The sequence below is a fragment of the Heteronotia binoei genome, unplaced genomic scaffold (genome assembly GCF_032191835.1).
Source record: "Heteronotia binoei isolate CCM8104 ecotype False Entrance Well unplaced genomic scaffold, APGP_CSIRO_Hbin_v1 ptg000728l, whole genome shotgun sequence".
NCBI lineage: Eukaryota > Metazoa > Chordata > Lepidosauria > Squamata > Gekkonidae > Heteronotia > Heteronotia binoei.
The window spans coordinates 4,426-292,783 of NW_026800078.1; positions in this window are offsets into that span (position 1 = coordinate 4,426).

The window sequence follows — 288,358 nt, forward strand, 5'->3', positions numbered from 1 at the left end:
AGCCAGCCAGCCAGCCACCAGGGGCTTAGCCACACCCCCAGCATCCCTCATTAATCCCTGGAGAAGCCCATGCCACCCTTTCTCCACTTCTTATGCAATTTTTGGACAGTGGGTGACTTGCTGGTAGTACTTGTGGTGACTTGCTGGTAGAAAGAAGTACAGTATTTTTTGCACCATAAGACTCACTTTCCCCCCAAAAAAAAGTGGAGGGAAAAGTGTGTGCGTCTTAAGGAGTGAATACTGCAAAAAATTCACACAAATGCCTCTAAATTCACACAAACGGCTCTAAAAACTAGGTGCGTCTTATGCTCAGGTGCGTCTCACAATACAAGAACTCATGGGCATTCAATGAAATTGCTGAGCAGACAGGTTAAAACGGATAAAAGGAAGTACTTCTTCACCCAAAGGGTGATTAACATGTGGAATTCACTGCCACAGGAGGTGGTGGCGGCCACAAGTATAGCCACCTTCAAGAGGGGTTTAGATAAAAATATGGAACACAGGTCCATCAGTGGCTATTAGCCACAGTGTGTGTGTATATATAAATTTTTTTGCCACTGTGTGACACAGAGTGTTGGACTGGATGGGCCGTTGGCCTGATCCAACATGGCTTCTCTTATGTTCTTATGCTGGCCTTTTGACTGGGGGGGGGGGCAGGAGAGCCCCAGGCGAGCAAGACCTCGCTCACCCAGGGCTCTCCTTTCTTGCATCAGGTGGCTTTTGGCTGGGGGGGGGATATGCTAATGAGTTATGCTAATGAACTCCACTACCTATTTTTCTACAAAACAACCCCTGCTCCTACTACCAAAATACTCATCACCTTCCAGATCAATTCCCTGTGCCATCAATGTGTGGGGTTCAGCCTTCACAGGAAGCTGTTCTTTGTGGCAATCTACGGTGAAATCCCCTTCCACAGTTCTTCCTAGGGTTGCCCGGTTCTCCTGGCCAATGGCAAGGGATTGGGTGTGTGTGTGTAGAGTTGCCACATTCAGGTTGGGAAACTCCTGGAGATTTGGGGCTGGAGCCTGGGGAGGACAGGGACCTCAGCGGGGTACAAGGCCACAGAGTTCACCCTCCAAAGCAGCCATTTTCTCCCGGGGACCTGATCTCTGTAGTCTGGAGAGGAGCTGCAATTCCAGGTGATCACCAGGTCCCTCCTGGAGGTTGGCATCCATGGTTCTTCCTAAAGGCACTTGTCTTTGAATTGAATTTTACTGAGCTGCCATTCATTAAAATCTACTGTGATGTGAATTGGATTGAGTAGTTTACTTTTTTTACCTGAGCTTGTCCATGTGTGTTTGTGGTAAGAATAACCCTCAGCCAAGGGGGCTTTTCGAAAGTTAGTTCTCTCCCCCCCACACACCTTTAAATGCAGACAAATGGGGTGTGTGTGTGTGTGGATGTTAGTAAAATTGACTGCGGGCTAGTAACTTCTGCCCCCCCCTTTAAAAAAAATCCCATATGCAGCGCTTTTTTTAAAGCAGGAGCTCCTTTGCATATTAGGCTACACCCCCCCCCCCATGTAGCCAATCCTCCAAGAGCTTACAGGGCTCTTAGTACAAGGCCTACTGTAAGCTCCAGGAGGCTTGGCTACATCAGGGGGTGTATCCTAATATGCAAATGAGTTTCTGCTACCAAACAAGTCCTGCCCATATGTGAATAGCCATTTTTTTTTCCCTTTGGAGTTTCGAAATGAGCAAAACCTTCAGTCTGACTTTTAAAAGTCCCCCCCCCCTAGGGTTGCCAATCCCCAGGTGGGGGCAGGGGATCCCCCGGTTTGGAGACCCTCCCCCCACTTCAGGGTCGTCAGAAAGCAGGGGGAGGGGAGGGAAATGTCTGCTGGGAAATCTGTTATTCCCTATGGAGATTTATTCCCATAGAAAATCATAGATAATTGATCCATGGGTATCTGGGGCTCTGGGGAGGGGCTATTTTTTGGGGTAGAGGCACCAAATTTTCTGTATAGCATCTAGTGCCTCTCCCCAAAATACCCCCCAAGTTTCAAAATGATTGGACCAGGGGGTCCAATTCTATGAGCCCCAAAAGAAGGTGCCCCTATCCTTCATGATTTCCTATGGAAGGAAGGCATTGAAAAGGTGTGCCGTCCCTTTAAATGTGATGGCCAGCACTCCCTTTGGAGTTCAATGATGCTTGTCACAGCCTTGATCTTGGCTCCACCCCTAATGTCTCCTGGCTCCACCCCCAAAGTCTCCTGGCTCCACCCCCAAAGTCCCCAGCTATTTCTTGAACTTGACTTGGCAACCCTAGATAGTGCCCAGTGGGCTGGCACGGTGAAGGGGCCCCTGGCAGCCAGGACGAAGTGAGGTTCCCTGGCCAGCTCAGAACCGAGCCATCCCTGCAGTGCCATTCTCACCCTGCCCGTTTTCCGCAATGTACTCCTTGTTGCCTTCTGTTCCCACTGCTCTGGCATTCCAAATAGCTTTGGAGGCTGACCGCCGGCAAGATAATTTCAAAAAGCAGGGTGAAAAATGAGCAGAGCGTCACCGGCACCATCACCAATGCGGCTGAGCCATCCTTCCCCACCCCACCCCCAGGAGGAAAGACTGCCGGAGGGGGTGTTCGCACTCCCCTCTGGTGACCCCCTTCCAGTCTGCCTGTCCTTTTCCAGACTGCCTTGAAGTCCCCCTCCGCAGCTGTTCAGAATACGTTTCATTGCATGGACATGTCTGAGTGGAACCTTAACGTTGGCGAGTGTGTGTGTGTGTTTGTGGTGAGGAGTGAATCAAAACCGGATTACCGGTTCAGTTCCTGGGATCAGGAAGGAAGCAGTTTGTAATCTTCAGTGGTATGTTAATGCTGCAGCACAACACACACTTATGTGCCCTTGGAATTCAGTCTGGGGACAATAATGATTTATTAGAAATAAAACCATGTCTACAGCACTTTACAGAGTGACATTAAAAAGAAGCCAGTTTGGTGTAGTGGTTAAGTGCGCGGACTCTCATCTGGGAGAACCGGGCTTGATTCCCCACTCCTCCACTTGCAGCTGCTGGAATGGCCTGGGGTCAGCCATAGCCCTGGCAGAGGTTGTCCTTGAAAGGGCAGCTGCTGTGAGAGCCCTCTCCAGCCCCGCCCACCTCACAGGGTGTCTGTTGTGGGGGAGGAAGGTAAAGGAGATTGTGAGCCGCTCTGAGACTCTCTGGAGTGGAGGGCGGGATATAAATCCAGTATCTTCATCTACCTCACAGGGTGTCTGTTGTGGGGGAGGAAGGTAAAGGAGATTGTGAGCCGCTCCGAGACTCTTCAGAGCGGAGGGCGGGATATAAATCCAATATCTTCATCTAAAAGAAGAATAAGATATTGGATTTATATCCTGCCCTCCACTCCGAAGAGTCTCAGAGCGGCTCACAATCTCCTTTCCCTTCCTCCCCCACAACAGACACCCTGTGAGGTGAGTGGGACTGAGAGGGCTCTCATAGCAGCTGCCCTTTCAAGGACAACCTCTGCCAGAGCTCTGGCTGACCCAAGGCCATGCCAGCAGGTGCAAGTGGAGGAGTGGGGAATCAAACCCGGTTCTCCCAGATAAGAGTCCTCACACTTAACCACTACACCAAACTGGCTCTCCAGGGTGTCTGTTGTGGGGGAGGAAGAGAAAGGAGATTGTGAGCCGCTCTGAGACTCTTCGGAGTGGAGGGCAGGATATAAATCCAATATCTTCATCTACCTCACAGGGCGTCTGTTGTGGGGGAGGAAGGTAAAGAAGATTGTGAGCCGCTCTGAGACTCTTCGGAGTGGAGGGCGGGATATAAATCCAATATCTTCATCTACCTCACAGGGTGTCTGTTGTGGGGGAGGAAGGGAAAGGAGATTGTGAGCCGCTCTGAGACTCTTCGGAGTGCAGGGCGGGATATAAATCCAATATCTTCATCTACCTCACAGGGCGTCTGTTGTGGGGGAGGAAGGTAAAGGAGATTGTGAGCCGCTCTGAGACTCTTCGGAGTGGAGGGCGGGATATAAATCCAATATCTTCATCTACCTCACAGGGTGTCTGTTGTGGGGGGGGAGGGAAAGGAGCTTGTGAGCCGCTCTGAGACTCTTTGGAGTGGAGGGCGGGATATAAATCCAATATCTTCATCTACCTCACAGGGTGTGTGTTGTGGGGGAGGAAGGGAAAGGAGATTGTGAGCCGCTCTGAGACTCTTTGGAGTGGAGGGCGGGATATAAATTCAATATCTTCATCTACCTCACTGGGTGTCTGTTGTGGGAGAGGAAGGTAAAGGAGATTGTGAGCCGCTCTGAGACTCTTCGGAGTGGAGGGCAGGATTTAAATCAAATATCTTCATCTACCTCACAGGGTGTCTGTTGTGGGGGAGGAAAGGAAAGGAGATTGTGAGCCGCTCTGAGACTCTTCGGAGTGGACGGCGGGATATAAATCCAATATCTTCATCTACCTCACAGGGTGTCTGTTGTGGGGGGGGGGGAAAGGAGCTTGTGAGCCGCTCTGAGACTCTTTGGAGTGGAGGGCGGGATATAAATCCAATATCTTCATCTACCTCACAGGGTGTGTGTTGTGGGGGAGGAAGGGAAAGGAGATTGTGAGCCGCTCTGAGACTCTTCGGAATGGAGGGCGGGATATAAATCCAATAGCTTCTTCTTCTTCATCTTCTTCCTTCCAAGTTTCAACCCTGCTTAGCTTCCAAATTACGGCAGCCCCAGCAAGGGGCTTTCAAGGCAAGCAAAACCTCCTCCTCCTCCTCCAGGGTATTTGATATAAGTTTGGCTCCGTGGTGGCTTTTCAGCTAACAAAACTGCTAAGCCACTGGAGTGATCAGCGCTGCTCATTTTTCGCAGGAGGCCAGCCCTGGGCAACCTCTCCCTGGAGGCACAATGAAGGGAGAATTAGATTTCTGAAGCATGAAGATCCTGTAGAGAAGAATCAGATGGATGGGCCACAGAGCCGGCTGACAAACAGCTGCGCTCCTTGGGGGATTTGGAGCAAAGAGAAGCACAGCTCTTGAAGCACAAGGGTCTGTTTTAAATGCATAGATGATAACATAGCCAACAGGTGAGGATTTTACTAGATCAACAGGAAGCGAAGGCAGCATGGGCTAGCCCAATCTCACCAGATCTTGAATGCTAAGCCAAGTCAGTATTTGGATGAGAGACCACCAAGGAAGACTCTGCAGAGGAAGGCAATGGCAAACTACCTCTGCTTCTCACTTGCCTTGAAAGCCTCTTGCTGGGATTACCGTAAATCTTGGACGGGAGACCACCAAGGAAGACTCTGCAGAGGAAGGCAACGGCCAACCACCTCCGCTTCTTACATGCCTTGAAAGCCCCTTGGTGAGGTCACCATAGGTCAACGGCAAATATGGTGTAGTGGTTAAGTGCGTGGACTCTTATCTAGGGTTCGATTCCCCACTCCTCCGCATGCAGCTGCTGGAGTGACCTTGGGTCAGTCATAATCTAGAAGCTGTTCTGGAAAGAGCAATTCCTATCAGAGCTCTCAACCCCTCCTACCTCACAGGGGTGTTGTGGGGAAGGAAAAGGAGATTGTAAGCTGCTCTGAGACTCCTTTGGGTAGTGAAGGGTGGGGTATACATCCAGTCTCCTCCTCTTCAGTCAGGTAGCAGGAAACATGAAAAGCCAGAAATGCCAACTTTTTGCAGGCTAACACTAGGTTTGACCTGCCTAGTGTTAGAGTGGGACAGAGCCTGCTTAGAGGCGGAGTGCATTTGAGGCCCTGTTATACATGTGAGGCCCAAGAGGTTCCTCAGAGGGAAGCCCAAAACTGGCCAGGAGATTGCCAGGCTGCACCTGGAGGTTGGCAACAGTAACCCCATCCCAGTCTGCCACAAGGACAAAGCAGAAAAAGAGGCCTGCCAAGCAAAGATCTCCGCTGAACGAAGCCCTGTAACCAGCACTCCTCAGCTGCAGCAAAGGTTGAGTCCAGTGGCACCTTTAAGACCAGCCAAGTTAATTCTGTATTTTGTGCATGCACGCGGAAGCTTATACCCAGGATTAAACTTTGCTGGTTTTAAAAACTGGAGAGCCAGTTTGGTGTAGTGGTTAAGTGCGCGGGCTCTTATCTGGGAGAACCGGGTTTGATTCCCCACTCCTCCACTTGCAGCTGCTGGAATGGCCTTGGGTCAGCCATAGCTATCGCAGGAGTTGTCCTTGAAAGGGCAGCTGCTGGAGAGCTCTCTCAGCCCCACCCACCTCGCAGGGTGTCTGTTGTGGGGGGAGAAGATATAGGAGATTGTAAGCCGATCTGAGTCTCTGATTCAGGGAGAAGGGCGGGGTATAAATCTGCCCCTACCACGCAGGGTGTCTGTTGTGGGGGAAGAAGATATAGGAGATTGTGAGCCGCTCTGAGTCTCTGATTCAGGGAGAAGGGCGGGGTATAAATCTGCCCCTATCACACAGGGTGTCTGTTGTGGAGGGAGAAGATATAGGAGATTGTAAGCCGCTCTGAGTCTCTGATTCAGGGAGAAGGATGGGGTATAAATCTGCCCCCACCACACAGGGTGTCTGTTGTGAGGGGAGAAGATATAGGAGATTTTGAGCCGCTCTGAGTCTCTGATTCAGAGAGAAGGGCGGGGTATAAATCTGCAGTCGTCTTCTTCTTCTTCTTAAAGGTGCCTCGCTGGACTCCAACTTTGTTCTCCTGCTTCAGACCAACAAAGCCACTCACCTGGATCTATTCTCAGCTGCAGGTGTGTGTGTGTGGGGGGAGGAGAGCCAGAAAGAGAGAATTCCTTCCCAGGTCTGTGTCAGCCCCGCCTACCACCAAGTCATGCCTTTGGAGGGCTCCTCATTGTCAAAAAAGAACTCTGCCAGCAGGCGTTGTGCCATCTGTGCTCACAGAGTGACATGAAAAAAACCCAAAAACGGGTCTTGACCCTTAGAGGTTACAGCCGACATTCTGCCAACAGCAGAAGTGTGTGTGTGTGTCTGTGTGGAGCTGAGGCCCAAGGAACAAGAGCTGTATCCACATGCAGAGCACGGCAGCTTCTGTCTTGACCTGGCCTCAGTTTGGGCAGGAGCTCACAGGAGCGGAGTTCCAGAACCTCTAAATTTTATTCTGCTCTTTCTTTCTTAACCCCCCCCCCAGTAGTTGCTTCTGGGCTCCATTGTTCAAATCCCCTGTGAGAATTTTGCTGAACAATTAAGGTTTGGCAAACTTTCTAATATTTCCCCCACAAAAGAATAGGGAAAAGAAGCAAAACATATAAAGCAGACAGTCGGAAATCTTCATCATGCCACTGTGGCCACAGAGGAAAAAGTAATTTAAAATGTATGATGGGATTAGGGTTGCCAATCCCCAGGTGGGGGCAGGGGATCCCCCGGTTAGGAGACCCTCCGCCCGCTTCAGGGTCGTCAGAAAGCGGGGGAGGGGAGGGAAATGTCTGCTGGGAACTCTATTATTCCCTATGGAGATTTATTCCCATAGAAAATCATGGAGAATTGATCCGTGGATATCTGGGGCTCTGGGGGGGGTAGTTTTTTTGGGTAGAGGCACCAAATTTTCAATATAGCATCTAGTGCCTTTCCAAAAATACCCCCCAAGTTTCAAAATGATTGGACCAGGGAGTCCAATTCTATGAGCCCCAAAAGAAGGTGCCCCTATCCTTCATTATTTCCTATGGAAGGAATGCATTGAAAAGGTGTGCCGTCCCTTTCAATGTGATGGCCAGAACTCCCTTTGGAGTTCAATGATGCTTGTCACAGCCTTGATCTTGGCTCCACTCCTAATGTCTCCTGGCTCCACCCCCAAAGTCCCCAGATATTTCTTGAATTGGACTTGGCAACCCTAGATGGGAGCAGGGTTCCCTCTAAGCGGAGTTACTGTGAGCCAGCTTGCAGGGGGGGGGTTTAGCTTCCAGCTCTCGCATTTTTTGTCTGAGCTCAGGAAGGAATGCCCTAGAGCAAACTAATTTACACAGTAACCAAATAGTTTGCTCACAACTTTAATGCCAGGAGCTCACAAAGTTGAATTTTTGCTCACAAGACTCCACAGCTTAGAGGGAGCATTGGATGAGAGTAAGGTTTTATTATGATGACAATTCAAGAAGCATTAGGGTTTGTCGAATCTTTTGGGCTCAAGTGCCGTGTTCTACTGGAGAAAGTTTTTCTTCCAGACGTTTTGTTCTCGGTCTGGAAGAAAAACTTTCTCCAGTAGAACACGACACTTGAGCCCGAAAGATTCTACAAACCCTAATGATGTTACCAGCCGTGAAAACCTGAAATCTTTGATAATTCAAGAAGCATTTGAAGGTAGATGCTGAGCTGATAGAATTTCGTGCACCTTCCGGTGATGTCAGGGGGTGTGGCGTATGCAAATGAGTTGTGCTAATGAGCTCCAGCACCTCTCTTTCTACAAAAACGACCCCTGGTCTTGACCAAACAGCCTGGGCTTGGGGAAGGAGGTTCAGTGGGAAAAGGGGGTGGAGAGAGGTCCCAGCTCCAGTGGCAACAAGAGGATGGCAAGAGCAGAGCCTTTGGGGTGGCCAAAACGGAGGGTCGCGGGAAGGCTTGCCAGCTCTGGGTTGGGGAATTCCTGGAGATTTTTTGGGGGGGTGGGATCTGGGGAGGAGCCGCGTTTGAGGCAGGGAGGGACTTCAGCAGAGGAAAACGCCAGAGCCCACCCTCCAAAGCAGCCATGTGCACCAGGAGAACTGGTCCCTCATCCGTAGACCAGTTGCAATCCCAGGAGATCTCCAGACACTATCCGAAGGCTGACAGCCTCACAGGCAACGTAGGGTTGCCAGGCCTTACCCAGCTGCTGGTGGGGGGTGATGGTCCACTTTCCTGTGATCTTCTATGGTGGTTATCATAGAGTTTTCCCCAAATGCTAGAGCGTCCCCCGTGTGACGTGCCCTGCACAATGACGTCACTTCCAGGTGACATCATTGTGCCAGGCAAGGAAGGCAGGCGTCGTTCTTCAGGGGCTTTTTTTGTAGCAGGAGCTCCTTTGCCTATTAGGTCACACACCTCTGATGTAGCCAGTCCTCCTGGAGTTTACAGTTAGGCCCTGTACTAACAGCCCTGTAAGCTTTTGGAGGATTGGCTACATCAGGGGGTGTGGCCTAATAGGCAAAGGAGCTCCTGCTACAAAAAAAGCCCCAGGGCTCCCCCACCAGCCAGTTCCATAGGGGTGGGTTGGAAGCCCCAAAATCAGGGGAACTCCCACTGGGGATGGGGAAATGGGAACCCTAAGGCAAATGCAGGCATGATGGGGGACATTGGTCAAACCAATGGATGTCTTTTGTACAGGAAGCTGGTAGTCAACGTTCCCTCTAAGCTGCAGAGAGCCACTCTGGTGTAGTGGTTAAGTGTGCAACTCTTATCTGAGAGAACTGGGCTTGATTCCCCCCTCCGCCACTTGCACCTGTTGGAATGGCCTTGGGTCAGCCAGAGCTCTCTTATCTGGGAGAACCGGGTTGGATTCCCCACTCCTCCACTTGCAGCTGCTGGAATGGCCTTGGGTCAGCCAGAGCTCTCGTATCTGGGAGAACCGGGTTGGATTCCCCACTCCTCCACTTGCAGCTGCTGGAATGGCCTTGGGTCAGCCAGAGCTCTCTTATCTGGGAGAACCGGGTTTGATTCCCCACTCCTCCACTTGCATCTGCTGGAATGGCCTTGGGTCAGCCAGAGCTCTCTTATCTGGGAGAACTGGGTTTGATTCCTCACTCCTCCACTTGCACCTGCTGGAATGGCCTTGGGTCAGCCAGAGCTCTCTTATCTGGGAGAACCGGGTTTGATTCCCCACTCCTCCCCTTGCACCTGCTAGAATGGCCTTGGGTCAGCCAGAGCTCTCTTATCTGGGAGAACTGGGTTGGATTTCCCACTCCTCCACTTGCACCTGCTGGAATGGCCTTGGGTCAGCCAGAGCTCTCTTATCTGGGAGAACCGGGTTGGATTCCCCACTCCTCCACTTGCAGCTGCTGGAATGGCCTTGGGTCAGCCAGAGCTCTCTTATCTGGGAGAACTGGGTTGGATTCCCCACTCCTCCCCTTACAGCTGCTGGAATGGCCTTGGGTCAGCCAGAGCTCTCTTATCTGGGAGAACCGGGTTTGATTCCCCACTCCTCCACTTGCACCTGCTGGGATGGCCTTGGGTCAGCCATAGCTCTCTTATCTGGGAGAACCAGGTTTGATTCCCCACTCCTCCACTTGCACCTGCTGGAATGGCCTTGGGTCAGCCAGAGCTCTGGCAGAGGTTGTCCTTGAAAGGGCAGCTGTTGTGAGAGCCCTCTCCAGCCCCACCCACCTCACAGGGTGTCTGTTGTGGGGGAGGAAGATAAAGGAGATTGTGAGCCGCTCTGAGATTCTGATTCAGAGAGAAGGGCAGGGTATAAATCTGCAGTCTTCTTGTGAGCAAAATTATTTACTGCATAAATTATTTACTGCAAAATTTGTTTACTGCATAAATGATTGTGCTCTGGGGCCATTTTTCCTGAGCTAAGACAAAAAGATGTGAGCCGGAGGCTAAAACTCTGTGAGCTAGCTCATTCTAACTCAGCTTAGAGGGCACACTGCCGGTAGTGTGTGTGATTTAGGAGCTAGCATCATGGAGAGGGGGGCATAGACTGTTTTCTCGGCCTCTCTCCAGACAGACCTTTTCAGAGGGAAGCTGGGTTGTTCTTGTAGACCAGCCAGATTTCACAGGCGGGGGGGGGGGGGGGGAGCTTTTGAGAGTCAACACAATGCCAAAGGGAGCTTTGTCTCTTGAAAAGTTACACCCCCAAAAAATCCTATTGCTATCTAAAGGTGCAACTGGACTCCAATCGAGCTGGCCAGACAAAGAGAAAGTCAGGCACAATTGAAAATTCCCTTATATCAAGGAGGGAAGGGAAGCGTCTTCCAAGCAGCCCCTTTTCCAGACCAGCACCTGTCGGAGAGAGAGGCTTAATTGGCATAGCAACCAGCACGCCAAAGGTAGTTGGATATCGATTGGCAATTAGCCAGGCTTAATCAGGTGGCTGCTGTTGCTGGTTGGCTTTGTGTGTGTGTGTGTGTGTGCGCGCTGGTGGGGGGGGGGAGACAAAGTAGTCTCACGATTGGATCTTTCCAAGACACGCAGGCTTCGCCTCAAGCAGAATCATTTCATCACAGGGCCGGCTGCTTGAAGAGGAACTTTCTTTGGCTCCCCTTTCCCCAAGCAGTGGGAATCAGAGGAGAGCGCAGGAGGACTGAAAAGCAATTTCGTCACAGTGGAGATCAGCAGCTGGGCCTCACGGAATTCGCTGCCTGACAGCTTACAAGGGTGGAGGGCAGTGATATAATATCATGTAATTTTTTTTTCCTCAAGAAGGAATTGCTCGTCATCTTTTTTTTTTCAGATGCTGGATGAAACTCGAGATCGGCTCGCTTTTAGAGGCTTAGTGAGGGCAGAAGGCCGGGCCAGAGGGCCAGGAGGGCAGTTTCTTGTCGGCTTTGTGCCAGCAGCTTAACAGAGGCTGCCTCTACACAGCAATGATTTCACCTGTTCCTTCCTGTGGAACACTTGGATGGTACTCAGCAGCTGCCCCCACCCCACCCCATGCCACAGGAGGGCTTCTTTGCAATTAAAAAAGCAACGGACATCTATTGCAATGACAAGAAGAAGATGATGATGATATTGGATTTATATCCTGCCCTATACTCTGAATCTCAGAGTCTCAGACCGGTCACAATTTCCTTTACCTCCCCCCGCCAACAGACACCCTTTGAGGTGGGTGGGGCTGAGAGAGCTCTCACAGAAACTGCCCTTTCAAGGACAACTCCTACGAACCCTATGGCTAACCCAAGGCCATTCCTGCAGCTGCAAGTGGAGGAGTGGGGAATCAAACCGGGTTCTCCCAGATAAGAGTCGGTGCACTTCACCACTACACCAAACTGGCTCTTAAGTTGCAGAGATAGATCGATTGCCCTTTTTAAAGCCCCCAAAGGTTTCCAGTGCAGCAATGGGCAGAAGTGGTAGCCTTGCGAGGCTGGGGCAAAGACAACAACACCAGTGTGGGTGCCAACTGCACAACTGCCCGTCTGCCCATCTACAAAATATGGGAAAGTGCTTTGACTTTGATATTTCCCAAAAGACGGTACAAAACCTGGTCAGAGTGAAGAAAGATTGTGAGAACCATCACAAAATGGGGCAAGCAGGAAATGTTTGGGTCTTACAGCGATGGGGACAGCAGTTTCCCAATGGGCACTTCCCGCAGAGCCAAAGATCTCGGAAGTGGAGGGAAACCAAGGAAAACCACTTGGGGAAGATGACTTTGGGTGTCAGGAAATGCGGGGCTGGCAGGCGCTACTTAGAGGGCTGTGGGCATAGAGTCTCTTGGACATGGAAAGGAAGGTAGAGAATGAATTGTAAAAAGTCTCATCAAGCCGAGCAGAAAATAACCTGCCACAGCATGAGCTTGGCTTCTCAGCCTGAGATGTTACCTCTTCCCATGGAGACCTCGAGAAAGAAGCTAAAGATAGGCTTGCCAAGTCCAATTCAAGGAATATCTGGGGACTTTGAGGGTGGAGCCAGGAGACTTTGGGGGTGGAGCCAGGAGACATTAGGGGTGGAGCCAAGATCAAGGCTGTGACAAGCACAACTGAACTCCAAAGGGAGTTCTGGCCACACATTTAAAGGGACCACATGCCTTTACTCTATTGGAAATAATGAAGAACAGGAGCACTTTCTTTGGGGGCTCATAGAATTGGACCCCCTGGCCCAAACTTTTTGAAACTCGGAGGGTGTTTTGAGGAGAGCCGCCAGATGCTATGCTGCACATTTGGTACAACTGCTTCAAAAAACAGCCTCTCTGGAGCCCCAGATACCCGCAGATCAATTATCCATTATATCCTTTGGGAATGGGTTTCCATAGGGAATAATGGAGTGCCCAGCAGACGTTTTCTCCCCCCCTTTCTGATAACCCTGAAACAGGGGAACCCCCCAAACTGGGGCATCCCCTGCCCTTACCTGAGGATTGGCAACCCTAGCTAAAGAACTTGAAAATGGCAGGCTCAGTTCTGAGACAGGAGGTGGGGTGTTGGAGACATGATTTTTGCTTTTTTTTCTCATTTGAATTAAGGCTGCCCCAGGTTTCACATTTGATGTGTTTTGACAGTGGAAGTTACTAGGTGATCGGATGTGATGATCAGATGTGAGTTGACTGCCAGGTTGGTTCAGTTTGACAACTCAAACACCTTCTGAATACAAATCCATGTGGTCGGCCAGGTTAGTCTGAAGCAGTGGAACGTTTGAGTCCAGATGGGCACCTTGAAGGCCGACAGAGTTTTAGTCATAAGAACGTAAGAACATAAGAGAAGCCATGTTGGATCAGGCCAGTGGCCCCTCCAGTCCAACACTCTGTGTCACAGAAGAACATAAGAGAAGCCATGTTGGATCAGGCCAGTGGCCCTTCCAGTCCAACACTCTGTGTCACATAAGAGAAGCCCTGTTGGATCAGGCCAATGGCCCATCCAGTCCAACACTCTGTGTCACAGAAGAACATAAGAGAAGCCCTGTTGGATCAGGCCAATGGCCCATCCAGTCCAACACTCTGTGTCACATAAGAGAAGCCCTGTTGGATCAGGCCAATGGCCCTTCCAGTCCAACACTCTGTGTCACATAAGAACATAAGAGAAGCCATGTTAGATCAGGCCAATGGCCCATCCAGTCCAACACTCTGTGTCACATAAGAGAAGCCCTGTTGGATCAGGCCAGTGGCCCTTCCAGTCCAACACTCTGTGTCACATAAGAACATAAGAGAAGCCCTGTTGGATCAGGCCAGTGGCCCTTCCAGTCCAACACTCTGTGTCACATAAGAGAAGCCCTGTTGGATCAGGCCAGTGGCCCTTCCAGTCCAACACTCTGTGTCACATAAGAACATAAGAGAAGCCCTGTTGGATCAGGCCAATGGCCCATCCAGTCCAACACTCTGTGTCACATAAGAGAAGCCCTGTTGGATCAGGCCAATGGCCCTTCCAGTCCAACACTCTGTGTCACATAAGAACATAAGAGAAGCCATGTTAGATCAGGCCAATGGCCCCTCCAGTCCAACACTCTGTGTCACATAAGAGAAGCCCTGTTGGATCAGGCCAGTGGCCCTTCCAGTCCAACACTCTGTGTCACATAAGAGAAGCCCTGTTGGATCAGGCCAGTGGCCCCTCCAGTCCAACACTCTGTGTCACAGAAGAACATAAGAGAAGCCCTGTTGGATCAGGCCAGTGGCCCTTCCAGTCCAACACTCTGTGTCACATAAGAGAAGCCCTGTTGGATCAGGCCAGTGGCCCTTCCAGTCCAACACTCTGTGTCACATAAGAACATAAGAGAAGCCCTGTTGGATCAGGCCAATGGCCCATCCAGTCCAACACTCTGTGTCACATAAGAGAAGCCCTGTTGGATCAGGCCAATGGCCCTTCCAGTCCAACACTCTGTGTCACATAAGAGAAGCCCTGTTGGATCAGGCCAGTGGCCCTTCCAGTCCAACACTCTGTGTCACATAAGAACATAAGAGAAGCCCTGTTGGATCAGGCCAATGGCCCTTCCAGTCCAACACTCTGTGTCACATAAGAGAAGCCCTGTTGGATCAGGCCAGTGGCCCTTCCAGTCCAACACTCTGTGTCACATAAGAACATAAGAGAAGCCATGTTAGATCAGGCCAATGGCCCCTCCAGTCCAACACTCTGTGTCACATAAGAACATAAGAGAAGCCCTGTTGGATCAGGCCAATGGCCCTTCCAGTCCAACACTCTGTGTCACATAAGAACATAACAGAAGCCCTGTTGGATCAGGCCAAAGGCCCATCCAGTCCAACACTCTGTATCACACAGTGGCCAAAATTTTATATGTATATATATATATATATATATATATATATATATATATACATATACATATACACATACACACACACACACACACACACTGTGTCTAATAGCCACTGATGGACCTCTGCTCCATATTTTTATCTAACCCCCTCTTGAAGCTGGCTATGCCTGTAGCCGCCACCACCTCCTGTGGCAGTGAATTCCACATGTTAATCACCCTTTGGGTGAAGAAGTACCTCCTTTCAAGGGATGAGCTTTTGTGTGCAGACACACTTCCTCAGATACAATAAAATGGAATTGAAGAGTCCCTACATATAAGGACGAACTGCAAATTAGCATACAATGCAATGAAGATGCAAACAGGAATAACAAACTAAGTAAGTAAATAAAATTTTATTTGTATCCCGCCCTCCCCGACCAAAGCAGGCTCAGGGCGGCTAACAGTATCCATAAATAAACAATACAATAAATAAAACATTAAGATTAACATTTTAAAAACAATCAATACTTAGTTAAACATTACTAAATCTGACAGTAACATTATTGTTTGACGCTATCCCTGTCAGTTGAGATAATACCACAGATGCAAACAGGAATAACAAGCTAAGTTTATTAGGTCACCATTGTTTGGGTTTCATTTGCAGGGAGGGACAGTGAAGAAAAAAATATGTCAAAATTGGAGATAGGTATTATTCTTAATTGTGGAGTGCTAAGACTAATTTCCTCTTGCCAAGCAGAGCAGCAGCATGGAAAGGACTGGGAAATAAGAACTCAGTTGATTGCAGGAGAATCCATAATAATAATAATAATATAATAATAAATTTTTATTTATATCCCGCCCTCCCCGCCTAGGCAGGCTCAGGGCGGCTTACAAGACATGGTACATATACCATGATATAACAATAAAATACAATTAATACAATAAAATACAGTTAAAATACAAATTCGTGAATTTAAGTTCAATAAATAATTTAAAACCGGTATAAATGAATGGTGCTACAGTTTCAGTGCATATATAAAGATGGCTTGATATCATTGCCAAGATTCCACCTGAGAAGGCAAGTTGGAAGAGGGCGGTTTTACCAGCCCTACGGAATGGTTAAGATCCCGCGGGGCCCGCCCCTCCTCTGGCAGCCGGTTCCACCATTGGAGAGCCGTTATCGAAAAGGCCTGCTCCCTTGTTGTTTTTAGCTTGGCCTCCAGAGACATGGAAGGCCGTATTATTCGGAAGGAATATAGTGAAGCAACCTGGCACACAGCCACAAATAGGGTGATCAACAAAGGAATGGCCTGCCAAAAAATTGTCTCTGTGGTTCCAGAGTGTTTTTTGCAGGACATTATTGCAGTTCTTTGCAGGACATTATTGCAGACAAGGAGATTGACAACAGGCTGGCAAAGGCAAACCGTGCCTTTGGCCGACTGCACAAAAGAGTGTGGAGCAACAAGCATCTGAAAAAAGGCACAAAGATCAATGTTTACAAAGCGGTTGTGATGACAACCCTCATCTACGGCTCCGAATCGTGGGTTTTATACCGTCATCACCTGCGACTCCTTGAGCGCTTTCATCAGCGCTGCCTTCGCACCATCCTCAACATCCACTGGAGTGACTTTGTGACCAACACTGAAGTTCTCAAGCGGGCGGAGGTTACCAGCATCGGGGCACTGCTGTTGAAGACGCAGCTGCGCTGGGCAGGGCATATTTCTAGGATGGAAAACCACCGCCTTCCCAAGATTGCCCTGTATGGCGAACTCTCCACCGGCCATCGAAATAGAGGGGCACCAAAGAAGAGGTACAAGGACTCCTTGAAGAAATCCCTTGGCACCTGTCGCATCAACCATCACCAGTGGTCTGACCTAGCCTCAGATCGCAAAGCATGGAGGCACACCATCCACCAGGCTGTTTCTTCTTTTGAGAACGCACGCATAGCTGGTCTTGAGGACAAAAGGAGATTGAGGAAGAATCGCACTGCTACAGCACCAACCCTAAATCAGACTTTTCCCTGCAGCCACTGTGGCCGGACCTGCCTGTCCCGCATTGGTCTTGTCAGCCACCAGCGAGCCTGCAGCAGACGTGGACTATTGCACCCTTCTTAAATCTTCATTCGCGAAGCCAAGCCGAGAGAGAGAGATTGCAGTTCTAAACCCAGGAGATTTCTAGGCACCAACTGGAGGTTGGCAGTTCTAACCCTTATGGGTGCTATTGGATCTGGACAGCCTGATAAGAACCTCTGTCTGGTCAGGGCTGGTGCCCTAGGCCCTGCCCCCACCCCCGACAGATTTGGGAAGGCAAGGGTGGCAGAGCAGGGAAGGCAGGTCCCAAAGAGCACACCCACCACTGTGCTGCCCTGCTGCTCTCACCTTCCCGGGTCTGCAGGCAGGCTCCAAGGAGAGTGCACCTGGGGGGAGGGGTGCCCATGCCCACCCCTGTGGCCAGGTGGCAGCCTAGACAGCCGCCCATTTAACCTACTGGGATGCGCCAGGCCTGTTTCCTTTCTCCTTTGCCTCATTGCAGACTGCCTTGGAAAGCCATGACCATGTGCTGCCCGAACTTTAGCCATGGTGTGGTCAGGCCGCTGACTCCGAGGAACGTTCCAACTCAGGGACAGTCAGGCTGAGCGAAGAGTCAGACGGGAGCTGCAGGGAAGGGCTGATGTCCGGGAGCAACGGCTGGGGACGAGGCAGCTGAGTCCATCATGCCAGACAGATTTCCCTCTGCAAAGCGCGAGGCACAATCAGGTCAACTGTTCTCTTTCAATGTTAATGATCTCCAAAGGCGAGGCGGGTGAGCCTCTTGCAGCGAAAACAAAACAGGAACCAGGGGCACCTTTAAGACGCGCCAGGTTGATGCCGACGACAGCTTTCAGAGCTCACTCAAGTCGCGGCCTGAGAAATCATTTTGGGGATTATTATAATCAAAACCACAGAAAAGGGAGAGGAGGAGTTACAGCAGAAAGATACATTCAGGCCCCCAGTCCCTGCGTAAAGGACTGAAAGGGATATGTCTGTTTAAACCTAATGAATACTGAGAGAGGTCAGGGGTTCCAGACTCCCAGAGGGGTGCAGAGAGACAGAGTGCCGTCGAACAGGGTAAACAACATCCAGTCAAGAAAGATGCACCGTGTGTGAGGAAAAGCCCCCTCTTTCCGAACATCATAGTCACCAGTATGGTTGCCAGGGCGCCTGGAGAAGTGAGCTCGCACACGTCTGGCCAGAGAGTGTGGGCAAAACTATCCAGGAACCTAAAGGGACTTATGTGCACAAGCAGCCACAAGTTATGCAGGCGTTCTAACCTGGTACAGAGTGCTTGCTAACACACACGGACGTTTCCCCGTCACCGCTTGGGCCAGCCATGGAGCGGAAGAAGCTGCGCCGCCACGGAGCTATCCAGGCGACCGGTTGTGAAGTGCTGAACATGGAATCCACCGTGTAACGCTAACACCACTCGTAGCCATCTTCCTGCCAGGCTGGACTTCATTCCCTCATAGTGGAAAGCTCACGTACACACTCTATGTCACCCTTAGCCCGCAAGCAACCCATCGGCCCCATGAATGGATTAACAGCTCTACTGATGTTCCTGATTGTCTGGCAAAACCCTAGACAAAGGCTCCTGCCCAGAAGATGATGGGAAAAGAGGAAGAACATCTCCTGTCTCAACCAAGTCTTTTGTCTTTACCGGGGATACCTAGGTCAATATTTGATTCCCTATTGTCACCTTCCCAGATAAGCCCATTTAATCTTAAGTATTTAGCCATTTCCATTCTTTTCCCCTACTGACACCTTGGGGCCGCCCCAGTACACAGGACCAAGGCGAAGTTCATTGGTCAAAAGCAGGCACCCAATTAGGTGCCACCAATGGACTCACTATTGGCTCTGCGAATGTCCATCCTTCATGGTCATCACAGAGCCTCCCCTTTCTCCTCCCTGATACCTCCCATCCCCTGAGGGCTCAAGAGAGTCCTTATAACCTGTGGACTAGCTACCCACAGGTGTGCTTCTATCAGTAACCCACCTTCCGCTGCATAGATCCATCCCCGATTCCTGATCAGTTTCGGGTCCCTTCCCCCTCCCTGTCCTCTTTTGTCGCCAATTGGAGCCTTCCTCGAAGACTGCGATAGGTAAATATAACCCTGTATGTCCATCCTTTTATGTTCCCCTATCGATCTATCTACATTTCTTAGGACTGTATGAATGTTTGATTGTTTATGTGTTTTTATCTTGTATGAAAGACTATATTTTTCTCAATAAATTACAATTGGTTTTATTAAATTAGAATCCTTTATTTAAGCATCACTCTCTGGCTGGTTAAAACCTTGTATACATTGGTAAAAAGATTCCTAGTGAGCCAGGTGCCCACCTAACTAATTCCCCAACCTCGTTTTGAGAGCATTTAGGCTTACAGATGAAGCATGAGAAAACATGACATCTGTAGAAGATTTCAACATGATAATAACATGGTAAGAAGAATCGATATCTCTAAAGAGTGGCTCCTGTTGAGCTCTTGGCAATTATAGTGACTAAGGAAACTTAAGTCTCAAGTCCTGTTCCTCACGCAAACATCAGGATTTTGTAACGTGTAGACAGACCCAAAGATAAAGCCACATCTGTTCTGCAGGGTGGATGGTGGCATCGTCAATAGGAATGGATAGGGTCGTGCTAGGTCCTTTCTGGTGGCCAGTGTGTGTGTGGGGGGGACAGACAGACTACCATGGTGCCATAGAATTTCGTACCACAATGCTAGAGCATCCCCACACGACTTGCCTGGTGTGATTACGTCACTTCATCGCACCAGGCTCATTGGGTGCCGTCAGAGCTCTTTGGGGGCAGCGCTACCTCTACTGGCCAATTCTGTGCTGGTGGGTTGGAGGCCCTGAGATCAGGGGAAACCCTGCCCCCAGTGGGAGGTTGGGAATCCTAAGAATGGAAAGTATATAAGGAGAAGGAGGCATACGGAGGTAGAATGTCCTGGTAGACATGTAGGCCTTGAGACATCCAAGCAGAACAACTGTCAGGGAACTGGAGAGCAGATAAAGGTTTATGGTATGGTATGGTATGGTATGGTATGGTATGGGTGGACAGTTCAGTGGTAGAGAGGTATTGCTAAGGCGTGGCACTGAAAGCCGTGGGATTTGATGACATCCCCCAGGGACATGTACAGAGAAAAAAATAGAAGATGGCTATGGATTGGTCCATGGGGGGAGAGAAAGAAGTGAAAACATGGGATCCAACTGGTAAGAAGAGAACCATCTTTCTTAATTTACTGTTCTTCTGACAAAAAAAGTCTTCAACAGATGGAAATCTAATCCTCTTCCAGGTAATAACTGTTAACGTTTAGCAACTGCTAAGGTGGTTTTCCCATCCTCATCTCCAAGGAAAAACTGGACAATTTTTTGAGATGATAAATTCATACAACCTGTTAAGAGGTGGAACAAATACCTATCTCTGAACTCAGACCAAATTTCGCACTCCAACAGAATATGTTCAAAGGACTCAAAGCTAACTTCATCCGCATTTACAAATTTTGTCCAGATATGCTGCATCTGTGAATCAGTCTTCCACAAAGTGGGATCGTTAGGTCTTTAAGTAGCTCAGAATAGCACAGGAGAAGGTAACTCCACGGAATGCTGGATACTTGTTCTATCCAAGTTCAGATGTATTTGTTTTATGATTATCAAATCCTAGCCATTGGAACCCGTTTTTAATAATCACCTTCCATGGCCCCAAATAAGGGTCTTTCTCAAACAGACTAAAAATCCCTTTCCTCACAGATTGGAGACTTTTTTTTGTTTTGTTTTAATTTAAATGCTAAGACCACACATGAGCTCCCAATGAATTCTGGTCCAATTCAGTTCTAAGAGCAATATCTGAAACACACAGCAAATCTTGTGGATAAACTGTAACAGAGGTTGATTGACTGATTCATCCACCTCTTCTTTCAAGAACTCAGTTCCATACAAGAACAAGGATGCCACCAGCACTGAAAACTTGGATAGCATCTGGTATGTAATTGCCACCACAGATGAAGAAGAATCAAGTAATTGCATTATTGGTGAATCTAGCTTTTTCCAAGTCATTGAAAGATGACTTCCAGCTACCTACATTCTTTACTTGTCTATTTATGAAGCATTTATATACGGGGTAAGTGGTGAAAGAACCACCCAACGATAGAATCAGAGGTACCTAACGAATGAAGGGAATTAAAGAAGAAGACTGCAGATTTATACCCCGCCCTTCTCTCTGAATCAGAGTCTCAGAACAGCTTACAATCTCCTTTATCTCTTTCCCCCCACAACAGACACCCTGCGAGGTGGGTGGGGCTGAGAGAGCTCTCACAGCAGCTGCCCTTTCAAGGACAACTCCTGGGAGAGCTATGGCTGACCCAAGGCCATTCCAGCAGCTGCAGGTTGAGGACTGGGGAATCAAACCCAGTTCTCCCAGATAAGAATCTGCACACTTAATCACTACACCAAACAGGAGAGAGTGACCTGCTATACCAAACGAAACAGAGAGATGAAGAAAGATATGGATGAAGTTGTTGGTGAAGTGATCGTCAGTGACTTTGGTGTGGGCAGTGAAGCGCAGAGAGCCAAAACAAGATAGGAACTGATGTCGGACCATGGGAGTAAGCAACATGCTCTAAGAGTTTGGAGAAGGGAAGAATGGAGATGGGGGTCCATTTGAAGCAAGTGGGTGGCTTTTGGGGAGTGGTGGAAACCAGGAAGGAGCCAAAGAACAGGGGAAAGATCATAGAATCATAGAGTTGGAAGGGATCTCCAGGGTCATCTAGTCCAACCCCCTGCACAATGCAGGAAACTCACAAACACCTCCCCCAAAATTCACAGGATCTTCATTGCTGTCAGATGGCCTTCTAGCCTCTGTTGAAAAATCTCCAAGGAAGGAGAGCCCACCACTTCCTGAAGAATCCTAGAGTTGGAAGGCACCTCCACGGTCATCTAGTCCAATCCCCTGCACAATGCAGGCAACTCACAAACACCTCCCCCAAAATCCACAGGATCTTCATTGCTGTCAGATGGCCTTCTAGCCTCTGTTGAAAAATCTCCAAGGAAGGAGAGCCCAACACCTCCTGAAGAATCCTAGAGTTGGAAGGCACCTCCAGGGTCATCTAGTCCAACCCCCTGCACAATGCAGGCAACTCACAAACACCTCCCCCAAAATTCACAGGATCTTCATTGCTGTCAGATGGCCTTCTAGCCTCTGTTGAAAAATCTCCAAGGAAGGAGAGCCCAACACCTCCTGAAGAATCCTAGAGTTGGAAGGCACCTCCAGGGTCATCTAGTCCAACCCCCTGCACAATGCAGGCAACTCACAAACACCTCCCCCAAAATCCACAGGATCTTCATTGCTGTCAGATGGCCTTCTAGCCTCTGTTGAAAAATCTCCAAGGAAGGAGAGCCCAACACCTCCTGAAGAATCCTAGAGTTGGAAGGCACCTCCAGGGTCATCTAGTCCAATCCCCTGCACAATGCAGGAAACTCACAAATACCTCACCCAAAATTCACAGGATCTTCATTGCTGTCAGATGGCCATCTAGGATGGGTAATAGTGTGCTGGAGTGGAGGAATGATGGTAGCAGAGATGGTGACCGTAAGTAGAGAGAGGATCAGATCAAGGGGGCAGGCAGAAAGACCATTAATTTGGCAAGTAGGGTTGTCAGGAAATACTTGGAGACTTTGGGGGGGTGAATCCGGGAGAGGGTGGGGTTTGGGGAGGGGAGGGGCCTCAACATGCTAAGACCACACATGAGCTTCCAATTCTGGTCCAATTCAGTTCTAAGCCCTGAATAGACACACAACAAAGACGGTGAATATACCAGAGATGAATAAAAACAATTCGTAATGTGTGGTGCTATGAAGTTTCAAAGACAAACCTGTAAGAAGATTTATAAACATCACATCAGTTCAATGAAATCATTACGTGACAAGGTAATGGTGTGAAAAAAGAGAGGACATAATAGCTTACTATGTAGCTCGTGTCCGAATAGCAGTCTCTGGTATATTAATTTACTTTAGAGAAGATGTTTTAAAATGGGATGGTTTGCTTTAGTTGTGCTAGAATTCATTATCTATCCACAACTGTTTATAACCAGCTTCCAAATTTACAAGTGCGAGGTCATAATGACCGATGGAGACGGAAGACTGATATTTATCTCTTGAAGTTACATGTATGGCATGGCACCAATTAGCTTCTGAATTTCTGTCTTCCGAATTATTTGCACAAGGTCGTTCATGACTGACAAAGATTCATTCATTGAAACAGGAATATAGACAGCACCCTATCCTTGTTGTTGTGTGTTTATTCCTTACAGCATATGTCTAACTGTAGTGTGTTCTCCCATTCTTTCCAGTTGCCAGCTTTTTTGGACATGCTATTACAGTTGTATAATTGCAGTTGTACACTGTGGAAAACCTTCTATAAGAACATAAGAGAAGCCATGTTGGATCAGGCCAACGGCCCATCCAGTCCAGCATTCTGTATCACACAGTGTCCAAAAATTTTTATATATATATACACACACACACACACATATATATATATATATAATATATATATATATATATATATATATATATATATATATATATATATATATATATATATATATATATATATATATATATATATATATATATATACACACACACTATGGCTAATAGCCACTGATGGACCTCTGCTCCATATTTTTATCTAACCCCCTCTTGAAGGTGGCTATGCTTGTAGCCGCCACCGCCTGCTGTGGCAGTGAATTCCACATGTTAATCATCCTTTGGGTGAAGAAGTACCAATGGAAGTGGTTCCGGAGCAGGCAAACACTTCTCACCTTCCACAGTGAAGATGGAGGCAAAAAATTCATTTAGCTTCTCAGCCATTTCCCTATCCTCCTTCAGTAATCCTTTGACCCCTTGTTCCTAATCATTGCTATTGTGTGTACATTATGATGTTTTTGTAATGTTATTAATTATAATAGTAAAACAGAATAGTAAAGTTGTAAAGAGGGGCTGTGAATCAGTGGAAGAGCATCTTCTTGCTATGCAGAAAGACCCAGGTTCAATCCCTGGCATCTCCAGTTGAAAAGATCATAGAATCATAGAGTTGGAAGGGACCTCCAGGGTCATCTAGTCCAACCGCCTGCACGATGCAGGAAACTCACAAATACCTCCCCCTAAATTCATAGGATCTTCATTGTTGTCAGATGGCCAACTGTTTAAAAACCTCAAAGGAAGGAGAGCCCACCACCTCCTGAGGAAGCCTGTTCCACTGAGGAACCGCTCTAACGATCAGGAAGTTCTTCCTAATGTTGAACTGGAAACTCTTTGGATTTAATTTCAAACCACTGGTTCTGGTCCTACCTTCTGGGGCCAGAGAAAACAATTCCACACCATCCTCTATATGACAGCCCTTCAAGTACCTGATGATATCAGGTAGCAGATGGTGGTGGAGATCAGGTAGAAGATGGTGGTGGAGACCACTGCCTGAGACCCTGGAGAGCCACTGCCACTGTGAGCAGACACTGCTGACTTTGATAGACCAACAGTCTGGTTCCGTATAAGTTAGCGTCATGTGTTCGTGTGCACAGACTCAGCATCCAAGGGGGAGAAGCAGTGGGGAGGGTTTGAGGGCACTGAAGATTTACTCTGCTCTGGTAAGACGTCACTTGGAGTATTCAGTTTTGGGCACCACAAGGATATAGACAAGCTGAAACGGGTCCAGAAGAGGGCGACAAAGATGGTGAGGGGTCTGGAGGCCAAGTCCTATGAGGAAAGGCTGAAGGAGCTGGGCATGTTTAGCCTGGAGAGGAGGCGGCTGAGAGATGATATGATCACCATCTTCAAGTCCTTGAACGGCTGTCATATAGAGGATGGTGTGGATTTGTTTTCTATTGCCGCAGAACGTCGAAGCAGAACCAACAGGTTGAAATTAAATCAGAAGAGTTTCTGGCTCAACATTAGGAAGAACTTCCTGACAGAGCAGTTCCTCAGTGGAACAGGCTTCCTCGGGAGGTGTTGGGCTCTCCTTCCTTGAAGGTTTTTAAACAGAGGTTAGATGATTAGGGTTTGTAGAATCTTTCAGGCTCAAGTGCCGTGTTCTACTGGAGAAAGTTTTCCTTCCAGACGTTTCATTCTCAGCTGCGGAGAACATCCTCAGTGGCGTTGCAGCTGAGATGTTCTCCGCAGCTGAGAATGAAACGTCTGGAAGGAAAACTTTCTCCAGTAGAACATGGCACTTGAGCCCGAAAGATTCTACAAACCCTAATGATGTTACCAGCCATGAAAACCTGAAATCTTTGAGAGGTTAGATGGTCATCTGATGGCAATGCTGATCCTGTGATTTTAGGGGGAGGTGTTTTTGAGTTTCCTGCATTGTCCAGGGGGTTGGACTCGATGACCCTGGAGGTCCCTTTCAACTCCATGATTCTAAGATGCTGGATTCCAGGAAGTTTTGGCTATGATTTGGGTAATGTGTCCAAGGAAGATCTTTCTGGCATCCAGAAGTTGTTGGAAATGCAGAGTCTGAGTCTGCTGAATTATTCTGTACCAGCAGTTGTGATCTTGGCGCAAATGCCACTTTGACTTGATCAGCACACCAAGGGAAACGCTTCGAAGGACCGTTGAAACTGCAATCAAGAGAGGCACGAGCGTGTCTGGCAAACAGGCTCGCCTGCTTCCTTGCCCTTTTCTTGCCCTGCTCAAGATTTCATCAAGGAAATGGCTTCCTGGGCTGTCAGTGGTTAAAAGCCTCTCCGGTCCTACAATGGATACGGTAAAACTGACTCACTCTATTTGTATCAGGAAAGAGATGCTACAAAGAAGAGATTGTGCTGCAAGGTCTGGAAGGCATCTGGAGATTACCGGAATAAATATGACATGTGTTGATTGTATTGTACAAGTCCAGGGGCTGGGGAGGCAAACAGAGCTCTTCTGTATCATCACCAGTAATATTCCTTGAGGGTCCTTGCCCTCTGCACTCCTGTTCCTGTACTGTCATATATATGTCCTTATATACCGGGGGGAACTGTAAAGTAGCAGGTTCAGAGGCTAGAGTGATTTTAGCATCACTCTTTATTAGTGAGAAACACCACTGAAAACACACTCAGCTAGCCACAATCATATACACAGAAACTCCACCCAAAATATACCTCCAGCAATAAACAACCCAATAGAAAAACAGGCGCTCAGAACCCTCATTTGACTTAGCAAGAGTGGCCACTCTGCAAGGAGCCTCTCAAACAATGGGCTTCATTCAAATGGATGTTACCTGGCTGGCTCAGCAAGGGCGGCCACTCTGAATGCAGCTGCAAGGAGCCTCTCAAGCAATGGGCTTCATTCAAGTGGATATTTGACAGAGAATTTATACGCAGTTCTCTGAAGGGGCTGCTAAAGAACAGGAATGGGAACACAGGAATTAGCAGACTAGAGACACAACTGTAATTACAGTGAAATATATTTACCAGGACAGCATCCAATATTTAAAGTCGTTGCCAAGCCAGGGTCATACATAGTAAGCAGTTCACAATACAGTAGATAACAGTAATATCAGCAAGTATACAGAGAATAATCCAAGCACAGTAGCTAAGATTAACACCAGCAGTATTTGCTGCCACCCGGAAAGTAAGTAATGCAGTACCCACAATCCTTACAGGCAGGAAGAGCAAGCTCACTGGCCTTCCTTTAATACGCACACCAATCATGCAATCTATACAGAGGTTGCGTCAGCCTTTATGAGTCAGCACAAAGCCTAATCACAGGTGAGGTCATCCCACCTTACAACAGTAACAAGTAGCACCTGCTGCATGACTCAGCATGACTTGCAGAAACAACATCACTAGTACTCAAGATGGAGTCAGTTCAGCCATTTTAGAACTGATTCCTATCAATATTACCTGATTGGCTGGCTCAGCAAGGGTGGCCACTTTGAATGCAGCTGCAAGGAGCCTCTCAAGCAATGGGCTTCATTCAAATGGATATTACCTGATTGGCTGGCTCAGCAAGGGTGGCCACTCTGAATGCAGCTGCAAGGAGCCTCTCAAACAATGGGCTTCATTCAAATGGATATTGCCTGATTGGCTGGCTCAGCAAGGGTGGCCACTCTGAATGCAGCTGCAAGGAGCCTCTCAAGCAATGGGCTTCATTCAAATGGATATTACCTGATTGGCTGGCTCAGCAAGGGTGGCCACTCTGAATGCAGCTGCAAGGGGCCTTTCAAGCAATGGGCTTCATTCAAATGGATATTACCTGATTGGCTGGCTCAGCAAGAGTGGCCACTCTGAATGCAGCTGCAAGGAGCCTCTCAAAACCATGGGTCTTGGTTTGAAGCTCCCAGTACACTACAAGTACCCAGTAGGCCAGCAATGTAAGCAGGCAGCAGGCAAAGTTTCTAGTTAGCAGGGAGCCCTTCCGGAGAGCAGGCGACTCCAGCCACCACTCAAAGATGCTGACCTCATGGCCCTGTGTGATGTCATTGTGTTCAGAGAGGCCTTTGTAACACACCTAATGACCTGGATTGGAGTGTGCTGGTCAGGGGCTATGTATGAGGGATGGCACTGCAGCTACTAGCTATGTTTCCATCCTTAGCTGATAGGGTTACCCAAACATAGGGCGATTTCCCACACAGCTTACCAAGGAGCGAAGTCCCTCCTCACCGCGCAGCGTCTGCTCGGATTTCCCACTAACTGCTCCGCGGATTCATGAAGTGCCGGACCTTTTGCGTCACTAACGTAAGCTAGGGTTTTAGCGATTTCCATTTGAGACGCAAAAGGTCCGGCACTTCCTGAATCCGCGGAGCAGTTGGTGGGAAATCCGAGCAGACGCTGCGCGGTGAGGAGGGACTTCGCTCCTTGGTAAGCTGTGTGGGAAATCGCCCACAGTCTTTGAAAAGTTAAACTCTTTCGTGTGAAAGAGATCTACAGTAGTCTTGTTCCACTCCTTATTCTGACTGCACTTGTACAGTGCGTCTTGCCCATGTTCCCCACTCATGAAACACCGTCAGGAATATCACCTAATAGAAACGGTAGCACCTCCCAACAGTGTCATTCTGGCTGTGCTAAAAATGGCAGCATCAGCAAGTCGTTCAGAGGCTGACACCCAGAACTGTTTCCTGACGTACTGAATCGTCCTAATAACATGGTGTAATTGCAGCACAAAGCCCATCCACGCACCGCTTCTGTCGCACATAAAAGCAAAGAAACAAAAATCACAACCAAACAGCTGCTGGCGAAAAATGGGACCGTGACAAGGAAAGGAGGAGGGAGACAACCGGAAGTCTTGTTACAGCTGCACTGCAGAGTTTTTGCAAATCCCAGAGCACCCTGATGTCACTTCTGGCATTTCCTGTTTCCCCTAGGGTTGCCAATCTCCAGTTGGGGGCAGGGAATGCTCCGGTTAGAGGCCCACCCCCTACTTCAGGGTTCTCAGAAAGCGGGAGGTGGGGGAATGTTTGCTGGGCACTCCATTATTCCCTATGGAGACCGATTCCCATAATAGTAAATTGATCTGTGAGTATCTGGGGCTTGGGGGGGGGCTATTTTTTGAGGTAGATGCACCAAATTTTCAGCATAGCACCTCTCCTCAGAATACCCCCCAAGTTTCAAAAAGATTGGACCAGGGGGTCCAATTCTATGAGCCCCAAAAGAAGGTGCCCCTATCCTTCATGATTTCCAAATGGAGGTGTGTGGTCCTTTTAAATGTGATGGCCAAAACTCCCTTTGGAGTTGAGTTGTGCTTGTCACACCCTTGCTCCTGGCTTCACCCCCCCAAGTCTCCTGGCTCCTCTCCCAATGTCCCCAGATTTTTCTTGAGTTGGACCTGGCAACCCTAGTGTCCCCCCCCCCCCCCGCCAATTTCCTCTTGCTAGAGCTTCAGACACTAGCGGGCAAAAAACAGAGCTGAGGGAGACCTGGCAATCTTGTCCTGGGGTTTAATCAGAAGAAGAAGCGATTGGATTTCTACCAAAGTTTCACTACCTGAAGGAGTCTCGGAGCCGTTTACAATCTTCTTCCCTTCCTCTCCCCACAACAAACACCCCGTGCAGTAAGTGGGGCTGAAAGAGCTCTGAGAGGACTGCTTTTGAGAGGAAGAGCTCAGAGAGAGTTATGACTAGAGTTGCCAAGTCCAATTCAAGAAATATCTGGGGACTTTGGAGGTGGAGCCAAGAGACTTTGGGGGTGGAGCCAGGAGACATTAGGGGTGGAGCCAAGATCAAGGCTGTGACAAGCATCATTGAACTCCAAAGGGAGTTCTGGCCATCACATTTAAAGGGACGGCAGACCTTTTCAATTCCTTCCTTCCATAGGAAATAATGAAGGATAGGGGCACCTTCTTTTGGGGCTCATAGAATTGGACCCCCTGGTCCAATCTTTTTGAAACTTGGGGGGTATTTTGGGGAGAGGCACTAGATGCTATACTGAAAATTTGGTGCCTCTACTCCAAAAAGCAGCCCCCCCAGAGCCCCAGATACCCGCGGATTAATTCATGATTTTCTATGGGAATAAATCTCCATAGGGAATAACAGAGTTCCCAGCAGATATTTCCCTCCCCTCCCTCCGCTTTCTGATGACCCTGAAGCGGGGGAGGGCCTCCAAACCGGGGGATCCCCTGCCCCCACCTGGGGATTGGCAACCCTAGTTATGACTGTCCCAAGGTCATTCCAGCAGCTGCAAGTGGAGGAGTGGGGAACCAAACCCGGTTCTCCCAGATTAGAGTCCGCCGCTCTTAACCACGACACCAAATTGGCTCTACTGTTGTATCGACATAAATACAACCCTCGCCCCCCAACCACTGAGCACTACGGCCTGAATGAAATGTTCCAGCAGTCAGATCCAGGAGTGCCTCTCTTTCCAGGTGTGCTTGAGCCTCAACATCTGGGAGAGCTTAGCCCCTTGTTGCAGCTGTAGCAGCAAAGGGCACAAGCCAGGGCCGGAGCCTGGGGAGTGGGAGGAGTCCATTAAGTGGTTAACATCAGCAGGGACCCATCTGGGAGCGGGGAGGGGAGGAGACCGTGTGGCTTGGCTCGGAAGCCGGGAGCCTTGGGCAGTGACTCAGTCCGGCCTGTCCCATTGTCCGCCATATCAATCGCCATCGATAAGGAATGACAGGTGCCTGGGGTGGGGAAGCAAAGCTCTGGAATGAAATGGAGACACAAGCAGCAGCCTTGCAGGCTGTCCGTGGAGTGACAACAGTATGAGGTACAACAAATGTACCAGATGACCTTAGACTAGGCACAGCTCCTTCAGTCTGTAAAATGGGGATAGTAATACCCCCTGTCCTTACAGAACGGTTGTCAGAATGGCTGAACGAGCATATGCGAGGAACGCTGCCACTCTGACATCGCAGCCGTTCGCAGTTTAAGCCTGCTGAAACCAATGGGATTGGACTGGAGTCACTCTGAATAGGATTGGACAATAAAGCCAGTTTGGTGCACGGTGTAGTGTAGTTAACACGCTCCTCGCTAGTGTCGTTAGCTAGTGTGGTTAGTGCACGGTGTAGTTTTGGTGTAGCGCAAGGACTCTTCTCTGGGAGAACCGGGTTTGGTTCCCCACTTCTCCACTTGCAGCTGCTGCAATGGCCTTGGGTCAGCCAGAGCTCTTTTATCTGGGAGAAATGGGTTTGATTCCCCACTCCTCCACTTGCAGCTGCTGGAATGGCCTTGGGTCAGCCAGAGCTCTCTTATCTGGGAGAACCGGGTTTGATTCCCCACTCCTCCACTTGCAGCTGCTGCAATGGCCTTGGGTCAGCCAGAGCTCTTTTATCTGGGAGAACCGGGTTTGATTCCCCACTCCTCCACTTGCAGCTGCTGGAATGGCCTTGGGTCAGCCAGAGCTCTTTTATCTGGGAGAACCGGGTTTGATTCCCCACTCCTCCACTTGCACCTGCTGGAATGGCCTTGGGTCAGCCAGAGCTCTTTTATCTGGGAGAACCGGGTTTGATTCCCCACTCCTCCACTTGCACCTGCTGGAATGGCCTTGGGTCAGCCAGAGCTCTCTTATCTGGGAGAACCGGGTTTGATTCCCAACTCCTCCACTTGCACCTGCTGGAATGGCCTTGGGTCAGCCAGAGCTCTCTTATCTGGGAGAACCGGGTTTGATTCCCCACTGCTCCACTTGCACCTGCTGGAATGGCCTTGGGTCAGCCAGAGCTCTCTTATCTGGGAGAACCGGGTTTGATTCCCCACTCCTCCACTTGCACCTGCTGGAATGGCCTTGGGTCAGCCAGAGCTCTCTTATCTGGGAGAACCGGGTTTGATTCCCCACTCCTCCACTTGCAGCTGCTGGAATGGCCTTGGGTCAGCCAGAGCTGTCTTATCTGGTAGAACCGGGTTTGATTCCCCACTCCTCCACGTGCAACTGCTGGAATGGCCTTGGGTCAGCCAGAGCTCTCTTATCTGGGAGAATCGGGTTTGATTCCCCACTCCTCCACTTGCACCTGCTGGAAAGGCCTTGGGTCAGCCAGAGCTCTCTTATCTGGGAGAACTGGGTTTGAGTCCCCACTCCTCCACTTGCAGCTGCTGCAATGGCCTTGGGTCAGCCATAGCTGTTGCAGAGTTGTCCTTGAAAGGGCAGCTTCTGTTAAGAGTCCACCTACCTCACAGGGTGTCTGTTGTGCGGGGGAAGGTAAAGAAGACTGTGACCTCTCAGAGTATAGGGTGGAATATAAATCCAATATCTTCTTAAGTGTGTGGACTCTAATCTGGGAAAACCGGGTTTGATCCCCCAACTCCTCCACCACCTGCAGTTGTGGGGTGACCTTGCAGGCCTTGAATTCAGCAGGAGCTCACAAGAGCATAACTCCTGAACCTTTCTGATGCCCCCCATCTTCCCCACCTACTTATCTTGTCCATTGAATAGTAGGTGCAGATGCATAACGATCCCTGGATGAGCTCCACCACCTATTTTTCTACAAAACGACCCCTGTGACCTTGAATCAACCACAGTTCTTTCGATGCCCATTCCACCAAGCATATAGGGACAGGCTTGTTTCCCCATTTGTAGTCAAACCAATAGCAGATGCCGACGGGGCGTGTTTGGAGAAACTTTTGGTGGATGCAAGTCCACCTATCTCTAGACAGATAGCTAAATTCTGCCATTACCTGGTGAAGTTCCATACTAAGAAACAAGAAATGGTAGGTTTTGTATGATCTGTTTGAATTTTAGGTTATAAACGATTTTATATATTCGGATTTAAAGGATTTTATATTAATTTGAACTGATTCTGGATTTTAAAATTGGTTAAATTATATTTTAGTTATCCCCGACCTGTATAGGTGCGGAAAAGTTTTAAGTATTTTATTGTATTTTATGTATTTTAGGAGGGGTTTTACATGATGTGTTATAATTTTTATATTGGTCTATGACCGTAATAAAAAGTTCATTCATTCATTCAACCACATTTCTTGCAGAGCTGTTCTCTCAAGAGCAGTCCTCTCAGAGCTCTCTCAGCCCCACTTACCTCACATGGTGGGGACAGAAAGGGAAAGGAAACTAAACCGCTCTGAGTAAATCCTCTTCTTCATCTTTTCATAAATGCTCAGCGACCTTCATAAAGATAGATTTAGGTGGGTAGACAGGTTGGTCTGAAGTAAAAGAACAAAGTTTGCACCCAGTCGCGCTTTTAAGACCACCAAGATTTAATCCTGGGTATAAGCTTTTGTGTGCCTGCATGCTTCATCCGACAAAGTGTGCATGAACATGGAAGCTTCTACCAGAATTAAACTTTGTTGGTCTTAAAGGTGCCACCGGACTCCCACTTTGATCTTCATGAAGGGCTCTGTTTTCAGAGGAGGGACGGTGGCTCAGTGGTAGAGCATCTGCTTGGGAAGCAGAAGGTCCCAGGTTCAATCCCCGGCATCTCCAAAAAAGGGTCCAGGCAAATAGGTGTGAAAAACCTCAGCTTGAGACCCTGGAGAGCCGCTGCCAGTCTGAGAAGACAATACTGACTTTGATGGACCCAGGGTCTGATTCAGTAGAAGGCAGCTTCATAGGTTCATACATGTTCATATGTCTAAGGGGAGGGACGGTGGCTCAGTGGTAGAGCACCTGCTTGGGAAGCAGAAGGTCCCACGTTCAATCCCCGGCATCTCCAAAAAAGGATCCAGGCAAATAGGTGTGAAAAACCTCAGCTGGAGACCCTGGAGAGCCATGAATGGGGCTGTGGCTCAGTGGTAGAGCATCTGCTTGGGAAGGAGAAAGTCCCAAGTTCAATCCCCGGCATCTCCAACTCAAAAGGGTCCAGGCAAGTAGGTGTGAAAAACCTCAGCCTGAGACCCTGGAGAGCCACTGCCAGTCTGAGAAGACAATACTGACTTTGATGGACCGAGGGTCTCATTCAGTATAAGGCAGCTTCATATGTTCAAAGCCAGCCATGGAATAACATGAAATACGACGAAATGAAATTACTCCTGAGCCAGTGCAGAGTCTTTTCCTTACCGCTAAGGATAAAGATTCTCCTGAGAAACCTGTATAAGGGTCAAGAAGCAACTGTCAGAATGGGATATGGAACAACTGACTGGTTTAGAATAGGAAAAGGAGTTCGACAAGGATGTATATTGTCACCTTGCTTATTTAATTTATATGCAGAGTACATCATGTGGAATGCTGGCCTGGATGAAGCACAAACCAGAATTAAGATTGCCGGGAAAAACATCAACAACCTCAGATATGCAGATGACACCACTCTAATGGCAAAAAGTGAAGAGGACCTAAAGAACCTCTTGTTGAGGGTGAAAGAGGAGAGCACAAAAGTAGGCTTGAAACTCAACATCAAAAAATCTGGCATCCAGCCCCATGACTCCTTAGCAAATAGAAGGGGAAGACATGGAAGTAGTGACAGACTCCACATTTCTGGAATCCAAGATCACTGCAAATGGTGACTGTAACCATGAAAATAAAAGACGTGTGCTCCTTGGGAGGACAGCTAGGGCAAACCTGGGCAGTATAATAAAAAGTAGAGACATCACCCTGCCAACAAAAGTCCACATAGTCAAAGCGATGGTATTCCCAGTAGTAGCTGTGAGAGCTGGACCATAAGGAAGGCTGAACGCAGAAGAATAGATTCTTTTGAGCTGTGATGCTGGAGAAGAGTCTTGAGAGTTCTTTGGACTGCAAGAAGACCCAATCAGTCAGTCCTAAAGGAAAGCAACCCTGACTATTTTCTGGAAGGTCAGATGCTGAAGCTAAAGCTCAAATACTTTGGCCACCAAATGAGAAGGGAGCACTCACTGGAGAAGATCCTAATGCTGGGAAAGACAGAAGGCAAAAGAAGGGGACGGCAAAAGGTGAGACGGCTGGACAGCATTACTGATGTAACTAACATGAATTTGAGCAGAGGATGGTGGAAGACAGGAGGGCCTGGCATGACTTGGTCCATGGGGTCGCAAAGATGATCTGCTCAGAAGGGGGGGGGCATGGGGGCCTTGGAAACTGGACCAGATTCCACCTTCTGTAGGCCCAAGGTCTGATCCAATTGTTGTTGTTCAGTTCACTAATCCAGATAGTGGATGGCAAATAAAACAACAAGAATATGGAAGCAGAGCAGAGCAAAGATTTCATCCCACCAAAAGTGGCAGTTTGTTTTCTGTTTGTTTCTGCGAGTCCACCACGAGTAACTGAGCTGCTCTGACATAATTGAGGACATCAAAGAGACGTCATAGCACCAGAGAAGCACATGGTACCGTAGAAGCCAAGGGCTAAACAAGACATTAGAGCCCTGTGGCGCAGAGTGGTAAAGCTGCAGTATTGCTCACGACCTGAGTTAACTCGTGGGCATTCGATGAAATTGCTGAGCAGCCAGGTTAAAACGGATAAAAGGAAGTACTTCTTCACCCAAAGGGTGGTTGGCATGTGGAATTCACTGCCACAGGAGGTGGTGGCGGCCACAAGCATAGCCACCTTCAAGAGGGGTTTGGATAAAAATATGGAGCAGAGGTCCATCAGTGGCTATTAGCCACAGTGTGTGTGTATATATAACATTTTTTGCCACTGTGTGACACAGAGTGTTGGACTGGATGGGCCATTGGCCTGATCCAACATGGCTTCTCTTATGTTCTTATGATCCCAGTGGAAGCTGGTTCAGGTAGCCGGCTCAGGTTGACTCAGCCTTCCATCCTTCTGAGGTCGGTAAAATGAGTAACCAGCTTGCTGGGGGGAAAGTGTAGATGACTGGAGAAGGCAATGGCAAACCACATCGTAAAAAGTCTGCCGTGAAAACATTGTGAAAGCAACGTCATCCCAGAGTCGGAAACGACTGGTGCTTGCACAGGGGACTACCTTTACCTTTTTATTGAATTCTAACTTTGTACCACTTTGCATTCTAAACCCCACCAGCTATATGTAGCTCTGCTTACTGTACCTCATTTCTCGTCTGAAAAAGTCTGCGTGCACACGAAAGCTTACATTCTGAATAAAAGTTTGTTGGTCTTAAAGGTGATACTTGACTCCTGCTTTGTTCTGCTGCTTCAGACCAACACCTGAATCGATCATGATGATTGCTTTTCTTCCTTTGACGTTAATCAATTTTGATTTTCAAATTATTTGTAAATTATTTTGTACTCGTTGTCCTGTTTTATCTTGAGCTGAAGACCATTGAGGGTTTTTTTTTTTAATTTTTATAAATTTTTATTTACCAAATCGTTTAAAAAAGAACACACAATTTACAGATAACGATAAAGATAGTGAAAAATCAACAAAAACAACACCGATTCAAAACTGTAATTTATCCTATAACACTATATCCACAGTTAAACTTTGATCCTTACAGATCAGTTTCTTCCAGCCAAGGCATCTCATATAGTTAGAGAAGCTAATAAAGAAAAGGAAAGGTAGTACTTCAAACTGCCCAGAAACAAATGGGCAGCTAATGCAAATCTTACACATTTGCTCAGATGCCCTGCAGCCCCCTCAGCCGGATGCGGCTCAAAATGGCACTGACTTATGGGGCTGGCAGGGGGTCTTTGGGGTCAGACAGACACGTCTGTGTCTTGGACAGGCGAACGATGAGTTGTCTCGGTTCCTGCTCCTCTGGACAAGAATGTTCTTCATCAACAAACAAGCCTGTCCTCCTTTCCACTGGTTCTAATATGCCTCTGACTGATCCAGATGTGGCGTTTGCCCACAGGAGGTTGGGGTGACCCAGGGCCGAATTTCTGCACTTCCCCAGCGGCTCTCTTTCTTTAAACCTAGACGATCCCAGTTCATATCTATAAGCACTGCTCTCTCTCTCTTTGTCTCTGTCTCTCTCTCCTTCCCCTCAACCCACACGGCTCGCTCATTCATCTTTCCCCAAATACCTCAGTTTCAGCATCGCAGTTGGCAAATAAGTGTGATTCTTTCCAATAAAAGGAGATAAAAAGCTGCGGGAGGCAACAGGGGAAGATTTGGAAGGGTGGAAGCATCTTTAGGTCACAAGTCACAGGTCTTGTTAATACCCCCTTCTACCCCCAATCCGTTAATACCACTGGCCCGCAAAAGGATATTCTAACCAGAAGCTGCAACCTCAAACCTTCTCTGGATTCCTCAGTCCTGTTCTGTTAACATCACATTTCTGCATTTATTTCATCATTAATTACAATAATGATGAATATGTGGTGTTCCTTAATTACTGTTACTCGCCATCTAAAGAAGCTATGAAGGAAAAAACAAGGTTTTCTTTTGTTATCACAGTCTATGCCTCTGTTGAGTCATTGAATCATCGAGTTGGAAGGGATCTCCAGGGTCTTCTAGTCCAACCGCCTGCACAATGCAGGAAACTCACAAAAAACCTCCATCTAAATTCACAGGATCTTCATTGCTGTCAGATGGCCATCTAGCCTCTGTTGAAAAATCTCCAAGGAACAGAGCCCACCACCTCTCGAGGAAGCCTGTTCCACTGAGGAACCGCTCTAACGGTCAGGAAGTTCTTCCTAATGTTGAGTCGGAAACTCTTTTGATTTAATTTCAACCCACTAGTTCTGGTCCTACCCTCTGGGGCCACAGAAAACAATTCCACACCATCCTCTAGATGACAGCCCTTCAAGTACCTGAAGATGGTGATCCTATCACCTCTCAGCCACCTCCTTTCCAGGCTAAACATGCCTGGAGAATCCATTTTTACCGGGCCAGCAGCACTTACCTAATGAAGGCACAGAGATAGCCCTGTGGTCCTGAGAGGAGGGGAAGGAAAGAGACTCCCCTGGGCCTTTGTGATTGACCACTATAGGATAAGTTCAGGTGATCAGCCATGGTGGTCTGAAGCAATAGAACTAAGTTTGGGTCCAGGGGAACCTTTCAGACCAAGTTTTATTCTGGGTATGAGGGTGGGGGATAGAGCCTGGAGAGGGTGGGATTTGGGGAGAGAAGGAGGGACCTCTGTAGGATTTAATGCCATAGAGCAGGGGTGGCCCGGTAAAAATGGCCCGGGGGCCAAATCAGGCCCCCAGAGGGCTCCTATCAGCCCCCCCCCCGAGCAACTGGCTGTCATCTGCTTCCTTCTTCCTTTGCATCACAGCTTGCTTTGCCAGGCTTGCTCAATCATACAAGAGCTACAAAGCAATACCACTATTTTCTCTATTGGCTGAGGCTCCTCGGGGAGGAAGGGGGAGAGGCAGAGCTTTGCCAGGGTCTCTCAATTGCACAGCAGAGCTACTGAGCCGAACCCCTCTATCCCTTCTATTGGCTGAGGCTCCTCCCCCTCCTGGTCCTCTGGGAAAGGAAGGAAAGAGCAGAGTTTCCTTTGCCACGTTCTCTGGATCCCATGGGAGAAATACGAAGAAAGCATCTTTAAGACCAATAAGTGCAAACATTTTAAGGATGTTTTAAGGTGTTTTTTAAAAAAATCTTTCATTGTGTTTGTGTCCTTTATAAAGTTTATACCTCTGCTAAAAAAAGGTGAAGATAGTCCCCTGTGCAAGCACCAGTCGTTTCCGACTCTGGGGTGACGTCACATCACGACGTTTTCATGGCCGACTTTCTACTGGGTGGTTTGCCATTGCCTTCCTCAGTCATCTGCACCTTCCCCCCAGCAAGCTACCTAATCTTAAATAGGTACACACATGGCCCAACCTGACCAGGTCTCATTTCTGTCAGATCTGGCTCTCATAATGAGTTTGACACCCTTCCCATAGAGTCTATCTTCCAGCTTTCTTCCATTAGGATAAGGTACAGGTAAGCCTCTGTATTTATATAGCTTATCTTTCTAGATAAGTCTTCATGATTTTGTGTTTTTTTAAAAAAAAGGCAAAGCCATCTTTCCTCACCTGGTGTGGCTTGGAGAAGTATGTATTTTTCGGACCATAAGACGCACTTCCCCCCCCCCAAAAAAAGTGGGGGGGAAGTGTGTGCGTCTTATGGAGCGAAGGTACCGTCCTCGGGGGGGCGATCTGTTGCCTCCGCCTCCGATCCCGGCGCTTCCCCCGCGCCTGCCTGCCTGGCTCCAGCTTCTTCCAGCAAGCGCTGGGATCGTTCCACGCTGCCCCCACTGCAAACCCAGCGCTTCGCGAGCGCCGGCTGCGGAGAGGGCAGCGTGCTTTCTCCGTGCCTGTCTGCCTGGCTCCGGCTCTGACGCTTACAGCAAGCGCCAGGATCACTCCCTCCACCCTCCGATCCCAGCGCTTGCTTTAAGCATCAGAGCTGAAGCCAGGCAGACAGGCACGGAGGAAGCACCCACCCCCTCCGCAAACCCAGCGCTTCGCGAGCGCCGGCTGCGGAGAGGGCAGCGTGCTTCCTCCGTGCCTGTCTGCCTGGCTCCGGCTCTGACACTTACAGCAAGTGCCAGGATCGCTCCCTCCGCCCTCCGACCCCAGCGCTTGCTTTAAGCATCAGAGCTGAAGCCAGGCAGACAGGCACGGAGGAAGCACCCGCCCCCCTCCGCAAACCCAGCACTTCGCGAGCGCCGGCTGCGGAGAGGGCAGCGTGCTTCCACCGTGCCTGTCTGCCTGGCTCCAGCTCTGACGCTTACAGCAAGTGCCAGGATCGCTCCCTCCGCCCTCCGATCCCAGCGCTTGCTTTAAGCATCAGAGCTAGAGCCAGGCAGACAGGCACGGAGGAAGCACCCGCCCCCTCCGCAAACCCAGCGCTTCGCGAGCGCTGGCTGCGGAGAGGGCAGCGTGCTTCCTCCGTGCCTGTCTGCCTGGCTCCAGCTCTGACGCTTACAGCAAGCGCCAGGATTGCTCCCTCTGCCCTCCGATCCCAGCGCTTGCTTTAAGCATCAGAGCTAGAGCCAGGCAGACAGGCACGGAGGAAGCACGCTGCCCTCTCCGCAGCCGGCGCTCGCAAAGCGCTGGGTTTGCGGTGGGGGCAGCGTGGAGCAATCCCAGTGCTTGCTGGAAGAAGCTGGAGCCAGGCAGGCGTGGGGGAAGCGCCGGGATCGGAGGTGGAGGCAGCGGATCACCCCCCAGGAGAGAAGGTGCGTTCTATAGTCCGGAGCGCCTTATGGTCCGAAAAATACGGTAATTCAAAAATGCCTTCTCCAAGCCAGCTGACAGGGTGGTGGGGGCTTCAAGAGCCACACAATATGTGTGAAAGAGCCACATGTGGTTCCCGAGCCACAGTTAAGCCACCCCTGGTATATAGGGTTACCATTTTATGAAAAGCAAAGAGAGGAGGGGGGACGTATTTCCAACTGACTACTTCAAACAAGTGATCACTGCAACAAATATCCTTTTAAATATTAATATTAAATACATAATAAATAAATATTGTTATTATTTAAATATTAATAATAAATAAATGGTAATAAATTCCCCTACTATTTAAGCTGCGATCATTGCTGCTAACTAGGAGCACTGCTAACTTTCCAACTAATTTGCATTGGTTGTTTAAAAGGAGCCCAGAAGTGGAAGGACTCCAACAAATGAGAGGACCTGTCCTCGAAAAAGAGGACATCTGGTAACCCTAACTATATAACAACCTGCTGGTAGCTGAAGTCCCTCCCCTCTCCAAATTCTACCCTCCATAGCTGCCCAATCTCGGTGATAGAGGTTTACAAGATGATGCATGGGATGGAGAAGGTAGAGAATGAAGTCCTTTTCTCCCTTTCTCACAATACAAGAACTCGTGGGCATTCAATGAAATTGCTGAGCAGTCAGATTAGAACGGGTAAAAGGAGGTACTTCTTCACCCAAAGGGTGATTAACATGTGGAATTCACTGCCACAGGAGGTGGTGGCGGCTACAAGCATAGCCAGCTTCAAGAGGGGGTTAGATAAAAATATGGAGCAGAGGTCCATCAGTGGCTATTAGCCACAGTGTGTATATATATGTGTGTGTGTGTGTGTATATATTTTTGGCCACTGTGTGATACAGAGTGTTGGACTGGATGGGCCATTGGCCTGATCCAACAGGGCTTCTTTTCTGTTCTTATGTGACACAGTGTTGGACTGGATGGGCCATTGGCCTGATCCAACATGGCTTCTTTTATGTTCTTATGTTCTAATTTCTTAAGCCAGAGTTGGCATACGTAAACTTCTACAGCACACTCATCAAAAGCTTTACACAGACATTGCAGCAGGCTTCGGCTATTATATTCAGTGAAGTAAAAGATTTGTTAAATGCAAGTTTCTTTTTGTTCATGTGTCTACAGTCAGACAAGCTATAAAGCGCCAGCATAGAGCAGTTAAAATGTCAGGCCAGGATCTGAGAAACTCAGGTTCAAATCCCCACTGGTGCCCTGGAAGTCAGCTGGGTGACCTTGGGCCAGTTACATGCTCTCAGCCTAACCTTACCTCACAGGGTTGTTGTGAGGATAAAATGGAGGAGAGGAGAACGTTGTCAGCTGCTTTCAGTTCCCCGCTGGGGAGAAAGATGGGTTGTAGGTGAATAATAATAATAATAATAATAATAATAATAATAATAATAATAATAATAATAATAATAATAATAATAAACAACTTTTATGTATACCCCCGCCCTCCCCGCCTAGGCAGGCTCAGGGCGGCTAACAGGACATGGTAAACCATGATACAGATAAATAACAGATAATATAATTAATAATTTAGACAATAAAACCAATAAAACAGTATGACATTAAAATACAATCGAATGGCGTATAAGATGGCTCGGTATTACTGATCTTATCTCTCTCGGCTTGACTTCGCGAACGAAGATTTAAGAAGGGTGCAGTAGTCCACGTCTGCTGCAGGCTCGCTGGTGGCTGACAAGACCAATGCGGGACAGGCAGATCCGGCCACAGTGGCTGCAGGGAAAAGTCTGATTTGGGGTTGGTGCTGTAGCAGTGCGATTCTTCCTCAATCTCCTTTTGTCCTCAAGACCAGCTATGCGTGCGTTCTCAAAGGAAGAGACAGCCTGGTGGATGGTGTGCCTCCATGCTTTGCGTTCTGAGGCTAGGTCAGACCACTGGTGATGGTTGATGCGACAGGTGCCAAGGGATTTCTTCAAGGAGTCCTTGTACCTCTTCTTTGGTGCCCCTCTATTTCGATGGCCGGTGGAAAGTTCGCCATACAGAGCAATCTTGGGATCAGTAATAATATAAATAAAGGAAATAATTCAATCATAATAGCAAGCCATGGGCATGCTTTGGGAACAGATATTCACGCAGTTTTCTGAAAGTTCATTGCATTCATCCACACACCTGCATACACAGTGCTCTGAGAAGAAAAGAGGAAGGCGTTCTCTCCCACTGACCAATGCGATGTCCTTCAAGGGTCTTCCCCCGGACCCTCCCACACCACAACTAAAACTGACTAGACCCCAAAAGCCTGCAATCTGGTTGCTTTCACAGCTCTTGGGACTGCCAAGAGAAGCCGCTGTAAGGAGGATCTGAACAGGCTTCCCAACTTCCCCTTCTGCCTTCTGCAGTGAGGTTTCCCCTCCTCCTCCTCCTCCATTACGTTTGTACAGTTAAGAAGTGCCTGGGACCGAATATGAACTAGTGTCGCTATTGTGTGAAAAGGGAGGTTCATCCTCTCAGTCTTCCAGGAACTGTGTTTGGCCACCTCAGTTGCAAAAAAGGGGACCTTTGCCCAGCTCATATGAAGCTGCCTTATACTGAATCAGACCCTCTGTCCATCAAAGTCAGTATTGTCTTCTCAGACTGGCAGTGGCTCTCCAGGGTCTCCAGCTGAGGTTTTTCACACCTATTTGCCTGGACCCTTTTTTGGAGATGCCGGGATTGAACCTGGGACCTTCTGCTTACCAAGCAGATGCTCTACCCGAGCCACCGCCCCATTCATGGCTTTCCAGGGTCTCAAGCTGAGGTTTTTCACACCTATTTGCCTGGACCCTTTTTTGGAGATGCCAGGGATTGAACCTGGGACCTTCTGCTTCCCAAGCAGATGCTCTACCACTGAGCCACCGTCCCTCCCCAGTTAAAATGTCAGGCCAGGATCTGGGAAACTCAGGTTCAAATCCCCACTGGTGCCCTGGAAGTCGGCTGGGTGACCTTGGGCCAGTCACATGCTCCAGATCCAGTCCAGATCCAGCTGTTTTGCAAAGGGGCACCAAGGGTGTCGGAATTCCAGCTTCTAAAACTGGGGGGGGGGGGAAGAGAATCACATTTCTTCACAAGAGGCTGGTGGCTGCTTATTGAATCTTCCCTCTCCCCCCCCCCACCTTCTCAAGGCTTCTCTCTCACATGCCTCCTCCTCTTTCCTTGTCAATGCATCAGGTTAGAAGAACAAATCGGAGCGGGAACACAACGTCCCACCGGCATCTGTAGAGTCTTCTAATTAATTCATCTCTGCAAGAACCTCAGAGACTCATTTAGGTCCATTCTGGCAAGGAGAACATTTAATCATTTCTCAAAGCATCGATTTTCAAATCAATTTCTTTGTCTCTCTCGCAACGGCAGCGCAGCCTCGGTGACCTCCTTATTTTTCTCCCATTGCTCGTGTAAAGTGCTCCAAATTTAATCCATGTACAGAAATCAATTAGCCATTTATGACCTGCAGTTTTACTTACTGAGGCAACAGATAAAGACACCACCCCAGACAAAAAAAAATTGTTTTAGAACAGGCAGACAATTATTCTTATTTAATTTATCTTAAGCAAGAGTGGGGTTTTTAAAAAATGATTTCAAAAGACCCATTTGCTCCACTTTGTTGGCGTATAGAACTTATCGTTTTTATGAAAGAAATTCGTTTTCAGAAAAAGCCTTCCGGGTTGCTTTGGGAATTGGATAACTGCTCTGTCTCCCTCCCAAGAGCAAAGGGGTGTGGCAGAGCTAATCAGAATTAATTGGGCTGCTGTGAGCAGTGCCGTGTTCTTTCCCAGGCGTGCGCGACCGTGCTCGCACCCACAAGCGCTCACAGAGAAGGCCTCTCATTAAAAGCTGAACTCCACACCACATGTTGAAATCCACAGAGGAATACCACACGCGAGAGCCAGATTTTGTGCTCTTTGACTTCTTAGCATTGTGCAAATTTTAAAACTCCAGCTTTCCCCCTTCTGTTATCCCACCACTCCTTTGCTGATCTAAAACAGAGTCGGAAACAGTGTGCAAATTTTGGAAAAGAAGCCCAAATTTCTGCCAACTTCTGAAGTTCTTTGTGAACATGGGCAAGAGAGGGGGGCACTTGACCCCCCCCATGGAATCCTACATATTCCAATCTTCATCAGTTAATCCGCCATTACAATTGTAGACCTCGCTCTTCTCCCCTCTCCAAATTATTTCTGTGGATTTCATTGCTTCTAAAGATCTCGACTTAAGCGACTCTCTCTTACTGACCTTGAATTACTCATTCTGTCTCCATTTGACTCAATCTGAAATAAGCGTGCTAATTTGACTTTTCCCCCCAGACTGTGTTCCTATAATATCGTGGGTTCCAAACATAGGAGAATCGAGGTGGTAGTGATAACAAACTCTTTATTGGGGTACAGCAGGGTAAGTGGCTGCCCAGACTCAACTGCTAGTCGGGCCCCAAAGGGCCAGCTATATACAATACTGTGTTCCCGCGCTAGACTAGTGCATGATTGGGTAGGGTTGCTAATCCCCAGGTGGGGGCAGGGGATCCCCCGGTTTGGAGGCCCTCCCCATGCTTCAGGGTCATCAGAAAGCGGGGGGAGGGGGAGGGAAATGTCTGCTGGGAACTCTTTTATTCCCTATGGAGATTTATTCCCATAGAAAATAATGGAGAATTGATCTGCAGGTATCTGGGACTCTGGAAGGGCTGTTTTTTGGGGTAGAGGCACCAAATTTTCAGTATAGCATCTAGTGTCTCTCCCCAAAATTCCCCCCAAGTTTCAAAAAGATTGGACCAGGGGGTCCAATTCTATAGACCCAAAAGAAGGTGCCCCTATCCTTCATTATTTCCTATGGAAGGAAGGAATTGAAACGGTGTGCCATCCCTTTAAATGTGATGGCCGGAACTCCCTTTGGAGTTCAATTATGCTTGTCACAGCCTTGATCTTGGCTCCACCCCTAATGTCTCCTGGCTCCAACCCCAAAGTCTCCTGGCTCCACCCCCAAGGTCCCCAGATAGGGTTGCCAAGTCCAATTCAAGAAATATCTGGGGACTTTGGGGGTGGAGCCAGGAGACATTGGGGGCGGAGCCAGGAGCAAGGGTGTGACAAGCATAATTGAACTCCAAGGGAGTTCTGGCCATCACATTTAAAGGGACGGCACACCTTTTAGAATGCCTTCCTTCCATAGAAAATAATGAAGGATAGGGGCACCTTCTTTTGGGGCTCATAGAATTGGACCCCCTGGTCCAATCTTTTGAAACTTGGGGGGTATTTTGGGGAGAGGCACTAGATGCTATACTGAAAATTGGCACCTCTACCTCAAAAAACAGCGCCCCCAGAGCCCCTGACACCCGCGGATCAATTCCCCATCATTCCCTATGGGAATCGTTCCTGGAGGTGCATAATGGCTGTGGGGGTGGAGCTTCCCCGCCGGCCAGCTGGCTGGGGGAGGGGGAAGCCTGTAAAACCAGGGGATCCCCCGCTGGGACCTGGGGATTGGGAAGCCTATCCCCAGATATTTCTTGAATTGGACTTGGCAACCCTATGATTGGGCCATTCGGACTAGCCAGGGGCTTGTGATTGGAACAGGGCAGTTAGGATTTGGATCCTATTGCCCATTGTTTCTAAGCTCCCAAGCTCATCCTTCAGACTCCAACAAGCCAGGCCGGAACACATGGATTCACATACATAACAGTTCCTAAATGTGAGCAAACTCCTTCCCTGCACACACAACAGCTCTAGGGGAACTGTGCTGCTGAAAGCCACCCTGCACACATTCGGGGTCCGAGTGGCCGTCAGGGGCCACACTAGGGTTGCCAAGTCCAATTTAAGAAATATCTGGGGACTTTGGGGGTGGAGCCAGGAGACATTAGGGGTGGAGCCAAGATCAAGGCTGTGACAAGCATAATTGAACTCCTGGCTCCACCCCCAAAGTCCCCAGATATTTCTTAAATTGGACTTGGCAACCCTAATTTCTATGTACCTGAAGAAGTGTGCATGCACACAAAAGTTTATACCCGGAATAAAACTTTGTTGGTCTTTGAGGTGTCGCTGACTCACGCTTCATTCTGCTGCTTCAGACCAGCCTCACTGCCCAGGGCCCATCTGAACCTAGGTGTGGATTAAGTAGTTAGGCTGAGACTGTCTTGCTTCTCCCTGCTGGGAAGGTGGCATCCTGCTGTTTCCCCATTCAAACCCAACACTCCCATTGCACTCACGGGTTCTCTTCAGCTCATAAAGGAGAAGGGCCAACTCGAGGCACTTGGTCACCCTATTGGCGGTGGGCAGTTCCCTGCCCCTGCTTGTGCAAGGAGCACCGCTTTGACTACAAGGACCCAGTTTGGCAAAGCTCAGTTAGCATGGTTTGTTTGTAGAGGAGCTCTTTTGCAAAAGCCCTATTGCGAGAGAGCAAGCCCAGCATTTGAAAACAGGGCTTAATTACCAAGCATACGCCTTAGTTACATTGAAATGTCACTGCGTATAAAATAATCCAGAAGAAAAAAAGAGGCAAAGCCAAAAGGTCAAGATGCGTACAATACTGGGTTTCTACAGGCCTAAACTAGATGTTATGTTTTCTCTGGGTCCTGCAGCCGCTGTGGCCGGACCTGCCTGTCCCACATTGGTCTTGTCAGCCACCAGCGAGCCTGCAGCAAACGTGGACTATTGCACCCTTCTTAAATCTTCGTTCGCGAAGCCAAGCCGAGAGAGAGAGAGAGAGAGAGAGAGAGAGAGAGGGGTCCTTATCGGGATCTGCAAAATTGATGTGCTGTGAGTGTAATCCCCCAAGCATGCACACTTTAGATCAGGGTGAACATATGAACATATGAAGCTGCCTTATACTGAATCAGACCCTTGGTCCATCAAAGTCAGTCTTGTCTTCTCAGACTGGCAGAGGCTCTCCAGGGTCTCAAGCTGAGGTTTTTCACGCCTATTTGCGTGGACCCTTTTTTGGAGATGCCAGGGATTGAACCTGGGACCTTCTGCTTCCCAAGCAGATGCTCTACCACTGAGCCACCGTCCCTCCCCAACATATGAAACTACCTTATACTGAATCAGACCCTTGGTCCATCGAAGTCATTCTTGTCTACTCAGACTGGCAGTGGCTCTCCAGGGTCTCAAGCTGAGGTTTTTCACACCTATTTGCCTGGACCCTTTTTTGGAGATGCCAGGGATTGAACCTGGGACCTTCTGCTTCCCAAGCAGATGCTCTACCCCTGAGCCACAGCCCCATTCATGGCTCTCCAGGGTCTCAAGCTGAGGTTTTTCACACCTATTTGCCTGGACCCTTTTTTGGAGATGCCGGGGATTGAACCTGGGACCTTCTGCTTCCCAAGCAGATGCTCAGCCACTGAGCCACCATCCCATTGCCAAACTGCAGCTCAGAAGCCACATGTGGTTCCTTCACACATATGGTGTGGCTCCCACGTCCCTGTTGGCCTGCTCGGAGAAGGCATTTCTCTCTTTATATTACTTCTCCAAGCTAAGATGGCAGCTTAGCGATTGCAATTAAAGATGCTTTCTTTCCACCTCTCCCTCCCCATCTATTTTCCTTCCTTCCCTCCCTCGTCTTGCAGCTCTCAAACATCTGATGTTCATGTCTTGTGGCTCTCCAACATCTGATGTTTATTCTAAGTGGCTCTCACGTTAAGCAAGTTTGGCCACCCCTTAGATCAAGGCAGTGGCCAGGCCTCCCATTTACTCACCAGGCTGGGAAATTACCAACCCCAGTTTGCCAATCCCCAAAGGAACTGAGAAGTGGGTGAAAAAAAATGCCCTCCCCATGGTGAGGCTCTAGGAATTTCCCTAGTGTCTATGGTAAAGATCACAAAGATGAGGAGAGGCAGCCTTCAGTGTCCCCTGGAGGTGATATCGCATCTTCCCCAAATTTCACCCTCTCCAGGCACTGCCCCCCCCCCCATCTCCCAATATTTGTTGAGGAAGTCTTTAGAAGCTGAATTATGGTGGGTTTCATACCTCTCCCCATGCTGTTTTCATTACCTAAAAAGGAAAGGAAAGGTCCCCTGTGCAAACAGCAGTCATTTCCAACTCTGGGGTGATGTTGCTTTCACGTTTTCATGGCAGACTTTTTATGGGGTGGTTTGCTATTGCCTTCCCCAGTCATCTACCTAAAAAGGCTCAGGGATAAAAACCAGCAGTGGGATATCTACCTCACTTAGGGTTGTCAGGTCTGACTCAAGAAATATCTGGGGACTTTGGGGGTGGAGCCAGGAGACTTTGGAGGTGGAGCTGGGAGAAAGGGTCTGACAAGCAATTGAACTCTGAAGTACGTAAGTTCTGGCAGTCACATTTAAAGGGACCGCATGTCTTTTAAATGCCTTCCCTCTATTTGGCAATAATGAAGGATTGGGGCACCTTTATTGGGGGCTCATAAAATTGGACCCCCTGAAACATGGGGGGTATTTTGAGAAGAGACACCAGATGCTATGCAGAAAATGTGGTGCCTGTACCTCAAAAAACAGCCCCCCCCCCGAGCCCCAGATACCCCCAGATCAATTCTACATTACACCCTACGGGAATCAGTCTCCATAGGGAATAATGGAGTGCCCAGCAGACATTTCCCTCCTGCCCCCTTGCTTTCTGATGATCCTGAAGAGGGGGGGAGGACCTCCAAACCAGGGGGTCCCCTGACCCCACCTGGGGATTGAAAACGAAAAAAACCACTGTGATCTAATAACAAATGCAAATTTCTCAAAATTCTAAATACAGTGACATTAACACATCTCGTATATATTCCATTCCACAGGGTACGGTAGTTCTTGACAAACTTCTCTTCAGCATCTGAGCACGTGTAAACCTTCCTATGAAAATTAATTCCATTCATAAAGTGCTCAGCGCAAAAAAGTGCCCGTATATTAAAGTGTCGTAGTTCAATTCAAAAGTCCATTTCCAGAAGCCTCCACGAGGTCCACCTCCAACGGAGCCCAAAGCCGGCTGATGTTTGCTGTGCTGTTTCAAATCTCTTTTTCAAAGAGGGGAGTCTGAAGTCCTTCCTAAACATTCACGCCATATTTAGAAACTCATACAAACACAAACAGTTCCTTCCAAGGGTGTACGACCGCTAGCCTGGAGATTTGCAGCCCTAACCTCACGGATGGGGTACACCTGAGTTTCTCCCGCAGGGCAAATATCCCCCTCAACTGTTTCAGGTCAGGAAACCAGCATGGAAGGTGAGTTTAGCCCCCTTTCCTTTCATGCCATGTCCCCGTGCGAAACTATAGTGTTTCCAGTGAATTCCTAGAGCATGCCTGCATGACGTGCCCAGCACAATATGTCACTTCTGGGTGACGCCGCAAGTAGGCTTCCCAATCCCCAGGTCCCAGGAGGGATCCCCTGGTTTTACAGGCTTCCCCCTGCCCCCAGCCAGCTGGCCGGCGGAGGAAGCCCCGCTCCCATAGCCACCATGCACCTCTAGATCTCGGGCAGGTTTAGAAACAAGTCCGGTTTTAAATGTGGTGTGCGTGCGCACCTTTAAATTTGGTATCACAGAAACCTTGTTTCAGGAGATTTATTCCACAGCCCCTGCAGAAAATGGTTGCTTTAGAAAGCGGCCCATAAGGCCTTATACTCTACTGTGATTCCTCCCCAGACTCCACCCCCAAATTCTCCAGGCATTTCTGAACCCAGAGCTGGCAACCTTAGTTATATTCTTTCCACTTTGAGGATGACAGCGGGTGAGACAGACCATAATTTTACTCTTCTGATCTTGCCTTACAACTTGCCCTCTGTTCATCTGAGTCACCCTTTTCTGAAATGTCCAAACTGGTTACAGCTCTGTTTTTACACCTCTCTGTGAATCCAAGTTTTCTTTTGGTCATTGGAGAAGAAGCAGTTTTTGCTTGTGGATTGCAGCAGGTCACACACTTGCACATCTACGCACACTTGTCTTCTCTCGCACACGCGAGTGCACAGAAGATCCCGACCGGATTTGTCTCAGACATGCAATATCTGCGTCTGACAGGCCCATTGGCACCGCTACGAGCTGTCACTGGAGTGAAAAATAATAGCTGCGCTTTAGCTCCCTTCCTTTCTCTCGCCATCGTCTCTTTTTTTATTATTATTATTATTCAGTCTCCTTTCTCTTTCTCTTTTAATGAGCTCCTAAAAATATTCTCCACTGAGAGGCTGTGGGCAAAATGAGTCAGCTGCTCTCCGTTTGGACCAATTGCCAACAAATCCCAAGACATCCAGCCCTGGATGGGATTCTGACATTTGAACCAGGCATTTTCCTTTAGCAGATGTGGGGAAGGAGGGGGGAAGGGGGCGGGGGGTGGGGGTGGCACAGCCATTTTGAAAAGGAGCTGCTCACACTTTAAAAAAAAATCGAGTGCTTCTACTCTAAACTTTGCTGTTGGAGACTGGAGAAAACTGTGGTAGTCCGCTTGGTGAAGCTTACCTCTTTTTTCAGGGAAATCCTGGATTCAGATCCTTCAGTCGGGCAATCGCACAGGGTGTGAATGAGGCATTTCCAGTGTGTCCTCACATGGGAAATTTTAAAATTAATTTTATATCCCATCTTTCTTCCATGGAACGACAGATTTCCCATTAGCCTCCCATCTGGATTGCTGCACCATATATCCTTAAGACCCTGATTTGCCCAGGACAAACAGCCAAAGTTGCGGCTACCATAGAGGTGGTTTGTGCCACGTGCCACTGGTTCACCCCGCCTGAATACTTCCCCCCCCCCGTAGGACACGGATTCAGATTTGCATTAGAGCATGGACAGAGTGCCAAATAGAATTGCACTACTCCAGATCACAGAACTCATTTGCTCTAACCTACCTTGCGCTACCGCTGAACTATCTGAGCTGCTACCTTCAAAGTATTATATTTGCAGGGCTTGCTTTAAAAGTACATAGTGCTTTAGCTCTCTCTGTCCCAGGCCTGAAGTGGTCTGGAACAATGGACAATAGGCCTCTATTAAGAGTCCTCGCTAAGCATAATATATATATGAAAGGAAACACATTTCCCTAGCAAGAGAATGTTATCTGAGGTCTGTTAGCACTACGTAAGGGACGCACTAGGTGCCTCAAGGAAGGACCTCCTAGCCCATGCAGTAGAGATTGGACTTACTGACACATCCACTGGAACGAAACCAGAAACCGGGAGGATGCTGGGTGCCAGGAAGACGGGAGATCAGTTGTAATCCCAGGAAATCTCCAGTTACCACCTGGAGGTTGGTAACCTTTCTATCAGAAAACTGACCAAACTCTTGAAATGCTTTATGGGGTGAAATAGGTCTGGTTTGGTGGCCCTCCTCCCCTTCAGGGTTATCAGAAGGCAGGGTGGGGTTGAAAGTCTGCTGGGCACTCCATTATACCCTATGGAGACAAGTATAATGGGAATCAATCCATGGATATGGAGCAGAGGTCCATCAGTGGCTATTAGCCACACAAAAAATTTGCCACTGTGTGACACAGAGTGTTGGACTGGATGGGCCATTGGCCTGATCTAACATGGCTTCTCTTATGTTCTTATGTGACACAGAGTGTTGGACTGGAGGGGCCATTGGCCTGATCCAACAGGGCTTCTCTTATGTTCTTCTGTGACACAGAGTGTTGGACTGGATGGGCCACTGGCCTGATCCAACAGGGCTTCTCTTATGTTCTTCTGTGACACAGAGGGTTGGACTGGATGGGCCACTGGCCTGATCCAACATGGCTTCTCTTATGTTCTTCTGTGACACAGAGTGTTGGACTGGATGGGCCATTGGCCTGATCCAACATGGCTTCTCTTATGTTCTTATGTGACACAGAGTGTTGGACTGGATGGGCCACTGGCCTGATCCAACATGGCTTCTCTTATGTTCTTATGAGATTGGGAGTAGAGAACAAAGAATTCCCAGGAGAACAAAGAACTCCCTAAGGCATGGCCTCACCCTGAAAGAGACGGGTTTCTTTAAGCCGATGAGACACACAAAAGGCTGAGAGCGAGGATTTGTAACCAATCAACGAGACCGGCTTTGTTATCAGAAATCGTATAAATATGCTATGTTTGTAAAGATGGGTTTGAGGGAAAACACAGGAGGAATGGCGGTCTAGAGAGATACGGGTTTTCCTCCTGCCACTAGTGGTAATAAAGGAATCTCTGGATCAACTCGCTTGGAACTCTGGCTGTTGAGTCTCTTAATTTGGGCATGAGGACAGGCTCTTTCCACTTTACTGTCCATTCAGATCAATCCGGGAGTGCAGGGAGAGAGATGCAGAAGACGGAGAACTGACGGCCCGCGGCTTTGTACAGTAACGGCAGTCCGGCCCTCCAACAGTCTGAGGGACAGTGAACTGGCCCCCTATTTAAAAAGTTTGAGGACCCCTGCACTACAGAGACCCCTGGGGAAGCAATTTGCCTGGGGGCTGACAAAGTGCCTTGAACTCCCCCCCCCCGGGGGAGGCCGACCCTTCCACCCAGGCCACCTTCTCGACTTTAAGTGCTTGCATCACTGGGGGAACATCCCTTTCTTTGCAAATCAAGGATCACATCTGTTATGTATGTGGACTCAAGTGAAGACTTTGGGTGTTTCCGCCTGGCTCACTGGAGCGATAAGGACTGAGTTTGGGGACTTGGGGACAATGGGCTGCAGGATCCTAATCTCTGCAGGCTGGGGCCAATCACAAACCCTCGCTCGTTCGAATGACCCAATAACGTGCTTGTGCGGGAACCCAGAGATGTATATAAGTTCGGGCCTGCAGCCCCAGCACTGTTCCAATACAGCTATCCATTATGCTGTGCCTAATAAAGGGCTTGTTATCACTTATCCTGTGGCTCATTCATGCATAGAACCCACTATACAATAACGTCTTTGTCTATCAGGCCACACACCCCTGATGTAACCAATCCTCCTGGAGCTTCCAGTAGGCCCTGTAAGAAGAGCCCCTGTAAGCTCTTGGAGGATTGGCTACATCAGGGGTGCGTGGTCTAATACGCAAAGGAGTTCCTGCTGCAGAAAAAGGCCCTGATTCTGTGAAAAATAAGTTTTAATTCCCCAACACACTGTGACCCTAATCCACATTCCTCTCACCAGTGCACTGCTATTTACACAACTGAAAGGGCATAAGACACACATGTAGCTTGAGTCTGGGAAGGAAGTGCATCGAGGAAAAGTTGGGGAAATGGAGGAAGAAAAGGCTGACATGGATGAAAAACTGTGTGGTAAGGACTAGGGTTCCCAACAGCCCCTGGGCAAAGCTTGGGATTTTTTTTTGAGGGGGTGCCTTGGGAGGGGGGAAGGATGTGATGTCACTTCTGGATGACACTCTAGGAATTTCCTCAAATCTCTGTGATAAATCATAAAGACAAGGGGGAATTCCAAGAGCACTGCTATGGAGGCCATTTTTTCTTCTGTTTCTTCTGGACGGTGGGCAGTGGGGGATGTAGGCAGGGAATTCTCCCCTGGGCTCAGGGAACAGAAGCCTCGAGAAGACAGACAATGTAAAAAAAGAGCTCCCTCCCCTCCTTTGATTCCTCCCACTTTTGCAATTTGAAATGCCCATCCTAGTAATGAAGCTCAGGTTCCAGTCAAGAAGAAGACCATAGATTTATACCCCACCTTTCTCTCTGAATCAGAGTCTCAGACTGGCTCACAATCTCCTTTAAGGAATGTTGGTTTGTGATGATAATAACATAATTGCATCATTATAAAAGAAATTGCTTAAGCATTTATCTGCAACATAAAAAAGCAGTGGTTTATTTCTAGTGTTTGCCCACCTGGGGATTGGCAAGGACCCCTGGAACTAACAACGTCCCTGGGGAGGGACGGTGGCTCAGTGGTAGAGCATCTGCTTGGAAAGCAGAAGGTCCCAGGTTCAATCCCCGGCATCTCCAAAAAAAGGGTCCAGGCAAATAGGTGTGAAAAACCTCAGCTTGAGACCCTGGAGAGCCGTTGCCAGTCTGAGAAGACAATACTGACTTTGATGGACCCAGGGTCTGATTCAGTAGAAGGCAGCTTCATAGGTTCATATGAACCTTTCTAAATGGGCCATGGCGTGGCACCTAGGGTTGCCAAGTCCAATTCAAGAAATATCTGGGGACTTTGGGGGTGGAGCCAGGAGACTTTGGGGGTGGAGCCAGGAGACATTAGGGGTGGAGCCAAGATCAAGGCTGTGACAAGCATCATTGGACTCTAAAGGGAGTTCTGGCCCTCACATTTAAAGGGACGGCACACCTTTTCAATTCCTTCCTTCCATAGGAAATAATGAAGGATAGGGGCACCTTTTTGGGGGGCTCAGAATTGGCCTCCCCTGGTCCAATCTTTTTGAAACTTGGGAGGTATTTTGGGGAGAGGCGCTAGATGCTATAATGAAAATTTGGTGCCTCTACCCCAAAAAACAGCCCCCCCCAGAGCCCCAGATACCCGCGGATCAATTCTCCTTGATTTTCTATGGGAATACATCTCCATAGGGAATAATAGAGTTCCCAGCAGACATTTCCCTCCCCTCCCCCTGCTTTCTGACGACCCTGAAGCGGGGGGAGGGCCTCCAAGCCGGGGGATCCCCTGCCACCACCTGGGGATTGGCAACCCTAGAGGCACCCCTGGGACTGAACGAGAGTGAATCAGCCAGTGGGTGTTTGGGATAACTTTGAAAAGAGGTGAAAGTTAATCTCCGTGGCCCTTTAATCCTGGCTAGCGACTCCCAAGCAGAAAAGGCAAACAAGCTGATTTTGTCGCAAGGGGGGCGGGGAGGAGAGGGTGACGGAGCAGTCAAGGAGAGAGGGAAATGATGGGGAAGGCGGTGGGCTGCGTCCTGCATTTGGTTTTTATCCTAAGAGGGGCTGTTAACATGGTGGCCAAGAGGTCGTGTCCTCTGTCCGGAAAGCTTTTCTCTGGTAATTCCAGGCATGTCCAAGTCCAATCTCGCAGCGGGGGAAGAGGGGGCTAGCTGGTGTTTCACTGGGCCGAGCGGCCAGCTGCGCCTGCTCCATCCACTGGCAGCGGCTGGCCCTTCAGCACCCGGCCTTGGCTGGCTGCAGGCACCCTGGACATGTTGGGGGCTCCCGGGTGGTGGTGCGCGGTGGGGAGACAGCAATCACAAAAAAAGGCGAGCCAAGGGGCAGCGTGGGGAGAGGGGAGGAGAAAAGCATGGATCACAGGGGGGAAGCGGGACATCGCCTCCCCATGCCGCTGCCCTCCAACCCCGCAAAAAAAACATGAATTGCAGCAAAATAAAAGTGGCTTGCAACTCCACGAATTGCAGCTCAGCGACCTGCAGCATCCAGTGCTGGGGGGGGGGGCTCTGCTGTGACATCACAGTGCCATTCCCGCTCCCTCATGCAGCTGACTGGGACTGAGGGGAGGGGGGAGAAATATTCATGAAAGCAGCCGAACCGACTGGGTTGCCCCTCGGCACTCTCCGCCACCGCAGGCTGTGGAGCCGCTTGCGCATCGACGCCGGCAGGCGCTCCACGGCTGCGCCCGCCTCAGGCCACTGCAGGCTGCCGGAGGAGGGTCCGCTTCACCGCCTGGGAAGGGGGAAGGTGAGGGGCCACCCAAAACCGTCAGGGGGCCAGGCCCCGTGGGCCCCTGCTTAGATACGGGCCTGCCCTGCTCAGAGTAATTAGCATTTATATAGCACTTCAGATTACTCAAAGCACTACACATATATTATCTTGGAATACATGTGGCAGCAGCCCTCATTCCCTCGAGATAAACAGTCTGGAATCCCCACAGCATCCCGCACTATCTCACCCTCCGGAATTCCATAAGCAGGCCACTCTCCCCCCCACCCCTCCTTTCCCTTTAATTTAATTTAACTCCATTTCCTCATCATGCCTTGCTGTTATGGTATATTTAGGTCTCATCACAGTGTGGAGAGCCAGTTTGGAGTAGGGTTGCCAAGTCCAATTCAAGAAATATCTGGGGACTTTGGGGGTGGAGCCAGGAGACACTGGGGGCGGAGCCAGGAGACACTGGGGCGGAGCCAGGAGCAAGGGTGTGACAAGCATAATTGAACTCCAAGGGAGTTCTGGCCATCACATTTAAAGGGACAGCACACCTTTTAGAATGCCTTCCTTCCATAGAAAATAATGAAGGATAGGGGCACCTTCTTTTGGGGCTCATAGAATTGGACCCCCTGGTCCAATCTTTTTGAAACTTGGGAGGTATTTTGGGGAGAGGCACTAGATGCTATACTGAAAATTTGGCGCCTCTACCTCAAAAGACAGCCCCCCCCAGAGCCCCTGACATCCGCGGATCAATTCCTCATCATTCCCTATGGGAATCGTTCCTGGAGGTGCATAATAGCTATGGGGGTGGAGCTTCCCCCGCCGGCCAGCTGGCTGGGGGAGGGGGGAAGCCTGTAAAACCAGGGGATCCCCCGCTGGGACCTGGGGATTGGGAAGCCTAGTTTGGAGTAGTAGTTAAGTGTGCGGACTCTTATCTGGGTAGAACCCGGTTTGATTCCCCACTCCTCCACTTGCACCTGCTGGAATGGCCTTGGGTCAGCCAGAGCTCTGGCAGAGGTTGTCCTTGAAAGGGCAGCTGCTGTGAGAGCCCTCTCCAGCCCCACCCACCTCACAGGGTGTCTGTTGTGGGGGAGGAAGGGAAAGGAGATTGTAGGCCGCTCTGAGACTCTGTCCTTGAAAGGGCAGCTGCTGTGAGAGCCCTCTCCAGCCCCACCCACCTCACAAGGTGTCTGTTGTGGGGGAGGAAGGGAAAGGAGATTGTAGGCCGCTCTGAGCCTCTGCCTTTGAAAGGGCAGCTGCTGTGAGAGCCCTCTCCAGCCCCACCCACCTCACAAGGTGTCTGTTGTGGGGGAGGAGGGAAAGGAGATTGTAGGCCGCTCTGAGACTCTGTCCTTGAAAGGGCAGCTGCTGTGAGAGCCTTCTCCAGCCCCACCCACCTCACAAGGTATCTGTTGTGGGGGAGGAAGGGAAAGGAGATTGTGAGCTGCTCTGAGACTCTGTCTTTGAAAGGGCAGCTGCTGTGAGAGCCCTCTCCAGCCCCACCCACCTCACAGGGTGTCTGTCGTGGGGGAGGAAGGGAAAGGAGATTGTGAGCCGCTCTGAGACTCTTCGGAGCGGAGGGCGGGATATAAATCCAATATCTTCTTCTTTGTGTGGGCTAGGGTTGCCAGTCCGTATTGGAAAATGCCTGGAGATTTTGGGGGTGGATCCAGGAAAGAGCGGGGTTTGGGGAGGGGGGGGGCTCAGCATGAGACAAGCCCTAGAGCCCACCCTTCCAAGCAGCCGTTTTCTCCAGGGGAGCTGATCTCTGTCAACTGGAGATCAGGTGTGAAAGCGGAAGAGCAGCACAACCCAAGAACTGGAGCAGGCGACTCTTCTCCTGTTCACTTCACCCACACCTCAGGGGGGAGAAAGAACGGCTTCTCGATTTCATCATGTGCCCAGCAGCTTAAAAGGTTAAGGAGCAGAGCCAGGGAAATTCTTTTAAAAAGGGAGATACGCTACAGCAATCCACAGTTGCACGGGGCCTTTTTTGTTGCTACTGACAACCCACAGCCTGCTTCGACAGAGGGGGACCTTGGGCTTCAGGGCTTGCTCCGGAGAGGCTGTGACTTCAAGACTGCCTCCACCCACCCATGCCTCTTCTAGAAATGAGCCCTCGGCCCTCCTCGGCATGCTCTCCAGGGTCCTAGGAATGAAGTTCCCCATGAAGCACTGCTCTTATTTCATGACCTGCCTTTTCCTCCCGCTTTATCGGTGTGTTTTTGCGCATCGCAGCAGGCCCTGGCGTGGTGAAGAGCGGCAGCAGGGGGGCATGTGCTGCTAGCCTCCCACAGCCAAAAGAAGCAGCTGGCGGAAGGAGGGAGAAGGGATAGAGATCACCCAGCTCACACCAAGGAAAACGTCAATAATTCAAATGAGTCTGGCTGCATGAGCAAAAGAGAGAAAGGGGCCGGTTTGCTTGGCAGGGGCGGTTTGAGTGAGGGGAGGGATCCCCCCCTTCTTGACCGCACCTAAAAAGAGGCCCAGGCCTTCCAGACCCAAACTTCAGGGTGCCTCTTCTGAAGCGCCATAGAACTCTGCAGTATTTTCTCAGGCATTTCTGTTAGGATTGTTGTCGCTGGGTGTGGAAATTCCTGGTGACTTCAGGGGGTGGAGCCTGGGAGAGGGGGCATTGGGAGGAGCCTGTTGAAGGGGTGGAGCATGGGAGGGGGAATTGGGTGGAGCCTGGGAAAGGGGTGGAGCTTGGGAGAGGGAAGTTGGTGGAGCCTGGGGAGGGCTCTGTTTGGGGTTTGTATTGCAGGTGGGGTTGCCAGCCCGAGGCTGGAAAATATCGGGAGATTTGGGGGTGGAGTCAGGAGAGGGAGGGTGTTGGGGTGGGCAGGGACTTCACTGGGGGTAGACCATAGAGTCTACCTTCCAAAGTGGCCATTTCCTCCGGGTGAACAGGTCTTTACCTGGAAATCGGTTGTAATTCCCAGGAGATCTCCAGCTTCCACCTGGAGGTTGGCAACCCTAGCAGGAGAAATCTTAGCAGAGAGTGATTCTATAGAGTCCACTGACACCACGGGGGGGGGGGGAGGCTCCCACCCTAAATGGTCACCTGAAGGTGAATTCTACTCACCCCACCTGATTAGGGGAGTTACTATTGTCAACTCTGCGCTATTTACAAAGAGCAGTTGGACTTGCTGAGAAGCTGCATAAATCCTCCTGTTGGGGAATGTCTTCATTTTTTTGTTTTTCCTCTGCAGAAGCGTTCAGGGGTCACTTCCAGATTAAAATTTCCAGCGGGAGGATGGAACTCTCCCCTCCCCTCCCGAGAGCGAGCTTCATGCAGTGGTTAAGTGTTCAGACTTTTATCTGGGAGAACTAAGTCTGATTCCCCACTCCTCCTCCACATGCACCTGCTGATGTGATCTGAGTCAGTCACAAGTTCTCACAGAGCTGTTCCTCTCAAGAGCCGTTTCTGCCAGAGTTCTCTCAGCCCCACCAGCCTCACAGGGTGTCTGCTGTGGAGAGAGGAAGGGAAAGGAGATTGTAAGCCACTCTGAGACTCCAAGTGAAAGGCAGGGTATTACAACCAATCCCTTCCTCTTCACTCCAGCCCTCTGATCTCCACAAAATGTCACTCCTACGAAACAGGAGATCCTGAGCAATGGCACTGGGGTGGGGTGGTGGGGTTTGCATCAGGAAGGGGAAGCAGAGAAAGTCGATTTAGTCTGGCTCCAACCTGATGAGTTTAACACCATGCGCTGCACGGCCAAACTGCTCTGGCATCTGGGATTCTGTTATGTACTATAGATGTATCTTTAATGTTCAGCCAAAATCTGTTTCCCTGCTGAAAGAACAAAGTTTATTTATTTTTTATTTTATTTTATCAGATTTATATCCAGATTTATATCCTCCTCTAACGGCTCGGGGCGGCTAACAACAGTTAAAAACCACATAGAATACTAAAAATATATATATACAATACATATATAGTTTACAATTATACAATAGTTTGAGTCCAGTGGCACTTGAAGACCGACAAACTTAATTCTGGGTATAAGCTTTGTGGGCTACCCACCTGAATTATCAGAAGAAGATGAAGACTGCAGATTTATAGCCCGCCCTTCTCTCTGAATCAGAGTGGCTTACAATCTCCTAAATCTTCTCCCCCCACAACAGACACCCTGTGAGGTGGGTGGGAGTGAGAGGGCTCTCACAGCAGCTGCCCTTTCAAGGACAACCTCTGCCAGAGCTATGGCTGACCCAAGGCCATTGCAGCAGCTGCAAGTGGAGGAGGGGGGAATCAAACCCGGTTCTCCCAGATAAGGGTCTGCACACTGAACCACTACACCAAACTGGCTCTCTACCCCTGTTTGTACCCAGCCGTGATCAGGTAAGGAGGAGAAATCCCTCGTGTCTCCATCTGTTCCTTGCACTCCATCTTAACTTTTTTCCTGCAGGCAAACATTCTAGAGGCTGCTGCTTCTTTTCTCTGGGTTTGCTTACCCACCCTTCCCAGAAATAACACCCTCGACTAACTTCTGGTGAACCAAAAGTTGAAGAAAGCTGAAAAAGGAAATTGCTGGGGGTTGTGATTCATCTCCTTAGAGGTGTAGGATCAAGCCCATGCTAAGAGAGTCATCAGTACAAATTCAGCCACAGATGGCTGCAGCTCTTTTTTTTTTAAATGTATTTTTAAAATGCCAGGGCATGAGATGGCAGAAAGACCTGGGAAATCTGGTGTGCAACCCTGTCTGGAATTAGCAGCCCATTCCACAACAAAATGATAAATTGAAAGAGAAAAGAATCACCTACTGGAATATTGGTTAGATTAGAATAGGGTTGCCAAGAAATATCTGGGGACTTGGAGGTGGTGTCAGAACCAGAGTCAAGGAAAAAAACAATTGAAGTTCAAGAAAACTCTGGAGTCGTTTACGGGGTTGAGGGGGCTCCCCCTCAGCCATGGCTTGTACTTTGGTAGCATCCATTCCCAGGCCTCCTGTGGAAATGCGGTATCCCAAAAAGTCAAGCTCTGTCTTGTGAAACTCACACTCGGACAGTTTGGCAAATAACTTGTGCTCATACAGTGTTTGTAGTATCTCCCTTACCAACTGGCTGTGTGAGGGCAGATCTTGCAAATATGTCAAAACGTCATCCAGGTAACAAACCACACCCTTATATAGGTATTTATGCAATACTTCATTGATTAAGTTCATGAATACCCCTGGTGCCCCCTTAAGGCCGAATGGCATGACCAAATACTCATATTGGCCCAGGAGTGTGTTGAAAGCTGTTTTCCACTCATCCCCCTCCTTGATGCGCACTCGGAAGTACACATCCCTGAGGTCAAGTTTAGTGAAGATTTTCCCCTTGGGACACTTCCCCTGAGAGGTCCCGTATGAGGGGGAGGGGGTATGCATTACTCATGGAAATCACGTTCAAGCCATGGAAGTCAGTGCAAAGCCGTAAACTGCCGTCTTTTTTCTTTCTAAATAGCAGTGGAGTGGCGTGTGGGGACTTGGAAGGTTGGATGAACCCCCTACGCAGGTTGAGTTCCAGGAATCTCTGTAACTTCTCCTTCTCCCCCCCCCCCCCCGACTCATTGAATATAGCTTGGCTTTGGGAAGTGGCTCCCCCTCCACCAGTTCAATAGTACAATCAGTGAACCTGTGGGGGGGGGGAGCTCATCCACCTCCTGGGTGTCAAACACCTTTTGCAAGTCTTGATACTCGGGGGACAAACTGGGCACTTCAACTCTGGTGACGCAAAGTTTCTCAAGTTGGGGAGGGGGGGTGTGGGCCCCATTTTTTATTCCACCGGTGAGTCTCACACACCGGATCCAAGAAGTAAATGGCGCTCCCGCTCCACTGGACCAGCGGGTTGTGGTCGGCCAGCCAGTTCAGGTTGAGGACGGCTTGGAAGTTGGCGGCCGGGGCAATAATGAACAAGCGAGGTTCCCAATGTTCCCTCACCCCTAAGGCACACACTTCGGTCCCCATCCTACATGGCTCCCCCTTCATTGGGCTCCCGTCCATTTGCTCAAACACATAGGATTCTTGCAGGGGCACCATGTTTAATCCTAGCGCTTCCACCAAGCTCAGGGATAGTAAGTCTTTGGAGCATCCTGAGTCCGGTAGGGGCCTGATGCAAGAAAATCATTTCGTAACAGGGTTTACTAGTGTTATGGGTACATAATGCAAAGTCCCGGATAATCTCACCCGTAGTGGTGCGGCTGTGGCTCTGACCTGCTGTTGCGCGCTCCTCACAGCAGGTCTGGGTTGTTTCCCGGCAGCTGGGCCTCTCTGTCCTGGCGAGCCAGTTTGGTGTAGTGGTTAAGTGTGCGGACTCTTATCTGGGAGAACCGGGTTCGATTCCCCACTCCTCCACTTGCACCTGCTAGCATGGCCTTGGGTCAGCCATAGCTCTGGCAGAGGTTGTCCTTGAAAGGGCAGCTGCTGTGAGAGCCCTCTCAGCCCCACCCACCTCACAGGGTGTCTGTTGTGGGGGAGGAAGGGAAAGGAGATTGTGAGCCGCTCTGAGACTCTTCGGAGTGGAGGGCGGGATATAAATCCAATATCTTCGTCTACCTCACAGGGTGTCTGTTGTGGGGGAGGAAGGTAAAGGAGATTGTGAGCCGCTCTGAGACTCTTCGGAGTGGAGGGCGGGATATAAATCCAATATCTTCTTCCTCCTCCTCGGACTCCTCGGTGACCAGCTCGTGGAACTGCAGTACCACTGACTTTTCCTGGCTGTTGGGGCTCCACTGCCGCCGGTTTTCTTCTTCAGAAAGAAGAAAACCTTCAGAGGTCCGTGGCTCCTTCGGTTTGCTGGGGCATGCGCTGGCGATGTGATAGGGGCACCTTCTTTTGCGGCTCATAGAATTGGACCCCCTGGTCCAATCATTTTGAAACTTGGAGGGTATTTTGGGGAGAGGCACTAGATGCTATACTGAAAATTTGGTGCCTCTACCCCAAAAAACTACCCCCCCAGAGCCCCAGATACCCACGGATCAATTCTCCATGATTTTCTATGGGAATAAATCTCCATAGGGAATAATAGAGTTCCCAGCAGACATTTCCCTCCCTTCCCCTTGCTTTCTGACGACCCTGAAGCGGGGGGAGGGTCTCCAAACCAGGGGATCCCCTGCCCCCACCTTGGGATTGGCAACCCCACTAAAACCAGTAGTCCTGCAGGCCACTTTCCAGCCGAGTCCCGAGGGCTGTCTGCCTGGATCTGAACTCGGAGGCATCCTGATTTGTACCCCAGACCCTTAAGCCCAGACTCTGGAAAGTGCCCCCCCTCCCAAAAAAACAACCCACCTGAGTTTTTTTGTATTCCTTGTTGTTAAATTATTATTTTAAGAGCCTAGTAATAATAGCATTCAATGATGGATGAATAAAACCAGTTTATATTATATCATTTTTTTTACGTTAGAATCTCTTATAACCAGACGTTCTTTTTTAAAGAAGATGGGTGCAGCAATATTATGTGCAACCATATGCTGCAGATTGTACTATGAGCTTTCAAACAGGAGTAACTAAAATAACCGTTCTCATCAGGACATTTTATCCTGCAATAAGCTTCAGTGATCCTGTTAAGGCGATACAAATAAATAAATAAGCCTTTTGATTGTATTGTTATGTACTGATTCCTGAATGCAGTTGTGGTTCTTGTGGGCGAACTGTTACTCCATCTAAATGTGAATCTTGTTTTGTTGGGGGGGCAGGGGCAGGTATACAAGGTACCCTCACAAAAGCAACACGGAGTGGGTAATTTTCTTAAAATAAAACCAAGAGTACTTGGAGACGGTTCTCTTTTGGTTTTGCTCTGTATTTGTAATGTACTCAGTGACGAGACGTGCAGAAGACAACCTACTTTATTAGAAGGTACATCACAGAACAGGGCAACGCGGGCCGGGCCCCGCTTTATATACATTCGGCCCGGAACAGCCCTCCCGCTGGCCAGTCCAATCCTGGCCAGTCAAACTTCCCACCACTGATCTTGATTGGCGGAGTCTTTTCCCGCGCTGCGCAGGGCGGCCAAGGGACTTCCCCTGGCCGCCTCTGCTGCATGGCCGCGCGGTGCTTTAGTTAAGCCCAAGACACTACACTCCTCCCCCCCTAGTCTGTGATATGAAGCCCAAGACACTACAGTATTGATATCATCCTCCAGTTCCAGGGCCCCTCTCTACTTTAAGACCAAACTTACAACTCGCAACGCAGTGTGTTGTGTCACGGCTACTCTCAGTGTATCTTGACAAGGGAGGATATTTTGGTCCCCCTGCTGCTGCTCTCGAAACTGGTGTTTAGTTAAACAGCTGGGGTGCTCTTTTCCTTTCCTCCTGCTTTCTCGGCTGTTGTTTTAATTTAAACGCAGCTGGAGTTGCAAGCAAAAGCTGCCTCCCTTTTATCGCAGTGCTCCCTGCTGCACGCTCAGCTTGGAGGTTTGGTCCACCCGCAGTGGCGGACTGGCCAGGGCGTCAGCTTCCCCAATGGCAAGTGCCCCCCCCCCATAAACTTTAGACGATATGTTAAAAATGTTAACGATCTTTTCGTAGCTTAAAAATATAATAGACGTTCCGATATTATTACTGTCATGCAACTAAAATTTACGTTGCATTTAGGGTTGCCGGCCTCCAGGTGGGGCCTGGGGAATCTCCCGCTTTTTCAATTGATCTCCAGCTGGCTCCCCTGGAGAAAATGCAATCTGTATTTACATTTAGTATCTGCTGTATACTGCCAGTAATATGTACGATATATGTACACTGTAATTGCTAAAATATATATACATTTATTTTGCAAAAGTTTTAGTTGTACCTTTTCCCACTTACGTATTTTTGAAAATTTTATTTATTTCTTACAAAAATTAAACGATAGCCTTATAGTTGTGGATGGGCCCTCTATGTCCCCAGGTAACCAATATGTTTACACCCAGTCTGCCATTGAAGAAGAAGATAAGTAGAAGAAGATATTGGATTTATATCCCGCCCTCCACTCCGAAGAGTCTCAGAGCGGCTCACAATCTCCTTTACCTTCCTCCCCCACAACAGACACCCTGTGAGGTAGATGAAGATATTGGATTTATATCCCACCCTCCACTCCGAAGAGTCTCAGAGCGGCTCACAATCTCCTTTCCCTTCCTCCCTTACAGCAGACACCCTGTGAGGTAGATGAAGATATTGGATTTATATCCCGCCCTCCACTCCGAAGAGTCTCAGAGCAGCTCACAATCTCCTTTACCTTCCTCCCCCACAACAGACACCCTGTGTGGTAGATGAAGATATTGGATTTATATCCCGCCCTCCACTCCGAAGAGTCTCAGAGCGGCTCACAATCTCCTTTACCTTCCTCCCCCACAACCGACAGCCTGTGAGGTAGATGAAGATATTGGATTTATATCCCGCCCTCCACTCTGAAGAGTCTCAGAGCGGCTCACAATCTCCTTTACCTTCCTCCCTCACAACAGACACCCTGTGAGGTGGGTGGGGCTGGAGAGGGCTCTCGCAGCAGCTGCCCTTTCAAGGACAACCTCTGCCAGAGCTATGGCTGACCCAAGGCCATTCCAGCAGGTGCAAGTGGAGGAGTGGGGAATCAAACCCGGTTCTCCCAGATAAGAGTCCGCACACTTAACCACTACACCAAACTGGCTCTCTCCATTGTCCACTTGGCTGGTGCCGCTTCCCTTTGCTCCATTCGAGTGCCCCTGTGGACACCTGAGCAGCAGCTCCGTAGAGGATTTTTTCTCCATTGGATTGATTTCCGCTTTTGGCAGAGAAACTGCTGCTTCCCCAGCCCCGGCATGGGGGAACTGGAACTGCTAATATTAGCCGGCAAAGTCAGCCTGCTGATGGATTATGAGAAATTAGCAATTCAGACTTTGTAATTTGGATGTAAGGTCCACTGATCGCTGACAGCTAATAGTTTCTGAGAAATTAATGAGGCAGGGAAAGAAGAGTCTCGTTGTTCGATAATTTAATCTTTCCTTCTTGCAGCGGGGGCCTCCAGTGAGCCTTCCTCTTGTAGATGCTGAAAGCCTGAAGGGACTGAAAGGCTTTCTCAGACCACTAAGCAAGACCACGCCCGTTCATGGGTGCAATCCAGACCACCCTGCCATGGGCCAAAGCAAAATATGCACCAACAGGCTCCTTTGGGACAAAGAGCTCCAGCTAACCAGCAAGGAAAGAGAACAGGAATGGCCCAGGGATGGTTGGCCACAGAAAGCCTACTGCTTAGACAGGGCAGGGGGAAACCCAGTTAGAGATGCCAACTTCCAGGTGGAGCCTGGAGATCCCCTGGGATGCCAGCCCATCTCCAGAGATCAGTTCCCCTGGAGAACATAGATGGTTTGGAGGGTGGTCGCTGTGGCACTGCACCCCACTGAGGTCCCTGCCCTCCCCAGGCCCCACCCCCAAATCTCCAGGGGTTTCCCAACCTAGTTCTGACAACCCTTCCCCCCACATCCCACATTGGTGGTGGTGGGGGGACTTGGCAACTCTACAAGTGGCCCAAAAGCAGAAATATCAACTGACCATTGATTGGTCACTTGGATGACACAGGATAAGATTTAGTGGTAATAAATCTTGACACATCAAGTTTCTGAAATGTTGAGGCTACATTCCCCGAATGCCGCTGAGGGAGGCCTTATAAGGAAGCTTGCTTTTTAATTTTAAGACATTTAATTTAATCTCTGCAGCTCAGGGAGAGGCAGGAAGAAGGAGGAGGAGCGGGGATTGGATTTATACCCTGCCCTTCATTCAGAGTGGCTTTCAATCTCCTTCCTTTCCTCTCCCCGCAAACAGACACCCTGTGGTGTAGGGTAGGCAGAGCTGAGAGAGCTCTGAGAGAACCATGACTGACCCAAGGTCACCCAGCAGCTGTAAGGGGAGGAGTGGGAAATCAAACCCAGTCCACCACTCTTAACCACTGCACCAAATTGGCTCTCAGTTGTGCACATGCTCAGGGATTTTATATCTGCTACATGAGGAATGTTATATGGGCATGTTTAGAGAAGAAGAGTGAGGTGCAAAATTAAGACCAGTTAAAAAAACCCACCCATTATAGAGGTGACTCCAGGAAAGATACCAATCTGCCCACTCTGTTTAGGACTGTGGAAACCTCAGTTTTAACATGAGCCATGGGCTGCAGGCTCAGCTTACTCTGGATTTTCTTGGGAGTTGATCCACAAGCACTGGAATCAGTCCAGACCAGGTTCTTCCACACATCTGCCCTGCCTCCACATTTTCACAGTTTTAGAGTCATTTTATTTTCTTCTTCTGCACAGGCCTAAAATAATCAGGAGTTTTGGGGGGGGGTGTGTGCTGTCATCACTGGTGGGGTAACTGCACCCCCCGCTTTTCTTTTTTGCACATGATCACATCGATGTATCGATGCCATAGCTGCATCTTTAGAAAGGCACTAAAATATCGATATAGTGATATACTGTTGTAACGACAGCTAAAGCATATATTGACATACTGATATTTTAGTACCTTTAAAGAAATAAATAAACACCCCCCCCCCCCGCCCCGAGCCAGTTTGGTGCAGTGGTTAAGTGCGTGGACTCTTATCTGGGAGAACCGGGTTTGATTCCCCACTCCTCCACTTACAGCTGCTGGAATGGCCTTGGGTCAGCCATAGCTCTTGCTATATGGTTAAGTGCACTGACTCTTATCTGGGAGAACTGGTTTGATTCCCCACTCCTCCACTGGAATGGCCTTGGGTCAGCCAGAGCTCTCTTATCTGGGAGAACCGGGTTTGATTCCCCACTCCTCCACTTACAGCTGCTGGAATGGCCTTGGGTCAGCCATAGCTCTTGCTATATGGTTAAGTGCACTGACTCTTATCTGGGAGAACTGGGTTTGATTCCCCACTCCTCCACTGGAATTGCCTTGGGTCAGCCAGAGCTCTCTTATCTGGGAGAACCGGGTTTGATTCCCCACTCCTCCACTTACAGCTGCTGGAATGGCCTTGGGTCAGCCATAGCTCTTGCTATATGGTTAAGTGCACTGACTCTTATCTGGAGAACTGGGTTTGATTCCCCACTCCTCCACTTGCAGCTGCTGGAATGGCCTTGGGTCAGTCATAGCTCTGGCAGGGGTTGTACTTGAAAGGGCAGCTTCTGTCAGAGCTCTCTCAGCTGCATCTACCTTGCAGGGTGTCTGTTGTGGGGGAGGAAGGTAAAGGAGATTGTGAGCCCCTCTGAGACTCTGATTCAGAGAGAAGGGCAAGGTATAAATCTATGGTCTTCTTCATCTTCTTCTTCTTCTTCTTCTTCTTCACGGGGGAGTGAGAGGGCGTGGCTTGATGATGATAACAGTCCAGAGACAAGTGAGGTGGAGGAGCCTGAGTGTAGCTGGGACAAAGAAAACAGCCAAACATTATACTAGGGTTGCCAATCCCCAGGTGGGGACAGGGGATCCCCTGCTTTGGAGGCCCGTTCCCTGCTTCAAGGTCATCAGAAAGCAGAGGAGGGGAGGGAATGTCTGCTGGGAACTCTATTATTCACTATGGAGACTTATTCCCATAGAAAATAATGGAGAATTGATCTGCAGGTATTTGGGCCTCTGCGGGGCTGTTCTTTCAGGTAGAGGCACCAGATTTTCAGCATGGCATCCAGTGCCTCTCCCCAAAATACCCCCCAAGTTTCAAAAAAATTGGACCAGGGGGTCCAATTCTATGAGCTCAAAAGAAGGTGCCCCTATCTTTCATTATTTCCTATGGAAGAAAGGCATTTTAAAGGTATGTGGTCCCTTGAAATGTGATGGCCAGAACTCCCTTTGGAGTTCAATTATGCTTGTCACACTTTTGCTCCTGGCTCCACTCCCAAAGTCCCCAGATATTTCTTGAACTGGACTTGGCAACCTTACATTAAAGGTAGCCCCCTGTGCAAGCACCAGTCAGAAGTGTCTCAGCTGCAGTAGGAGAAGGTGCTTGGATCTAGAACAGAGCTGCTGGTAAAGTGAGTGAGACTTGAACCGTTTTCGCACACAGCTTACCTCACAGTCACAATCCTGTTCCCTTCGCAGCGTCTGCCGGATTTCCCACCATCTGCGCCGGAGTTACAGGAAGTGCCGCGGCTTTTGCGTAGCAAACGTAAACTGGGTTTTAGCGGTTTACGTTTGCTATGCAAAAGCTGCGGCACTTCCTGTAACTTCGGCGCAGGTGGTGGGAAATCCGACCAGACGCTGCAAAGGGAACAGGATTGTGACTGCGAGGTAAGCTGTGTGCGAAAATGGTCTTGATTTGCTTTTCTAAAACTACTGGGGAGCATTACCTAGGATTGCTGTGGGAGGTAACTGTGTATGTGCTTGGTGCCTGCTGGAGAGGGATTTCTGATTGCTTTTGTGTGTCTTTTGTGTAGCTGTTGCTGAGTGAGGAGAGCTTGTTTGCCTGGGGGTGATTGCTGGCCCCACCCTCTGTTGTTGCTCTGACTGTTGAGTCTAAAAGAACTTGCATGCGTAATTTATGAGCCTCTGGCTATAATTTTTGAGAATTCTTGGAGAACAGGAGAGGTGCCAGAAGATTGGAGGTGGGCGAATGTTGTCCCCTAACTACCGACCCGTCCCCTAACTACCGACCCGTCTATACCTGGAAAAGTTTTAGAACAAATAATCAAACAGTCGGTCCTGGAACATTTAGAAAGAATGGATGTAATTACTAAGAGCGAGCATGGTTTTCTCAAGAACAAGTCATGTCAGACTAACCTGATCTTTTGAGAAAAGTGACTACCTTGCTGGATCAGGGGAATGTTGTGGACATCATTTATCTTTATTTCAGCAAGGCTTTTGATAAGGTTCCACATACTATCCTTGTTGACAAGTTGGTAAAATGTGGTTTGATCCTGTTACCGTTTAGGGTGGATCTGTAGCTGGTTGACAGATCACAACCAAAGAGTGCTTGTGAATGGTTCCTCATCCTCTTGGAGAGGAGTGACACGTGGAGTGTCTCAAGAATCTGTCCTGGGACCTGTTTTGTTCAACATCTTTATCAATGATTTGGATGAAGGAATAGAGGGAATGCTTATTAAATTTGCAGATGATACTAAATTGGGAAGGGACAGAAGAAGACAGAAACAGGATACAGGATGACCTTGACAGGCTGGAAAACTGGGCTAAATCAATAAAATGAATTTTAACAGGGATAAATATAAAGTTCTGCATTAGGTAGGAAAAATCCAATGCATGGTTATAGAATGGGGGAGACTTCTCTTAGCAGTAGTATGTGCGAAAAGGATCTAGGGGTCTTAGTGGATCATACGCTGAACATGAGTCAACAGTGTGATGCGGTGGCTAAAAAGGCAAATGCAATTTTGTGCTGTATCAACAGAAGTCTAGTGTCCAGATCACGTGATGTGATAGTATCGCTTTACTCTGCTCTGGTAAGACCTCATCTGGAGTATTGTGTACATTTTAAGAAGGATATAGACAAGCTGGAACGGGTCCAGAGGAGGGAGACGAAGATGGTGAGAGGTCCGGAGACAAAGTCCTATAAGGAAAGGTTGAAGGAGCTGGGGATGTTTAGCCTGGAGAGGAGGCGACTGAGAGGTGATAGGATCACCATCTTCAAGTACTTGAAGGGCTGTCATCTAGAGGATGGTGTGGAATTTTCTGTGGCCCTGGAAGGTAGGACCAGAACCAATGGGTTGAAATTAAATCAAAAGAGTTCCCGGCTCAACATTAGGAAGAACTTCCTGACCGTTAGAGCAATTCCTCAATGGAACAGGCTTCCTCAGGAGGTGGTGGGCTCTCCTTCCTTGGAGGTTTTTAAACAGAAGCTAGATGGCCATCTTACAGCAATGAAGATCCTGTGAATTTAGGTGGAGGTGTTTGTGAGTTTCCTGCATTGTGCAGGGGGTTGGACTAGATGACCCTGGAGGTCCCTTCCAACTCTATGATTCTATGATTTCTGACTCTGGGGTGATGTTCTTTTCACAATGTTTTTGCTGCAGACTTTTTATGGGGTGGTTTGCCATTGCCTTCCCCAGTCATCTACACTTTCCCCCAGAAAGCTGGGTACTCATTTTACCAACCTCGGATGTATGGAAGGCTGAGTCAGCCTGAGCTGGCTACCTGAAACCACCTTCCGCCAGGATCAAACTCAGGTCGTGAGCAGAGAGTTCAAATTGAAGTACTGCAGCTTTACCCCTCTGCACCATGGGGCTCTTGAACCCTACATTATATACACACACACACAAAAAAAACCCCCAACGCTACATTATACACGCAAAAAAAAGGGAGGTTCGAATTGGTTTCCAGGGGGCAAAGAAGAGGGTAAAAGTGGTCTCAGAGAAACAGTGAAGGGGGGGGGGGCAAAGCAAGAACAAAAGGCACAAAAATGTGTGCAGAAATCAGGAAACAAAGCAGTATGCAGAAAAGCCCCAAATTCCGTGTTGAGATAGTTATTCTGCACATCAGTACTCTGCAAATCATGATGAAGCGCATTTGTGTATAGTTGTGGGAAGGAGGTAGAATGTCCTGAATACTGACGTTCCCTCTGCCCAAGACACTGGAAGTCTGCTTCCTGCTTTGTCTTTCTTACACCTGCAGGCTTCTTCAGGCCTCGACTGTCTAGCATCTGTAGCCAAAAACGAAGAAAACAAAAGATGGTACTTGCAAGAGGTGCTGTGCTGGTAACATTTTCTGTTGCAATATAATGTAGCCATGGAATTGAAAATACAGATAACTCTTTGACTGTGATTCCCATTTCACACATGGCAAACTGAGGTGGGTTTTTATTCTTTTTTTAAAACAGAGGAAGCTTGCGGCTTCCTCCAAGCCATTGCCCCTAATCAGCAGCTCCGGCAGCCTGTTTGATGACGTGGTTAAGAGCAGCAGATTCTAATCTGGAGAACTGGGTTTGGTTCCCCACTCCTCCTCCACCTGCAGCCAGTTGTGTGACCTTGGCTCAGTCACAGTTCTTAAAAGAGCTCTCTCAGCCCCTCCCAGGGTGTCTGTTGGGGGGGAAAGGAAGGGAAGGAGATTGTAAGCCACTCTTGAGACTTCAAGTGAAGGGCGGGGTATAAATGCAATCTCCTCTTCTTCTAATGCTCAAGGGGTTAGAGCTAACTGCAGGCCCTTGCTACCAAGAGAAAGAGAGATACTTAGACTAGTCAAGTAAACAATGAACTTACTCAAAAGGAGATCTCAGATTTATCATGATTTGGTAATATGTTTTGACATATTTGGAACACCAGACAACTTGCACAAAGCTGTACAGTGATTCTAGGAACACAGAGGCAGGAACATGGAGTTTCTCCCACACTGTCTGCCCTTCTCCCAGTGGCATTCCCATAGTGATGCTGGTTTCGTAAATCGCAGCATCATATTTAATCTCTGCCAGCTTGACTCTCCAGTGCGAGAACTCTCCATGAAAGAGAGACAGTGTGGGCGGGGGGGTAGTGGTTAAGAGCTGCAGACACTGCTCTGTAGAACTGGGTTTGATTCCTTCCACTCCTCCTCCATGTGAAGGCTGCTGGGTCATTGTTCCGCTCGAGGTCTCTCAGCCCCACCTACCTCACATGGTGCCTGTTGTGGGGAGAGAAAGGGAAGGCCTCCCTGAGGCATCTTAGGGTGGAGAAAAGCGGGGTGTAAAAATCTACTCTTCTTAAGAGCTGTCTGTCATCTAGAGGATGGTGCAGAATTGTTTTCTGTTGCCCCAGAAGGTTGGAGCAGAACCAGCAGGTTGAAATCAAATCAGAAGAGTTTCCAGCTAAACAATAGGATGAACTTCCTGACAGAGCAGTTCCTCCGTGGAACAGGCTTCCTCGGGAGGTGGTGGGCTCTCCTTCCTTGGAGGTTTTTAAAGCAGAGGCTAGATGGCCATCTGACAGCAATGCTGATTCTGTGAATTAGGCAAATCATAAGAAGGAGGGCGGGATGGGTTGCATCAGTGCTTAATTCTTGTCAGCAATTTTTCTCCAGACCAGTTTGGCAAGGAATCTTAGAGGTTTTTGCCATCTTCTTGGCATGGAGCATGAGTCACTGGGTATGGGGGGGGAGGGTATTTGTGACATTCCTGCATTGTGCAGGGGGTTGGACTAGATGACCCTGGAGGGCCCTTCCATCTCCATGATTTCTTTAATATTAACTGAGAGCAGTGAATGCCGCACTTCTGCCCTGTACTGACAGAACATTTCTGTTTCCCCAGCTAATGTTGTCAGCTGCTCTGGGAGAATTGTTCTGTTTCAGGAATCCACTTGTCCTTGTGAAGATGGGGAAACTGAAACTGTTGGGCATGGACTATTGTAGTGCCCTTTTTAGTCTTAACTCAGGAAAGTTCTCATTACTCCTATTTTTCAAAAAATGCCAAGCCAATTTCAGAATTTGTTGGTGGCTTTTTCTTCTCTTGGACCAGGACCCTGGGGTCATGGTCAAAGTGGCCGTATTCTGTGCAGCCTCTAGAGTCCATGACAGTCTGCTTAGAACATCTGAAAGCTTACATTCTGAATAAAACTTAGTCTTAAAGGTGCGACTTGTCTACTGCTTAGTTCTAGATTAAGTTGATGCATTTTAAACACAATTTATGGAACCTTTTACGCGCGTTGTCTGTATTTTAGAAATGGTCTTCAATAATAAATCATCCAATCATATTGGAGGAGTTGTTCCAGTTGCCATACACCTAAACTGACAGCACTTCCATGCTGAAAACATCAAGTGCCCCAGTGTCTCTGGCACAGCGTGGGGTTCCGCTAGGCTTCCCAATCCCCAGCAGGGGATCCCCCGGTTTTACAGGCTTCCCCCCTCCCCCAGCCAGCTGGCCGGCGGGGGAAGCGCCACCCCCCACAGCCATTATGCACCTCCATGAACAATTCCCATAAGGAATGATGGGGAATTGATCCGTGGATATTGGGGGCTCTGGGGGGGCTGTTTTTTGAGGTTGATGTGCCAAATTTTCAGTATAGCATCTAGTGCCTCTTCCCAAAATACCCCCCAAGTTTCAAAAGTATTGGACCAGGGGGTCCAATTCTACGAGCCCCAAAAGAAGGTGCCCCTATCCTTCATTATTTTCTATGGAAGGGAGGCATTTTAAAAGGTGTGCTGTCCCTTTAAACATGATGGCCAGAAATCCCTTGGAGTTCAATTCTGCTTGTCACACCCGTGCTCCTGGCTCTGCCCCAATGTCTCCTGGCTCCACCCCCAAAGTCTCCTGGCCCCACCCCCAAAGTCCCCAGATATTTCTTGAATTGGACTTGGCAACCCTAGGTTCCGCATAGACCCCGTCACCATCTCCTTCTGGAGCGGTAGAGAATACATTTCCTGCAGAGAATCCTCCCAGTATTCCAGGCCCTCGATCCATTCATATGCAATCCTGACCATTGAGAATGACAACTGAAATAGCCATGAACCAGGATGGTTTGGGCACTTGGAACAACATACCATTCCCCACCCCTATTCTCATCCTCAGTGGTTGGAGAAGAGGCAAATTTGCCACCATCTCTTCACTTGGGTTCCAGACTGCCATTTCTTCACACAATATGGAGCATGCAGGTTGGGTCCCTCAGCCCAGCCCCGGTGCTAGGGGTTCTGCTGTACCAGACAGAACCCTGTGCCGCCACCCCCCTCCCTTGAACTCTAACCTGGAAGTGACATCATCGCGATGGTGCTAGGCGTGCCCCTTCCCCCCCCCCTCCCGCTTTGGAGGGAGCTGAGAAGGGGCCACGTCGTTCTTTCTTTGCGCTGAGCGATCGGAGCAAAGAAAGAACACTGCAGAGTATCGGGGTCAAAGCAAGCAGTGACAGGGTAGGGGACGCCCACCCCGCCCCTCGCCCCTGCGGCAAGGCAGTGCCCTAGGTGGCTGCTTACCTCACCTACCCCCACACGCCAGCCTGCCTCAGCCAGTGTCCTGTATAACCATCAGAGGTGACCTGCAGGTGCTCTCTGATTTGGACAGTGGCTGACCTACATGGGAATATGCGCCAAGTCCTGACCTGAAATAATCTGGGGTGGTTGATGGGTTTTTGACCCCAAAAGTGTAGGGACTATTGCAGGTTGTGAATACAACCTAGAAATCTCCCATAATTACACTTTATCTCCAGACAACAGGAATCTGTGGAATCTGCAGCATCAGGGATTTTTTTGAGCAGGAATGCACAGGAACGCAGTTCCGGCTGGCTTGGCATCAAGAGGTGTGGCCTAATATGCAAATGAATTCCTGCTGGGCTTTTTCTACAAAAAAAGCCCTGTGCAAAAAAAAGGTGACATCGGGGGGGGGGCTAATATGCAAATGAGTTCCTGCTGGGCATTTTCTACAAAAAAGCCCTGTGTGAAGCAATGGTGACATCGGGGTGTGTGGCCTAATATGCAAATGAGTCCCTGAAGGGCTTTTTCTGTACAGCATGATAACCCATTGAGCTCCCTCCTCTCCCCAATCCACCCACCGTGCTCTGCACACATATATCCAGGAATTTCCCAGCCTGAAGCTGGAAACTCTTATCTCCCTCTCCTCCTCTCCCTCCCCCTCTGCTGATTCACAACGCTTTGCCATTTTTGCAGGGCTGCCACAACGGAACCGCTGAGCAATGTTCCCTCTAAGCAGCAGAGTCTTACGAGCAAAAATTCTACTTTGTGAGCTACTGGTATTAAAGTTGTGAGCTACTGGCAGTAAAGTTGTGAGCTGCTGCATCCATTATTGTGCTCTGGGGCCATCCTTCCTGAGCTAAGACAAACATGTGTGAGCTGGAGGCTAAAAATCTGTGAGCTAGCTCACGCTAACTCAGCTTAGAGGGAGCGCTGCTGCTGAGATTGCGCAAGCCACAACTAACACAACAGGGAGGGTAAGGGGTTCTGCACACTTCTGCTGCTCTCTCTTTTTGCTGCCCAAAATTCTACAGGGGGTGTTTTGCCAGCGAAGAAATGAAACTATAGAGAAAGCTGCCCCTGACTCATTTCAGCCTGTCCCCGGGCACTGAAAGCTTCAACTGCCGGAAGGCCGCGTCCTTGTCCAGTTTGACTTCTCCAGCACGGCAACCCCAATTTATTGTCTACACAAGGAAAGGGAGGTAGGCGCTTTATTTGTCCATCTGTCTTTGAATAATCAGCGCCAATCTATACCTCTGCCGCCTTGTGGGATCGCTGACTCCTTCCCAATCAGACATTTGTGGCAGAAAAGGTTTGCATTCCAAAATGGGCCTCTTTGCCTCCTGGGGCGTGGTGGCTGGGCAGAGGGAAAGTGGGAATGGGCACGGATTAGACATTTCTAACATAAATAAAGAGAAAAGAACACATTTGCTCTTTGAGATAAATTGACGCCAGCAGAGAAAGCTTAGTGACTGGGTGGACACAGCCTGTCACGAATGACAGATCGGCTGGGGTCTCAGGCAGAGATGGATTCTGAGATCCAGATAATCAGGGAAAGATGATCAATTATCCAACTGGAGGCAAGATAAATATTGCACAGGAACTTTGCTCTGTGAATCTTGGGTGTTGTCATCTATCAATCGCAAGCCCTGGGTTCAAAGCTCTATTGTCTGGGGTTGCCAAATCCATGTCGGGAAATTCCTGGTGATCCGGGGGTGAAAGCAGCCATTTTTCTCTGAGGGAACTGACCTCTGGAGATCAGATGCGATCCCTAGAGAAGTCTTCTACAGGTGAGTCTTCCACAGGTAACTCAGTGACCATGCTGTTGGTCCACATGATGTCTCTGTAACAGTCCGTCTGTGGTCCGTATTCTCTATGAGACAGACCCTGTGAGTTAGTGTGAGCTAGCTCACCATTTTTAGCCTCTGGCTCACACATTTTTTTTGTCTTAGCTCAGGAAGGATGGCCCCGGAACAAACTAATTGATGCAGTAGCTCACAACTTTAATGCCAGTCACTCACAAAGTAGAATTTTTGCTCACAAGACTCCACATCTTAGAGGGAGTATAATCTGTGACTTCCACTATTTTAGATGGAACCTGTTGTGAAACTCACCTAGGCTGGAATCACTTGAAGGGCGGGATGTAACATATTGTGCCAACAGGAACCTTGCCAATTTGGTTACGCAGTTCCCAGAAATGATCCTTTTCAGCACACCTTTTGAAATCTGTATCATTTGCTCTGCTTGCCCATTTGCAGGGCAGGGCCGGATCGACATATTTTTTGAGGGGGGGGGCAAAACCAAAAAATGGCACTCCACTCAAAAAATGAGAGGCAGGTGATCTGCCTCCCCCTCCTCATGCAAACACCCCATGGGTGTTTACATGGGGAGGGAAGCCCGGGGGCTGCCTTTGCCCTCTCCCCGCTTCGCAGGGAGAAGGCAAAGGCAAGCCATCTGCCTCCCCCTCCCCATTTAAACATGGGCAGGGAAGTCTGGGGTTGCCTTTGCCCTCTCCCCACATTTGGAGGGGAGGAAAATCGGAAGCAGGAGGCTCTTTTCCCCGCCTCTCTGCCTTGCAGAGAGGAGGTAAAAGGAGCCAATCTAAGACCCCGCCAGCCTGAGGGAGGCAGATCGGCTCCTTTTACATCCTCTCTGGAAGATGGAGAGGTGGGAAACCAGCCCCGCACCCCGATCTACCTCCCTATCTGCTGGCTTGCTTCCCCCACCCACCCTCCTAGGAGCGCCCAATGTGGCACCCCCCCCCGCTGAGGCGGTGCCGGGGGCTGCCCCCCCTAGATCTGGCCCTGGCTTGGGGCCTATGTGGTGCCTCTGTGATAGTCCCAATGAGATTTTTATTAGCAAAGTCTTGGAGAACTGTAGAGGTGAAAGCCATGCCATTGTCTGAAATGACCGTGTCTGGTGCTCCACGAGATGCAAAAAGCTGACTGGGAACTCTAACAGCAGCATTTGAGGTTCCCTCTGGGACAGTGGCTACTTCAAGCCCTTTGAATCCACAATAATTAGGAAGGTTTTGGCCTGGAAGGGGCCTGCGAAGTCTGTGTGGAGAAGAGACCAAGGCGTCTTTGTCACTTCTCAAAGGAAAGCTGGAGCTTTTGGTAGATTGTGGCAGGTAGCTTGACATATATTGCGTTCACTCACCAGCCTTCAGTATCAGAGTCTAGTCCAGGCCTCCACACATAACTTCTGCCCAGTGTAGGGCTGCCAATCCCCAGGTGGGGGCAGGAGATCTCCACTTTGGAGGCCTCCCCCCGCTTCAGAGTCATCAGAAAGCGGGGGGAAGGGAGGGAAGTGTCTGCTGGGAACTCTATTATTCCCTATGGAGACTTATTCCCATAGGAAATAATGGAGAATTGATCCACGGGTATCTGGGGCTCTGGAGGAGAGGGGAGTCTGTTTTTTTAGATAGAGACACCAAATTTTCTGTATAGCATCCAGTGCCTCTCCTCAAAGTACCCCCCGAGTTTCAAAAGGATTGGACCAGGGGACCCCAAAAGAAGGTGCCCCAAAAGAAGGCGTCTCTTCATTATTTCCTATGGAAGGAAAGCATTTTAAAAGGTGTACGGTCCCTTTAAATGTGATGGCCAGAACTCCCTTTGGAATTCAATTAGGCTTGTCACACCCTTGCTCCTGGCTCCACCCCTAATGTCTCCTGGCTCCACCCCCAAAGTCTCCTGGCTCCACCCCCAAAGTCCCCAGATATTTCTTGAATTGGACTTGGCAACCGTAGGCCAGTGGCTTCATTCATGCCTGGGTGCACGGCAGGTAGAGTTCTTAGTATGACTTGGTGTCCTCCTTCTGGAATGACCACCTTCTTTCCCCATAAGAAGAAGAAGAAGATATTGGATTTATATCCCGCCCTCCACTTCGAAGAGTCTCAGAGTGGCTCACAATCTCCTTTACCTTCCTCCCCCACAACAGACACCCTGTGAGGTAGATGAAGATATTGGATTTATATCCCGCCCTCCACTCGAAGAGTCTCAGAGCGGCTCACAATCTCCTTTACCTTCCTTCCCCACAACAGACACCCTGTGAGGTAGATGAAGATATCGGATTTCTATCCCGCCCTCCACTTTGAGGAGTCTCAAAGCGGCTCACCATCTCCTTTCCCTTCCTCCCCCACAACAGACACCCTGTGAGGTAGATGAAGATATTGGATTTATATCCCGCCCTCCACTCTGAAGAGTCTCAGAGTGGCTCACAATCTCCTTTCCCTTCCTCCCCCACAACAGACACCCTGTGAGGTAAATGAAGATATTGGATTTATATCCCGCCCTCCACTCCGAAGAGTCTCAGAGCGGCTCACAATCTCCTTTACCTTCCTCCCCCACAACAGACACCCTGTGAGGTGGGTGGGGCTGGAGAGGGCTCTCACAGCAGCTGCCCTTTCAAGGACAACCTCTGCCAGAGCTATGGCTGACCCAAGGCCATTCCAGCAGGTGCAAGTGGAGGAGTGGGGAATCAAACCCGGTTCTCCCAGATAAGAGTCCGCACACTTAACCACTACACCAAACTGGCTCTCCATAAGAGACGAGCCTTAGGAGCTGACCCTTCGTACTGACAAACTCTTTCCATGTGACCCCTTCTTGGTAAGTGTGACGCTCAGCTTTCCTGAATCTGCATTCACTTCATTTTTGTTGCCCTCCATAGCTTAAACAGATTGATGCATTACTTGGTTTATGCAATCGCACTGGTGTAGTTGCACCTCCATACTTGCGCCTCGTCTCATACCTGGGTTTGTTGGAGAATGTGGGTGTCCGTGAAGTAGCTGTTATGAATTTCTCTACATTACGGGAAGTGGCTTTGTTTGCTAATGCTTATTGCTGTGCTGCAGCAAAAATCCAATTCTGTTCGTAGAGGAGGCGCCTTAGCGGATCTCATAACAAGGATTCCAGAAGATCCCTAAACTCACAGTATTCAGCAAAGTGATGGAGCCCTGCGGTGTATTCCACTATATCGTCGCTGGCTTGCTGATCACGCTGAAACAACAGAACCGCTGTAGAGAAGCAGAAAGCGTGGGGCAAAAGTGTGAGCTACCAGTTCATCATACATTTTTGTACTTGTCACAGAACAAACGATAGCAAAAGTTTTTGCTCCACAGTCAATAAAATTGCACACTTTTGTTCTGCCCCTTCGATCTTATTAGCTCATAGACAGTGAGATAGTCTTTCTGCATAACAGTCCCAAGAGGCGAGTTGACTTGCATCAAATTCTTCTATATGGGCCAGTGTACTGGTGCAGCTTCCCCAGGAGGCAAGGACTGGGGTTCAGCAGAGCAGGTCACAGGCAAGATTGCAGAGAGTAACCAAAGTCCAGTCCAAAAGTCAGGAGCTCCAGAGAGCAGGTTTGCAAAAGTCCAATCTAGGGTTAAGGAGTTCCAGGCAGCAAGTCCAAGCCCAGTCCAAGATTAGGGGTTCACTGGGAGGTGTACTAAATTATATCAGCTCAGCATCTACCTTCAAATGCTTCTTGAATTAGAATTGTCCTAATCAAACCTTACCCCCCCCCCCTCATACTTTTGAAACGATTTACTCCCCTGTGGTCACAGTGGCCTGAGGATTTCCATCTGTCTGCTTTATAGGTTTTGGTTATTTCCCCCTTTTTTGTAGAGGGGAATATTAGAAAGTCTGCCATTTTAGAGTTCATATATATATATATATATATCATTCATATATATAATCCATGCTGAATTTTAGAGTTCAGCAAAATTCTCAAAGGGGGTTTGAACAATGCGAGCTGTTTTTGGAGGGAGGAAGGAAGAGCACAACACAATATAATTTAGAGGTCCTGGAGCTTAGAGTTGCCAATCCCCAGGTGGGGGCAGGAGATCCCCTGGTTTGGAGGCCCTCCCCCCACTTCAGGGTCATCAGAAAGCGGGGGGGGGGATGCCTTCTGCACACTCCATTATTTGCTATGAAGATCGATTCCCATAGGGAATAATATAGATCCACGGGTATCAGGGGCTCTGGGGGGGCTGTTTTTTGAGGTAGAGGCACCAAATTTGCCACATAGCATCCTGTTCCTCTCCTCAAAACACCCTCCAAGTTTCCAAGGGATTGGACCAGGGGGTCCAATTCTATGAGCCCCAAAAGGGGTTGCCGCTATCCTTCATTATTTCTAATGGAGGGAAGGCATTTAAAAGGTGTGCGGCCCCTTTAAATGTGATGGCCAGAACTCCCTTATGCTTGTCACAACCTTGCTCCTGGCTCCACCCCCAAAGTCCCGAGATATTTCTTGATTAGGACTTGGCAACCCTACCGGAGCTCCATTCCTGTGAGTTCCTGCTCAAAATGAGGCCTGCCAACAGGTAAATCTCAGTCTCTGTCTTCCCATGCTGAGACTTCTGCCTGGCAAGTAATTGTGAAGGGCTCCGGAGCAGATCCGCAGACCAATTAAAGTGTGAGAGTGAGACTCAAACTTTAGCACTCCCTTTTTGGAAAGGCCACTGTCCTGGGAAACAGCCGCTTCAGTTCTTACCTGTCTCAATCAAAGGCCCTGGATAACGTCACTCCATGGGATTTTGTCCTCAGATTTCCACATTCTCTTGAAAGTGCAGTCGTGCTTCCCCTTAAAATGCCATGGTGGGGGGATGCTGTACTTCTGTGTGTGTCCCCCCGCCCTTCCTGACTGCAGCGTGGGAGGATATGTGTGTATGTGTGCACATACGCACACACCTTCCTTGATCAGCGCTGTCTGCAAACTCTAACCGATCAATACGCATTTTCCAGCCCATCACCAGGCACTTGTGTGAGCTGCATGAGGTTATGGAAGCTTAGCTGGGAAGGAAGCAAAACTTAGCAGGACTCCGGCAGAGCCCTTTCCTCCCTAGGATCTGGGGGGTGGGGAGCTGCTGCCCTATAGAGGAGGGAGCTGTAAGAGCCAGGATGCTGGGCAGGGAGGAGAACTGCTGGGGAAAGCGGCGAAGGAAGGAAGAGCCTCCTTGTTGCTTTGGAAGTCCGGCAGAGCCCTTTCCTCCCTAGGATCTGGGGGGTGGGGAGCTGCTGCCCTATAGAGGAGGGAGCTGTAAGAGCCAGGATGTTGGGCAGGGAGGAGAACTGCTGGGGAAAGCGGCGAAGGAAGGAAGAGCCTCCTTGTTGCTTTGGAAGTCGCATCCTTCCTAGGGTTGCCAGCCTCCAGGTGGGGTCTGGAGATCTCCTGCTTTTACAACTGATCTCCAGCTGGCCGAGATCAGCTCCCCTGGAGAAAACGAAGACTAAAAAACAAACTGTGTCAAAAATACAAGATACAATTTACAAATTTTACAAAAAACATCGATATAATATATTGTGCAACGGCATCCAAAGATTCCAAAAATATGAATCACATAGAGAGCATAAAGTCCCAAACACAAATACAATTCTCAAGGATGACTCTGGAAAATTACAAAAAGTCTATAGGGGGTATTACTACTCAGAAGTAAATTCCAAACAGAGTCCTTCCACTGATGTCGGCTTCTGAAGGAGAAAATCTTGCCTTCACACAATCACAGGCTTAAATCGCGTTCCGTTGCATTTGCAGCTTCTTCACAAGCCAACTGTATAACAAGACCAAATGTGACAGCAATAATACAATGAACAATAATCCAAATTAAGACAAATTTAACAATAAACTATAACATCATACAACCTGACAAAGGTCCTCAGACCGGCTTCACTTAAATGCCCATATTGTATATTTTAATTGACGGCTTAACCACACTAGAGAATCAACATCCTAAAAGGACAAGTCACAACTGGTAACAATTAAGCACTTAAAGGGGACCTCATATATTCACACACACATACCCAAAGAACCTAAACAAAACATGAGCGATCATTACATTGATTAAGACCGAAAGGCTCAATTGTGTTCAAGCGATGTATCCACCTCGCCTCCTGCAACAGGATTTTTTTGTATATCACAACCCCTACAACTAGAAACTTCTGCCTTCTGCAATACGAAGAATTTCAGGGATTCTAAATCATGGCCAGCTTCCATATAATGTTGGGAAAGAGGTACACCAGGAATTTGATGATGAACCCTTGAGATATGTTCCAGTGTCACCACCACACCCCCCCCCCCCCCCGGCCTCACTTGGAAGCCTCCTTTATGTCAAGATCTCATTAACAGAATCTCTTTGAAGTAATTCAAATAAGGCTTTATTTAAGAAGTGGTTACATACATTTTTTTTCATTTAGAAAATAAACCCTTATCAAAGTTCTGAAAGTTACAGTCCCCTGCGCTTGCAATTGGTGTGTCCTGCAGTTATCACTCCACGATTTAAATATCCAGCACAAAATCCAGTGGCCAACTTTTCTCTGATGGGTGATGTTGTCGGGTAGCGCTTGTAGACTGTAAAGCAGCTGTATTTCTTTCAAAAAAATAGGCAGCAGCATGAATCCTAAACTGACTTCATGTTTCTGTAATCCTTTCTTGGCTGCAACTAAGATCGGAACCGGTGCTTCTTAAAATTCTTACTCCGGCTTTACACAGCTCTCAGTCACTCATCATAGCACTATAGTTGTCAGGACCTTGAGTCAAGGAATAACATGGTCCAATAAAAGTAGTTGCAGAGACTGGCAGAGACTGACCAAGAGAGAGATCTTGGGGTCGTGGTAGATAACTCACTGAAAATGTCAAGACAGTGTGCGTTTGCAATAAAAAAGGCAACGCCATGCTGGGAATTATTAGGAAGGGAATTGAAAACAAATCAGTCAGGATCATAATGCCCCTGTATAAATCGATGGTGCGGTCTCATTTGGAGTACTGTGTGCAGTTCTGGTCGCCGCACCAAAAAAAGGATATTATAGCATTGGAGAAAGTCCAGAAAGGGCAACTAGAATGATTAAAGGACTGGAACACTTTCCCTATGAAGAAAGGTTGAAACGCTTGGGGCTCTTTAGCTTGGAGAAACGTCGACTGCGGGGGTGACATGATAGAGGTTTACAAGATAATGCATGGGATGGAAAAAGTAGAGAAAGAAGTACTTTTCTCCCTTTCTCACAATACAAGAACTCGTGGGCATTCGATGAAATTGCTGAGCAGCCAGGTTAAAACGGATAAAAGGAAGTACTTCTTCACCCAAAGGGTGATTGGCATGTGGAATTCACTGCCACAGGAGGTGGTGGCGGCCACAAGCATAGCCACCTTCAAGAGGGGTTAGATAAAAATATGGAGCAGAGGTCCATCAGTGGCTATTAGCCACAGTGTGTGTGTATATATAAAAAATTTTGCCACTGTGTGACACAAAGTGTTGGACTGGATGGGCCATTGGCCTGATCCAACATGGCTCCTCTTATGTTCTTATGTGACACAGAGTGTTGACTGGATGGGCCATTGGCCTGATCCAACATGGCTCCTCTTATGTTCTTATGTGACACAGAGTGTTGGACTGGATGGGCCATTGGCCTGATCCAACATGGCTTCTCTTATGTTCTTATGTGACACAGAGTGTTGGACTGGATGGACCATTGGCCTGATACAACATGGCTTCTCTTATGTTCTTATGTGACACAGAGTGTTGGACCGGATGGGCCATTGGCCTGATGCAACATGGCTTCTCTATGTTCTTATGTGACACAGAGTGTTGGACTGGATGGGCCATTGGCCTGATGCAACATGGCTCCTCTTATGTTCTTATGTGACACAGAGTGTTGGACTGGATGGGCCACTGGCCTGTTCCAACCTGGCTTCTCTTATGTTCTTATGTGACACAGAGTGTTGGACTGGAGGGGCCACTGGCCTGATCCAACATGGCTTCTCTTATGTTCTTATGTGACACAGAGTGTTGGACTGGATGGGCCATTGGCCTGATCCAACATGGCTTCTCTTTTGTTCTTATGTGACACAGAGTGTTGGGACTGGAGGGGGCCACTGGCCTGATCCAACATGGCTTCTCTTATGTTCTTATGTGACACAGAGTGTTGGACTGGATGGGCCACTGGCCTGATCCAACATGGCTCCTCTTATGTTCTTATGTGACACAGAGTGTTGGACTGGAGGGGCCACTGGCCTGATCCAACATGGCTTCTCTTATGTTCTTATGTGACACAGAGTGTTGGACTGGATGGGCCATTGGCCTGATCCAACATGGCTTCTCTTATGTTCTTAGTTTATTCCATAAACAGCATAAGGTAGTACAGCATCTTTGCTAAGACTGACGTTTTAGCCCAGGGAACTCTCCTTTTAACACCTCACCCGAACCGTTACAATTCAATTGCAAACGCGGCAAAGCAAAAAGCGGGAACCAGGGTTTTGGTGGGACCCCTCCCACCCACCTTTGGAGTCCACCACTAGTTTAGAGTCCAGGTGTCTAATCTACACTTCCCCCAGTGTCTGACCTTGAAGTCCACGGAAAGAGCTTACTTAATACTTTCCCAAGATAAGCACACAACAAGGATGAGCAAAGCAAGAATGCACTCGAGCAGATTGGTTAAATACAAAACATGCCAAGAGGAATACAGAGGAGATGATTTTGGCTTAGCCCTGGAGGAGAAAGCTTGGGGATAAGGTTGCCAGCTCCAGGTTGGGAAATTCCTGGAGACTGGGGAGGGCAGAATCTGGGGAGGGGAGGGTTTGGGGAAGGGAAGGACTTCAATAGAGCATAATGCCATAGAGTCCAGTTTCCCAAGCGGCCATTTTGTCCAGGGGAAGAGACCTCTGTCGCCTGGAGATCAGTCGGAATTCTTTGAACCTGCCCTGTCTATGACTAGTGTGGCCACTTCATTGCCGCTGGCTGTGGAAACTCGTCTGCTCCATTTAAACACACACCCATCCATGCCCCATCCACAAAGGGTGGGGTGTGTCTCATAGAACATAAGAGAAGCCATGTTGGATCAGGCCAACGGCCCATCAAGTCCAACACTCTGTGTCACACAGTGGCAAAAAATGTTATATACACACATACACTGTGGCTAATAGCCACTGATGGACCTGTGCTCCATATTTTTATCTAAACCCCTCTTGAAGGTGGCTATGCTTGTGGCCGCCACCACCTCCTGTGGCAGTGAATTCCACATGTTAATCACCCTTTGGGTGAAGAAGTACTTCCTTTTATCCGTTTTAACCTGTCTGCTCAGCAATTTCATCGAATGCCCACGAGTTCTTGTATTGTGAGAAAGGGAGAAAAGTACTTCTTTCTCTACTTTCTCCATTCCATGCATTATCTTGTAAACCTCTATCATGTCACCCCGCAGTCGACGTTTCTCCAAGCTAAAGAGTCCCAAGCGTTTCATATTTCACCTTCCTTACTAGCAGTAGCCTTAAAGCCCAAATTTTGGTGACTAAACTCTTCCAGGAAACAACCATTCCTGGGCTGTCCGTGTTCCAGATTCAGAAACTCTTTTAGTCCTGGGGTTCAGCATTGGAACGTGGGAGACATATAACTATAGAAAAGAGTACTTCTGGTCATGTACAGAGCACATTTCATCCCCCATCCAGTACCAACACATTTAGGGTTAGGGAGATCCTGCCTTTGGAGCTGTGCGTAGCATCCAGGGAGATTCCAGCTTTCTTTAAAAGAAATTAATCCCCAGGGTGTCAGATCTTGGCCCATTTTTGCTTAAAAGTCAAGGCCCTTTGCCAGTCTTTGCCTTTAAACTACCCTCCCCGCCCTATTAACAGTTTCATCAGCGCTGAAGGGGGTAGGAAGAATTATTTCCAGGATCATCTTTAATCAAAGGATTGGGAAAACCAATACTTAATTAGATGGGAGAGTTCTTGATTGATAGAAAATCACTCCTCCTCTGACAGTTAACGACCGGCCCTTACTCTCTCGGGTGGGGAAGGAAGAGGCTCAGACTTTGTGTACTACTTTGCAGCCAGTTGACTTGGAAGGAATTGTTGGGGGGCGGGGGCTTAATTTCCAAAACCAGACAGGATTTCTAGGGGTTCAAAATGCCAAAAACACTACCCATGTAATAACTTTCTCAGGACCAACTAAGGGTTGGGAGAACCCTCCAGGCGGGGTCTGGGGTCCTCCCAAAATAACAGAGTACTCACTAGAGAGACCAGTTTGCCTATAGAAAACAGCAGGTTCAGAGGGCAGACTCTATGGCAAGGGTGTCAAACATGTGGCCTGAGGACCAAATCAGGCTCCCAGAGAGCTCCTATCAGGCCCTCGAGCAACTGGCTGTCATCTGCTTCCTTCTCTCTCTCTTACTTCCTTCTGCTTACAGCTTGTTTTGCCAGGCTTGCTCAGTCGCTCAGGAGCTACAGAGCAACGCCTCTATTTTCTTCATTGGCTGACCAGCACATGAAGCAACATGTACAACATGTACAAAATCTCACAATGCCCAGCCATTTCATATTTTCCTCTGGGTCTTAGGCTCAAAGCATTGGCCAGGGGATTTCTGTAATGAATGCCAATAAATCAAAAATAGCTTTGCAACTTAACAGATACACACCTGAACAACACAAAAACAGCATACTTAGGATGATATTGGATTTATATCCTGCCCTATACTTCTTCCAACCTTGAAAGGACTGCCTAACTTCGTTCCTTCGGTCCTCCCCATCCTGTATCCAGACGCTGACTCCACTTTGCATCAGAAGGCTTTCGGCTTCTTTCCTGCAGCAGGGTTTTAAAATGGGGATTGTGTTTTTGACTTTAGAATCTTGGATCTCTTTGTTCTAGTGAAGCGTGATCCTTTATGGGAGTGGAATGCGGGCACCTTCCACACAGCTCTTCCTCCACCTGGAGTGCCTTTGGGGGAGGTAATATCCCATGGCACAGAGTGGTAAGCTGCAGTCTTGCCGTCCAAACTCTGCTAGCGAGTTTGATCCCGGTGGAAGCTGGGTTCAGGTAGATGGCTCAAGGTTGACTCAGCCTTCCATCCTTCCAAGGTCAGTAAAATGAGTCCCCAGTTTGCTGGGGGAGGGGGGGAAGTGTAGATGACTGGGGAAGGCAATGGCAAGCCATCCCGTAAAAAGTCTGTCATGAAAACATCATGATGTGATGTCAGTAATGACTCCGTGCTTGCACCTTTACCTTTTTAATATCCACATAACATCATCCAGGCCTCAGATTCAGCAGGAGCTCACAGGAGCGCAGCTGCTGAACCTTTATGAGAGTTCCATCTCCTCCTTCCCACCTTGTCCATTGAATAGTAGGTGCAGCTGCATAACCATCCCTGATTGAGCTCCGCCACCTATTTTTCTACAAAACGACCCCTGCCGTCATCCTGTAATTATCATCTGTGCCTGGTTTTTTCCATCCTCAGTATGCTCTTTCCAAACTGCAATCCTTTTACGGAAAAAACTCTGCCCAAGCATTTATTATTATTATTTCTTTATCAGAGGTAGGTGCACATTGGTACCATTTTACTGCTGTCAGCTCCTCACTCCCACCATTTTCCCCTGCCACACCACTGGGAGAGCTTTTTGAGAGCATTTTTAAAAGTCCCCCCCCCCAGCCTTCTGTGGTGCAGTGGGAAGGGGGGCTCTAACGGGCGGTCAGTAGGAAAATGCACAGGAAATTCCCATGTGGAAGCTCAGTTGCTGGTGCACACATCTCTCCATTTACACTGGTGATGGGAGCAGCCTGGAGAACGGGCCTCACCCATCACTAGACTTCTTCTCCCCTGCAAGAGGAACTGCCTCATAGTATCGACGGGGAAACTGAAACACTGCCCCTCCGGCAGAATGATGGCAGTGGGTGAACCTGGTGTTGGAATAGTTGCAGACTGCATCATAAGAACATAAGAGAAGCCATGTTGGATCAGGCCAGTAGCCTAGGATCAGCATTCTTTAAATGAAACTAAGTCCTCAGGGCCAGATGAATTGCATCCAAGGGTTCTAAAAGAGCTTGCGGATGTGATTTCTGAGCCTCTGGCTATTATTTTTGAGAATTCTTGGAGAACAGGAGAGGTGCCGGAAGATTGGAGGCAGGCGAATGTTGTCCCCATCTTCAAGAAGGGGAAAAAAGACGATCCGGGTAACTACCAACCCGTCAGTTTGACGTCTATACGTGGAAAAGTTTTAGAACAAATCATCAAACAGTCGGTCCTGGAACATTTAGAAAGAATGGATGTGATTACTAAGAGCCAGCATGGTTTTCTCAAGAACAAGTCATGTCAGACTAACCTGATCTTTTTTTTTGAGAAAGTTGCTGGATCAGGGGAATGATGTAGACATCGTTTATCTTGATTTCAGTAAGGCTTTTGATAAAGTTCCACATACTATCCTTGTTGACAAGTTGATAAAATGTGGTTTGGATCCGGTTACCGTTAGGTGGATCTGTAACTGGTTGACAGATCGCACCCAAAGAGTGCTTGTGAATGGTTCCTCATCCTCTTGGAGAGGAGTGACAAGTGGAGTGCCTCAAGGATGTGTCCTGGGACCTCTTTTGTTCAACATCTTTATCAATGATTTGGATGAAGGAATAGAGGGAATGCTTATTAAATTAAATACTAAATTGGGAGGGGTTGCAAACACAGAAGAAGAAAGAAACAGGATACAGGATGACCTTGACAGGCTGGAAAACTGGGCTAAATCAATAAAATGAATTTTAACGGGGATAAATGTAAAGTTCTGCATTTAGGTAGGAAAAATCCAGTGCATGGTTATAGGATGGGGGGAGACTTGTCTTAGCAGTAGTATGTGCGAAAAGGATCTAGGGGTCTTAGTGGATCATACGCTGAACATGAGTCAACAGTGTGATGCGGTGGCTAAAAAGGCTGTATCAACACAAGCATAGTGTCCAGATCACGTGATATGATGGTATCGCTTTACTCTGCTCTGGTAAGACCTCACCTGGAATATTGTGTTCAGTTTGGGGCACCACATTTTAAGAAGGATATAGACAAGCTAGAACTAGTCCAGAGGAGGGCGACGAAGATGGTGAGGGGTCTGGAGACCCAGTCCTATGAGGAAAGGTTGACGGAGCTGGGCATGTTTAGCCTGGAGAGGAGACGGATGAGAGGTGACCATCTTCAAGTACTTGAAGGGCTGTCATCTAGAGGATGGTGTGGAATTGTTTTCTGTGGCCCAGGAAGGTAGGACGAGAACCAATGCGTTGAAATTAAACCAAAAGACTTTCCGGCTCAACATTAGGAAGAACTTCCTGACCATTAGAGCGATTCCTCAGTGGAACAGGCTTCCTCAGGAGATGGTGGGCTCTCCTTCCTTGGAGGTTTTTCAACAGAGGCTAGATGGCCATCTGACAGCAATGAAGATCCTGTGAATTTAGGGGGAGGTATTTGTGAGTTTAGAGTGGTTCTTCAGTGGAAGAGGCTTCCTTGGGAGGTGGTGGGCTCTCCTTCCTTGGAGGTTTTTCAACAGAGGCTAGATGGCCATCTGACAGCAATGAAGATCCTGTGAATTTAGGGGGAGGTGTTTGTGAGGTTAGAGCGGTTCCTCAGTGGAACAGGCTTCCTCCTTGGGAGGTGGTGGGCTCTCCTTCCTTGGAGGTTTTTAAACAGAGCTAGATGGCCATCTGACAGCAATATGGATCCTGTGAATTTAGGGGGAGGTGTTTGTGAGTTTCCTGCAGTGTGCAGGGGGTTGGACTAGATGACCCTAGAGGTCCCTTCCCACTCTATGATTCTGTGATTCAACAGGCTCTTATCACTACAAGGGGGTAACCCTGTGCAACCAGATGTTGGTCCGGAGTCCAAGAAGGACTGTGTCTGAGTCTGACCTCATTCATCACTCCTGCTTATTGAAACGCTCCAACTGTCCACCTCCCGTCATTGGAAAGCAATGAACTCAATTAATTGCAGCGTATCAATCAGGCTGTTAGAAGAGGGGCCGCCCGGCGCAGCCAGAGAAGGAGTGAAGAGCCTTCTGCTTCAAGAGCCCCGGCTGCAGGAAGGAAATATACTTCATTTTGCTGGACAGCTCTCTAGCCATCAACCAGGGCCCAACTCCGAAGAATCCCCATGCCTAGACCGAACGCGGGGAATTCAAACCTGGTTGAACAATACCCTGGAATCATCCAACTCAGTCTCTCTTGCAACCAGCACAGGCAGACTCAGAAGCTGCGCTTCAGCATCTTCATCTCTTCGTACTTAGAGCGCTGGTAACGCGAGATGCTTCCCTTCATCACAAGACTTGTACGTTGCCTTTCCTCCAGAGAACTGAGGGTGTCTTTCGAAGCATCATAGAAAATAAGCCATGTTGGATCAGGCCAGTGGCTCATCCTGTTTCATCCTCTGTGGCACACAGTGGCCAAAACCCAGGAACCATCAGGAAGACCACCAGTGGGGTTAGAACTCCAGAAGCTCCTCCACTGAGCCAGTTTGGTGTGGTGGTTAAGTGTGCGGACTCTTATCTGGGAGACCCGGATTTGATTCCCCACTCCTCCACTTGCACCTGCTGGAATGGCCTTGGGTCCGCCATAGCCCTGGCAGAGGTTGTCCTTGAAAGGGCAGCTGCTGCGAGAGCCCTCTCCAGCCCCACCCACCTCACAGGGTGTCTGTTGTGGGGGAGGAAGGGAAAGGAGATTGTGAGCCGCTCTGAGACTCTTCGGAGTGGAGGGTGGGATATAAATCCAATATCTTATCTATCTCACAGGGTGTCTGTTGTGGGGGAGGAAGGGAAAGGAGATTGTGAGCCACTCTGAGACTCTTTGGAGTGGAGGGCGGGATATAAATCCAATATCTTCATCTACCTCACAGGGTGTCTGTTGTGGGGGAGGAAGGGAAAGGAGATTGTGAGCCGCTCTGAGACTCTTCGGAGTGGAGGGTGGGATATAAATCCAATATCTTCATCTACCTCACAGGGTGTCTGTTGTGGGGGAGGAAGGGAAAGGAGATTGTGAGCCGCTCTGAGACTCTTCGGAGTGGAGGGTGGGATATAAATGCAATATCTTCATCTACCTCACAGGGTGTCTGTTGTGGGGGAGGAAGGGAAAGGAGATTGTGAGCCGCTCTGAGACTCTTCGGAGTGGAGGGTGGGATATAAATCCAATATCTTCATCTACCTCACAGGGTGTCTGTTGTGGGGGAGGAAGGGAAAGGAGATTGTGAGCCGCTCTGAGACTCTTCGGAGTGGAGGGTGGGATATAAATCCAATATCTTCATCTACCTCACAGGGTGTCTGTTGTGGGGGAGGAAGGGAAAGGAGATTGTGAGCCGCTCTGAGACTCTTCAGAGTGGAGGGCGGGATATAAATCCAATATATCTTCACTGTTGCCCTCCAAACACCAAGAAGACAAAGCATCCTTGCTCCAGACAGAGTGTTCTATCTATAAAAGTAAAGGTAGTCCCCTGTGCAAGCACCAGTCGTTTCTGTCTCTGGGGTGATGTCGCATCACGACGTTTTCACAGCAGACTTTTTACGGGGTGGTTTGCCATTGCCTTTCCCAGTCATCTATGCTTTCCCCCTTGCAAGCTGGGGACTCATTTTACCAACCTCGGAAGGATGGAAGGCCGAGTAAACCTGGAGCCAGCTACCTGAACCCAGCTTCCACCAGGATTGAACTCAGGTCGTGAGCAGAGCGCATTTACAGTACTGCAGCTTTACCACTCTGCACCACGGAGCTCTGTACCTTGTGGCTAATAGACACTAATGGACCTCCACTCCATGCGTTTATCCAGTCCCCTCCTGAAGCTGTCTGTGCGTGTAGCCGCCACTACCACTTCCTGTCGTAGTGAATTCCACATATTAATTACCCTTTGGGCAATGAAATACTTCCTTTGATCTCTTATTGCTTCGTTGTATCACCACAAGCTCAGAAATCCAAGAAGAAGGTGAGGTTGAGAAATAGCAATGAAGCTTCTGGAAGGTGCAAATCTGGGATAGGCTGCAATGCATTCTTCTTTCAGGAAGAAATGTGCAAAGCGTGCTTATGCCTAGTGGGTGGCATGCATGGGCTCTGAGTAGCTGCGGCCAGTGGCAGCTTCTTGGCACACGTGAGCAGAAGAAGAACCATGCAGGTGTGCACAGTTGTCACACTTTTCATGCTTCTTTCTAAAAGTGGAAAGGCTTCCTAGAAGAATATCATAGAGTTGGAAGGTACCCCCCAGGGTCATCTAGTCCAACCCCTGCACAATGCAGGAAATTCACAAATACTAATCAGCATTGCTGTCAAATGGCCATCTAGCCTTTGTTTAGAAACCTCCAAGGAACAGAGCCCACCACCTCCCGAGGAAGCCTGTTACTGAGGAGAACCACACTATCTGTCAAGAAGTTCTTCCTAATGTTGAGCTGGAAACTCTTCTCTTTTTTTTAATTATTATTTTTTATTAACTCTTATAAAATTGACCATTACAACGTATGTTTGTTTCATTTACAAAAAGCCCTTCCTCCCCCCCACCCCTCCCCATCTAATCTTAATCTTTCCCCCTCAGCCACGGGCACAAAGTCTGGATCTTCCACTGAATGTCCTCTGAAACATCTAGCCTCTGTTGAAAAACCTCCAAGGAAGGAGAGCCCACCACCGCCCGAGGAAGCCTGTTCCACTGAGGAACCGCTCGAACGGTCAGGAAGTTCTTCCTAATGTTGAGCCGGAAACTCTTCTGATTTAATTTCAACCCGTTGGTTCTGGTCCTACCTTCTGGGGCCACAGAAAACAATTCCACCCCATCCTCTAGATGACAGCCCTTCAAGTACTTGAAGATGGTGATCATGTCACCTCTCAGCCGCCTCCTCTCCAGGCTAAACATCCCCAGCTCCTTCAACCTTTCCTCATAGGACTTGGTCTCCAGACCCCTCATCCTCTAGATGACAGCCCTTCAAGTACTTGAAGATGGTGATCCTATCACCTCTCAGCTGCCTTCTCTCCAAGCTAAACAGGTGCAGGTCCTTTATTTTAATTTTTTTTATTTACAATTTTTCAATTTCTTAACATCCACTTAAAAAACTTCAGTTATGCATTACAAGAACTTATTTTAATCGTTTGGAAAATGTATACTCTACCTTTCTTCTCTTATCAGGGCCACCAAGGCAATGAACCGTTTCAAAATACCCACAATACAGCTTTAAAATAACTTAAACCAAACAAAAACATCATCAGAGTAATTAAAGACAAGCTAAAACACCCATAAACATCAAAAGCAACAATTGACATCGGGCAAGAAGAAGGGATTACTGAGAGAATGCCAGACGAAACAAAAAAGTTTTCCCTGTTGGTACAGAAATCGCTTAAAGCCATAATTCACCCCGTGAGACAGAACATACAGTCTTCTATGCTTTTTAAAAAACCCTGGAGAGATCCTAATCTCTGGAGTCACATTTAATTTGGCACTTCCTCCGTTTGGACTTTGCTGAATCAGCAGCGGGAGGGGGGAATCCCGCAGTCAGAACGATCTCTCGAGGCCCTTCCGTGGTGAACCTGACCCAGACAGCATCAGGAAGAGGGCACAATCCTCTGACAAACCATATAGAGACTGTTTTGCAAGAAACGCCAAAGCTGCAAGGGAGGAGCTCTTTGCTGAGGAATGTTGGGGCCTAAGCTGTGAGAAGGAACCGGTTTTGGGGAAGGCATCTCCTAGCACTAATGATGCAGAGAGCTTCTCTGTATGATTAATGGGACTGTCAGGAACTTGCAGAGAACGGCTTGTGGTTGAGTGGCAGGTATCACCCCCCTCCCTTCCAAAAAAAGACAGTGCCCCAGTCACTCTTGCCTGGGAAAGGAGAAGCAAGAAGGGAGGACTGCAACAGAGATTGCAAATGAGGTGGCTCTGTGGGGGGAGCAATCTGCACTGCTGTACTTCTCTTTGTTTATTGACTTCTTGGACAAGTTTGCCTCGGCTTTGTCCTAGTCCTCCTGAAAGGGTGGTGAGAAGAAATGGCCGCCAAAGATGGAAGGTGTCCTTAAAGAATGGGAAGTTAAAGAAAAAACGAAATCTGCCAGGTGAAATGTTGAGAATCCAATTTTAAATTTCAAATGGGTGCGATTTGCCATCTGTATGGGAACGAGGGGATTTGGAATGGTAGATTATAGCCCAAACTTCTCAGAACTCAGAAACTAAACTGGATCAGTACTTGGATGGAAGACCCCCCAAGGAAGACATTGTAGAAGAAGGCAAAACACCTCTGCTTAGTCACTTGCCTTGAAAATGCTGGTGGGGGTGGGGTCATGCCTTAAGTCTTCTCAACTCAAATTTCTGCCCTCTTGCTGTGAGCAAGACGACAACGATAATGGATTTATATCCTGCCCTCCACTCTGAATCTCAGAGACTCAGAGCAGCTTACAATCTCCTATATCTTCTCCCCCCACAACATACACCCTGTCAGGTGGGTGGGGCTGAGAGAGCTCTCCCAGAAGTTGCCCTTTCAGGAACAACTCCTACGAGAGCTATGGCTGACCCAAGGCCATTCCAGCAGCTGCAAGCGGAGGAGTGGGGAATCAAACCCGGTTCTCCCAGATAAGAGTCCACGCACTTAACCACTATACCAAACTGGCTCTCTTGTGGTGGGGCTGAGAGAGCTCTCACAGCAGCTGCCCTTTCAAGGACAACCTCTGCCAGAGCTCTGGCTGACCCAAGGCCATTCCAGCAGCTGCAAGTGGAGGAGTGGGGAATCAAACCCGGTTCTCCCAGATAAGAGTCCACGCATTTAACCACTATACCAAACTGGCTCTCTTATGGTGGGGCTGAGAGAGCTCTCACAGCAGCTGCCCTTTCAAGGACAACCTCTGCCAGAGCTATGGCTGACCCAAGGCCATTCCAGCAGCTGCAAGTGGAGGAGTGGGGAATCAAACCCGGTTCTCCCAGATAAGAGTCCACGCACTTAACTACTATACCAAACTGGCTCTCTTATGGTGGGGCTGAGAGAGCTCTCACAGCAGCTGCCCTTTCAAGGACAACCTCTGCCAGAGCTATGGCTGACCCAAGGCCATTGCAGCAGCTGCAAGCGGAGGAGTGGGGAATCAAACCCGGTTCTCCCAGATAAGAGCCCACACACTTAACCACTACACCAAACTGGCTTTAAAACTCTCCACCAGCAGCCTTTCAGCCTCTTGAATGTGCAAGCCACTGGTTTTCTTTTCTTTTAGATATGCAAAGCAGGGATTTGTTCAGGGAAAGTCTCACGGCTGTATGGGCGTCCGGCATCAGCATCTTCCTTCCTCTGATTTCCTGTTGAGCTTTCTGCATTCCTGTATTTGGACACTACCAGAAAACACCACCTGCCAGCATGTGACCAACTGAGCTGCCAGGGCTGTTTCTTCATAACATTTTGTGGTCTTAAGAAAGGTTCGTGTGCCATTTCCTGGTCCCTGGCTGCCACCAGCCCAAACCAAGGCTTGCACCCAGCCAGCAAGGAGAGGGCACCGGGCGTTACTTGATGGCTGAGAGCAGCACTCCCGGTAAGCGGTGGAGTCTTGGGAGCCAAAATTCTTCTCGAGCTACTAGCATTAAACTGGTGACGTTACTTGGCTGCTGCGTCAATTCGTTTGCTCTGGGGCCATTTTTCCTGAGCTGAGACAAAAAATGGATGAGCTGGGGGCTAAAAAAAGTGTGGGCGAGCTCACACTAACTCAGCTTAGAGGGAACACTGGCCAGGGGCATTCACTACAGTTGCCAGGTCTCCCTGGCCTCTAGCAGAAATGGGGGGGGGGAGGGTTGCCAAGTCCAGTTTGGGAAACGCCTGGAGATGTGGGGGTGGAGCCTGGGGAGGACGGGGACCTCAGAGGGATGCAAGGCCAGAAAATCCACCCTCCAAAGCATCCACTTTCTCCATAGTCTGGGGATGAGCTGTAATCCCAGGGGATCCCCAGGTCCCACCTGGAGGCTGGCATCTCCAGCATCCACCCTTCTTTTGGGGGTTGGACTAGACCAGGGGTGTCCAAACTGTAGCTCTTTCACACATATTGTGTGGCTCTCAAAGCCCCACCCCCCCATCAGCTGACTTGGAGAAGGCATTTGTCTGTTTCAACCACTTCCCCAAGCCAAGCCAGCTTTTCAAGTTAAAGTTGCTTTCTTTCCATCTCTCCCTCCCCCATCTCTCTGCTTGCCTTCCTCCCTTCATCTTGTGGCTCTCAAACATCAACGCTCACGTCTTGTAGCTCTCAAGCATCTGATGTTTCTTCTGTGTGGCTCTTACGTTAAGCAAGTCTGGATTAGAACACCCTGGAGGTCCCTTCCAACTTTATTATTTGATGATTATAAAGCCCTATATGGCCGAGGACCTGCCTACCTAGGGACCGTCTCTCCCCATATGAACCCCAGAGAGCACTGAGGTCAGCTGGGAATAACCTGCTGACTATTCCTGGGCCGGAAGAGGTGAAGCTACAAGGCACCCGGGACCGGGCTTTCTCTACTATGGCTCCACGCCTATGGAACCAACTTCCAGAGGAAATGCGGGCCCTGCGGGATCTTGAACAGTTCCACAGGGCCTGCAAGACTACCCTCTTTCGACTGACCAAGAGGGAAACTGCTAAGGAATTCGCCTTTGTAAAATAGCACCAGTATATTTTTTTTAATCAAATTTTAGAATTTTAATAGAATTTTAATTAAACTGTTAATGTAGTCTTTGTTTAATCTTGTATAACTAATGTATGGAATTGTGTTGTTAGCCGCCCTGAGCCTGCTTCGGCGGGGAGGGTGGGATATAAATAAAATTGTTGTTGTAGAAGAAGAAGATATTGGATTTATATCCCGCCCTCCACTCCGAAGAGTCTCAGAGCGGCTCACAATCTCCTTTCCCTTCCTCCCCCACAACAGACACCCTGTGAGGTAGATGAAGATATTGGATTTATATCCCGCCCTCCACTCCGAAGAGTCTCAGAGCGGCTCACAATCTCCTTTCCCTTCCTCCCCCACAACAGACACCCTGTGAGGTGGGTGGGGCTGGAGAGGGCTCTCACAGCAGCTGCCCTTTCAAGGACAGCCTCTGCCAGAGCTATGGCTGACCCAAGGCCATTCCAGCAGTGGAGGAGTGGGGAATCAAACCCGGTTCTCCCAGATAAGAGTCCGCACACTTAACCACTACACCAAACTGGCTCTCCAACACCAAACTGTTGTTGTTGTTGTTGATTCTGGCTGTGGATCTCCCGAAACGGGGGCTGGTTTTGCAGCCTTTTCTCCTTTTCTCTGGGGACATCCCCTTGGAGCATCATTAGTCGTGTTGTCCAATGACTTTCAAAACCCACCTGTCTGGACTGAGCCCACCTCGCAAGGATGTTGTTCCCAGTCCCAGCACTTGGCACTCTGAGCAGCCCCCTCCGAAAACCTGGCAACTCTGCCAAACCCCTTTCTCCACGAGTGCCAAGGTGCCTCCTGCTCGCACAGCAACCAAACAAGATATAATTTTAAAATATTTTCTTTCTAAAGGTTAACGAAAGCAAAACCATTAAAATTCCAGGGCATTCTCTGAGTGCCAAAAATAACGAAACCGGCTTGCTGCATAACACATTAAACACCCAGTGTAAATCTTCTGTGAGCAATCCGATAACAGTGAGCGGAAGAAGAGTCCAAATTACAGCACCATACAACATAAAGCATCAGCATCACGTACAGACATTGCCTGGATGCCAGTCTCCAGGCCTGGAGATCTCCTGGAATTACCACTGGTTTCCAGGTAAAAGAGGTCAGCTCTCCTGGAGAACATTTCTCTTCCAAACGGCTGCTTTGGAAGACAGACTCAATGACATTATACCCCACTGAGGTCTCGCCTGTCCCCAAGCCCTGTCCTCCCAAGGCTGCACCCCCAACATCTCCAGGAATTCCACAATCCAGAACCGGCAGCCCTAGACATCAGATAGAGAGGCAAAAGGAAAGCAGGGGGCAGAGAGAGCCCCCCTAAAGAGAAGGTCCCTGTAAATGGTGGGGAAAGCATGGGGGGAGGGGGTGTCATTTGCATGCTGTCATCATGTTGAGGGCAGGCCCATCCCCTCCTGGAATACCCCCAAGTCCCCTTGCTGTGGAGCAGTTGGGACCTGACAATTCTAGGCCCAGCTGGAAACCATGTGTATGGCTCAGCTAAGAGCCAGTTTGGTGTAAGGGTTAAGTGAATGAATGAAAGTTTAACACGGTCAAAGACCAATCAATTAAATACAAATAACTTAATAAGATACAGTCAGGCAATACTATAATGGGAATAAAACATACACAGTATAAAATATAATTAGGCAATACTATAATGAGAATAAAACATAGACAGTATAAAATATAATTTCCTCCCCAAAAACACTGATTAAATTCCAGAACCAAGACATTCAGCTGGGTATTTCCCTTAGGAATTGCTTCCGGAGACTTATAGCTCGCGAAGCTATAAGATACAGTCAGGCAATACTATAATGGGAATAAAACATACACAGTATAAAATATAATGTAAGGGTTAAGTGTGAGGACTCTTATCTGGGAAAACTGTGTTTGATTCCCTACTCCTCCACTTGCGCCTGCCGGAATGGCCTTGGGTCAGCCAGAGCTCTCACAGATCTGTCCTCTCAGCCCCACCCACCTCACAAGGTGTCTGTTGCGGGGGAGGAAGGTAAAGGAGATTGTAAACCACTCTGAGATTCGGTGTGAAGGGAGGAATATCAATCCAATATCTTCTTGTATACCGTTTTAATTGTTTTTAACTATTTATAATCTATCTGTTGTTTTAACTTTTGTTGTAATCTGCCCTGAGCCAGTTTACAGGAAGGGCGGAATATAAATTGAAATAGTAAGTAAGTAAGTAAATAAGACTTCAGTGTGTTCTGACAGGTGTCAGCTTTGCCCAGTAATCAGGATTCTAAAGCAGGATTAAACCTGACGGTTAAGAGCTGGGAAAGAAAGAACTCTGAAGGTTCCAATGTTTGGCCATCCCAACAATAACAGGTAGAGAAACTGGAGTGCATCAACCGTCCTGTGGTAAAAAGGGATCCTCTCTCCTGCTCAATCACCTCGCCTCACTGCCACCTGCCTGCTCACACAGCACTCCGGGTAAGTGGCAAAGCAAAGTGATGTGCCAGGGAGTAGGAACAGACCTTATATGGGACTTCGAAGAACTTATAGTAGAAAGGACCTGGTTGTACATTCTGACATGAGAACTGAAGATTTAACAAACACAGAACCAGTTCTTGGGAATTTCCCTTGTGGCAGGTGCAAAGTCTGCCCCCGAGCGATACAGACTAATGAGTTTGTGCATCCTGTTAATGATATTGAGATTAAAATTAGGCATTTCAGCTCCTGTTTGTCAAAAAAAATGTGGTGTACGCAGTCCTGTGCAGCTGTCCAAGGATCTACACAGGCAACACAACTAGACAAGTAAGGGTCCGGATCCTGGAGCACCAATCTCGCTTTCGTCATAAAAACATGGAGGCTCCTCTTACGGAACACTATGTGTCTAAAAATCATACAGAGGAGGACATGAGGTTTTGTGTTTTGTATAAATATCAAGGGACTAACAAAACTCAGTGAAATTCAAAAAAATACTGCTTAGGGAGGAGGCTGCTCTTATTTTTAATATGGATGCATTAGAACCCATGGGTTTAAATTCAGCACTAGATTTGTCATGCTTTCTATAATGTTATTCAGTTTTGCTTTTGAAGTGGTGCAGACTGCTTCCAGCTGTTTTTCCTATTTTCATTTGGTTAAATGTTACTTTAAATGTCACTTTAAATTTTTACCAGCTGTTTTTAATTGTGACAATATAAGCTAGAATGTGCGGGGGGGGGGGGGGGACCCTTTGAGAGTTTTCTCCAGAGCTAGTGCTACGAGAAGCGCTTTCTTTGTGTGTTGGCAAGTTGTTATCTGACTTGGCTACATTGTATTAATTATTGGTAACATATATTGGACTGATGTCTGCCTTTGATTGCAGATGAGTGGGAAAGGTCTCTTAGATGAAGGAAATGAAACAGTATTGCAGGCAGCTTTACTGTTAGAGGCTGTGAAAACCCACTGGATTTAAAATTGCTTTAAAAAGATGGAAGTTTTAATAGAACACCTGCAACGGAAGAAACATCTTTGGAAAACTAAAATCATCTGCACGTGAAATCCGGTGGGCACTGGCACTTTATTCTTCCTGCGGAGCCGGGTGAATAGTCCTTCAGCGCTTGAAATCTGAAACTGACATGCTGAACTGAAAGGACGGTGTAAACTTGTTCTTTTGCACATTTACCTTGTTTTTTTTGGCATTTATAGTGATATCAATGATTATATTGTTTAATAATAATAATAATAATAAAATTTTATTTATACCCCGCCCTCCTCGCCGAGGCAGGCTTACAAGGTATGGCAAAAGCCATGTTGAACAATAAAACAGTTATACAATTCAATACAATTTACAGTTTACCATTAAATTTTTACATAATCTAAAGCAGTCTAAAATCAGTCTAGAAATGGTCTCATCTCATTGCTATCTCAGTTATATTAATGTTAGTGATGGCGTGATGTTTATTTCAAGCTCCATCTTGAAAGGCTAGCCGGAAGAGGGCGGTTTTGCACGCCCTACGGAATTGGCTAAGGTCCCGTAGGGCCCGCACCTCTTCCGGCAGCTGGTTCCACCATTGGGGTGCTTTTATAGAGAAGGCCTGTTCTCTGGTTATTTTTAGTTTGGCCTCCTTTGGCCAAGAGGTAGCTGACTAATCACATATATTTTGGAAATCATTTTCAGTCTTTTTCGTTATTTATCCACAGCTTTTTGCGGCTTTATATTAAATCCCCAGGTGGGGGCAGGGGGTCGCCCAGTTTGGGGGCCCTTCCCCCACTTCAGGGTTATCAGAAAGCAGGGGGGGGGGAGGAAAATGTCTACTAGACACTCCATTATACCCTATGGAGACCGATTCCCATAGGGTATGATGGAGAATTGATCTGAGGATATCTGGGGCCCTGGGGGGGTTGTTTTTTGAGGTATATGCACCAAATTTGTAGCACAGCATCCGGTGCCTCTCCTCAAAAAAAACCCCAAGTTTCAAAGAGATTGGACCAGGGGGCCCAATTCTATGAGCCCCCAAAGAAGGTGCCCCTATCCTTCATTATTTCCAAATGGAGGGAAAGCATTTAATGTGTCCCTTTTAATGTGATGACCAGAACTCCCTTCAGAGTTCAGTCGTACTTGTCACACCCTTGCTCCTGGCTCTACCCCCAAAGTCTCCTGACTTCACTCCCAAAGGCCCCAGATATTTCTTGAGTCTGACCTGGCAACCCTAGTCATAGAATCATAGAGTTTGAAGGGACCTCCAGGGTCATCTAGTCCAGCCCCCTGCACAGCGCAGGAAAATCACAAGTACCTCCCCCCCCCCCCCCATACATCCCCAGTGACCCCTGCTCCATGCCCAGAAGATGGCAAAAAACCTCCAGGATACCAGGCCAAACTATCCTACAGAAAAAGTTGCTGCCTGATCCCAAAGTGGCAATCAGCATTTCCCTGGGCATGTAAGAAAGGGCCAGGAGAACTAAGTACTGAGGGCTTAGTTCTAAGCATAAAGGGTTTCATGCTGGAGCATGAAACATTTGCTTTTTCTGTATGCGTTCTCACTCCGATGTGTGTTCTTGATGTACAATCTTGGCAAATTACTTTTTACAGGCCCTTCTGCCAGTTTGGTGTAGTGGTTAAGTGTGCGGACTCTTATCTGGGAGAACCGGGTTTGATTCCCCACTCCTCCATTTGCACCTGCTGAAATGGCCTTGGGTCAGCCATAGCTCTGGCAGAGGTTGTCCTTGAAAGGGCAGCTGCTGTGAAAGCTTTCTCAGCCTCAACCATCTCACAGGGCGTCTGTTGTGGGGGAGGAAGGTGAAGGAGATTGTGACCACTCTGAGATTTGGAGTGAAAGGCGGCATATAAATCCAATACCTTCTTCTTCTTCTTTCTTCAAAGGTTGAAGGAGCTGGGGATTTTTAGCTTGAAGAGGTGATATGATCACTATCTTCAAGTACTTGAAGGGCTTATAGAGGATGGTGTGGAACTGTTTTCTGTGGCCCTGGAAGGTAGGACCAGAACCAATGGGTTGAAATCAAATCAAAAGAGTTTCCGGCTCAACATTGGGAAGAACTTCCTGACCGTTAGAGCGGTTCCTCAGTGGAACAGGCTTCCTTGGGAGGTGGTGGGCTCTCCTTCCTTGGAGGTTTTTCAACAGAGGCTAGATGGCCATCTGACAGCAATGAAAATCCTGTGAATTTAGGGGGAGGTATTTGTGAGTTTCCTGCCTTGTGCAGGGGGTTGGACTAGATGACCCTGGAGGTCCCTTCCAACTCTATGATTCCATGATTCTATGATTCTTCTTCTCTATTCTGTTTACTCTCCCCCCGCTATACTCCTCTCAAGGGCAGGGAAGCACTGCCCAAGGTCAAATATTTTGGATCAAGATTGACGATCTTGCACCCATCAAGGTGCTGTGGCCACTGATATTAGAGTTGTGCATGTTTATTTGAGTTGGGGGAAGGGAAAGTGCAGAAGGGACAGGATCCCTGCTTGCACCTTTCGTCTGGTTACGGCACTCCTCCTTCCTCCAGCAGTTTCTCACTCTCTCCTCCCTGCAAAGCAAACACCCTATTGAAATGTCATCTCCAAGGACCTTTATTTATCGCTGTAAGATTAAGTACGTATCTGTGTCTGAGCGAGATCTCCAAGGTGTCTGTCCGTGCCCTTCCCAGTCAGAAAGGGAGACAGACATCAACCTGCAAACACAAGAAGGATGAGGATATTCTCTGCTAAAATTAATAGAATCCAACATTTTACCACGAACTAACCAGAATTGCAACCCACCCCGGTATTTCCATTGCTGTGATTGATCTCTGCTGATATACAGGAGTCTGGGGGCAGTTGGCAAACTTGTAGCTGGCAGAAAGGAGGGAGTTGAAGAACTGAGTCGACAGGGCACTCCAGCTCCGGGTTAGGTGAATGACTTTGGCTCAAGCAGAAGGATGCCTTTCAAACTTCCACCCTGCTGTTAGGCAAGGCTTTTTTGGTAGAAAAAGCCCAGCAGGATCTCATTTGCATACCAGGCCACACCCCCTATGCCAAGCCGGCCAGAACTGCGTTCCTGCTCAAGAAAAGCCCTGCTGCCAGGTCACCCCTCAAAAGGGACAGAGAGACTGCTAAAAGCCAAATGGCAGAAAGCAACCTCTTCCTTTGGGGGCAGGAAGATCCAAATGCCCCCCGCAGGTGGGATGGACTCTCTAAAGTAGATTATAAACTCTCAGGCCACGAGGAACATGATTTATTGCTCTCTTACTCCTAGCTTCCATCTCTTTGGATGAGCACAATCTGTGCAGGACTCAGCTTTGACCTACAGACTCCATCTTGTCCACGCAGGAAGGGCCAACGCAGAGAAGATTCAACCATGAGTGAAAACACATCAGGCCTTCCAGTCTTCGAGCAGCTGTGGCTCACAGGCAGAGCATCTGTTTTGCATGCAGAAGGTCTCGAGTTCAGTCTCTGGCTTCTCCAGCTAAAAGGAGTAGACAGAAGCTGATGTGGAAAACCTCTGCCTGAAACCCTGGAGATTTGCTGCCGGTCTGAGTAGTCAATACTGACTTCGATGGACCGAGGGTCTGATTCAATAGAAGGAAGCTTCATGTCCTCTTGCTATCTGAGGTGTGGTAACAGGGAAGGCAAAGTTGAAGCTCACCATTTCTGGAGCATGGTGGCTCAGATCTGTAAAGCTGTGATAGATCGTCCCTGTGCCAGCTCGCAGAGAGAAGTGGGCAGTTACAGAAGCCTGGTGGACTCTTGGCCCCAAAGGATTGAAAGAGCCGGCCATCTTGGATCCAATACAACACCTGAGTCCGGCTCTTCTCGTTGCTCAGCAACGACACCAAAGGGGGAGGGGAGGATTCCTTCTGGCACATTTGAAGGGGAGTAAGGGATGGGCAAGTTCTCATCACAGCAAAATGGACCTGCTGAGGGGGGGCGGGGAGGAGGAGAGGATGTTGCAGACTTGAGCTGCACCCCTGCGTGGTCTGCTGTCCTACATTCCTTCTTATTGATTCCCTTCTGGAGATTCATTTCCATCTTCCACATCGCACTTCAGTTCACAAAATGATTGCACCTGCAGCGGCCTTAAAGCCGCTCCCTTCTGCCACTGCTCCCCCCACCCTTCCGCTGCCTGGGATGGTGCTCAAGGAAAAATCACAGCTCTCCAGCTGTGATCTTTTCCTTGCGATCTGATCTTGCCCTATGAGAATTGCAGTGCCGTCTAACAGAAACTTTGGGGGGGCTTCAGATGCAGTCTTGAGGGCCAGAATCTTGCCCTTTATGTAAGAAGAAAGCAACTAAAATCTCTCAGGTAGAGTTGATGATAAAAGCCTAACCCGTGGTCCGGATGCCACTAGTGACCAAGAGCTGTTGCTGGTGTTTAGGGTGGTGGTGGTGGTTCAATCGCACATTTCTGGAAGGAACCATTACTACGGGCAGTCTTGCTGCTGTCTCACTCACTCTAAGTTAGGGTTGCCAAGTCCAATTCAAGAAATATCTGGGGGCTTTGGGGGTGGAGCTAGGAGACTTTGGGGGTGGAGCCAGGAGACATTAAGGGTGGAGCCAAGATCAGGGCTGTGACAAGCATCATTGAACTCCAAAGGGAGTTCAATGGCCATCACATTTAAAGGGACCGCACACCTTTTCAATTCTTTCCTTCCATAGGAAATAATGAAGGATAGGGGCACCTTTTTGGGGGGCTCATAGAATTGGACCTCCTGTTTCAATCTTTTTGAAACTTGGGGGGTATTTTGGGGAGAGGCACTAGATGCTATACGGAAAATTTGGTGCCTCTACCCCAAAAAACAGCCCTGCCCTGAGCCCCAGATACCCACAGATCGATTCTTCATGATTTTCTAAGGGAATAAATCTCCATAGGGAATAACAGAGTTCCCAGCAGACATTTCCCTCCCCTCCCCTCCCCCCGCTTTCTGACGAACCTGAAGCGGGGGGAGGGCCTCCAAACCGGGGGATCCCCTGCCCCCACCTGGGGATTGGCAACCCTACTCTAAGTAAGTCCCTCCTAGCTGGTTGAACTTCTAAAGGTTGTTGAAGCTGAAGATTTTGCAAGCAGAATTTTTTTTAAAAAAAACATACATGTGAGCTATGTAGGCCATCATTCAGTTTCAGGTTATATTATGAAAATATTTCTTAGCTAGCTGTCCTCCTAACATCTGAGCAAGAGATACAAAGATGGGAATTACAATTGGGACAGAATAAGACCATCAAGCAATTGGCCTTCGATCAATAGTAAGTTGTATCAGCTGGAATCACTGATAATAGGGAAAATCACTCTTCTATCCTCTTTGCCACTGCCTTTATTTCTCCCTCCACCTCAGATTCTGCCTTGCCTCTCCCCCCCCCTCCACTCAAGCATCCCTATGCTCTCTTGCCAACCTTCTCACTTGTGCCCCCCACTTTGGGGGAAAGAAAACAGGGAGGCAAGTCAGAGCTTCTAACCCTGAACTCTAACCCTAACCCTTACCATATGGGCCAATTCATTCTAATGAATCTCATAGGCTATAATGGAGAATGGAAAAAAATCCAAAATTTTTCTCCATCAATAGTGTACCATTCAGTGTGATATTAAAAATACATCTTACCCAACCCTAAACCAGACCCCAATTTTAAACCGAACATATGTGTGTCCTGAACTCTAACACTAACCCTAACCCTTACCATATGGGCCCATTCCTTCTAAAGAATCTCATAGGCTATAATGGAGAATGGAAAAACATCCAAAATTTTTCTCCATCAATAGTGTACCATTCAGTGTGATATTAAAAAATACATCTTACCCAACCCTAAACCCAACCCAAATATTCACCCAAACATAAGTGTGTCCTGAACTCTAACCCTAACCCTAACCCTTACCATATGGGCCCATTCATTCTAATGAATCTCATAGGCTATAATGGAGAATGGAAAAACATACAAAAATTTTCGCCATCAATAGTGTACCATTTAGTGTGATATTAAAAATACATCTTACCCAACCCTAAACCCAACCCAAATATTCACCCAAACATAAGTGTGTCCTGAACTCTAACCCTAACCCTAACCCTTACCATATGGGCCCATTCATTGTAATGAATCTCTTAGGCTATAATGGAGAATGGAAAAACATACAAAAATTTTCGCCATCAACAGTGTACCATTCAGTGTGATATTAAAAATACATCTTACCCAACCCTAAAACAGACCCCAATTTTAAACCGAACAAATGTGTGTCCTGAACTCTAACCCTAACTCTAACCCTTACCATATGGGCCCATTCATTCTAAAGAATCTCATAGGCTATAATGGAGAATGGAAAAACATCCAAAATTTTTCGCCATCAAGAGTGTACCATTCAGTGTGATATTAAAAATACATCTTACCCAACCCTAAACCCAACCCCAATATTCAGCCAAACATAAGTGTGTCCTGAACTCTAACCCTAACCCTAACCCTTACCATATGGGCCAATTCATTCTAATGAATCTCATAGGCTATAATGGAGAATGGAAAAACATCCAAAATTTTTCCCCATCAAGAGTGTACCATTCAGTGTGATATTAAAAATACATCTTACCCAACCCTAAACCAGACCCCAATTTTAAACCGAACATATGTGTGTCCTGAACTCTAACCCTAACCCTTACCATATGGGCCCATTCATTCTAATGAATCTCATAGGCTATAATGGAGAATGGAAAAACATCCAAAATTTTTCCCCATCAAGAGTGTACCATTCAGTGTGATATTAAAAATACATCTTACCCAACCCTAAACCCAACCCCAATATTCACCCCAAAATAAGTGTGTCCTGAACTCTAACCCTAACCCTAACCCTTACCATATGGGCCCATTCATTCTAATGAATCTCATAGGCTATAATGGAGAATAGAAAAACATCCAAAATTTTTCTCCATCAATAGTGTACCATTCAGTGTGATATTAAAAATACATCTTACCCAACCCTAAACCAGACCCCAATTTTAAACCGAACATATGTGTGTCCTGAACTCTAACCCTAACCCTAACCCTTACCATATGGGCCCATTCATTCTAAAGAATCTCATAGGCTATAATGGAGAATGGAAAAACATCCAAAAAATTTTGCCATCAATAGTGTACCATTTAGTGTGATATTAAAAATACATCTTACCCAACCCTAAACCCAACCCCAATATTCACCCAAACATAAGTGTGTCCTGAACTCTAACCCTAACCCTTACCATATGGGCCCATTCATTCTAATGAATCTCATAGGCTATAATGGAGAATGGAAAAACATCCAAAATTTTTCCCCATCAAGAGTGTACCATTCAGTGTGATGTTAAAAATAAATCTTTACCAACCCTAAACCCAACCCCAATATTCACCCAAACATAAGTGTGTCCTGAACTCTAACCCTAACCCTAACCCTTACCATATGGGCCCATTCATTCTAATGAATCTCATAGGCTATAATGGAGAATGGAAAAACATCCAAAATTTTTCTCCATCAATAGTGTACCATTCAGTGTGATATTAAAAATACATCTTACCCAACCCTAAACCAGACCCCAATTTTAAACCGAACATATGTGTGTCCTGAACTCTAACCCTAACCCTAACCCTTACCATATGGGCCCATTCATTCTAATGAATCTCATAGGCTATAATGGAGAATGGAAAAACATCCAAAATTTTTCGCCATCAAGAGTGTACCATTCAGTGTGATATTAAAAAATACATCTTACCCAACCCTAAACCAGACCCCAATTTTAAACCGAACATATGTGTGTCCTGAACTCTAACCCTAACCCTAACCCTTACCATATGGGCCCATTCATTCTAATGAATCTCATAGGCTATAATGGAGAATGGAAAAACATCCAAAATTTTTCCCCATCAAGAGTGTACCATTCAGTGTGATGTTAAAAATAAATCTTTACCAATCCTAAACCCAACCCCAATATTCACCCAAACATATGTGTGTCCTGAACTCTAACCCTAACCCTTACCATATGGGCCCATTCATTCTAATGAATCTCATAGGCTATAATGGAGAATGGAAAAACATCCAAAATTTTTCTCCATCAATACTGTACCATTCAGTGTGATATTAAAAATACATCTTACCCAACCCTAAACCAGACCCCAATTTTAAACCGAATATATGTGTGTCCTGAACTCTAACCCTAACCGTAACCCTTATCATATGGGCCCATTCATTCTAATGAATCTCATAGGCTATAATGGAGAATGGAAAAACATCCAAAATTTTTCCCCATCAAGAGTGTACCATTCAGTGTGATATTAAAAATACATCTTACCCAACCCTAAACCCAACCCCAATATTCACCCAAACATAAGTGTGTCCTGAACTCTAACCCTAACCCTAACCCTTACCATATGGGCCCATTCATTCTAATGAATCTCATAGGCTATAATGGAGAATGGAAAAACATCCAAAATTTTTCCCCATCAAGAGTGTACCATTCAGTGTGATGTTAAAAATAAATCTTTACCAACCCTAAACCCAACCCCAATATTCACCCAAACATAAGTGTGTCCTGAACTCTAACCCTAACCCTTACCATATGGGCCCATTCATTCTAATGAATCTCATAGGCTATAATGGAGAATGGAAAAACATCCAAAATTTTTCCCCATCAAGAGTGTACCATTCAGTGTGATGTTAAAAATAAATCTTTACCAATCCTAAACCCAACCCCAATATTCACCCAAACATATGTGTGTCCTGAACTCTAACCCTAACCCTTACCATATGGGCCCATTCATTCTAATGAATCTCATAGGCTATAATGGAGAATGGAAAAACATCCAAAATTTTTCCCCATCAAGAGTGTACCATTCAGTGTGATGTTAAAAATACATCTTACCCAACCCTAAACCCAACCCCAATATTCACCCAAACATAAGTGTGTTCTGAACTCTAACCCTAACCCTAACCCTTACCATATGGGCCCATTCATTCTAATGAATCTCATAGGCTATAATGGAGAATGGAAAAACATCCAAAATTTTTCCCCATCAAGAGTGTACCATTCAGTGTGATGTTAAAAATAAATCTTTACCAATCCTAAACCCAACCCCAATATTCACCCAAACATATGTGTGTCCTGAACTCTAACCCTAACCCTAACCCTTACCATATGGGCCCATTCATTCTAATGAATCTCATAGGCTATAATGGAGAATGGAAAAACATCCAAAATTTTTCTCCATCAATAGTGTACCATTCAGTGTGATATTAAAAATACATCTTACCCAACCCTAAACCAGACCCCAATTCTAAACCGAATATATGTGTGTCCTGAACTCTAACCCTAACCCTAACCCTTACCATATGGGCCCATTCATTCTAATGAATCTCATAGGCTATAATGGAGAATGGAAAAACATCCAAAATTTTTCCCCATCAAGAGTGTACCATTCAGTGTGATATTAAAAATACATCTTACCCAACCCTAAACCCAACCCCAATATTCACCCAAACATAAGTGTGTCCTGAACTCTAACCCTAACCCTAACCCTTACCATATGGGGCCATTCATTCTAATGAATCTCATAGGCTATAATGGAGAATGGAAAAACATCCAAAATTTTTCCCCATCAAGAGTGTACCATTCAGTGTGATGTTAAAAATAAATCTTTACCAACCCTAAACCCAACCCCAATATTCACCCAAACATAAGTGTGTCCTGAACTCTAACCCTAACCCTAACCCTTACCATATGGGCCCATTCATTCTAATGAATCTCATAGGCTACAATGGAGAATGGAAAAACATCCAAAATTTTTCTCCATCTATAGTGTACCATTCAGTGTGATATTAAAAATACATCTTATCCAACCCTAAACCCAACCTCAATATTCACCCAAACATAAGTGTGTCCTGAACTCTAACCCTAACCCTTACCATATGGGCCCACTCATTCTAATGAATCTCTTAGGCTATAATGGAGAATGGAAAAACATCCAAAATTTTTCCCCATCAAGAGTGTACCATTCAGTGTGATGTTAAAAATAAATTTTTACCAACCCTAAACCCAACCCCAATATTCACCCAAACATAAGTGTGTCCTGAACTCTAACCCTAACCCTTACCATATGCGCCCATTCATTCTAATGAATCTCATAGGCTATAATGGAGAATGGAAAAACATCCAAAATTTTTCCCCATCAAGAGTGTACCATTCAGTGTGATATTAAAAATACATCTTACCCAACCCTAAATCCAACCCCAATATTCACCCAAACATAAGTGTATCCTGAACTCTAACCCTAACCCTAACCCTTACCATATGGGCCCATTCATTCTAATGAATCTCATAGGCTATAATGGAGAATGGAAAAACATCCAAATTTTTTCTCCATCTATAGTGTACCATTCAGTGTGATATTAAAAATACATCTTATCCAAACCTTAACCCAACCCCAATATTCACCCAAACATAAGTGTGTCCTGAACTCTAACCCTAACCCTAACCCTTACCATATGGGCCCATTCATTCTAATGAATCTCATAGGCTATAATGGAGAATGGAAAAACATCCAAAATTTTTCCCCATCAAGAGTGTACCATTCAGTGTGATGTTAAAAATAAATCTCTACCAATCCTAAAGCCAACCCCAATATTCACCCAAACATAAGTGTGTCCTGAACTCTAACCCTAACCCTTACCATATGGGCCCATTCATTCTAATGAATCTCATAGGCTATAATGGAGAATGGAAAAACATCCAAAATTTTTCCCCATCAAGAGTGTACCATTCAGTGTGATGTTAAAAATAAATCTTTACCAATCCTAAACCCAACCCCAATATTCACCCAAACATATGTGTGTCCTGAACTCTAACCCTAACCCTTACCATATGGGCCCATTCATTCTAATGAATCTCATAGGCTATAATGGAGAATGGAAAAACATCCAAAATTTTTCCCCATCAAGAGTGTACCATTCAGTGTGATGTTAAAAATAAGTCTTTACCAACCCTAAACCCAACCCCAATATTCACCCAAACATATGTGTGTCCTGAACTCTAACCCTAACCCTAACCCTTACCATATGGGCCCATTCATTCTAATGAATCTCATAGGCTATAATGGAGAATGGAAAAACATCCAAAATTTTTCTCCATCAATAGTGTACCATTCAGTGTGATATTAAAAATACATCTTACCCAACCCTAAACCAGACCCCAATTCTAAACCGAATATATGTGTGTCCTGAACTCTAACCCTAACCCTAACCCTTACCATATGGGCCCATTCATTCTAATGAATCTCATAGGCTATAATGGAGAATGGAAAAACATCCAAAATTTTTCCCCATCAAGAGTGTACCATTCAGTGTGATATTAAAAATACATCTTACCCAACCCTAAACCCAACCCCAATATTCACCCAAACATAAGTGTGTCCTGAACTCTAACCCTAACCCTAACCCTTACCATATGGGGCCATTCATTCTAATGAATCTCATAGGCTATAATGGAGAATGGAAAAACATCCAAAATTTTTCCCCATCAAGAGTGTACCATTCAGTGTGATGTTAAAAATAAATCTTTACCAACCCTAAACCCAACCCCAATATTCACCCAAACATAAGTGTGTCCTGAACTCTAACCCTAACCCTAACCCTTACCATATGGGCCCATTCATTCTAATGAATCTCATAGGCTATAATGGAGAATGGAAAAACATCCAAAATTTTTCTCCATCAATAGTGTACCATTCAGTGTGATATTAAAAATACATCTTACCCAACCCTAAACCCAACCCCAATATTCACCCAAACATAAGTGTGTCCTGAACTCTAACCCTAACCCTAACCCTTACCATATGGGCCCATTCATTCTAATGAATCTCATAGGCTATAATGGAGAATGGAAAAACATCCAAAATTTTTCCCCATCAAGAGTGTACCATTCAGTGTGATATTAAAAATACATCTTACCCAACCCTAAATCCAACCCCAATATTCACCCAAACATAAGTGTGTCCTGAACTCTAACCCTAACCCTTACCATATGGGCCCACTCATTCTAATGAATCTCTTAGGCTATAATGGAGAATGGAAAAACATCCAAAATTTTTCCCCATCAAGAGTGTACCATTCAGTGTGATGTTAAAAATAAATTTTTACCAACCCTAAACCCAACCCCAATATTCACCCAAACATAAGTGTGTCCTGAACTCTAAGCCTAACCCTTACCATATGCGCCCATTCATTCTAATGAATCTCATAGGCTATAATGGAGAATGGAAAAACATCCAAACTTTTTCCCCATCAAGAGTGTACCATTCAGTGTGATATTAAAAATACATCTTACCCAACCCTAAATCCAACCCCAATATTCACCCAAACATAAGTGTATCCTGAACTCTAACCCTAACCCTTACCATATGGGCCCATTCATTCTAATGAATCTCATAGGCTATAATGGAGAATGGAAAAACATCCAAATTTTTTCTCCATCTATAGTGTACCATTCAGTGTGATATTAAAAATACATCTTATCCAAACCTTAACCCAACCCCAATATTCACCCAAACATAAGTGTGTCCTGAACTCTAACCCTAACCCTAACCCTTACCATATGGGCCCATTCATTCTAATGAATCTCATAGGCTATAATGGAGAATGGAAAAACATCCAAAATTTTTCCCCATCAAGAGTGTACCATTCAGTGTGATGTTAAAAATAAATCTCTACCAATCCTAAACCCAACCCCAATATTCACCCAAACATAAGTGTGTCCTGAACTCTAACCCTAACCCTTACCATATGGGCCCATTCATTCTAATGAATCTCATAGGCTATAATGGAGAATGGAAAAACATCCAAAATTTTTCCCCATCAAGAGTGTACCATTCAGTGTGATGTTAAAAATAAGTCTTTACCAAACCTAAACCCAACCCCAATATTCACCCAAACATAAGTGTGTCCTGAACTCTAACCCTAACCCTAACCCTTACCATATGGGCCCATTCATTCTAATGAATCTCATAGGCTATAATGGAGAATGGAAAAACATCCAAAATTTTTCCCCGTCAAGAGTGTACCATTCAGTGTGATGTTAAAAATAAATCTTTACCAATCCTAAACCCAACCCCAATATTCACCCAAACATATGTGTATCCTGAACTCTAACCCTAACCCTAACCCTTACCATATGGGCCCATTCATTCTAATGAATCTCATAGGCTATAATGGAGAATGGAAAAACATCCAAAATTTTTCTCCATCAATAGTGTACCATTCAGTGTGATATTAAAAATACATCTTACCCAACCCTAAACCCAACCCCAATATTCACCCAAACATAAGTGTGTCCTGAACTCTAACCCTAACCCTAACCCTTACCATATGGGCCCACTCATTCTAATGAATCTCTTAGGCTATAATGGAGAATGGAAAAACATCCAAAATTTTTCCCCATCAAGAGTGTACCATTCAGTGTGATGTTAAAAATAAATTTTTACCAACCCTAAACCCAACCCCAATATTCACCCAAACATAAGTGTGTCCTGAACTCTAAGCCTAACCCTTACCATATGCGCCCATTCATTCTAATGAATCTCATAGGCTATAATGGAGAATGGAAAAACATCCAAAATTTTTCCCCATCAAGAGTGTACCATTCAGTGTGATATTAAAAATACATCTTACCCAACCCTAAATCCAACCCCAATATTCACCCAAACATAAGTGTATCCTGAACTCTAACCCTAACCCTTACCATATGGGCCCATTCATTCTAATGAATCTCATAGGCTATAATGGAGAATGGAAAAACATCCAAATTTTTTCTCCATCTATAGTGTACCATTCAGTGTGATATTAAAAATACATCTTATCCAAACCTTAACCCAACCCCAATATTCACCCAAACATAAGTGTGTCCTGAACTCTAACCCTAACCCTAACCCTTACCATATGGGCCCATTCATTCTAATGAATCTCATAGGCTATAATGGAGAATGGAAAAACATCCAAAATTTTTCCCCATCAAGAGTGTACCATTCAGTGTGATGTTAAAAATAAATCTCTACCAATCCTAAACCCAACCCCAATATTCACCCAAACATAAGTGTGTCCTGAACTCTAACCCTAACCCTTACCATATGGGCCCATTCATTCTAATGAATCTCATAGGCTATAATGGAGAATGGAAAAACATCCAAAATTTTTCCCCATCAAGAGTGTACCATTCAGTGTGATGTTAAAAATAAGTCTTTACCAAACCTAAACCCAACCCCAATATTCACCCAAACATAAGTGTGTCCTGAACTCTAACCCTAACCCTAACCCTTACCATATGGGCCCATTCATTCTAATGAATCTCATAGGCTATAATGGAGAATGGAAAAACATCCAAAATTTTTCCCCGTCAAGAGTGTACCATTCAGTGTGATGTTAAAAATAAATCTTTACCAATCCTAAACCCAACCCCAATATTCACCCAAACATATGTGTATCCTGAACTCTAACCCTAACCCTAACCCTTACCATATGGGCCCATTCATTCTAATGAATCTCATAGGCTATAATGGAGAATGGAAAAACATCCAAAATTTTTCTCCATCAATAGTGTACCATTCAGTGTGATATTAAAAATACATCTTACCCAACCCTAAACCCAACCCCAATATTCACCCAAACATAAGTGTGTCCTGAACTCTAACCCTAACCCTAACCCTTACCATATGGGCCCACTCATTCTAATGAATCTCTTAGGCTATAATGGAGAATGGAAAAACATCCAAAATTTTTCCCCATCAAGAGTGTACCATTCAGTGTGATGTTAAAAATAAATTTTTACCAACCCTAAACCCAACCCCAATATTCACCCAAACATAAGTGTGTCCTGAACTCTAAGCCTAACCCTTACCATATGCGCCCATTCATTCTAATGAATCTCATAGGCTATAATGGAGAATGGAAAAACATCCAAAATTTTTCCCCATCAAGAGTGTACCATTCAGTGTGATATTAAAAATACATCTTACCCAACCCTAAATCCAACCCCAATATTCACCCAAACATAAGTGTATCCTGAACTCTAACCCTAACCCTTACCATATGGGCCCATTCATTCTAATGAATCTCATAGGCTATAATGGAGAATGGAAAAACATCCAAATTTTTTCTCCATCTATAGTGTACCATTCAGTGTGATATTAAAAATACATCTTATCCAAACCTTAACCCAACCCCAATATTCACCCAAACATAAGTGTGTCCTGAACTCTAACCCTAACCCTAACCCTTACCATATGGGCCCATTCATTCTAATGAATCTCATAGGCTATAATGGAGAATGGAAAAACATCCAAAATTTTTCCCCATCAAGAGTGTACCATTCAGTGTGATGTTAAAAATAAATCTCTACCAATCCTAAACCCAACCCCAATATTCACCCAAACATAAGTGTGTCCTGAACTCTAACCCTAACCCTTACCATATGGGCCCATTCATTCTAATGAATCTCATAGGCTATAATGGAGAATGGAAAAACATCCAAAATTTTTCCCCATCAAGAGTGTACCATTCAGTGTGATGTTAAAAATATGTCTTTACCAAACCTAAACCCAACCCCAATATTCACCCAAACATAAGTGTGTCCTGAACTCTAACCCTAACCCTAACCCTTACCATATGGGCCCATTCATTCTAATGAATCTCATAGGCTATAATGGAGAATGGAAAAACATCCAAAATTTTTCCCCGTCAAGAGTGTACCATTCAGTGTGATGTTAAAAATAAATCTTTACCAATCCTAAACCCAACCCCAATATTCACCCAAACATATGTGTATCCTGAACTCTAACCCTAACCCTAACCCTTACCATATGGGCCCATTCATTCTAATGAATCTCATAGGCTATAATGGAGAATGGAAAAACATCCAAAATTTTTCCCCATCAAGAGTGTACCATTCAGTGTGATATTAAAAATACATCTTACCCAACCCTAAACCCAACCCCAATATTCACCCAAACATAAGTGTGTCCTGAACTCTAACCCTAACCCTTACCATATGCGCCCATTCATTCTAATGAATCTCATAGGCTATAATGGAGAATGGAAAAACATCCAAAATTTTTCCCCATCAAGAGTGTACCATTCAGTGTGATATTAAAAATACATCTTACCCAACCCTAAATCCAACCCCAATATTCACCCAAACATAAGTGTATCCTGAACTCTAACCCTAACCCTAACCCTTACCATATGGGCCCATTCATTCTAATGAATCTCATAGGCTATAATGGAGAATGGAAAAACATCCAAATTTTTTCTCCATCTATAGTGTACCATTCAGTGTGATATTAAAAATACATCTTATCCAAACCTTAACCCAACCCCAATATTCACCCAAACATAAGTGTGTCCTGAACTCTAACCCTAACCCTAACCCTTACCATATGGGCCCATTCATTCTAATGAATCTCATAGGCTATAATGGAGAATGGAAAAACATCCAAAATTTTTCCCCATCAAGAGTGTACCATTCAGTGTGATGTTAAAAATAAATCTCTACCAATCCTAAACCCAACCCCAATATTCACCCAAACATATGTGTGTCCTGAACTCTAACCCTAACCCTTACCATATGGGCCCATTCATTCTAATGAATCTCATAGGCTATAATGGAGAATGGAAAAACATCCAAAATTTTTCCCCATCAAGAGTGTACCATTCAGTGTGATGTTAAAAATAAATCTTTACCAACCCTAAACCCAACCCCAATATTCACCCAAACATAAGTGTGTCCTGAACTCTAACCCTAACCCTAACCCTTACCATATGGGCCCATTCATTCTAATGAATCTCATAGGCTATAATGGAGAATGGAAAAACATCCAAAATTTTTCCCCATCGAGAGTGTACCATTCAGTGTGATGTTAAAAATAAATCTCTACCAACCCTAAACCCAACCCCAATATTCACCCAAACATAAGTGTGTCCTGAACTCTAACCCTAACCCTAACCCTTACCATATGGGCCCATTCATTCTAATGAATCTCATAGGCTATAATGGAGAATGGAAAAACATCCAAAATTTTTCTCCATCAATAGTGTACCATTCAGTGTGATATTAAAAATACATCTTACCCAACCCTAAACCAGACCCCAATTCTAAACCGAATATATGTGTGTCCTGAACTCTAACCCTAACCCTAACCCTTACCATATGGGCCCATTCATTCTAATGAATCTCATAGGCTATAATGGAGAATGGAAAAACATCCAAAATTTTTCCCCATCAAGAGTGTAGCATTCAGTGTGATATTAAAAATACATCATACCCAACCCTAAACCCAACCCCAATATTCACCCAAACATAAGTGTGTCCTGAACTCTAACCCTAACCCTAACCCTTACCATATGGGGCCATTCATTCTAATGAATCTCATAGGCTATAATGGAGAATGGAAAAACATCCAAAATTTTTCCCCATCAAGAGTGTACCATTCAGTGTGATGTTAAAAATAAATCTTTACCAACCCTAAACCCAACCCCAATATTCAGCCAAACATAATTGTGTCCTGAACTCTAACCCTAACCCTTACCATATGGACCCATTCATTCTAATGAATCTCATAGGCTATAATGGAGAATGGAAAAACATCCAAAATTTTTCTCCATCTATAGTGTACCATTCAGTGTGATATTAAAAATACATCTTATCCAACCCTAAACCCAACCTCAATATTCACCCAAACATAAGTGTGTCCTGAACTCTAACCCTAACCCTTACCATATGGGCCCACTCATTCTAATGAATCTCTTAGACTATAATGGAGAATGGAAAAACATCCAAAATTTTTCCCCATCAAGAGTGTACCATTCAGTGTGATATTAAAAATACATCTTACCCAACCCTAAATCCAACCCCAATATTCACCCAAACATAAGTGTATCCTGAACTCTAACCCTAACCCTAACCCTTACCATATGGGCCCATTCATTCTAATGAATCTCATAGGCTATAATGGAGAAAGGAAAAACATCCTAATTTTTTCTCCATCTATAGTGTACCATTCAGTGTGATATTAAAAATACATCTTATCCAAACCTTAACCCAACCCCAATATTCACCCAAACATAAGTGTGTCCTGAACTCTAACCCTAACCCTAACCCTTACCATATGGGCCCATTCATTCTAATGAATCTCATAGGCTATAATGGAGAATGGAAAAACATCCAAAATTTTTCCCCATCAAGAGTGTACCATTCAGTGTGATGTTAAAAATACATCTTACCCATCCCTAAACCCAACCCCAATATTCACCCAAACATAAGTGTGTCCTGAACTCTAACCCTAACCCTAACCCTTACCATATGGGCCCATTCATTCTAATGAATCTCATAGGCTATAATGGAGAATGGAAAAACATCCAAATTTTTTCCCCATCAAGAGTGTACCATTCAGTGTGATGTTAAAAATAAATCTTTACCAACCCTAAACCCAACCCCAATATTCACCCAAACATAAGTGTGTCCTGAACTCTAACCCTAACCCTTACCATATGGGCCCACTCATTCTAATGAATCTCATAGGCTATAATGGAGAATGGAAAAACATCCAAAATTTTTCCCCATCAAGAGTGTACCATTCAGTGTGATGTGAAAAATAAATCTTTACCAACCCTAAACCCAACCCCAATATTCACCCAAACATAAGTGTGTCCTGAACTCTAACCCTAACCCTAACCCTTACCATATGGGCCCATTCATTCTAATGAATCTCATAGGCTATAATGGAGAATGGAAAAACATCCAAATTTTTTCTCCATCTATAGTGTACCATTCAGTGTGATATTAAAAATACATCTTATCCAAACCTTAACCCAACCCCAATATTCACCCAAACATAAGTGTGTCCTGAACTCTAACCCTAACCCTTACCATATGGGCCCATTCATTCTAATGAATCTCATAGGCTATAATGGAGAATGGAAAAACATCCAAAATTTTTCCCCATCAAGAGTGTACCATTCAGTGTGATATTAAGAATACATCTTACCCAACCCTAAACCCAACCCCAATATTCACCCAAACATAAGTGTGTCCTGAACTCTAACCCTAACCCTAACCCTTTCCATATGGGCCCATTCATTCTAATGAATCTCATAGGCTATAATGGAGAATGGAAAAACATCCAAAATTTTTCCCCATCAAGAGTGTACCATTCAGTGTGATGTTAAAAATAAATCTTTACCAACCCTAAACCCAACCCCAATATTCACCCAAACATAAGTGTGTCCTGAACTCTAACCCTAACCCTAACCCTTACCATATGGGCCCATTCATTCTAATGAATCTCATAGGCTATAATGGAGAATGGAAAAACATCCAAAATTTTTCCCCATCAAGAGTGTACCATTCAGTGTGATGTTAAAAATAAATCTTTACCAACCCTAAACCCAACCCCAATATTCACCCAAACATATGTGTGTCCTGAACTCTAACCCTAACCCTAACCCTTACCATATGGGCCCATTCATTCTAATGACTCTCATAGGCTGTAATGGAGAATGGAAAAACATCCAAAATTTTTCCCCATCAATAGTGTACCATTCAGTGTGATATTAAAAATACATCTTACCCAACCCCAATATTCACCCAAACATAAGTGTGTCCTGAACTCTAACCCTAACCCTAACCCTAACCATATGGGCCCATTCATTCTAATGAATCTCATAGGCTATAATGGAGAATGGAAAAACATCCAAATTTTTTCTCCATCTATAGTGTACCATTCAGTGTGATATTAAAAATACATCTTATCCAACCCTAAACCCAACCCCAATATTCACCCAAACATAAGTGTGTCCTGAACTCTAACCCTAACCCTTACCATATGGGCCCACTCATTCTAATGAATCTCATAGGCTATAATGGAGAATGGAAAAACATCCAAAATTTTTCCCCATCAAGAGTGTACCATTCAGTGTGATGTGAAAATTAAATCTTTACCAACCCTAAACCCAACCCCAATATTCACCCAAACATAAGTGTGTCCTGAACTCTAACCCTAACCCTAACCCTTACCATATGGGCCCATTCATTCTAATGAATCTCATAGGCTATAATGGAGAATGGAAAAACATCCAAAATTTTTCCCCATCAAGAGTGTACCATTCAGTGTGATATTAAAAATACATCTTACCCAACCCTAAATCCAACCCCAATATTCACCCAAACATAAGTGTATCCTGAACTCTAACCCTAACCCTAACCCTTACCATATGGGCCCATTCATTCTAAAGAATCTCATAGGCTATAATGGAGAATGGAAAAACATCCAAATTTTTTCTCCATCTATAGTGTACCATTCAGTGTGATATTAAAAATACATCTTATCCAAACCTTAACCCAACCCCAATATTCACCCAAACATAAGTGTGTCCTGAACTCTAACCCTAACCATATGGGCCCATTCATTCTAATGAATCTCATAGGCTATAATGGAGAATGGAAAAACATCCAAAATTTTTCCCCATCAAGAGTGTACCATTCAGTGTGATGTTAAAAATAAATCTTTACCAACCCTAAACCCAACCCCAATATTCACCCAAACATATGTGTTTCCTGAACTCTAACCCTAACCCTAACCCTTACCATATGGGCCCATTCATTCTAATGAATCTCATAGGCTATAATGGAGAATGGAAAAACATCCAAAATTTTTCCCCATCAATAGTGTACCATTCAGTGTGATATTAAAAATACATCTTACCCAACCCTAAACCCAACCCCAATATTCAGCCAAACATAAGTGTGTCCTGAACTCTAACCCTAACCCTTACCATATGGGCCCATTCATTCTAATGAATCTCATAGGCTATAATGGAGAATGGAAAAACATCCAAAATTTTTCCCCATCAAGAGTGTACCATTCAGTGTGATATTAAAAATACATCTTACCCAACCCTAAACCCAACCCCAATATTCACCCAAACATAAGTGTGTCCTGAACTCTAACCCTAACCCTAACCCTTACCATATGGGCCCATTCATTCTAATGAATCTCATAGGCTATAATGGAGAATGGAAAAACATCCAAAATTTTTCCCCATCAACAGTGTACCATTCAGTGTGATGTTAAAAATAAATCTTTACCACCCTAAATCCAACCCCAATATTCACCCAAACATAAGTGTGTCCTGAACTCTAACCCTAACCCTAACCCTTACCATATGGGCCCATTCATTCTAATGAATCTCATAGGCTATAATGGAGAATGGAAAAACATCCAATTTTTTTCTCCATCTATAGTGTACCATTCAGTGTGATATTAAAAATACATCTTATCCAAACCTTAACCCAACCCCAATATTCACCCAAACATAAGTGTGTCCTGAACTCTAACCCTAACCCTAACACTTACCGTATGGGCCCATTCATTCTAATGAATCTCATAGGCTATAATGGAGAATGGAAAAACATCCAAAATTTTTCCCCATCAAGAGTGTACCATTCAGTGTGATGTTAAAAATAAATCTCTACCAATCCTAAACCCAACCCCAATATTCACCCAAACATATGTGTGTCCTGAACTCTAACCCTAACCCTTACCATATGGGCCCATTCATTCTAATGAATCTCATAGGCTATAATGGAGAATGGAAAAACATCCAAAATTTTTCCCCATCAAGAGTGTACCATTCAGTGTGATGTTAAAAATAAATCTTTACCAACCCTAAACCCAACCCCAATATTCACCCAAACATAAGTGTGTCCTGAACTCTAACCCTAACCCTAACCCTTACCATATGGGCCCATTCATTCTAATGAATCTCATAGGCTATAATGGAGAATGGAAAAACATCCAAAATTTTTCCCCATCGAGAGTGTACCATTCAGTGTGATGTTAAAAATAAATCTCTACCAACCCTAAACCCAACCCCAATATTCACCCAAACATAAGTGTGTCCTGAACTCTAACCCTAACCCTAACCCTTACCATATGGGCCCATTCATTCTAATGAATCTCATAGGCTATAATGGAGAATGGAAAAACATCCAAAATTTTTCTCCATCAATAGTGTACCATTCAGTGTGATATTAAAAATACATCTTACCCAACCCTAAACCAGACCCCAATTCTAAACCGAATATATGTGTGTCCTGAACTCTAACCCTAACCCTAACCCTTACCATATGGGCCCATTCATTCTAATGAATCTCATAGGCTATAATGGAGAATGGAAAAACATCCAAAATTTTTCCCCATCAAGAGTGTACCATTCAGTGTGATATTAAAAATACATCATACCCAACCCTAAACCCAACCCCAATATTCACCCAAACATAAGTGTGTCCTGAACTCTAACCCTAACCCTAACCCTTACCATATGGGCCCATTCATTCTAATGAATCTCATAGGCTATAATGGAGAATGGAAAAACATCCAAATTTTTTCTCCATCTATAGTGTACCATTCAGTGTGATATTAAAAATACATCTTATCCAAACCTTAACCCAACCCCAATATTCACCCAAACATAAGTGTGTCCTGAACTCTAACCCTAACCCTTACCATATGGGCCCATTCATTCTAATGAATCTCATAGGCTATAATGGAGAATGGAAAAACATCCAAAATTTTTCCCCATCAAGAGTGTACCATTCAGTGTGATATTAAGAATACATCTTACCCAACCCTAAACCCAACCCCAATATTCACCCAAACATAAGTGTGTCCTGAACTCTAACCCTAACCCTAACCCTTTCCATATGGGCCCATTCATTCTAATGAATCTCATAGGCTATAATGGAGAATGGAAAAACATCCAAAATTTTTCCCCATCAAGAGTGTACCATTCAGTGTGATGTTAAAAATAAATCTTTACCAACCCTAAACCCAACCCCAATATTCACCCAAACATAAGTGTGTCCTGAACTCTAACCCTAACCCTAACCCTTACCATATGGGCCCATTCATTCTAATGAATCTCATAGGCTATAATGGAGAATGGAAAAACATCCAAAATTTTTCCCCATCAAGAGTGTACCATTCAGTGTGATGTTAAAAATAAATCTTTACCAACCCTAAACCCAACCCCAATATTCACCCAAACATATGTGTGTCCTGAACTCTAACCCTAACCCTAACCCTTACCATATGGGCCCATTCATTCTAATGACTCTCATAGGCTGTAATGGAGAATGGAAAAACATCCAAAATTTTTCCCCATCAATAGTGTACCATTCAGTGTGATATTAAAAATACATCTTACCCAACCCCAATATTCACCCAAACATAAGTGTGTCCTGAACTCTAACCCTAACCCTAACCCTAACCATATGGGCCCATTCATTCTAATGAATCTCATAGGCTATAATGGAGAATGGAAAAACATCCAAATTTTTTCTCCATCTATAGTGTACCATTCAGTGTGATATTAAAAATACATCTTATCCAACCCTAAACCCAACCCCAATATTCACCCAAACATAAGTGTGTCCTGAACTCTAACCCTAACCCTTACCATATGGGCCCACTCATTCTAATGAATCTCATAGGCTATAATGGAGAATGGAAAAACATCCAAAATTTTTCCCCATCAAGAGTGTACCATTCAGTGTGATGTGAAAATTAAATCTTTACCAACCCTAAACCCAACCCCAATATTCACCCAAACATAAGTGTGTCCTGAACTCTAACCCTAACCCTAACCCTTACCATATGGGCCCATTCATTCTAATGAATCTCATAGGCTATAATGGAGAATGGAAAAACATCCAAAATTTTTCCCCATCAAGAGTGTACCATTCAGTGTGATATTAAAAATACATCTTACCCAACCCTAAATCCAACCCCAATATTCACCCAAACATAAGTGTATCCTGAACTCTAACCCTAACCCTAACCCTTACCATATGGGCCCATTCATTCTAAAGAATCTCATAGGCTATAATGGAGAATGGAAAAACATCCAAATTTTTTCTCCATCTATAGTGTACCATTCAGTGTGATATTAAAAATACATCTTATCCAAACCTTAACCCAACCCCAATATTCACCCAAACATAAGTGTGTCCTGAACTCTAACCCTAACCATATGGGCCCATTCATTCTAATGAATCTCATAGGCTATAATGGAGAATGGAAAAACATCCAAAATTTTTCCCCATCAAGAGTGTACCATTCAGTGTGATGTTAAAAATAAATCTTTACCAACCCTAAACCCAACCCCAATATTCACCCAAACATATGTGTTTCCTGAACTCTAACCCTAACCCTAACCCTTACCATATGGGCCCATTCATTCTAATGAATCTCATAGGCTATAATGGAGAATGGAAAAACATCCAAAATTTTTCCCCATCAATAGTGTACCATTCAGTGTGATATTAAAAATACATCTTACCCAACCCTAAACCCAACCCCAATATTCAGCCAAACATAAGTGTGTCCTGAACTCTAACCCTAACCCTTACCATATGGGCCCATTCATTCTAATGAATCTCATAGGCTATAATGGAGAATGGAAAAACATCCAAAATTTTTCCCCATCAAGAGTGTACCATTCAGTGTGATATTAAAAATACATCTTACCCAACCCTAAACCCAACCCCAATATTCACCCAAACATAAGTGTGTCCTGAACTCTAACCCTAACCCTAACCCTTACCATATGGGCCCATTCATTCTAATGAATCTCATAGGCTATAATGGAGAATGGAAAAACATCCAAAATTTTTCCCCATCAACAGTGTACCATTCAGTGTGATGTTAAAAATAAATCTTTACCACCCTAAATCCAACCCCAATATTCACCCAAACATAAGTGTGTCCTGAACTCTAACCCTAACCCTAACCCTTACCATATGGGCCCATTCATTCTAATGAATCTCATAGGCTATAATGGAGAATGGAAAAACATCCAATTTTTTTCTCCATCTATAGTGTACCATTCAGTGTGATATTAAAAATACATCTTATCCAAACCTTAACCCAACCCCAATATTCACCCAAACATAAGTGTGTCCTGAACTCTAACCCTAACCCTAACACTTACCGTATGGGCCCATTCATTCTAATGAATCTCATAGGCTATAATGGAGAATGGAAAAACATCCAAAATTTTTCCCCATCAAGAGTGTACCATTCAGTGTGATGTTAAAAATAAATCTCTACCAATCCTAAACCCAACCCCAATATTCACCCAAACATATGTGTGTCCTGAACTCTAACCCTAACCCTTACCATATGGGCCCATTCATTCTAATGAATCTCATAGGCTATAATGGAGAATGGAAAAACATCCAAAATTTTTCCCCATCAAGAGTGTACCATTCAGTGTGATGTTAAAAATAAATCTTTACCAACCCTAAACCCAACCCCAATATTCACCCAAACATAAGTGTGTCCTGAACTCTAACCCTAACCCTAACCCTTACCATATGGGCCCATTCATTCTAATGAATCTCATAGGCTATAATGGAGAATGGAAAAACATCCAAAATTTTTCCCCATCGAGAGTGTACCATTCAGTGTGATGTTAAAAATAAATCTCTACCAACCCTAAACCCAACCCCAATATTCACCCAAACATAAGTGTGTCCTGAACTCTAACCCTAACCCTAACCCTTACCATATGGGCCCATTCATTCTAATGAATCTCATAGGCTATAATGGAGAATGGAAAAACATCCAAAATTTTTCTCCATCAATAGTGTACCATTCAGTGTGATATTAAAAATACATCTTACCCAACCCTAAACCAGACCCCAATTCTAAACCGAATATATGTGTGTCCTGAACTCTAACCCTAACCCTAACCCTTACCATATGGGCCCATTCATTCTAATGAATCTCATAGGCTATAATGGAGAATGGAAAAACATCCAAAATTTTTCCCCATCAAGAGTGTACCATTCAGTGTGATATTAAAAATACATCATACCCAACCCTAAACCCAACCCCAATATTCACCCAAACATAAGTGTGTCCTGAACTCTAACCCTAACCCTAACCCTTACCATATGGGCCCATTCATTCTAATGAATCTCATAGGCTATAATGGAGAATGGAAAAACATCCAAAATTTTTCCCCATCAAGAGTGTACCATTCAGTGTGATGTTAAAAATAAATCTTTACCAACCCTAAACCCAACCCCAATATTCACCCCAACATAAGTGTGTCCTGAACTCTAACCCTAACCCTAACCCTTACCATATGGGCCCATTCATTCTAATGAATCTCATAGGCTATAATGGAGAATGGAAAAACATCCAAAATTTTTCTCCATCAATAGTGTACCATTCAGTGTGATATTAAAAATACATCTTACCCAACCCTAAACCCAACCCCAATATTCAGCCAAACATAATTGTGTCCTGAACTCTAACCCTAACCCTTACCATATGGACCCATTCATTCTAATGAATCTCATAGGCTATAATGGAGAATGGAAAAACATCCAAAATTTTTCTCCATCTATAGTGTACCATTCAGTGTGATATTAAAAATACATCTTATCCAACCCTAAACCCAACCTCAATATTCACCCAAACATAAGTGTGTCCTGAACTCTAACCCTAACCCTTACCATATGGGCCCACTCATTCTAATGAATCTCTTAGGCTATAATGGAGAATGGAAAAACATCCAAAATTTTTCCCCATCAAGAGTGTACCATTCAGTGTGATATTAAAAATACATCTTACCCAACCCTAAACCCAACCCCAATATTCACCCAAACATAAGTGTGTCCTGAACTCTAACCCTAACCCTTACCATATGGGCCCATTCATTCTAATGAATCTCATAGGCTATAATGGAGAATGGAAAAACATCCAAAATTTTTCCCCATCAACAGTGTACCATTCAGTGTGCTGTTAAAAATAAATCTTTACCACCCTAAATCCAACCCCAATATTCACCCAAACATAAGTGTGTCCTGAACTCTAACCCTAACCCTAACCCTTACCATATGGGCCCATTCATTCTAATGAATCTCATAGGCTATAATGGAGAATGGAAAAACATCCAAATTTTTTCTCCATCTATAGTGTACCATTCAGTGTGATATTAAAAATACATCTTATCCAAACCTTAACCCAACCCCAATATTCACCCAAACATAAGTGTGTCCTGAACTCTAACCCTAACCCTAACCCTTACCATATGGGCCCATTCATTCTAATGAATCTCATAGGCTATAATGGAGAATGGAAAAACATCCAAAATTTTTCCCCATCAAGAGTGTACCATTCAGTGTGATGTTAAAAATAAATCTCTACCAATCCTAAACCCAACCCCAATATTCACCCAAACATATGTGTGTCCTGAACTCTAACCCTAACCCTTACCATATGGGCCCATTCATTCTAATGAATCTCATAGGCTATAATGGAGAATGGAAAAACATCCAAAATTTTTCCCCATCAAGAGTGTACCATTCAGTGTGATGTTAAAAATAAATCTTTACCAACCCTAAACCCAACCCCAATATTCACCCAAACATAAGTGTGTCCTGAACTCTAACCCTAACCCTAACCCTTACCATATGGGCCCATTCATTCTAATGAATCTCATAGGCTATAATGGAGAATGGAAAAACATCCAAAATTTTTCCCCATCAAGAGTGTACCATTCAGTGTGATGTTAAAAATAAATCTCTACCAATCCTAAACCCAACCCCAATATTCACCCAAACATATGTGTGTCCTGAACTCTAACCCTAACCCTTACCATATGGGCCCATTCATTCTAATGAATCTCATAGGCTATAATGGAGAATGGAAAAACATCCAAAATTTTTCCCCATCAAGAGTGTACCATTCAGTGTGATGTTAAAAATAAATCTTTACCAACCCTAAACCCAACCCCAATATTCACCCAAACATAAGTGTGTCCTGAACTCTAACCCTAACCCTAACCCTTACCATATGGGCCCATTCATTCTAATGAATCTCATAGGCTATAATGGAGAATGGAAAAACATCCAAAATTTTTCCCCATCGAGAGTGTACCATTCAGTGTGATGTTAAAAATAAATCTCTACCAACCCTAAACCCAACCCCAATATTCACCCAAACATAAGTGTGTCCTGAACTCTAACCCTAACCCTAACCCTTACCATATGGGCCCATTCATTCTAATGAATCTCATAGGCTATAATGGAGAATGGAAAAACATCCAAAATTTTTCTCCATCAATAGTGTACCATTCAGTGTGATATTAAAAATACATCTTACCCAACCCTAAACCAGACCCCAATTCTAAACCGAATATATGTGTGTCCTGAACTCTAACCCTAACCCTAACCCTTACCATATGGGCCCATTCATTCTAATGAATCTCATAGGCTATAATGGAGAATGGAAAAACATCCAAAATTTTTCCCCATCAAGAGTGTACCATTCAGTGTGATATTAAAAATACATCATACCCAACCCTAAACCCAACCCCAATATTCACCCAAACATAAGTGTGTCCTGAACTCTAACCCTAACCCTAACCCTTACCATATGGGGCCATTCATTCTAATGAATCTCATAGGCTATAATGGAGAATGGAAAAACATCCAAAATTTTTCCCCATCAAGAGTGTACCATTCAGTGTGATGTTAAAAATAAATCTTTACCAACCCTAAACCCAACCCCAATATTCACCCCAACATAAGTGTGTCCTGAACTCTAACCCTAACCCTAACCCTTACCATATGGGCCCATTCATTCTAATGAATCTCATAGGCTATAATGGAGAATGGAAAAACATCCAAAATTTTTCTCCATCAATAGTGTACCATTCAGTGTGATATTAAAAATACATCTTACCCAACCCTAAACCCAACCCCAATATTCAGCCAAACATAATTGTGTCCTGAACTCTAACCCTAACCCTTACCATATGGACCCATTCATTCTAATGAATCTCATAGGCTATAATGGAGAATGGAAAAACATCCAAAATTTTTCTCCATCTATAGTGTACCATTCAGTGTGATATTAAAAATACATCTTATCCAACCCTAAACCCAACCTCAATATTCACCCAAACATAAGTGTGTCCTGAACTCTAACCCTAACCCTTACCATATGGGCCCACTCATTCTAATGAATCTCTTAGGCTATAATGGAGAATGGAAAAACATCCAAAATTTTTCCCCATCAAGAGTGTACCATTCAGTGTGATATTAAAAATACATCTTACCCAACCCTAAATCCAACCCCAATATTCACCCAAACATAAGTGTATCCTGAACTCTAACCCTAACCCTAACCCTTACCATATGGGCCCATTCATTCTAATGAATCTCATAGGCTATAATGGAGAAAGGAAAAACATCCTAATTTTTTCTCCATCTATAGTGTACCATTCAGTGTGATATTAAAAATACATCTTATCCAAACCTTAACCCAACCCCAATATTCACCCAAACATAAGTGTGTCCTGAACTCTAACCCTAACCCTAACCCTTACCATATGGGCCCATTCATTCTAATGAATCTCATAGGCTATAATGGAGAATGGAAAAACATCCAAAATTTTTCCCCATCAAGAGTGTACCATTCAGTGTGATGTTAAAAATACATCTTACCCATCCCTAAACCCAACCCCAATATTCACCCAAACATAAGTGTGTCCTGAACTCTAACCCTAACCCTAACCCTTACCATATGGGCCCATTCATTCTAATGAATCTCATAGGCTATAATGGAGAATGGAAAAACATCCAAATTTTTTCCCCATCAAGAGTGTACCATTCAGTGTGATGTTAAAAATAAATCTTTACCAACCCTAAACCCAACCCCAATATTCACCCAAACATAAGTGTGTCCTGAACTCTAACCCTAACCCTTACCATATGGGCCCACTCATTCTAATGAATCTCATAGGCTATAATGGAGAATGGAAAAACATCCAAAATTTTTCCCCATCAAGAGTGTACCATTCAGTGTGATGTGAAAAATAAATCTTTACCAACCCTAAACCCAACCCCAATATTCACCCAAACATAAGTGTGTCCTGAACTCTAACCCTAACCCTAACCCTTACCATATGGGCCCATTCATTCTAATGAATCTCATAGGCTATAATGGAGAATGGAAAAACATCCAAATTTTTTCTCCATCTATAGTGTACCATTCAGTGTGATATTAAAAATACATCTTATCCAAACCTTAACCCAACCCCAATATTCACCCAAACATAAGTGTGTCCTGAACTCTAACCCTAACCCTTACCATATGGGCCCATTCATTCTAATGAATCTCATAGGCTATAATGGAGAATAGAAAAACATCCAAAATTTTTCCCCATCAAGAGTGTACCATTCAGTGTGATATTAAAAATACATCTTACCCAACCCTAAACCCAACCCCAATATTCACCCAAACATAAGTGTGTCCTGAACTCTAACCCTAACCCTAACCCTTTCCATATGGGCCCATTCATTCTAATGAATCTCATAGGCTATAATGGAGAATGGAAAAACATCCAAAATTTTTCCCCATCAAGAGTGTACCATTCAGTGTGATGTTAAAAATAAATCTTTACCAACCCTAAACCCAACCCCAATATTCACCCAAACATAAGTGTGTCCTGAACTCTAACCCTAACCCTAACCCTTACCATATGGGCCCATTCATTCTAATGAATCTCATAGGCTATAATGGAGAATGGAAAAACATCCAAAATTTTTCCCCATCAAGAGTGTACCATTCAGTGTGATGTTAAAAATAAATCTTTACCAACCCTAAACCCAACCCCAATATTCACCCAAACATATGTGTGACCTGAACTCTAACCCTAACCCTAACCCTTACCATATGGGCCCATTCATTCTAATGACTCTCATAGGCTGTAATGGAGAATGGAAAAACATCCAAAATTTTTCCCCATCAAGAGTGTACCATTCAGTGTGATATTAAAAATACATCTTACCCAACCCCAATATTCACCCAAACATAAGTGTGTCCTGAACTCTAACCCTAACCCTAACCCTTACCATATGGGCCCATTCATTCTAATGACTCTCATAGGCTATAATGGAGAATGGAAAAAAATCCAAATTTTTTCTCCATCTATAGTGTACCATTCAGTGTGATATTAAAAATACATCTTATCCAACCCTAAACCCAACCCCAATATTCACCCAAACATAAGTGTGTCCTTAACTCTAACCCTAACCCTTACCATATGGGCCCACTCATTCTAATGAATCTCATAGGCTATAATGGAGAATGGAAAAACATCCAAAATTTTTCCCCATCAAGAGTGTACCATTCAGTGTGATGTGAAAATTAAATCTTTACCAACCCTAAACCCAACCCCAATATTCACCCAAACATAAGTGTGTCCTGAACTCTAACCCTAACCCTAACCCTTACCATATGGGCCCATTCATTCTAATGAATCTCATAGGCTATAATGGAGAATGGAAAAACATCCAAAATTTTTCCCCATCAAGAGTGTACCATTCAGTGTGATATTAAAAATACATCTTACCCAACCCTAAATCCAACCCCAATATTCACCCAAACATAAGTGTATCCTGAACTCTAACCCTAACCCTTACCATATGGGCCCATTCATTCTAAAGAATCTCATAGGCTATAATGGAGAATGGAAAAACATCCAAATTTTTTCTCCATCTATAGTGTACCATTCAGTGTGATATTAAAAATACATCTTATCCAAACCTTAACCCAACCCCAATATTCACCCAAACATAAGTGTGTCCTGAACTCTAACCCTAACCATATGGGCCCATTCATTCTAATGAATCTCATAGGCTATAATGGAGAATGGAAAAACATCCAAAATTTTTCCCCATCAAGAGTGTACCATTCAGTGTGATGTTAAAAATAAATCTTTACCAACCCTAAACCCAACCCCAATATTCACCCAAACATATGTGTGTCCTGAACTCTAACCCTAACCCTAACCCTTACCATATGGGCCCATTCATTCTAATGAATCTCATAGGCTATAATGGAGAATGGAAAAACATCCAAAATTTTTCTCCATCTATAGTGTACCATTCAGTGTGATATTAAAAATACATCTTACCCAACCCTAAACCCAACCCCAATATTCACCCAAACATAAGTGTGTCCTGAACTCTAACCCTAACCCTTACCATATGGGCCCATTCATTCTAATGAATCTCATAGGCTATAATGGAGAATGGAAAAACATCCAAAATTTTTCCCCATCAAGAGTGTACCATTCAGTGTGATATTAAAAATACATCTTACCCAACCCTAAACCCAACCCCAATATTCACCCAAACATAAGTGTGTCCTGAACTCTAACCCTAACCCTAACCCTTACCATATGGGCCCATTCATTCTAATGAATCTCATAGGCTATAATGGAGAATGGAAAAACATCCAAAATTTTTCCCCATCAACAGTGTACCATTCAGTGTGATGTTAAAAATAAATCTTTACCACCCTAAACCCAACCCCAATATTCACCCAAACATAAGTGTGTCCTGAACTCTAACCCTAACCCTTACCATATGGGCCCATTCATTCTAATGAATCTCATAGGCTATAATGGAGAATGGAAAAACATCCAAAATTTTTCCCCATCAAGAGTGTACCATTCAGTGTGATGTTAAAAATAAATCTTTACCAATCCTAAACCCAACCCCAATATTCACCCAAACATATGTGTGTCCTGAACTCTAACCCTAACCCTAACCCTTACCATATGGGCCCATTCATTCTAATGAATCTCATAGGCTATAATGGAGAATGGAAAAACATCCAAAATTTTTCCCCATCAATAGTGTACCATTCAGTGTGATATTAAAAATACATCTTACCCAACCCTAAACCCAACCCCAATATTCACCCAAACATAAGTGTGTCCTGAACTCTAACCCTAACCCTTACCATATGGGCCCATTCATTCTAATGAATCTCATAGGCTATAATGGAGAATGGAAAAACATCCAAAATTTTTCCCCATCAAGAGTGTACCATTCAGTGTGATGTTAAAAATAAATCTTTACCAATCCTAAACCCAACCCCAATATTCACCCAAACATATGTGTGTCCTGAACTCTAACCCTAACCCTTACCATATGGGCCCATTCATTCTAATGAATCTCATAGGCTATAATGGAGAATGGAAAAACATCCAAAATTTTTCCCCATCAAGAGTGTACCATTCAGTGTGATGTTAAAAATAAGTCTTTACCAACCCTAAACCCAACCCCAATATTCACCCAAACATAAGTGTGTCCTGAACTCTAACCCTAACCCTAACCCTTACCATATGGGCCCATTCATTCTAATGAATCTCATAGGCTATAATGGAGAATGGAAAAACATCCAAATTTTTTCCCCATCAAGAGGGTACCATTCAGTGTGATGTTAAAAATAAATCTTTACCAATCCTAAACCCAACCCCAATATTCACCCAAACATATGTGTCTCCTGAACTCTAACCCTAACCCTAACCCTTACCATATGGGCCCATTCATTCTAATGAATCTCATAGGCTATAATGGAGAATGGAAAAACATCCAAATTTTTTCTCCATCTATAGTGTACCATTCAGTGTGATATTAAAAATACATCTTATCCAAACCTTAACCCAACCCCAATATTCACCCAAACATAAGTGTGTCCTGAACTCTAACCCTAACCATATGGGCCCATTCATTCTAATGAATCTCATAGGCTATAATGGAGAATGGAAAAACATCCAAAATTTTTCCCCATCAAGAGTGTACCATTCAGTGTGATGTTAAAAATAAATCTTTACCAACCCTAAACCCAACCCCAATATTCACCCAAACATATGTGTGTCCTGAACTCTAACCCTAACCCTAACCCTTACCATATGGGCCCATTCATTCTAATGAATCTCATAGGCTATAATGGAGAATGGAAAAACATCCAAAATTTTTCCCCATCAATAGTGTACCATTCAGTGTGATATTAAAAATACATCTTACCCAACCCTAAACCCAACCCCAATATTCACCCAAACATAAGTGTGTCCTGAACTCTAACCCTAACCCTTACCATATGGGCCCATTCATTCTAATGAATCTCATAGGCTATAATGGAGAATGGAAAAACATCCAAAATTTTCCCCATCAAGAGTGTACCATTCAGTGTGATATTAAAAATACATCTTACCCAACCCTAAACCCAACCCCAATATTCACCCAAACATAAGTGTGTCCTGAACTCTAACCCTAACCCTAACCCTTACCATATGGGCCCATTCATTCTAATGAATCTCATAGGCTATAATGGAGAATGGAAAAACATCCAAAATTTTTCCCCATCAACAGTGTACCATTCAGTGTGATGTTAAAAATAAATCTTTACCACCCTAAACCCAACCCCAATATTCACCCAAACATAAGTGTGTCCTGAACTCTAACCCTAACCCTTACCATATGGGCCCATTCATTCTAATGAATCTCATAGGCTATAATGGAGAATGGAAAAACATCCAAAATTTTTCCCCATCAAGAGTGTACCATTCAGTGTGATGTTAAAAATAAATCTTTACCAATCCTAAACCCAACCCCAATATTCACCCAAACATATGTGTGTCCTGAACTCTAACCCTAACCCTAACCCTTACCATATGGGCCCATTCATTCTAATGAATCTCATAGGCTATAATGGAGAATGGAAAAACATCCAAAATTTTTCCCCATCAATAGTGTACCATTCAGTGTGATATTAAAAATACATCTTACCCAACCCTAAACCCAACCCCAATATTCACCCAAACATAAGTGTGTCCTGAACTCTAACCCTAACCCTTACCATATGGGCCCATTCATTCTAATGAATCTCATAGGCTATAATGGAGAATGGAAAAACATCCAAAATTTTTCCCCATCAAGAGTGTACCATTCAGTGTGATGTTAAAAATAAATCTTTACCAATCCTAAACCCAACCCCAATATTCACCCAAACATATGTGTGTCCTGAACTCTAACCCTAACCCTTACCATATGGGCCCATTCATTCTAATGAATCTCATAGGCTATAATGGAGAATGGAAAAACATCCAAAATTTTTCCCCATCAAGAGTGTACCATTCAGTGTGATGTTAAAAATAAGTCTTTACCAACCCTAAACCCAACCCCAATATTCACCCAAACATAAGTGTGTCCTGAACTCTAACCCTAACCCTAACCCTTACCATATGGGCCCATTCATTCTAATGAATCTCATAGGCTATAATGGAGAATGGAAAAACATCCAAAATTTTTCCCCATCAAGAGTGTACCATTCAGTGTGATGTTAAAAATAAATCTTTACCAATCCTAAACCCAACCCCAATATTCACCCAAACATATGTGTCTCCTGAACTCTAACCCTAACCCTAACCCTTACCATATGGGCCCATTCATTCTAATGAATCTCATAGGCTATAATGGAGAATGGAAAAACATCCAAATTTTTTCTCCATCTATAGTGTACCATTCAGTGTGATATTAAAAATACATCTTATCCAAACCTTAACCCAACCCCAATATTCACCCAAACATAAGTGTGTCCTGAACTCTAACCCTAACCATATGGGCCCATTCATTCTAATGAATCTCATAGGCTATAATGGAGAATGGAAAAACATCCAAAATTTTTCCCCATCAAGAGTGTACCATTCAGTGTGATGTTAAAAATAAATCTTTACCAACCCTAAACCCAACCCCAATATTCACCCAAACATATGTGTGTCCTGAACTCTAACCCTAACCCTAACCCTTACCATATGGGCCCATTCATTCTAATGAATCTCATAGGCTATAATGGAGAATGGAAAAACATCCAAAATTTTTCCCCATCAATAGTGTACCATTCAGTGTGATATTAAAAATACATCTTACCCAACCCTAAACCCAACCCCAATATTCACCCAAACATAAGTGTGTCCTGAACTCTAACCCTAACCCTTACCATATGGGCCCATTCATTCTAATGAATCTCATAGGCTATAATGGAGAATGGAAAAACATCCAAAATTTTCCCCATCAAGAGTGTACCATTCAGTGTGATATTAAAAATACATCTTACCCAACCCTAAACCCAACCCCAATATTCACCCAAACATAAGTGTGTCCTGAACTCTAACCCTAACCCTAACCCTTACCATATGGGCCCATTCATTCTAATGAATCTCATAGGCTATAATGGAGAATGGAAAAACATCCAAAATTTTTCCCCATCAACAGTGTACCATTCAGTGTGATGTTAAAAATAAATCTTTACCACCCTAAACCCAACCCCAATATTCACCCAAACATAAGTGTGTCCTGAACTCTAACCCTAACCCTTACCATATGGGCCCATTCATTCTAATGAATCTCATAGGCTATAATGGAGAATGGAAAAACATCCAAAATTTTTCCCCATCAAGAGTGTACCATTCAGTGTGATGTTAAAAATAAATCTTTACCAACCCTAAACCCAACCCCAATATTCACCCAAACATATGTGTGTCCTGAACTCTAACCCTAACCCTAACCCTTACCATATGGGCCCATTCATTCTAATGACTCTCATAGGCTGTAATGGAGAATGCAAAAACATCCAAAATTTTTCCCCATCAATAGTGTACCATTCAGTGTGATATTAAAAATACATCTTACCCAACCCCAATATTCACCCAAACATAAGTGTGTCCTGAACTCTAACCCTAACCCTAACCCTTACCATATGGGCCCATTCATTCTAATGACTCTCATAGGCTATAATGGAGAATGGAAAAACATCCAAATTTTTTCTCCATCTATAGTGTACCATTCAGTGTGATATTAAAAATACATCTTATCCAACCCTAAACCCAACCCCAATATTCACCCAAACATAAGTGTGTCCTGAACTCTAACCCTAACCCTTACCATATGGGCCCACTCATTCTAATGAATCTCATAGGCTATAATGGAGAATGGAAAAACATCCAAAATTTTTCCCCATCAAGAGTGTACCATTCAGTGTGATGTGAAAATTAAATCTTTACCAACCCTAAACCCAACCCCAATATTCACCCAAACATAAGTGTGTCCTGAACTCTAACCCTAACCCTAACCCTTACCATATGGGCCCATTCATTCTAATGAATCTCATAGGCTATAATGGAGAATGGAAAAACATCCAAAATTTTTCCCCATCAAGAGTGTACCATTCAGTGTGATATTAAAAATACATCTTACCCAACCCTAAATCCAACCCCAATATTCACCCAAACATAAGTGTGTCCTGAACTCTAACCCTAACCATATGGGCCCATTCATTCTAATGAATCTCATAGGCTATAATGGAGAATGGAAAAACATCCAAAATTTTTCCCCATCAAGAGTGTACCATTTAGTGTGATGTTAAAAATAAATCTTTACCAACCCTAAACCCAACCCCAATATTCACCCAAACATATGTGTGTCCTGAACTCTAACCCTAACCCTAACCCTTACCATATGGGCCCATTCATTCTAATGAATCTCATAGGCTATAATGGAGAATGGAAAAACATCCAAAATTTTTCCCCATCAATAGTGTACCATTCAGTGTGATATTAAAAATACATCTTACCCAACCCTAAACCCAACCCCAATATTCACCCAAACATAAGTGTGTCCTGAACTCTAACCCTAACCCTTACCATATGGGCCCATTCATTCTAATGAATCTCATAGGCTATAATGGAGAATGGAAAAACATCCAAAATTTTTCCCCATCAAGAGTGTACCATTCAGTGTGATATTAAAAATACATCTTACCCAACCCTAAACCCAACCCAATATTCACCCAAACATAAGTGTGTCCTGAACTCTAACCCTAACCCTAACCCTTACCATATGGGCCCATTCATTCTAATGAATCTCATAGGCTATAATGGAGAATGGAAAAACATCCAAAATTTTTCCCCATCAACAGTGTACCATTCAGTGTGATGTTAAAAATAAATCTTTACCACCCTAAACCCAACCCCAATATTCACCCAAACATAAGTGTGTCCTGAACTCTAACCCTAACCCTTACCATATGGGCCCATTCATTCTAATGAATCTCATAGGCTATAATGGAGAATGGAAAAACATCCAAAATTTTTCCCCATCAAGAGTGTACCATTCAGTGTGATGTTAAAAATAAATCTTTACCAATCCTAAACCCAACCCCAATATTCACCCAAACATATGTGTGTCCTGAACTCTAACCCTAACCCTAACCCTTACCATATGGGCCCATTCATTCTAATGAATCTCATAGGCTATAATGGAGAATGGAAAAACATCCAAAATTTTTCCCCATCAATAGTGTACCATTCAGTGTGATATTAAAAATACATCTTACCCAACCCTAAACCCAACCCCAATATTCACCCAAACATAAGTGTGTCCTGAACTCTAACCCTAACCCTTACCATATGGGCCCATTCATTCTAATGAATCTCATAGGCTATAATGGAGAATGGAAAAACATCCAAAATTTTTCCCCATCAAGAGTGTACCATTCAGTGTGATGTTAAAAATAAATCTTTACCAATCCTAAACCCAACCCCAATATTCACCCAAACATATGTGTGTCCTGAACTCTAACCCTAACCCTTACCATATGGGCCCATTCATTCTAATGAATCTCATAGGCTATAATGGAGAATGGAAAAACATCCAAAATTTTTCCCCATCAAGAGTGTACCATTCAGTGTGATGTTAAAAATAAGTCTTTACCAACCCTAAACCCAACCCCAATATTCACCCAAACATAAGTGTGTCCTGAACTCTAACCCTAACCCTAACCCTTACCATATGGGCCCATTCATTCTAATGAATCTCATAGGCTATAATGGAGAATGGAAAAACATCCAAAATTTTTCCCCATCAAGAGTGTACCATTCAGTGTGATGTTAAAAATAAATCTTTACCAATCCTAAACCCAACCCCAATATTCACCCAAACATATGTGTGTGCTGAACTCTAACCCTAACCCTAACCCTTACCATATGGGCCCATTCATTCTAATGAATCTCATAGGCTATAATGGAGAATGGAAAAACATCCAAATTTTTTCTCCATCTATAGTGTACCATTCAGTGTGATATTAAAAATACATCTTATCCAAACCTTAACCCAACCCCAATATTCACCCAAACATAAGTGTGTCCTGAACTCTAACCCTAACCATATGGGCCCATTCATTCTAATGAATCTCATAGGCTATAATGGAGAATGGAAAAACATCCAAAATTTTTCCCCATCAAGAGTGTACCATTCAGTGTGATGTTAAAAATAAATCTTTACCAACCCTAAACCCAACCCCAATATTCACCCAAACATATGTGTGTCCTGAACTCTAACCCTAACCCTAACCCTTACCATATGGGCCCATTCATTCTAATGAATCTCATAGGCTATAATGGAGAATGGAAAAACATCCAAAATTTTTCCCCATCAATAGTGTACCATTCAGTGTGATATTAAAAATACATCTTACCCAACCCTAAACCCAACCCCAATATTCACCCAAACATAAGTGTGTCCTGAACTCTAACCCTAACCCTTACCATATGGGCCCATTCATTCTAATGAATCTCATAGGCTATAATGGAGAATGGAAAAACATCCAAAATTTTCCCCATCAAGAGTGTACCATTCAGTGTGATATTAAAAATACATCTTACCCAACCCTAAACCCAACCCCAATATTCACCCAAACATAAGTGTGTCCTGAACTCTAACCCTAACCCTAACCCTTACCATATGGGCCCATTCATTCTAATGAATCTCATAGGCTATAATGGAGAATGGAAAAACATCCAAAATTTTTCCCCATCAACAGTGTACCATTCAGTGTGATGTTAAAAATAAATCTTTACCACCCTAAACCCAACCCCAATATTCACCCAAACATAAGTGTGTCCTGAACTCTAACCCTAACCCTTACCATATGGGCCCATTCATTCTAATGAATCTCATAGGCTATAATGGAGAATGGAAAAACATCCAAAATTTTTCCCCATCAAGAGTGTACCATTCAGTGTGATGTTAAAAATAAATCTTTACCAATCCTAAACCCAACCCCAATATTCACCCAAACATATGTGTGTCCTGAACTCTAACCCTAACCCTAACCCTTACCATATGGGCCCATTCATTCTAATGAATCTCATAGGCTATAATGGAGAATGGAAAAACATCCAAAATTTTTCCCCATCAAGAGTGTACCATTCAGTGTGATGTTAAAAATAAGTCTTTACCAACCCTAAACCCAACCCCAATATTCACCCAAACATAAGTGTGTCCTGAACTCTAACCCTAACCCTAACCCTTACCATATGGGCCCATTCATTCTAATGAATCTCATAGGCTATAATGGAGAATGGAAAAACATCCAAAATTTTTCCCCATCAAGAGTGTACCATTCAGTGTGATGTTAAAAATAAATCTTTACCAATCCTAAACCCAACCCCAATATTCACCCAAACATATGTGTGTCCTGAACTCTAACCCTAACCCTAACCCTTACCATATGGGCCCATTCATTCTAATGAATCTCATAGGCTATAATGGAGAATGGAAAAACATCCAAATTTTTTCTCCATCTATAGTGTACCATTCAGTGTGATATTAAAAATACATCTTATCCAAACCTTAACCCAACCCCAATATTCACCCAAACATAAGTGTGTCCTGAACTCTAACCCTAACCATATGGGCCCATTCATTCTAATGAATCTCATAGGCTATAATGGAGAATGGAAAAACATCCAAAATTTTTCCCCATCAAGAGTGTACCATTCAGTGTGATGTTAAAAATAAATCTTTACCAACCCTAAACCCAACCCCAATATTCACCCAAACATATGTGTGTCCTGAACTCTAACCCTAACCCTAACCCTTACCATATGGGCCCATTCATTCTAATGAATCTCATAGGCTATAATGGAGAATGGAAAAACATCCAAAATTTTTCCCCATCAATAGTGTACCATTCAGTGTGATATTAAAAATACATCTTACCCAACCCTAAACCCAACCCCAATATTCACCCAAACATAAGTGTGTCCTGAACTCTAACCCTAACCCTTACCATATGGGCCCATTCATTCTAATGAATCTCATAGGCTATAATGGAGAATGGAAAAACATCCAAAATTTTCCCCATCAAGAGTGTACCATTCAGTGTGATATTAAAAATACATCTTACCCAACCCTAAACCCAACCCCAATATTCACCCAAACATAAGTGTGTCCTGAACTCTAACCCTAACCCTAACCCTTACCATATGGGCCCATTCATTCTAATGAATCTCATAGGCTATAATGGAGAATGGAAAAACATCCAAAATTTTTCCCCATCAACAGTGTACCATTCAGTGTGATGTTAAAAATAAATCTTTACCACCCTAAACCCAACCCCAATATTCACCCAAACATAAGTGTGTCCTGAACTCTAACCCTAACCCTTACCATATGGGCCCATTCATTCTAATGAATCTCATAGGCTATAATGGAGAATGGAAAAACATCCAAAATTTTTCCCCATCAAGAGTGTACCATTCAGTGTGATGTTAAAAATAAATCTTTACCAATCCTAAACCCAACCCCAATATTCACCCAAACATATGTGTGTCCTGAACTCTAACCCTAACCCTAACCCTTACCATATGGGCCCATTCATTCTAATGAATCTCATAGGCTATAATGGAGAATGGAAAAACATCCAAAATTTTTCCCCATCAATAGTGTACCATTCAGTGTGATATTAAAAATACATCTTACCCAACCCTAAACCCAACCCCAATATTCACCCAAACATAAGTGTGTCCTGAACTCTAACCCTAACCCTTACCATTTGGGCCCATTCATTCTAATGAATCTCATAGGCTATAATGGAGAATGGAAAAACATCCAAAATTTTTCCCCATCAAGAGTGTACCATTCAGTGTGATGTTAAAAATAAATCTTTACCAATCCTAAACCCAACCCCAATATTCACCCAAACATATGTGTGTCCTGAACTCTAACTCTAACCCTTACCATATGGGCCCATTCATTCTAATGAATCTCATAGGCTATAATGGAGAATGGAAAAACATCCAAAATTTTTCCCCATCAAGAGTGTACCATTCAGTGTGATGTTAAAAATAAGTCTTTACCAACCCTAAACCCAACCCCAATATTCACCCAAACATAAGTGTGTCCTGAACTCTAACCCTAACCCTAACCCTTACCATATGGGCCCATTCATTCTAATGAATCTCATAGGCTATAATGGAGAATGGAAAAACATCCAAAATTTTTCCCCATCAAGAGTGTACCATTCAGTGTGATGTTAAAAATAAATCTTTACCAATCCTAAACCCAACCCCAATATTCACCCAAACATATGTGTGTCCTGAACTCTAACCCTAACCCTAACCCTTACCATATGGGCCCATTCATTCTAATGAATCTCATAGGCTATAATGGAGAATGGAAAAACATCCAAAATTTTTCTCCATCAATAGTGTACCATTCAGTGTGATATTAAAAATACATCTTACCCAACCCTAAACCAGACCCCAATTCTAAACCGAATATATGTGTGTCCTGAACTCTAACCCTAACCCTAACCCTTACCATATGGGCCCATTCATTCTAATGAATCTCATAGGCTATAATGGAGAATGGGAAAACATCCAAAATTTTTCCCCATCAAGAGTGTACCATTCAGTGTGATATTAAAAATACATCTTACCCAACCCTAAACCCAACCCCAATATTCACCCAAACATAAGTGTGTCCTGAACTCTAACCCTAACCCTTACCATATGCGCCCATTCATTCTAATGAATCTCATAGGCTATAATGGAGAATGGAAAAACATCCAAAATTTTTCCCCATCAAGAGTGTACCATTCAGTGTGATATTAAAAATACATCTTACCCAACCCTAAACCCAACCCCAATATTCACCCAAACATAAGTGTGTCCTGAACTCTAACCCTAACCCTAACCCTTACCATATGGGCCCATTCATTCTAATGAATCTCATAGGCTATAATGGAGAATGGAAAAACATCCAAAATTTTTCCCCATCAACAGTGTACCATTCAGTGTGATGTTAAAAATAAATCTTTACCACCCTAAACCCAACCCCAATATTCACCCAAACATAAGTGTGTCCTGAACTCTAACCCTAACCCTTACCATATGGGCCCATTCATTCTAATGAATCTCATAGGCTATAATGGAGAATGGAAAAACATCCAAAATTTTTCCCCATCAAGAGTGTACCATTCAGTGTGATGTTAAAAATAAATCTTTACCAATCCTAAACCCAACCCCAATATTCACCCAAACATATGTGTGTCCTGAACTCTAACCCTAACCCTAACCCTTACCATATGGGCCCATTCATTCTAATGAATCTCATAGGCTATAATGGAGAATGGAAAAACATCCAAAATTTTTCCCCATCAATAGTGTACCATTCAGTGTGATATTAAAAATACATCTTACCCAACCCTAAACCCAACCCCAATATTCACCCAAACATAAGTGTGTCCTGAACTCTAACCCTAACCCTTACCATTTGGGCCCATTCATTCTAATGAATCTCATAGGCTATAATGGAGAATGGAAAAACATCCAAAATTTTTCCCCATCAAGAGTGTACCATTCAGTGTGATGTTAAAAATAAATCTTTACCAATCCTAAACCCAACCCCAATATTCACCCAAACATATGTGTGTCCTGAACTCTAACTCTAACCCTTACCATATGGGCCCATTCATTCTAATGAATCTCATAGGCTATAATGGAGAATGGAAAAACATCCAAAATTTTTCCCCATCAAGAGTGTACCATTCAGTGTGATGTTAAAAATAAGTCTTTACCAACCCTAAACCCAACCCCAATATTCACCCAAACATAAGTGTGTCCTGAACTCTAACCCTAACCCTAACCCTTACCATATGGGCCCATTCATTCTAATGAATCTCATAGGCTATAATGGAGAATGGAAAAACATCCAAAATTTTTCCCCATCAAGAGTGTACCATTCAGTGTGATGTTAAAAATAAATCTTTACCAATCCTAAACCCAACCCCAATATTCACCCAAACATATGTGTGTCCTGAACTCTAACCCTAACCCTAACCCTTACCATATGGGCCCATTCATTCTAATGAATCTCATAGGCTATAATGGAGAATGGAAAAACATCCAAAATTTTTCTCCATCAATAGTGTACCATTCAGTGTGATATTAAAAATACATCTTACCCAACCCTAAACCAGACCCCAATTCTAAACCGAATATATGTGTGTCCTGAACTCTAACCCTAACCCTAACCCTTACCATATGGGCCCATTCATTCTAATGAATCTCATAGGCTATAATGGAGAATGGGAAAACATCCAAAATTTTTCCCCATCAAGAGTGTACCATTCAGTGTGATATTAAAAATACATCTTACCCAACCCTAAACCCAACCCCAATATTCACCCAAACATAAGTGTGTCCTGAACTCTAACCCTAACCCTTACCATATGCGCCCATTCATTCTAATGAATCTCATAGGCTATAATGGAGAATGGAAAAACATCCAAAATTTTTCCCCATCAAGAGTGTACCATTCAGTGTGATATTAAAAATACATCTTACCCAACCCTAAACCCAACCCCAATATTCACCCAAACATAAGTGTGTCCTGAACTCTAACCCTAACCCTAACCCTTACCATATGGGCCCATTCATTCTAATGAATCTCATAGGCTATAATGGAGAATGGAAAAACATCCAAAATTTTTCCCCATCAACAGTGTACCATTCAGTGTGATGTTAAAAATAAATCTTTACCACCCTAAACCCAACCCCAATATTCACCCAAACATAAGTGTGTCCTGAACTCTAACCCTAACCCTTACCATATGGGCCCATTCATTCTAATGAATCTCATAGGCTATAATGGAGAATGGAAAAACATCCAAAATTTTTCCCCATCAAGAGTGTACCATTCAGTGTGATGTTAAAAATAAATCTTTACCAATCCTAAACCCAACCCCAATATTCACCCAAACATATGTGTGTCCTGAACTCTAACCCTAACCCTAACCCTTACCATATGGGCCCATTCATTCTAATGAATCTCATAGGCTATAATGGAGAATGGAAAAACATCCAAAATTTTTCCCCATCAAGAGTGTACCATTCAGTGTGATGTTAAAAATAAGTCTTTACCAACCCTAAACCCAACCCCAATATTCACCCAAACATAAGTGTGTCCTGAACTCTAACCCTAACCCTAACCCTTACCATATGGGCCCATTCATTCTAATGAATCTCATAGGCTATAATGGAGAATGGAAAAACATCCAAAATTTTTCCCCATCAAGAGTGTACCATTCAGTGTGATGTTAAAAATAAATCTTTACCAATCCTAAACCCAACCCCAATATTCACCCAAACATATGTGTGTCCTGAACTCTAACCCTAACCCTAACCCTTACCATATGGGCCCATTCATTCTAATGAATCTCATAGGCTATAATGGAGAATGGAAAAACATCCAAATTTTTTCTCCATCTATAGTGTACCATTCAGTGTGATATTAAAAATACATCTTATCCAAACCTTAACCCAACCCCAATATTCACCCAAACATAAGTGTGTCCTGAACTCTAACCCTAACCATATGGGCCCATTCATTCTAATGAATCTCATAGGCTATAATGGAGAATGGAAAAACATCCAAAATTTTTCCCCATCAAGAGTGTACCATTCAGTGTGATGTTAAAAATAAATCTTTACCAACCCTAAACCCAACCCCAATATTCACCCAAACATATGTGTGTCCTGAACTCTAACCCTAACCCTAACCCTTACCATATGGGCCCATTCATTCTAATGAATCTCATAGGCTATAATGGAGAATGGAAAAACATCCAAAATTTTTCCCCATCAATAGTGTACCATTCAGTGTGATATTAAAAATACATCTTACCCAACCCTAAACCCAACCCCAATATTCACCCAAACATAAGTGTGTCCTGAACTCTAACCCTAACCCTTACCATATGGGCCCATTCATTCTAATGAATCTCATAGGCTATAATGGAGAATGGAAAAACATCCAAAATTTTCCCCATCAAGAGTGTACCATTCAGTGTGATATTAAAAATACATCTTACCCAACCCTAAACCCAACCCCAATATTCACCCAAACATAAGTGTGTCCTGAACTCTAACCCTAACCCTAACCCTTACCATATGGGCCCATTCATTCTAATGAATCTCATAGGCTATAATGGAGAATGGAAAAACATCCAAAATTTTTCCCCATCAACAGTGTACCATTCAGTGTGATGTTAAAAATAAATCTTTACCACCCTAAACCCAACCCCAATATTCACCCAAACATAAGTGTGTCCTGAACTCTAACCCTAACCCTTACCATATGGGCCCATTCATTCTAATGAATCTCATAGGCTATAATGGAGAATGGAAAAACATCCAAAATTTTTCCCCATCAAGAGTGTACCATTCAGTGTGATGTTAAAAATAAATCTTTACCAATCCTAAACCCAACCCCAATATTCACCCAAACATATGTGTGTCCTGAACTCTAACCCTAACCCTAACCCTTACCATATGGGCCCATTCATTCTAATGAATCTCATAGGCTATAATGGAGAATGGAAAAACATCCAAAATTTTTCCCCATCAATAGTGTACCATTCAGTGTGATATTAAAAATACATCTTACCCAACCCTAAACCCAACCCCAATATTCACCCAAACATAAGTGTGTCCTGAACTCTAACCCTAACCCTTACCATTTGGGCCCATTCATTCTAATGAATCTCATAGGCTATAATAGAGAATGGAAAAACATCCAAAATTTTTCCCCATCAAGAGTGTACCATTCAGTGTGATGTTAAAAATAAATCTTTACCAATCCTAAACCCAACCCCAATATTCACCCAAACATATGTGTGTCCTGAACTCTAACTCTAACCCTTACCATATGGGCCCATTCATTCTAATGAATCTCATAGGCTATAATGGAGAATGGAAAAACATCCAAAATTTTTCCCCATCAAGAGTGTACCATTCAGTGTGATGTTAAAAATAAGTCTTTACCAACCCTAAACCCAACCCCAATATTCACCCAAACATAAGTGTGTCCTGAACTCTAACCCTAACCCTAACCCTTACCATATGGGCCCATTCATTCTAATGAATCTCATAGGCTATAATGGAGAATGGAAAAACATCCAAAATTTTTCCCCATCAAGAGTGTACCATTCAGTGTGATGTTAAAAATAAATCTTTACCAATCCTAAACCCAACCCCAATATTCACCCAAACATATGTGTGTCCTGAACTCTAACCCTAACCCTAACCCTTACCATATGGGCCCATTCATTCTAATGAATCTCATAGGCTATAATGGAGAATGGAAAAACATCCAAAATTTTTCTCCATCAATAGTGTACCATTCAGTGTGATATTAAAAATACATCTTACCCAACCCTAAACCAGACCCCAATTCTAAACCGAATATATGTGTGTCCTGAACTCTAACCCTAACCCTAACCCTTACCATATGGGCCCATTCATTCTAATGAATCTCATAGGCTATAATGGAGAATGGGAAAACATCCAAAATTTTTCCCCATCAAGAGTGTACCATTCAGTGTGATATTAAAAATACATCTTACCCAACCCTAAACCCAACCCCAATATTCACCCAAACATAAGTGTGTCCTGAACTCTAACCCTAACCCTTACCATATGCGCCCATTCATTCTAATGAATCTCATAGGCTATAATGGAGAATGGAAAAACATCCAAAATTTTTCCCCATCAAGAGTGTACCATTCAGTGTGATATTAAAAATACATCTTACCCAACCCTAAATCCAACCCCAATATTCACCCAAACATAAGTGTATCCTGAACTCTAACCCTAACCCTAACCCTTACCATATGGGCCCATTCATTCTAATGAATCTCATAGGCTATAATGGAGAATGGAAAAACATCCAAATTTTTTCTCCATCTATAGTGTACCATTCAGTGTGATATTAAAAATACATCTTATCCAAACCTTAACCCAACCCCAATATTCACCCAAACATAAGTGTGTCCTGAACTCTAACCCTAACCCTAACCCTTACCATATGGGCCCATTCATTCTAATGAATCTCATAGGCTATAATGGAGAATGGAAAAACATCCAAAATTTTTTCCCATCAAGAGTGTACCATTCAGTGTGATGTTAAAAATAAATCTCTACCAATCCTAAACCCAACCCCAATATTCACCCAAACATATGTGTGTCCTGAACTCTAACCCTAACCCTTACCATATGGGCCCATTCATTCTAATGAATCTCATAGGCTATAATGGAGAATGGAAAAACATCCAAAATTTTTCCCCATCAAGAGTGTACCATTCAGTGTGATGTTAAAAATAAATCTTTACCAACCCTAAACCCAACCCCAATATTCACCCAAACATATGTGTGTCCTGAACTCTAACCCTAACCCTAACCCTTACCATATGGGCCCATTCATTCTAATGAATCTCATAGGCTATAATGGAGAATGGAAAAACATCCAAAATTTTTCCCCATCAAGAGTGTACCATTCAGTGTGATGTTAAAAATAAGTCTTTACCAACCCTAAACCCAACCCCAATATTCACCCAAACATAAGTGTGTCCTGAACTCTAACCCTAACCCTAACCCTTACCATATGGGCCCATTCATTCTAATGAATCTCATAGGCTATAATGGAGAATGGAAAAACATCCAAAATTTTTCCCCATCAAGAGTGTACCATTCAGTGTGATGTTAAAAATAAATCTTTACCAATCCTAAACCCAACCCCAATATTCACCCAAACATATGTGTGTCCTGAACTCTAACCCTAACCCTAACCCTTACCATATGGGCCCATTCATTCTAATGAATCTCATAGGCTATAATGGAGAATGGAAAAACATCCAAAATTTTTCCCCATCAAGAGTGTACCATTCAGTGTGATATTAAAAATACATCATACCCAACCCTAAACCCAACCCCAATATTCACCCAAACATAAGTGTGTCCTGAACTCTAACCCTAACCCTAACCCTTACCATATGGGGCCATTCATTCTAATGAATCTCATAGGCTATAATGGAGAATGGAAAAACATCCAAAATTTTTCCCCATCAAGAGTGTACCATTCAGTGTGATGTTAAAAATAAATCTTTACCAACCCTAAACCCAACCCCAATATTCACCCCAACATAAGTGTGTCCTGAACTCTAACCCTAACCCTAACCCTTACCATATGGTCCCATTCATTCTAATGAATCTCATAGGCTATAATGGAGAATGGAAAAACATCCAAAATTTTTCCCCATCGAGAGTGTACCATTCAGTGTGATGTTAAAAATAAATCTCTACCAACCCTAAACCCAACCCCAATATTCACCCAAACATAAGTGTGTCCTGAACTCTAACCCTAACCCTAACCCTTACCATATGGGCCCATTCATTCTAATGAATCTCATAGGCTATAATGGAGAATGGAAAAACATCCAAAATTTTTCTCCATCAATAGTGTACCATTCAGTGTGATATTAAAAATACATCTTACCCAACCCTAAACCAGACCCCAATTCTAAACCGAATATATGTGTGTCCTGAACGCTAACCCTAACCCTAACCCTTACCATATGGGCCCATTCATTCTAATGAATCTCATAGGCTATAATGGAGAATGGAAAAACATCCAAAATTTTTCCCCATCAAGAGTGTACCATTCAGTGTGATATTAAAAATACATCATACCCAACCCTAAACCCAACCCCAATATTCACCCAAACATAAGTGTGTCCTGAACTCTAACCCTAACCCTAACCCTTACCATATGGGGCCATTCATTCTAATGAATCTCATAGGCTATAATGGAGAATGGAAAAACATCCAAAATTTTTCTCCATCTATAGTGTACCATTCAGTGTGATATTAAAAATACATCTTATCCAACCCTAAACCCAACCTCAATATTCACCCAAACATAAGTGTGTCCTGAACTCTAACCCTAACCCTTACCATATGGGCCCACTCATTCTAATGAGTCTCTTAGGCTATAATGGAGAATGGAAAAACATCCAAAATTTTTCCCCATCAAGAGTGTACCATTCAGTGTGATATTAAAAATACATCTTACCCAACCCTAAATCCAACCCCAATATTCACCCAAACATAAGTGTATCCTGAACTCTAACCCTAACCCTTACCATATGGGCCTATTCATTCTAATGTATCTCATAGGCTATAATGGAGAAAGGAAAAACATCCAAATTTTTTCTCCATCTATAGTGTACCATTCAGTGTGATATTAAAAATACATCTTATCCAAACCTTAACCCAACCCCAATATTCACCCAAACATAAGTGTGTCCTGAACTCTAACCCTAACCCTAACCCTTACCATATGGGCCCATTCATTCTAATGAATCTCATAGGCTATAATGGAGAATGGAAAAACATCCAAAATTTTTCCCCATCAAGAGTGTACCATTCAGTGTGATATTAAAAATACATCTTACCCAACCCTAAACCCAACCCCAATATTCACCCAAACATAAGTGTGTCCTGAAGTCTAACCCTAACCCTAACCCTTTCCATATGGGCCCATTCATTCTAATGAATCTCATAGGCTATAATGGAGAATGGAAAAACATCCAAAATTTTTCCCCATCAAGAGTGTACCATTCAGTGTGATGTTAAAAATACATCTTACCCAACCCTAAACCCAACCCCAATATTCACCCAAACATAAGTGTGTCCTGAACTCTAACCCTAACCCTAACCCTTACCATATGGGCCCATTCATTCTAATGAATCTCATAGGCTATAATGGAGAATGGAAAAACATCCAAATTTTTTCCCCATCAAGAGTGTACCATTCAGTGTGATGTTAAAAATAAATCTTTACCAACCCTAAACCCAACCCCAATATTCACCCAAACATAAGTGTGTCCTGAACTCTAACCCTAACCCTTACCATATGGGCCCACTCATTCTAATGAATCTCATAGGCTATAATGGAGAATGGAAAAACATCCAAAATTTTTCCCCATCAAGAGTGTACCATTCAGTGTGATGTGAAAAATAAATCTTTACCAACCCTAAACCCAACCCCAATATTCACCCAAACATAAGTGTGTCCTGAACTCTAACCCTAACCCTAACCCTTACCATATGGGCCCATTCATTCTAATGAATCTCATAGGCTATAATGGAGAATGGAAAAACATCCAAAATTTTTCTCCATCAATAGTGTACCATTCAGTGTGATATTAAAAATACATCTTACCCAACCCTAAACCCAACCCCAATATTCAGCCAAACATAATTGTGTCCTGAACTCTAACCCTAACCCTTACCATATGGGCCCATTCATTCTAATGAATCTCATAGGCTATAATGGAGAATGGAAAAACATCCAAAATATTTCTCCATCTATAGTGTACCATTCAGTGTGATATTAAAAATACATCTTATCCAACCCTAAACCCAACCTCAATATTCACCCAAACATAAGTGTGTCCTGAACTCTAACCCTAACCCTTACCATATGGGCCCACTCATTCTAATGAATCTCTTAGGCTATAATGGAGAATGGAAAAACATCCAAAATTTTTCCCCATCAAGAGTGTACCATTCAGTGTGATATTAAAAATACATCTTACCCAACCCTAAATCCAACCCCAATATTCACCCAAACATAAGTGTATCCTGAACTCTAACCCTAACCCTAACCCTTACCATATGGGCCCATTCATTCTAATGAATCTCATAGGCTATAATGGAGAAAGGAAAAACATCCTAATTTTTTCTCCATCTATAGTGTACCATTCAGTGTGATATTAAAAATACATCTTATCCAAACCTTAACCCAACCCCAATATTCACCCAAACATAAGTGTGTCCTGAACTCTAAACCTAACCCTAACCCTTACCATATGGGCCCATTCATTCTAATGAATCTCATAGGCTATAATGGAGAATGGAAAAACATCCAAAATTTTTCCCCATCAAGAGTGTACCATTCAGTGTGATGTTAAAAATACATCTTACCCAACCCTAAACCCAACCCCAATATTCACCCAAACATAAGTGTGTCCTGAACTCTAACCCTAACCCTAACCCTTACCATATGGGCCCACTCATTCTAATGAATCTCATAGGCTATAATGGAGAATGGAAAAACATCCAAAATTTTTCCCCATCAAGAGTGTACCATTCAGTGTGATGTGAAAAATAAATCTTTACCAACCCTAAACCCAACCCCAATATTCACCCAAACATAAGTGTGTCCTGAACTCTAACCCTAACCCTAACCCTTACCATATGGGCCCATTCATTCTAATGAATCTCATAGGCTATAATGGAGAATGGAAAAACATCCAAAATTTTTCTCCATCAATAGTGTACCATTCAGTGTGATATTAAAAATACATCTTACCCAACCCTAAACCCAACCCCAATATTCACCCAAACATAAGTGTGTCCTGAACTCTAACCCTAACCCTTACCATATGGGCCCATTCATTCTAATGAATCTCATAGGCTATAATGGAGAATGGAAAAACATCCGAAATTTTTCTCCATCTATAGTGTACCATTCAGTGTGATATTAAAAATACATCTTATCCAACCCTAAACCCAACCTCAATATTCACCCAAACATAAGTGTGTCCTGAACTCTAACCCTAACCCTTACCATATGGGCCCACTCATTCTAATGAATCTCTAAGGCTATAATGGAGAATGGAAAAACATCCAAAATTTTTCCCCATCAAGAGTGTACCATTCAGTGTGATGTTAAAAATACATCTTACCCAACCCTAAACCCAACCCCAATATTCACCCAAACATAAGTGTGTCCTGAACTCTAACCCTAACCCTAACCCTTACCATATGGGCCCACTCATTCTAATGAATCTCATAGGCTATAATGGAGAATGGAAAAACATCCAAAATTTTTCCCCATCAAGAGTGTACCATTCAGTGTGATGTGAAAAATAAATCTTTACCAACCCTAAACCCAACCCCAATATTCACCCAAACATAAGTGTGTCCTGAACTCTAACCCTAACCCTAACCCTTACCATATGGGCCCATTCATTCTAATGAATCTCATAGGCTATAATGGAGAATGGAAAAACATCCAAAATTTTTCTCCATCAATAGTGTACCATTCAGTGTGATATTAAAAATACATCTTACCCAACCCTAAACCCAACCCCAATATTCAGCCAAACATAATTGTGTCCTGAACTCTAACCCTAACCCTTACCATATGGGCCCATTCATTCTAATGAATCTCATAGGCTATAATGGAGAATGGAAAAACATCCAAATTTTTTCTCCATCTATAGTGTACCATTCAGTGTGATATTAAAAATACATCTTATCCAACCCTAAACCCAACCTCAATATTCACCCAAACATAAGTGTGTCCTGAACTCTAACCCTAACCCTTACCATATGGGCCCACTCATTCTAATGAATCTCTAAGGCTATAATGGAGAATGGAAAAACATCCAAAATTTTTCCCCATCAAGAGTGTACCATTCAGTGTGATATTAAAAATACATCTTACCCAACCCTAAATCCAACCCCAATATTCACCCAAACATAAGTGTATCCTGAACTCTAACCCTAACCCTAACCCTTACCATATGGGCCCATTCATTCTAATGAATCTCATAGGCTATAATGGAGAAAGGAAAAACATCCTAATTTTTTCTCCATCTATAGTGTACCATTCAGTGTGATATTAAAAATACATCTTATCCAAACCTTAACCCAACCCCAATATTCACCCAAACATAAGTGTGTCCTGAACTCTAAACCTAACCCTATCCCTTACCATATGGGCCCATTCATTCTAATGAATCTCATAGGCTATAATGGAGAATGGAAAAACATCCAAAATTTTTCCCCATCAAGAGTGTACCATTCAGTGTGATGTTAAAAATACATCTTACCCAACCCTAAACCCAACCCCAATATTCACCCAAACATAAGTGTGTCCTGAACTCTAACCCTAACCCTAACCCTTACCATATGGGCCCATTCATTCTAATGAATCTCATAGGCTATAATGGAGAATGGAAAAACATCCAATTTTTTTCCCCATCAAGAGTGTACCATTCAGTGTGATGTTAAAAATAAATCTTTACCAACCCTAAACCCAACCCCAATATTCACCCAAACATAAGTGTGTCCTGAACTCTAACCCTAACCCTTACCATATGGGCCCACTCATTCTAATGAATCTCATAGGCTATAATGGAGAATGGAAAAACATCCAAAATTTTTCTCCATCAATAGTGTACCATTCAGTGTGATATTAAAAATACATCTTACCCAACCCTAAACCAGACCCCAATTCTAAACCGAATATATGTGTGTCCTGAACTCTAACCCTAACCCTAACCCTTACCATATGGGCCCATTCATTCTAATGAATCTCATAGGCTATAATGGAGAATGGAAAAACATCCAAAATTTTTCCCCATCAAGAGTGTACCATTCAGTGTGATATTAAAAATACATCATACCCAACCCTAAACCCAACCCCAATATTCACCCAAACATAAGTGTGTCCTGAACTCTAACCCTAACCCTAACCCTTACCATATGGGGCCATTCATTCTAATGAATCTCATAGGCTATAATGGAGAATGGAAAAACATCCAAAATTTTTCTCCATCTATAGTGTACCATTCAGTGTGATATTAAAAATACATCTTATCCAACCCTAAACCCAACCTCAATATTCACCCAAACATAAGTGTGTCCTGAACTCTAACCCTAACCCTTACCATATGGGCCCACTCATTCTAATGAATCTCTTAGGCTATAATGGAGAATGGAAAAACATCCAAAATTTTTCCCCATCAAGAGTGTACCATTCAGTGTGATATTAAAAATACATCTTACCCAACCCTAAATCCAACCCCAATATTCACCCAAACATAAGTGTATCCTGAACTCTAACCCTAACCCTAACCCTTACCATATGGGCCCATTCATTCTAATGTATCTCATAGGCTATAATGGAGAAAGGAAAAACATCCAATTTTTTTCTCCATCTATAGTGTACCATTCAGTGTGATATTAAAAATACATCTTATCCAAACCTTAACCCAACCCCAATATTCACCCAAACATAAGTGTGTCCTGAACTCTAACCCTAACCCTAACCCTTACCATATGGGCCCATTCATTCTAATGAATCTCATAGGCTATAATGGAGAATGGAAAAACATCCAAAATTTTTCCCCATCAAGAGTGTACCATTCAGTGTGATATTAAAAATACATCTTACCCAACTCTAAACCCAACCCCAATATTCACCCAAACATAAGTGTGTCCTGAAGTCTAACCCTAACCCTAACCCTTTCCATATGGGCCCATTCATTCTAATGAATCTCATAGGCTATAATGGAGAATGGAAAAACATCCAAAATTTTTCCCCATCAAGAGTGTACCATTCAGTGTGATGTTAAAAATACATCTTACCCAACCCTAAACCCAACCCCAATATTCACCCAAACATAAGTGTGTCCTGAACTCTAACCCTAACCCTAACCCTTACCATATGGGCCCATTCATTCTAATGAATCTCATAGGCTATAATGGAGAATGGAAAAACATCCAAATTTTTTCCCCATCAAGAGTGTACCATTCAGTGTGATGTTAAAAATAAATCTTTACCAACCCTAAACCCAACCCCAATATTCACCCAAACATAAGTGTGTCCTGAACTCTAACCCTAACCCTTACCATATGGGCCCACTCATTCTAATGAATCTCATAGGCTATAATGGAGAATGGAAAAACATCCAAAATTTTTCCCCATCAAGAGTGTACCATTCAGTGTGATGTGAAAAATAAATCTTTACCAACCCTAAACCCAACCCCAATATTCACCCAAACATAAGTGTGTCCTGAACTCTAACCCTAACCCTAACCCTTACCATATGGGCCCATTCATTCTAATGAATCTCATAGGCTATAATGGAGAATGGAAAAACATCCAAAATTTTTCTCCATCAATAGTGTACCATTCAGTGTGATATTAAAAATACATCTTACCCAACCCTAAACCAGACCCCAATTCTAAACCGAATATATGTGTGTCCTGAACTCTAACCCTAACCCTAACCCTTACCATATGGGCCCATTCATTCTAATGAATCTCATAGGCTATAATGGAGAATGGAAAAACATCCAAAATTTTTCCCCATCAAGAGTGTACCATTCAGTGTGATATTAAAAATACATCATACCCAACCCTAAACCCAACCCCAATATTCACCCAAACATAAGTGTGTCCTGAACTCTAACCCTAACCCTAACCCTTACCATATGGGGCCATTCATTCTAATGAATCTCATAGGCTATAATGGAGAATGGAAAAACATCCAAAATTTTTCTCCATCTATAGTGTACCATTCAGTGTGATATTAAAAATACATCTTATCCAACCCTAAACCCAACCTCAATATTCACCCAAACATAAGTGTGTCCTGAACTCTAACCCTAACCCTTACCATATGGGCCCACTCATTCTAATGAATCTCTTAGGCTATAATGGAGAATGGAAAAACATCCAAAATTTTTCCCCATCAAGAGTGTACCATTCAGTGTGATATTAAAAATACATCTTACCCAACCCTAAATCCAACCCCAATATTCACCCAAACATAAGTGTATCCTGAACTCTAACCCTAACCCTAACCCTTACCATATGGGCCCATTCATTCTAATGTATCTCATAGGCTATAATGGAGAAAGGAAAAACATCCAAATTTTTTCTCCATCTATAGTGTACCATTCAGTGTGATATTAAAAATACATCTTATCCAAACCTTAACCCAACCCCAATATTCACCCAAACATAAGTGTGTCCTGAACTCTAACCCTAACCCTAACCCTTACCATATGGGCCCATTCATTCTAATGAATCTCATAGGCTATAATGGAGAATGGAAAAACATCCAAAATTTTTCCCCATCAAGAGTGTACCATTCAGTGTGATATTAAAAATACATCTTACCCAACCCTAAACCCAACCCCAATATTCACCCAAACATAAGTGTGTCCTGAAGTCTAACCCTAACCCTAACCCTTTCCATATGGGCCCATTCATTCTAATGAATCTCATAGGCTATAATGGAGAATGGAAAAACATCCAAAATTTTTCCCCATCAAGAGTGTACCATTCAGTGTGATGTTAAAAATACATCTTACCCAACCCTAAACCCAACCCCAATATTCACCCAAACATAAGTGTGTCCTGAACTCTAACCCTAACCCTAACCCTTACCATATGGGCCCATTCATTCTAATGAATCTCATAGGCTATAATGGAGAATGGAAAAACATCCAAATTTTTTCCCCATCAAGAGTGTACCATTCAGTGTGATGTTAAAAATAAATCTTTACCAACCCTAAACCCAACCCCAATATTCACCCAAACATAAGTGTGTCCTGAACTCTAACCCTAACCCTTACCATATGGGCCCACTCATTCTAATGAATCTCATAGGCTATAATGGAGAATGGAAAAACATCCAAAATTTTTCCCCATCAAGAGTGTACCATTCATTTTGATGTGAAAAATTAATCTTTACCAACCCTAAACCCAACCCCAATATTCACCCAAACATAAGTGTGTCCTGAACTCTAACCCTAACCCTAACCCTTACCATATGGGCCCATTCATTCTAATGAATCTCATAGGCTATAATGGAGAATGGAAAAACATCCAAAATTTTTCTCCATCAATAGTGTACCATTCAGTGTGATATTAAAAATACATCTTACCCAACCCTAAACCCAACCCCAATATTCAGCCAAACATAATTGTGTCCTGAACTCTAACCCTAACCCTTACCATATGGGCCCATTCATTCTAATGAATCTCATAGGCTATAATGGAGAATGGAAAAACATCCAAAATTTTTCTCCATCTATAGTGTACCATTCAGTGTGATATTAAAAATACATCTTATCCAACCCTAAACCCAACCTCAATATTCACCCAAACATAAGTGTGTCCTGAACTCTAACCCTAACCCTTACCATATGGGCCCACTCATTCTAATGAATCTCTTAGGCTATAATGGAGAATGGAAAAACATCCAAAATTTTTCCCCATCAAGAGTGTACCATTCAGTGTGATATTAAAAATACATCTCACCCAACCCTAAATCCAACCCCAATATTCACCCAAACATAAGTGTATCCTGAACTCTAACCCTAACCCTAACCCTTACCATATGGGCCCATTCATTCTAATGAATCTCATAGGCTATAATGGAGAAAGGAAAAACATCCTAATTTTTTCTCCATCTATAGTGTACCATTCAGTGTGATATTAAAAATACATCTTATCCAAACCTTAACCCAACCCCAATATTCACCCAAACATAAGTGTGTCCTGAACTCTAAACCTAACCCTAACCCTTACCATATGGGCCCATTCATTCTAATGAATCTCATAGGCTATAATGGAGAATGGAAAAACATCCAAAATTTTTCCCCATCAAGAGTGTACCATTCAGTGTGATGTTAAAAATACATCTTACCCAACCCTAAACCCAACCCCAATATTCACCCAAACATAAGTGTGTCCTGAACTCTAACCCTAACCCTAACCCTTACCATATGGGCCCACTCATTCTAATGAATCTCATAGGCTATAATGGAGAATGGAAAAACATCCAAAATTTTTCCCCATCAAGAGTGTACCATTCAGTGTGATGTGAAAAATAAATCTTTACCAACCCTAAACCCAACCCCAATATTCACCCAAACATAAGTGTGTCCTGAACTCTAACCCTAACCCTAACCCTTACCATATGGGCCCATTCATTCTAATGAATCTCATAGGCTATAATGGAGAATGGAAAAACATCCAAAATTTTTCTCCATCAATAGTGTACCATTCAGTGTGATATTAAAAATACATCTTACCCAACCCTAAACCCAACCCCAATATTCAGCCAAACATAATTGTGTCCTGAACTCTAACCCTAACCCTTACCATATGGGCCCATTCATTCTAATGAATCTCATAGGCTATAATGGAGAATGGAAAAACATCCAAAATTTTTCTCCATCTATAGTGTACCATTCAGTGTGATATTAAAAATACATCTTATCCAACCCTAAACCCAACCTCAGTATTCACCCAAACATAAGTGTGTCCTGAACTCTAACCCTAACCCTTACCATATGGGCCCACTCATTCTAATGAATCTCTAAGGCTATAATGGAGAATGGAAAAACATCCAAAATTTTTCCCCATCAAGAGTGTACCATTCAGTGTGATATTAAAAATACATCTTACCCAACCCTAAATCCAACCCCAATATTCACCCAAACATAAGTGTATCCTGAACTCTAACCCTAACCCTAACCCTTACCATATGGGCCCATTCATTCTAATGAATCTCATAGGCTATAATGGAGAAAGGAAAAACATCCTAATTTTTTCTCCATCTATAGTGTACCATTCAGTGTGATATTAAAAATACATCTTATCCAAACCTTAACCCAACCCCAATATTCACCCAAACATAAGTGTGTCCTGAACTCTAAACCTAACCCTATCCCTTACCATATGGGCCCATTCATTCTAATGAATCTCATAGGCTATAATGGAGAATGGAAAAACATCCAAAATTTTTCCCCATCAAGAGTGTACCATTCAGTGTGATGTTAAAAATACATCTTACCCAACCCTAAACCCAACCCCAATATTCACCCAAACATAAGTGTGTCCTGAACTCTAACCCTAACCCTAACCCTTACCATATGGGCCCATTCATTCTAATGAATCTCATAGGCTATAATGGAGAATGGAAAAACATCCAAATTTTTTCCCCATCAAGAGTGTGCCATTCAGTGTGATGTTAAAAATAAATCTTTACCAACCCTAAACCCAACCCCAATATTCACCCAAACATAAGTGTGTCCTGAACTCTAACCCTAACCCTTACCATATGGGCCCACTCATTCTAATGAATCTCATAGGCTATAATGGAGAATGGAAAAACATCCAAAATTTTTCCCCATCAAGAGTGTACCATTCAGTGTGATGTGAAAAATAAATCTTTACCAACCCTAAACCCAACCCCAATATTCACCCAAACATAAGTGTGTCCTGAACTCTAACCCTAACCCTAACCCTTACATATGGGCCCATTCATTCTAATGAATCTCATAGGCTATAATGGAGAATGGAAAAACATCCAAAATTTTTCCCCATCAAGAGTGTACCATTCAGTGTGATATTAAAAATACATCTTACCCAACCCTAAACCCAACCCCAATATTCACCCAAACATAAGTGTGTCATGAAGTCTAACCCTAACCCTAACCCTTTCCATATGGGCCCATTCATTCTAATGAATCTCATAGGCTATAATGGAGAATGGAAAAACATCCAAAATTTTTCCCCATCAAGAGTGTACCATTCAGTGTGATGTTAAAAATACATCTTACCCAACCCTAAACCCAACCCCAATATTCACCCAAACATAAGTGTGTCCTGAACTCTAACCCTAACCCTAACCCTTACCATATGGGCCCATTCATTCTAATGAATCTCATAGGCTATAATGGAGAATGGAAAAACATCCAAATTTTTTCCCCATCAAGAGTGTACCATTCAGTGTGATGTTAAAAATAAATCTTTACCAACCCTAAACCCAACCCCAATATTCACCCAAACATAAGTGTGTCCTGAACTCTAACCCTAACCATTACCATATGGGCCCACTCATTCTAATGAATCTCATAGGCTATAATGGAGAATGGAAAAACATCCAAAATTTTTCCCCATCAAGAGTGTACCATTCAGTGTGATGTGAAAAATAAATCTTTACCAACCCTAAACCCAACCCCAATATTCACCCAAACATAAGTGTGTCCTGAACTCTAACCCTAACCCTAACCCTTACCATATGGGCCCATTCATTCTAATGAATCTCATAGGCTATAATGGAGAATGGAAAAACATCCAAAATTTTTCTCCATCAATAGTGTACCATTCAGTGTGATATTAAAAATACATCTTACCCAACCCTAAACCCAACCCCAATATTCAGCCAAACATAATTGTGTCCTGAACTCTAACCCTAACCCTTACCATATGGGCCCATTCATTCTAATGAATCTCATAGGCTATAATGGAGAATGGAAAAACATCCAAAATTTTTCTCCATCTATAGTGTACCATTCAGTGTGATATTAAAAATACATCTTATCCAACCCTAAACCCAACCTCAATATTCACCAAAACATAAGTGTGTCCTGAACTCTAACCCTAACCCTTACCATATGGGCCCACTCATTCTAATGAATCTCTTAGGCTATAATGGAGAATGGAAAAACATCCAAAATTTTTCCCCATCAAGAGTGTACCATTCAGTGTGATATTAAAAATACATCTTACCCAACCCTAAATCCAACCCCAATATTCACCCAAACATAAGTGTATCCTGAACTCTAACCCTAACCCTAACCCTTACCATATGGGCCCATTCATTCTAATGAATCTCATAGGCTATAATGGAGAAAGGAAAAACATCCTAATTTTTTCTCCATCTATAGTGTACCATTCAGTGTGATATTAAAAATACATCTTATCCAAACCTTAACCCAACCCCAATATTCACCCAAACATAAGTGTGTCCTGAACTCTAACCCTAACCCTTACCATATGGGCCCACTCATTCTAATGAATCTCATAGGCTATAATGGAGAATGGAAAAACATCCAAAATTTTTCCCCATCAAGAGTGTACCATTCAGTGTGATGTGAAAAATAAATCTTTACCAACCCTAAACCCAACCCCAATATTCACCCAAACATAAGTGTGTCCTGAACTCTAACCCTAACCCTAACCCTTACCATATGGGCCCATTCATTCTAATGAATCTCATAGGCTATAATGGAGAATGGAAAAACATCCAAAATTTTTCTCCATCAATAGTGTACCATTCAGTGTGATATTAAAAATACATCTTACCCAACCCTAAACCCAACCCCAATATTCAGCCAAACATAATTGTGTCCTGAACTCTAACCCTAACCCTTACCATATGGGCCCATTCATTCTAATGAATCTCATAGGCTATAATGGAGAATGGAAAAACATCCAAAATTTTTCTCCATCTATAGTGTACCATTCAGTGTGATATTAAAAATACATCTTATCCAACCCTAAACCCAACCTCAATATTCACCCAAACATAAGCGTGTCCTGAACTCTAACCCTAACCCTTACCATATGGGCCCACTCATTCTAATGAATCTCTTAGGCTATAATGGAGAATGGAAAAACATCCAAAATTTTTCCCCATCAAGAGTGTACCATTCAGTGTGATATTAAAAATACATCTTACCCAACCCTAAATCCAACCCCAATATTCACACAAACATAAGTGTATCCTGAACTCTAACCCTAACCCTAACCCTTACCATATGGGCCCATTCATTCTAATGAATCTCATAGGCTATAATGGAGAAAGGAAAAACATCCTAATTTTTTCTCCATCTATAGTGTACCACTCAGTGTGATATTAAAAATACATCTTATCCAAACCTTAACCCAACCCCAATATTCACCCAAACATAAGTGTGTCCTGAACTCTAAACCTAACCCTAACCCTTACCATATGGGCCCATTCATTCTAATGAATCTCAAAGGCTATAATGGAGAATGGAAAAACATCCAAAATTTTTCCCCATCAAGAGTGTACCATTCAGTGTGATGTTAAAAATACATCTTACCCAACCCTAAACCCAACCCCAATATTCACCCAAACATAAGTGTGTCCTGAACTCTAACCCTAACCCTAACCCTTACCATATGGGCCCACTCATTCTAATGAATCTCATAGGCTATAATGGAGAATGGAAAAACATCCAAAATTTTTCCCCATCAAGAGTGTACCATTCAGTGTGATGTGAAAAATAAATCTTTACCAACCCTAAACCCAACCCCAATATTCACCCAAACATAAGTGTGTCCTGAACTCTAACCCTAACCCTAACCCTTACCATATGGGCCCATTCATTCTAATGAATCTCATAGGCTATAATGGAGAATGGAAAAACATCCAAAATTTTTCTCCATCAATAGTGTACCATTCAGTGTGATATTAAAAATACATCTTACCCAACCCTAAACCCAACCCCAATATTCAGCCAAACATAATTGTGTCCTGAACTCTAACCCTAACCCTTACCATATGGGCCCATTCATTCTAATGAATCTCATAGGCTATAATGGAGAATGGAAAAACATCCAAAATTTTTCTCCATCTATAGTGTACCATTCAGTGTGATATTAAAAATACATCTTATCCAACCCTAAACCCAACCTCAATATTCACCCAAACATAAGTGTGTCCTGAACTCTAACCCTAACCCTTACCATATGGGCCCACTCATTCTAATGAATCTCTTAGGCTATAATGGAGAATGGAAAAACATCCAAAATTTTTCCCCATCAAGAGTGTACCATTCAGTGTGATATTAAAAATACATCTTACCCAACCCTAAATCCAACCCCAATATTCACCCAAACATAAGTGTATCCTGAACTCTAACCCTAACCCTAACCCTTACCATATGGGCCCATTCATTCTAATGAATCTCATAGGCTATAATGGAGAAAGGAAAAACATCCTAATTTTTTCTCCATCTATAGTGTACCATTCAGTGTGATATTAAAAATACATCTTATCCAAACCTTAACCCAACCCCAATATTCACCCAAACATAAGTGTGTCCTGAACTCTAAACCTAACCCTAACCCTTACCATATGGGCCCATTCATTCTAATGAATCTCATAGGCTATAATGGAGAATGGAAAAACATCCAAAATTTTTCCCCATCAAGAGTGTACCATTCAGTGTGATGTTAAAAATACATCTTACCCAACCCTAAACCCAACCCCAATATTCACCCAAACATAAGTGTGTCCTGAACTCTAACCCTAACCCTAACCCTTACCATATGGGCCCATTCATTCTAATGAATCTCATAGGCTATAATGGAGAATGGAAAAACATCCAAATTTTTTCCCCATCAAGAGTGTACCATTCAGTGTGATGTTAAAAATAAATCTTTACCAACCCTAAACCCAACCCCAATATTCACCCAAACATAAGTGTGTCCTGAACTCTAACCCTAACCCTTACCATATGGGCCCACTCATTCTAATGAATCTCATAGGCTATAATGGAGAATGGAAAAACATCCAAAATTTTTTCCCATCAAGAGTGTACCATTCAGAGTGATGTGAAAAATAAATCTTTACCAACCCTAAACCCAACCCCAATATTCACCCAAACATAAGTGTGTCCTGAACTCTAACCCTAACCCTAACCATATGGGCCCATTCATTCTAATGAATCTCATAGGCTATAATGGAGAATGGAAAAACATCCAAAATTTTTCCCCATCAATAGTGTACCATTCAGTGTGATATTAAAAATACATCTTACCCAACCCTAAACCCAACCCCAATATTCACCCAAACATAAGTGTGTCCTGAACTCTAACCCTAACCCTTACCATATGGGCCCATTCATTCTAAAGAATCTCATAGGCTATAATGGAGAATGGAAAAACATCCAAAATTTTTCTCCAACAATAGTGTACCATTCAGTGTGATATTAAAAATACATCTTACCCAACCCTAAACCAGACTCCAAATTTTAAACCGAAAATATGTGTGTCCTGAAATCTAACCATAACCCTAAACCTGACCATATGGGCCCATATATTCTAATGAATCTCTTAGGCTATAATGGAGAATGGAAAAACATCCAAAAATTTTCGCCATCAATAGTGTACCATTTAGTGTGATATTAAAAATACATCTTACCCAACCCTAAACCCAACCCCAATATTCACCCAAACATAAGTGTGTCCTGAACTCTAACCCTAACCCTAACCCTTACCATATGGGCCCATTCATTCTAATGAATCTCATAGGCTATAATGGAGAATGGAAAAACATCCAAAATTTTTCCCCATCAAGAGTGTATCATTCATTGTGATGTTAAAAATAAATCTTTACCAACCCTAAATCCAACCCCAATATTCACCCAAACATAAGTGTGTCCTGAACTCTAACCCTAACCCTAACCCTTACCATATGGGCCCATTCATTCTAATGAATCTCATAGGCTATAATGGAGAATGGAAAAACATCCAAAATTTTTCCCCATCAAGAGTGTACCATTCAGTGTGATATTAAAAATACATCTTACCCAACCCTAAACCCAACCCCAATATTCACCCAAACATAAGTGTATCCTGAACTCTAACCCTAACCCTTACCATATGGGCCCATTCATTCTAATGAATCTCATAGGCTATAATGGAGAATGGAAAAACATCCAAAATTTTTCCCCATCAAGAGTGTACCATTCAGTGTGATGTTAAAAATAAATCTTTACCAATCCTAAACCCAACCCCAATATTCACCCAAACATAAGTGTGTCCTGAACTCTAACCCTAACCCTTACCATATGGGCCCACTCATTCTAATGAATCTCATAGGCTATAATGGAGAATGGAAAAACATCCAAAATTTTTCCCCATCAAGAGTGTACCATTCAGTGTGATGTGAAAAATAAATCTTTACCAACCCTAACCCCAACCCCAATATTCACCCAAACATAAGTGTGTCCTGAACTCTAACCCTAACCCTAACCCTTACCATATGGGCCCATTCATTCTAATGAATCTCATAGGCTATAATGGAGAATGGAAAAACATCCAAAATTTTTCCCCATCAAGAGTGTACCATTCAGTGTGATATTAAAAATACATCTTACCCAACCCTAAATCCAACCCCAATATTCACCCAAACATAAGTGTATCCTGAACTCTAACCCTAACCCTAACCCTTACCATATGGGCCCATTCATTCTAAAGAATCTCATAGGCTATAATGGAGAATGGAAAAACATCCAAATTTTTTCTCCATCTATAGTGTACCATTCAGTGTGATATTAAAAATACATCTTATCCAAACCTTAACCCAACCCCAATATTCACCCAAACATAAGTGTGTCCTGAACTCTAACCCTAACCCTAACCATATGGGCCCATTCATTCTAATGAATCTCATAGGCTATAATGGAGAATGGAAAAACATCCAAAATTTTTCCCCATCAAGAGTGTACCATTCAGTGTGATGTTAAAAATAAATCTTTACCAACCCTAAACCCAACCCCAATATTCACCCAAACATATGTGTGTCCTGAACTCTAACCCTAACCCTAACCCTTACCATATGGGCCCATTCATTCTAATGAATCTCATAGGCTATAATGGAGAATGGAAAAACATCCAAAATTTTTCCCCATCAAGAGTGTACCATTCAGTGTGATATTAAAAATACATCTTACCCAACCCTAAACCCAACCCCAATATTCACCCAAACATAAGTGTGTCCTGAACTCTAACCCTAACCCTAACCCTTACCATATGGGCCCATTCATTCTAATGAATCTCATAGGCTATAATGGAGAATGGAAAAACATCCAAAATTTTTCCCCATCAACAGTGTACCATTCAGTGTGATGTTAAAAATAAATCTTTACCACCCTAAACCCAACCCCAATATTCACCCAAACATAAGTGTGTCCTGAACTCTAACCCTAACCCTTACCATATGGGCCCATTCATTCTAATGAATCTCATAGGCTATAATGGAGAATGGAAAAACATCCAAAATTTTTCCCCATCAAGAGTGTACCATTCAGTGTGATGTTAAAAATAAATCTTTACCAATCCTAAACCCAACCCCAATATTCACCCAAACATATGTGTGACCTGAACTCTAACCCTAACCCTAACCCTTACCATATGGGCCCATTCATTCTAATGAATCTCATAGGCTATAATGGAGAATGGAAAAACATCCAAAATTTTTCCCCATCAAGAGTGTACCATTCAGTGTGATGTTAAAAATAAATCTTTACCAATCCTAAACCCAACCCCAATATTCACCCAAACATATGTGTGTCCTGAACTCTAACCCTAACCCTAACCCTTACCATATGGGCCCATTCATTCTAATTAATCTCATAGGCTATAATGGAGAATGGAAAAACATCCAAAATTTTTCCCCATCAAGAGTGTACCATTCAGTGTGATATTAAAAATACATCTTACCCAACCCTAAACCCAACCCCAATATTCACCCAAACATAAGTGTGTCCTGAACTCTAACCCTAACCCTAACCCTTACCATATGGGCCCATTCATTCTAATGAATCTCATAGGCTATAATGGAGAATGGAAAAACATCCAAAATTTTTCCCCATCAATAGTGTACCATTCAGTGTGATGTTAAAAATAAATCTTTACCACCCTAAACTCAACCCCAATATTCACCCAAACATAAGTGTGTCCTGAACTCTAACCCTAACCCTTACCATATGGGCCCATTCATTCTAATGAATCTCATAGGCTATAATGGAGAATGGAAAAACATCCAAAATTTTTCCCCATCAAGAGTGTACCATTCAGTGTGATGTTAAAAATAAATCTTTACCAATCCTAAACCCAACCCCAATATTCACCCAAACATATGTGTGTCATGAACTCTAACCCTAACCCTAACCCTTACCATATGGGCCCATTCATTCTAATGAATCTCATAGGCTATAATGGAGAATGGAAAAACATCCAAAATTTTTCCCCATCAAGAGTGTACCATTCAGTGTGATATTAAAAATACATCTTACCCAACCCTAAACCCAACCCCAATATTCACCCCAAAATAAGTGTGTCCTGAACTCTAACCCTAACCCTAACCCTTACCATATGGGCCCATTCATTCTAATGAATCTCATAGGCTATAATGGAGAATGGAAAAACATCCAAAATTTTTCCCCATCAATAGTGTACCATTCAGTGTGATATTAAAAATACATCTTACCCAACCCTAAACCCAACCCCAATATTCACCCAAACATAAGTGTGTCCTGAACTCTAACCCTAACCCTTACCATATGGGCCCATTCATTCTAAAGAATCTCATAGGCTATAATGGAGAATGGAAAAACATCCAAAATTTTTCTCCAACAATAGTGTACCATTCAGTGTGATATTAAAAATACATCTTACCCAACCCTAAACCAGACTCCAAATTTTAAACCGAAAATATGTGTGTCCTGAAATCTAACCATAACCCTAAACCTGACCATATGGGCCCATATATTCTAATGAATCTCTTAGGCTATAATGGAGAATGGAAAAACATCCAAAAATTTTCGCCATCAATAGTGTACCATTTAGTGTGATATTAAAAATACATCTTACCCAACCCTAAACCCAACCCCAATATTCACCCAAACATAAGTGTGTCCTGAACTCTAACCCTAACCCTAACCCTTACCATATGGGCCCATTCATTCTAATGAATCTCATAGGCTATAATGGAGAATGGAAAAACATCCAAAATTTTTCCCCATCAAGAGTGTACCATTCAGTGTGATGTTAAAAATAAATATTTACCAACCCTAAATCCAACCCCAATATTCACCCAAACATAAGTGTGTCCTGAACTCTAACCCTAACCCTAACCCTTACCATATGGGCCCATTCATTCTAATGAATCTCATAGGCTATAATGGAGAATGGAAAAACATCCAAAATTTTTCCCCATCAAGAGTGTACCATTCAGTGTGATATTAAAAATACATCTTACCCAACCCTAAATCCAACCCCAATATTCACCCAAACATAAGTGTATCCTGAACTCTAACCCTAACCCTTACCATATGGGCCCATTCATTCTAATGAATCTCATAGGCTATAATGGAGAATGGAAAAACATCCAAAATTTTTCCCCATCAAGAGTGTACCATTCAGTGTGATGTTAAAAATAAATCTTTACCAATCCTAAACCCAACCCCAATATTCACCCAAACATATGTGTGTCCTGAACTCTAACCCTAACCCTAACCCTTACCATATGGGCCCATTCATTCTAATGAATCTCATAGGCTATAATGGAGAATGGAAAAACATCCAAAATTTTTCCCCATCAAGAGTGTACCATTCAGTGTGATATTAAAAATACATCTTACCCAACCCTAAACCCAACCCCAATATTCACCCAAACATAAGTGTGTCCTGAACTCTAACCCTAACCCTAACCCTTACCATATGGGCCCATTCATTCTAATGAATCTCATAGGCTATAATGGAGAATGGAAAAACATCCAAAATTTTTCCCCATCAACAGTGTACCATTCAGTGTGATGTTAAAAATAAATCTTTACCACCCTAAACTCAACCCCAATATTCACCCAAACATATGTGTGTCATGAACTCTAACCCTAACCCTAACCCTTACCATATGGGCCCATTCATTCTAATGAATCTCATAGGCTATAATGGAGAATGGAAAAACATCCAAAATTTTTCCCCATCAAGAGTGTACCATTCAGTGTGATATTAAAAATACATCTTACCCAACCCTAAACCCAACCCCAATATTCACCCCAAAATAAGTGTGTCCTGAACTCTAACCCTAACCCTAACCCTTACCATATGGGCCCATTCATTCTAATGAATCTCATAGGCTATAATGGAGAATGGAAAAACATCCAAAATTTTTCCCCATCAATAGTGTACCATTCAGTGTGATATTAAAAATACATCTTACCCAACCCTAAACCCAACCCCAATATTCACCCAAACATAAGTGTGTCCTGAACTCTAACCCTAACCCTTACCATATGGGCCCATTCATTCTAAAGAATCTCATAGGCTATAATGGAGAATGGAAAAACATCCAAAATTTTTCTCCAACAATAGTGTACCATTCAGTGTGATGTTAAAAATAAATCTTATCCAACCCTAAACCCAACCTCAATATTCACCCAAACATAAGTGTGTCCTGAACTCTAACCCTAACCCTTACCATATGGGCCCACTCATTCTAATGAATCTCTTAGGCTATAATGGAGAATGGAAAAACATCCAAAATTTTTCCCCATCAATAGTGTACCATTCAGTGTGATATTAAAAATACATCTTACCCAACCCTAAACCCAACCCCAATATTCACCCAAACATAAGTGTGTCCTGAACTCTAACCCTAACCCTTACCATATGGGCCCATTCATTCTAAAGAATCTCATAGGCTATAATGGAGAATGGAAAAACATCCAAAATTTTTCTCCAACAATAGTGTACCATTCAGTGTGATATTAAAAATACATCTTACCCAACCCTAAACCAGAAAATATGTGTGTCCTGAAATCTAACCATAACCCTAAACCTGACCATATGGGCCCATATATTCTAATGAATCTCTTAGGCTATAATGGAGAATGGAAAAACATCCAAAAATTTTCGCCATCAATAGTGTACCATTTAGTGTGATATTAAAAATACATCTTACCCAACCCTAAACCCAACCCCAATATTCACCCAAACATAAGTGTGTCCTGAACTCTAACCCTAACCCTAACCCTTACCATATGGGCCCACTCATTCTAATGAATCTCATAGGCTATAATGGAGAATGGAAAAACATCCAAAATTTTTCCCCATCAAGAGTGTACCATTCAGTGTGATATTAAAAATACATCTTACCCAACCCTAAACCCAACCCCAATATTCACCCAAACATAAGTGTGTCCTGAACTCTAACCCTAACCCTAACCCTTACCATATGGGCCCATTCATTCTAATGAATCTCATAGGCTATAATGGAGAATGGAAAAACATCCAAAATTTTTCCCCATCAATAGTGTACCATTCAGTGTGATGTTAAAAATAAATCTTTACCACCCTAAACTCAACCCCAATATTCACCCAAACATAAGTGTGTCCTGAACTCTAACCCTAACCCTTACCATATGGGCCCATTCATTCTAATGAATCTCATAGGCTATAATGGAGAATGGAAAAACATCCAAAATTTTTCCCCATCAAGAGTGTACCATTCAGTGTGATGTTAAAAATAAATCTTTACCAATCCTAAACCCAACCCCAATATTCACCCAAACATATGTGTGTCATGAACTCTAACCCTAACCCTAACCCTTACCATATGGGCCCATTCATTCTAATGAATCTCATAGGCTATAATGGAGAATGGAAAAACATCCAAAATTTTTCCCCATCAAGAGTGTACCATTCAGTGTGATATTAAAAATACATCTTACCCAACCCTAAACCCAACCCCAATATTCACCCCAAAATAAGTGTGTTCTGAACTCTAACCCTAACCCTAACCCTTACCATATGGGCCCATTCATTCTAATGAATCTCATAGGCTATAATGGAGAATGGAAAAACATCCAAAATTTTTCCCCATCAATAGTGTACCATTCAGTGTGATATTAAAAATACATCTTACCCAACCCTAAACCCAACCCCAATATTCACCCAAACATAAGTGTGTCCTGAACTCTAACCCTAACCCTTACCATATGGGCCCATTCATTCTAAAGAATCTCATAGGCTATAATGGAGAATGGAAAAACATCCAAAATTTTTCTCCAACAATAGTGTACCATTCAGTGTGATATTAAAAATACATCTTACCCAACCCTAAACCAGACTCCAAATTTTAAACCGAAAATATGTGTGTCCTGAAATCTAACCATAACCCTAAACCTGACCATATGGGCCCATATATTCTAATGAATCTCTTAGGCTATAATGGAGAATGGAAAAACATCCAAAAATTTTCGCCATCAATAGTGTACCATTTAGTGTGATATTAAAAATACATCTTACCCAACCCTAAACCCAACCCCAATATTCACCCAAACATAAGTGTGTCCTGAACTCTAACCCTAACCCTAACCCTTACCATATGGGCCCATTCATTCTAATGAATCTCATAGGCTATAATGGAGAATGGAAAAACATCCAAAATTTTTCCCCATCAAGAGTGTACCATTCAGTGTGATGTTAAAAATAAATATTTACCAACCCTAAATCCAACCCCAATATTCACCCAAACATAAGTGTGTCCTGAACTCTAACCCTAACCCTAACCCTTACCATATGGGCCCATTCATTCTAATGAATCTCATAGGCTATAATGGAGAATGGAAAAACATCCAAAATTTTTCCCCATCAAGAGTGTACCATTCAGTGTGATATTAAAAATACATCTTACCCAACCCTAAATCCAACCCCAATATTCACCCAAACATAAGTGTATCCTGAACTCTAACCCTAACCCTTACCATATGGGCCCATTCATTCTAATGAATCTCATAGGCTATAATGGAGAATGGAAAAACATCCAAAATTTTTCCCCATCAAGAGTGTACCATTCAGTGTGATGTTAAAAATAAATCTTTACCAATCCTAAACCCAACCCCAATATTCACCCAAACATATGTGTGTCCTGAACTCTAACCCTAACCCTAACCCTTACCATATGGGCCCATTCATTCTAATGAATCTCATAGGCTATAATGGAGAATGGAAAAACATCCAAAATTTTTCCCCATCAAGAGTGTACCATTCAGTGTGATATTAAAAATACATCTTACCCAACCCTAAACCCAACCCCAATATTCACCCAAACATAAGTGTGTCCTGAACTCTAACCCTAACCCTAACCCTTACCATATGGGCCCATTCATTCTAATGAATCTCATAGGCTATAATGGAGAATGGAAAAACATCCAAAATTTTTCCCCATCAACAGTGTACCATTCAGTGTGATGTTAAAAATAAATCTTTACCACCCTAAACTCAACCCCAATATTCACCCAAACATATGTGTGTCATGAACTCTAACCCTAACCCTAACCCTTACCATATGGGCCCATTCATTCTAATGAATCTCATAGGCTATAATGGAGAATGGAAAAACATCCAAAATTTTTCCCCATCAAGAGTGTACCATTCAGTGTGATATTAAAAATACATCTTACCCAACCCTAAACCCAACCCCAATATTCACCCCAAAATAAGTGTGTCCTGAACTCTAACCCTAACCCTAACCCTTACCATATGGGCCCATTCATTCTAATGAATCTCATAGGCTATAATGGAGAATGGAAAAACATCCAAAATTTTTCCCCATCAATAGTGTACCATTCAGTGTGATATTAAAAATACATCTTACCCAACCCTAAACCCAACCCCAATATTCACCCAAACATAAGTGTGTCCTGAACTCTAACCCTAACCCTTACCATATGGGCCCATTCATTCTAAAGAATCTCATAGGCTATAATGGAGAATGGAAAAACATCCAAAATTTTTCTCCAACAATAGTGTACCATTCAGTGTGATGTTAAAAATAAATCTTATCCAACCCTAAACCCAACCTCAATATTCACCCAAACATAAGTGTGTCCTGAACTCTAACCCTAACCCTTACCATATGGGCCCACTCATTCTAATGAATCTCTTAGGCTATAATGGAGAATGGAAAAACATCCAAAATTTTTCCCCATCAATAGTGTACCATTCAGTGTGATATTAAAAATACATCTTACCCAACCCTAAACCCAACCCCAATATTCACCCAAACATAAGTGTGTCCTGAACTCTAACCCTAACCCTTACCATATGGGCCCATTCATTCTAAAGAATCTCATAGGCTATAATGGAGAATGGAAAAACATCCAAAATTTTTCTCCAACAATAGTGTACCATTCAGTGTGATATTAAAAATACATCTTACCCAACCCTAAACCAGAAAATATGTGTGTCCTGAAATCTAACCATAACCCTAAACCTGACCATATGGGCCCATATATTCTAATGAATCTCTTAGGCTATAATGGAGAATGGAAAAACATCCAAAAATTTTCGCCATCAATAGTGTACCATTTAGTGTGATATTAAAAATACACCTTACCCAACCCTAAACCCAACCCCAATATTCACCCAAACATAAGTGTGTCCTGAACTCTAACCCTAACCCTAACCCTTACCATATGGGCCCACTCATTCTAATGAATCTCATAGGCTATAATGGAGAATGGAAAAACATCCAAAATTTTTCCCCATCAAGAGTGTATCATTCATTGTGATGTTAAAAATAAATCTTTACCAACCCTAAACCCAACCCCAATATTCACCCAAACATAAGTGTGTCCTGAACTCTAACCCTAACCCTTACCATATGGGCCCACTCATTCTAATGAATCTCATAGGCTATAATGGAGAATGGAAAAACATCCAAAATTTTTCCCCATCAAGAGTGTACCATTCAGTGTGATATTAAAAATACATCTTACCCAACCCTAAACCCAACCCCAATATTCACCCAAACATAATTGTGTCCTGAACTCTAACCCTAACCCTTACCATATGGGCCCATTCATTCTAATGAATCTCATAGGCTATAATGGAGAATGGAAAAACATCCAAAATTTTTCCCCATCAAGAGTGTACCATTCAGTGTGATGTTAAAAATAAATCTTTACCAATCCTAAACCCAACCCCAATATTCACCCAAACATAAGTGTGTCCTGAACTCTAACCCTAACCCTTACCATATGGGCCCACTCATTCTAATGAATCTCATAGGCTATAATGGAGAATGGAAAAACATCCAAAATTTTTCCCCATCAAGAGTGTACCATTCAGTGTGATATTAAAAATACATCTTACCCAACCCTAAATCCAACCCCAATATTCACCCAAACATAAGTGTATCCTGAACTCTAACCCTAACCCTTACCATATGGGCCCATTCATTCTAATGAATCTCATAGGCTATAATGGAGAATGGAAAAACATCCAAAATTTTTCCCCATCAAGAGTGTACCATTCAGTGTGATGTTAAAAATAAATCTTTACCAATCCTAAACCCAACCCCAATATTCACCCAAACATATGTGTGTCCTGAACTCTAACCCTAACCCTAACCCTTACCATATGGGCCCATTCATTCTAATGAATCTCATAGGCTATAATGGAGAATGGAAAAACATCCAAAATTTTTCCCCATCAAGAGTGTACCATTCAGTGTGATATTAAAAATACATCTTACCCAACCCTAAACCCAACCCCAATATTCACCCAAACATAAGTGTGTCCTGAACTCTAACCCTAACCCTAACCCTTACCATATGGGCCCATTCATTCTAATGAATCTCATAGGCTATAATGGAGAATGGAAAAACATCCAAAATTTTTCCCCATCAACAGTGTACCATTCAGTGTGATGTTAAAAATAAATCTTTACCACCCTAAACTCAACCCCAATATTCACCCAAACATATGTGTGTCATGAACTCTAACCCTAACCCTAACCCTTACCATATGGGCCCATTCATTCTAATGAATCTCATAGGCTATAATGGAGAATGGAAAAACATCCAAAATTTTTCCCCATCAAGAGTGTACCATTCAGTGTGATATTAAAAATACATCTTACCCAACCCTAAACCCAACCCCAATATTCACCCCAAAATAAGTGTGTCCTGAACTCTAACCCTAACCCTAACCCTTACCATATGGGCCCATTCATTCTAATGAATCTCATAGGCTATAATGGAGAATGGAAAAACATCCAAAATTTTTCCCCATCAATAGTGTACCATTCAGTGTGATATTAAAAATACATCTTACCCAACCCTAAACCCAACCCCAATATTCACCCAAACATAAGTGTGTCCTGAACTCTAACCCTAACCCTTACCATATGGGCCCATTCATTCTAAAGAATCTCATAGGCTATAATGGAGAATGGAAAAACATCCAAAATTTTTCTCCAACAATAGTGTACCATTCAGTGTGATGTTAAAAATAAATCTTATCCAACCCTAAACCCAACCTCAATATTCACCCAAACATAAGTGTGTCCTGAACTCTAACCCTAACCCTTACCATATGGGCCCACTCATTCTAATGAATCTCTTAGGCTATAATGGAGAATGGAAAAACATCCAAAATTTTTCCCCATCAATAGTGTACCATTCAGTGTGATATTAAAAATACATCTTACCCAACCCTAAACCCAACCCCAATATTCACCCAAACATAAGTGTGTCCTGAACTCTAACCCTAACCCTTACCATATGGGCCCATTCATTCTAAAGAATCTCATAGGCTATAATGGAGAATGGAAAAACATCCAAAATTTTTCTCCAACAATAGTGTACCATTCAGTGTGATATTAAAAATACATCTTACCCAACCCTAAACCAGAAAATATGTGTGTCCTGAAATCTAACCATAACCCTAAACCTGACCATATGGGCCCATATATTCTAATGAATCTCTTAGGCTATAATGGAGAATGGAAAAACATCCAAAAATTTTCGCCATCAATAGTGTACCATTTAGTGTGATATTAAAAATACATCTTACCCAACCCTAAACCCAACCCCAATATTCACCCAAACATAAGTGTGTCCTGAACTCTAACCCTAACCCTAACCCTTACCATATGGGCCCACTCATTCTAATGAATCTCATAGGCTATAATGGAGAATGGAAAAACATCCAAAATTTTTCCCCATCAAGAGTGTATCATTCATTGTGATGTTAAAAATAAATCTTTACCAACCCTAAACCCAACCCCAATATTCACCCAAACATAAGTGTGTCCTGAACTCTAACCCTAACCCTTACCATATGGGCCCACTCATTCTAATGAATCTCATAGGCTATAATGGAGAATGGAAAAACATCCAAAATTTTTCCCCATCAAGAGTGTACCATTCAGTGTGATATTAAAAATACATCTTACCCAACCCTAAACCCAACCCCAATATTCACCCAAACATAATTGTGTCCTGAACTCTAACCCTAACCCTTACCATATGGGCCCATTCATTCTAATGAATCTCATAGGCTATAATGGAGAATGGAAAAACATCCAAAATTTTTCCCCATCAAGAGTGTACCATTCAGTGTGATGTTAAAAATAAATCTTTACCAATCCTAAACCCAACCCCAATATTCACCCAAACATAAGTGTGTCCTGAACTCTAACCCTAACCCTTACCATATGGGCCCACTCATTCTAATGAATCTCATAGGCTATAATGGAGAATGGAAAAACATCCAAAATTTTTCCCCATCAAGAGTGTACCATTCAGTGTGATATTAAAAATACATCTTACCCAACCCTAAATCCAACCCCAATATTCACCCAAACATAAGTGTATCCTGAACTCTAACCCTAACCCTAACCCTTACCATATGGGCCCATTCATTCTAATGAATCTCATAGGCTATAATGGAGAAAGGAAAAACATCCTAATTTTTTCTCCATCTATAGTGTACCATTCAGTGTGATATTAAAAATACATCTTATCCAAACCTTAACCCAACCCCAATATTCACCCAAACATAAGTGTGTCCTGAACTCTAAACCTAACCCTAACCCTTACCATATGGGCCCATTCATTCTAATGAATCTCATAGGCTATAATGGAGAATGGAAAAACATCCAAAATTTTTCCCCATCAAGAGTGTACCATTCAGTGTGATGTTAAAAATACATCTTACCCAACCCTAAACCCAACCCCAATATTCACCCAAACATAAGTGTGTCCTGAACTCTAACCCTAACCCTAACCCTTACCATATGGGCCCATTCATTCTAATGAATCTCATAGGCTATAATGGAGAATGGAAAAACATCCAAATTTTTTCCCATCAAGAGTGTACCATTCAGTGTGATATTAAAAATACATCTTACCCAACCCTAAACCCAACCCCAATATTCACCCCAAAATAAGTGTGTCCTGAACTCTAACCCTAACCCTAACCCTTACCATATGGGCCCATTCATTCTAATGAATCTCATAGGCTATAATGGAGAATGGAAAAACATCCAAAATTTTTCCCCATCAATAGTGTACCATTCAGTGTGATATTAAAAATACATCTTACCCAACCCTAAACCCAACCCCAATATTCACCCAAACATAAGTGTGTCCTGAACTCTAACCCTAACCCTTACCATATGGGCCCATTCATTCTAAAGAATCTCATAGGCTATAATGGAGAATGGAAAAACATCCAAAATTTTTCTCCAACAATAGTGTACCATTCAGTGTGATATTAAAAATACATCTTACCCAACCCTAAACCAGACTCCAAATTTTAAACCGAAAATATGTGTGTCCTGAAATCTAACCATAACCCTAAACCTGACCATATGGGCCCATATATTCTAATGAATCTCTTAGGCTATAATGGAGAATGGAAAAACATCCAAAAATTTTCGCCATCAATAGTGTACCATTTAGTGTGATATTAAAAATACATCTTACCCAACCCTAAACCCAACCCCAATATTCACCCAAACATAAGTGTGTCCTGAACTCTAACCCTAACCCTAACCCTTACCATATGGGCCCATTCATTCTAATGAATCTCATAGGCTATAATGGAGAATGGAAAAACATCCAAAATTTTTCCCCATCAAGAGTGTACCATTCAGTGTGATGTTAAAAATAAATATTTACCAACCCTAAATCCAACCCCAATATTCACCCAAACATAAGTGTGTCCTGAACTCTAACCCTAACCCTAACCCTTACCGTATGGGCCCATTCATTCTAATGAATCTCATAGGCTATAATGGAGAATGGAAAAACATCCAAAATTTTTCCCCATCAAGAGTGTACCATTCAGTGTGATATTAAAAATACATCTTACCCAACCCTAAATCCAACCCCAATATTCACCCAAACATAAGTGTATCCTGAACTCTAACCCTAACCCTTACCATATGGGCCCATTCATTCTAATGAATCTCATAGGCTATAATGGAGAATGGAAAAACATCCAAAATTTTTCCCCATCAAGAGTGTACCATTCAGTGTGATGTTAAAAATAAATCTTTACCACTCCTAAACCCAACCCCAATATTCACCCAAACATATGTGTGTCCTGAACTCTAACCCTAACCCTAACCCTTACCATATGGGCCCATTCATTCTAATGAATCTCATAGGCTATAATGGAGAATGGAAAAACATCCAAAATTTTTCCCCATCAAGAGTGTACCATTCAGTGTGATATTAAAAATACATCTTACCCAACCCTAAACCCAACCCCAATATTCACCCAAACATAAGTGTGTCCTGAACTCTAACCCTAACCCTTACCATATGCGCCCATTCATTCTAATGAATCTCATAGGCTATAATGGAGAATGGAAAAACATCCAAAATTTTTCCCCATCAAGAGTGTACCATTCAGTGTGATGTTAAAAATAAATCTTTACCAATCCTAAACCCAACCCCAATATTCACCCAAACATATGTGTGTCATGAACTCTAACCCTAACCCTAACCCTTACCATATGGGCCCATTCATTCTAATGAATCTCATAGGCTATAATGGAGAATGGAAAAACATCCAAAATTTTTCCCCATCAAGAGTGTACCATTCAGTGTGATATTAAAAATACATCTTACCCAACCCTAAACCCAACCCCAATATTCACCCCAAAATAAGTGTGTCCTGAACTCTAACCCTAACCCTAACCCTTACCATATGGGCCCATTCATTCTAATGAATCTCATAGGCTATAATGGAGAATGGAAAAACATCCAAAATTTTTCCCCATCAATAGTGTACCATTCAGTGTGATATTAAAAATACATCTTACCCAACCCTAAACCCAACCCCAATATTCACCCAAACATAAGTGTGTCCTGAACTCTAACCCTAACCCTTACCATATGGGCCCATTCATTCTAAAGAATCTCATAGGCTATAATGGAGAATGGAAAAACATCCAAAATTTTTCTCCAACAATAGTGTACCATTCAGTGTGATGTTAAAAATAAATCTTATCCAACCCTAAACCCAACCTCAATATTCACCCAAACATAAGTGTGTCCTGAACTCTAACCCTAACCCTTACCATATGGGCCCACTCATTCTAATGAATCTCTTAGGCTATAATGGAGAATGTAAAAACATCCAAAATTTTTCCCCATCAAGAGTGTACCATTCAGTGTGATATTAAAAATACATCTTACCCAACCCTAAATCCAACCACAATATTCACCCAAACATAAGTGTATCCTGAACTCTAACCCTAACCCTAACCCTTACCATATGGGCCCATTCATTCTAATGAATCTCATAGGCTATAATGGAGAAAGGAAAAACATCCTAATTTTTTCTCCATCTATAGTGTACCATTCAGTGTGATATTAAAAATACATCTTATCCAAACCTTAACCCAACCCCAATATTCACCCAAACATAAGTGTGTCCTGAACTCTAAACCTAACCCTAACCCTTACCATATGGGCCCATTCATTCTAATGAATCTCATAGGCTATAATGGAGAATGGAAAAACATCCAAAATTTTTCCCCATCAAGAGTGTACCATTCAGTGTGATGTTAAAAATACATCTTACCCAACCCTAAACCCAACCCCAATATTCACCCAAACATAAGTGTGTCCTGAACTCTAACCCTAACCCTAACCCTTACCATATGGGCCCACTCATTCTAATGAATCTCATAGGCTATAATGGAGAATGGAAAAACATCCAAAATTTTTCCCCATCAAGAGTGTACCATTCAGTGTGATGTGAAAAATAAATCTTTACCAACCCTAAACCCAACCCCAATATTCACCCAAACATAAGTGTGTCCTGAACTCTAACCCTAACCCTTACCATATGGGCCCACTCATTCTAATGAATCTCATAGGCTATAATGGAGAATGGAAAAACATCCAAAATTTTTCCCCATCAAGAGTGTACCATTCAGTGTGATGTGAAAAATAAATCTTTACCAACCCTAAACCCAACCCCAATATTCACCCAAACATAAGTGTGTCCTGAACTCTAACCCTAACCCTAACCCTTACCATATGGGCCCATTCATTCTAATGAATCTCATAGGCTATAATGGAGAATGGAAAAACATCCAAAATTTTTCTCCATCAATAGTGTACCATTCAGTGTGATATTAAAAATACATCTTACCCAACCCTAAACCCAACCCCAATATTCAGCCAAACATAATTGTGTCCTGAACTCTAACCCTAACCCTTACCATATGGGCCCACTCATTCTAATGAATCTCATAGGCTATAATGGAGAATGGAAAAACATCCAAAATTTTTCCCCATCAAGAGTGTACCATTCAGTGTGATGTGAAAAATAAATCTTTACCAACCCTAAACCCAACCCCAATATTCACCCAAACATAAGTGTGTCCTGAACTCTAACCCTAACCCTTACCATATGGGCCCACTCATTCTAATGAATCTCTTAGGCTATAATGGAGAATGGAAAAACATCCAAAATTTTTCCCCATCAAGAGTGTACCATTCAGTGTGATATTAAAAATACATCTTACCCAACCCTAAATCCAACCCCAATATTCACCCAAACATAAGTGTATCCTGAACTCTAACCCTAACCCTAACCCTTACCATATGGGCCCATTCATTCTAATGAATCTCATAGGCTATAATGGAGAAAGGAAAAACATCCTAATTTTTTCTCCATCTATAGTGTACCATTCAGTGTGATATTAAAAATACATCTTATCCAAACCTTAACCCAACCCCAATATTCACCCAAACATAAGTGTGTCCTGAACTCTAAACCTAACCCTAACCCTTACCATATGGGCCCATTCATTCTAATGAATCTCATAGGCTATAATGGAGAATGGAAAAACATCCAAAATTTTTCCCCATCAAGAGTGTACCACTCAGTGTGATGTTAAAAATACATCTTACCCAACCCTAAACCCAACCCCAATATTCACCCAAACATAAGTGTGTCCTGAACTCTAACCCTAACCCTAACCCTTACCATATGGGCCCATTCATTCTAATGAATCTCATAGGCTATAATGGAGAATGGAAAAACATCCAAAATTTTTCTCCATCAATAGTGTACCATTCAGTGTGATATTAAAAATACATCTTACCCAACCCTAAACCCAACCCCAATATTCAGCCAAACATAATTGTGTCCTGAACTCTAACCCTAACCCTTACCATATGGGCCCACTCATTCTAATGAATCTCATAGGCTATAATGGAGAATGGAAAAACATCCAAAATTTTTCCCCATCAAGAGTGTACCATTCAGTGTGATGTGAAAAATAAATCTTTACCAACCCTAAACCCAACCCCAATATTCACCCAAACATAAGTGTGTCCTGAACTCTAACCCTAACCCTTACCATATGGGCCCACTCATTCTAATGAATCTCTTAGGCTATAATGGAGAATGGAAAAACATCCAAAATTTTTCCCCATCAAGAGTGTACCATTCAGTGTGATATTAAAAATACATCTTACCCAACCATAAATCCAACCCCAATATTCACCCAAACATAAGTGTATCCTGAACTCTAACCCTAACCCTAACCCTTACCATATGGGCCCATTCATTCTAATGAATCTCATAGGCTATAATGGAGAAAGGAAAAACATCCTAATTTTTTCTCCATCTATAGTGTACCATTCAGTGTGATATTAAAAATACATCTTATCCAAACCTTAACCCAACCCCAATATTCACCCAAACATAAGTGTGTCCTGAACTCTAAACCTAACCCTAACCCTTACCATATGGGCCCATTCATTCTAATGAATCTCATAGGCTATAATGGAGAATGGAAAAACATCCAAAATTTTTCCCCATCAAGAGTGTACCATTCAGTGTGATGTTAAAAATACTTCTTACCCAACCCTAAACCCAACCCCAATATTCACCCAAACATAAGTGTGTCCTGAACTCTAACCCTAACCCTAACCCTTACCATATGGGCCCACTCATTCTAATGAATCTCATAGGCTATAATGGAGAATGGAAAAACATCCAAAATTTTTCCCCATCAAGAGTGTACCATTCCGTGTGATGTGAAAAATAAATCTTTACCAACCCTAAACCCAACCCCAATATTCACCCAAACATAAGTGTGTCCTGAACTCTAACCCTAACCCTAACCCTTACCATATGGGCCCATTCATTCTAATGAATCTCATAGGCTATAATGGAGAATGGAAAAACATCCAAAATTTTTCTCCATCAATAGTGTACCATTCAGTGTGATATTAAAAATACATCTTACCCAACCCTAAACCCAACCCCAATATTCAGCCAAACATAATTGTGTCCTGAACTCTAACCCTAACCCTTACCATATGGGCCCATTCATTCTAATGAATCTCATAGGCTATAATGGAGAATGGAAAAACATCCAAAATTTTTCTCCATCTATAGTGTACCATTCAGTGTGATATTAAAAATACATCTTATCCAACCCTAAACCCAACCTCAATATTCACCCAAACATAAGTGTGCCCTGAACTCTAACCCTAACCCTTACCATATGGACCCACTCATTCTAATGAATCTCTTAGGCTATAATGGAGAATGGAAAAACATCCAAAATTTTTCCCCATCAAGAGTGTACCATTCAGTGTGATATTAAAAATACATCTTACCCAACCCTAAATCCAACCCCAATATTCACCCAAACATAAGTGTATCCTGAACTCTAACCCTAACCCTAACCCTTACCATATGGGCCCATTCATTCTAATGAATCTCATAGGCTATAATGGAGAAAGGAAAAACATCCTAATTTTTTCTCCATCTATAGTGTACCATTCAGTGTGATATTAAAAATACATCTTATCCAAACCTTAACCCAACCCCAATATTCACCCAAACATAAGTGTGTCCTGAACTCTAAACCTAACCCTAACCCTTACCATATGGGCCCATTCATTCTAATGAATCTCATAGGCTATAATGGAGAATGGAAAAACATCCAAAATTTTTCCCCATCAAGAGTGTACCATTCAGTGTGATGTTAAAAATACATCTTACCCAACCCTAAACCCAACCCCAATATTCACCCAAACATAAGTGTGTCCTGAACTCTAACCCTAACCCTAACCCTAACCCTTACCATATGGGCCCATTCATTCTAATGAATCTCATAGGCTATAATGGAGAATGGAAAAACATCCAAATTTTTTCCCCATCAAGAGTGTACCATTCAGTGTGATGTTAAAAATAAATCTTTACCAACCCTAAACCCAACCCCAATATTCACCCAAACATAAGTGTGTCCTGAACTCTAACCCTAACCCTTACCATATGGGCCCACTCATTCTAATGAATCTCATAGGCTATAAAGGAGAATGGAAAAACATCCAAAATTTTTCCCCATCAAGAGTGTACCATTCAGTGTGATGTGAAAAATAAATCTTTACCAACCCTAAACCCAACCCCAATATTCACCCAAACATAAGTGTGTCCTGAACTCTAACCCTAACCCTAACCCTTACATATGGGCCCATTCATTCTAATGAATCTCATAGGCTATAATGGAGAATGGAAAAACATCCAAAATTTTTCCCCATAAATAGTGTACCATTCAGTGTGATATTAAAAATACATCTTACCCAACCCTAAACCCAACCCCAATATTCACCCAAACATAAGTGTGTCCTGAACTCTAACCCTAACCCTTACCATATGGGCCCATTCATTCTAAAGAATCTCATAGGCTATAATGGAGAATGGAAAAACATCCAAAATTTTTCTCCAACAATAGTGTACCATTCAGTGTGATATTAAAAATACATCTTACCCAACCCTAAACCAGACTCCAAATTTTAAACCGAAAATATGTGTGTCCTGAAATCTAACCATAACCCTAAACCTGACCATATGGGCCCATATATTCTAATGAATCTCTTAGGCTATAATGGAGAATGGAAAAACATCCAAAAATTTTCGCCATCAATAGTGTACCATTTAGTGTGATATTAAAAATACATCTTACCCAACCCTAAACCCAACCCCAATATTCACCCAAACATAAGTGTGTCCTGAACTCTAACCCTAACCCTAACCCTTACCATATGGGCCCATTCATTCTAATGAATCTCATAGGCTATAATGGAGAATGGAAAAACATCCAAAATTTTTCCCCATCAAGAGTGTACCATTCAGTGTGATGTTAAAAATAAATCTTTACCAACCCTAAATCCAACCCCAATATTCACCCAAACATAAGTGTGTCCTGAACTCTAACCCTAACCCTAACCCTTACCATATGGGCCCATTCATTCTAATGAATCTCATAGGCTATAATGGAGAATGGAAAAACATCCAAAATTTTTCCCCATCAAGAGTGTACCATTCAGTGTGATATTAAAAATACATCTTACCCAACCCTAAATCCAACCCCAATATTCACCCAAACATAAGTGTATCCTGAACTCTAACCCTAACCCTTACCATATGGGCCCACTCATTCTAATGAATCTCATAGGCTATAATGGAGAATGGAAAAACATCCAAAATTTTTCCCCATCAAGAGTGTACCATTCAGTGTGATGTGAAAAATAAATCTTTACCAACCCTAAACCCAACCCCAATATTCACCCAAACATAAGTGTGTCCTGAACTCTAACCCTAACCCTAACCCTTACCATATGGGCCCATTCATTCTAATGAATCTCATAGGCTATAATGGAGAATGGAAAAACATCCAAAATTTTTCCCCATCAAGAGTGTACCATTCAGTGTGATATTAAAAATACATCTTACCCAACCCTAAACCCAACCCCAATATTCACCCAAACATAAGTGTGTCCTGAACTCTAACCCTAACCCTAACCCTTACCATATGGGCCCATTCATTCTAATGAATCTCATAGGCTATAATGGAGAATGGAAAAACATCCAAAATTTTTCCCCATCAAGAGTGTACCATTCAGTGTGATGTTAAAAATAAATCTTTACCAACCCTAAATCCAACCCCAATATTCACCCAAACATAAGTGTGTCCTGAACTCTAACCCTAACCCTAACCCTTACCATATGGGCCCATTCATTCTAATGAATCTCATAGGCTATAATGGAGAATGGAAAAACATCCAAAATTTTTCCCCATCAAGAGTGTACCATTCAGTGTGATATTAAAAATACATCTTACCCAACCCTAAATCCAACCCCAATATTCACCCAAACATAAGTGTATCCTGAACTCTAACCCTAACCCTTACCATATGGGCCCATTCATTCTAATGAATCTCATAGGCTATAATGGAGAATGGAAAAACATCCAAAATTTTTCCCCATCAAGAGTGTACCATTCAGTGTGATGTTAAAAATAATTCTTTACCAATCCTAAACCCAACCCCAATATTCACCCAAACATAAGTGTGTCCTGAACTCTAACCCTAACCCTTACCATATGGGCCCACTCATTCTAATGAATCTCATAGGCTATAATGGAGAATGGAAAAACATCCAAAATTTTTCCCCATCAAGAGTGTACCATTCAGTGTGATGTGAAAAATAAATCTTTACCAACCCTAAACACAACCCCAATATTCACCCAAACATATGTGTGTCCTGAACTCTAACCCTAACCCTAACCCTTACCATATGGGCCCATTCATTCTAATGAATCTCATAGGCTATAATGGAGAATGGAAAAACATCCAAAATTTTTCCCCATCAAGAGTGTACCATTCAGTGTGATATTAAAAATACATCTTACCCAACCCTAAATCCAACCCCAATATTCACCCAAACATAAGTGTATCCTGAACTCTAACCCTAACCCTAACCCTTACCATATGGGCCCATTCATTCTATAGAATCTCATAGGCTATAATGGAGAATGGAAAAACATCCAAATTTTTTCTCCATCTATAGTGTACCATTCAGTGTGATATTAAAAATACATCTTATCCAAACCTTAACCCAACCCCAATATTCACCCAAACATAAGTGTGTCCTGAACTCTAACCCTAACCCTAACCATATGGGCCCATTCATTCTAATGAATCTCATAGGCTATAATGGAGAATGGAAAAACATCCAAAATTTTTCCCCATCAAGAGTGTACCATTCAGTGTGATGTTAAAAATAAATCTTTACCAACCCTAAACCCAACCCCAATATTCACCCAAACATATGTGTGTCCTGAACTCTAACCCTAACCCTAACCCTTACTATATGGGCCCATTCATTCTAATGAATCTCATAGGCTATAATGGAGAATGGAAAAACATCCAAAATTTTTCCCCATCAATAGTGTACCATTCAGTGTGATATTAAAAATACATCTTACCCAACCCTAAACCCAACCCCAATATTCACCCAAACATAAGTGTGTCCTGAACTCTAACCCTAACCCTTACCATATGGGCCCATTCATTCTAATGAATCTCATAGGCTATAATGGAGAATGGAAAAACATCCAAAATTTTTCCCCATCAAGAGTGTACCATTCAGTGTGATGTTAAAAATAAATCTTTACCACCCTAAACCCAACCCCAATATTCACCCAAACATAAGTGTGTCCTGAACTCTAACCCTAACCCTTACCATATGGGCCCATTCATTCTAATGAATCTCATAGGCTATAATGGAGAATGGAAAAACATCCAAAATTTTTCCCCATCAAGAGTGTACCATTCAGTGTGATGTTAAAAATAAATCTTTACCAATCCTAAACCCAACCCCAATATTCACCCAAACATATGTGTGTCCTGAACTCTAACCCTAACCCTAACCCTTACCATATGGGCCCATTCATTCTAATGAATCTCATAAGCTATAATGGAGAATGGAAAAACATCCAAAATTTTTCCCCATCAATAGTGTACCATTCAGTGTGATATTAAAAATACATCTTACCCAACCCTAAACCCAACCCCAATATTCACCCAAACATAAGTGTGTCCTGAACTCTAACCCTAACCCTTACCATATGGGCCCATTCATTCTAATTAATCTCATAGGCTATAATGGAGAATGGAAAAACATCCAAAATTTTTCCCCATCAAGAGTGTACCATTCAGTGTGATATTAAAAATACATCTTACCCAACCCTAAACCCAACCCCAATATTCACCCAAACATAAGTGTGTCCTGAACTCTAACCCTAACCCTAACCCTTACCATATGGGCCCATTCATTCTAATGAATCTCATAGGCTATAATGGAGAATGGAAAAACATCCAAAATTTTTCCCCATCAACAGTGTACCATTCAGTGTGATGTTAAAAATAAATCTTTACCACCCTAAACTCAACCCCAATATTCACCCAAACATAAGTGTGTCCTGAACTCTAACCCTAACCCTTACCATATGGGCCCATTCATTCTAATGAATCTCATAGGCTATAATGGAGAATGGAAAAACATCCAAAATTTTTCCCCATCAAGAGTGTACCATTCAGTGTGATGTTAAAAATAAATCTTTACCAATCCTAAACCCAACCCCAATATTCACCCAAACATATGTGTGTCATGAACTCTAACCCTAACCCTAACCCTTACCATATGGGCCCATTCATTCTAATGAATCTCATAGGCTATAATGGAGAATGGAAAAACATCCAAAATTTTTCCCCATCAAGAGTGTACCATTCAGTGTGATATTAAAAATACATCTTACCCAACCCTAAACCCAACCCCAATATTCACCCCAAAATAAGTGTGTCCTGAACTCTAACCCTAACCCTAACCCTTACCATATGGGCCCATTCATTCTAATGAATCTCATAGGCTATAATGGAGAATGGAAAAACATCCAAAATTTTTCCCCATCAATAGTGTACCATTCAGTGTGATATTAAAAATACATCTTACCCAACCCTAAACCCAACCCCAATATTCACCCAAACATAAGTGTGTCCTGAACTCTAACCCTAACCCTTACCATATGGGCCCATTCATTCTAAAGAATCTCATAGGCTATAATGGAGAATGGAAAAACATCCAAAATTTTTCTCCAACAATAGTGTACCATTCAGTGTGATATTAAAAATACATCTTACCCAACCCTAAACCAGACTCCAAATTTTAAACCGAAAATATGTGTGTCCTGAAATCTAACCATAACCCTAAACCTGACCATATGGGCCCATATATTCTAATGAATCTCTTAGGCTATAATGGAGAATGGAAAAACATCCAAAAATTTTCGCCATCAATAGTGTACCATATAGTGTGATATTAAAAATACATCTTACCCAACCCTAAACCCAACCCCAATATTCACCCAAACATAAGTGTGTCCTGAACTCTAACCCTAACCCTAACCCTTACCATATGGGCCCATTCATTCTAATGAATCTCATAGGCTATAATGGAGAATGGAAAAACATCCAAATTTTTTCTCCATCTATAGTGTACCATTCAGTGTGATATTAAAAATACATCTTATCCAAACCTTAACCCAACCCCAATATTCACCCAAACATAAGTGTGTCCTGAACTCTAACCCTAACCCTAACCATATGGGCCCATTCATTCTAATGAATCTCATAGGCTATAATGGAGAATGGAAAAACATCCAAAATTTTTCCCCATCAAGAGTGTACCATTCAGTGTGATGTTAAAAATAAATCTTTACCAACCCTAAACCCAACCCCAATATTCACCCAAACATATGTGTGTCCTGAACTCTAACCCTAACCCTAACCCTTACTATATGGGCCCATTCATTCTAATGAATCTCATAGGCTATAATGGAGAATGGAAAAACATCCAAAATTTTTCCCCATCAATAGTGTACCATTCAGTGTGATATTAAAAATACATCTTACCCAACCCTAAACCCAACCCCAATATTCACCCAAACATAAGTGTGTCCTGAACTCTAACCCTAACCCTTACCATATGGGCCCATTCATTCTAATGAATCTCATAGGCTATAATGGAGAATGGAAAAACATCCAAAATTTTTCCCCATCAAGAGTGTACCATTCAGTGTGATGTTAAAAATAAATCTTTACCACCCTAAACCCAACCCCAATATTCACCCAAACATAAGTGTGTCCTGAACTCTAACCCTAACCCTTACCATATGGGCCCATTCATTCTAATGAATCTCATAGGCTATAATGGAGAATGGAAAAACATCCAAAATTTTTCCCCATCAAGAGTGTACCATTCAGTGTGATGTTAAAAATAAATCTTTACCAATCCTAAACCCAACCCCAATATTCACCCAAACATATGTGTGTCCTGAACTCTAACCCTAACCCTAACCCTTACCATATGGGCCCATTCATTCTAATGAATCTCATAAGCTATAATGGAGAATGGAAAAACATCCAAAATTTTTCCCCATCAATAGTGTACCATTCAGTGTGATATTAAAAATACATCTTACCCAACCCTAAACCCAACCCCAATATTCACCCAAACATAAGTGTGTCCTGAACTCTAACCCTAACCCTTACCATATGGGCCCATTCATTCTAATTAATCTCATAGGCTATAATGGAGAATGGAAAAACATCCAAAATTTTTCCCCATCAAGAGTGTACCATTCAGTGTGATATTAAAAATACATCTTACCCAACCCTAAACCCAACCCCAATATTCACCCAAACATAAGTGTGTCCTGAACTCTAACCCTAACCCTAACCCTTACCATATGGGCCCATTCATTCTAATGAATCTCATAGGCTATAATGGAGAATGGAAAAACATCCAAAATTTTTCCCCATCAACAGTGTACCATTCAGTGTGATGTTAAAAATAAATCTTTACCACCCTAAACTCAACCCCAATATTCACCCAAACATAAGTGTGTCCTGAACTCTAACCCTAACCCTTACCATATGGGCCCATTCATTCTAATGAATCTCATAGGCTATAATGGAGAATGGAAAAACATCCAAAATTTTTCCCCATCAAGAGTGTACCATTCAGTGTGATGTTAAAAATAAATCTTTACCAATCCTAAACCCAACCCCAATATTCACCAAAACATATGTGTGTCATGAACTCTAACCCTAACCCTAACCCTTACCATATGGGCCCATTCATTCTAATGAATCTCATAGGCTATAATGGAGAATGGAAAAACATCCAAAATTTTTCCCCATCAAGAGTGTACCATTCAGTGTGATATTAAAAATACATCTTACCCAACCCTAAACCCAACCCCAATATTCACCCCAAAATAAGTGTGTCCTGAACTCTAACCCTAACCCTAACCCTTACCATATGGGCCCATTCATTCTAATGAATCTCATAGGCTATAATGGAGAATGGAAAAACATCCAAAATTTTTCCCCATCAATAGTGTACCATTCAGTGTGATATTAAAAATACATCTTACCCAACCCTAAACCCAACCCCAATATTCACCCAAACATAAGTGTGTCCTGAACTCTAACCCTAACCCTTACCATATGGGCCCATTCATTCTAAAGAATCTCATAGGCTATAATGGAGAATGGAAAAACATCCAAAATTTTTCTCCAACAATAGTGTACCATTCAGTGTGATATTAAAAATACATCTTACCCAACCCTAAACCAGACTCCAAATTTTAAACCGAAAATATGTGTGTCCTGAAATCTAACCATAACCCTAAACCTGACCATATGGGCCCATATATTCTAATGAATCTCTTAGGCTATAATGGAGAATGGAAAAACATCCAAAAATTTTCGCCATCAATAGTGTACCATATAGTGTGATATTAAAAATACATCTTACCCAACCCTAAACCCAACCCCAATATTCACCCAAACATAAGTGTGTCCTGAACTCTAACCCTAACCCTAACCCTTACCATATGGGCCCATTCATTCTAATGAATCTCATAGGCTATAATGGAGAATGGAAAAACATCCAAATTTTTTCTCCATCTATAGTGTACCATTCAGTGTGATATTAAAAATACATCTTATCCAAACCTTAACCCAACCCCAATATTCACCCAAACATAAGTGTGTCCTGAACTCTAACCCTAACCCTAACCATATGGGCCCATTCATTCTAATGAATCTCATAGGCTATAATGGAGAATGGAAAAACATCCAAAATTTTTCCCCATCAAGAGTGTACCATTCAGTGTGATGTTAAAAATAAATCTTTACCAACCCTAAACCCAACCCCAATATTCACCCAAACATATGTGTGTCCTGAACTCTAACCCTAACCCTAACCCTTACTATATGGGCCCATTCATTCTAATGAATCTCATAGGCTATAATGGAGAATGGAAAAACATCCAAAATTTTTCCCCATCAATAGTGTACCATTCAGTGTGATATTAAAAATACATCTTACCCAACCCTAAACCCAACCCCAATATTCACCCAAACATAAGTGTGTCCTGAACTCTAACCCTAACCCTTACCATATGGGCCCATTCATTCTAATGAATCTCATAGGCTATAATGGAGAATGGAAAAACATCCAAAATTTTTCCCCATCAAGAGTGTACCATTCAGTGTGATGTTAAAAATAAATCTTTACCACCCTAAACCCAACCCCAATATTCACCCAAACATAAGTGTGTCCTGAACTCTAACCCTAACCCTTACCATATGGGCCCATTCATTCTAATGAATCTCATAGGCTATAATGGAGAATGGAAAAACATCCAAAATTTTTCCCCATCAAGAGTGTACCATTCAGTGTGATGTTAAAAATAAATCTTTACCAATCCTAAACCCAACCCCAATATTCACCCAAACATATGTGTGTCCTGAACTCTAACCCTAACCCTAACCCTTACCATATGGGCCCATTCATTCTAATGAATCTCATAAGCTATAATGGAGAATGGAAAAACATCCAAAATTTTTCCCCATCAATAGTGTACCATTCAGTGTGATATTAAAAATACATCTTACCCAACCCTAAACCCAACCCCAATATTCACCCAAACATAAGTGTGTCCTGAACTCTAACCCTAACCCTTACCATATGGGCCCATTCATTCTAATTAATCTCATAGGCTATAATGGAGAATGGAAAAACATCCAAAATTTTTCCCCATCAAGAGTGTACCATTCAGTGTGATATTAAAAATACATCTTACCCAACCCTAAACCCAACCCCAATATTCACCCAAACATAAGTGTGTCCTGAACTCTAACCCTAACCCTAACCCTTACCATATGGGCCCATTCATTCTAATGAATCTCATAGGCTATAATGGAGAATGGAAAAACATCCAAAATTTTTCCCCATCAACAGTGTACCATTCAGTGTGATGTTAAAAATAAATCTTTACCACCCTAAACTCAACCCCAATATTCACCCAAACATAAGTGTGTCCTGAACTCTAACCCTAACCCTTACCATATGGGCCCATTCATTCTAATGAATCTCATAGGCTATAATGGAGAATGGAAAAACATCCAAAATTTTTCCCCATCAAGAGTGTACCATTCAGTGTGATGTTAAAAATAAATCTTACCCAACCCTAAACCCAACCCCAATATTCACCCAAACATAAGTGTGTCCTGAACTCTAACCCTAACCCTAACCCTTACCATATGGGCCCATTCATTCTAATGAATCTCATAGGCTATAATGGAGAATGGAAAAACATCCAAAATTTTTCCCCATCAAGAGTGTACCATTCAGTGTGATATTAAAAATACATCTTACCCAACCCTAAACCCAACCCCAATATTCACCCCAAAATAAGTGTGTCCTGAACTCTAACCCTAACCCTAACCCTTACCATATGGGCCCATTCATTCTAATGAATCTCATAGGCTATAATGGAGAATGGAAAAACATCCAAAATTTTTCCCCATCAAGAGTGTACCATTCAGTGTGATGTTAAAAATAAATCTTTACCAATCCTAAACCCAACCCCAATATTCACCAAAACATATGTGTGTCATGAACTCTAACCCTAACCCTAACCCTTACCATATGGGCCCATTCATTCTAATGAATCTCATAGGCTATAATGGAGAATGGAAAAACATCCAAAATTTTTCCCCATCAAGAGTGTACCATTCAGTGTGATATTAAAAATACATCTTACCCAACCCTAAACCCAACCCCAATATTCACCCCAAAATAAGTGTGTCCTGAACTCTAACCCTAACCCTAACCCTTACCATATGGGCCCATTCATTCTAATGAATCTCATAGGCTATAATGGAGAATGGAAAAACATCCAAAATTTTTCCCCATCAATAGTGTACCATTCAGTGTGATATTAAAAATACATCTTACCCAACCCTAAACCCAACCCCAATATTCACCCAAACATAAGTGTGTCCTGAACTCTAACCCTAACCCTTACCATATGGGCCCATTCATTCTAAAGAATCTCATAGGCTATAATGGAGAATGGAAAAACATCCAAAATTTTTCTCCAACAATAGTGTACCATTCAGTGTGATATTAAAAATACATCTTACCCAACCCTAAACCAGACTCCAAATTTTAAACCGAAAATATGTGTGTCCTGAAATCTAACCATAACCCTAAACCTGACCATATGGGCCCATATATTCTAATGAATCTCTTAGGCTATAATGGAGAATGGAAAAACATCCAAAAATTTTCGCCATCAATAGTGTACCATATAGTGTGATATTAAAAATACATCTTACCCAACCCTAAACCCAACCCCAATATTCACCCAAACATAAGTGTGTCCTGAACTCTAACCCTAACCCTAACCCTTACCATATGGGCCCATTCATTCTAATGAATCTCATAGGCTATAATGGAGAATGGAAAAACATCCAAATTTTTTCTCCATCTATAGTGTACCATTCAGTGTGATATTAAAAATACATCTTATCCAAACCTTAACCCAACCCCAATATTCACCCAAACATAAGTGTGTCCTGAACTCTAACCCTAACCCTAACCATATGGGCCCATTCATTCTAATGAATCTCATAGGCTATAATGGAGAATGGAAAAACATCCAAAATTTTTCCCCATCAAGAGTGTACCATTCAGTGTGATGTTAAAAATAAATCTTTACCAACCCTAAACCCAACCCCAATATTCACCCAAACATATGTGTGTCCTGAACTCTAACCCTAACCCTAACCCTTACTATATGGGCCCATTCATTCTAATGAATCTCATAGGCTATAATGGAGAATGGAAAAACATCCAAAATTTTTCCCCATCAATAGTGTACCATTCAGTGTGATATTAAAAATACATCTTACCCAACCCTAAACCCAACCCCAATATTCACCCAAACATAAGTGTGTCCTGAACTCTAACCCTAACCCTTACCATATGGGCCCATTCATTCTAATGAATCTCATAGGCTATAATGGAGAATGGAAAAACATCCAAAATTTTTCCCCATCAAGAGTGTACCATTCAGTGTGATGTTAAAAATAAATCTTTACCACCCTAAACCCAACCCCAATATTCACCCAAACATAAGTGTGTCCTGAACTCTAACCCTAACCCTTACCATATGGGCCCATTCATTCTAATGAATCTCATAGGCTATAATGGAGAATGGAAAAACATCCAAAATTTTTCCCCATCAAGAGTGTACCATTCAGTGTGATGTTAAAAATAAATCTTTACCAATCCTAAACCCAACCCCAATATTCACCCAAACATATGTGTGTCCTGAACTCTAACCCTAACCCTAACCCTTACCATATGGGCCCATTCATTCTAATGAATCTCATAAGCTATAATGGAGAATGGAAAAACATCCAAAATTTTTCCCCATCAATAGTGTACCATTCAGTGTGATATTAAAAATACATCTTACCCAACCCTAAACCCAACCCCAATATTCACCCAAACATAAGTGTGTCCTGAACTCTAACCCTAACCCTTACCATATGGGCCCATTCATTCTAATTAATCTCATAGGCTATAATGGAGAATGGAAAAACATCCAAAATTTTTCCCCATCAAGAGTGTACCATTCAGTGTGATATTAAAAATACATCTTACCCAACCCTAAACCCAACCCCAATATTCACCCAAACATAAGTGTGTCCTGAACTCTAACCCTAACCCTAACCCTTACCATATGGGCCCATTCATTCTAATGAATCTCATAGGCTATAATGGAGAATGGAAAAACATCCAAAATTTTTCCCCATCAACAGTGTACCATTCAGTGTGATGTTAAAAATAAATCTTTACCACCCTAAACTCAACCCCAATATTCACCCAAACATAAGTGTGTCCTGAACTCTAACCCTAACCCTTACCATATGGGCCCATTCATTCTAATGAATCTCATAGGCTATAATGGAGAATGGAAAAACATCCAAAATTTTTCCCCATCAAGAGTGTACCATTCAGTGTGATGTTAAAAATAAATCTTACCCAACCCTAAACCCAACCCCAATATTCACCCAAACATAAGTGTGTCCTGAACTCTAACCCTAACCCTAACCCTTACCATATGGGCCCATTCATTCTAATGAATCTCATAGGCTATAATGGAGAATGGAAAAACATCCAAAATTTTTCCCCATCAAGAGTGTACCATTCAGTGTGATATTAAAAATACATCTTACCCAACCCTAAACCCAACCCCAATATTCACCCCAAAATAAGTGTGTCCTGAACTCTAACCCTAACCCTAACCCTTACCATATGGGCCCATTCATTCTAATGAATCTCATAGGCTATAATGGAGAATGGAAAAACATCCAAAATTTTTCCCCATCAATAGTGTACCATTCAGTGTGATATTAAAAATACATCTTACCCAACCCTAAACCCAACCCCAATATTCACCCAAACATAAGTGTGTCCTGAACTCTAACCCTAACCCTTACCATATGGGCCCATTCATTCTAAAGAATCTCATAGGCTATAATGGAGAATGGAAAAACATCCAAAATTTTTCTCCAACAATAGTGTACCATTCAGTGTGATATTAAAAATACATCTTACCCAACCCTAAACCAGACTCCAAATTTTAAACCGAAAATATGTGTGTCCTGAAATCTAACCATAACCCTAAACCTGACCATATGGGCCCATATATTCTAATGAATCTCTTAGGCTATAATGGAGAATGGAAAAACATCCAAAAATTTTCGCCATCAATAGTGTACCATATAGTGTGATATTAAAAATACATCTTACCCAACCCTAAACCCAACCCCAATATTCACCCAAACATAAGTGTGTCCTGAACTCTAACCCTAACCCTAACCCTTACCATATGGGCCCATTCATTCTAATGAATCTCATAGGCTATAATGGAGAATGGAAAAACATCCAAAATTTTTCCCCATCAAGAGTGTACCATTCAGTGTGATGTTAAAAATAAATCTTTACCAACCCTAAATCCAACCCCAATATTCACCCAAACATAAGTGTGTCCTGAACTCTAACCCTAACCCTAACCCTTACCATATGGGCTCATTCATTCTAATGAATCTCATAGGCTATAATGGAGAATGGAAAAACATCCAAAATTTTTCCCCATCAAGAGTGTACCATTCAGTGTGATATTAAAAATACATCTTACCCAACCCTAAATCCAACCCCAATATTCACCCAAACATAAGTGTATCCTGAACTCTAACCCTAACCCTTACCATATGGGCCCATTCATTCTAATGAATCTCATAGGCTATAATGGAGAATGGAAAAACATCCAAAATTTTTCCCCATCAAGAGTGTACCATTCAGTGTGATGTTAAAAATAAATCTTTACCAATCCTAAACCCAACCCCAATATTCACCCAAACATATGTGTGTCCTGAACTCTAACCCTAACCCTAACCCTTACCATATGGGCCCATTCATTCTAATGAATCTCATAGGCTATAATGGAGAATGGAAAAACATCCAAAAATTTTCCCCATCAATAGTGTACCATTCAGTGTGATATTAAAAATACATCTTACCCAACCCTAAACCCAACCCCAATATTCACCCAAACATTAGTGTGTCCTGAACTCTAACCCTAACCCTTACCATATGGGCCCATTCATTCTAATGAATCTCATAGGCTATAATGGAGAATGGAAAAACATCCAAAATTTTTCCCCATCAAGAGTGTACCATTCAGTGTGATGTTAAAAATAAATCTTTACCAATCCTAAACCCAACCCCAATATTCACCCAAACATATGTGTGTCATGAACTCTAACCCTAACCCTAACCCTTACCATATGGGCCCATTCATTCTAATGAATCTCATAGGCTATAATGGAGAATGGAAAAACATCCAAAATTTTTCCCCATCAAGAGTGTACCATTCAGTGTGATATTAAAAATACATCTTACCCAACCCTAAACCCAACCCCAATATTCACCCCAAAATAAGTGTGTCCTGAACTCTAACCCTAACCCTAACCCTTACCATATGGGCCCATTCATTCTAATGAATCTCATAGGCTATAATGGAGAATGGAAAAACATCCAAAAATTTTCCCCATCAATAGTGTACCATTCAGTGTGATATTAAAAATACATCTTACCCAACCCTAAACCCAACCCCAATATTCACCCAAACATAAGTGTGTCCTGAACTCTAACCCTAACCCTTACCATATGGGCCCATTCATTCTAAAGAATCTCATAGGCTATAATGGAGAATGGAAAAACATCCAAAATTTTTCTCCAACAATAGTGTACCATTCAGTGTGATGTTAAAAATAAATCTTATCCAACCCTAAACCCAACCTCAATATTCACCCAAACATAAGTGTGTCCTGAACTCTAACCCTAACCCTTACCATATGGGCCCACTCATTCTAATGAATCTCTTAGGCTATAATGGAGAATGGAAAAACATCCAAAATTTTTCCCCATCAAGAGTGTACCATTCAGTGTGATATTAAAAATACATCTTACCCAACCCTAAATCCAACCACAATATTCACCCAAACATAAGTGTATCCTGAACTCTAACCCTAACCCTAACCCTTACCATATGGGCCCATTCATTCTAATGAATCTCATAGGCTATAATGGAGAAAGGAAAAACATCCTAATTTTTTCTCCATCTATAGTGTACCATTCAGTGTGATATTAAAAATACATCTTATCCAAACCTTAACCCAACCCCAATATTCACCCAAACATAAGTGTGTCCTGAACTCTAAACCTAACCCTAACCCTTACCATATGGGCCCATTCATTCTAATGAATCTCATAGGCTATAATGGAGAATGGAAAAACATCCAAAATTTTTCCCCATCAAGAGTGTACCATTCAGTGTGATGTTAAAAATACATCTTACCCAACCCTAAACCCAACCCCAATATTCACCCAAACATAAGTGTGTCCTGAACTCTAACCCTAACCCTAACCCTTACCATATGGGCCCACTCATTCTAATGAATCTCATAGGCTATAATGGAGAATGGAAAAACATCCAAAATTTTTCCCCATCAAGAGTGTACCATTCAGTGTGATGTGAAAAATAAATCTTTACCAACCCTAAACCCAACCCCAATATTCACCCAAACATAAGTGTGTCCTGAACTCTAACCCTAACCCTTACCATATGGGCCCACTCATTCTAATGAATCTCATAGGCTATAATGGAGAATGGAAAAACATCCAAAATTTTTCCCCATCAAGAGTGTACCATTCAGTGTGATGTGAAAAATAAATCTTTACCAACCCTAAACCCAACCCCAATATTCACCCAAACATAAGTGTGTCCTGAACTCTAACCCTAACCCTAACCCTTACCATATGGGCCCATTCATTCTAATGAATCTCATAGGCTATAATGGAGAATGGAAAAACATCCAAAATTTTTCCCCATCAAGAGTGTACCATTCAGTGTGATATTAAAAATACATCTTACCCAACCCTAAATCCAACCCCAATATTCACCCAAACATAAGTGTATCCTGAACTCTAACCCTAACCCTAACCCTTACCATATGGGCCCATTCATTCTATAGAATCTCATAGGCTATAATGGAGAATGGAAAAACATCCAAATTTTTTCTCCATCTATAGTGTACCATTCAGTGTGATATTAAAAATACATCTTATCCAAACCTTAACCCAACCCCAATATTCACCCAAACATAAGTGTGTCCTGAACTCTAACCCTAACCCTAACCATATGGGCCCATTCATTCTAATGAATCTCATAGGCTATAATGGAGAATGGAAAAACATCCAAAATTTTTCCCCATCAAGAGTGTACCATTCAGTGTGATGTTAAAAATAAATCTTTACCAACCCTAAACCCAACCCCAATATTCACCCAAACATATGTGTGTCCTGAACTCTAACCCTAACCCTAACCCTTACCATATGGGCCCATTCATTCTAATGAATCTCATAGGCTATAATGGAGAATGGAAAAACATCCAAAATTTTTCCCCATCAATAGTGTACCATTCAGTGTGATATTAAAAATACATCTTACCCAACCCTAAACCCAACCCCAATATTCACCCAAACATAAGTGTGTCCTGAACTCTAACCCTAACCCTTACCATATGGGCCCATTCATTCTAATGAATCTCATAGGCTATAATGGAGAATGGAAAAACATCCAAAATTTTTCCCCATCAAGAGTGTACCATTCAGTGTGATGTTAAAAATAAATCTTTACCACCCTAAACCCAACCCCAATATTCACCCAAACATAAGTGTGTCCTGAACTCTAACCCTAACCCTTACCATATGGGCCCATTCATTCTAATGAATCTCATAGGCTATAATGGAGAATGGAAAAACATCCAAAATTTTTCCCCATCAAGAGTGTACCATTCAGTGTGATGTTAAAAATAAATCTTTACCAATCCTAAACCCAACCCCAATATTCACCCAAACATATGTGTGTCCTGAACTCTAACCCTAACCCTAACCCTTACCATATGGGCCCATTCATTCTAATGAATCTCATAGGCTATAATGGAGAATGGAAAAACATCCAAAATTTTTCCCCATCAATAGTGTACCATTCAGTGTGATATTAAAAATACATCTTACCCAACCCTAAACCCAACCCCAATATTCACCCAAACATAAGTGTGTCCTGAAATCTAACCCTAATCCTTACCATATGGGCCCATTCATTCTAATTAATCTCATAGGCTATAATGGAGAATGGAAAAACATCCAAAATTTTTCCCCATCAAGAGTGTACCATTCAGTGTGATATTAAAAATACATCTTACCCAACCCTAAACCCAACCCCAATATTCACCCAAACATAAGTGTGTCCTGAACTCTAACCCTAACCCTAACCCTTACCATATGGGCCCATTCATTCTAATGAATCTCATAGGCTATAATGGAGAATGGAAAAACATCCAAAATTTTTCCCCATCAACAGTGTACCATTCAGTGTGATGTTAAAAATAAATCTTTACCACCCTAAACTCAACCCCAATATTCACCCAAACATAAGTGTGTCCTGAACTCTAACCCTAACCCTTACCATATGGGCCCATTCATTCTAATGAATCTCATAGGCTATAATGGAGAATGGAAAAACATCCAAAATTTTTCCCCATCAAGAGTGTACCATTCAGTGTGATGTTAAAAATAAATCTTTACCAATCCTAAACCCAACCCCAATATTCACCCAAACATATGTGTGTCATGAACTCTAACCCTAACCCTAACCCTTACCATATGGGCCCATTCATTCTAATGAATCTCATAGGCTATAATGGAGAATGGAAAAACATCCAAAATTTTTCCCCATCAAGAGTGTACCATTCAGTGTGATATTAAAAATAAATCTTTACCAACCCTAAATCCAACCCCAATATTCACCCAAACATAAGTGTGTCCTGAACTCTAACCCTAACCCTAACCCTTACCATATGGGCCCATTCATTCTAATGAATCTCATAGGCTATAATGGAGAATGGAAAAACATCCAAAATTTTTCCCCATCAAGAGTGTACCATTCAGTGTGATATTAAAAATACATCTTACCCAACCCTAAATCCAACCCCAATATTCACCCAAACATAAGTGTATCCTGAACTCTAACCCTAACCCTTACCATATGGGCCCATTCATTCTAATGAATCTCATAGGCTATAATGGAGAATGGAAAAACATCCAAAATTTTTCCCCATCAAGAGTGTACCATTCAGTGTGATGTTAAAAATAAATCTTTACCAATCCTAAACCCAACCCCAATATTCACCCAAACATATGTGTGTCCTGAACTCTAACCCTAACCCTAACCCTTACCATATGGGCCCATTCATTCTAATGAATCTCATAGGCTATAATGGAGAATGGAAAAACATCCAAAAATTTTCCCCATCAATAGTGTACCATTCAGTGTGATATTAAAAATACATCCTACCCAACCCTAAACCCAACCCCAATATTCACCCAAACATAAGTGTGTCCTGAACTCTAACCCTAACCCTTACCATATGGGCCCATTCATTCTAATGAATCTCATAGGCTATAATGGAGAATGGAAAAACATCCAAAATTTTTCCCCATCAAGAGTGTACCATTCAGTGTGATGTTAAAAATAAATCTTTACCAATCCTAAACCCAACCCCAATATTCACCCAAACATATGTGTGTCATGAACTCTAACCCTAACCCTAACCCTTACCATATGGGCCCATTCATTCTAATGAATCTCATAGGCTATAATGGAGAATGGAAAAACATCCAAAATTTTTCCCCATCAAGAGTGTACCATTCAGTGTGATATTAAAAACACATCTTACCCAACCCTAAACCCAACCCCAATATTCACCCCAAAATAAGTGTGTCCTGAACTCTAACCCTAACCCTAACCCTTACCATATGGGCCCATTCATTCTAATGAATCTCATAGGCTATAATGGAGAATGGAAAAACATCCAAAATTTTTCCCCATCAATAGTGTACCATTCAGTGTGATATTAAAAATACATCTTACCCAACCCTAAACCCAACCCCAATATTCACCCAAACATAAGTGTGTCCTGAACTCTAACCCTAACCCTTACCATATGGGCCCATTCATTCTAAAGAATCTCATAGGCTATAATGGAGAATGGAAAAACATCCAAAATTTTTCTCCAACAATAGTGTACCATTCAGTGTGATGTTAAAAATAAATCTTATCCAACCCTAAACCCAACCTCAATATTCACCCAAACATAAGTGTGTCCTGAACTCTAACCCTAACCCTTACCATATGGGCCCACTCATTCTAATGAATCTCTTAGGCTATAATGGAGAATGGAAAAACATCCAAAATTTTTCCCCATCAAGAGTGTACCATTCAGTGTGATATTAAAAATACATCTTACCCAACCCTAAATCCAACCACAATATTCACCCAAACATAAGTGTATCCTGAACTCTAACCCTAACCCTAACCCTTACCATATGGGCCCATTCATTCTAATGAATCTCATAGGCTATAATGGAGAAAGGAAAAACATCCTAATTTTTTCTCCATCTATAGTGTACCATTCAGTGTGATATTAAAAATACATCTTATCCAAACCTTAACCCAACCCCAATATTCACCCAAACATAAGTGTGTCCTGAACTCTAAACCTAACCCTAACCCTTACCATATGGGCCCATTCATTCTAATGAATCTCATAGGCTATAATGGAGAATGGAAAAACATCCAAAATTTTTCCCCATCAAGAGTGTACCATTCAGTGTGATGTTAAAAATAAATCTTTACCACCCTAAACCCAACCCCAATATTCACCCAAACATAAGTGTGTCCTGAACTCTAACCCTAACCCTTACCATATGGGCCCATTCATTCTAATGAATCTCATAGGCTATAATGGAGAATGGAAAAACATCCAAAATTTTTCCCCATCAAGAGTGTACCATTCAGTGTGATGTTAAAAATAAATCTTTACCAATCCTAAACCCAACCCCAATATTCACCCAAACATATGTGTGTCCTGAACTCTAACCCTAACCCTAACCCTTACCATATGGGCCCATTCATTCTAATGAATCTCATAGGCTATAATGGAGAATGGAAAAACATCCAAAATTTTTCCCCATCAATAGTGTACCATTCAGTGTGATATTAAAAATACATCTTACCCAACCCTAAACCCAACCCCAATATTCACCCAAACATAAGTGTGTCCTGAAATCTAACCCTAACCCTTACCATATGGGCCCATTCATTCTAATTAATCTCATAGGCTATAATGGAGAATGGAAAAACATCCAAAATTTTTCCCCATCAAGAGTGTACCATTCAGTGTGATATTAAAAATACATCTTACCCAACCCTAAACCCAACCCCAATATTCACCCAAACATAAGTGTGTCCTGAACTCTAACCCTAACCCTAACCCTTACCATATGGGCCCATTCATTCTAATGAATCTCATAGGCTATAATGGAGAATGGAAAAACATCCAAATTTTTTCCCCATCAACAGTGTACCATTCAGTGTGATGTTAAAAATAAATCTTTACCACCCTAAACTCAACCCCAATATTCACCCAAACATAAGTGTGTCCTGAACTCTAACCCTAACCCTTACCATATGGGCCCATTCATTCTAATGAATCTCATAGGCTATAATGGAGAATGGAAAAACATCCAAAATTTTTCCCCATCAAGAGTGTACCATTCAGTGTGATGTTAAAAATAAATCTTTACCAATCCTAAACCCAACCCCAATATTCACCCAAACATATGTGTGTCATGAACTCTAACCCTAACCCTAACCCTTACCATATGGGCCCATTCATTCTAATGAATCTCATAGGCTATAATGGAGAATGGAAAAACATCCAAAATTTTTCCCCATCAAGAGTGTACCATTCAGTGTGATATTAAAAATAAATCTTTACCAACCCTAAATCCAACCCCAATATTCACCCAAACATAAGTGTGTCCTGAACTCTAACCCTAACCCTAACCCTTACCATATGGGCCCATTCATTCTAATGAATCTCATAGGCTATAATGGAGAATGGAAAAACATCCAAAATTTTTCCCCATCAAGAGTGTACCATTCAGTGTGATATTAAAAATACATCTTACCCAACCCTAAATCCAACCCCAATATTCACCCAAACATAAGTGTATCCTGAACTCTAACCCTAACCCTTACCATATGGGCCCATTCATTCTAATGAATCTCATAGGCTATAATGGAGAATGGAAAAACATCCAAAATTTTTCCCCATCAAGAGTGTACCATTCAGTGTGATGTTAAAAATAAATCTTTACCAATCCTAAACCCAACCCCAATATTCACCCAAACATATGTGTGTCCTGAACTCTAACCCTAACCCTAACCCTTACCATATGGGCCCATTCATTCTAATGAATCTCATAGGCTATAAAGGAGAATGGAAAAACATCCAAAAATTTTCCCCATCAATAGTGTACCATTCAGTGTGATATTAAAAATACATCTTACCCAACCCTAAACCCAACCCCAATATTCACCCAAACATAAGTGTGTCCTGAACTCTAACCCTAACCCTTACCATATGGGCCCATTCATTCTAATGAATCTCATAGGCTATAATGGAGAATGGAAAAACATCCAAAATTTTTCCCCATCAAGAGTGTACCATTCAGTGTGATGTTAAAAATAAATCTTTACCAATCCTAAACCCAACCCCAATATTCACCCAAACATATGTGTGTCATGAACTCTAACCCTAACCCTAACCCTTACCATATGGGCCCATTCATTCTAATGAATCTCATAGGCTATAATGGAGAATGGAAAAACATCCAAAATTTTTCCCCATCAAGAGTGTACCATTCAGTGTGATATTAAAAACACATCTTACCCAACCCTAAACCCAACCCCAATATTCACCCCAAAATAAGTGTGTCCTGAACTCTAACCCTAACCCTAACCCTTACCATATGGGCCCATTCATTCTAATGAATCTCATAGGCTATAATGGAGAATGGAAAAACATCCAAAATTTTTCCCCATCAATAGTGTACCATTCAGTGTGATATTAAAAATACATCTTACCCAACCCTAAACCCAACCCCAATATTCACCCAAACATAAGTGTGTCCTGAACTCTAACCCTAACCCTTACCATATGGGCCCATTCATTCTAAAGAATCTCATAGGCTATAATGGAGAATGGAAAAACATCCAAAATTTTTCTCCAACAATAGTGTACCATTCAGTGTGATGTTAAAAATAAATCTTATCCAACCCTAAACCCAACCTCAATATTCACCCAAACATAAGTGTGTCCTGAACTCTAACCCTAACCCTTACCATATGGGCCCACTCATTCTAATGAATCTCTTAGGCTATAATGGAGAATGGAAAAACATCCAAAATTTTTCCCCATCAAGAGTGTACCATTCAGTGTGATATTAAAAATACATCTTACCCAACCCTAAATCCAACCACAATATTCACCCAAACATAAGTGTATCCTGAACTCTAACCCTAACCCTAACCCTTACCATATGGGCCCATTCATTCTAATGAATCTCATAGGCTATAATGGAGAAAGGAAAAACATCCTAATTTTTTCTCCATCTATAGTGTACCATTCAGTGTGATATTAAAAATACATCTTATCCAAACCTTAACCCAACCCCAATATTCACCCAAACATAAGTGTGTCCTGAACTCTAAACCTAACCCTAACCCTTACCATATGGGCCCATTCATTCTAATGAATCTCATAGGCTATAATGGAGAATGGAAAAACATCCAAAATTTTTCCCCATCAAGAGTGTACCATTCAGTGTGATGTTAAAAATACATCTTACCCAACCCTAAACCCAACCCCAATATTCACCCAAACATAAGTGTGTCCTGAACTCTAACCCTAACCCTAACCCTTACCATATGGGCCCACTCATTCTAATGAATCTCATAGGCTATAATGGAGAATGGAAAAACATCCAAAATTTTTCCCCATCAAGAGTGTACCATTCAGTGTGATGTGAAAAATAAATCTTTACCAACCCTAAACCCAACCCCAATATTCACCCAAACATAAGTGTGTCCTGAACTCTAACCCTAACCCTTACCATATGGGCCCACTCATTCTAATGAATCTCATAGGCTATAATGGAGAATGGAAAAACATCCAAAATTTTTCCCCATCAAGAGTGTACCATTCAGTGTGATGTGAAAAATAAATCTTTACCAACCCTAAACCCAACCCCAATATTCACCCAAACATAAGTGTGTCCTGAACTCTAACCCTAACCCTAACCCTTACCATATGGGCCCATTCATTCTAATGAATCTCATAGGCTATAATGGAGAATGGAAAAACATCCAAAATTTTTCTCCATCAATAGTGTACCATTCAGTGTGATATTAAAAATACATCTTACCCAACCCTAAACCCAACCCCAATATTCAGCCAAACATAATTGTGTCCTGAACTCTAACCCTAACCCTTACCATATGGGCCCATTCATTCTAATGAATCTCATAGGCTATAATGGAGAATGGAAAAACATCCAAAATTTTTCTCCATCTATAGTGTACCATTCAGTGTGATATTAAAAATACATCTTATCCAACCCTAAACCCAACCTCAATATTCACCCAAACATAAGTGTGTCCTGAACTCTAACCCTAACCCTTACCATATGGGCCCACTCATTCTAATGAATCTCTTAGGCTATAATGGAGAATGGAAAAACATCCAAAATTTTTCCCCATCAAGAGTGTACCATTCAGTGTGATATTAAAAATACATCTTACCCAACCCTAAATCCAACCACAATATTCACCCAAACATAAGTGTATCCTGAACTCTAACCCTAACCCTAACCCTTACCATATGGGCCCATTCATTCTAATGAATCTCATAGGCTATAATGGAGAAAGGAAAAACATCCTAATTTTTTCTCCATCTATAGTGTACCATTCAGTGTGATATTAAAAATACATTTTATCCAAACCTTAACCCAACCCCAATATTCACCCAAACATAAGTGTGTCCTGAACTCTAAACCTAACCCTAACCCTTACCATATGGGCCCATTCATTCTAATGAATCTCATAGGCTATAATGGAGAATGGAAAAACATCCAAAATTTTTCCCCATCAAGAGTGTACCATTCAGTGTGATGTTAAAAATACATCTTACCCAACCCTAAACCCAACCCCAATATTCACCCAAACATAAGTGTGTCCTGAACTCTAACCCTAACCCTAACCCTTACCATATGGGCCCACTCATTCTAATGAATCTCATAGGCTATAATGGAGAATGGAAAAACATCCAAAATTTTTCCCCATCAAGAGTGTACCATTCAGTGTGATGTGAAAAATAAATCTTTACCAACCCTAAACCCAACCCCAATATTCACCCAAACATAAGTGTGTCCTGAACTCTAACCCTAACCCTAACCCTTACCATATGGGCCCATTCATTCTAATGAATCTCATAGGCTATAATGGAGAATGGAAAAACATCCAAAATTTTTCTCCATCAATAGTGTACCATTCAGTGTGATATTAAAAATACATCTTACCCAACCCTAAACCCAACCCCAATATTCAGCCAAACATAATTGTGTCCTGAACTCTAACCCTAACCCTTACCATATGGGCCCATTCATTCTAATGAATCTCATAGGCTATAATGGAGAATGGAAAAACATCCAAAATTTTTCTCCATCTATAGTGTACCATTCAGTGTGATATTAAAAATACATCTTATCCAACCCTAAACCCAACCCCAATATTCACCCAAACATAAGTGTGTCCTGAACTCTAACCCTAACCCTAACCCTTACCATATGGGCCCACTCATTCTAATGAATCTCTTAGGCTATAATGGAGAATGGAAAAACATCCAAAATTTTTCCCCATCAAGAGTGTACCATTCAGTGTGATATTAAAAATACATCTTACCCAACCCTAAATCCAACCCCAATATTCACCCAAACATAAGTGTATCCTGAACTCTAACCCTAACCCTAACCCTTACCATATGGGCCCATTCATTCTAATGAATCTCATAGGCTATAATGGAGAATGGAAAAACATCCTAATTTTTTCTCCATCTATAGTGTACCATTCAGTGTGATATTAAAAATACATCTTATCCAAACCTTAACCCAACCCCAATATTCACCCAAACATAAGTGTGTCCTGAACTCTAAACCTAACCCTAACCCTTACCATATGGGCCCATTCATTCTAATGAATCTCATAGGCTATAATGGAGAATGGAAAAACATCCAAAATTTTTCCCCATCAAGAGTGTACCATTCAGTGTGATGTTAAAAATACATCTTACCCAACCCTAAACCCAACCCCAATATTCACCCAAACATAAGTGTGTCCTGAACTCTAACCCTAACCCTAACCCTTACCATATGGGCCCATTCATTCTAATGAATCTCATAGGCTATAATGGAGAATGGAAAAACATCCAAATTTTTTCCCCATCAAGAGTGTACCATTCAGTGTGATGTTAAAAATAAATCTTTACCAACCCTAAACCCAACCCCAATATTCACCCAAACATAAGTGTGTCCTGAACTCTAACCCTAACCCTTACCATATGGGCCCACTCATTCTAATGAATCTCATAGGCTATAATGGAGAATGGAAAAACATCCAAAATTTTTCCCCATCAAGAGTGTACCATTCAGTGTGATGTGAAAAATAAATCTTTACCAACCCTAAACCCAACCCCAATATTCACCCAAACATAAGTGTGTCCTGAACTCTAACCCTAACCCTAACCCTTACATATGGGCCCATTCATTCTAATGAATCTCATAGGCTATAATGGAGAATGGAAAAACATCCAAAATTTTTCCCCATCAATAGTGTACCATTCAGTGTGATATTAAAAATACATCTTACCCAACCCTAAACCCAACCCCAATATTCACCCAAACATAAGTGTGTCCTGAATAGGGATGTGCAAAAAAAAAAAATTCGGAATTACACGGATTCGGAAGTACACGGGGAAAAAAAATTCGGATTCCCCATGCACTAATGAATACCGTATTCGGAATAGCCGCATATACGGTAGATGCACGGCTATTACCGAATATACGGCCCTATTATACCCTATGGGCCATTGAAATCAATGGCAAATAGGGTATATTTGAAGCCGCATGGAGGGGAGGGGGTTTGAGATAGAGCCCCCAAATTTGCAGGGGACCTGCAGGGGACTCTCCCCTCCAAGCCCCCCAAGTCCCAAAAAGATTGGGCCAGGGGATCCCATTCCAGGGGCACCCAAAGAGGGTGCCCCTATTCCATCATTATACCCTATGGGCCATTGAAATCAATGGCAACATAGGGCATAATTAGAGGCTACTGGGGGGCGGGGGGTTTGAGGGAGAGCCCCCAAATTTGCAGGGGACCTGCAGGGGACTCTCCCCTCCAACCCCCCCAAGTCCCAAAATGATTGGGCCAGGGGGTCCCTGTCTTTGGGCTCCCCAAAAGGCCCATTGCTAACAATGATGGGGAAAGCCCAATTAGCCACTTCCTCACTGAAATTGTCGTGGGAAAAGTGGCTCTGGGGAACAGGGGGTTTTGAGGAGAGCCCACCAAACTGCTGTGCAGCTTCAGGGCACTGTCCCACACAAAACCCACAAGGCCAAAAAAAAATTGGACCAGGGGGTCCAATTCCTGGGGCACCCAAAGCCAAACCTAACCACATCAGAGAATCTCTATAGGACCCACATGCACTACATCCCTCTATCTACTCTAACCCTGCAGGGCAGGCCTGGAAGCAATATAAAACCCAGTTGTAAGTTGTAACATCACTGCCACACAAAACACAATCTGCTCAAGGTCTGCTCTGCAGACCTGGCTGCAGCAAACCCAGATGCCAGCTGTCCAGCCCTGCCCCAAACAACACGGGGAGACCTGGCCAACCACAACAAACCTACTGGTTCTGGGTCTCTCACCCAGGTGCCAGCTTCCCTGCCACAGAACACACAATCTACAGATGCCAGCTCTCCAGCCCTGCCCCAAACAACACGGGGAGAGCTGGTCAACCACAACAAACCTGCTGCTTCTGGGTCTCTCACCCAGGTGCCAGCTTCCCTGCCACAGAACACACAATCTACAGATGCCAGCTCTCCAGCCCTGCCCCAAACAACACGGGGAGAGCTGGTCAACCACAACAAACCTGCTGCTTCTGGGTCTCTCACCCAGGTGCCAGCTTCCCTGCCACAGAACACACACAACCTACTCTATAAAAACAAGAAAGTGACCCAGCCCACACACACCCTCACCAACCCCCACACCAACCAGAGGCAATTTAAAAAACCAAAACAAAACCAGCAGAATCACAAAAGGCCAAGTGTTAAAAAAGTGGCCTTTTCACCAACAAGAAAATTAGGCCAAACAGCACCCCCCCCCAATAACCTGAAGATAAAAGTAACACAGCAGCAAAACAACACAGCAGCAACAAATCAAACAATGAAACAGTAAAAAACTCAACTTTTAATAATACAGGAACTCCCCCCCCCCCAAAAAAAAAAAAACCCTTCACCCTAACCGCAAGAAATCCAAGCCACCCAAATCAGGAGAAGTAAAAGGGCACTGCACTTTAAAAAGTCCTCTCACTAAATTAAGATATGGGCAAATCAGCAAAAAAACCCCACCCCGGGCCCACACCCCCAGCAGAACCTAACCCCCAACCCCAAATAGGCTACTCACCCACCCAAATCTGAACAAGTAAAGGGACTCTAGTCCTTTTACCAACAAAAACTAAAACAAGAACCCCAAAACTCTTACCTTGTCTTCTCTGAGTCCAGGGAGGTCTCTGGTAAGGCAGTGAGACAGCAGCAGGCAGGAGCTAAAGCCAAAGGCAGCAGCACACAGCACAATCTCTCTCACACCAACTCACACCACATACACCAACACAGCAATGCAGGAAGACTCCTTAAAAAGGTTCTCTGGCCCTACAGAGAGCAATTTCAAAAAATAGCACTGCTCTCTCTGATTGGCCAGAGAACATTGCTTACTTGGATACCCAAGTAAGCAAAAGATCAAAATAACAATGTAGCTGATGGCTGGGCCATCAGCTACACAGTACACAACAACAGCCCTGCAAAGCATGCATTTACAATGCATTTTGCAAATGCATGCTTTGGATTGGCTGCTGGGGCTCCTCTTCCCCCTCCCCCCCTCCCTGTTCGCCACTAAAGGCGCCAAAGAAAGCAGCTCCTTTGAAGCTCCAGAAGCTAATTGCCGCCTTTTGAATTGACAGCAGCGTGTGCTGCTTACGAATAGCTATTCGTAAATACACAGCGAGTCTATTCGGCTGCTGTATAATGGGCTCTTATGGAAGTCGGCTGCAGGCTATTCTGTATGCGGCCGAATCAACACTGATTCGGCTGTAAATACAGCTTGGCCGAACCGAATGCACATCCCTAGTCCTGAACTCTAACCCTAACCCTTACCATATGGGCCCATTCATTCTAAAGAATCTCATAGGCTATAATGGAGAATGGAAAAACATCCAAAATTTTTCTCCAACAATAGTGTACCATTCAGTGTGATATTAAAAATACATCTTACCCAACCCTAAACCAGACTCCAAATTTTAAACCGAAAATATGTGTGTCCTGAAATCTAACCATAACCCTAAACCTGACCATATGGGCCCATATATTCTAATGAATCTCTTAGGCTATAATGGAGAATGGAAAAACATCCAAAAATTTTCGCCATCAATAGTGTACCATTTAGTGTGATATTAAAAATACATCTTACCCAACCCTAAACCCAACCCCAATATTCACCCAAACATAAGTGTGTCCTGAACTCTAACCCTAACCCTAACCCTTACCATATGGGCCCATTCATTCTAATGAATCTCATAGGCTATAATGGAGAATGGAAAAACATCCAAAATTTTTCCCCATCAAGAGTGTACCATTCAGTGTGATGTTAAAAATAAATCTTTACCAACCCTAAATCCAACCCCAATATTCACCCAAACATAAGTGTGTCCTGAACTCTAACCCTAACCCTAACCCTTACCATATGGGCCCATTCATTCTAATGAATCTCATAGGCTATAATGGAGAATGGAAAAACATCCAAAATTTTTCCCCATCAAGAGTGTACCATTCAGTGTGATATTAAAAATACATCTTACCCAACCCTAAATCCAACCCCAATATTCACCCAAACATAAGTGTATCCTGAACTCTAACCCTAACCCTTACCATATGGGCCCATTCATTCTAATGAATCTCATAGGCTATAATGGAGAATGGAAAAACATCCAAAATTTTTCCCCATCAAGAGTGTACCATTCAGTGTGATGTTAAAAATAAATCTTTACCAATCCTAAACCCAACCCCAATATTCACCCAAACATAAGTGTGTCCTGAACTCTAACCCTAACCCTTACCATATGGGCCCACTCATTCTAATGAATCTCATAGGCTATAATGGAGAATGGAAAAACATCCAAAATTTTTCCCCATCAAGAGTGTACCATTCAGTGTGATGTGAAAAATAAATCTTTACCAACCCTAAACCCAACCCCAATATTCACCCAAACATAAGTGTGTCCTGAACTCTAACCCTAACCCTAACCCTTACCATATGGGCCCATTCATTCTAATGAATCTCATAGGCTATAATGGAGAATGGAAAAACATCCAAAATTTTTCCCCATCAAGAGTGTACCATTCAGTGTGATATTAAAAATACATCTTACCCAACCCTAAATCCAACCCCAATATTCACCCAAACATAAGTGTATCCTGAACTCTAACCCTAACCCTAACCCTTACCATATGGGCCCATTCATTCTAAAGAATCTCATAGGCTATAATGGAGAATGGAAAAACATCCAAATTTTTTCTCCATCTATAGTGTACCATTCAGTGTGATATTAAAAATACATCTTATCCAAACCTTAACCCAACCCCAATATTCACCCAAACATAAGTGTGTCCTGAACTCTAACCCTAACCCTAACCATATGGGCCCATTCATTCTAATGAATCTCATAGGCTATAATGGAGAATGGAAAAACATCCAAAATTTTTCCCCATCAAGAGTGTACCATTCAGTGTGATGTTAAAAATAAATCTTTACCAACCCTAAATCCAACCCCAATATTCACCCAAACATAAGTGTGTCCTGAACTCTAACCCTAACCCTAACCCTTACCATATGGGCCCATTCATTCTAATGAATCTCATAGGCTATAATGGAGAATGGAAAAACATCCAAAATTTTTCCCCATCAAGAGTGTACCATTCAGTGTGATATTAAAAATACATCTTACCCAACCCTAAATCCAACCCCAATATTCACCCAAACATAAGTGTATCCTGAACTCTAACCCTAACCCTTACCATATGGGCCCATTCATTCTAATGAATCTCATAGGCTATAATGGAGAATGGAAAAACATCCAAAATTTTTCCCCATCAAGAGTGTACCATTCAGTGTGATGTTAAAAATAAATCTTTACCAATCCTAAACCCAACCCCAATATTCACCCAAACATAAGTGTGTCCTGAACTCTAACCCTAACCCTTACCATATGGGCCCACTCATTCTAATGAATCTCATAGGCTATAATGGAGAATGGAAAAACATCCAAAATTTTTCCCCATCAAGAGTGTACCATTCAGTGTGATGTGAAAAATAAATCTTTACCAACCCTAAACCCAACCCCAATATTCACCCAAACATAAGTGTGTCCTGAACTCTAACCCTAACCCTAACCCTTACCATATGGGCCCATTCATTCTAATGAATCTCATAGGCTATAATGGAGAATGGAAAAACATCCAAAATTTTTCCCCATCAAGAGTGTACCATTCAGTGTGGTATTAAAAATACATCTTACCCAACCCTAAATCCAACCCCAATATTCACCCAAACATAAGTGTATCCTGAACTCTAACCCTAACCCTAACCCTTACCATATGGGCCCATTCATTCTAAAGAATCTCATAGGCTATAATGGAGAATGGAAAAACATCCAAATTTTTTCTCCATCTATAGTGTACCATTCAGTGTGATATTAAAAATACATCTTATCCAAACCTTAACCCAACCCCAATATTCACCCAAACATAAGTGTGTCCTGAACTCTAACCCTAACCCTAACCATATGGGCCCATTCATTCTAATGAATCTCATAGGCTATAATGGAGAATGGAAAAACATCCAAAATTTTTCCCCATCAAGAGTGTACCATTCAGTGTGATGTTAAAAATAAATCTTTACCAACCCTAAACCCAACCCCAATATTCACCCAAACATATGTGTGTCCTGAACTCTAACCCTAACCCTAACCCTTACCATATGGGCCCATTCATTCTAATGAATCTCATAGGCTATAATGGAGAATGGAAAAACATCCAAAATTTTTCCCCATCAAGAGTGTACCATTCAGTGTGATATTAAAAATACATCTTACCCAACCCTAAACCCAACCCCAATATTCACCCAAACATAAGTGTGTCCTGAACTCTAACCCTAACCCTAACCCTTACCATATGGGCCCATTCATTCTAATGAATCTCATAGGCTATAATGGAGAATGGAAAAACATCCAAAATTTTTCCCCATCAACAGTGTACCATTCAGTGTGATGTTAAAAATAAATCTTTACCACCCTAAACCCAACCCCAATATTCACCCAAACATAAGTGTGTCCTGAACTCTAACCCTAACCCTTACCATATGGGCCCATTCATTCTAATGAATCTCATAGGCTATAATGGAGAATGGAAAAACATCCAAAATTTTTCCCCATCAAGAGTGTACCATTCAGTGTGATGTTAAAAATAAATCTTTACCAATCCTAAACCCAACCCCAATATTCACCCAAACATATGTGTGTCCTGAACTCTAACCCTAACCCTAACCCTTACCATATGGGCCCATTCATTCTAATGAATCTCATAGGCTATAATGGAGAATGGAAAAACATCCAAAATTTTTCCCCATCAATAGTGTACCATTCAGTGTGATATTAAAAATACATCTTACCCAACCCTAAACCCAACCCCAATATTCACCCAAACATAAGTGTGTCCTGAACTCTAACCCTAACCCTTACCATATGGGCCCATTCATTCTAATGAATCTCATAGGCTATAATGGAGAATGGAAAAACATCCAAAATTTTTCCCCATCAAGAGTGTACCATTCAGTGTGATATTAAAAATACATCTTACCCAACCCTAAACCCAACCCCAATATTCACCCAAACATAAGTGTGTCCTGAACTCTAACCCTAACCCTAACCCTTACCATATGGGCCCATTCATTCTAATGAATCTCATAGGCTATAATGGAGAATGGAAAAACATCCAAAATTTTTCCCCATCAACAGTGTACCATTCAGTGTGATGTTAAAAATAAATCTTTACCACCCTAAACTCAACCCCAATATTCACCCAAACATAAGTGTGTCCTGAACTCTAACCCTAACCCTTACCATATGGGCCCATTCATTCTAATGAATCTCATAGGCTATAATGGAGAATGGAAAAACATCCAAAATTTTTCCCCATCAAGAGTGTACCATTCAGTGTGATGTTAAAAATAAATCTTTACCAATCCTAAACCCAACCCCAATATTCACCCAAACATATGTGTGTCATGAACTCTAACCCTAACCCTAACCCTTACCATATGGGCCCATTCATTCTAATGAATCTCATAGGCTATAATGGAGAATGGAAAAACATCCAAAATTTTTCCCCATCAAGAGTGTACCATTCAGTGTGATATTAAAAATACATCTTACCCAACCCTAAACCCAACCCCAATATTCACCCCAAAATAAGTGTGTCCTGAACTCTAACCCTAACCCTAACCCTTACCATATGGGCCCATTCATTCTAATGAATCTCATAGGCTATAATGGAGAATGGAAAAACATCCAAAATTTTTCCCCATCAATAGTGTACCATTCAGTGTGATATTAAAAATACATCTTACCCAACCCTAAACCCAACCCCAATATTCACCCAAACATAAGTGTGTCCTGAACTCTAACCCTAACCCTTACCATATGGGCCCATTCATTCTAAAGAATCTCATAGGCTATAATGGAGAATGGAAAAACATCCAAAATTTTTCTCCAACAATAGTGTACCATTCAGTGTGATATTAAAAATACATCTTACCCAACCCTAAACCAGAATCCAAATTTTAAACCGAAAATATGTGTGTCCTGAAATCTAACCATAACCCTAAACCTGACCATATGGGCCCATATATTCTAATGAATCTCTTAGGCTATAATGGAGAATGGAAAAACATCCAAAAATTTTCGCCATCAATAGTGTACCATTTAGTGTGATATTAAAAATACATCTTACCCAACCCTAAACCCAACCCCAATATTCACCCAAACATAAGTGTGTCCTGAACTCTAACCCTAACCCTTACCATATGGGCCCATTCATTCTAATGAATCTCATAGGCTATAATGGAGAATGGAAAAACATCCAAAATTTTTCCCCATCAAGAGTGTACCATTCAGTGTGATGTTAAAAATAAATCTTTACCAACCCTAAATCCAACCCCAATATTCACCCAAACATAAGTGTGTCCTGAACTCTAACCCTAACCCTAACCCTTACCATATGGGCCCATTCATTCTAATGAATCTCATAGGCTATAATGGAGAATGGAAAAACATCCAAAATTTTTCCCCATCAAGAGTGTACCATTCAGTGTGATATTAAAAATACATCTTACCCAACCCTAAATCCAACCCCAATATTCACCCAAACATAAGTGTATCCTGAACTCTAACCCTAACCCTTACCATATGGGCCCATTCATTCTAATGAATCTCATAGGCTATAATGGAGAATGGAAAAACATCCAAAATTTTTCCCCATCAAGAGTGTACCATTCAGTGTGATGTTAAAAATAAATCTTTACCAATCCTAAACCCAACCCCAATATTCACCCAAACATATGTGTGTCCTGAACTCTAACCCTAACCCTAACCCTTACCATATGGGCCCATTCATTCTAATGAATCTCATAGGCTATAATGGAGAATGGAAAAACATCCAAAATTTTTCCCCATCAATAGTGTACCATTCAGTGTGATATTAAAAATACATCTTACCCAACCCTAAACCCAACCCCAATATTCACCCAAACATAAGTGTGTCCTGAACTCTAACCCTAACCCTTACCATATGGGCCCATTCATTCTAATGAATCTCATAGGCTATAATGGAGAATGGAAAAACATCCAAAATTTTTCCCCATCAAGAGTGTACCATTCAGTGTGATGTTAAAAATACATCTTACCCAACCCTAAACCCAACCCCAATATTCACCCAAACATAAGTGTGTCCTGAACTCTAACCCTAACCCTAACCCTTACCATATGGGCCCATTCATTCTAATGAATCTCATAGGCTATAATGGAGAATGGAAAAACATCCAAATTTTTTCCCCATCAAGAGTGTACCATTCAGTGTGATGTTAAAAATAAATCTTTACCAACCCTAAACCCAACCCCAATATTCACCCAAACATAAGTGTGTCCTGAACTCTAACCCTAACCCTAACCATATGGGCCCATTCATTCTAATGAATCTCATAGGCTATAATGGAGAATGGAAAAACATCCAAAAATTTTCCCCATCAAGAGTGTACCATTCAGTGTGATGTGAAAAATAAATCTTTACCAACCCTAAACCCAACCCCAATATTCACCCAAACATATGTGTGTCCTGAACTCTAACCCTAACCCTAACCCTTACCATATGGGCCCATTCATTCTAATGAATCTCATAGGCTATAATGGAGAATGGAAAAACATCCAAAATTTTTCCCCATCAAGAGTGTACCATTCAGTGTGATATTAAAAATACATCTTACCCAACCCTAAACCCAACCCCAATATTCACCCAAACATAAGTGTGTCCTGAACTCTAACCCTAACCCTAACCCTTACCATATGGGCCCATTCATTCTAATGAATCTCATAGGCTATAATGGAGAATGGAAAAACATCCAAAATTTTTCCCCATCAACAGTGTACCATTCAGTGTGATGTTAAAAATAAATCTTTACCACCCTAAACCCAACCCCAATATTCACCCAAACATAAGTGTGTCCTGAACTCTAACCCTAACCCTTACCATATGGGCCCATTCATTCTAATGAATCTCATAGGCTATAATGGAGAATGGAAAAACATCCAAAATTTTTCCCCATCAAGAGTGTACCATTCAGTGTGATGTTAAAAATAAATCTTTACCAACCCTAAACCCAACCCCAATATTCACCCAAACATATGTGTGTCCTGAACTCTAACCCTAACCCTAACCCTTACCATATGGGCCCATTCATTCTAATGAATCTCATAGGCTATAATGGAGAATGGAAAAACATCCAAAATTTTTCCCCATCAAGAGTGTACCATTCAGTGTGATATTAAAAATACATCTTACCCAACCCTAAATCCAACCCCAATATTCACCCAAACATAAGTGTATCCTGAACGCTAACCCTAACCCTAACCCTAACCCTAACCCTTACCATATGGGCCCATTCATTCTAATGAATCTCATAGGCTATAATGGAGAATGGAAAAACATCCAAATTTTTTCTCCATCTATAGTGTACCATTCAGTGTGATATTAAAAATACATCTTATCCAAACCTTAACCCAACCCCAATATTCACCCAAACATAAGTGTGTCCTGAACTCTAACCCTAACCCTTCCCATATGGGCCCATTCATTCTAATGAATCTCATAGGCTATAATGGAGAATGGAAAAACATCCAAAATTTTTCCCCATCAAGAGTGTACCATTCAGTGTGATATTAAAAATACATCTTACCCAACCCTAAACCCAACCCCAATATTCACCCAAACATAAGTGTGTCCTGAACTCTAACCCTAACCCTTTCCATATGGGCCCATTCATTCTAATGAATCTCATAGGCTATAATGGAGAATGGAAAAACATCCAAAATTTTTCCCCATCAAGAGTGTACCATTCAGTGTAATGTTAAAAATAAATCTTTACCAACCCTAAACCCAACCCCAATATTCACCCAAACATAAGTGTGTCCTGAACTCTAACCCTAACCCTAACCCTTACCATATGGGCCCATTCATTCTAATGAATCTCATAGGCTATAATGGAGAATGGAAAAACATCCAAAATTTTTCCCCATCAAGAGTGTACCATTCAGTGTGATGTTAAAAATAAATCTTTACCAACCCTAAACCCAACCCCAATATTCACCCAAACATATGTGTGTCCTGAACTCTAACCCTAACCCTAACCCTTACCATATGGGCCCATTCATTCTAATGAATCTCATAGGCTATAATGGAGAATGGAAAAACATCCAAAATTTTTCCCCATCAATAGTGTACCATTCAGTGTGATATTAAAAATACATCTTACCCAACCCTAAACCCAACCCCAATATTCACCTAAACATAAGTGTGTCCTGAACTCTAACCCTAACCCTTACCATATGGGCCCATTCATTCTAATGAATCTCATAGGCTATAATGGAGAATGGAAAAACATCCAAAATTTTTCCCCATCAAGAGTGTACCATTCAGTGTGATGTTAAAAAAAAATCTTTACCAGCCCTAAACCCAACCCCAATATTCACCCAAACATAAGTGTGTCCTGAACTCTAACCCTAACCCTAACCCTTACCATATGGGCCCATTCATTCTAATGAATCTCATAGGCTATAATGGAGAATGGAAAAACATCCAAAATTTTTCTCCATCAATAGTGTACCATTCAGTGTGATATTAAAAATACATCTTACCCAACCCTAAACCAGACCCCCATTTTAAACCAAACATATGTGTGTCCTGAACTCTAACCCTAACCCTTACCATATGGGCCCATTCATTCTAATGAATCTCATAGGCTATAATGGAGAATGGAAAAACATCCAAAATTTTTCCCCATCAAGAGTGTACCATTCAGTGTGATATTAAAAATACATCTTACCCAACCCTAAACCCAACCCCAATATTCACCCAAACATAAGTGTGTCCTGAACTCTAACCCTAACCCTAACCCTTACCATATGGGCCCATTCATTCTAATGAATCTCATAGGCTATAATGGAGAATGGAAAAACATCCAAAATTTTTCCCCATCAAGAGTGTACCATTCAGTGTGATATTAAAAATACATCTTACCCAACCCTAAATCCAACCCCAATATTCACCCAAACATAAGTGTATCCTGAACTCTAATCCTAACCCTAACCCTTACCATATGGGCCCATTCATTCTAATGAATCTCATAGGCTATAATGGAGAATGGAAAAACATCCAAAATTTTTCCCCATCAAGAGTGTACCATTCAGTGTGATATTAAAAATACATCTTACCCAACCCTAAATCCAACCCCAATATTCACCCAAACATAAGTGTATCCTGAACGCTAACCCTAACCCTAACCCTAACCCTAACCCTTACCATATGGGCCCATTCATTCTAATGAATCTCATAGGCTATAATGGAGAATGGAAAAACATCCAAATTTTTTCTCCATCTATAGTGTACCATTCAGTGTGATATTAAAAATACATCTTATCCAAACCTTAACCCAACCCCAATATTCACCCAAACATAAGTGTGTCCTGAACTCTAACCCTAACCCTTCCCATATGGGCCCATTCATTCTAATGAATCTCATAGGCTATAATGGAGAATGGAAAAACATCCAAAATTTTTCCCCATCAAGAGTGTACCATTCAGTGTGATATTAAAAATACATCTTACCCAACCCTAAACCCAACCCCAATATTCACCCAAACATAAGTGTGTCCTGAACTCTAACCCTAACCCTTTCCATATGGGCCCATTCATTCTAATGAATCTCATAGGCTATAATGGAGAATGGAAAAACATCCAAAATTTTTCCCCATCAAGAGTGTACCATTCAGTGTAATGTTAAAAATAAATCTTTACCAACCCTAAACCCAACCCCAATATTCACCCAAACATAAGTGTGTCCTGAACTCTAACCCTAACCCTAACCCTTACCATATGGGCCCATTCATTCTAATGAATCTCATAGGCTATAATGGAGAATGGAAAAACATCCAAAATTTTTCCCCATCAAGAGTGTACCATTCAGTGTGATGTTAAAAATAAATCTTTACCAACCCTAAACCCAACCCCAATATTCACCCAAACATATGTGTGTCCTGAACTCTAACCCTAACCCTAACCCTTACCATATGGGCCCATTCATTCTAATGAATCTCATAGGCTATAATGGAGAATGGAAAAACATCCAAAATTTTTCCCCATCAATAGTGTACCATTCAGTGTGATATTAAAAATACATCTTACCCAACCCTAAACCCAACCCCAATATTCACCTAAACATAAGTGTGTCCTGAACTCTAACCCTAACCCTTACCATATGGGCCCATTCATTCTAATGAATCTCATAGGCTATAATGGAGAATGGAAAAACATCCAAAATTTTTCCCCATCAAGAGTGTACCATTCAGTGTGATGTTAAAAAAAAATCTTTACCAGCCCTAAACCCAACCCCAATATTCACCCAAACATAAGTGTGTCCTGAACTCTAACCCTAACCCTAACCCTTACCATATGGGCCCATTCATTCTAATGAATCTCATAGGCTATAATGGAGAATGGAAAAACATCCAAAATTTTTCTCCATCAATAGTGTACCATTCAGTGTGATATTAAAAATACATCTTACCCAACCCTAAACCAGACCCCCATTTTAAACCAAACATATGTGTGTCCTGAACTCTAACCCTAACCCTTACCATATGGGCCCATTCATTCTAATGAATCTCATAGGCTATAATGGAGAATGGAAAAACATCCAAAATTTTTCCCCATCAAGAGTGTACCATTCAGTGTGATATTAAAAATACATCTTACCCAACCCTAAACCCAACCCCAATATTCACCCAAACATAAGTGTGTCCTGAACTCTAACCCTAACCCTAACCCTTACCATATGGGCCCATTCATTCTAATGAATCTCATAGGCTATAATGGAGAATGGAAAAACATCCAAAATTTTTCCCCATCAAGAGTGTACCATTCAGTGTGATATTAAAAATACATCTTACCCAACCCTAAATCCAACCCCAATATTCACCCAAACATAAGTGTATCCTGAACTCTAATCCTAACCCTAACCCTTACCATATGGGCCCATTCATTCTAATGAATCTCATAGGCTATAATGGAGAATGGAAAAACATCCAAATTTTTTCTCCATCTATAGTGTACCATTCAGTGTGATATTAAAAATACATCTTATCCAAACCTTAACCCAACCCCAATATTCACCCAAACATAAGTGTGTCCTGAACTCTAACCCTAACCCTAACCCTTACCATATGGGCCCATTCATTCTAATGAATCTCATAGGCTATAATGGAGAATGGAAAAACATCCAAAATTTTTCCCCATCAAGAGTGTACCATTCAGTGTGATATTAAAAATACATCTTACCCAAACCTAAACCCAACCCCAATATTCACCCAAACATAAGTGTGTCCTGAACTCTAACCCTAACCCTAACCCTTACCATATGGGCCCATTCATTCTAATGAATCTCATAGGCTATAATGGAGAATGGAAAAACATCCAAATTTTTTCTCCATCTATAGTGTACCATTCAGTGTGATATTAAAAATACATCTTATCCAAACCTTAACCCAACCCCAATATTCACCCAAACATAAGTGTGTCCTGAACTCTAACCCTAACCCTAACCATATGGGCCCATTCATTCTAATGAATCTCATAGGCTATAATGGAGAATGGAAAAACATCCAAAATTTTTCCCCATCAAGAGTGTACCATTCAGTGTGATGTTAAAAATAAATCTTTACCAACCCTAAATCCAACCCCAATATTCACCCAAACATAAGTGTGTCCTGAACTCTAACCCTAACCCTAACCCTTACCATATGGGCCCATTCATTCTAATGAATCTCATAGGCTATAATGGAGAATGGAAAAACATCCAAAATTTTTCCCCATCAAGAGTGTACCATTCAGTGTGATATTAAAAATACATCTTACCCAACCCTAAATCCAACCCCAATATTCACCCAAACATAAGTGTATCCTGAACTCTAACCCTAACCCTTACCATATGGGCCCATTCATTCTAATGAATCTCATAGGCTATAATGGAGAATGGAAAAACATCCAAAATTTTTCCCCATCAAGAGTGTACCATTCAGTGTGATGTTAAAAATAAATCTTTACCAATCCTAAACCCAACCCCAATATTCACCCAAACATAAGTGTGTCCTGAACTCTAACCCTAACCCTTACCATATGGGCCCACTCATTCTAATGAATCTCATAGGCTATAATGGAGAATGGAAAAACATCCAAAATTTTTCCCCATCAAGAGTGTACCATTCAGTGTGATGTGAAAAATAAATCTTTACCAACCCTAAACCCAACCCCAATATTCACCCAAACATAAGTGTGTCCTGAACTCTAACCCTAACCCTAACCCTTACCATATGGGCCCATTCATTCTAATGAATCTCATAGGCTATAATGGAGAATGGAAAAACATCCAAAATTTTTCCCCATCAAGAGTGTACCATTCAGTGTGGTATTAAAAATACATCTTACCCAACCCTAAATCCAACCCCAATATTCACCCAAACATAAGTGTATCCTGAACTCTAACCCTAACCCTAACCCTTACCATATGGGCCCATTCATTCTAAAGAATCTCATAGGCTATAATGGAGAATGGAAAAACATCCAAATTTTTTCTCCATCTATAGTGTACCATTCAGTGTGATATTAAAAATACATCTTATCCAAACCTTAACCCAACCCCAATATTCACCCAAACATAAGTGTGTCCTGAACTCTAACCCTAACCCTAACCATATGGGCCCATTCATTCTAATGAATCTCATAGGCTATAATGGAGAATGGAAAAACATCCAAAATTTTTCCCCATCAAGAGTGTACCATTCAGTGTGATGTTAAAAATAAATCTTTACCAACCCTAAACCCAACCCCAATATTCACCCAAACATATGTGTGTCCTGAACTCTAACCCTAACCCTAACCCTTACCATATGGGCCCATTCATTCTAATGAATCTCATAGGCTATAATGGAGAATGGAAAAACATCCAAAATTTTTCCCCATCAAGAGTGTACCATTCAGTGTGATATTAAAAATACATCTTACCCAACCCTAAACCCAACCCCAATATTCACCCAAACATAAGTGTGTCCTGAACTCTAACCCTAACCCTAACCCTTACCATATGGGCCCATTCATTCTAATGAATCTCATAGGCTATAATGGAGAATGGAAAAACATCCAAAATTTTTCCCCATCAACAGTGTACCATTCAGTGTGATGTTAAAAATAAATCTTTACCACCCTAAACCCAACCCCAATATTCACCCAAACATAAGTGTGTCCTGAACTCTAACCCTAACCCTTACCATATGGGCCCATTCATTCTAATGAATCTCATAGGCTATAATGGAGAATGGAAAAACATCCAAAATTTTTCCCCATCAAGAGTGTACCATTCAGTGTGATGTTAAAAATAAATCTTTACCAATCCTAAACCCAACCCCAATATTCACCCAAACATATGTGTGTCCTGAACTCTAACCCTAACCCTAACCCTTACCATATGGGCCCATTCATTCTAATGAATCTCATAGGCTATAATGGAGAATGGAAAAACATCCAAAATTTTTCCCCATCAATAGTGTACCATTCAGTGTGATATTAAAAATACATCTTACCCAACCCTAAACCCAACCCCAATATTCACCCAAACATAAGTGTGTCCTGAACTCTAACCCTAACCCTTACCATATGGGCCCATTCATTCTAATGAATCTCATAGGCTATAATGGAGAATGGAAAAACATCCAAAATTTTTCCCCATCAAGAGTGTACCATTCAGTGTGATATTAAAAATACATCTTACCCAACCCTAAACCCAACCCCAATATTCACCCAAACATAAGTGTGTCCTGAACTCTAACCCTAACCCTAACCCTTACCATATGGGCCCATTCATTCTAATGAATCTCATAGGCTATAATGGAGAATGGAAAAACATCCAAAATTTTTCCCCATCAACAGTGTACCATTCAGTGTGATGTTAAAAATAAATCTTTACCACCCTAAACTCAACCCCAATATTCACCCAAACATAAGTGTGTCCTGAACTCTAACCCTAACCCTTACCATATGGGCCCATTCATTCTAATGAATCTCATAGGCTATAATGGAGAATGGAAAAACATCCAAAATTTTTCCCCATCAAGAGTGTACCATTCAGTGTGATGTTAAAAATAAATCTTTACCAATCCTAAACCCAACCCCAATATTCACCCAAACATATGTGTGTCATGAACTCTAACCCTAACCCTAACCCTTACCATATGGGCCCATTCATTCTAATGAATCTCATAGGCTATAATGGAGAATGGAAAAACATCCAAAATTTTTCCCCATCAAGAGTGTACCATTCAGTGTGATATTAAAAATACATCTTACCCAACCCTAAACCCAACCCCAATATTCACCCCAAAATAAGTGTGTCCTGAACTCTAACCCTAACCCTAACCCTTACCATATGGGCCCATTCATTCTAATGAATCTCATAGGCTATAATGGAGAATGGAAAAACATCCAAAATTTTTCCCCATCAATAGTGTACCATTCAGTGTGATATTAAAAATACATCTTACCCAACCCTAAACCCAACCCCAATATTCACCCAAACATAAGTGTGTCCTGAACTCTAACCCTAACCCTTACCATATGGGCCCATTCATTCTAAAGAATCTCATAGGCTATAATGGAGAATGGAAAAACATCCAAAATTTTTCTCCAACAATAGTGTACCATTCAGTGTGATATTAAAAATACATCTTACCCAACCCTAAACCAGAATCCAAATTTTAAACCGAAAATATGTGTGTCCTGAAATCTAACCATAACCCTAAACCTGACCATATGGGCCCATATATTCTAATGAATCTCTTAGGCTATAATGGAGAATGGAAAAACATCCAAAAATTTTCGCCATCAATAGTGTACCATTTAGTGTGATATTAAAAATACATCTTACCCAACCCTAAACCCAACCCCAATATTCACCCAAACATAAGTGTGTCCTGAACTCTAACCCTAACCCTTACCATATGGGCCCATTCATTCTAATGAATCTCATAGGCTATAATGGAGAATGGAAAAACATCCAAAATTTTTCCCCATCAAGAGTGTACCATTCAGTGTGATGTTAAAAATAAATCTTTACCAACCCTAAATCCAACCCCAATATTCACCCAAACATAAGTGTGTCCTGAACTCTAACCCTAACCCTAACCCTTACCATATGGGCCCATTCATTCTAATGAATCTCATAGGCTATAATGGAGAATGGAAAAACATCCAAAATTTTTCCCCATCAAGAGTGTACCATTCAGTGTGATATTAAAAATACATCTTACCCAACCCTAAATCCAACCCCAATATTCACCCAAACATAAGTGTATCCTGAACTCTAACCCTAACCCTTACCATATGGGCCCATTCATTCTAATGAATCTCATAGGCTATAATGGAGAATGGAAAAACATCCAAAATTTTTCCCCATCAAGAGTGTACCATTCAGTGTGATGTTAAAAATAAATCTTTACCAATCCTAAACCCAACCCCAATATTCACCCAAACATATGTGTGTCCTGAACTCTAACCCTAACCCTAACCCTTACCATATGGGCCCATTCATTCTAATGAATCTCATAGGCTATAATGGAGAATGGAAAAACATCCAAAATTTTTCCCCATCAATAGTGTACCATTCAGTGTGATATTAAAAATACATCTTACCCAACCCTAAACCCAACCCCAATATTCACCCAAACATAAGTGTGTCCTGAACTCTAACCCTAACCCTTACCATATGGGCCCATTCATTCTAATGAATCTCATAGGCTATAATGGAGAATGGAAAAACATCCAAAATTTTTCCCCATCAAGAGTGTACCATTCAGTGTGATGTTAAAAATACATCTTACCCAACCCTAAACCCAACCCCAATATTCACCCAAACATAAGTGTGTCCTGAACTCTAACCCTAACCCTAACCCTTACCATATGGGCCCATTCATTCTAATGAATCTCATAGGCTATAATGGAGAATGGAAAAACATCCAAATTTTTTCCCCATCAAGAGTGTACCATTCAGTGTGATGTTAAAAATAAATCTTTACCAACCCTAAACCCAACCCCAATATTCACCCAAACATAAGTGTGTCCTGAACTCTAACCCTAACCCTAACCATATGGGCCCATTCATTCTAATGAATCTCATAGGCTATAATGGAGAATGGAAAAACATCCAAAAATTTTCCCCATCAAGAGTGTACCATTCAGTGTGATGTGAAAAATAAATCTTTACCAACCCTAAACCCAACCCCAATATTCACCCAAACATATGTGTGTCCTGAACTCTAACCCTAACCCTAACCCTTACCATATGGGCCCATTCATTCTAATGAATCTCATAGGCTATAATGGAGAATGGAAAAACATCCAAAATTTTTCCCCATCAAGAGTGTACCATTCAGTGTGATATTAAAAATACATCTTACCCAACCCTAAACCCAACCCCAATATTCACCCAAACATAAGTGTGTCCTGAACTCTAACCCTAACCCTAACCCTTACCATATGGGCCCATTCATTCTAATGAATCTCATAGGCTATAATGGAGAATGGAAAAACATCCAAAATTTTTCCCCATCAACAGTGTACCATTCAGTGTGATGTTAAAAATAAATCTTTACCACCCTAAACCCAACCCCAATATTCACCCAAACATAAGTGTGTCCTGAACTCTAACCCTAACCCTTACCATATGGGCCCATTCATTCTAATGAATCTCATAGGCTATAATGGAGAATGGAAAAACATCCAAAATTTTTCCCCATCAAGAGTGTACCATTCAGTGTGATGTTAAAAATAAATCTTTACCAACCCTAAACCCAACCCCAATATTCACCCAAACATATGTGTGTCCTGAACTCTAACCCTAACCCTAACCCTTACCATATGGGCCCATTCATTCTAATGAATCTCATAGGCTATAATGGAGAATGGAAAAACATCCAAAATTTTTCCCCATCAAGAGTGTACCATTCAGTGTGATATTAAAAATACATCTTACCCAACCCTAAATCCAACCCCAATATTCACCCAAACATAAGTGTATCCTGAACGCTAACCCTAACCCTAACCCTAACCCTAACCCTTACCATATGGGCCCATTCATTCTAATGAATCTCATAGGCTATAATGGAGAATGGAAAAACATCCAAATTTTTTCTCCATCTATAGTGTACCATTCAGTGTGATATTAAAAATACATCTTATCCAAACCTTAACCCAACCCCAATATTCACCCAAACATAAGTGTGTCCTGAACTCTAACCCTAACCCTTCCCATATGGGCCCATTCATTCTAATGAATCTCATAGGCTATAATGGAGAATGGAAAAACATCCAAAATTTTTCCCCATCAAGAGTGTACCATTCAGTGTGATATTAAAAATACATCTTACCCAACCCTAAACCCAACCCCAATATTCACCCAAACATAAGTGTGTCCTGAACTCTAACCCTAACCCTTTCCATATGGGCCCATTCATTCTAATGAATCTCATAGGCTATAATGGAGAATGGAAAAACATCCAAAATTTTTCCCCATCAAGAGTGTACCATTCAGTGTAATGTTAAAAATAAATCTTTACCAACCCTAAACCCAACCCCAATATTCACCCAAACATAAGTGTGTCCTGAACTCTAACCCTAACCCTAACCCTTACCATATGGGCCCATTCATTCTAATGAATCTCATAGGCTATAATGGAGAATGGAAAAACATCCAAAATTTTTCCCCATCAAGAGTGTACCATTCAGTGTGATGTTAAAAATAAATCTTTACCAACCCTAAACCCAACCCCAATATTCACCCAAACATATGTGTGTCCTGAACTCTAACCCTAACCCTAACCCTTACCATATGGGCCCATTCATTCTAATGAATCTCATAGGCTATAATGGAGAATGGAAAAACATCCAAAATTTTTCCCCATCAATAGTGTACCATTCAGTGTGATATTAAAAATACATCTTACCCAACCCTAAACCCAACCCCAATATTCACCTAAACATAAGTGTGTCCTGAACTCTAACCCTAACCCTTACCATATGGGCCCATTCATTCTAATGAATCTCATAGGCTATAATGGAGAATGGAAAAACATCCAAAATTTTTCCCCATCAAGAGTGTACCATTCAGTGTGATGTTAAAAAAAAATCTTTACCAGCCCTAAACCCAACCCCAATATTCACCCAAACATAAGTGTGTCCTGAACTCTAACCCTAACCCTAACCCTTACCATATGGGCCCATTCATTCTAATGAATCTCATAGGCTATAATGGAGAATGGAAAAACATCCAAAATTTTTCTCCATCAATAGTGTACCATTCAGTGTGATATTAAAAATACATCTTACCCAACCCTAAACCAGACCCCCATTTTAAACCAAACATATGTGTGTCCTGAACTCTAACCCTAACCCTTACCATATGGGCCCATTCATTCTAATGAATCTCATAGGCTATAATGGAGAATGGAAAAACATCCAAAATTTTTCCCCATCAAGAGTGTACCATTCAGTGTGATATTAAAAATACATCTTACCCAACCCTAAACCCAACCCCAATATTCACCCAAACATAAGTGTGTCCTGAACTCTAACCCTAACCCTAACCCTTACCATATGGGCCCATTCATTCTAATGAATCTCATAGGCTATAATGGAGAATGGAAAAACATCCAAAATTTTTCCCCATCAAGAGTGTACCATTCAGTGTGATATTAAAAATACATCTTACCCAACCCTAAATCCAACCCCAATATTCACCCAAACATAAGTGTATCCTGAACTCTAATCCTAACCCTAACCCTTACCATATGGGCCCATTCATTCTAATGAATCTCATAGGCTATAATGGAGAATGGAAAAACATCCAAATTTTTTCTCCATCTATAGTGTACCATTCAGTGTGATATTAAAAATACATCTTATCCAAACCTTAACCCAACCCCAATATTCACCCAAACATAAGTGTGTCCTGAACTCTAACCCTAACCCTAACCCTTACCATATGGGCCCATTCATTCTAATGAATCTCATAGGCTATAATGGAGAATGGAAAAACATCCAAAATTTTTCCCCATCAAGAGTGTACCATTCAGTGTGATATTAAAAATACATCTTACCCAAACCTAAACCCAACCCCAATATTCACCCAAACATAAGTGTGTCCTGAACTCTAACCCTAACCCTAACCCTTACCATATGGGCCCATTCATTCTAATGAATCTCATAGGCTATAATGGAGAATGGAAAAACATCCAAAATTTTTCTCCATCAATAGTGTACCATTCAGTGTGATATTAAAAATACATCTTACCCAACCCTAAACCAGACCCCCATTTTAAACCGAACATATGTGTGTCCTGAACTCTAACCCTAACCCTTACCATATGGGCCCATTCATTCTAATGAATCTCATAGGCTATAATGGAGAATGGAAAAACATCCAAAATTTTTCCCCATCAAGAGTGTACCATTCAGTGTGATATTAAAAATACATCTTACCCAACCCTAAACCCAACCCCAATATTCACCCAAACATAAGTGTGTCCTGAACTCTAACCCTAACCCTAACCCTTACCATATGGGCCCATTCATTCTAATGAATCTCATAGGCTATAATGGAGAATGGAAAAACATCCAAAATTTTTCCCCATCAAGAGTGTACCATTCAGTGTGATATTAAAAATACATCTTACCCAACCCTAAATCCAACCCCAATATTCACCCAAACATAAGTGTATCCTGAACTCTAATCCTAACCCTAACCCTTACCATATGGGCCCATTCATTCTAATGAATCTCATAGGCTATAATGGAGAATGGAAAAACATCCAAATTTTTTCTCCATCTATAGTGTACCATTCAGTGTGATATTAAAAATACATCTTATCCAAACCTTAACCCAACCCCAATATTCACCCAAACATAAGTGTGTCCTGAACTCTAACCCTAACCCTAACCCTTACCATATGGGCCCATTCATTCTAATGAATCTCATAGGCTATAATGGAGAATGGAAAAACATCCAAAATTTTTCCCCATCAAGAGTGTACCATTCAGTGTGATATTAAAAATACATCTTACCCAACCCTAAACCCAACCCCAATATTCACCCAAACATAAGTGTGTCCTGAACTCTAACCCTAACCCTAACCCTTACCATATGGGCCCATTCATTCTAATGAATCTCATAGGCTATAATGGAGAATGGAAAAACATACAAAATTTTTCTCCATCAATAGTGTACCATTCAGTGTGATATTAAAAATACATCTTACCCAACCCTAAACCAGACCCCCATTTTAAACCGAACATATGTGTGTCCTGAACTCTAACCCTAACCCTTACCATATGGGCCCATTCATTCTAATGAATCTCATAGGCTATAATGGAGAATGGAAAAACATCCAAAATTTTTCCCCATCAAGAGTGTACCATTCAGTGTGATATTAAAAATACATCTTACCCAACCCTAAACCCAACCCCAATATTCACCCAAACATAAGTGTGTCCTGAACTCTAACCCTAACCCTAACCCTTACCATATGGGCCCATTCATTCTAATGAATCTCATAGGCTATAATGGAGAATGGAAAAACATCCAAAATTTTTCCCCATCAAGAGTGTACCATTCAGTGTGATATTAAAAATACATCTTACCCAAGCCTAAATCCAACCCCAATATTCACCCAAACATAAGTGTATCCTGAACTCTAATCCTAACCCTAACCCTTACCATATGGGCCCATTCATTCTAATGAATCTCATAGGCTATAATGGAGAATGGAAAAACATCCAAATTTTTTCTCCATCTATAGTGTACCATTCAGTGTGATATTAAAAATACATCTTATCCAAACCTTAACCCAACCCCAATATTCACCCAAACATAAGTGTGTCCTGAACTCTAACCCTAACCCTTACCATATGGGCCCATTCATTCTAATGAATCTCATAGGCTGTAATGGAGAATGGAAAAACATCCAAAATTTTTCCCCATCAAGAGTGTACCATTCAGTGTGATATTAAAAATACATCTTACCCAACCCTAAACCCAACCCCAATATTCACCCAAACATAAGTGTGTCCTGAACTCTAACCCTAACCCTAACCCTTTCCATATGGGCCCATTCATTCTAATGAATCTCATAGGCTATAATGGAGAATGGAAAAACATCCAAAATTTTTCCCCATCAAGAGTGTACCATTCAGTGTGATGTTAAAAATAAATCTTTACCAGCCCTAAACCCAACCCCAATATTCACCCAAACATAAGTGTGTCCTGAACTCTAACCCTAACCCTAACCCTTACCATATGGGCCCATTCATTCTAATGAATCTCATAGGCTATAATGGAGAATGGAAAAACATCCAAAATTTTTCTCCATCAATAGTGTACCATTCAGTGTGATATTAAAAATACATCTTACCCAACCCTAAACCAGACCCCCATTTTAAACCGAACATATGTGTGTCCTGAACTCTAACCCTAACCCTTACCATATGGGCCCATTCATTCTAATGAATCTCATAGGCTATAATGGAGAATGGAAAAACATCCAAAATTTTTCCCCATCAAGAGTGTACCATTCAGTGTGATGTTAAAAATAAATCTTTACCAACCCTAAACCCAACCCCAATATTCACCCAAACATAAGTGTGTCCTGAACTCTAACCCTAACCCTAACCCTTTCCATATGGGCCCATTCATTCTAATGAATCTCATAGGCTATAATGGAGAATGGAAAAACATCCAAAATTTTTCCCCATCAAGAGTGTACCATTCAGTGTAATGTTAAAAATAAATCTTTACCAACCCTAAACCCAACCCCAATATTCACCCAAACATAAGTGTGTCTTGAACTCTAACCCTAACCCTAACCCTTACCATATGGGCCCATTCATTCTAATGAATCTCATAGGCTATAATGGAGAATGGAAAAACATCCAAATTTTTTCCCCATCAAGAGTGTACCATTCAGTGTGATATTAAAAATACATCTTACCCAACCCTAAATCCAACCCCAATATTCACCCAAACATAAGTGTATCCTGAACTCTAACTCTAACCCTAACCCTAACCCTAACCCTAACCCTTACCATATGGGCCCATTCATTCTAATGAATCTCATAGGCTATAATGCAGAATGGAAAAACATCCAAAATTTTTCCCCATCAAGAGTGTACCATTCAGTGTGATGTTAAAAATAAATCTTTACCAACCCTAAACCCAACCCCAATATTCACCCAAACATATGTGTGTCCTGAACTCTAACCCTAACCCTAACCCTTACCATATGGGCCCATTCATTCTAATGAATCTCATAGGCTATAATGGAGAATGGAAAAACATCCAAATTTTTTCCCCATCAAGAGTGTACCATTCAGTGTGATATTAAAAATACATCTTTCCCAACCCTAAATCCAACCCCATTATTCACCCAAACATAAGTGTATCCTGAACTCTAACCCTAACCCTAACCCTAACCCTAACCCTTACCATATGGGCCCATTCATTCTAATGAATCTCATAGGCTATAATGGAGAATGGAAAAACATCCAAAATTTTTCTCCATCAATAGTGTACCATTCAGTGTGATATTAAAAATACATCTTACCCAACCCTAAACCAGACCCCCATTTTAAACCGAACATATGTGTGTCCTGAACTCTAACCCTAACCCTTACCATATGGGCCCATTCATTCTAATGAATCTCATAGGCTATAATGGAGAATGGAAAAACATCCAAAATTTTTCCCCATCAAGAGTGTACCATTCAGTGTGATGTTAAAAATAAATCTTTACCAACCCTAAACCCAACCCCAATATTCACCCAAACATAAGTGTGTCCTGAACTCTAACCCTAACCCTAACCCTTTCCATATGGGCCCATTCATTCTAATGAATCTCATAGGCTATAATGGAGAATGGAAAAACATCCAAAATTTTTCCCCATCAAGAGTGTACCATTCAGTGTAATGTTAAAAATAAATCTTTACCAACCCTAAACCCAACCCCAATATTCACCCAAACATAAGTGTGTCTTGAACTCTAACCCTAACCCTAACCCTTACCATATGGGCCCATTCATTCTAATGAATCTCATAGGCTATAATGGAGAATGGAAAAACATCCAAATTTTTTCCCCATCAAGAGTGTACCATTCAGTGTGATATTAAAAATACATCTTACCCAACCCTAAATCCAACCCCAATATTCACCCAAACATAAGTGTATCCTGAACTCTAACTCTAACCCTAACCCTAACCCTAACCCTAACCCTTACCATATGGGCCCATTCATTCTAATGAATCTCATAGGCTATAATGCAGAATGGAAAAACATCCAAAATTTTTCCCCATCAAGAGTGTACCATTCAGTGTGATGTTAAAAATAAATCTTTACCAACCCTAAACCCAACCCCAATATTCACCCAAACATATGTGTGTCCTGAACTCTAACCCTAACCCTAACCCTTACCATATGGGCCCATTCATTCTAATGAATCTCATAGGCTATAATGGAGAATGGAAAAACATCCAAATTTTTTCCCCATCAAGAGTGTACCATTCAGTGTGATATTAAAAATACATCTTTCCCAACCCTAAATCCAACCCCATTATTCACCCAAACATAAGTGTATCCTGAACTCTAACCCTAACCCTAACCCTAACCCTAACCCTTACCATATGGGCCCATTCATTCTAATGAATCTCATAGGCTATAATGGAGAATGGAAAAACATCCAAATTTTTTCTCCATCTATAGTGTACCATTCAGTGTGATATTAAAAATACATCTTATCCAAACCTTAACCCAACCCCAATATTCACCCAAACATAAGTGTGTCCTGAACTCTAACCCTAACCCTTACCATATGGGCCCATTCATTCTTATGAATCTCATAGGCTATAATGGAGAATGGAAAAACATCCAAAATTTTTCCCCATCAAGAGTGTACCATTCAGTGTGATATTAAAAATACATCTTACCCAACCCTAAACCCAACCCCAATATTCACCCAAACATAAGTGTGTCCTGAACTCTAACCCTAACCCTTTCCATATGGGCCCATTCATTCTAATGAATCTCATAGGCTATAATGGAGAATGGAAAAACATCCAAAATTTTTCCCCATCAAGAGTGTACCATTCAGTGTGATGTTAAAAATAAATCTTTACCAACCCTAAACCCAACCCCAATATTCACCCAAACATAAGTGTGTCCTGAACTCTAACCCTAACCCTAACCCTTACCATATGGGCCCATTCATTCTAATGAATCTCATAGGCTATAATGGAGAATGGAAAAACATTCAAATTTTTTCTCCATCTATAGTGTACCATTCAGTGTGATATTAAAAATACATCTTACCCAACCCTAAACCCAACCCCAATATTCACCCAAACATAAGTGTGTCCTGAACTCTAACCCTAACCCTAACCCTTTCCATATGGGCCCATTCATTCTAATGAATCTCATAGGCTATAATGGAGAATGGAAAAACATCCAAAATTTTTCCCCATCAAGAGTGTACCATTCAGTGTAATGTTAAAAATAAATCTTTACCAACCCTAAACCCAACCCCAATATTCACCCAAACATAAGTGTGTCCTGAACTCTAACCCTAACCCTAACCCTTACCATATGGGCCCATTCATTCTAATGAATCTAATAGGCTATAATGGAGAATGGAAAAACATCCAAAATTTTTCCCCATCAAGAGTGTACCATTCAGTGTGATGTTAAAAATAAATCTTTACCAACCCTAAACCCAACCCCAATATTCACTCAAACATATGTGTGTCCTGAACTCTAACCCTAACCCTAACCCTTACCATATGGGCCCATTCATTCTAATGAATCTCATAGGCTATAATGGAGAATGGAAAAACATCCAAAATTTTTCCCCATCAAGAGTGTACCATTCAGTGTGATATTAAAAATACATCTTACCCAACCCTAAATCCAACCCCAATATTCACCCAAACATAAGTGTATCCTGAACTCTAACCCTAACCCTAACCCTTACCATATGGGCCCATTCATTCTAATGAATCTCATAGGCTATAATGGAGAATGGAAAAACATCCAATTTTTTTCTCCATCTATAGTGTACCATTCAGTGTGATATTAAAAATACATCTTATCCAAACCTTAACCCAACCCCAATATTCACCCAAACATAAGTGTGTCCTGAACTCTAACCCTAACCCTAACCCTTACCATATGGGCCCATTCATTCTAATGAATCTCATAGGCTATAATGGAGAATGGAAAAACATCCAAAATTTTTCCCCATCAAGAGTGTACCATTCAGTGTGATATTAAAAATACATCTTACCCAACCCTAAACCCAACCCCAATATTCACCCAAACATAAGTGTGTCCTGAACTCTAACCCTAACCCTAACACTTTCCATATGGGCCCATTCATTCTAATGAATCTCATAGGCTATAATGGAGAATGGAAAAACATCCAAAATTTTTCCCCATCAAGAGTGTACCATTCAGTGTAATGTTAAAAATAAATCTTTACCAACCCTAAACCCAACCCCAATATTCACCCAAACATAAGTGTGTCCTGAACTCTAACCCTAACCCTAACCCTTACCATATGGGCCCATTCATTCTAATGAATCTCATAGGCTATAATGGAGAATGGAAAAACATCCAAAATTTTTCCCCATCAAGAGTGTACCATTCAGTGTGATGTTAAAAATAAATCTTTACCAACCCTAAACCCAACCCCAATATTCACCCAAACATAAGTGTGTCCTGAACTCTAACCCTAACCCTTTCCATATGGGCCCATTCATTCTAATGAATCTCATAGGCTATAATGGAGAATGGAAAAACATCCAAATTTTTTCCCCATCAAGAGTGTACCATTCAGTGTGATATTAAAAATACATCTTACCCAACCCTAAATCCAACCCCAATATTCACCCAAACATAAGTGTATCCTGAACTCTAACCCTAACCCTAACCCTAACCCTAACCCTTACCATATGGGCCCATTCATTCTAATGAATCTCATAGGCTATAATGGAGAATGGAAAAACATCCAAAATTTTTCCCCATCAAGAGTGTACCATTCAGTGTGATATTAAAAATACATCTTACCCAACCCTAAACCCAACCCCAATATTCACCCAAACATAAGTGTGTCCTGAACTCTAACCCTAACCCTTTCCATATGGGCCCATTCATTCTAATGAATCTCATAGGCTATAATGGAGAATGGAAAAACATCCAAAATTTTTCCCCATCAAGAGTGTACCATTCAGTGTAATGTTAAAAATAAATCTTTACCAACCCTAAACCCAACCCCAATATTCACCCAAACATAAGTGTGTCCTGAACTCTAACCCTAACCCTAACCCTTACCATATGGGCCCATTCATTCTAATGAATCTCATAGGCTATAATGGAGAATGGAAAAACATCCAAAATTTTTCCCCATCAAGAGTGTACCATTCAGTGTGATGTTAAATATAAATCTTTACCAACCCTAAACCCAACCCCAATATTCACCCAAACATATGTGTGTCCTGAACTCTAACCCTAACCCTTACCATATGGGCCCATTCATTCTTATGAATCTCATAGGCTATAATGGAGAATGGAAAAACATCCAAAATTTTTCCCCATCAAGAGTGTACCATTCAGTGTGATATTAAAAATACATCTTACCCAACCCTAAACCCAACCCCAATATTCACCCAAACATAAGTGTGTCCTGAACTCTAACCCTATCCCTTTCCATATGGGCCCATTCATTCTAATGAATCTCATAGGCTATAATGGAGAATGGAAAAACATCCAAAATTTTTCCCCATCAAGAGTGTACCATTCAGTGTAATGTTAAAAATAAATCTTTACCAACCCTAAACCCAACCCCAATATTCACCCAAACATAAGTGTGTCCTGAACTCTAACCCTAACCCTAACCCTTACCATATGGGCCCATTCATTCTAATGAATCTCATAGGCTATAATGGAGAATGGAAAAACATCCAAAATTTTTCCCCATCAAGAGTGTACCATTCAGTGTGATGTTAAAAATAAATCTTTACCAACCCTAAACCCAACCCCAATATTCACCCAAACATATGTGTGTCCTGAACTCTAACCCTAACCCTAACCCTTACCATATGGGCCCATTCATTCTAATGAATCTCATAGGCTATAATGGAGAATGGAAAAACATCCAAAATTTTTCCCCAGCAATTGTGTACCATTCAGTGTGATATTAAAAATACATCTTACCCAACCCTAAACCCAACCCCAATATTCACCTAAACATAAGTGTGTCCTGAACTCTAACCCTAACCCTAACCCTTACCATATGGGCCCATTCATTCTAATGAATCTCATAGGCTATAATGGAGAATGGAAAAACATCCAAAATTTTTCCCCATCAAGAGTGTACCATTCAGTGTGATGTTAAAAATAAATCTTTACCAGCCCTAAACCCAACCCCAATATTCACCCAAACATAAGTGTGTCCTGAACTCTAACCCTAACCCTAACCCTTACCATATGGGCCCATTCATTCTAATGAATCTCATAGGCTATAATGGAGAATGGAAAAACATCCAAAATTTTTCTCCATCAATAGTGTACCATTCAGTGTGATATTAAAAATACATCTTACCCAACCCTAAACCAGACCCCCATTTTAAACCGAACATATGTGTGTCCTGAACTCTAACCCTAACCCTTACCATATGGGCCCATTCATTCTAATGAATCTCATAGGCTATAATGGAGAATGGAAAAACATCCAAAATTTTTCCCCATCAAGAGTGTACCATTCAGTGTGATGTTAAAAATAAATCTTTACCAACCCTAAACCCAACCCCAATATTCACCCAAACATAAGTGTGTCCTGAACTCTAACCCTAACCCTAACCCTTTCCATATGGGCCCATTCATTCTAATGAATCTCATAGGTTATAATGGAGAATGGAAAAACATCCAAAATTTTTCCCCATCAAGAGTGTACCATTCAGTGTAATGTTAAAAATAAATCTTTACCAACCCTAAACCCAACCCCAATATTCACCCAAACATAAGTGTGTCTTGAACTCTAACCCTAACCCTAACCCTTACCATATGGGCCCATTCATTCTAATGAATCTCATAGGCTATAATGGAGAATGGAAAAACATCCAAAATTTTTCCCCATCAAGAGTGTACCATTCAGTGTGATGTTAAAAATAAATCTTTACCAACCCTAAACCCAACCCCAATATTCACCCAAACATATGTGTGTCCTGAACTCTAACCCTAACCCTAACCCTTACCATATGGGCCCATTCATTCTAATGAATCTCATAGGCTATAATGGAGAATGGAAAAACATCCAAATTTTTTCCCCATCAAGAGTGTACCATTCAGTGTGATATTAAAAATACATCTTTCCCAACCCTAAATCCAACCCCAATATTCACCCAAACATAAGTGTATCCTGAACTCTAACCCTAACCCTAACCCTAACCCTAACCCTTACCATATGGGCCCATTCATTCTAATGAATCTCATAGGCTATAATGGAGAATGGAAAAACATCCAAATTTTTTCTCCATCTATAGTGTACCATTCAGTGTGATGTTAAAAATAAATCTTATCCAAACCTTAACCCAACCCCAATATTCACCCAAACATAAGTGTGTCCTGAACTCTAACCCTAACCCTTACCATATGGGCCCATTCATTCTTATGAATCTCATAGGCTATAATGGAGAATGGAAAAACATCCAAAATTTTTCCCCATCAAGAGTGTACCATTCAGTGTGATATTAAAAATACATCTTACCCAACCCTAAACCCAACCCCAATATTGACCCAAACATAAGTGTGTCCTGAACTCTAACCCTAACCCTTTCCATATGGGCCCATTCATTCTAATGAATCTCATAGGCTATAATGGAGAATGGAAAAACATCCAAAATTTTTCCCCATCAAGAGTGTACCATTCAGTGTGATGTTAAAAATAAATCTTTACCAACCCTAAACCCAACCCCAATATTCACCCAAACATAAGTGTGTCCTGAACTCTAACCCTAACCCTAACCCTTACCATATGGGCCCATTCATTCTAATGAATCTCATAGGCTATAATGGAGAATGGAAAAACATCCAAAATTTTTCCCCATCAAGAGTGTACCATTCAGTGTGATGTTAAAAATAAATCTTTACCAACCCTAAACCCAACCCCAATATTCACCCAAACATATGTGTGTCCTGAACTCTAACCCTAACCCTTTCCATATGGGCCCATTCATTCTAATGAATCTCATAGGTTATAATGGAGAATGGAAAAACATCCAAAATTTTTCCCCATCAAGAGTGTACCATTCAGTGTAATGTTAAAAATAAATCTTTACCAACCCTAAACCCAACCCCAATATTCACCCAAACATAAGTGTGTCTTGAACTCTAACCCTAACCCTAACCCTTACCATATGCGCCCATTCATTCTAATGAATCTCATAGGCTATAATGGAGAATGGAAAAACATCCAAAATTTTTCCCCATCAAGAGTGTACCATTCAGTGTGATGTTAAAAATAAATCTTTACCAACCCTAAACCCAACCCCAATATTCACCCAAACATATGTGTGTCCTGAACTCTAACCCTAACCCTAACCCTTACCATATGGGCCCATTCATTCTAATGAATCTCATAGGCTATAATGGAGAATGGAAAAACATCCAAATTTTTTCCCCATCAAGAGTGTACCATTCAGTGTGATATTAAAAATACATCTTTCCCAACCCTAAATCCAACCCCAATATTCACCCAAACATAAGTGTATCCTGAACTCTAACCCTAACCCTAACCCTAACCCTAACCCTTACCATATGGGCCCATTCATTCTAATGAATCTCATAGGCTATAATGGAGAATGGAAAAACATCCAAATTTTTTCTCCATCTATAGTGTACCATTCAGTGTGATGTTAAAAATAAATCTTATCCAAACCTTAACCCAACCCCAATATTCACCCAAACATAAGTGTGTCCTGAACTCTAACCCTAACCCTTACCATATGGGCCCATTCATTCTTATGAATCTCATAGGCTATAATGGAGAATGGAAAAACATCCAAAATTTTTCCCCATCAAGAGTGTACCATTCAGTGTGATATTAAAAATACATCTTACCCAACCCTAAACCCAACCCCAATATTCACCCAAACATAAGTGTGTCCTGAACTCTAACCCTAACCCTTTCCATATGGGCCCATTCATTCTAATGAATCTCATAGGCTATAATGGAGAATGGAAAAACATCCAAAATTTTTCCCCATCAAGAGTGTACCATTCAGTGTGATGTTAAAAATAAATCTTTACCAACCCTAAACCCAACCCCAATATTCACCCAAACATAAGTGTGTCCTGAACTCTAACCCTAACCCTAACCCTTACCATATGGGCCCATTCATTCTAATGAATCTCATAGGCTATAATGGAGAATCGAAAAACATCCAAAATTTTTCCCCATCAAGAGTGTACCATTCAGTGTGATGTTAAAAATAAATCTTTACCAACCCTAAACCCAACCCCAATATTCACCCAAACATATGTGTGTCCTGAACTCTAACCCTAACCCTTACCATATGGGCCCATTCATTCTAATGAATCTCATAGGCTATAATGGAGAATGGAAAAACATCCAAAATTTTTCCCCATCAAGAGTGTACCATTCAGTGTGATATTAAAAATACATCTTACCCAAGCCTAAACCCAACCCCAATATTCACCCAAACATAAGTGTGTCCTGAACTCTAACCCTAACCCTAACCCTTTCCATATGGGCCCATTCATTCTAATGAATCTCATAGGCTATAATGGAGAATGGAAAAACATCCAAAATTTTTCCCCATCAAGAGTGTACCATTCAGTGTAATGTTAAAAATAAATCTTTACCAACCCTAAACCCAACCCCAATATTCACCCAAACATAAGTGTGTCCTGAACTCTAACCCTAACCCTAACCCTTACCATATGGGCCCATTCATTCTAATGAATCTCATAGGCTATAATGGAGAATGGAATAACATCCAAAATTTTTCCCCATCAATAGTGTACCATTCAGTGTGATGTTAAAAATAAATCTTTACCAACCCTAAACCCAACCCCAATATTCACCCAAACATATGTGTGTCCTGAACTCTAACCCTAACCCTAACCCTTACCATATGGGCCCATTCATTCTAATGAATCTCATAGGCTATAATGGAGAATGGAAAAACATCCAAAATTTTTCCCCATCAATAGTGTACCATTCAGTGTGATATTAAAAATACATCTTACCCAACCCTAAACCCAACCCCAATATTCACCTAAACATAAGTGTGTCCTGAACTCTAACCCTAACCCTAACCCTTACCATATGGGCCCATTCATTCTAATGAATCTCATAGGCTATAATGGAGAATGGAAAAACATCCAAAATTTTTCCCCATCAAGAGTGTACCATTCAGTGTGATGTTAAAAATAAATCTTTACCAGCCCTAAACCCAACCCCAATATTCACCCAAACATAAGTGTGTCCTGAACTCTAACCCTAACCCTAACCCTTACCATATGGGCCCATTCATTCTAATGAATCTCATAGGCTATAATGGAGAATGGAAAAACATCCAAAATTTTTCTCCATCAATAGTGTACCATTCAGTGTGATATTAAAAATACATCTTACCCAACCCTAAACCAGACCCCCATTTTAAACCGAACATATGTGTGTCCTGAACTCTAACCCTAACCCTTACCATATGGGCCCATTCATTCTAATGAATCTCATAGGCTATAATGGAGAATGGAAAAACATCCAATATTTTTCTCCATCAAGAGTGTACCATTCAGTGTGATATTAAAAATACATCTTACCCAACCCTAAACCCAACCCCAATATTCACCCAAACATATGTGTGTCCTGAACTCTAACCCTAACCCTAACCCTCACCATATGGGCCCATTCATTCTAATGAATCTCATAGGCTATAATGGAGAATGGAAAAACATCCAAAATTTTTCCCCATCAAGAGTGTACCATTCAGTGTGATATTAAAAATACATCTTACCCAACCCTAAATCCAACCCCAATATTCACCCAAACATAAGTGTATCCTGAACTCTAACCCTAACCCTAACCCTTACCATATGGGCCCATTCATTCTAATGAATCTCATAGGCTATAATGGAGAATGGAAAAACATCCAAATTTTTTCTCCATCTATAGTGTACCATTCAGTATGATATTAAAAATACATCTTATCCAAACCTTAACCCAACCCCAACATTCACCCAAACATAAGTGTGTCCTAAACTCTAACCCTAACCCTTACCATATGGGCCCATTCATTCTAATGAATCTCATAGGCTATAATGGAGAATGGAAAAACATCCAAAATTTTTCCCCATCAAGAGTGTACCATTCAGTGTGATGTTAAAAATAAATCTTTACCAGCCCTAAACCCAACCCCAATATTCACCCAAACATAAGTGTGTCCTGAACTCTAACCCTAACCCTAACCCTTACCATATGGGCCCATTCATTCTAATGAATCTCATAGGCTATAATGGAGAATGGAAAAACATCCAAATTTTTTCTCCATCTATAGTGTACCATTCAGTATGATATTAAAAATACATCTTATCCAAACCTTAACCCAACCCCAACATTCACCCAAACATAAGTGTGTCCTAAACTCTAACCCTAACCCTTACCATATGGGCCCATTCATTCTAATGAATCTCATAGGCTATAATGGAGAATGGAAAAACATCCAAAATTTTTCCCCATCAAGAGTGTACCATTCAGTGTGATGTTAAAAATAAATCTTTACCAGCCCTAAACCCAACCCCAATATTCACCCAAACATAAGTGTGTCCTGAACTCTAACCCTAACCCTAACCCTTACCATATGGGCCCATTCATTCTAATGAATCTCATAGGCTATAATGGAGAATGGAAAAACATCCAAAATTTTTCTCCATCAATAGTGTACCATTCAGTGTGATATTAAAAATACATCTTACCCAACCCTAAACCAGACCCCCATTTTAAACCGAACATATGTGTGTCCTGAACTCTAACCCTAACCCTTACCATATGGGCCCATTCATTCTAATGAATCTCATAGGCTATAATGGAGAATGGAAAAACATCCAAAATTTTTCCCCATCAAGAGTGTACCATTCAGTGTGATGTTAAAAATACATCTTTACCAACACTAAACCCAACCCCAATATTCACCCAAACATATGTGTGTCCTGAACTCTAACCCTAACCCTAACCCTTACCATATGGGCCCATTCATTCTAATGAATCTCATAGGCTATAATGGAAAATGGAAAAACATCCAAAATTTTTCCCCATCAAGAGTGTACCATTCAGTGTGATATTAAAAATACATCTTACCCAACCCTAAATCCAACCCCAATATTCACCCAAACATAAGTGTATCCTGAACTCTAACCCTAACCCTAACCCTTACCATATGGGCCCATTCATTCTAATGAATCTCATAGGCTATAATGGAGAATGGAAAAACATCCAAATTTTTTCTCCATCTATAGTGTACCATTCAGTGTGATATTAAAAATACATCTTATCCAAACCTTAACCCAACCCCAATATTCACCCAAACATAAGTGTGTCCTGAACTCTAACCCTAACCCTAACCCTTACCATATGGGCCCATTCATTCTAATGAATCTCATAGGCTATAATGGAAAATGGAAAAACATCCAAAATTTTTCTCCATCAAGAGTGTACCATTCAGTGTGATATTAAAAATACATCTTACCCAACCCTAAACCCAACCCCAATATTCACCCAAACATATGTGTGTCCTGAACTCTAACCCTAACCCTAACCCTCACCATATGGGCCCATTCATTCTAATGAATCTCATAGGCTATAATGGAGAATGGAAAAACATCCAAAATTTTTCCCCATCAAGAGTGTACCATTCAGTGTGATATTAAAAATACATCTTACCCAACCCTAAATCCAACCCCAATATTCACCCAAACATAAGTGTATCCTGAACTCTAACCCTAACCCTAACCCTTACCATATGGGCCCATTCATTCTAATGAATCTCATAGGCTATAATGGAGAATGGAAAAACATCCAAATTTTTTCTCCATCTATAGTGTACCATTCAGTGTGATATTAAAAATACATCTTATCCAAACCTTAACCCAACCCCAACATTCACCCAAACATAAGTGTGTCCTGAACTCTAACCCTAACCCTTACCATATGGGCCCATTCATTCTAATGAATCTCATAGGCTGTAATGGAGAATGGAAAAACATCCAAAATTTTTCCCCATCAAGAGTGTACCATTCAGTGTGATATTAAAAATACATCTTACCCAACCCTAAACCCAACCCCAATATTCACCCAAACATAAGTGTGTCCTGAACTCTAACCCTAACCCTAACCCTTTCCATATGGGCCCATTCATTCTAATGAATCTCATAGGCTATAATGGAGAATGGAAAAACATCCAAAATTTTTCCCCATCAAGAGTGTACCATTCAGTGTGATGTTAAAAATAAATCTTTACCAACCCTAAACCCAACCCCAATATTCACCCAAACATAAGTGTGTCCTGAACTCTAACCCTAACCCTAACCCTTACCATATGGGCCCATTCATTCTAATGAATCTCATAGGCTATAATGGAGAATGGAAAAACATCCAAAATTTTTCCCCATCAAGAGTGTACCATTCAGTGTGATGTTAAAAATAAATCTTTACCAACCCTAAACCCAACCCCAATATTCACCCAAACATATGTGTGTCCTGAACTCTAACCCTAACCCTTACCATATGGGCCCATTCATTCTAATGAATCTCATAGGCTATAATGGAGAATGGAAAAACATCCAAAATTTTTCCCCATCAAGAGTGTACCATTCAGTGTGATATTAAAAATACATCTTACCCAACCCTAAACCCAACCCCAATATTCACCCAAACATAAGTGTGTCCTGAACTCTAACCCTAACCCTAACCCTTTCCATATGGGCCCATTCATTCTAATGAATCTCATAGGCTATAATGGAGAATGGAAAAACATCCAAAATTTTTCCCCATCAAGAGTCTACCATTCAGTGTAATGTTAAAAATAAATCTTTACCAACCCTAAACCCAACCCCAATATTCACCCAAACATAAGTGTGTCCTGAACTCTAACCCTAACCCTAACCCTTACCATATGGGCCCATTCATTCTAATGAATCTCATAGGCTATAATGGAGAATGGAAAAACATCCAAAATTTTTCCCCATCAATAGTGTACCATTCAGTGTGATGTTAAAAATAAATCTTTACCAACCCTAAACCCAACCCCAATATTCACCCAAACATATGTGTGTCCTGAACTCTAACCCTAACCCTAACGCTTACCATATGGGCCCATTCATTCTAATGAATCTCATAGGCTATAATGGAGAATGGAAAAACATCCAAAATTTTTCCCCATCAATAGTGTACCATTCAGTGTGATATTAAAAATACATCTTACCCAACCCTAAACCCAACCCCAATATTCACCTAAACATATGTGTGTCCTGAACTCTAACCCTAACCCTAACCCTTACCATATGGGCCCATTCATTCTAATGAATCTCATAGGCTATAATGGAGAATGGAAAAACATCCAAAATTTTTCCCCATCAAGAGTGTACCATTCAGTGTGATGTTAAAAATAAATCTTTACCAGCCCTAAACCCAACCCCAATATTCACCCAAACATAAGTGTGTCCTGAACTCTAACCCTAACCCTAACCCTTACCATATGGGCCCATTCATTCTAATGAATCTCATAGGCTATAATGGAGAATGGAAAAACATCCAAAATTTTTCTCCATCAAGAGTGTACCATTCAGTGTGATATTAAAAATACATCTTACCCAACCCTAAACCAGACCCCCATTTTAAACCGAACATATGTGTGTCCTGAACTCTAACCCTAACCCTTACCATATGGGCCCACTCATTCTAATGAATCTCATAGGCTATAATGGAGAATGGAAAAACATCCAAAATTTTTCCCCATCAAGAGTGTACCATTCAGTGTGATGTTAAAAATAAATCTTTACCAACACTAAACCCAACCCCAATATTCACCCAAACATAAGTGTGTCCTGAACTCTAACCCTAACCCTAACCCTAACCCTTACCATATGGGCCCATTCATTCTAATGAATCTCATAGGCTATAATGGAGAATGGAAAAACATCCAAAATTTTTCCCCATCAAGAGTGTACCATTCAGTGTGATGTTAAAAATACATCTTTACCAACCCTAAACCCAACCCCAATATTCACCCAAACATATGTGTGTCCTGAACTCTAACCCTAACCCTAACCCTTACCATATGGGCCCATTCATTCTAATGAATCTCATAGGCTATAATGGAAAATGGAAAAACATCCAAAATTTTTCCCCATCAAGAGTGTACCATTCAGTGTGATATTAAAAATACATCTTACCCAACCCTAAATCCAACCCCAATATTCACCCAAACATAAGTGTATCCTGAACTCTAACCCTAACCCTAACCCTTACCATATGGGCCCATTCATTCTAATGAATCTCATAGGCTATAATGGAGAATGGAAAAACATCCAAATTTTTTCTCCATCTATAGTGTACCATTCAGTGTGATATTAAAAATACATCTTATCCAAACCTTAACCCAACCCCAATATTCACCCAAACATAAGTGTGTCCTGAACTCTAACCCTAACCCTAAACCTTACCATATGGGCCCATTCATTCTAATGAATCTCATAGGCTATAATGGAGAATGGAAAAACATCCAAAATTTTTCCCCATCAAGAGTGTACCATTCAGTGTGATATTAAAAATACATCTTACCCAACCCTAAACCCAACCCCAATATTCACCCAAAAATAAGTGTGTCCTGAACTCTAACCCTAACCCTAACCCTTTCCATATGGGCCCATTCATTCTAATGAATCTCATAGGCTATAATGGAGAATGGAAAAACATCCAAAATTTTTCCCCATAAAGAGTGTACCATTCAGTGTGATGTTAAAAATAAATCTTTACCAGCCCTAAACCCAACCCCAATATTCACCCAAACATAAGTGTGTTCTGAACTCTAACCCTAACCCTAACCCTTACCATATGGGCCCATTCATTCTAATGAATCTCATAGGCTATAATGGAGAATGGAAAAACATCCAAAATTTTTCCCCATCAAGAGTGTACCATTCAGTGTGATATTAAAAATAAATCTTTACCAACCCTAAACCCAACCCCAATATTCACCCAAACATAAGTGTGTCCTGAACTCTAACCCTAACCCTTTCCATATGGGCCCATTCATTCTTATGAATCTCATAGGCTATAATGGAGAATGGAAAAACATCCAAAATTTTTCCCCATCAACAGTGTACCATTCAGTGTGATGTTAAAAATAAATCTTTACCAACCCTAAACCCAACCCCAATATTCACCCAAACATATGTGTGTCCTGAACTCTAACTCTAACCCTAACCCTAACCCTTACCATATGGGCCCATTCATTCTAATGAATCTCATAGGCTATAATGGAGAATGGAAAAACATCCAAAATTTTTCCCCATCAATAGTGTACCATTCAGTGTGATATTAAAAAAAAATCTTACCCAACCCTAAACCCAACCCCAATATTCACCTAAACATAAGTGTGTCCTGAACTCTAACCCTAACCCTAACCCTTACCATATGGGCCCATTCATCCTAATGAATCTCATAGGCTATAATGGAGAATGGAAAAACATCCAAAATTTTTCTCCATCAATAGTGTACCATTCAGTGTGATATTAAAAATACATCTTACCCAACCCTAAACCAGACCCCCATTTTAAACCGAACATATGTGTATCCTGAACTCTAACCCTAACCCTTACCATATGGGCCCATTCATTCTAATGAATCTCATAGGCTATAATGGAGAATGGAAAAACATCCAAAATTTTTCTCCATCAAGAGTGTACCATTCAGTGTGATATTAAAAATACATCTTACCCAACCCTAAACCCAACCCCAATATTCACCCAAACATAAGTGTGTCCTGAACTCTAACCCTAACCCTAACCCTTACCATATGCGCCCATTCATTCTAATGAATCTCATAGGCTATAATGGAGAATGGAAAAACATCCAAAATTTTTCCCCATCAAGAGTGTACCAGTCAGTGTGATATTAAAAATACATCTTACCCAACCCTAAACCCAACCCCAATATTCACCCAAACATAAGTGTATCCTGAACTCTAACCCTAACCCTAACCCTTACCATATGGGCCCATTCATTCTAATGAATCTCATAGGCTATAATGGAGAATGGAAAAACATCCAAAATTTTTCTCCATCAATAGTGTACCATTCAGTGTGATATTAAAAATATATCTTACCCAACCCTAAACCAGACCCCCATTTTAAACCGAACATATGTGTGTCCTGAACTCTAACCCTAACCCTTACCATATGGGCCCATTCATTCTAATGAATCTCATAGGCTATAATGGAGAATGGAAAAACATCCAAAATTTTTCCCCATCAAGAGTGTACCATTCAGTGTGATGTTAAAAATAAATCTTTACCAACCCTAAACCCAACCCCAATATTCACCCAAACATAAGTGTGTCCTGAACTCTAACCCTAACCCTAACCCTTACCATATGGGCCCATTCATTCTAATGAATCTCATAGGCTATAATGGAGAATGGAAAAACATCCAAAATTTTTCCCCATCAAGAGTGTACCATTCAGTGTGATGTTAAAAATAAATCTTTACCAGCCCTAAACCCAACCCCAATATTCACCCAAACATAAGTGTGTCCTGAACTCTAACCCTAACCCTAACCCTTACCATATGGGCCCATTCATTCTAATGAATCTCATAGGCTATAATGGAGAATGGAAAAACATCCAAAATTTTTCTCCATCAATAGTGTACCATTCAGTGTGATATTAAAAATACATCTTACCCAACCCTAAACCAGACCCCCATTTTAAACCGAACATATGTGTGTCCTGAACTCTAACCCTAACCCTTACCATATGGGCCCACTCATTCTAATGAATCTCATAGGCTATAATGGAGAATGGAAAAACATCCAAAATTTTTCCCCATCAAGAGTGTACCATTCAGTGTGATGTTAAAAATAAATCTTTACCAACACTAAACCCAACCCCAATATTCACCCAAACATAAGTGTGTCCTGAACTCTAACCCTAACCCTAACCCTAACCCTTACCATATGGGCCCATTCATTCTAATGAATCTCATAGGCTATAATGGAGAATGGAAAAACATCCAAAATTTTTCCCCATCAAGAGTGTACCATTCAGTGTGATGTTAAAAATACATCTTTACCAACCCTAAACCCAACCCCAATATTCACCCAAACATATGTGTGTCCTGAACTCTAACCCTAACCCTAACCCTTACCATATGGGCCCATTCATTCTAATGAATCTCATAGGCTATAATGGAAAATGGAAAAACATCCAAAATTTTTCCCCATCAAGAGTGTACCATTCAGTGTGATATTAAAAATACATCTTACCCAACCCTAAATCCAACCCCAATATTCACCCAAATATAAGTGTATCCTGAACTCTAACCCTAACCCTAACCCTTACCATATGGGCCCATTCATTCTAATGAATCTCATAGGCTATAATGGAGAATGGAAAAACATCCAAATTTTTTCTCCATCTATAGTGTACCATTCAGTGTGATATTAAAAATACATCTTATCCAAACCTTAACCCAACCCCAATATTCACCCAAACATAAGTGTGTCCTGAACTCTAACCCTAACCCTAACCCTTACCATATGGGCCCATTCATTCTAATGAATCTCATAGGCTATAATGGAGAATGGAAAAACATCCAAAATTTTTCCCCATCAAGAGTGTACCATTCAGTGTGATATTAAAAATACATCTTACCCAACCCTAAACCCAACCCCAATATTCACCCAAAAATAAGTGTGTCCTGAACCCTAACCCTAACCCTTTCCATATGGGCCCATTCATTCTAATGAATCTCATAGGCTATAATGGAGAATGGAAAAACATCCAAAATTTTTCCCCATCAAGAGTGTACCATTCAGTGTGATATTAAAAATAAATCTTTACCAACCCTAAACCCAACCCCAATATTCACCCAAACATAAGTGTGTCCTGAACTCTAACCCTAACCCTTTCCATATGGGCCCATTCATTCTAATGAATCTCATAGGCTATAATGGAGAATGGAAAAACATCCAAAATTTTTCCCCATCAACAGTGTACCATTCAGTGTGATGTTAAAAATAAATCTTTACCAACCCTAAACCCAACCCCAATATTCACCCAAACATATGTGTGTCCTGAACTCTAACTCTAACCCTAACCCTAACCCTTACCATATGGGCCCATTCATTCTAATGAATCTCATAGGCTATAATGGAGAATGGAAAAACATCCAAAATTTTTCCCCATCAATAGTGTACCATTCAGTGTGATATTAAAAAAAAATCTTACCCAACCCTAAACCCAACCCCAATATTCACCTAAACATAAGTGTGTCCTGAACTCTAACCCTAACCCTAACCCTTACCATATGGGCCCATTCATCCTAATGAATCTCATAGGCTATAATGGAGAATGGAAAAACATCCAAAATTTTTCTCCATCAATAGTGTACCATTCAGTGTGATATTAAAAATACATCTTACCCAACCCTAAACCAGACCCCCATTTTAAACCGAACATATGTGTATCCTGAACTCTAACCCTAACCCTTACCATATGGGCCCATTCATTCTAATGAATCTCATAGGCTATAATGGAGAATGGAAAAACATCCAAAATTTTTCTCCATCAAGAGTGTACCATTCAGTGTGATATTAAAAATACATCTTACCCAACCCTAAACCCAACCCCAATATTCACCCAAACATAAGTGTGTCCTGAACTCTAACCCTAACCCTAACCCTTACCATATGCGCCCATTCATTCTAATGAATCTCATAGGCTATAATGGAGAATGGAAAAACATCCAAAATTTTTCCCCATCAAGAGTGTACCAGTCAGTGTGATATTAAAAATACATCTTACCCAACCCTAAACCCAACCCCAATATTCACCCAAACATAAGTGTATCCTGAACTCTAACCCTAACCCTAACCCTTACCATATGGGCCCATTCATTCTAATGAATCTCATAGGCTATAATGGAGAATGGAAAAACATCCAAAATTTTTCTCCATCAATAGTGTACCATTCAGTGTGATATTAAAAATATATCTTACCCAACCCTAAACCAGACCCCCATTTTAAACCGAACATATGTGTGTCCTGAACTCTAACCCTAACCCTTACCATATGGGCCCATTCATTCTAATGAATCTCATAGGCTATAATGGAGAATGGAAAAACATCCAAAATTTTTCCCCATCAAGAGTGTACCATTCAGTGTGATGTTAAAAATAAATCTTTACCAACCCTAAACCCAACCCCAATATTCACCCAAACATAAGTGTGTCCTGAACTCTAACCCTAACCCTAACCCTTACCATATGGGCCCATTCATTCTAATGAATCTCATAGGCTATAATGGAGAATGGAAAAACATCCAAATTTTTTCCCCATCAAGAGTGTACCATTCAGTGTGATCTTAGAAATAAATCTTTACCAATCCTAAACCCAACCCCAATATTCACCCAAACATATGTGTGTCCTGAACTCTAACCCTAACCCTAACCCTTACCATATGGGCCCATTCATTCTAATGAATCTCATAGGCTATAATGGAGAATGGAAAAACATCCAAAATTTTTCTCCATCAATAGTGTACCATTCAGTGTGATATTAAAAATACATCTTACCCAACCCTAACGCAGACCCCAATTTTAAACCGAATATATGTGTGTCCTGAACTCTAACCCTAACCCTAACCCTTACCATATGGGCCCATTCATTCTAATGAATCTCATAGGCTATAATGGAGAATGGAAAAACATCCAAAATTTTTCCCCATCAAGAGTGTACCATTCAGTGTGATATTAAAAATACATCTTACCCAACCCTAAACCCAACCCCAATATTCACCCAAACATAAGTGTGTCCTGAACTCTAACCCTAACCCTAACCCTTACCATATGGGCCCATTCATTCTAATAAATCTCATAGGCTATAATGGAGAATGGAAAAACATCCAAAATTTTTCTCCATCTATAGTGTACCATTCAGAGTGATATTAAAAATACATCTTATCCAACCCTAAACCCAACCTCAATATTCACCCAAACATAAGTGTGTCCTGAACTCTAACCCTAACCCTTACCATATGGGCCCACTCATTCTAATGAATCTCATAGGCTATAATGGAGAATGGAAAAACATCCAAAATTTTTCCCCATTAAGAGTGTACCATTCAGTGTGATGTTAAAAATAAATCTTTACCAACCCTAAACCCAACCACAATATTCACCCAAACATATGTGTGTCCTGATCTCTAACCCTAACCCTAACCCTTACCATATGGGCCCATTCATTCTAATGAAGCTCATAGGCTATAATGGAGAATGGAAAAACATCCAAAATTTTTCCCCATCAATAGTGTACCATTCAGTGTGATATTAAAAATACATCTTACCCAACCCTAAACCCAACCCCAATATTCACCCAAACATAAGTGTGTCCTGAACTCTAACCCTAACCCTAACCCTTACCATATGAGCCCATTCATTCTAATGAATCTCATAGGCTATAATGGAGAATGGAAAAACATCCAAAATTTTTCCCCATCAAGAGTGTACCATTCAGTGTGATGTTAAAAATTAATCTTTACCAGCCCTAAACCCAACCCCAATATTCACCCAAACATAAGTGTGTCCTGAACTCTAACCCTAACCCTAACTCTTACCATATGGGCCCATTCATTCTAATGAATCTCATAGGCTATAATGGAGAATGGAAAAACATCCAAAATTTTTCTCCATCAATAGTGTACCATAAAGTGTGATATTAAAAATACATCTTACCCAACCCTAAACCAGACCCCCATTTTAAACCGAACATATGTGTGTCCTGAACTCTAACCCTAACGCTTACCATATGGGCCCATTCATTCTAATGAATCTCATAGGCTATAATGGAGAATGGAAAAACATCCAAAATTTTTCCCCATCAAGAGTGTACCATTCAGTGTGATATTAAAAATACATCTTACCCAACCCTAAATCCAACCCCAATATTCACCCAAACATAAGTGTATCCTGAACTCTAACCCTAACCCTAACCCTTACCATATGGGCCCATTCATTCTAATGAATCTCATAGGCTATAATGGAGAATGGAAAAACATCCAAATTTTTTCTCCATCTATAGTGTACCATTCAGTGTGATATTAAAAATACATCTTATCCAAACCTTAACCCAACCCCAATATTCACCCAAACATAAGTGTGTCCTGAACTCTAACCCTAACCCTTACCATATGGGCCCATTCATTCTAATGAATCTCATAGGCTATAATGGAGAATGGAAAAACATCCAAAATTTTTCCCCATCAAGAGTGTACCATTCAGTGTGATATTAAAAATACATCTTACCCAACCCTAAACCTAACCCCAATATTCACCCAAAAATAAGTGTGTCCTGAACTCTAACCCTAACCCTAACCGTTTCCATATGGGCCCATTCATTCTAATGAATCTCATAGGCTATAATGGAGAATGGAAAAACATCCAAAATTTTTCCCCATCAAGAGTGTACCATTCAGTGTGATGTTAAAAATAAATCTTTACCAGCCCTAAACCCAACCCCAATATTCACCCAAACATAAGTGTGTCCTGAACTCTAACCCTAACCCTAACCCTTACCATATGGGCCCATTCATTCTAATGAATCTCATAGGCTATAATGGAGAATGGAAAAACATCCAAAATTTTTCCCCATCAAGAGTGTACCATTCAGTGTGATATTAAAAATAAATCTTTACCAACCCTAAACCCAACCCCAATATTCACCCAAACATAAGTGTGTCCTGAACTCTAACCCTAACCCTAACCCTTACCATATGGGCCCATTCATTCTAATGAATCTCATAGGCTATAATGGAGAATGGAAAAACATCCAAAATTTTTCCCCATCAAGAGTGTACCATTCAGTGTGATGTTAAAAATAAATCTTTACCAGCCCTAAACCCAACCCCAATATTCACCCAAACATAAGTGTGTCCTGAACTCTAACCCTAACCCTAACCCTTACCATATGGGCCCATTCATTCTAATGAATCTCATAGGCTATAATGGAGAATGGAAAAACATCCAAAATTGTTCTCCATCAATAGTGTACCATTCAGTGTGATATTAAAAATACATCTTACCCAACCCTAAACCAGACCCCCATTTTAAACCGAACATATGTGTGTCCTGAACTCTAACTCTAACCCTTACCATATGGGCCCATTCATTCTAATGAATCTCATAGGCTATAATGGAGAATGGAAAAACATCCAAAATTTTTCTCCATCAAGAGTGTACCATTCAGTGTGATATTAAAAATACATCTTATCCAACCCTAAACCCAACCCCAATATTCACCCAAACATAAGTGTGTCCTGAACTCTAACCCTAACCCTAACCCTTACCATATGCGCCCATTCATTCTAATGAATCCTATAGGCTATAATGGAGAATGGAAAAACATCCAAAATTTTTCCCCATCAAGAGTGTACCATTCAGTGTGATATTAAAAATACATCTTACCCAACCCTAAACCCAACCCCAATATTCACCCAAACATAAGTGTATCCTGAACTCTAACCCTAACCCTAACCCTTACCATATGGGCCCATTCATTCTAATGAATCTCATAGGCTATAATGGAGAATGGAAAAACATCCAAATTTTTTCTCCATCTATAGTGTACCATTCAGTGTGATATTAATAATACATCTTATCCAAACCTTAACCCAACCCCAATATTCACCCAAACATAAGTGTGTCCTGAACTCTAACCCTAACCCTAACCCTTACCATATGGGCCCATTCATTCTAATGAATCTCATAGGCTATAATGGAGAATGGAAAAACATCCAAAATTTTTCCCCATCAAGAGTGTACCATTCAGTGTGATATTAAAAATACATCATACCCAACCCTAAACCTAACCCCAATATTCACCCAAAAATAAGTGTGTCCTGAACTCTAACCCTAACCCTAACCGTTTCCATATGGGCCCATTCATTCTAATGAATCTCATAGGCTATAATGGAGAATGGAAAAACATCCAAAATTTTTCCCCATCAAGAGTGTACCATTCAGTGTGATGTTAAAAATAAATCTTTACCAGCCCTAAACCCAACCCCAATATTCACCCAAACATAAGTGTGTCCTGAACTCTAACCCTAACCCTAACCCTTACCATATGGGCCCATTCATTCTAATGAATCTCATAGGCTATAATGGAGAATGGAAAAACATCCAAAATTTTTCCCCATCAAGAGTGTACCATTCAGTGTGATATTAAAAATAAATCTTTACCAACCCTAAACCCAACCCCAATATTCACCCAAACATAAGTGTGTCCTGAACTCTAACCCTAACCCTAACCCTTACCATATGGGCCCATTCATTCTAATGAATCTCATAGGCTATAATGGAGAATGGAAAAACATCCAAAATTTTTCCCCATCAAGAGTGTACCATTCAGTGTGATGTTAAAAATAAATCTTTACCAACCCTAAACCCAACCCCAATATTCACCCAAACATATGTGTGTCCTGAACTCTAACCCTAACCCTAACCCTTACCATATGGGCCCATTCATTCTAATGAATCTCATAGGCTATAATGGAGAATGGAAAAACATCCAAAATTTTTCCCCATCAATAGTGTACCATTCAGTGTGATATTAAAAATACATCTTACCCAACCCTAAACCCAACCCCAATATTCACCTAAACATAAGTGTGTCCTGAACTCTAACCCTAACCCTAACCCTTACCATATGGGCCCATTCATTCTAATGAATCTCATAGGCTATAATGGAGAATGGAAAAACATCCAAAATTTTTCCCCATCAAGAGTGTACCATTCAGTGTGATGTTAAAAATAAATCTTTACCAGCCCTAAACCCAACCCCAATATTCACCCAAACATAAGTGTGTCCTGAACTCTAACCCTAACCCTAACCCTTACCATATGGGCCCATTCATTCTAATGAATCTCATAGGCTATAATGGAGAATGGAAAAACATCCAAAATTGTTCTCCATCAATAGTGTACCATTCAGTGTGATATTAAAAATACATCTTACCCAACCCTAAACCAGACCCCCATTTTAAACCGAACATATGTGTGTCCTGAACTCTAACTCTAACCCTTACCATATGGGCCCATTCATTCTAATGAATCTCATAGGCTATAATGGAGAATGGAAAAACATCCAAAATTTTTCTCCATCAAGAGTGTACCATTCAGTGTGATATTAAAAATACATCTTATCCAACCCTAAACCCAACCCCAATATTCACCCAAACATAAGTGTGTCCTGAACTCTAACCCTAACCCTAACCCTTACCATATGCGCCCATTCATTCTAATGAATCCTATAGGCTATAATGGAGAATGGAAAAACATCCAAAATTTTTCCCCATCAAGAGTGTACCATTCAGTGTGATATTAAAAATACATCTTACCCAACCCTAAACCCAACCCCAATATTCACCCAAACATAAGTGTATCCTGAACTCTAACCCTAACCCTAACCCTTACCATATGGGCCCATTCATTCTAATGAATCTCATAGGCTATAATGGAGAATGGAAAAACATCCAAATTTTTTCTCCATCTATAGTGTACCATTCAGTGTGATATTAAAAATACATCTTTTCCAAACCTTAACCCAACCCCAATATTCACCCAAACATAAGTGTGTCCTGAACTCTAACCCTAACCCTTACCATATGGGCCCATTCATTCTAATGAATCTCATAGGCTGTAATGGAGAATGGAAAAACATCCAAAATTTTTCCCCATCAAGAGTGTACCATTCAGTGTGATATTAAAAATACATCTTACCCAACCCTAAACCCAACCCCAATATTCACCCAAACATAAGTGTGTCCTGAACTCTAACTCTAACCCTAACCCTTTCCATATGGGCCCATTCATTCTAATGAATCTCACAGGCTATAATGGAGAATGGAAAAACATCCAAAATTTTTCTCCATCTATAGTGTACCATTCAGTATGATATTAAAAATACATCTTATCCAACCCTAAACCCAACCTCAATATTCACCCAAACATAAGTGTGTCCTGAACTCTAACCCTAACCCTTACCATATGGGCCCACTCATTCTAATGAATCTCATAGGCTATAATGGAGAATGGAAAAACATCCAAAATTTTTACCCATTAAGAGTGTACCATTCAGTGTGATGTTAAAAATAAATCTTTACCAACCCTAAACCCAACCCCAATATTCACCCAAACATATGTGTGTCCTGATCTCTAACCCTAACCCTTACCATATGGGCCCATTCATTCTAATGAATCTCATAGGCTGTAATGGAGAATGGAAAAACATCCAAAATTTTTCCCCATCAATAGTGTACCATTCAGTGTGATATTAAAAATACATCTTACCCAACCCTAAACCCAAACCCAATATTCACCCAAACATAAGTGTGTCCTGAACTCTAACCCTAACCCTAACCCTTACCATATGAGCCCATTCATTCTAATGAATCTCATAGGCTATAATGGAGAATGGAAAAACATCCAAAATTTTTCCCCATCAAGAGTGTACCATTCAGTGTGATGTTAAAAATTAATCTTTACCAGCCCTAAACCCAACACCAATATTCACCCAAACATAAGTGTGTCCTGAACTCTAACCCTAACCCTAACTCTTACCATATGGGCCCATTCATTCTAATGAATCTCATAGGCTATAATGGAGAATGGAAAAACATCCAAAATTTTTCTCCATCAATAGTGTACCATTCAGTGTGATATTGAAAAAACATCTTACCCAACCCTAAACCAGACCCCCATTTTAAACCGAACATATGTGTGTCCTGAACTCTAACCCTAACCCTTACCATATGGGCCCATTCATTCTAATGAATCTCATAGGCTATAATGGAGAATAGAAAAACATCCAAAATTTTTCTCCATCAAGAGTGTACCATTCAGTGTGATGTTAAAAATACATCTTACCCAACCCTAAACCCAACCCCAATATTCACCCAAACATAAGTGTGTCCTGAACTCTAACCCTAACCCTAACCCTTACCATATGGGCCCATTCATTCTAATGAATCTCATAGTCTATAATGGAGAATGGAAAAACATCCAAAATTTTTCCCCATCAAGAGTGTACCATTCAGTGTGATGTTAAAAATAAATCTTTACCAACCCTAAACCCAACCCCAATATTCACCCAAACATATGTGTGTCCTGAACTCTAACCCTAACCCTAACCCTTACCATATGGGCCCATTCATTCTAATGAATCTCATAGGCTATAATGGAGAATGGAAAAACATCCAAAATTTTTCCCCATCAATAGTGTACCATTCAGTGTGATATTAAAAATACATCTTACCCAACCCTAAACCCAACCCCAATATTCACCTAAACAAAAGTGTGTCCTGAACTCTAACCCTAACCCTAACCCTTACCATATGGGCCCATTCATTCTAATGAATCTCATAGGCTATAATGGAGAATGGAAAAACATCCAAAATTTTTCCCCATCAAGAGTGTACCATTCAGTGTGATGTTAAAAATAAATCTTTACCAGCCCTAAACCCAACCCCAATATTCACCCAAACATAAGTGTGTCCTGAACTCTAACCCTAACCCTAACCCTTACCATATGGGCCCATTCATTCTAATGAATCTCATAGGCTATAATGGAGAATGGAAAAACATCCAAAATTTTTCCCCATCAAGAGTGTACCATTCAGTGTGATGTTAAAAATAAATCTTTACCAACCCTAAACCCAACCCCAATATTCACCCAAACATAAGTGTGTCCTGAACTCTAACCCTAACCCTAACCCTTACCATATGGGCCCATTCATTCTAATGAATCTCATAGGCTATAATGGAGAATGGAAAAACATCCAAAATTTTTCTCCATCAATAGTGTACCATTCAGTGTGATATTAAAAATACATCTTACCCAACCCTAAACCAGACCCCCATTTTAAACCAAACATATGTGTGTCCTGAACTCTAACCCTAACCCTTACCATATGGGCCCATTCATTCTAATGAATCTCATAGGCTATAATGGAGAATGGAAAAACATCCAAAATTTTTCCCCATCAAGAGTGTACCATTCAGTGTGATGTTAAAAATAAATCTTTACCAACCCTAAACCCAACCCCAATATTCACCCAAACATAAGTGTGTCCTGAACTCTAACCCTAACCCTAACCCTTACCATATGGGCCCATTCATTCTAATGAATCTCATAGGCTATAATGGAGAATGGAAAAACATCCAAAATTTTTCCCCATCAAGAGTGTACCATTCAGTGTGATGTTAAAAATAAATCTTTACCAACCCTAAACCCAACCCCAATATTCACCCAAACATATGTGTGTCCTGAACTCTAACCCTAACCCTAACCCTTACCATATGGGCCCATTCATTCTAATGAATCTCATAGGGTATAATGGAGAATGGAAAAACATCCAAAATTTTTCCCCATCAAGAGTGTACCATTCAGTGTGATATTAAAAATACATCTTACCCAACCCTAAATCCAACCCCAATATTCACCCAAACATAAGTGTATCCTGAACTCTAACCCTAACCCTAACCCTAACCATATGGGCCCATTCATTCTAATGAATCTCATAGGCTATAATGGAGAATGGAAAAACATCCAAATTTTTTCTCCATCTATAGTGTACCATTCAGTGTGATATTAAAAATACATCTTATCCAAACCTTAACCCAACCCCAATATTAACCCAAACATAAGTGTGTCCTGAACTCTAACCCTAACCCTAACCCTTACCATATGGGCCCATTCATTCTAATGAATCTCATAGGCTATAATGGAGAATGGAAAAACATCCAAAATTTTTCCCCATCAAGAGTGTACCATTCAGTGTGATATTAAAAATAAATCTTTACCAGCCCTAAACCCAACCCCAATATTCACCCAAACATAAGTGTGTCCTGAACTCTAACCCTAACCCTAACCCTTACCATATGGGCCCATTCATTCTAATGAATCTCATAGGCTATAATGGAGAATGGAAAAACATCCAAAATTTTTCCCCATCAAGAGTGTACCATTCAGTGTGATATTAAAAATAAATCTTTACCAACCCTAAACCCAACCCCAATATTCACCCAAACATAAGTGTGTCCTGAACTCTAACCCTAACCCTAACCCTTACCATATGGGCCCATTCATTCTAATGAATCTCATAGGCTATAATGGAGAATGGAAAAACATCCAAAATTTTTCCCCATCAAGAGTGTACCATTCAGTGTGATGTTAAAAATAAATCTTTACCAACCCTAAACCCAACCCCAATATTCACCCAAACATATGTGTGTCCTGAACTCTAACCCTAACCCTAACCCTTACCATATGGGCCCATTCATTCTAATGAATCTCATAGGCTATAATGGAGAATGGAAAAACATCCAAAATTTTTCCCCATCAATAGTGTACCATTCAGTGTGATATTAAAAATACATCTTACCCAACCCTAAACCCAACCCCAATATTCACCTAAACATAAGTGTGTCCTGAACTCTAACCCTAACCCTAACCCTTACCATATGGGCCCATTCATTCTAATGAATCTCATAGGCTATAATGGAGAATGGAAAAACATCCAAAATTTTTCCCCATCAAGAGTGTACCATTCAGTGTGATATTAAAAATAAATCTTTACCAGCCCTAAACCCAACCCCAATATTCACCCAAACATAAGTGTGTCCTGAACTCTAACCCTAACCCTAACCCTTACCATATGGGCCCATTCATTCTAATGAATCTCATAGGCTATAATGGAGAATGGAAAAACATCCAAAATTTTTCTCCATCAATAGTGTACCATTCAGTGTGATATTAAAAATACATCTTACCCAACCCTAAACCAGACCCCCATTTTAAACCGAACATATGTGTGTCCTGAACTCTAACCCTAACCCTTACCATATGGGCCCATTCATTCTAATGAATCTCATAGGCTATAATGGAGAATGGAAAAACATCCAATATTTTTCTCCATCAAGAGTGTACCATTCAGTGTGATATTAAAAATACATCTTACCCAACCCTAAACCCAACCCCAATATTCACCCAAACATAAGTGTGTCCTGAACTCTAACCCTAACCCTAACCCTTACCATATGCGCCCATTCATTCTAATGAATCCTATAGGCTATAATGGAGAATGGAAAAACATCCAAAATTTTTCCCCATCAAGAGTGTACCATTCAGTGTGATATTAAAAATACATCTTACCCAACCCTAAACCCAACCCCAATATTCACCCAAACATAAGTGTATCCTGAACTCTAACCCTAACCCTAACCCTTACCATATGGGCCCATTCATTCTAATGAATCTCATAGGCTATAATGGAGAATGGAAAAACATCCAAATTTTTTCTCCATCTATAGTGTACCATTCAGTGTGATATTAAAAATACATCTTTTCCAAACCTTAACCCAACCCCAATATTCACCCAAACATAAGTGTGTCCTGAACTCTAACCCTAACCCTTACCATATGGGCCCATTCATTCTAATGAATCTCATAGGCTGTAATGGAGAATGGAAAAACATCCAAAATTTTTCCCCATCAAGAGTGTACCATTCAGTGTGATATTAAAAATACATCTTACCCAACCCTAAACCCAACCCCAATATTCACCTAAACATAAGTGTGTCCTGAACTCTAACCCTAACCCTAACCCTTACCATATGGGCCCATTCATTCTAATGAATCTCATAGGCTATAATGGAGAATGGAAAAACATCCAAAATTTTTCCCCATCAAGAGTGTACCATTCAGTGTGATATTAAAAATAAATCTTTACCAGCCCTAAACCCAACCCCAATATTCACCCAAACATAAGTGTGTCCTGAACTCTAACCCTAACCCTAACCCTTACCATATGGGCCCATTCATTCTAATGAATCTCATAGGCTATAATGGAGAATGGAAAAACATCCAAAATTTTTCTCCATCAATAGTGTACCATTCAGTGTGATATTAAAAATACATCTTACCCAACCCTAAACCAGACCCCCATTTTAAACCGAACATATGTGTGTCCTGAACTCTAACCCTAACCCTTACCATATGGGCCCATTCATTCTAATGAATCTCATAGGCTATAATGGAGAATGGAAAAACATCCAATATTTTTCTCCATCAAGAGTGTACCATTCAGTGTGATATTAAAAATACATCTTACCCAACCCTAAACCCAACCCCAATATTCACCCAAACATAAGTGTGTCCTGAACTCTAACCCTAACCCTAACCCTTACCATATGCGCCCATTCATTCTAATGAATCCTATAGGCTATAATGGAGAATGGAAAAACATCCAAAATTTTTCCCCATCAAGAGTGTACCATTCAGTGTGATATTAAAAATACATCTTACCCAACCCTAAACCCAACCCCAATATTCACCCAAACATAAGTGTATCCTGAACTCTAACCCTAACCCTAACCCTTACCATATGGGCCCATTCATTCTAATGAATCTCATAGGCTATAATGGAGAATGGAAAAACATCCAAATTTTTTCTCCATCTATAGTGTACCATTCAGTGTGATATTAAAAATACATCTTTTCCAAACCTTAACCCAACCCCAATATTCACCCAAACATAAGTGTGTCCTGAACTCTAACCCTAACCCTTACCATATGGGCCCATTCATTCTAATGAATCTCATAGGCTGTAATGGAGAATGGAAAAACATCCAAAATTTTTCCCCATCAAGAGTGTACCATTCAGTGTGATATTAAAAATACATCTTACCCAACCCTAAACCCAACCCCAATATTCACCCAAACATAAGTGTGTCCTGAACTCTAACCCTAACCCTAACCCTTTCCATATGGGCCCATTCATTCTAATGAATCTCATAGGCTATAATGGAGAATGGAAAAACATCCAAAATTTTTCTCCATCTATAGTGTACCATTCAGTATGATATTAAAAATACATCTTATCCAACCCTAAACCCAACCTCAATATTCACCCAAACATAAGTGTGTCCTGAACTCTAACCCTAACCCTTACCATATGGGCCCACTCATTCTAATGAATCTCATAGGCTATAATGGAGAATGGAAAAACATCCAAAATTTTTACCCATTAAGAGTGTACCATTCAGTGTGATGTTAAAAATAAATCTTTACCAACCCTAAACCCAACCCCAATATTCACCCAAACATATGTGTGTCCTGATCTCTAACCCTAACCCTTACCATATGGGCCCATTCATTCTAATGAATCTCATAGGCTGTAATGGAGAATGGAAAAACATCCAAAATTTTTCCCCATCAATAGTGTACCATTCAGTGTGATATTAAAAATACATCTTACCCAACCCTAAACCCAAACCCAATATTCACCCAAACATAAGTGTGTCCTGAACTCTAACCCTAACCCTAACCCTTACCATATGAGCCCATTCATTCTAATGAATCTCATAGGCTATAATGGAGAATGGAAAAACATCCAAAATTTTTCCCCATCAAGAGTGTACCATTCAGTGTGATGTTAAAAATTAATCTTTACCAGCCCTAAACCCAACACCAATATTCACCCAAACATAAGTGTGTCCTGAACTCTAACCCTAACCCTAACTCTTACCATATGGGCCCATTCATTCTAATGAATCTCATAGGCTATAATGGAGAATGGAAAAACATCCAAAATTTTTCTCCATCAATAGTGTACCATTCAGTGTGATATTGAAAAAACATCTTACCCAACCCTAAACCAGACCCCCATTTTAAACCGAACATATGTGTGTCCTGAACTCTAACCCTAACCCTTACCATATGGGCCCATTCATTCTAATGAATCTCATAGGCTATAATGGAGAATAGAAAAACATCCAAAATTTTTCTCCATCAAGAGTGTACCATTCAGTGTGATGTTAAAAATACATCTTACCCAACCCTAAACCCAACCCCAATATTCACCCAAACATAAGTGTGTCCTGAACTCTAACCCTAACCCTAACCCTTACCATATGGGCCCATTCATTCTAATGAATCTCATAGTCTATAATGGAGAATGGAAAAACATCCAAAATTTTTCCCCATCAAGAGTGTACCATTCAGTGTGATGTTAAAAATAAATCTTTACCAATCCTAAACCCAACCCCAATATTCACCCAAACATATGTGTGTCCTGAACTCTAACCCTAACCCTAACCCTTACCATATGGGCCCATTCATTCTAATGAATCTCATAGGCTATAATGGAGAATGGAAAAACATCCAAAATTTTTCCCCATCAAGAGTGTACCTTTCAGTGTGATGTTAAAAATAAATCTTTACCAACCCTAAACCCAACCCCAATATTCACCCAAACATGAGTGTGTCCTGAACTCTAACCCTAACCCTAACCCTTACCATATGGGCCCATTCATTCTAATGAATCTCATAGGCTATAATGGAGAATGGAAAAACATCCAAAATTTTTCCCCATCAATAGTGTACCATTCAGTGTGATATTAAAAATACATCTTACCCAACCCTAAACCCAACCCCAATATTCACCCAAACATAAGTGTGTCCTGAACTCTAACCCTAACCCTAACCCTTACCATATGGGCCCATTCATTCTAATGAATCTCATAGGCTATAATGGAGAATGGAAAAACATCCAAAATTTTTCTCCATCTATAGTGTACCATTCAGAGTGATATTAAAAATACATCTTATCCAACCCTAAACCCAACCTCAATATTCACCCAAACATAAGTGTGTCCTGAACTCTAACCCTAACCCTTACCATATGGGCCCACTCATTCTAATGAATCTCATAGGCTATAATGGAGAATGGAAAAACATCCAAAATTTTTCCCCATTAAGAGTGTACCATTCAGTGTGATGTTAAAAATAAATCTTTACCAACCCTAAACCCAACCCCAATATTCACCCAAACATATGTGTGTCCTGATCTCTAACCCTAACCCTAACCCTTACCATATGGGCCCATTCATTCTAATGAAGCTCATAGGCTATAATGGAGAATGGAAAAACATCCAAAATTTTTCCCCATCAATAGTGTACCATTCAGTGTGATATTGAAAAAACATCTTACCCAACCCTAAACCAGACCCCCATTTTAAACCGAACATATGTGTGTCCTGAACTCTAACCCTAACCCTTACCATATGGGCCCATTCATTCTAATGAATCTCATAGGCTATAATGGAGAATAGAAAAACATCCAAAATTTTTCTCCATCAAGAGTGTACCATTCAGTGTGATGTTAAAAATACATCTTACCCAACCCTAAACCCAACCCCAATATTCACCCAAACATAAGTGTGTCCTGAACTCTAACCCTAACCCTAACCCTTACCATATGGGCCCATTCATTCTAATGAATCTCATAGTCTATAATGGAGAATGGAAAAACATCCAAAATTTTTCCCCATCAAGAGTGTACCATTCAGTGTGATGTTAAAAATAAATCTTTACCAATCCTAAACCCAACCCCAATATTCACCCAAACATATGTGTGTCCTGAACTCTAACCCTAACCCTAACCCTTACCATATGGGCCCATTCATTCTAATGAATCTCATAGGCTATAATGGAGAATGGAAAAACATCCAAAATTTTTCCCCATCAAGAGTGTACCTTTCAGTGTGATGTTAAAAATAAATCTTTACCAACCCTAAACCCAACCCCAATATTCACCCAAACATGAGTGTGTCCTGAACTCTAACCCTAACCCTAACCCTTACCATATGGGCCCATTCATTCTAATGAATCTCATAGGCTATAATGGAGAATGGAAAAACATCCAAAATTTTTCCCCATCAATAGTGTACCATTCAGTGTGATATTAAAAATACATCTTACCCAACCCTAAACCCAACCCCAATATTCACCCAAACATAAGTGTGTCCTGAACTCTAACCCTAACCCTAACCCTTACCATATGGGCCCATTCATTCTAATGAATCTCATAGGCTATAATGGAGAATGGAAAAACATCCAAAATTTTTCTCCATCTATAGTGTACCATTCAGAGTGATATTAAAAATACATCTTATCCAACCCTAAACCCAACCTCAATATTCACCCAAACATAAGTGTGTCCTGAACTCTAACCCTAACCCTTACCATATGGGCCCACTCATTCTAATGAATCTCATAGGCTATAATGGAGAATGGAAAAACATCCAAAATTTTTCCCCATTAAGAGTGTACCATTCAGTGTGATGTTAAAAATAAATCTTTACCAACCCTAAACCCAACCCCAATATTCACCCAAACATATGTGTGTCCTGATCTCTAACCCTAACCCTAACCCTTACCATATGGGCCCATTCATTCTAATGAAGCTCATAGGCTATAATGGAGAATGGAAAAACATCCAAAATTTTTCCCCATCAATAGTGTACCATTCAGTGTGATATTAAAAATACATCTTACCCAACCCTAAACCCAACCCCAATATTCACCCAAACATAAGTGTGTCCTGAACTCTAACCCTAACCCTAACCCTTACCATATGAGCCCATTCATTCTAATGAATCTCTTAGGCTATAATGGAGAATGGAAAAACATCCAAAATTTTTCCCCATCAAGAGTGTACCATTCAGTGTGATGTTAAAAATTAATCTTTACCAGCCCTAAACCCAACCCCAATATTCACCCAAACATAAGTGTGTCCTGAACTCTAACCCTAACCCTAACTCTTACCATATGGGCCCATTCATTCTAATGAATCTCATAGGCTATAATGGAGAATGGAAAAACATCCAAAATTTTTCTCCATCAATAGTGTACCATTCAGTGTGATATTAAAAATACATCTTACCCAACCCTAAACCAGACCCCCATTTTAAACCGAACATATGTGTGTCCTGAACTCTAACCCTAACCCTTACCATATGGGCCCATTCATTCTAATGAATCTCATAGGCTATAATGGAGAATGGAAAAACATCCAAAATTTTTCCCCATCAAGAGTGTACCATTCAGTGTGATATTAAAAATACATCTTACCCAACCCTAAATCCAACCCCAATATTCACCCAAACATAAGTGTATCCTGAACTCTAACCCTAACCCTAACCCTTACCATATGGGCCCATTCATTCTAATGAATCTCATAGGCTATAATGGAGAATGGAAAAACATCCAAATTTTTTCTCCATCTATAGTGTACCATTCAGTGTAATATTAAAAATACATCTTATCCAAACCTTAACCCAACCCCAATATTCACCCAAACATAAGTGTGTCCTGAACTCTAACCCTAACCCTTACCATATGGGCCCATTCATTCTAATGAATCTCATAGGCTGTAATGGAGAATGGAAAAACATCCAAAATTTTTCCCCATCAAGAGTGTACCATTCAGTGTGATATTAAAAATACATCTTACCCAACCCTAAACCCAACCCCAATATTCACCCAAACATAAGTGTGTCCTGAACTCTAACCCTAACCCTAACCCTTTCCATATGGGCCCATTCATTCTAATGAATCTCATAGGCTATAATGGAGAATGGAAAAACATCCAAAATTTTTCTCCATCTATAGTGTACCATTCAGAGTGATATTAAAAATACATCTTATCCAACCCTAAACCCAACCTCAATATTCACCCAAACATAAGTGTGTCCTGAACTCTAACCCTAACCCTTACCATATGGGCCCACTCATTCTAATGAATCTCATAGGCTATAATGGAGAATGGAAAAACATCCAAAATTTTTCCCCATTAAGAGTGTACCATTCAGTGTGATGTTAAAAATAAATCTTTACCAACCCTAAACCCAACCCCAATATTCACCCAAACATATGTGTGTCCTGATCTCTAACCCTAACCCTAACCCTTACCATATGGGCCCATTCATTCTAATGAAGCTCATAGGCTATAATGGAGAATGGAAAAACATCCAAAATTTTTCCCCATCAATAGTGTACCATTCAGTGTGATATTAAAAATACATCTTACCCAACCCTAAACCCAACCCCAATATTCACCCAAACATAAGTGTGTCCTGAACTCTAACCCTAACCCTAACCCTTACCATATGAGCCCATTCATTCTAATGAATCTCATAGGCTATAATGGAGAATGGAAAAACATCCAAAATTTTTCCCCATCAAGAGTGTACCATTCAGTGTGATGTTAAAAATTAATCTTTACCAGCCCTAAATCCAACCCCAATATTCACCCAAACATAAGTGTGTCCTGAACTCTAACCCTAACCCTAACTCTTACCATATGGGCCCATTCATTCTAATGAATCTCATAGGCTATAATGGAGAATGGAAAAACATCCAAAATTTTTCTCCATCAATAGTGTACCATTCAGTGTGATATTAAAAATACATCTTATCCAAACCTTAACCCAACCCCAATATTCACCCAAACATAAGTGTGTCCTGAACTCTAACCCTAACCCTTACCATATGGGCCCATTCATTCTAATGAATCTCATAGGCTGTAATGGAGAATGGAAAAACATCCAAAATTTTTCCCCATCAAGAGTGTACCATTCAGTGTGATATTAAAAATACATCTTACCCAACCCTAAACCGAACCCCAATATTCACCCAAACATAAGTGTGTCCTGAACTCTAACCCTAACCCTAACCCTTTCCATATGGGCCCATTCATTCTTATGAATCTCATAGGCTATAATGGAGAATGGAAAAACATGCAAAATTTTTCCCCATCAAGAGTGTACCATTCAGTGTAATGTTAAAAATAGATCTTTACCAACCCTAAACCCAACCCCAATATTCACCCAAACATAAGTGTGTCCTGAACTCTAACCCTAACCCTAACCCTAACCATATGGGCCCATTCATTCTAATGAATCTCATAGGCTATAATGGAGAATGGAAAAACATCCAAAATTTTTCCCCATCAAGAGTGTACCATTCAGTGTTATGTTAAAAATAAATCTTTACCAACCCTAAACCCAACCCCAATATTCACCCAAACATATGTGTGTCCTGAACTCTAACCCTAACCCTAACCCTTACCATATGGGCCCATTCATTCTAATGAATCTCATACGCTATAATGGAGAATGGAAAAACATCCAAAATTTTTCCCCATCAAGAGTGTACCATTCAGTGTGATATTAAAAATACATCTTACCCAACCCTAAATCCAACCCCAATATTCACCCAAACAAGTGTATCCTGAACTCTAACCCTAACCCTAACCCTTTCCATATGGGCCCATTCATTCTAATGAATCTCATAGGCTATAATGGAGAATGGAAAAACATCCAAAATTTTTCCCCATCAAGAGTGTACTATTCAGTGTAATGTTAAAAATAAATCTTTACCAACCCTAAACCCAACCCCAATATTCACCCAAACATAAGTGTGTCCTGAACTCTAACCCTAACCCTAACCCTTACCATATGGGCCCATTCATTCTAATGAATCTCATAGGCTATAATGGAGAATGGAAAAACATCCAAAATTTTTCCCCATCAAGAGTGTACCATTCAGTGTGATGTTAAAAATAAATCTTTACCAACCCTAAACCCAACCCCAATATTCACCCAAACATAAGTGTGTCCTGAACTCTAACCCTAACCCTAACCCTTACCATATGGGCCCATTCATTCTAATGGATCTCATAGGCTATAATGGAGAATGGAAAAACATCCAAAATTTTTCCCCATCAAGAGTGTACCATTCAGTGTGATGTTAAAAATAAATCTTTACCAACCCTAAACCCAACCCCAATATTCACCCAAACATATGTGTGTCCTGAACTCTAACCCTAACCCTAACCCTTACCATATGGGCCCATTCATTCTAATGAATCTCATAGGGTATAATGGAGAATGGAAAAACATCCAAAATTTTTCCCCATCAAGAGTGTACCATTCAGTGTGATATTAAAAATACATCTTACCCAACCCTAAATCCAACCCCAATATTCACCCAAACATAAGTGTATCCTGAACTCTAACCCTAACCCTAACCCTTACCATATGGGCCCATTCATTCTAATGAATCTCATAGGCTATAATGGAGAATGGAAAAACATCCAAATTTTTTCTCCATCTATAGTGTACCATTCAGTGTGATATTAAAAATACATCTTATCCAAACCTTAACCCAACCCCAATATTCACCCAAACATAAGTGTGTCCTGAACTCTAACCCTAACCCTAACCCTTACCATATGGGCCCATTCATTCTAATGAATCTCATAGGCTATAATGGAGAATGGAAAAACATCCAAAATTTTTCCCCATCAAGAGTGTACCATTCAGTGTGATATTAAAAATACATCTTACCCAACCCTAAACCTAACCCCAATATTCACCCAAAAATAAGTGTGTCCTGAACTCTAACCCTAACCCTAACCGTTTCCATATGGGCCCATTCATTCTAATGAATCTCATAGGCTATAATGGAGAATGGAAAAACATCCAAAATTTTTCCCCATCAAGAGTGTACCATTCAGTGTGATGTTAAAAATAAATCTTTACCAGCCCTAAACCCAACCCCAATATTCACCCAAACATAAGTGTGTCCTGAACTCTAACCCTAACCCTAACCCTTACCATATGGGCCCATTCATTCTAATGAATCTCATAGGCTATAATGGAGAATGGAAAAACATCCAAAATTTTTCCCCATCAAGAGTGTACCATTCAGTGTGATATTAAAAATAAATCTTTACCAACCCTAAACCCAACCCCAATATTCACCCAAACATAAGTGTGTCCTGAACTCTAACCCTAACCCTAACCCTTACCATATGGGCCCATTCATTCTAATGAATCTCATAGGCTATAATGGAGAATGGAAAAACATCCAAAATTTTTCCCCATCAAGAGTGTACCATTCAGTGTGATGTTAAAAATAAATCTTTACCAACCCTAAACCCAACCCCAATATTCACCCAAACATATGTGTGTCCTGAACTCTAACCCTAACCCTAACCCTTACCATATGGGCCCATTCATTCTAATGAATCTCATAGGCTATAATGGAGAATGGAAAAACATCCAAAATTTTTCCCCATCAATAGTGTACCATTCAGTGTGATATTAAAAATACATCTTACCCAACCCTAAACCCAACCCCAATATTCACCTAAACATAAGTGTGTCCTGAACTCTAACCCTAACCCTAACCCTTACCATATGGGCCCATTCATTCTAATGAATCTCATAGGCTATAATGGAGAATGGAAAAACATCCAAAATTTTTCCCCATCAAGAGTGTACCATTCAGTGTGATGTTAAAAATAAATCTTTACCAGCCCTAAACCCAACCCCAATATTCACCCAAACATAAGTGTGTCCTGAACTCTAACCCTAACCCTAACCCTTACCATATGGGCCCATTCATTCTAATGAATCTCATAGGCTATAATGGAGAATGGAAAAACATCCAAAATTTTTCTCCATCAATAGTGTACCATTCAGTGTGATATTAAAAATACATCTTACCCAACCCTAAACCAGACCCCCATTTTAAACCGAACATATGTGTGTCCTGAACTCTAACCCTAACCCTTACCATATGGGCCCATTCATTCTAATGAATCTCATAGGCTATAATGGAGAATGGAAAAACATCCAAAATTTTTCTCCATCAAGAGTGTACCATTCAGTGTGATATTAAAAATACATCTTACCCAACCCTAAACCCAACCCCAATATTCACCCAAACATAAGTGTGTCCTGAACTCTAACCCTAACCCTAACCCTTACCATATGCGCCCATTCATTCTAATGAATCCTATAGGCTATAATGGAGAATGGAAAAACATCCAAAATTTTTCCCCATCAAGAGTGTACCATTCAGTGTGATATTAAAAATACATCTTACCCAACCCTAAACCCAACCCCAATATTCACCCAAACATAAGTGTATCCTGAACTCTAACCCTAACCCTAACCCTTACCATATGGGCCCATTCATTCTAATGAATCTCATAGGCTATAATGGAGAATGGAAAAACATCCAAATTTTTTCTCCATCTATAGTGTACCATTCAGTGTGATATTAAAAATACATCTTTTCCAAACCTTAACCCAACCCCAATATTCACCCAAACATAAGTGTGTCCTGAACTCTAACCCTAACCCTTACCATATGGGCCCACTCATTCTAATGAATCTCATAGGCTATAATGGAGAATGGAAAAACATCCAAAATTTTTACCCATTAAGAGTGTACCATTCAGTGTGATGTTAAAAATAAATCTTTACCAACCCTAAACCCAACCCCAATATTCACCCAAACATATGTGTGTCCTGATCTCTAACCCTAACCCTTACCATATGGGCCCATTCATTCTAATGAATCTCATAGGCTGTAATGGGGAATGGAAAAACATCCAAAATTTTTCCCCATCAATAGTGTACCATTCAGTGTGATATTAAAAATACATCTTACCCAACCCTAAACCCAAACCCAATATTCACCCAAACATAAGTGTGTCCTGAACTCTAACCCTAACCCTAACCCTTACCATATGAGCCCATTCATTCTAATGAATCTCATAGGCTATAATGGAGAATGGAAAAACATCCAAAATTTTTCCCCATCAAGAGTGTACCATTCAGTGTGATGTTAAAAATTAATCTTTACCAGCCCTAAACCCAACCCCAATATTCACCCAAACATAAGTGTGTCCTGAACTCTAACCCTAACCCTAACTCTTACCATATGGGCCCATTCATTCTAATGAATCTCATAGGCTATAATGGAGAATGGAAAAACATCCAAAATTTTTCTCCATCAATAGTGTACCATTCAGTGTGATATTAAAAATACATCTTACCCAACCCTAAACCAGACCCCCATTTTAAACCGAACATATGTGTGTCCTGAACTCTAACCCTAACCCTTACCATATGGGCCCATTCATTCTAATGAATCTCATAGGCTATAATGGAGAATGGAAAAACATCCAAAATTTTTCTCCATCAAGAGTGTACCATTCAGTGTGATGTTAAAAATACATCTTACCCAACCCTAAACCCAACCCCAATATTCACCCAAACATAAGTGTGTCCTGAACTCTAACCCTAACCCTAACCCTTACCATATGGGCCCATTCATTCTAATGAATCTCATAGTCTATAATGGAGAATGGAAAAACATCCAAAATTTTTCCCCATCAAGAGTGTACCATTCAGTGTGATGTTAAAAATAAATCTTTACCAACCCTAAACCCAACCCCAATATTCACCCAAACATAAGTGTGTCCTAAACTCTAACCCTAACCCTAACCCTTACCATATGGGCCCATTCATTCTAATGAATCTCATAGGCTATAATGGAGAATGGAAAAACATCCAAAATTTTTCCCCATCAAGAGTGTACCATTCAGTGTGATGTTAAAAATAAATCTTTCCCAATCCTAAACCCAACCCCAATATTCACCCAAACATATGTGTGTCCTGAACTCTAACCCTAACCCTAACCCTTACCATATGGGCCCATTCATTCTAATGAATCTCATAGGCTATAATGCAGAATGGAAAAACATCCAAAATTTTTCCCCATCAAGAGTGTACCTTTCAGTGTGATGTTAAAAATAAATCTTTACCAACCCTAAACCCAACCCCAATATTCACCCAAACATAAGTGTGTCCTGAACTCTAACCCTAACCCTAACCCTTACCATATGGGCCCATTCATTCTAATGAATCTCATAGGCTATAATGGAGAATGGAAAAACATCCAAAATTTTTCCCCATCAATAGTGTACCATTCAGTGTGATATTAAAAATACATCTTACCCAACCCTAAACCCAACCCCAATATTCACCCAAACATAAGTGTGTCCTGAACTCTAACCCTAACCCTAACCCTTACCATATGGGCCCATTCATTCTAATGAATCTCATAGGCTATAATGGAGAATGGAAAAACATCCAAAATTTTTCTCCATCTATAGTGTACCATTCAGAGTGATATTAAAAATACATCTTATCCAACCCTAAACCCAACCTCAATATTCACCCAAACATAAGTGTGTCCTGAACTCTAACCCTAACCCTTACCATATGGGCCCACTCATTCTAATGAATCTCATAGGCTATAATGGAGAATGGAAAAACATCCAAAATTTTTCCCCATTAAGAGTGTACCATTCAGTGTGATGTTAAAAATAAATCTTTACCAACCCTAAACCCAACCCCAATATTCACCCAAACATATGTGTGTCCTGATCTCTAACCCTAACCCTAACCCTTACCATATGGGCCCATTCATTCTAATGAAGCTCATAGGCTATAATGGAGAATGGAAAAACATCCAAAATTTTTCCCCATCAATAGTGTACCATTCAGTGTGATATTAAAAATACATCTTACCCAACCCTAAACCCAACCCCAATATTCACCCAAACATAAGTGTGTCCTGAACTCTAACCCTAACCCTAACCCTTACCATATGAGCCCATTCATTCTAATGAATCTCATAGGCTATAATGGAGAATGGAAAAACATCCAAAATTTTTCCCCATCAAGAGTGTACCATTCAGTGTGATGTTAAAAATTAATCTTTACCAGCCCTAAACCCAACCCCAATATTCACCCAAACATAAGTGTGTCCTGAACTCTAACCCTAACCCTAACTCTTACCATATGGGCCCATTCATTCTAATGAATCTCATAGGCTATAATGGAGAATGGAAAAACATCCAAAATTTTTCTCCATCAATAGTGTACCATTCAGTGTGATATTAAAAATACATCTTACCCAACCCTAAACCAGACCCCCATTTTAAACCGAACATATGTGTGTCCTGAACTCTAACCCTAACCCTTACCATATGGGCCCATTCATTCTAATGAATCTCATAGGCTATAATGGAGAATGGAAAAACATCCAAAATTTTTCCCCATCAAGAGTGTACCATTCAGTGTGATATTAAAAATACATCTTACCCAACCCTAAATCCAACCCCAATATTCACCCAAACATAAGTGTATCCTGAACTCTAACCCTAACCCTAACCCTTACCATATGGGCCCATTCATTCTAATGAATCTCATAGGCTATAATGGAGAATGGAAAAACATCCAAATTTTTTCTCCATCTATAGTGTACCATTCAGTGTGATATTAAAAATACATCTTATCCAAACCTTAACCCAACCCCAATATTCACCCAAACATAAGTGTGTCCTGAACTCTAACCCTAACCCTTACCATATGGGCCCATTCATTCTAATGAATCTCATAGGCTGTAATGGAGAATGGAAAAACATCCAAAATTTTTCCCCATCAAGAGTGTACCATTCAGTGTGATATTAAAAATACATCTTACCCAACCCTAAACCCAACCCCAATATTCACCCAAACATAAGTGTGTCCTGAACTCTAACCCTAACCCTAACCCTTACCATATGGGCCCATTCATTCTAATGAAGCTCATAGGCTATAATGGAGAATGGAAAAACATCCAAAATTTTTCCCCATCAATAGTGTACCATTCAGTGTGATATTAAAAATACATCTTACCCAACCCTAAACCCAACCCCAATATTCACCCAAACATAAGTGTGTCCTGAACTCTAACCCTAACCCTAACCCTTACCATATGAGCCCATTCATTCTAATGAATCTCATAGGCTATAATGGAGAATGGAAAAACATCCAAAATTTTTCCCCATCAAGAGTGTACCATTCAGTGTGATGTTAAAAATTAATCTTTACCAGCCCTAAATCCAACCCCAATATTCACCCAAACATAAGTGTGTCCTGAACTCTAACCCTAACCCTAACTCTTACCATATGGGCCCATTCATTCTAATGAATCTCATAGGCTATAATGGAGAATGGAAAAACATCCAAAATTTTTCTCCATCAATAGTGTACCATTCAGTGTGATATTAAAAATACATCTTATCCAAACCTTAACCCAACCCCAATATTCACCCAAACATAAGTGTGTCCTGAACTCTAACCCTAACCCTTACCATATGGGCCCATTCATTCTAATGAATCTCATAGGCTGTAATGGAGAATGGAAAAACATCCAAAATTTTTCCCCATCAAGAGTGTACCATTCAGTGTGATATTAAAAATACATCTTACCCAACCCTAAACCGAACCCCAATATTCACCCAAACATAAGTGTGTCCTGAACTCTAACCCTAACCCTAACCCTTTCCATATGGGCCCATTCATTCTAATGAATCTCATAGGCTATAATGGAGAATGGAAAAACATGCAAAATTTTTCCCCATCAAGAGTGTACCATTCAGTGTAATGTTAAAAATAGATCTTTACCAACCCTAAACCCAACCCCAATATTCACCCAAACATAAGTGTGTCCTGAACTCTAACCCTAACCCTAACCCTTACCATATGGGCCCATTCATTCTAATGAATCTCATAGGCTATAATGGAGAATGGAAAAACATCCAAAATTTTTCCCCATCAAGAGTGTACCATTCAGTGTGATGTTAAAAATAAATCTTTACCAACCCTAAACCCAACCCCAATATTCACCCAAACATATGTGTGTCCTGAACTCTAACCCTAACCCTAACCCTTACCATATGGGCCCATTCATTCTAATGAATCTCATACGCTATAATGGAGAATGGAAAAACATCCAAAATTTTTCCCCATCAAGAGTGTACCATTCAGTGTGATATTAAAAATACATCTTACCCAACCCTAAATCCAACCCCAATATTCACCCAAACAAGTGTATCCTGAACTCTAACCCTAACCCTAACCCTTACCATATCGGCCCATTCATTCTAATGAATCTCATAGGCTATAATGGAGAATGGAAAAACATCCAAATTTTTTCTCCATCTATAGTGTACCATTCAGTGTGATATTAAAAATACATCTTATCCAAACCTTAACCCAACCCCAATATTCACCCAAACATAAGTGTGTCCTGAACTCTAACCCTAACCCTAACCCTTACCATATGGGCCCATTCATTCTAATGAATCTCATGGGCTATAATGGAGAATGGAAAAACATCCAAAATTTTTCCCCATCAAGAGTGTACCATTCAGTGTGATATTAAAAATACATCTTACCCAACCCTAAACCCAACCCCAATATTCACCCAAACATAAGTGTGTCCTGAACTCTAACCCTAACCCTAACCCTTTCCATATGGGCCCATTCATTCTAATGAATCTCATAGGCTATAATGGAGAATGGAAAAACATCCAAAATTTTTCCCCATCAAGAGTGTACCATTCAGTGTAATGTTAAAAATAAATCTTTACCAACCCTAAACCCAACCCCAATATTCACCCAAACATAAGTGTGTCCTGAACTCTAACCCTAACCCTAACCCTTACCATATGGGCCCATTCATTCTAATGAATCTCATAGGCTATAATGGAGAATGGAAAAACATCCAAAATTTTTCCCCATCAAGAGTGTACCATTCAGTGTGATGTTAAAAATAAATCTTTACCAACCCTAAACCCAACCCCAATATTCACCCAAACATAAGTGTGTCCTGAACTCTAACCCTAACCCTAACCCTTACCATATGGGCCCATTCATTCTAATGAATCTCATAGGCTATAATGGAGAATGGAAAAACATCCAAAATTTTTCTCCATCAATAGTGTACCATTCAGTGTAATATTTAAAATACATCTTACCCAACCCTAAAGCAGACCCCAATTTTAAACCGAATATATGTGTGTCCTGAACTCTAACCCTAACCCTAACCCTTACCATATGGGCCCATTCATTCTAATGAATCTCATAGGCTATAATGGAGAATGGAAAAACATCCAAAATTTTTCCCCATCAATAGTGTACCATTCAGTGTGATATTAAAAATACATCTTACCCAACCCTAAACCCAACCCCAATATTCACCCAAACATAAGTGTGTCCTGAACTCTAACCCTAACCCTAACCCTTACCATATGGGCCCATTCATTCTAATGAATCTCATAGGCTATAATGGAGAATGGAAAAACATCCAAATTTTTTCTCCATCTATAGTGTACCATTCAGTGTGATATTAAAAATACATCTTATCCAAACCTTAACCCAACCCCAATATTCACCCAAACATAAGTGTGTCCTGAACTCTAACCCTAACCCTAACCCTTACCATATGGGCCCATTCATTCTAATGAATCTCATGGGCTATAATGGAGAATGGAAAAACATCCAAAATTTTTCCCCATCAAGAGTGTACCATTCAGTGTGATATTAAAAATACATCTTACCCAACCCTAAACCCAACCCCAATATTCACCCAAACATAAGTGTGTCCTGAACTCTAACCCTAACCCTAACCCTTTCCATATGGGCCCATTCATTCTAATGAATCTCATAGGCTATAATGGAGAATGGAAAAACATCCAAAATTTTTCCCCATCAAGAGTGTACCATTCAGTGTAATGTTAAAAATAAATCTTTACCAACCCTAAACCCAACCCCAATATTCACCCAAACATAAGTGTGTCCTGAACTCTAACCCTAACCCTAACCCTTACCATATGGGCCCATTCATTCTAATGAATCTCATAGGCTATAATGGAGAATGGAAAAACATCCAAAATTTTTCCCCATCAAGAGTGTACCATTCAGTGTGATGTTAAAAATAAATCTTTACCAACCCTAAACCCAACCCCAATATTCACCCAAACATAAGTGTGTCCTGAACTCTAACCCTAACCCTAACCCTTACCATATGGGCCCATTCATTCTAATGGATCTCATAGGCTATAATGGAGAATGGAAAAACATCCAAAATTTTTCCCCATCAAGAGTGTACCATTCAGTGTGATGTTAAAAATAAATCTTTACCAACCCTAAACCCAACCCCAATATTCACCCAAACATATGTGTGTCCTGAACTCTAACCCTAACCCTAACCCTTACCATATGGGCCCATTCATTCTAATGAATCTCATAGGCTATAATGGAGAATGGAAAAACATCCAAAATTTTTCCCCATCAAGAGTGTACCATTCAGTGTAATGTTAAAAATAAATCTTTACCAACCCTAAACCCAACCCCAATATTCACCCAAACATAAGTGTGTCCTGAACTCTAACCCTAACCCTAACCCTTACCATATGGGCCCATTCATTCTAATGAATCTCATAGGCTATAATGGAGAATGGAAAAACATCCAAAATTTTTCCCCATCAAGAGTGTACCATTCAGTGTGATGTTAAAAATAAATCTTTACCAACCCTAAACCCAACCCCAATATTCACCCAAACATAAGTGTGTCCTGAACTCTAACCCTAACCCTAACCCTTACCATATGGGCCCATTCATTCTAATGAATCTCATAGGCTATAATGGAGAATGGAAAAACATCCAAAATTTTTCTCCATCAATAGTGTACCATTCAGTGTAATATTTAAAATACATCTTACCCAACCCTAAAGCAGACCCCAATTTTAAACCGAATATATGTGTGTCCTGAACTCTAACCCTAACCCTAACCCTTACCATATGGGCCCATTCATTCTAATGAATCTCATAGGCTATAATGGAGAATGGAAAAACATCCAAAATTTTTCCCCATCAATAGTGTACCATTCAGTGTGATATTAAAAATACATCTTACCCAACCCTAAACCCAACCCCAATATTCACCCAAACATAAGTGTGTCCTGAACTCTAACCCTAACCCTAACCCTTACCATATGGGCCCATTCATTCTAATGAATCTCATAGGCTATAATGGAGAATGGAAAAACATCCAAATTTTTTCTCCATCTATAGTGTACCATTCAGTGTGATATTAAAAATACATCTTATCCAAACCTTAACCCAACCCCAATATTCACCCAAACATAAGTGTGTCCTGAACTCTAACCCTAACCCTAACCCTTACCATATGGGCCCATTCATTCTAATGAATCTCATGGGCTATAATGGAGAATGGAAAAACATCCAAAATTTTTCCCCATCAAGAGTGTACCATTCAGTGTGATATTAAAAATACATCTTACCCAACCCTAAACCCAACCCCAATATTCACCCAAACATAAGTGTGTCCTGAACTCTAACCCTAACCCTAACCCTTTCCATATGGGCCCATTCATTCTAATGAATCTCATAGGCTATAATGGAGAATGGAAAAACATCCAAAATTTTTCCCCATCAAGAGTGTACCATTCAGTGTAATGTTAAAAATAAATCTTTACCAACCCTAAACCCAACCCCAATATTCACCCAAACATAAGTGTGTCCTGAACTCTAACCCTAACCCTAACCCTTACCATATGGGCCCATTCATTCTAATGAATCTCATAGGCTATAATGGAGAATGGAAAAACATCCAAAATTTTTCCCCATCAAGAGTGTACCATTCAGTGTGATGTTAAAAATAAATCTTTACCAACCCTAAACCCAACCCCAATATTCACCCAAACATAAGTGTGTCCTGAACTCTAACCCTAACCCTAACCCTTACCATATGGGCCCATTCATTCTAATGGATCTCATAGGCTATAATGGAGAATGGAAAAACATCCAAAATTTTTCCCCATCAAGAGTGTACCATTCAGTGTGATGTTAAAAATAAATCTTTACCAACCCTAAACCCAACCCCAATATTCACCCAAACATATGTGTGTCCTGAACTCTAACCCTAACCCTAACCCTTACCATATGGGCCCATTCATTCTAATGAATCTCATAGGGTATAATGGAGAATGGAAAAACATCCAAAATTTTTCCCCATCAAGAGTGTACCATTCAGTGTGATATTAAAAATACATCTTACCCAACCCTAAATCCAACCCCAATATTCACCCAAACATAAGTGTATCCTGAACTCTAACCCTAACCCTAACCCTTACCATATGGGCCCATTCATTCTAATGAATCTCATAGGCTATAATGGAGAATGGAAAAACATCCAAATTTTTTCTCCATCTATAGTGTACCATTCAGTGTGATATTAAAAATACATCTTATCCAAACCTTAACCCAACCCCAATATTCACCCAAACATAAGTGTGTCCTGAACTCTAACCCTAACCCTAACCCTTACCATATGGGCCCATTCATTCTAATGAATCTCATAGGCTATAATGGAGAATGGAAAAACATCCAAAATTTTTCCCCATCAAGAGTGTACCATTCAGTGTGATATTAAAAATACATCTTACCCAACCCTAAACCTAACCCCAATATTCACCCAAAAATAAGTGTGTCCTGAACTCTAACCCTAACCCTAACCGTTTCCATATGGGCCCATTCATTCTAATGAATCTCATAGGCTATAATGGAGAATGGAAAAACATCCAAAATTTTTCCCCATCAAGAGTGTACCATTCAGTGTGATGTTAAAAATAAATCTTTACCAGCCCTAAACCCAACCCCAATATTCACCCAAACATAAGTGTGTCCTGAACTCTAACCCTAACCCTAACCCTTACCATATGGGCCCATTCATTCTAATGAATCTCATAGGCTATAATGGAGAATGGAAAAACATCCAAAATTTTTCCCCATCAAGAGTGTACCATTCAGTGTGATATTAAAAATAAATCTTTACCAACCCTAAACCCAACCCCAATATTCACCCAAACATAAGTGTGTCCTGAACTCTAACTCTAACCCTAACCCTTACCATATGGGCCCATTCATTCTAATGAATCTCATAGGCTATAATGGAGAATGGAAAAACATCCAAAATTTTTCTCCATCAAGAGTGTACCATTCAGTGTGATATTAAAAATACATCTTACCCAACCCTAAACCCAACCCCAATATTCACCCAAACATAAGTGTGTCCTGAACTCTAACCCTAACCCTAACCCTTACCATATGCGCCCATTCATTCTAATGAATCCTATAGGCTATAATGGAGAATGGAAAAACATCCAAAATTTTTCCCCATCAAGAGTGTACCATTCAGTGTGATATTAAAAATACATCTTACCCAACCCTAAACCCAACCCCAATATTCACCCAAACATAAGTGTATCCTGAACTCTAACCCTAACCCTAACCCTTACCATATGGGCCCATTCATTCTAATGAATCTCATAGGCTATAATGGAGAATGGAAAAACATCCAAATTTTTTCTCCATCTATAGTGTACCATTCAGTGTGATATTAAAAATACATCTTTTCCAAACCTTAACCCAACCCCAATATTCACCCAAACATAAGTGTGTCCTGAACTCTAACCCTAACCCTTACCATATGGGCCCACTCATTCTAATGAATCTCATAGGCTATAATGGAGAATGGAAAAACATCCAAAATTTTTACCCATTAAGAGTGTACCATTCAGTGTGATGTTAAAAATAAATCTTTACCAACCCTAAACCCAACCCCAATATTCACCCAAACATATGTGTGTCCTGATCTCTAACCCTAACCCTTACCATATGGGCCCATTCATTCTAATGAATCTCATAGGCTGTAATGGGGAATGGAAAAACATCCAAAATTTTTCCCCATCAATAGTGTACCATTCAGTGTGATATTAAAAATACATCTTACCCAACCCTAAACCCAAACCCAATATTCACCCAAACATAAGTGTGTCCTGAACTCTAACCCTAACCCTAACCCTTACCATATGAGCCCATTCATTCTAATGAATCTCATAGGCTATAATGGAGAATGGAAAAACATCCAAAATTTTTCCCCATCAAGAGTGTACCATTCAGTGTGATGTTAAAAATTAATCTTTACCAGCCCTAAACCCAACCCCAATATTCACCCAAACATAAGTGTGTCCTGAACTCTAACCCTAACCCTAACTCTTACCATATGGGCCCATTCATTCTAATGAATCTCATAGGCTATAATGGAGAATGGAAAAACATCCAAAATTTTTCTCCATCAATAGTGTACCATTCAGTGTGATATTAAAAATACATCTTACCCAACCCTAAACCAGACCCCCATTTTAAACCGAACATATGTGTGTCCTGAACTCTAACCCTAACCCTTACCATATGGGCCCATTCATTCTAATGAATCTCATAGGCTATAATGGAGAATGGAAAAACATCCAAAATTTTTCTCCATCAAGAGTGTACCATTCAGTGTGATGTTAAAAATACATCTTACCCAACCCTAAACCCAACCCCAATATTCACCCAAACATAAGTGTGTCCTGAACTCTAACCCTAACCCTAACCCTTACCATATGGGCCCATTCATTCTAATGAATCTCATAGTCTATAATGGAGAATGGAAAAACATCCAAAATTTTTCCCCATCAAGAGTGTACCATTCAGTGTGATGTTAAAAATAAATCTTTACCAACCCTAAACCCAACCCCAATATTCACCCAAACATAAGTGTGTCCTAAACTCTAACCCTAACCCTAACCCTTACCATATGGGCCCATTCATTCTAATGAATCTCATAGGCTATAATGGAGAATGGAAAAACATCCAAAATTTTTCCCCATCAAGAGTGTACCATTCAGTGTGATGTTAAAAATAAATCTTTACCAATCCTAAACCCAACCCCAATATTCACCCAAACATATGTGTGTCCTGAACTCTAACCCTAACCCTAACCCTTACCATATGGGCCCATTCATTCTAATGAATCTCATAGGCTATAATGCAGAATGGAAAAACATCCAAAATTTTTCCCCATCAAGAGTGTACCTTTCAGTGTGATGTTAAAAATAAATCTTTACCAACCCTAAACCCAACCCCAATATTCACCCAAACATAAGTGTGTCCTGAACTCTAACCCTAACCCTAACCCTTACCATATGGGCCCATTCATTCTAATGAATCTCATAGGCTATAATGGAGAATGGAAAAACATCCAAAATTTTTCCCCATCAATAGTGTACCATTCAGTGTGATATTAAAAATACATCTTACCCAACCCTAAACCCTACCCCAATATTCACCCAAACATAAGTGTGTCCTGAACTCTAACCCTAACCCTAACCCTTACCATATGGGCCCATTCATTCTAATGAATCTCATAGGCTATAATGGAGAATGGAAAAACATCCAAAATTTTTCTCCATCTATAGTGTACCATTCAGAGTGATATTAAAAATACATCTTATCCAACCCTAAACCCAACCTCAATATTCACCCAAACATAAGTGTGTCCTGAACTCTAACCCTAACCCTTACCATATGGGCCCACTCATTCTAATGAATCTCATAGGCTATAATGGAGAATGGAAAAACATCCAAAATTTTTCCCCATTAAGAGTGTACCATTCAGTGTGATGTTAAAAATAAATCTTTACCAACCCTAAACCCAACCCCAATATTCACCCAAACATATGTGTGTCCTGATCTCTAACCCTAACCCTAACCCTTACCATATGGGCCCATTCATTCTAATGAAGCTCATAGGCTATAATGGAGAATGGAAAAACATCCAAAATTTTTCCCCATCAATAGTGTACCATTCAGTGTGATATTAAAAATACATCTTACCCAACCCTAAACCCAACCCCAATATTCACCCAAACATAAGTGTGTCCTGAACTCTAACCCTAACCCTAACCCTTACCATATGAGCCCATTCATTCTAATGAATCTCATAGGCTATAATGGAGAATGGAAAAACATCCAAAATTTTTCCCCATCAAGAGTGTACCATTCAGTGTGATGTTAAAAATTAATCTTTACCAGCCCTAAACCCAACCCCAATATTCACCCAAACATAAGTGTGTCCTGAACTCTAACCCTAACCCTAACTCTTACCATATGGGCCCATTCATTCTAATGAATCTCATAGGCTATAATGGAGAATGGAAAAACATCCAAAATTTTTCTCCATCAATAGTGTACCATTCAGTGTGATATTAAAAATACATCTTACCCAACCCTAAACCAGACCCCCATTTTAAACCGAACATATGTGTGTCCTGAACTCTAACCCTAACCCTTACCATATGGGCCCATTCATTCTAATGAATCTCATAGGCTATAATGGAGAATGGAAAAACATCCAAAATTTTTCCCCATCAAGAGTGTACCATTCAGTGTGATATTAAAAATACATCTTACCCAACCCTAAATCCAACCCCAATATTCACCCAAACATAAGTGTATCCTGAACTCTAACCCTAACCCTAACCCTTACCATATGGGCCCATTCATTCTAATGAATCTCATAGGCTATAATGGAGAATGGAAAAACATCCAAATTTTTTCTCCATCTATAGTGTACCATTCAGTGTGATATTAAAAATACATCTTATCCAAACCTTAACCCAACCCCAATATTCACCCAAACATAAGTGTGTCCTGAACTCTAACCCTAACCCTTACCATATGGGCCCATTCATTCTAATGAATCTCATAGGCTGTAATGGAGAATGGAAAAACATCCAAAATTTTTCCCCATCAAGAGTGTACCATTCAGTGTGATATTAAAAATACATCTTACCCAACCCTAAACCCAACCCCAATATTCACCCAAACATAAGTGTGTCCTGAACTCTAACCCTAACCCTAACCCTTACCATATGGGCCCATTCATTCTAATGAAGCTCATAGGCTATAATGGAGAATGGAAAAACATCCAAAATTTTTCCCCATCAATAGTGTACCATTCAGTGTGATATTAAAAATACATCTTACCCAACCCTAAACCCAACCCCAATATTCACCCAAACATAAGTGTGTCCTGAACTCTAACCCTAACCCTAACCCTTACCATATGAGCCCATTCATTCTAATGAATCTCATAGGCTATAATGGAGAATGGAAAAACATCCAAAATTTTTCCCCATCAAGAGTGTACCATTCAGTGTGATGTTAAAAATTAATCTTTACCAGCCCTAAATCCAACCCCAATATTCACCCAAACATAAGTGTGTCCTGAACTCTAACCCTAACCCTAACTCTTACCATATGGGCCCATTCATTCTAATGAATCTCATAGGCTATAATGGAGAATGGAAAAACATCCAAAATTTTTCTCCATCAATAGTGTACCATTCAGTGTGATATTAAAAATACATCTTATCCAAACCTTAACCCAACCCCAATATTCACCCAAACATAAGTGTGTCCTGAACTCTAACCCTAACCCTTACCATATGGGCCCATTCATTCTAATGAATCTCATAGGCTGTAATGGAGAATGGAAAAACATCCAAAATTTTTCCCCATCAAGAGTGTACCATTCAGTGTGATATTAAAAATACATCTTACCCAACCCTAAACCGAACCCCAATATTCACCCAAACATAAGTGTGTCCTGAACTCTAACCCTAACCCTAACCCTTTCCATATGGGCCCATTCATTCTAATGAATCTCATAGGCTATAATGGAGAATGGAAAAACATGCAAAATTTTTCCCCATCAAGAGTGTACCATTCAGTGTAATGTTAAAAATAGATCTTTACCAACCCTAAACCCAACCCCAATATTCACCCAAACATAAGTGTGTCCTGAACTCTAACCCTAACCCTAACCCTTACCATATGGGCCCATTCATTCTAATGAATCTCATAGGCTATAATGGAGAATGGAAAAACATCCAAAATTTTTCCCCATCAAGAGTGTACCATTCAGTGTGATGTTAAAAATAAATCTTTACCAACCCTAAACCCAACCCCAATATTCACCCAAACATATGTGTGTCCTGAACTCTAACCCTAACCCTAACCCTTACCATATGGGCCCATTCATTCTAATGAATCTCATACGCTATAATGGAGAATGGAAAAACATCCAAAATTTTTCCCCATCAAGAGTGTACCATTCAGTGTGATATTAAAAATACATCTTACCCAACCCTAAATCCAACCCCAATATTCACCCAAACAAGTGTATCCTGAACTCTAACCCTAACCCTAACCCTTACCATATCGGCCCATTCATTCTAATGAATCTCATAGGCTATAATGGAGAATGGAAAAACATCCAAATTTTTTCTCCATCTATAGTGTACCATTCAGTGTGATATTAAAAATACATCTTATCCAAACCTTAACCCAACCCCAATATTCACCCAAACATAAGTGTGTCCTGAACTCTAACCCTAACCCTAACCCTTACCATATGGGCCCATTCATTCTAATGAATCTCATGGGCTATAATGGAGAATGGAAAAAC